The 288,358-nt window shown below is 45.3% G+C and overlaps 3 protein-coding genes, 1 long non-coding RNA gene and 1 pseudogene across 7 annotated transcripts; 2 read left to right on the top strand and 3 right to left on the bottom strand.

Moving 5' to 3' along the window:
• Positions 1–48,915: 48,915 nt before the first annotated feature.
• Positions 48,916–65,872, bottom strand: LOC113604628 (uncharacterized). Of its 2 annotated transcripts, XR_008295825.1 has the most exons (3): positions 64,158–65,872; positions 55,542–55,658; positions 48,916–49,144 (listed from the first exon to the last, which is right to left on the bottom strand). It is a non-coding gene; the product is annotated as an uncharacterized LOC113604628 (long non-coding RNA). The 2 variants fall into 2 exon arrangements; XR_003426596.2 differs by lacking the exon at positions 64,158–65,872 and having other exon boundaries at positions 55,542–57,168.
• Positions 65,873–70,921: 5,049 nt separating this feature from the next.
• On the top strand, positions 70,922–71,584 carry LOC106979318 (putative claudin-24). The gene has a single exon (XM_053216269.1). It carries the CDS (start codon positions 70,922–70,924, stop codon positions 71,582–71,584), a length of 663 nt encoding a protein of 220 aa, XP_053072244.1.
• Positions 71,585–73,033: 1,449 nt separating this feature from the next.
• Positions 73,034–74,181, top strand: LOC106979312 (claudin-22-like). Its single transcript, XM_027077076.2, has one exon. The coding sequence runs from the start codon at positions 73,128–73,130 to the stop codon at positions 73,788–73,790; it is 663 nt and encodes a 220-aa protein (XP_026932877.1). The 5' UTR covers positions 73,034–73,127; the 3' UTR covers positions 73,791–74,181.
• Positions 74,182–74,876: 695 nt separating this feature from the next.
• On the bottom strand, positions 74,877–283,777 carry WWC2 (WW and C2 domain containing 2). Of its 3 annotated transcripts, none has more exons than XM_053216267.1 (24): positions 283,389–283,777; positions 261,410–261,517; positions 183,243–183,352; positions 171,437–171,640; positions 170,551–170,627; positions 150,078–150,157; positions 144,249–144,378; positions 140,959–141,105; positions 139,858–139,931; positions 135,654–135,896; positions 129,904–129,993; positions 128,236–128,855; positions 124,914–125,043; positions 124,032–124,112; positions 123,845–123,931; positions 121,016–121,208; positions 119,219–119,383; positions 106,710–106,840; positions 104,317–104,515; positions 102,923–103,087; positions 101,443–101,535; positions 98,591–98,833; positions 79,995–80,122; positions 74,877–77,679 (listed from the first exon to the last, which is right to left on the bottom strand). In XM_053216267.1, exons 1-24 carry the CDS (start codon positions 283,517–283,519, stop codon positions 77,613–77,615), a joined length of 3,696 nt encoding a protein of 1,231 aa, XP_053072242.1. In that variant the 5' UTR covers positions 283,520–283,777; the 3' UTR covers positions 74,877–77,612. The 3 variants fall into 3 exon arrangements, with proteins under 3 accessions (XP_053072242.1, XP_026932874.1, XP_026932873.1); XM_027077073.2 differs by lacking the exon at positions 261,410–261,517 and adding an exon at positions 273,528–273,814 and having other exon boundaries at positions 283,389–283,507; XM_027077072.2 differs by lacking the exon at positions 261,410–261,517 and having other exon boundaries at positions 283,389–283,775.
• On the bottom strand, positions 161,193–165,061 carry LOC106979306 (mitochondrial import inner membrane translocase subunit TIM14-like; annotated as a pseudogene).
• Positions 283,778–288,358: the final 4,581 nt, after the last annotated feature.

The raw sequence follows: 288,358 nt of genomic DNA, 5'->3' as shown, positions 1-288,358 counted from the left end.
TGATGGGCGTGCAAGAGAGTGCAAAGTTCCCATTACAGCAGGGAGTGAAGACCCCGGTCTGGGAGACGAGGCGACTAGAGTGCCTTAACTAGCCCTCTGAAGCTTAAGTGAGGTAGCTGATGGGGTCTGCAATTTTGACAGGGATCAGGGTGCAGGAGAAGGCTCATCTCTGCTCCATGTGGCACCAGCTGGGGCAACTCCACCGGGACGGGCACGGCTGGAGGATCCACATACCAGACGGCTGGAGACTGGAATTGGCTGTCGGATGGGAGCTCAGGCAGTGCTGAGGGCCAGGGGACTTGGCTTCTGTCCCCGTGGGCCTCTCCATGATCCGCTTGGGCGTCCTCACAGTCCGGTGGCTGGGCTCCCGGGGACACAGGAAGTGGGTATCGCCAGTGTCTCAGGGCTGGGGCTAGGAAATCTAGCCCAGCACGTTTTTGTGTCCACTGCATCCACCTGGGTAAATGGTTGCAGGGCCCAAGTTCAAGAGAAGAGAACAGAGACCCCAACCCCTGGACAGGAGTATCACAGAATCTGGGGCCATGTTTTCAAACTGCCACACCTAGGGGACTGCCTCCGCCTGTACTCTCGCGGCCTCGTTGGTACTCTTCGCCTCCATCCGTCTCGGTGCGGGCTAAGTGGGGGCAGTCATAGAGTTGAGCCCAGAGGCCTCTGACTTTCTTTCTTTGCCCCAACATCGGGTCTAGTGCCCTTCGTCCACGGCCATGCTTGCAGATGAAAGAGGGTAGTTTGATCCCTGCCTCTCCCAGGAGGGCGGAGAGGAGGGTAGGAAATGATGGAGTTTCGTTTGGGAGCAAGAGGAGTTCTCTGAGTGAAGGGAAGAGTGGCCGTCAGAATAGCGGGAGACCACGAGTCCCTGCTTCCGAGATGCCTCAACCCCGTGGCCCGCCCTACAGGCACAGAACAGAACTCCCGCTATTATTACTGTTGTTGCAGGTAGATCATTATTATTTCCTTAAATTGATTTTATTTTTATTTATTTTAGTTTATTTTGAGAGAGAGAGGGAGAGAGAGAATCCCAAGCGGGCTCCATGCCAGCAACGCAGAGCCCGATGTGGGGCTCGATCCCACGAAGCCCTGAGATCATGACCTGAGCCAAAATCAGGAGTCAGATGCTTAGCCAACTGAGCCACCCAGGTGCCCCGCAGGCAGATTATTATTATTGGAATGGGTTTAAGCTTCTTTTTCTTGTCTTCCAGCGTGCTTCCAAAGTAATAGAAGGTAAAAGTCACGAGGCCCAGCCAGCCCAGGCATTTGGCTTCGAGGTTGGGGACAAGGAAGCGAGAGACCGTGCCAACTGGGGTGGACATCTGTGCAGCGGGTATTCAACTGGAGCCACTCATTTACCTCCTGGACGCAACCACGCAGCTGTAAGAGTGGTGACCGGCTGACCGTGGACACAGACCAATTCTGAGCCCACGGGCTTGAGAGAAACATGCTTCCCCTGGCTGTTCTGTGAACCGGAGAACGGGAACAAGTCGATGGCTCCTTGCGATGACGAAGGTGACAAAGAACATAAATCCGCTACGTGCCGAGGCCGGCGGCATGAGAGTAGCTCAGTGCCAACAACCGTGGTGGCCTTTTTACACGACGAGGAGCATTTTCCTGATACAGCCCCTTCCTTTCGCAAGCACGGAATTAATTTCCCTTTCACACCCACATGTACCCCGCTTCTGTCTCCGTCAGACCGGGAGCCCAGAATGGCCGTCAGCCAGGAGGACTTTATCCAGTGCAGTGGATAAGGGGGACATTTATCAGAAAAGCGTTTCCACCCAAGGGGACAAGAGAGTCATTAGAAGTCAGCGTGGGATCCAGGAATTATTTCTTGGGGAGCCCCTTCCATCTTCATCAAACACTTCCTAGGTGACCTTGGAAGTCCGTCAGACGTTGGCTTCCTCGGGCACGTCGCAGCCTGGGTGGCCTGTGGGACCCCGTGGGATTTTCAGCTGAACCCTGATGGATGGATAGGACTTAAATAATCGAAGAGGAAGCCTAGGGGAGTCGCTGAGGAAAGACGGGCAGGAGACAGGTAAGAAAGGAGACAGTGGGATGAGACAGAAGGGTACACACTTTAGGGTCCCACGGACTGGGGTTCAGCGTTCAGTCCCTCTTTTTAGGACCTTTTCGCGAGACCCTCTTGAAGTCTTGGTCTCTAAACGTCTAAGTTCCAAGTATTTCCATCTCTAAAAAGTGGGGATTAAAAATAATGACCCTCATAAAGTTGTGGTAAGTCAGTGGGGTCACGGACGCATGGCAGCTGTTTGCGGCCTGGGAGCGAGGTCGAGGCCTGCCATCCACAGTAGTGACCTCACGTGGGCGCCTTGAGGCAGGGACTGGTCTGCTCGGACCACAGCGCTTGTGCTGGGGAGGAGGGGTCGGTGTGAAAGACAGTGGGGTGTGAATAGGAAGTCACACAGAATATAGGGGCTAGAAGGTTGGATGTATCGCTTACGAGATGAGTAACATGGGACCCAGAGAAGTCAGGTAACTCATCACACGAACGCTGTGTTCATAATACCATCTGAATATCTGGCCTTCTCAAAGATGGAGGCCTGGCTGGTGGCTCAGCAGTTAGAGCATGGGACTCTTGATCTCGGGGTCATGAGTTCGAGCCCCACACTGGGTGTAGCGTTTCCTAAATAAATAAATAAAAACTAAACAAAAACAAAAAACCCACAAATAAACAAGATCTTTGAGGGCCCAGGCTGTAACTTACCCGTCTTTGAAAACCCCTGCAAAATCTAGCACATATTGGTGCATATTCCTACTTTTTCAACGGGTTGAGGAGCATGAGCTCAGTAATGAAACATATTAGAGGCACTTGGGTGGCTCAGTCGGTTGACTGCCGTTGGCCGAGGTCATGATCTCAGTTCGTGAGTTCAACCCCCATGTTGGGCTCACTGCTGTCAGTCTGTCAGCACGGATCCCACTTCAAATCCTCTGTCCCCCTTTCTCTGCCCCTCCCTCACTTGTGCTGTCTCAAAGACTAAAAAAAAAAAAAAAAAAAAAAAAGAAAGAAAGAAACAAAACGTATTAACTATAATGAAGGTTTAATACTACTATGTGGTTCACCAACTAAATGGATCAAAACCCATCTGTTTTAGAGTGTTTAGGACAGACCCAGCGGACTCAGGGGGCTACATTAGATGGCTCCATAAACAGCTCTAGGACTGTATCTCTCTCTTTGGCACACCAGCTATGGGAGGGAACCAAAAGGAAAAGAAACTGGAAAAATGGGTAATACCCGATGCCAACAAAGATACAGTTAAACAGGCACTCAAATGTGATTCTTATGATGTTATGAACTGGCACAACCCTTCAGGAAAGCAATTTTATTCAAAGACTGTGGCCTTTGAGCCCATTATTTCACCAATTTGATTTATTTTTAAACAACGTCTGAATTAAAAGTGGGGCCGAGAAGGGTGGGTATCTGCATAAGGGGTATGACCGGTTGGGAATGCGGAGCCCAAGCTGGGAGAGGTAGGTGTCTGTGTGTGTGTGTGTTGAGGGGGGGGAGGATAGAGCAGGGTGTTAGCATCCATTCAGGGTAAAGGGACATTCCTGCGGGAGGCGTGGGAGGCAGGGGCTGGCCCAGGGTATCAGAGACTAAGCAGTGGGGGCAGTGGGCAATGGGGGATTGATATCGGAAAAGGGATTTATTAAATAAGTAAATATAATGAGGGCGCTGGGAGCCAGGTTTTGCACGCTGGAGGGAGCAGTTAGGACTGTGGAAAGCAAGAACACTAGACAGGAACCTGGTTGTACCGTTGAAAGCAGAGATAGTCATGTGAACTCATGGTTGCAAACTTCACAGGTGAAAAGTTTACTTTTTTTATTTTTTATTTATTTTATTTTATTTTTTAACGTTTATTTATTTTTGGGACAGAGAGAGACAGAGCATGAACGGGGGAGGGGCAGAGAGAGAGGGAGACACAGAATCGGAAGCAGGTTCCAGGCTCTGAGCCATCAGCCCAGAGCCTGACGTGGGGCTCGAACTCGCGGACCACGAGATTGTGACCTGAGCTGAAGTCGGACGCTTAACTGACTGAGCCACCCAGGCGCCCCGAAAAGTTTACCTTTAAACAAAGACAAATGAAGTTGAACATCTTTTTCGTTTGCTTAGCACACATTTTTTAGTTCTTTCCCTGTCAAATGCCTATTTACATTTTTTACCGTGAAGAATTTTTGGAATGTTAGTAAACGTAGCCATTTGTCCCTAACAAGTAGTGTGAATATTTGCCCAGTTCCTCAGTCTTGTTGTTTTATAGCCAAATAGAATTTAAAATTTCTTACGTATTTAGGCCTGTCGATTTTCCCCCAGATGTGTCTGGGGTTTTGTGTCACGCTTAGAAACAGCTTTCTCTTCTCGATTTCTCTAAAACGATGCACCATGTTTTTGTCATGCCCGTTTCTGATTCCACCTTTCCCATTTAAAGTCCGATCCATCGGGGAGCCCTGGTGAAAGACAGGCCCGGGGACCCCACACACCCCGAGGCAGCTCCGCTTTCTCCTACAGGGGGCAGGAAGGAGTGGAGAGAGAGGGGCATGGCTAGGAGTGTGGCCTCCCAGTGTCCAACAGCAGCTGTGTGAGCTCGGGCTAGTTCCCTCACCTCTCTGTGCATTCACGTCCTCATCTGTTAAACGGCGATAACAACAGAGCCTCCCTCAAAAGTGTGAGATAAGGAGTAATTGAGGGGATACAGTGTCTAGCACAGAGTATATGCCTAGGAAACCTTAAATATCATGTTATCCACCATGTGCCTCTCTTTTAAGGACCTACAAGATGACGGGCATAAAGCTGGGCCCCTGTGTCCATCATCCCAGTGCCAGGACAGCCCGGCAGGGCTGCCCCAGGGGCTGAGAAACAGCCTCACGCTCTGCCTGGTGCGAGGGAACCCAGGACGACCGGGCCTGCAGGAAGGCAGGGCCGGGCAGGGGGGCAGTGAGGCGGGATGCCTGAGCCCGGAGCCCAGGCTGGAGGTGCAGGGGAGCCCGCACTCGCTCTCATCGCTAGGAGTCTCTGTTGCCACTAGAATCTTCTGATCGCCGACTTCTGCGCCGGCTTGCTGGCTAATTCTCAGGATGAAATCTCTCGGGTGTCCTTCCAGCCTCTTCCAGCATTGCCGTCCCAGTAGGCACGGTGTGCTTTTTTAATAAAGGAAATTAAACACATACACACACACACACACACACACACGCTGTTTAAATAATTAACAAATCGAGGATTAAGGAGAGCGATTTCCTGGCTTTGGCTGGGTCGAAGCCAGCCACTTAACAAAGGGCAGGCTGATGAATGGCCGCTGGAGGGCACCGACAGGCAGGTCTGTGCCAGCCTGAGAGGGGCCAGGGCGTGTGTGTGTGTGTGTGTGTGTGTGTGTGTGTGTGTGTGCGCGTGTGCGCGTGCGTGTGCGTGTGGAGTTCAAGCTCTGTCTGGGATGCCCTGGCTTCATCCCTGCTGAGGAGAGCCGGGTGAGGGGCGAGGCTGCAGCAGAGAGCCCCTGCCTGCCCCCGGCGGGCTGGCGGCTGGCATTCTCCTCTAGGATGGTGTGCGCTGGGTCAGTGCTGTGGCCAGCAGCTCTGTGGCGTCCTCAGCCTGTCCTCCTTCCTGACTCTGACAGCTCCTGCCCACTGGGGCCGGTTTTTGTGCCGTGTTTTCTGCTGCTCATCACAGCCACTGCCCATCTTCATTACTTCACAGTGGGCGACTGGTCCTGCCTCTTTCTTTCTTCTCCACCTGGTCTGGATGGTCAAGTGCACCCTCCTGGAGGCAGGCGGCCCTGGCTGGAAGGCCCTGCCCTTGAGGGGGCACCCTAATTACCCCCATTCCTCATCCCCCCACCCCTGCCCCGGCTCACACTGCGGCCAGCCAACCAGAGCGGTGCCAGCCCCCTCATAGAACCCACCTTTGGCTTCCTCCGGAGCCTTTGCACCTGCCGACATGCCCCCCTCTCTCCTCTTTGCCAACCTGCCTCCCGCCGCTGCTAACACTCTTCATCTTCAGGAGCTGTCCTAGTCTGGCTGCTTGGCTCAGAGCACCTTTATCATCCCAGCGGCCGTTCAGGGGACAGGCCAACATGTCAGGGCTGGAAATAGTCCCCGTGGTTTCATTAGGTCAGGGAAACTGTACCTGTCTTCCCCCTCCCTCAGCTAGCCTTTCTGGGCAACTCTTCTCTCAAAACCCTGTTCCAGTAGCTCAACTTTCCTTAAAGCCTGCCCTTCAGGCCTCGAGTTTCACTTTCTTTAGCAAATTAGTAATTATAGACTTACTTGTCTGCTCCATTTTCTAGACAGAGACCCTTCAAGGAAGAGCCCACCTCTGACTTATGTTACTGTGTTAAAAAGGTACGTTAGCAGTAGCTTACATATCTGCATTTCCAGGGCCAAACATAGTAGCTGACCTTGGGAATTCCTTTTTCTGGATGCATCTACAATTATTTAATCACTAACTCCCAGACCGTGTTTCTAAACCTCCAGATTATTTCTTTTACCTCGTATATCTTAAATCTCCCTTACCTCACCCACCGTATTCCTAGATCTCTGCCCGTGAGAAAACCAAGTTTCTTAAGGATTCACGTTGGAAGTGGGTTCTCCAGCTATTTTGTTTGTCAGTTTCAAGGGCAGGACTCCTTACGTGTAAGAGTGATCTTGTTTAGTTCTTCAACATGGCAAGAGGAACGAGTTTAAGGAGAGTAGTTGGGGACGAAGGCCAGAAGCCCATTCCCAGCTCAGCCCCCAACCCATGTAGCCTGTGATCAATCCCAAACGGTCCCTACGCCCTTGAGGGCAACGGCCGTCATCAGCTTCCAATGGACAAGAACAGAGACGGGATGGGGGTGCGGCGTTCTGTGACAGAAGGAAGGCAGTGCTGGGTTTGAAAACGGGGGGCATTGTTTCCTTAAGACTAATTTTAATCTCCACCTAAAGGATAATGTTGTGAATAAAGTAAGAAAATGGAATCATGCGTTTCAGAACCAAACTGTTCTGTAACCAAACTATAAACTATTAGTTGAGGAAGAAGAGTAGGCAATTGAGAAGAATGGCCTGAGCCATGGATATGATGAGCCTAGACCGGGAGGAGAGAGCTGGCTCATCCGGAAGAAGAAAGTTAGGACACAGAAAGTGGAAACAGAAACAGTAAGGGAGGAAGTGTTAGCTCCTTCCATCTGACACACGTCACCCAGAACAAATGTAACCCGTGGCTCAGGTAACCCTGGGTGCTGAAATAGACTTAAGTATTTATGTACAGGCTACCTGTCGCTTGTCCTCTGAAGACCCACCCTCTCATGGGTCTGGCATATGGCATCATGGAAAACTCTCGTTCCAGAACTGTGCTAGCCTGCCGCTTGCAACAAGCCTGATTCATAAAATGCCAAACATTGTACACGCTCCCAGCATATTACGTTTCTAATGATGGCTCTCGTCTGGGTAAAATCTGCTTTGAGCTCTCGTGTTATTGACTTGAATACACTCATAGCTCCAAATTCGGTGCTTTATGAGGAGTCTCCATGGGCTACGAAATGCAGTTAGCATTTAAATAACTGAAACCAAAAGGAAACAAAATCGAATACCTGACTAATTGCAGAGTTCGCTAACTGGAGCCCGCAAAACAGTTACCGCCTACAGATGTGTGTTTGTTTGCTTGGCTATACAGTGTTCTGTTCTGATTTTCGCATAGTGTTCAAAATGAGAAAATTTGCAGATTCCTCCTAAAAATCAGGATTTCTGACTCGTGCTGAAATATTGGAAGATCTCTGACCCTGGTCCCCTTCATCCTGAATGGGAATACTTCGCAGGCCAAGTTTAGGTAGGGGCACCTATCTCCAGTTTCTAGGTTCCACTGGTCCTTCTCATTTACGTAACTGGCCTGTCGGTTATCACAAAGGTATTTAGCCAATGGTTCTCTAGCGAGTTTTCACTAGGCAAAAATGTCCTTATGTAAATGCTTCTTTTAAGTGTGGACTCTAACAGAGGACGTGGGGTAAGGAAAAATAAAGGTGAAACCAGGCTCCGCTACAATTAAAACGAGATCTGAAACAGAAAGCCCTTCTCAAAGCTACAAGTCTATTAGTTTTATGTACGCAGGCCATGTGCATAGTATCTCTCCTATGTTTTATAACGGTGTTAATATCCTCGAACATGACTCTTTCTTGAATTAGAATATTCTTGCTTGCAATTCTGGAGGGTTGGAGTTAGGAGAAAGAATTTCCAAATTTGGAAGCAAACATTGGGGCATATTGCGTGCTTTTGAAAAATCTGTATTTATAGCCAAGAGCTGTATTTTTATTGTCGTACTGAAACGCGTCTTGCTTTTGTGAACCGGGATAGCACTGGAGCTCTAGGAGAGTCAAAATTCTCCCCGTAATACTTTCTCCTTCCTAAGGTGCTTTAAATAGGAGTAGGTATAACAAAGACGTTTCGACGGTCTTAGTTATTCACGGCCTTGCTCTCAAGCCAAGGATCTAAGAGACCCTCAAATTTCACACCAGCCATTTGGAACGCGAACCTTAAAGCCCCCTCTTCCCTTGGAGAATGGTGGGTTTGCTATCTTCTGGCACTTCCAAGACGGGACTGAGGTACACTGAAATACTACCTGGGGACTGTGGTGTTTACAACGGGAGATGCTTGAAGAGGCCAAGGCAGCAAAATAAACGTGTGTATGTTAAGGGTAGTTTTCAACAAGATATCGGGAGGACCGCTCACAAGATTTCTTTTTGTCTTTCCTTCTTTAGGGCCTTTGTCAGATCTTTTTCATGGCTTCCCATGGGCTCACGAGACAGGCAAAATAGGGCTTTATTAGAACTTGGTGAGCCATCAAGAATTCACTCGCGAAAACTCCTCAGGAAGGTGTGCAGTGCCGTGCTTCCGCACACGAAAAACTGGCACCCAACGTGTCACTGAAAGTGACGGAAAAGCAAGAGTTTCTGGGCCCTGAGTTTTTGTGGTATTAAGTCCGCGGAGCTGCGTCTTGGCCACCATCTTGCCATTCGTGTGAGGACAGCTTTCACAACCCCTGAAGCCTGGGAGGTGGTGAACGCGGGTGCTGCTCCCACTTGCTTGTGGGGAATGGATTTCTCCCCCTGTCCCATCACTAGAGCCTCTGCTGGGTGTCCCCAGAGCGGGGGTCCATGCATCTTGTGCTTTCTCTGCACCAGGCGCTGTTCTAAGCACCTCCCACGAGTCAGCTCATTTGATCTTGACCCTAACACTGAGGTAGGCACTTCTCTAATCTGAGCTCTATAAATGAGGGAAACCGAGGCACGGAGAGGCTAAGTAACTTGCCCAAGGCCGTGTGAAGCGGAGGGGCCAAGATCCCCAACCAAACTCCAGAGCCTGGAGCCCCGAACACCCGGGTGGCAGGAACGGCCAAGCATGGCTGAAGGCCCGCGGACGTGGACGGACAGGTCAGCTGTTGGCAGACGGTCTGACCCGGGGCCGTAGGAGCGAGGCTGGTCTCACGGAGCGGTGCCAGGTGGTTGACACGGATCCTACTTGTAGAATTTAGGACAGACTTGGGTAGGAACAGCACAAACAGAGATTTCTTAGGTGTTCCGTTTTCCTCTTAGGTGAACTATCGGCTTGTATCCTTTAGTCCCTTTTTCTGTCTGGGGTTCATTGCTTATCTTAACAATCTGTCTATTGTCCTCTCACTCTGCCACGGGGGCGGTGGTTCTGTCTGCATTACCTCCTGCTGGACACCCAGCGCCCAGCAAACACTTACTGCCTAGTAAGTCTCAATAAATATTTGCTGAACGGCTGAATGAAGGAACATTAACTCTTTGTCTGCCATTTTCTAGTTGATTGCAGTGGGTCTTAAATGAATTCTCACGTGCCTAAGGGTCCCATTTTTATGTAATCAAACGCGTTGATTTTTTTCCTTCGGAGTTTTTCCATTAAAAATGTTTATAAAGTCCTTTCTCAGCCATATGTCATATAAATATTTGGTTATTTTTTTTCTAGTATTTTTATTGTGATTTTTTTTTTTTTTTTTTTTTTTTTTTTTACATTACTGCTTTAATTCACTTGTAGCTTGTTTTCTGCTATCGTGGGTCAGTGGCCACAAATACTTTCTTTCCAAATGAGTCTTCAGTGTTTTTTTAGCACTAGGTATTGGATAATCTGTCATTCTTTCCACTGGTTTGTTCACTCCTGTGCGAGTATCACACCTTTAAATGATCGTTCATGTACCTATGTGAGTGTGATATGTTCAATATATAAATATACGTTTAAACAACTTTTAACACATGTCTGCCCTCATTATTCTGTTTTAAAATTGGATCTAGTGATATTATGTGTTCGGACTATAGGATTCAACCTAAAAATGACATTGGGGATAACTGACATTTTATAATATTCATTTGGAAACATGACTAGTAAGAGCCAGCTGTTTTTAATCCATTTTCTTGGGTTTTCCCGAGAAAACTGAAAACAATGACAAACGTGTTGCCTGCTTTTTGACGGTTGGAGAGCCCAAGCTGAGAGCCACCAAAGCCTGTGTTCTTTACCATCACACGAAATTGCCCCTGGGTTGGGCTCTGGACCTAGAAGCGACTTAACTGTGTGGTCTTGGGGAAGTGACTTCCCCAAGAAAATCAAGCATTTCATTAGTTTCTCTGAAATTAATGATTAAAAAACTGACTTGAGTGCTCAGGGTGGCCCAAGTGATTCTGGGACTACCCCCAAGAACTCAGCAACTTTCCAAAAGTGGGATGCATCAGTGCAATTTGGGATGGAGCAGAACTCAAAGGCATTGGCAACAGTGGTACCCACACCCATACGTCTATACCACATTTAGTCACCAACTCGAGAGCCGCCTGAGAACCCGTTCATACCACAGGGGTGTCTAGGGTTGAAAGCTAAACACCCGAATCCTGTATTCTCTGCTTTAAGTCCTGCGGTCCTATTACATACGATCTCTTGTTGTTGTATTCTTTAGTACTTTAATGTTTGAAGCTTTCTTTCTTTCTTTCTTTTCAATCACAGCCGCTTATAGATATCCTCAGACACGAGCGTGTGCCCATACTCTCTACATCTTGTTGGTTGTTCTCCGCTTTACAAACGGAGGGACACAAAGACCAGACACAAACAGACAAAGACACAGACCAGGAGTCCTGTGCTAGCCACAGAAGGCAAGAGTCCTGCCTCGGAATCCAGTGCCATCCGCGGGGCACTGCTCTACACAGCTGCCATCACGCCCTAGTCTGGGAAGCGAATGACATGACAGAACTCCAGTGTGGACGTGTGAAAACATGCATGTGCATTCAAGCACCTTCACATCACGGCCGATTTTGAAGAGAAAAGAAAGCACAGACTTGGTGACTGTTCAGTGTATGATCATGAGAAGAAACACCAAATCGATCAGGGAGGGGGAAGATTGAGTCAAGTCCAAGAGGCGAGATGAATCCCACTCTGATAGAAACCAGATCTACGGGCATTGCTGTTCTCCCGTATGATCAAAGCAAAATGGTTTTTGACAACAAGGCTGACAGAGGCAAATACTCATTAATGGTTCCGTCTCAAAGGGGGAGGGCGTAAACTATAGCGTCTTGGTGATCCATTTTGGCCAAGAGTTTTACTCTGATTTATTTATTAATGAGAGGGAGAAAAACAATACGGTGCCACTGAACCGCAAAAGACAGAGGAAGGGAGGAAAGAAGGAAGGTGAAGGGAGGGAGGGAGGGAGAGAGGAAGGCAGAAGTAAAAAACAATGAAATTGTGGTATGGCAAGCTCAGTGAGGAATCGGGGTAAATGAGAAGAGATTGAATTTAGATAAGTGTAAGGTAATACACCTGGGGAGAAATAACCTTCAGCAAAATATATCAAAAAGGAAGGCTGCTGTTGAGGAAACGGCACTGTAGAAAAAAACCAGGCAGTAATACTAATTTCTTGCCAAAGATCCGAGTCCCTAATATCACTGCCACAACCAAGACGGATGCTGTCTTGGTCTGTGTGTCTAGAAGGATTCCCTCAGAAAACAGAAGTGGTAATAAAGTTGCTTCCTCCGGCCTGTGTCTGGCAGTAAATTTCACTATGAAATGTGACTGCGGACTTGCCGAAAGGAACGCGATAAAAAGGCCATAAAAACACTGTTGAACCCTGAAGGCAGAATCCTGCACGTGAGGTGGGAGCTTCCGTGGTTCAATCAGATCCCATTTTTATTTAAAGACGTCAGATCCAATGGGGCCCACATTTCTCTAGATGGGGATTTAAAGCAGGCATTGGGTTTCATATTGTTTACTCTGTTCGATTTGTCTCCCTGTGGGAAGAGGCACGTCCTGCAAATGTGCTTGGTGGTATTTTCACTGGATTCCTGGCATTATTTAGATCTCCAACAGAGGCCCGGGGGGTGGGGGGGGGGGGGGTTCCTCTGAACTCAGAAAGCTGGTGTTCCGTCAACAAAATGGAAGTGCTTAGCCAGAATAAAAAATAAACTCAGAGTCAAATACGCAGGGAACTTGCTTCCGGTTTGGATGTTCTCTTGACCTATGGGGATTTTCATATAGTTCAACGCAATTTGTAGAGAAGAATGAAGCTGGAATAGTAAGCAAATTAAGACATCGGAGCAAATTAAGACAGCATCTTAGAGGCAGGGCGTCATTTCTGCTACTTTACCAACCCTCATACCTCAGTTTCCCGTCAGTAAAGAGAGCAGTTCTGTGTGGCGCCCAACCAAAGGATAATCCATCAAAAGGATGAAATGCAAAAGCCGTGTGAGGCTTCTCTATATAAATGAGTGAGGCAATAGCATCCCGGGGGTGGACCAAAGTTTGTTGTTTGATTTTCTTGCTGTCCATATAGAGGCTGATTCCGCATTGTTTCTCCTGGGCTCTTCACACCGATGTGGTCCAGGATTTACACTTCACTTGTTCTCAAACTTCTCTGTTCACTAGAATCTTCTGAGAGTTTATTTTAAAGCTTTTTTTTAAATGTTAATTTACTTTTGGGCGCCTGGGTGGCTCAGTGGGTTAAGGGTCCGACTTTGGCTCAGGTCATGGTCTCGTGGTTCACGAGTTCCAGCCCCGTGTCGGGCTCTGTGCTGACAGCTCGGAGCCTGGAGCCTACTTCGGATTCTGTGTCTCCCTCTCTCTCTGCCCCTCCCCTACTTATGCTCTCTCTCTCTCTCTCAAAAATAAATTTAAAATTAAAAAAAAATTAACTGTTAATTTATTTTTGAGAGAGAGAGAGCACAAGTAGGGAAGAGGCAGAGAAAGGGGGGGGGCAGAGAATTTGAAGTGGGCTCTGTGCTGACCCTAGAGCACCTGACGTGGGGCTCAAATTCACGAACCGTGAGATCACGACCTGAGCTGGAGTCGGATGCTTAACTGACTGAGCCACCCAGGTGCCCCTGAAAGCTTACTGCTGATTTGGGGGACGTCTGGCTGGCTCAGTCAGTGGAGCGCACAACTCTTGATCTCTGGGTTGTGAGTTCAAGCCCCATGTTGGATGTAGAGATTACTTAAAAAATATAATCTTTAAAAAATAGAATGCTGATTTGGGGCCCCAGCTCCAGAGTTGTGATGAAGTATGTCTGGGGTGGGACCAAGAACCTAAGTTCTTAGCAAGCATCCCAGCATATTCAGATTGCGGTTGGCCACGGGCCATTCTTTGAGAAATTCCGAGCCAAGCTCACCATTCTGGCTCATCTGGATGGAAAATCCATGGCCCGGTCAGCCCTGTACTCTGATGACCTGGAGAAACCCGGCTGTGGTCCAGCAGTAAGTAAAGAATTTGGGAGTGGATGTGTTTTTCAGCCCCAAATCCATTCATCCTGCATTTCCTTTTGAAAAACAGTCCTTCCTCCCTGCTCATTTCATGCACTTTCGGTGGGTTCATCCTCCAGACCAGGGTGCAACATGTGACCCAGGCCTGGCCACTCAGGGCACTGGATCCTCTCAGCCACAGTGGTTGGTTTGGGGATGAAAAGGTGACTCTAGTCCAAGCAGCTTAGGTGTCGAGGCTTATGCAGAAACCATTAGGATTTGAATCCAGGGTCTGGAGACGCTGCAGCCATATTGTCACCATGAGGGAAGTTTCTATTTAATAGATCAAAAGATGGAAAGAGAGAAACCAAGTCTTGGCAATATTATTTGAGCCACAGATCTGGCCAGACCTGAAGCCGGGTGGATCCACCCCTGCATTTTTCAGTTTAAATGGGAAAAAAATTCTACTTTTCATCTTCAGACAGTTTGAATGCAGTTTGCTGTCTTTTGCCACTGTGAGTTCTAACTGATACTGTTGTTATGGCAAAGCATCTTACAGTGATGTTTTCGATGATCAGATAAAATATTCTATAATCATTGCCTTGAAAAAAAAATATGTCAGGGGCGCCTGGGTGGCTCGTTCGGTTGAGCGTCCGATTTCGGCTCAGCTCATGATCTCGCGGTTTGTGAGTTCGAGCCCCGCCTCAGGCTCTGTGCTGACAGCTCGGAGCCTGGAACCTGCTTTGGATTTTGGGTCTCCCTCTCTCTCTGCCCCTCCCCTGCTCATGCTCTGTCTCTCTCTGTCTCTCAAAAATAAATAAATGCTAAAAAAATTAAAAAAAAAGAAAAATATATGTCAAAAACACATATGTGGTAGGAACACTTTGGAATTAAATCTTAGTTTAGGTAGGAAGAAGTTGTTATGGGATATTCTTAGAAAAACGTCAAATAATAATAATAATACCTAGTGTCCAGTGACTGCCTATGAGGTGCTGGGCATTGGGCTCTTACTACATTATTCCTAATTTTCACAACAGACCCAGACTGGGTAATATCATCACTTAAGGATGAGGAAAGGGAGGCTCTGAGGTGTTTAGGGTCACAGAGTAGGACATGGTAGAACTTGGACTTGAAAGCCTTCTGCCAAGGGACACCCGGGTGGCTCAGTCGGTTAAGCATCCAACTTTGGCTCGGCTTGGGTTCTCATGGTTCGTGGGTTCGAGCCCTGCGTCGGGCTCTGTGCGGGCAGCGAGGAGCCTGCTTGGGCTTCTCTCGCCTTCTTTCTCTCACAAAATAAATAAGTAAACAAACAAACAACAAAGCCTTCTGCCAACATCAGCAGCCTGCCTGGGAGGCTCCAAGGTCATGCAAGATTTTTCCAAGCCTTTGTATCTTTTCCTGACAGACCACAGCGTACCTAGAACTCAACATTACTAGTTTCCCCTGCCTTTGCACTGTGAGTTGGGAACATGTAAATTCCCAATCTATTCTTCACCGACATTTATGTTCTCGTTTTGAAATTGTGCCTCAGTCATCCGAGAATCCCTTTTTGGGAGTGAGGACGTCTCATCCACCCTGAAGGTGCCCTCAGCGTTCCCCAGAGCCTGATGTCACTCGCCAAGGTCACGTTTCTGGTCCTGAAGGGCAGTGCTCTAAATGGATTTGAACTTTGACATCTCTCCCCGCACACCCCACTGTGTCTGGCAGATTCAGGCCAACGCATGCACATTCTGCTTCCGCCGTGTTTCATTCTCTTTTTCTTCCTTTTTTTTTTTTTTTAAGTTTATTTATTTATTTTGAAGAGAGAAAGAGAGAGAGTGGGCACAAGCGGAGGAGGGGCAGAGAGGGGAGACCGAATCCCGAGCAGGTTCTGCTCCCCCAGCACAGAACCTGATGTGGGGTTCGAACTCACAAACCGTGAGATCACATGACCTGAGCCAGGCTCAAGGGTCGGCCACTTAACTGACTGAGCCACACAGGCGCCCCATTCTCCTTTCCTTCCATGCCGGTCCCTGGGTTACTTGCCCCTTGGTCGGCCTCCTCTGATCCTACTTCTTTCTCTGTTCTCAGGCTGCTCAAGTCTGCAGACAGCTTGGCGAGAACTCAGGTGAACTTGGTGGTACCCAGGGCTTGGGCGGTGACAGGGGTCTGTCTGATGCACCCTTCACTACAGGTCACGTGACTGTCCCTTTGATGCTTCATGTTCCTCTTTCTTAAATTGGCCGCAGTTATTAAGAAAAATCATTGTGGGGGCGCCTGGGTGGCTCAGTCGGTTAAGCGGCCGACTTCGGCTCAGGTCATGATCTCGCGGTCCGTGAGTTCTAGCCCCGCGTCGGGCTCTGTGCTGACCGCTCAGAGCCTGGAACCTGTTTCAGATTCTGTGTCTCCCTCTCTCTCTGACCCTCCCCTGTTCATGCTTTGTCTCTCTCTGTCTCAAAAATAAATAAACGTTAAAAAAATATATTATAAAAAAAAAGAAAAATCATTGTGAAAGACAACTATGATACAGCTGCTAAGTTCAAAACAGGGGCTGAATACTTGTCGGCATGAGCACTGGGTGTTGTAGGTGAGCCGATTTGACAATAAATTATATTAAAAACAAATAAATAAAATTACTGTAGAATACACATAAAAAATTAAAAAATAAGAAAACAAAACAGGGGCCAAATAATACCAACATTTAGAATCTTGCTTTACTTCTCCCCAATAAGGTGACGTAACCACAAAGGTGATCCTTCGGACTTGTTAGCAGAACAGAGGCTTAATCTCAAGTGCCCGAGGTTCTCAGGTTTCTGGAGCATTTGGGTAACCTAGCCGTTGCCCCCACCCCACGCCATCCCCCTGACGAGGGTTTCCCAAGGTCTCCGGGAAGGAAACAGAGTGAGCGCTTCTCGACGTTTGCTGTATTTCCATAGCTTTTGCGCCACCAGCTTGCAAGAGGGGGTCTCTTGGCGTTTGGGGCCGGGACGTTCTTGGTCGGGAAGGGCTGTGGGGCACACTGCAGGACCCTGCACCTTAAATGCTGATTTGTAACAACCAAAAGCAAGTAAGAAATGCTCCTATACGTTTTGAAACACCCCCTTGGGCGGTGGGCGGGGCGGGGGGGTGGTGCACTGCCCCTGGTTAGTAACCCTGGAGAGTTGGCGGCCCAGGATAGCAAACCTTGCCCGGAGCCGGAGGTGAGGAAGCAAACCGCCCAACGTCCTCCGAATCCTCCAAAAGCCGGACTCGGGGCTTCTGGGAGACAGCCTCCAGCCAGTCCAGGGTCTCTCCCAGGACTATTGAGCGGTGGTGCCCAGGCTTCTAGCAAAACCCCCAGCCTACATAGGCCCTCCATAAATAGTTGCTAATTAAGTGCCATGGCCTTGCTCATTATTATATGCACACCGAGACCAGAGAGTTCCCATCCTGTCTGTTGTGAAAAGCCCTGGGCGGACTTCATAGAATGCCATGCTACCGATAAGCACTCAGGAAATATTAATTACTATTGATGAAAGTGGTGACTACTTTAATTTAGATGCAAACAACCAAAAAGAGCTAAATACCCTTGGCTCTTTGCCTCTGTTGCGTTTGGAGAGGCTGATTAATACAGTCTTACACTTAATTACTTGTCCTTCCACTCTGGCACCTAGCGCTCGGGTGGATTCAGGTCACTGAGCCGTTGCGTGGGTGGGTAGAGGCCTTCTTGGGCTTTAGCCAGAGAGTCAGGCTATTGGCAGCAGAATTAGACTTTTAAGATACGGAAAACTTCATAAATATGCCAAAGTAGGAGTCAGGCACGGGGGCCAGGTCAAGCCAGGCCAAAAGATGGGGTACCCGAAGAGGCTGGGAGGCCCATGAGGGGAGGTCGTGCAGGAGACGCCGGGAGGTGGGAGTCACTTTGAGTGAGCAGGTTGGGGGCAGGGGGCTGGGGCAGGGTTGGAGCCAGCGCGCTGTGTCCCTTCCCGGGCCCCTACACCCCAGAGCCCCAGTTTCACCTGAAAATGTGATCGCTATCTTGCTGAGTGCAGGCAAGATCAAATCTGTGAGCTGGGATCCAAATTTCCATCGTTCTTCATAAGTCAGACCAGAGGTTATTCCTCCTGGCCAAGGGGTACGTTGTACGAGTTTTATTTCCCAGGATGCTCGCTCCACTGCGTTGGGCATAACAGCATGCTCGGCGATCCCTATCCAGAAGCATGAGAAAAAAGTCCAAGGCAGGACTAAAGCTTTATAGAGAATTAAACTCACCACTGCGAGTTTTAAAACAAAAAATAAACTCTGATAGTCATGAGTAGTCACGGGTTTACCTACGCGAAGCTGCCTCTCTGCTGAATGTCTAGGTGACCCGGGTTCATTTGCAGATTTGCAGATTATACTCTCATTTTGTTCAACTTGTATACAAAGAGACAGTAACATTTGCAAACGGCTTAGATCTGCCTGGTCTGATTTTCCTCAAATATCCGGCAAGATTAAATCCATTTTGTTCTTAAAGAAAAAGGAGAGGGAGTGTAGGATTGTGTTTTAAGTACAAGGTGTACCTAAAACACAATCTCTTCCCCTTCAGTTTATATCCCCCCGCCCAGTCCAACTGGCAATTCCTTTTTAATTAGCCAGGAGTGTTAAATAACAAAAGAAAGCTATATTTTCTTCTTCCTTCCCAGGTGATCAGGATTTGGATCACTAAGTTTTGGTTGTTCTTTCCTGGATCTGGAGTGACGACAAGGACCCAGGACAGGATATCTGCATTGATTTTAATGACTTTGCGAGAGGTCACTTTGGGCGGAAAGTTTCAAAGACAACCCCCACAGCGGCGAAAGACGACACTAGCATTCCGTGCGATGCCCTAGGCACGTGAACGTGTGAATGCGTGTAACATGTAAATTCTTAGGCAATGTCACGCCAAGGCAAGCTTGTCACCACCGAGTAGCATGAGGGTACCCACCCTCGATGACCGTCCCTCTTCTCTGACTCCTTAACTCAGGGGCTCCTCGGGGGTTCCTCCTTGGGAGTATTCTCTAAAGTGTGGGAAACAATAGGATTGCTCGCATATTTGTAGAAAAAGGAAAAGCTCATCATGCTTTTAGTTCAGTTTGTGTTTTTTACCTGGATCACAGGCTACTGTAGTCTTAGGTTTTTATAATCATTTCCTTCGAATTGGTTTTGAGTTTTGGCTCGGTGACTCAGCAGAGACCGTGGGAGCTTTTCATAAACTCTCCGTTCTGTTTTCTCATTTATAAAATGGGAGTGTTAGGGGCTCCGGGTGGCTCAGTCAGTCAAGTGTCTGACTTTGGCTTGGGTCATGATCTCACAGTTGGTGGGTTCGAGAGCCCCGGGTCGGGCTCTTGTGCTGACGGCTCAGAGGCTGGAGCCTGCTTGGGATTCTGTGTCTCCCTCTCTTGCTCTCTGCCCCTCCTCTGCTGGTACTCTCTCTGTCTCTCAAAAATAAATACACTTTTTAAAAAGTCTTAAAAGAAAATAAAATGGGAGTGTTAATACCTACCTCCTCGTGTTGGGTGAGCATAAAGGATGATGTACAGAAAGCACCCAGCAAAGGTCCCCATGCATAGCGCAGGCTCACAAATGGCAGCGAGATGATCCTTTCTGTCCCAGCCACAGCTGCTGGCAGACGTGGGGCTGCTGTCACCCGGTCAAGTGTGAGGACACGTGGGAAGGAGACGCCGCTAGAACCCTGTGCTGACCACAGAAGTCCTTCTCAGAAGCTAATACTGAAGCTCTGGCATGTGGATGGGGACACTGCAGACAGAACACGGTTTCTACTGCATCACAGACCACGGGAAGCTGCATAATGCCAAAGGAACAGGAGAAAAGTGGGGCCAGACGGAGCCCAGAGGAACAGCCCCATCAGGGACCGGTGTGGAAGAGCAAATGAAGACGAAAGAGTGTTGACGATGACCTCCAGGAACCCACATAGTACAGTGCCCCGCGGGACTAGGACTTATGACTTGCCCTTCACCCCCTGGGTCGAATGCAGGGACTGTGTTTCCTCACAGCTGACTTCCTCGTGCTCCTCACCACGTCTGCACCTAATTGTAGGTGCTTCATAGCGATTGATGACCGATTAACTGAACGAACGACACTTTTAGCCTCCTGAGAACCCACATTTGCCTTTTCCTAGCTTCTGAGAAAACGTGGGCATTTTGCAGGGCACCAGGTTCAAAGAATCTATTTTCCTGAGGACCTGCCTCAGAAATCCTTTTAGAATTCACTTTGTAGCAGCAGAGTGGGTGTGGAGGGCCCAAAGAGAAGGTCGGATGCAACAGAATGGCGTCGGCATGCCTTTCGTGGTAAAATTCCAGAATGGTTTTCCGTGGGATGCAATATCATCAGTAAACTTCCAGAATATCCAAAAAAAAAAAAAAAAAAAAAAAAGTCAGCAAAAAGCCAGCTTCTCTGCCCTCTTCGGCATTTGTCGCATATTTTATCAGTGGACGTCCTCATTCAAGCCTTTCCTTTAGACTTTCTCTTTTAGTCCAGTTGCTGGAGGTACTGAGTCATTTTGAGCCGTGGTCTCGAGATCATGGCTCAGTGGTTCCATCTTTGCCAGCAAAGAGCCTTGATTCTTTCTTTCTTAGACTCATCAGAAATATGAACGAAACCACGGCATTATCTGCACGGCGAATCTGCTAGAATATAGGACTATTGCAACTGGTTATCTTTTAAGCGATTGCCCGAAGTTTAAACCCTTCTTTACGACAGTACGTTTACACCTTAAGGAATAACTGGACAGGCCGTTGCCAATTTTTTGGAAAATAGAAGTTCACAAGCATTTTGAGAGAGAGAGAGAGAGTACGCGTGTGCACAAACAGGGGAGGGGCAGAGAGAGAATCCCAAGCAGGCTCTTCACTATCATTCCAGAGCCCCACGCGGGGCTCGATCCCACGAACCATGAGATCATGACCCGAGCTGAAATCAAGAGTTGGACGCTCAACTGACTGAGCCACGCAAGGGCCCCAAAGCAATAGTTTTCTGCTGTCCTCCATAGACAGGCAGAACAGACCCAACAGAAGTGTATTTTTGGCAGCTAAGGAGCTTCCCAGGAAGGGATTCCGCCTGGGTCATTGCTGGAAAACTGGTGTGGTGACCCAACAGGGCTCCTTCTGCAAAAACCGGGGAGCTTATCCAAGGGGAGGAAATTGAGCACGAAGCTGTTCTGAATGCTGTGGGAGCAGCAGGGAACTCGTCCTCCCCTGCTCTTGGCCCAGTTTACTTCACACACACATGTCTGGAGAAAGAGAAAACTACAAGTAGAGAAATGGAAAGATCTGCTTTAATGTACACTGTCAGATACTAAGGCTGAAGCAATAGAGCTTTGAGACGCCCTTCGGCACGGCTCACCATTCCATGGTTCGGGAACCACGAGAACTCAGGACGCCGGGGGGGCATCACCTACGGGGACCCCTGGGGACCAGCAAGATGGGGTCCGGCATCTGGTGGCACGGTGACAGCCGGCTGGCCAATTTCTTCCAGTATAAACTTTAATTGGCTAAACACTCTACGTTTGTTATTGGAAAAAGAGTAGAGCTCTTTCTGTCTTTAAACCCACAAAATATATTTAAACATATCAAAGTCCTCTGCAAACAGACAACTGGCCTGTGGTGCCTTCCCACAATCACCCCTGCTGTCCACCCTAATCCAGGTGCTTACTGAGGGCTCAGAACTCACAACTTACTTAAGTCTGTGTCCATTACTTTATCCCTGAAATATACTTTTAAAACCCCGGACGGGGGTGAGTAGGACAAGAAGAAGTCTCAGCATCAAAGGAGGAAGGGCACAGGGATAGGCAGGCAGAGATTAATTAGCATCTCTTAGGTGCGTCCTGTCTTTCTTGTCTTTCTTCCTTTCTTTCTTTCCCTCCCTCCATTATTCCCTCCCTCCCTCCCTCCCTTATTCCCTCCCTCCCTCCCTCCCTTATTCCCTCCCTCCCTCCCGCCCTCCTTCTTTTCTTCCTTCTTTCTTTCTGGTTTCTTTTCCAACCAAATGTTCATAGAAGCGTTATTATTTAGTTTTTTTAGAAGACAGTGTTGACTTATTTCTTAAAATACTTTATTGAGGTATGATTGGCACAAAAAGCTCTCCACATTTAATGTACACAACTTGGTGAGTTTGGAGGTAAGTACACATCTGTGCAACCATCACCCCAATCCAGGACATAAACATTGAGGCTCAGAGTTTAGCAAGTGGCAAAAGTCATACAGGTAGTAAGTATCAGCTCCAAAGCCCATGAAACTGAAGTTGTACAGGGTCACTGGCCAAGGTGCAGTCAGGAGGAAGAGGAAGGGTGGGAACAGGGTGGGGAGAGGAGGGGAGGGGGGGCAGTGGGGGGGGCAGGGGAGTGCTAAGTGGTGAGAAGTCACAGGTCACCACGGAAATGGGAAAAGTCTGTGACTCCAAAGGCAGGTGCTATGCTAGTGAGGAGGGAGAGAGGCAGAAAGAGAATTCCCATAGAGCCAAACGGTTTTGAGAGCAAGGAAGCTCAGAGAACATTTTCACCGGGCTGGTGTGAAAAGTGGGAATCAAGAGACTGGGTGGAGGGGTGGGGCGAGGCCAGAGTACCAGACGTGGGGAGTATGGGAGCTCTGGCTTTGGTTGTGTTGGAGAGACCAGCGGGGATAAGAAAGGCTGAGTCCCCAGCCACACTGGAAGGACAGGTGTGAATCATCTGTCCCCATACGAGCCTTGCCTCGAAGAATCATCTTGATCAAATGTTCCACTTTTATTCCTTCAAAAATTACCTCCTGAATGTTTAAAAGCCTGGAGTCTGCAGGCCAATAGCCATTTCTGTATTTGTCCTTAAAAGATGAGTTTGTAGAGTGTTTTAGTTTTTCTTTTCTATGGAGAAGATGCCTCTTTTTTTCCCCCCTTTACAAACTATCCAACACTGGAAACCAGCAAGTTGAGGACTATGCATTCCAGAAATTCCCTACAGGGTCCTAAGAACCTGGGGTGAGTGTTAAAAAGATCATTAAGCGCAAAGCATGTCTTCATTCCCCGGAGTTCCTGGTAATTTCTGTTTAAAGACCTAGACTCTTGCAGAGTTAATATTTACAGTGAGGTAATATATTATTTACACGGACCCCAGACACCGAAACATCTATAAATTCACACATAGTTAACCTCCTTCTGCTCCTTCCTTTCTTTACTTATTAAGTCAATTCAAGACCTAGCCTATTATCAGATATAAGGTTCTTTCAATAATTTCACCCACAAGCCCTTTAAAATGAAACTTAAAGAAGAAACGAAGGACTGGTCAAATTCTCATTTAACGCGAGGAACCTTGACGGATTTCAGAAGGAGTGGTTCTCGGTAAGGTAAATGATAAAAACGTGAGCGACAAATAAATTATTACCATTTTGTCCTTTGGCGTTACATACAAATTGCAGAGGAGGAAATGGACTCCAAGGGATGACTCTTCCTCCAGAATATAACAGCTTTTCCTGAGGATTTTCAGGGATAAAGGAGCGTGTATAAGAACAAAGCTAATCTCAAAGGAAAATTATAGTGCTGACTAACATGGGCATTCATTAACTTGCATGGACAAATCACGTATCGCGCAAGAATTCGTTTTCTATTCACAGCTTTTGAATTTCTTTTTTAATTTATGCACAAAGAATTCTTAAGCAAGGGCTTTCCACCAAGTCATAAAATTCTGCACCTGCTGTTTCTTCCTCTGCACCTCCTGCAGCGGCTTAGTGAGTTCAAGTCAGGCTGCCTGAGTGTCCAGGTGTTCAGGTGTCTCAAGATTTCCCCATTGGCTTAACCCAGCTAAGGCTACGTGACCCGCGTACCTCTCAGGGACAGGAACAGAGGGAATCTCCTGACTTAATTACACAGCAATGAGCAACTAAAAGTAGATGGCAATTGGGAAGGCCTGTTGGGAGCAGGGTGGTACACCGATTTAAAAGCTAGAGGAATCCACACAAGAAGTTGTACGCAAACATTTATAGCATCGCTACTCAGAAGAGCCAAAAATGCTAACTCAAATGTCCATCCACTGATGAATGGATAAATGAAATGTGGTATGTCCATACAAGGAAATATCGTTCAGCAATAAAAATAGATGAAGAACTGATACATGTTACAACATAGATCAATACAAATCACCAATATCAAGAACGAAAGGGGTCATCAGTACAGATCCCACTAACGTTAAAGGAACAATAGGGAATATTATGAACAACTTCATGCCAACACGTTACTAACAATTTAAATGAAGTTGGACAAACTCTCTGGATAACTTATAAAAACTGATACAGGATTGGGTGCCTGGATGGCTCAGTTGGTTGAGCATCCAACTCTTGGTTTCAGCTCAGGTCATGATCCCAGGGTCATGGGGTCGAGCCCCATGTCAGGCTCCATGTGTGGAGCCTACTTGAGATTTTCTCCCTCTCTCTCTGCCCCTCTCCCCAACTTGTGCTCTCTTTCTCTAAAATTAAAAAAAAAAAACTGATACAGGATGAAACAGGAAATTTAAATAGCCCTATATCTAATAAAGAAATTTAAATTGTCATCCAAAACCTCAGGAAGAAAATTCTTGGCACATATTGTTTCACTAGTGAATTCATCAAATAGTTAAGGAAAAAATATTTCTTGAAAATAGAGTAGAGGGAAACACTTCTAACTCATTTTCTGAGACCAGCATAGCCCTAATACCAAAGCTTGGCCAAACATTACAAAAAGAGAAAAGACAGAAAAGAAAATTAGAGGCCAATATCCTTCTTGATTATAGACACAAGAATCCTCAACAAAATATTAGCTAATCAAATGGGGCAATATATAAAAATGATAAATATCATGGCCAAATACATTTTACCCTAGTAGTGCAAAGTTGGTCTAACATTCAAAAATCAATCTGTGTAATGTTTCATCTTTATGGAATAGAAGAGAGACACCACATAATTATTTCAATAGATGCAGAAAACTTCCTTGGAAAAAAAATCAATACTCGTTTGTGGTAAAACAAAGACATGAAAAAACTATCAGCCAAGTAGGAAAGAAGGGAATTCTCTCAACCTGATAAAGAGCATCAACACAAACCCCGGAGCAAACATCATACTTAATGGTGAAGTATTCAGTGTTTTGGAGCGAACATCGTACTTAACGGTGAAGTATTCAGTGTTTTCCTGCCAAGATCAGGAAGAAAAGATGTCCGGTCTCTCCATGTCTATTCTACTCAAGGTCTTAGCTCTTGCAACAAGGCAAGAAAAAGAAATAAAAGGCATAAAGATCAGAAAGAACTGAAATCCCATTCTGTCCCCTTTCTCTCTGCCCCTCCTCTGCTTGTGCTGTCTTTCTCTCGAATATACAAATTTAAAAAAATTTTTTAAAAATGGACTTTGAGTAAGGCAGATTGCTCTCCATAATGTGGGTGGATCGTATCCAATCAACTGAAGGCCTGAAGAGAACAAAAGGCTGACCTCCCCTGAGCAAGAGGGAATTCTGTAGCAGATGGCTGTTCAGACTTCATCTGCAATATGGTATCTTCTTAGATCTATGGCAGACTGACTTTGGACTTTTTCCTGTAACATCAGTTCATCCCTGGGTCTCCAGCCTGCTTGTTCACCCTGCAGATTTTGGACTTGCTAACTTCCATAATCTCATTAGCCAATTCCTCACAATAAATCTCTCTCGGTACATGTGTAGGTGTATGTGTGTGTATAAGTCTATGTGTCTGTGTATGTATACATCCTATTGGGTCTGCTTCTCTGGAGATTCTGAGAACTATAGTTTCTGTTTCTCTTCTGAAACTTTCCATCTTTTCATTCATTGTGAACATATTCTCCTTTGCTATGTTTGCCTCAAAGTCTGTCTACTATCTCTTCAGGGCAGAAAAACTGCAGATTTTCTGTTGGAATTTTAGTAGGGTAATCAACCATCCTGGTTTGCCCAGAACTGAAGGTTTTCCTGGAACACAGGACTTCCAGGGCTGAGGCTGGGACATGTCTGTAAAAACTGGGTTGGTTGGTCACCCTAAGTTTTAGACACTCTGTAGGTTGCAGACTGTGGTTGAAGACATGGAAACAAAGAACTCACCTAGTGCCCTTTTTTTCTTCCAGAAGCTATTTTTGGTCACTTTCCAGTGCCTTCAAGTATTGGGGTTTTCGTGGTTGTTGTTTCTTTGTATTTTGTCCAGAATTTATAGCTTTCAGCTATCATCTGTGGGAGAGGTGGTCCACTAGAAGGTTCTTCAGTCATTACCAGAAGCAAATGTCCCCTCAGTCTCTCTTACCTGACGTGTTGCCAACCTTATTTCATCTCTTTTTGTCTGCCAGGCTGGGCCCCCCCATTCTCCACAGGCATTCCGTCCTCTTGCTCTCCTGAGCTACCTTCCAAGTCTCCAATCTTATGAATGTGCCTTTCCCGGATGCTCCCTGAAATCCCCACCCCAAGAGGCAGGCTCGGGGTGGATTATTGATCGACTCCGGTCAACATCAGGAAGCAATTAGTGCCCACAATGCTTGGGCTCTGTTGCATTCATGATCTCACCCGACCCTTATCGCAACTCTGCAAACAAGGCATTTTCCTCTCCCTTCTATAGATAAGACACCAAAGAGTCAATGAAGGTATTATCCAAGATCACAAATCTGGCAAGTAGAAAAAACATAAAACGAACCTCCTTGTCTAACTCAGTGCTCTGGCCCCTTCTTATCACTCATGGGTGTTAGGGCAGTATAAATAGATTCTTCTGAATTGGCATCCTGAATCTTATCTCCGTGGACACTAACTGGCTTCTCTAATTGGCACCAGTATTTCTGGCACCAATTCCTCATTTCACACATGGGGTCTCTCTTGTCTCAGACCAAAGGCTGTGGCTGTTCAGTGCCCTGGTCCTGCTGGGTGGTGGGTCAGTGACCATCCCCGGTAGGGATGGAGATCTAGGAAACAAATACTTCAACAAAAATTCCCAGAGCCCACCATGCATGAAATTGTGCTGGGCAAAAGCCTTCTCTAAACTAATAATAATAATAGCAACAACAACCACCACCACCACCTTATGTACATGAAGGGAAGGGAAGGTTTTTCTGGGAAAAAGTTTACCGGCAAGAGTGTAAAATAGATGTTCCTGTGAACGTCTCTCTTGTGAAATGTCGTGCTGGTTAATTCTACTGTTACTTTCTTCTCTGTGGCAGGTTGAGTTCCTTCCTCTGAGTTCCTTCAGAGGAACCTTGAGATTTTGCCCCCAGGAAATGAATAAATGTGGAACAGGTCCATTGGGAAGAGTACTACTGCTGAGACAGAGCTCCATGGGAGGCACCAGGTGCTAACTCTGATCTCCACATTCCGGTTAAGATCATGTTCACCTGGTCAAGATCCCCGCCCCCCCCTCCAACATTTTATTATAAACATTTTCAAACAGAAAAGTGGAAAGGATTTCATAATAAACACACATATCCCCACCGCCCTGGCTCTATCGTTAACATTGTACTATATTTTTTTGATGACCTATCTCTCCATCTATACATTCTTCTTTATTTTGCAACTCATCTTGATTTTTACGTAATTAAAAGTAAATTAAAGACATCAGTGGCCTGTAAGTTTTTAAGCATGAGTTTTATTTCTCCTTGGGTCACAGAGCCTGTAATTTTTTTTTTTTTTTTTTGAGAGTGAGGTTTTTTTTTTTTTTTTAATATTTATTTTTGAAAGAGAGAGAGAGAGCATAATCGGGGAGGGACAGAGAGAGAGGGAGATGGAGAATCCTAAGAAGGCTCCACAATGTCAGCACTGAGCCAGATGCAGGGCTCAGACTCACGAACCGAACCGTGAGATCATGACCTGAGCCGATATCAAGAGTTGGACGCTAAGCCACCTGAGCTACCCAGGTACCCCGAACCTATAAAATCTTTATGTTTGTTTAACCTCTGCCTCTCTGTCCCAAAGGGCTTGTTTCATTCATAGAGGGACCCCTCTGGGGTCTTCCCTTTTTGGTCCTCATCAGTGTTTCTGCACTGTGCACCTGTGTGGATGCCCATCACTCCCTGAGCATGCCCAGGGCTGGGGGTGGGGGAAACCTGGCTGGTCAGGAGGACCTCGTCCCTCCCAGGAGGCCACCTGCTTTACTGGCAAGAGGAGGCAGCCGGGGATTAGGTTACAATACCAAGCAATGCCCGTTGCCCATGTATACACCGGATACTGTGATTTAAAATAAGAAACATAGATTTGGTCTTTGTTCCTGCTTTTGGCACAGAACCCTTGAAACCTTTGGAATTTCCTACCTGATGAGAGGGACAGAAGTGTCTTTTGCTAGGTTAATGAGGCCACTTTTGGAGCCCATCTAAAGATTGGGGCGGGTGGCCAAGAGAACCAACAATGTGACTGGATGGTTAGAACTGTTAGTCCCAGCCCCTTGACCTCACAGGAGGTCAGGCAGCTGGAGGTTGAATCAGTCACCAATGGCCAATGATTTGATCAGTCATGCCTATGTGATAAAGCCTCCATAAACCCCTAAAAGGACAGGGTCCGGAGAGCTTCTAGGTTGGTGAGCACGTGGAGATTTGGGGAGAATGGTATGCTCAGAGAGAAAAATGGAATTGAGTCCCTGAGATACAACCTTTTATAATGTAGAAGGCTTTTCCTGAATGATACCCTTTGATAATAAACCGGACATCTAGGAAGTAAAATGTGTCTCTGAATTCTGTGAGCTGCTTTAGCAAATTCATTGACCCTAAGGAGGGAGTCACTGGACCCTCCAATCTGTAGACCGTTGGTCAGACGCACAGGTTGAGAGAAGACTTCAGTTGCTTCCGTCTTGATATCTCCGACTTCCTAAGTGATTAAGTTCCTTTGCAGTTGATCTCTTATCGTAGGCAAAAGGCACTGCGGGCAAAGCATCCCCTGATGGGAACTGATTCCCCTCCCTCGAGCAGTAGGGACTGCCCTGAGCCCGCAAGACCCCGCGGTCAACCTGACCCCAAGACAGTGATCAACCTGACTTCACTGCCCACCTACAGTACCCACTGACCTTTGCCCCCCATTTTCCTTATATAAACCTGGAAGTCTTTTCAGCACTTGGGAGACAGTCTTTAAGGTATTAGTTTGCAGTCTTCCCCGTGTTGGCCTCGCTGAAATAAATTCCTTTCTTGTTCCACCACCACTTGGTTCTCTGCCTTTGGGTTTTGTCAGTGATGAGTGGCCGATCTCGGTCTGTTGGAACACCCACCCACGCCCGCTGCTCTTCTGTGCCCCGGCTATGAGGTGACAAACTGGACTTGTGCTTGGCATCTAAAGGTGGGCGAGGCAGTCTTGTAAGACTGAGCCCTTCCCTTGTGGGCTCTGAAGCTACCTCTGGGTAAATAGTGTTAGAATTGAGTTGAATTCAAAGACACCCAGCTGCTGTCCGAGAATTGAGTTGCTAATGTGGAAACACCACCCCACGTCTGATACACATTGGAATAATCGGCGGTCAGGATCTTAGCTGGTGTCAGGACCCTCAACACACCATGCACATCCCCCCCCCACCCCCACTCCCACAAACACACTCACACACATGCACACGTGATTACAGCCAGCAGCCCCACCAGCACCTACATAAGTCGGGGAGCCATCAGTTGGCCACAGCGATGCAATTTTCAGATTTCAAATTTCAGCCCCAGCGTGTTTTCTGATATTGGTGGTGGTTTCCCTCCCGTCACTGGGGGTAGGAGGGACACCAGCAGAAATATTTTATTCTTGAAGACGCTCTTCTGTGTCTTGTACCAAAAACATTCATCAAGACCAAAATCAGAACGAAAAATGGAAATGCACCATGAAATAGCTGTCTTCTGGGCGTGGCTAGCTGATTTTTATTTTGTATGAATTCTGTTTAATCTTCCTCATCGTCTTGGAATCCACTGCTAACAGAAGAGCAGTGGAAAGCCTCCATATTCCCATTGCACCGTTTCCCTCGTTTGCTCTGACTATATTTTCCCTTCCAATTCTTCTCCGTAGGCTTCTTAGCTCTCTCCTCAGGGGCCACAGTTCCGTCATTTTTATCCATCTTATTTCTGAAATGTTCACCACTCGAGCGTCTCACATTTCTTAAAATCCCCAAAGCATTCGTAACCGACAGGCTTTCCCTTCTCCTGCTCAGCCTTCCCAAGGAGCCAGGAGTCTCTCCCCGCACATCCTGCTTAGAGTTGAGGGTGGTAGGCCCTCAGTAGGTAGTTGTCTTCCTACTGAACCAACCCATTTACCCAGACAATCTTACCTGTCAGTTCTCACAAATCTAAGCATAAGGTAAGTATCCCTTAAATCTTCAATAGCATCTAACCAACAGGTCATTTCATTCTGTTCCTGACACATTGTGATGGCGTCGTGGGTTAACGGATCTTCTCATTGAATTATTGAGCATAAGCCTTAAATAAAAACATCAAAGAATCCTTTATCTTATCCTTTCCCAGCCACAGGACAGGCCAACCTCGCAGCTCACCTCCTTATCAGAGCACTAACGCCCTGTGATTTATTCCCAGTGCACGCCCATCAAGAGCTGCTCTCTGCCAGCCGGGCTCGGCGCTCTCCCGCCCCCCGCACTGACACGGCCACCGTGTGGAATAAGGAGTCCTTTCTCTAGTCCTGAACAGAAGGCTACTGGTTTTTCGACAACTGACTTACTTCCGTTCTTTCACAGTATCCTGATTCTGCTGACAGAATACTACGTTGGGCAAATGCTTCGTTCTACACGCTAACAAAAAAGAGAAATATTTTCTTTTTCTTTTCTTTTTTAACTTTATTAATTTGCTTAGAAAGAGAGAGAGAGAGAGCGGGGGAGAGGCAGAGGAGAGAGAGGGGAGAGGATCCCAAGCAGGCTCCCGGCTGCCAGTGAGGAGCCCGACTCGGGGCTTGAACTCACGAGCCGTAAGATCATAACCTGAGCCCGAGTCTAGAGTCCGATGTGTAACCAAGCCACCCAGTCACACCTCCTTTTTTTTTTTGAGTTTTTAATTCATTTATTATTTTTTCCTTTTCTTAAGTTTATTTGGAGAGAGCGCTAGAGTGGGGGAGGGGCATGGGGAGGGAGAGAGAAAGGATCCCAAACAGGCTCAGCACTGTCAGCACAGAGCCGGATGTGGGGCTCTATCTCACAGTGAGATCGCGACCTGAGCCGAAATCAAGAGTCAGATGCTTAACCGACTGAGCCACTCAGGGGCCCCTTTATTCATTTTTTGAAAGTACTCTCTACACCCAACGTGGGGCTTGAACTCACGACCCCGAGATCTAGAGTGGCACACTCTTCTGAGCCAGCCAGGCACCCCCCAAAAGGTAAGTATTTTCTAACTCCACAATTATCTTCCATAATATCTAAAAGCATAGAACTTTATTCCACTCCCAACATCTTGAGACGGTTTTGTGGGTTAACAGACCTTCTTACCGAACTACTGAGTCATTGAACTTGAGACGGCAGAGGCGGCCTCTGTTTGCAGGTGGAAGAGAGACGGGAAGTTCGGCATCTGTCTGGTGAGGTGTGTGGCTGGGCACAGCACCCATGTGGAGAATGCCGCATTCAGTCCTATTTCTCCCTGGTTACATTCTGGGCTGGTTAAGAGGGGCGGAGCAGCCTGGGGACCCGAGTGACCTGGGCTTCTATAGTGGGACTGACTTTTGAAATCAACGCATGCTTAAGGATCTCTGATTTCTGGGTCTGGTCCTGAAAGGTTGTGTGCGCATTCGATTTTGGTCGTTGTGTAATTTTCTCGCTTACCGACACCATAAAGTTTTGGATGCTTTACCTTGGCACCTAATTATCTTTAACAGGTAGTTATTTCCAACGTTTCGTTCTGTTTTTCTGCTCATAGGCCTCTGATAAGCAGCTATTACCCTCTTAGTGAATGCTCACAAGTGCCTCGGAAGCTGCACTTGCGAGAAGACAGGGCTGTTCTAAGGCCTGAGTTTATTCCTTTTACACAAAATTTCTCATGTGGGAGATTTTCCAGGCACAGCACACCTGTGCTGGGCCGGCTCGGCATATCTGCCAGCACTAAAGGCACCAAGAAGGTTCTGGTTATCTGTTCTGCCGCAACCAACCGCCCCCCAAAACGTAGCGGCTTGAGACAAGGATGTATTTTTCCGTCTCGTGGTTCGGCGACTTAGCTGGGTCCGGCTACGTGATTTGACCTCTCATGCACTTGCCATCAGGTGTGGGCTGGCCTGGCACTTCCCGAGCCTCCGAGAAGGCTTCTTTAGCTACCCGGGCTAGGGTGCGCCCAGGCTAGGGTGGCTGCAACAGCCGGAGGCCGCCTGGGGCCTCCTCGCAGCACAGCCATCTCGGATCAGGACAACTTTCTGGCAGCGGCTTCCCCGAGAGATGCCACGCGACACGAGGCCGGCAGACAATGCAAGTCTACTTCCGACGCAGCCCCGGAACCCCCTGAGCAGGGTGGAACCGGACTCAAGGGGACGGGGCTACGCAAAGGCTCACGGACACGGGGGGGTGGAGTTCCGGGGAGATCCACCTGCGGGGTTCAGCTACTACCACTGACTATGTGCCTATTGCTATGTGTTTGATGTATCCTCGTGTTTGTAAAACGGCTGCCATTCGCGGAGCCATCGCGCTCTGTCTCCTGCGGGCGACGGAATTGCGCAAAAGCACGTAACACATTTCCTGCTCTCGGGGAGCTTGCGTTCTAGGCGGGGAGTAATGCAATGCAATAGAAGAGAATATGCATCATCTGCGAGATAGCGATAAAAGCTGCGGAGAGAAAAAATGAAGCAAGGGAAGAGGATTAGGACACGTGAGCCTGGAAGCGGTTGTAAACGGGCTGGTCAGAGAAGGCTTCCCTGATGAAGGGACGTTGGAGGGGAGATCTGAAGAACCGGAGGGAGTGAGACGTGGCCTTGGGGGGAAGAGCCTTACGGTAAGGGGCCCATGTGGCTGGGGCTCAGTCACCGGGATGGGACAGGTGTGGGGACACGGTGCCCCAGTGGTGGGAGACTTGGGGGCTGGGCGGGTCTCCTAAGGCCTTGCACTTGGCTTTTACCAAGCGTCAACGGGAAGCCCTTGGAACGTCAAACGGGAGCCATTTGAGAGAGGAGCGGCTCTCTCCGCAGAAAGGGAACCAGGCAGCAGCCACTGCAGTCCTCCAGGCTGGGGTGGATGGTGGCTTAGGACCTGGGTGGTGGCCGCAGAAGTGATAGACACTGAGATGACATATTGCAGATCTATTTTGAAGGCAGGAACCAACAGGATTTGATTACAGATTGGATTCGGAGACCCGTTCCAGAGAAAACCACTCTGAGAAGTGTGGCCATAAATGAGAGGGAGTGGGGAATTGATGTGAGGTTCTGAGAGACATGTTCGCTGTCTCATTTTTTTTTTTTTTTTTGATGTGAATAATATTTGGGACCGGCTCAGTCCGTGGAGCGTGCGACTCTTGATCTCGGGGGTGTGAGTTCGAGCTCCACACTGGGTGTACAGATTACTTAAAAAAGAATATTTTAAAGATGTGAATAATGTTTGTATGCTGCCGGGAACGGTCCATTAGAAAGGGAAGAGCTGGTGATGCAGGAGAGAGAGGGGCTAATCGCGGGCAGCGTGTCCTTGAGTGAGACGTGCTGATGTAGGGTGCAGATGAGGGGTCCCTGAGGTGGGTGCCCGGACGGCTCACGCAGAATGACCAAGCTTATGGTAGGTCGGGGGATGTAGGGCGGGCGGGACTTCTCTCCTGATTGTCTCCCCCAGCTCCACAGAAGGGGTTTTGGGGGGTCTGGAAGAGTGACTATTTGCAAAACGGCCATCAAGCTGCAGGAGGAGTGAACCCAGGCGCAGGAGGCAGGGCCTCTGGGAAACCCTTGGGCTCTAAAAAGTGGGAGCAGCAGCACGGCCGTGTTTCTCCAGGGTTTTCAGCTTCATGGACGCGGGAGTGCTGTGGGAAGGCTGGACATGAGCAGGTGGGAGGTTGGCGGGTGAGTTCGAGGAAGGGAAGGGAAGCGAAAGGGTGGGGGGAACATGCAGGGCAGAACCCCTGCCAGGGACCTGGGCTCTCGGCCGGCTGAGGAGGAAAGGGGGGTTGACCTGAATGAGTAGGGGCTACAGAGGTGAGGGATGCTGGAGCCGTGAAATAAAGCCTCGGGGCTACCGAGGAGGTTCCCTACCCGGGTTCGCGGGTATACATATGAGGTTATATACCCAGGTTCCTGCAAGCTTTTCTAAATTGTCTAAAAATACCTTCTGGGCCGCATAGGAAAACCAAATCACATATGCCAAATAACAGACCCTCAAAACCAATGAACAGAACTACAAAACTTTTAGGGTTTCCCTGTGTCAGCTCACCACTAACTGCCCAGCCCACAGAGTCAGCAAGGAAGGCCTTTGAAAACTGCTGGCTTTGACCCAGGCCCCGGGGGGCCACCTCGTGAGAGCCACACCCCTCCCCCTCCCCCAGACTGCCCCCCCTTCCCAGGACCCCCCCCTCCCATAGCTGCGTTTCCCCTCCCCCACTCCCCTCCGGCCAGACCCCTTCTCCCTGGGCCGCACCCCCCACCCCCTCTCCTGCTCAAAGTAAAAGTAAGACCTAGGACCCTAGGCCGGGCAGCAGACAAGGGCTCCTGGGGCGATGCCAAGCACCCCCCTGGCCCCACCCCGGGCCTGGATGTTGGGAGAAGCTGAGATGAGGCCAGGAGGGCTGCTCCACCCAACACCCACCGGGATTGCAGAATCGGATTCGGATTCGGATTCGGATTCAGGGCCCTGGGCCTCCCACAGTCTCCGCGTGTGGAGTGTGGAGTGCTTTCCCTGCCAACGCCCGGCCACCCTCCCCAGCCCCCATTCGGGCTTCAGGTTTCAGCCTAGAAGACTTGCTCAAACCTGCGACCAGGTTGGGGGCCACGGCACCGGTCACGGTCACGGGGGATTCCTCTCGCTTGAGCACAGCTGCTCACTGTCAGTGGTCTGATGTTCACCGGTCACTTCTCGGAAGCGACAACAGGGCCGAGACAGGTGAGCCTGTGTCTCTGTTCACAGCTCTATCCCCAGTGCCCAAACCCTTTGCAGCATAGGGGGACCCGATACAAATGGGCTGCATGAATGATGAATCTTCTCCTCCCCCTTTCCTCCTTTTTCCCAGACGGGGAATTGCGTCTCTGTGAGCAACTCTCTCGCTCAAGGTTGCAAGGCCGGAAGTCCCAGCCTTGACCCGGAGCCTCTTGCTTCCTGTTTCTCCCCTTTTCTGCTCTCTGGTCCCCCGGGGTGAGGATTCCAGCTCCGAACCCTCAAACATCAGTGAGTGAACTTGTAAGGGGGGTGGTTTATTGTCCTTTTTGCCCTGCTATAAACCAAGTTTCAGTTCCAAACGGCACCTGTCTCGCTGGCCTCCGCATCTGAGATGTACTCTGACCTTCAGTGACAGAGAGCAGAGAACGTGGACGTTTACTCTGGACGTGATCCGGGGCAAAGCGACGGCGAAGACAGGTGTTACACGTCGTCGGGGGCTGGCTCTCTGGCCGGCTGTTGTCAGCTTGCTGGTGGTGTAACACGATTAGTACCGTCCACGTGCCCAGAGGGGTTAACAGCGGGGCGCGTGTTTTTAAAGCCTGAAAATAAAAGTCAGTAACCAACTAATGAGGGTTGTCAAGCTATAGTAACTTGCACGGGGTTGGATCTCCTTCGGAATCCCCACGATGTGTTCCCAACACTGGCACACGGGGGAGCCGTGGGTTGATGCCTCCCCTCCCCCCCCCCCCCCCCCCCCAGCTCCCAGGGCGGCCTGAATGGGCCTGGATGGCAATGTGCAGGCTGCCCGTTATAAACTACTTGCCCAAGGGGCAGCTTTATATTTGCATCCATTTGCTTCAGGCTGGGGCGTTCTGTGTGGTTCCTGGGCAGACAAAGACAGGGATCTTACCTGTCCGAGTGACAGCACAAATACCCCAGTCATCCGTGAAAAATCCATGTGCAAACACACAAGGAAAATACAGTAATACAGGAACTATGTTGCAATTGACTTAAAAAACCCGAGACAACGCCTTCCGACGTCGCTCAGGGTTCCAGGTAGCAGGTCTGCTGGGAACGGCCTCTGTGTTTTCTCTCGGGGCCCTATGGCTAAGGGGTTCTTGCCTTGTGAGAACGGCGCTGTGCCATAGTTAAGTCAAAGGATGGTGTTCTGCTCCCGCTGAAGTGTAAACGTTGAAGAGCTAAGGTAAAAACAAGATTCGGAGGTTCGCTCTGCCGGAGGAGGATTCCCTTGCGGGGCAGCCCCTGGAGTCAGGGTCAGGCTTTCCTTTCGGCGTGGTTTCTTGAAGGCACCTCGAGAGCTCCAGCCACTTCTTCTTTTTTTTTTTTTTCTTGAGAGAGAGAAAGGGCACAAATGAGCGAGGGGCAGAGAGAGAATCCCACAAGAGGCAGAGAGAGAGAGAGAGTGGTGGAACTCACGCGGAGTTTGAGCTCACCCGATGTGGGGCTTGAACTCACCTGAGGCGAAGTCAGATGCTTAATGACTGAGTCGCCCGGGCACCCAGGGTCTGGCCCCTTCTCAACTTACCACTGAGCTAGCGGTTAGGGAGGAAGAAAAGAAGAAAAAGTGGAACAATAACCTTGTATGGAGAAAGATGAAACCCGCCCCCCCACCCCGTAGTCACGTGGCTTTGATTCCTCTGCTAATCCAGGGGGCGAGCCTCGCCATCTCCCAAAAGAAAAACGCAGCCTGAGTACACAGGAGTTTCCTTTCTTGGTGTCTCTTAATACGAAGGAGACAAGCTGGCATTTTTGAAAGGTCACTGACAAAGGAAAACAAAAAGGGAACAGCTACAGACAATATCAGCAGTATAGAAAATCGGATTCCCGATGCCCAGGAGCTCCCGGGGGGCTCAGTCAGTTGAGCATCCGACTCTTGGTTTTGGCTCAGGTCATGATCTCACGGTTTTGGGTGTTCCAGCCCCGCGTTGGGCCCTTCCCTGACAGTGCGGAGCCTGCTTGGGATTCTCTGTCTCCCTCCTTCTTTCTACCCCTCCCCCGCTCATGCTGTCTCTCTAAAGACAAATAAACTTTAAAAAATTTTTAAAAAATCATATTTCCTCAAGACTGTTTCTGATCCTACCGTGATGGTGCAACTCGACAGGCACGAGGGCCCTCTTGTCATCACTGCCGTCTTAGTGTTCGTCAGCCAAGAATAACTGAAATGTATCATCGCTTATGATCGTCACATAATGACATACACGCATTTTCCCCCTCCGGCCTGGAGGCCTCGCACAAATGAGGAGCTTAATAGCTATTAGTTGAGTGAATAAATGAACGACATTTTATTTCTCGGATTGATTTACAGAACAGAAATGATTGACATGCTTGGGGCCCAGAAAATGGTTCAATAAGCCTGTTGTGGGATTTACCGATGTCCGTGGGCTCTTCTAGGCTGGATCGTTACTTCAATCCTTTGCCTTGCTCGTTCCCTCCTTCCATCCACCCAAAGCCTTCTGCAGGGATGCGTTTTGTGCAGCAAGTGTAGGGGACGAGTACGCATCAGTGAGAAACCTTCCTCTGAGCTCTCCTAAGCAGTGATGGGTATTATTCAGGGAAAGTAGGGGCTGAGGGCAGCCCCCGAGGGGATGGAAAGAAACACAAGTTTGGCACACCAGGGAGCATCGTGAGCTCAGGGAAGTTCGGGCGAAGGACAATACAAGGGACCGACTTCAATTGTGAACAATTTGCCGGAGGTACGAAATGTAAGCATCCCTTTGGGAAATGAGGCAATTAGTGTTTCGAAACCGTACGCACACGAAGGTAGAATTGCTAAGTGTCTTCTTACAAATGGATCAGACAAAAGAGAAGTAACCCGGAAACCTGGCAGTTCAGAATGAATTGCTGTGAACACAACAATGAGAAGCACTTTGGGTTGGCAAAGATTAAAAAGGATGTGGGCTCACAAGGTCGCCAATGCAAGTAAGGGCACAGGTGCTTGCAAACTATTTATTTTTTATTTATTTATTTTTTTGAGAGAGGGTGCAAGTGAGTGAGGGGCACAGAGAGAGAGAGAGAGAGAGAGAGAGAGAGATTGAGAATGAGAGAGGGAGAGAGAGAGAGAAACGGGGCTCAGCTGAGATGGGGCCCAAGCTCACACACCATGAGATCATGACCCTGAGCCAAAGCCAGAAGCTCAACCAACTGAGCCACCCAGGTGTCCATTTGCAAGCTTTTTAAAGCGCATGCCCTTTGAACCAGAATATTCTGTACTTTCCTCGTGAAGACCCTCATCACACTTTATTTGCATTCCTTAGTTAATACCTCAATTCTCTACCAGACTAACAGCCCTGTAGGAGGGACTGTGTCTATCTCGATTATTGCTCTATCCTAGTGTCAAGAGAGATTGTTAGGAGACACTCGCTACGCGTTTTAATGAATTAGTGAATACCTCCCGTTTCTAAGACGTAGCCCCAAAATGTTGGTAAATGGTGACTTATCTCTCCGTGGCTTCTAATGCATCTACAGAGGAGAGATTGGCTAAATAAATTAAAGGCATCTATTCAATAGAATACTATGCAACCATTTAAAATGATGGTCCAATACATAAATAAGAATATTAAAAAAAAATAGAGATAGAGGGGAGAAACAGCGTTCCATACTTACGGACACGGGAAGGTGCTCACAATACAGAGCCATGGACACACAAAGCCAAGTACACAACTGCACACCATCTATTGTGGAGTTTCTGTAAAGTAGAAAGCTGTGGGGGCAGGAAACCAGGTATTTTTATTTTCCTCTTCACGTTTCTGTATCGGCAGACTTAAAAAAGTTTTCTTTAAAAAATTCCTTTCATGGTGTGGAAAGCCAATAAAACCACTTCCGTTTTGAAAACAATGTAATTGTTGGTTCCCGTTTGGCCTTTCTCCATACCCCAGGCAATTATAGGCTGGTCTCAAGAAAGGAGGAAAAATGGCCTCAATTAGAGAATACCAGAAACTAGCACCTCATTAATTGAGGGAATTAAAAAGAAGGAATTGTGTCTGCTACAGGCTCTCCCCTTTGCAGCAAACAAAAGGACCCTGAAAAGCAATTTAAAAAAGCCAAAGAAATAAAAATGCATCACGGGCCGCAAGTTGACTCGGCGCCCGATTAAGACTCAGAACAGCAAATCGGGAAATGATGAATCACAGGGGTTTTTTTTTCCCCCCTTTGGATCCATACACGTAATAATGCATAATTGCAACCAGTGTCATCTGCCTGGAGGCCCTGAAGTCCCCCAGCCCCTCTGCAGCCACTTTTTTTTTTTTTAAACATCCGAACACTCACTCGCGAGCCCATGCCATACTGGGGCTAGAGGACGTTGTTGGCCTCAACAGGGTGAATGATGACTCCCCCTGATTTGGGGGTAGGGATACAAGTTTATTGTCTCGCTGTCATCTCTCGCTACAAATCCCTGCTTTTACTGAATCTGGGTGACCTGTCCATATTCTCACTTCCCGGGGCTGCTCCCTTCTCTCTGCACTGCTTTGTCCTCGCAAACAGACCCCCACCCCCCCCCGCCGTTTCCCACTTCCCAAAGCACCAAGATCTGAGGACCACGTGGGGCTCAGAGAGACCCCCACTGCCCTGCTCAGAATAGGTACTGACTTGCAATTAATGAGCCCACATCACCCAGCCCTTCATCCCTCTGCACTTCGGCCGCGGGGTCCTTCTCCCTGGCTGTCCCTCATCTCCTTGTGTCCGTGCCTTGTCTTGCGTCCTCAGGCTGCCTCTTCTCTTCTAGACCCTTCTCTTCCATATCTGTTCTTCTTTCCATCTTCCAAGCCCACAAAGCACTCTAGAACAGCCAGAGGACCCTGCCTACATCCCCCATACTTTAATGTTCTTTTTTTTTTTTTAATTTTTTTTAACGTTTATTTATTTTTGACACAGAGAGAGACAGAGCATGAATGGAGGAGGGGCAGGGAGAGGGGGAGACACAGAATCGGAAGCAGGCTCCAGGTTCTGAGCCATCAGCCCTGAGCCCGACGCGGGGCTTGAACTCACGGACCGCGAGATCGTGACCTGAGCTAAAGTCGGACGCTCAACCGACTGAGCCACCCAGGCGCCCCTCTTTAATGTTCTTTTAATATTTATTTATTTTTGGGAAAGTGCAAGTGGGAGAGGGGCAGAGGATCCGACGCGGGCTCTGGGCTGACAAGCTGACAGCAGTGAGCCCCATGTGGGGCTTGAACTCATGAACCATGAGATCCTGACTTGAGCAGAAGTCAGAAGCTCAACCAACTGAGCCACCCAGGTGCCCCACATCCCCCTTACTTTATTAAGGAGAACAATTTAATTCCCTGTTACTCTCTGCCCTCCCCTGCCAATCTCAACCCAAATAAACTCCACTGAGGGCTTTATGTCTTCTGACCAAAAAGCCCCCATATGTGTTCTTTTTTTTTTTTTAAGTTTTATTTTTATTTTTGACAGAGAGAGAGAGAGAGAGCACATGTGAGCAGGGGAGGAGCAGACAGAGGGGGAGACAGAATCCGAGGCAGGCTCCAGGCTCTGAGCGGTCAGCACAGAGCCCGATGCGGGGCTCGAACCCACGAACCGTGAGATTCATGACCTGGGCCCAAGGAGGACGCTTAACCGGCTGAGCCACCCAGGCACCCCAACCCCACATGTGTTCTTAAGCACGTGTGCCGTCTACGTTGAGTAGTGCTTTTCCCCCCTACCATGTGAAAGATCTATGTTAATTAACAATTTTAAATAGTAATTTCCTCTTCTCATTGAAATATCGATAGGGATCAGATGTCAGAGGTGCTTAGCTACGTAGATATTTGCTACATTTCTGTATACACAGGTTTATCCCTGTCCACACATAATGAGTTTTTTTTTAAGTAAATAAAAACTGGAGTTTTCTTTAAGAATCTGTTCCCGTTTCTGTTGTACGAGCTTTAGAGGTGGGGAAGCAAAACAGGAACATATGGAAAAGGTATTTGGGGGTTTGGTACGGACATTTTGTAAGAAATCTCGAAGCAGCCGTGTCTCTGAGAGTCTTTGCAAAGTGGTCTAGAATCAAGGAAAACAAGAGTTTCCATTTTGATGGAGGTCTTGGCAGCTGTCCATGGCCTTCAGAGAGGTTTCAGCCTCTTGTTCCTTGAAGATGGTCCCTTGGACGTTCCCCCCTCAGCTGGGCTTCCTCTCTCTGAACTTCAGGCAGAGGGCACCCCCAGTTCGAGCAGAAAGATAGTGTTCTTTGAAGTGGCCCCGGATGGATAGTTATAATTCCTCCTCAGCGTAATCCAAGCTATGAATAATTTAGAGTTGCGTTGCAACCCTTACTGGCCATTGACTGTTCCACAAGTCTCTGCCTTTTCCCCTCTTTCTGTCTTGGATGGCCCTGAAAACATTTACTAGAGCATCCGGCATTGAGTGTGTGCCTAAGCGTTCAAGAAACACGACTGAAATTACCCAAGAACATGCATGTGCATTGACTGCGGGCAGCATAAATATTGTCTCGAAGTCATGTCTGGGAAGCATGATGAAGTTATTGTGGGTATCCGCGTTCTGGAGGGACATTTATAGCAACAGCGAAAAGGCCAGATAATGGCCCCATTTAGAACAGCCATTTAGTACCATAAATACATTTCCTCAAATAAATCTGCTGATTACGCTCACACTGCCCTAACAGCTCAGCCAAGTGGTTTGCCCTAAACGCTGCAAAAGGCCCGCCGTGTGTTCATCCACATCAGGGACTTCAGATGAAGAAATACAACTGGCAGGTCCCTTTCGGAAATGATTGCACAAAATGAGGAGAGAAATGGGGGGAAAAAATCTCGCAGAGGCCAGCGTCTATATAGCCGGTTGCCTATACGAAATCGTAATTACTGCTTCAGGAAAACTCGGCCACAATTCAAGACCCAGAAAAGCGTTTCTACAAAGGTCTTTGAGATGACAAAAGAAAAAAAAAACAAAAACAAGCTTTCTTTCAGATACACTATAAAGATGAGGTGGACAGTGATATGCTGGCTTGTTAACCCTTCGGAGGGACGGCGGGTTTAAAGTCCTTTAGAGCTTCCCCTTGGCTTTTAGGATGGAGTTTAAATTCCCTAAGATGACAGAAAAGACCGTTCATGGTGTAGCTGCGTCCTCTCTGCCACAAGGAGTCTTTCATGAATCTGCTTCTAACCATACAGAGCCCCCAACAAATGTCTCTTGCCCTCCGGAGGGTTCTCCCCTCTTCTGTCCACACCCGTTTCACTCAGTAGAATCTTATTTGCCATTAGGAATCCAGGGCACAGATCATCCCCCCGGGGAGCCTTCCCTGAGTCTCTTCCTCCACCCCTGACTGATTTGGTCCTCTCCCCCCCCCCCCAGCTCTGATGGCTGCCTGGTCATCTTGTGTGGTTTTCTTGTCTTTCTTCCGGGAGGCTGAGGGAAAGGGCTTGTGTCCCTGGTTCTGGAACATAGTTGGCGCTTGATGAACATTTCTTAACTAGTAAGAGACAACAGGCACCGAGTACCAGGTGCTATTCTTAAGTCCTTTACATGCCTTATACTCTCTCAGTAGCCCCCCAAAGCCTTATGGGGTAGGGGCTCATAGTAACCTCATGTTATAGGGAGAAAACTAAAGCACAGAAAGTCTGAGTAACACTCCAAGGTCAGTCATATAGTTAGTAAGTGTTGGAATCGGGATTTGAACTCAGGCAGTTAGACTCCTGAGCTCCTATTTTTAAATGCCGCGTTGGGTTGAGAGAATAAATGGATGAATAAATACAATGGTGAGGAGACATCTTGATGTTCTTTCTTTCTTTCTTTCTTTCTTTCTTTCTTTCTTTCTTTTAATGTTTATTTATTTTTGAGAGAGAGTGCGAGCAGGGGAGGGGCAGGGAGAAATGGGGACAGAGGATCTGAAACGGGCTCCACCCTGACAGCACAGAGCCTGATGCGGGGTTCGAAGTCACAAACTGAGATCATGACCTGAGCCGAAGTCGGACACTTAACCGACTGAGCCACCCAGGTGTCCCTTGAGGTTATTTCTTGAGAGAGGAAGAGGTTAGAAGAAGCTAGAGTTCTACTGTCACACACACCAGAGCCTGGCCCCTTGTTCTCGGGAGCCTGAGGCCTATATATGGCGCCTGTGGGGAGACAGGGGAAGGGGTGGGATGGGGGTGGAAAAAAACCACTCTTTCTCTTTGACATCTTCTTGCTCCTTTGACTTCTTGCCAATTTCTTCCTTTGGGGGTAAATAATTGTAGGTTGCAGGGGTGGGCATGGATTATTTCATTTTCTTAAGCAATAAACAATAAGCCCCACTTGCCCTTATTACTGTGATTCAGACATTAATGCCCTCTCTCTCCGGCTAGACACTGTCCAGACTGAAATTGCCACAGATTTCTTCCACGTGTGCTGGTGTCCCAGCCACAAAGCTTCAGTGGCTCTTTCATCGCCCCCCTTCTGGGCTCTGATGGTCCATCTCTCAGGTCCAGGTGGGGATGAAGTGAGAGGTGACGAAGATAAGTGTCAGGAACCGACCCAGGGGCTGCTGAGGGGTCACCGGGGCTCCAGCAGGGCTTTCCTGGGATTTCCCCAGAGAGAGTGGCTGTTGGGCACATCTGGAGAAGGGCAGAGGGGCAGAGTTGTAGACCGTGTCCTTTGGATGGTTCTAGTGCCTCAGCCCCAGAACAGTGCTTGGGGCTTAGTAGGACCTTGGTGAACGTTTGTTTGCCTGTGGAAGGAAAGAGGGAAGGGAGGAGAGTGGGAAGGAAGGAAGGAAGGCAGGAAGGAAAGAAGGAAGGAGAGAAAGAAAGAAGGAAGGAGGGAGGCATGGAGAGAGAGAAGGACAGGAAGCCGGTCCAGAAAGATACACAGACTTGGGTATTGAAGACGGGAAGGTTAGACATGACACAAGAAAAGCCAAGGGTCATGTTAACCTATGGTAGACTCACATCTGACGGTGGGGGGTGGTCTTTAGGGTGGCGGGTTTTATTTTCCACGTCTTTTCCCCAAGGCTTGATTTCCTGTAGGTCTCAGGTATGTGTTAATTTTGGACTTTGTGGATGAACAAGTTACTGCATTGGAATTTTAAACCACCTCCCAAGTCCCACGGTGGCTCTTTTCTGAACTCGCCCAGCCTCTCAGGGTTCAGATCTGCTCATGAGGCTAGCTGGAGCACAAAGTGAGCTTTTACAACAGGTATATTTTGATTTTGGGCAGCATTTGTCTTCACATAGCAGAGAACGGCTCTGAGATTTCAGGATGGGTTATGGGCTTAGTTCACTGTGGTTCTGTTCCCACAGTCTCACCACAAAGGCCTCCTAATGAGATGATATCCGAGCGTTACCCAGTTGCTTGTTTATTATTTTTCCTGGCTACGCCCCGAAGGATGGCAATGACGAAACCGAACCCTGATTATTTTATCTCAATGAGGTCAGCTCAATGTGAGATCTCCTGGCTGAGACCCAGAAAATATCATAACTCACTCAAGATAAGGTCAGTGTCATGGAGTAAATCACAAACTCTATAGTGAGAACAACCCTCCGTATATGCTAACATCCATTTGCAGACGTGTTCTTAATCAGTTCTTCTAACAATGCATCCTCTATTTGAAGGGTTTGCTGCTTTAATCTCAGACAATAATGGTCATTCACTTTCTCAAGCCGGCAGCTGCCTTCCCCCCTCTTATAAAATTCCTTAATTGGAATCACCCTCTCATTGACCTAAACCATTCATTACAAACTATTCCAGACAAGCTCCTGATAACCCTGTAGTCGAGGAGGCTCTGTTTTTCTCTTATTTAAGATGCTTGTCCACTCGAGGAAGCTCTAGTCACTGCTCTGAAAGCTCATTTCTTTTGTCCTCACGTTCATAATGCACAGCTTTGCATTTAGTAGCAGACCTGGGACCACTCGATCTTGGGGTTTCATTATTTATCCAACAAGGTTGATTAGAGCTGGTGCTAGAAATAGGTATTATCCTATGCTCTCGATGGGAGGGGCAGTTGCTACAACATTTCTGGAGAGCAATTTTGTGCCATGTGTCAAAACCTTTAGAATTAAATCGTTAATGAAGAATTAATATTAAATGTTAATTAAGTATAACGGACATTCGATAGGAATATTAAATAAATTGTTAATAATTTAAAACGGTTTGTTCAAACAAATGCCTAGAAATTTATCTGAAATAATCATGCCCGTGTCAAATGATTTGACGATGAAGATGCTCACCGAGACGTTTTTTTATAAAAGCAAAAAACTAGAACCTCCGAAATGCCTAATAATAAAGGATTCATTAAATTAATTCATGAATTATAAATATGTTTTTATGGCAAAACCACCCAACAAGCTAGACGGGAGCCACGGGGACAGTGAGGGGACTCGGGGCAAGCAGAGCTGTTATCAACCTTGGCCACCCCCCAGAGGGACGTGGAGGGAAGGGAGGGACGACCAGAACATGTCAGCAGAGACTTCTGTGGAGCGCCCTACGGAGAGCAATGGCTGCTGGTCAAGACCAAGGCCAGCCCAAGGGACCTTGTGCAGCGGAGGCCAAGAGAATAAAGACTCTCCTTTCTCTCTCATCTCCAACTTAGGCTCCTGTTGACTGAGCTAAAGACCACAACAAAGGTAAGGGGTCCTGTGAATGGCATTCCTACAGGGCAGACGCAGACGGGGAGGGGTGGGGAAGAGTGGACGGGGCCGGTGTTTTCGTTTCTGTGGCCGCCATAACAAATCGCCACAGACTTGGTGGCTTGAAACACAGACACTTATTCTCTCATGGTTCTGGAGGCCAAAAGTCTAAGATCAAGGTGTCCACAGGGTTGGCTCCTTCCGGAAGCTCAGAGAGAGAATCCACTCCACGCTTCTCTCCTGGCATCTGATGGCTGTTAGCCGTCCTTGGTGCTCCTTGGCTTATAGGCACATCACTCAGATTTATGCGTCCGCCTTCACATGGCCTTCTCCTCTGTTTCTCCTTCGCGTCTCTCCTCTTCTGAGAACATTGGTCACTGGATTTAGGGCCCACCCAACTAATCTGGGACAAGCCCCTGTTGAAACCATTAATTTAATCACATATGCAAAGACCCTTTTTCCAAACAAGCTCACATTCACAGCTTCTGCGCAGCCGTATCTTTTTGGGAAGGGGACCATCCAACCCATCACGGGCAGGCAGATGGTATATGGTACAACCATGGAAAGATTCTCATGCAGACACATAGGTAGAGGGCCAGTGGAACGGGAGAAAAATGTCTTCTTATCCTTTGTTTGGCAAGGAAACCACGTGTGTGTGTATCTAAGCATAAAAGAGTAATCGTGAGAGAAAACCCAGGAGTGTTTAGAATGGATCTTGCTCTGTGGCAAGATTACAGATGATTTTTCTTTGTTTTCTTTCATTCTTTCATTCATTCATTCATTCATTCATTCATTGTTCGTACATTAAAAGAAGATGATGCTATGTTACTTTGTATTATGAAAAAAGCAAATAACAGAGAGGGAGAGAGAGAGAGAGAGAGAGAGAGACAAAGAAGAAAAGGCTGAGTGATAGCAGTGTTATGATCTGCATGAAACAATGACAGGAGTGTGCCCAAAATGTAAATGAGAGAAAGCCCCCACGTGTGGTCACGGGTGACCCATGCTTCTCTCCTAATAACATGAATGGAAAAAGGCAGAGTGCCTGCTTGGGTGGCTCTGTCGTTAATCATCTGACTTTGGCTCAGGTCATGATCTCACGGTCCGTGAGTTTGAGCTCCACAAAGAGCTGTCTGCTGTAAGCACAGAGCCTGCCTCAGATTCTCTGTCCCCCTCTTTCTCTGCCTGTCTCCCCCTTGCACTCTCTCTCTGTTGGTCTCAAATTAAACTTAAAAAAAAAAAAAGAAAGAAAGAAAGGAAAAGAGCATTCATGCTTTGTTTTTCAAGCCCCAAAGCACTTTTACTGTATTCTATGGGATTTTCAACCACTGGCTTCTGTCCCATCACAACAAAGAAAAAAGGCCATATTCTGGCCTTCGGAGAATGGATTTAATTGCATTTGTTTACATGGCCAAAGCAGGGCTGGGCATTACCACGACCACAGGTGCCTCAAGGCTCTGACATACACCTGACCTTAGACCATGGCCGTGTAAGAACTTTTCTTCACACTGAGTCTGCATCCTGGCCAGAAGGTTCCGATGCTGAGAATACCTTGGGGGTCCCTAAGTCATCCTGGCATAGCCCTGCCCCTTCACTCAGTGTCTCAGAAGACATTCTGCTCTTTAGACAACTTGTCATTAAGACCTAATCTCCTACTTCTTTTCATGTTTCTTCAAAACTTATCAGAATATCTTTAGGCAATCCTAGGAAGCGGGAGTTGCAAGTGCAAAGGTCCTGAGGCAGCCACAAGGAGAAGGTGGGAAAGTCATAGACGTCAAGATGTGAGAGGAAGTGAGTCGAACCATAGGGTTTTCCCATAAGGAAAGGGAAACAGATAAAGGGTCTTGACTTGAAATGACTTAAAGCCTTTTTTAGCAGACTTTATTTTTTTTAAGGACAGTTTTAGATCTACAGAAAAATTGAGAACATAGAATATGGGGCACCTGGGTGGCTCAGTCGGTTAAGCGTCCGACTTCAGCTCAGGTCATGATCTCTCGCTCCGTGAGTTCGAGCCCCGCTTCGGGCTCTGTGCTAACAGCTCGGAGCCTGGAGCCTGTTTCAGATTCTGTGTCTCCCTCTCTCTCTGCCCCTCCCCCACTCACACTCCGTGTTTCTCTCTCTCAAAAAAATAAACATTAAAAAAAAATTTTAAGCTGAGAACTTAGTATAGAAAGTTCCCATATGTCCCAGTTTCCCCTACTACTAACATCTTACATTAGCATGATACATTTGTTGCAAGTAATAAATGAAAATTGATGCCTTCGTATTAACGCAGGGTGTATTTAGACTTCCACAGTTTTTATCTTATCTAGGACACCACATTGCATTTAGTTGCCTTGTCTCTTCAGCGTCCTCTGGCTGTGGCAGTTTCTCAGATGTTCTTTGCTTTTGATGACAGGGACAGTTTTGAAAACTGACTACTGGTCATATATTTTGGAGGAACCTTGACTATTAGAATTATCTTACGTTTTGTTTTGTTTTGTTTTGTTTTGTTGTAGAAGTCTGCCTGCTGGCAAAGAATAGATTGCAACAGCGGGGAGGAGTGGAAGGTGTGTGCTTTATTCAGGAAGGACATGAAAGAGAGGCAACATGGTGACCGGAAGTGGATGGGTTCCAGATGCATCTGGAGTTAGAGCTGCTGGGCTTTGAGGACAGATTGGATATAGGCTAGGAGAGAGGGAGAGAAGTCTCTCAATAATGAATAAACATTAAAAAAAAATTGTTTTAAAGAATATAGGTACTGAAGAGTAGATGTGATCACCAAATGTAGAGAAGGAAGAAAGTCCAAGAATCGAGTTCTGGAACATTCCAGCGTTGGGAGAAATGAAACGTGGAAGGGAGGCGGCATTAGTTTCTAAGGCTGCTGGGTCAGCTGAGGAGAGGAAACGATCCGTTGCAGGTGACACCTGGGGACCAGAGCCTGCTGGGCATGGTTCCAGGGGGAAAGGGAAGAGACAATGTCTATGCAAACGTAGACGAGTCTTTTTAGGAGCTTGCTGTAAAGGGAAGGAGAGACAGCGGTTGGTCGCTGGGAGGGTTTTGCCCTTGTTTTGTGGGGGCAACTACAGGATGATGATGATCTAGATCCAGTGAAGGGGGGAAACTGAGGACGCCAGAGAGAGGCGGAGAGAATTGCTCGCGGTCAAGGACAGTGACAGCCCCCACCTCCTCGCAGGAGGGAAGGCAGAGGGCAGAGGCGAATACTGACAGGTGGCGGGTGGGATGCACGGGGTGGCTACGTATGACGGCCAGAGTGTGTGGACGTCTCTTCTGACGGCCTCTGTCACGCTGTCACTCATTAGGGCGCGAGGTCCTGTGATTCTCCAGCAGCCCCCACGGCTCAGTGTGGCAGCGGGGAGGGACCGGGAGGTCTAAAGGTTTCCTTCCAGTCACTCAGTTAGGGGACGAACCCGGGTAGAGTTCAGGTCTCCTGACTCTCAGGGCAAGGCCTCTCCCAGGGCGCCACCCCTGCCTTGGGCCACTAAACGAAGACATTCAGCCCGAAGCTCTCCCCCCACTGCCCACCGGCCAGGGGAGCTGACACTCCCCAGCCCCTCGGGAGTCCGCAGATGGGCCAGCCCGGGCCTCCGGCCCTCAGAATGCAGGCCGTTGTCCTGCACTTGGCTCCCGCCCGCTCAGTTGTGTGCTTGCCTCGAATTAGACCTGCTTAGGGCCATTTTTCTTTGGTTTTGGTATAGCTAGATCTCACCTACACCGATTCAATACGAGTGGCAATAAAGTTTATTTCTCTGCAGACGCGCTGGGGCAAACGATAAAGGTGAGGATTTCAAGATGGGAGCAGGTATGGGTGAAACAGTCGTTAACAGGCTGGGGGAGAGCCGTAAGAATCGTCACGTCTTCTGCACCAGAAATGTTCACGTGCTTTAAGTTTTCACTCCACTTTAAGGAACCCAGGAGCAGCCTTGGCAGATAGCGCGTTCAGGGGTAGTTTCTGCACGAGAGCGTACAAAGAGGCTCGGGTCAGCGGACACGCCGTCGTGGACAGCCTGGCCTGACATCACAAGGTGAGTGGGTGAGTGTATACCTATGTCTTTGAAAGTGAAATGACCCGACTAAGGTGAACGCGTATCCTTTTTCACCATTCCCCGCTTCGAGACTGTTTCCATGAGACGACTAACTACCAACGCCGATCGTGTCGATATGAGGGCTTCTGCTCTACTCAGCGAGTTGCTCACCCCTTGTCTCCCCTTCGACCAGGAATCGGCACAAATCAGCACTGGCTGTAGGTCACGCACATCCCCTTTAACCGTCCTCGGTTGGCACGTGCCTCTGAGTCAAGCCCACACAATCGTTGGCAGGGAGGTGACAAACTCCGATGCTCACAGGGGACAGGCAGGTAGCATGTGGGAGCAAAATGGGCCAGGTGTCAGAAAAACAGACACAGATACGCTTCGCTTTCCTTTTAAATGTGTAGGAACGCTCTTTACACCTACAGATAAATATGGCTAACCAGGGGTCTTCGGGGTTTGTGACTCTGTGTCTTAGGGCTCATCCTTTCTCTTGCCTTGCTTCCCAAGAGGCACCAGGAATTGGCCCTGAACCCCAATGGGCACCACCTACAGAAGGGGTACGAGCAGAACACGAACTTAGGCTCTCCGAGGAGCAAAATATCACAAGAGAAGGACCAAAAAGTGGGACAACATATAACATCCAAAGCAGAAGTATTGGAACAGATGAGCAAGGCTTTGAAACACTAATTATCTGGGTTCCTGCGTGGCTCAGTCCGTTGAGCATCAGACTTCAGGGCAGGTCATCAACTCGAGGTTCGTGGGGTCGAGCCCTGCATCGGGCTCTGTGCTGACAGCTCAGAGCCTGCTTCGGATTCTGTGTCTCCTCTTTCTGCCCCTCCCCTGCTCACACTCGCGCGCTCTCTCTCTCTCAAAAATAAATAAAAACGTTGAAAAAATTTAAAACACTCCTTATATTTATTTTATAGAACATGAAGCTATTGGCAATACGAAAGAGGAATAAGAAGGCATTCATTTACAAGACCTGAGAAAAATGATTAGGTATGAAGGTTTTTCTGGATGAAATAAAGAACACAGCAGATGTGGCGAAAAGAAGCTGTCCGCACATAGCAAAAGCACAGCTGGTGGGAGCCCCGGGGCAGGGCGGGTGGCCCAGTGCTTTCGTGAAGCCTTCTGGACCCCAAGCAGAAGCCAGAAAAAATTTTTTAATGTTTATTTATTTTTGAAAGAGAGAGACAGAGTGTGAGTGGGGGAGGAGCAGAGAGAGAGGGAGACACAGAATCTGAAGCAGGCTCCAGGCTCTGAGCTGTCAGCAAAGAGCCCGACGTGGGACTTGAACCCACGAACCGTGAGATCATGACCTGAGCTGAAGTCGGACGCTTAACCGACTGAGCCACCCAGGGGCCCCGGATCCTCTGCATTTTAAAATATTATCTCAATTGTACAGAAATACTGAGAAAGCCAGACAAAGCACACAGTCTGTCTGTGGATTCCTGGTTTGTGAATTCTAAGGCTCATAGCCCTGACTAACCTCGTGGATTCGTAATGTGTGAGCTACTGATCATTCTTTTTCACACCGAGGATCAGTTGCTGCCTGAATTGAGCTGACGGTGGGATGAGCCACACATCGGACACGCAGTAGACTACCATCATTTAAAGCCTAGTTTGTGACAGGTGCTTTACGTGCATTATTCCATCGAATCCCCCACAACAGCCCTGCGCGAGAGAGTTATTATCTCCGTGTTTCTATAAGCTGAGGCTTATGAGGGGCTAAGTAGAGCTGTGGCATACTCTGGGTCCCGCGCCTGGGTCAGACGCGCCAAGGTACGTTCCCACCGGTCTGAGGGGTGACAGGTGGGACATGAACGCAGAAGGCTCTTTGCGCCCGGGGAAGAAACCAGCCTCCAGGAGCCATGAACTATCTTAGGGGGTAATAGCGCAAGGCAGTGAGGGAGGGCTTGCAGAGGAGGCCTAGGCGTGCTCCCGGCTCCTCTTTTGGTACTGATGGAGATTTGGCAAGTTACTTAGAGAAGCAGTGATGGAGGTCGGCTTAGGGGCTTCCTGAGGACAGGATGTTCTCTTTATCGCTCAGCAAGTCCTGTTCTAAAACTCAGAGCGTGGCAAGTTGAAATTCCAGTGAATCGCGCTGGAGTCTAGTCACAGACTTGATAACTTTCTGAATGCAGAACTGGGGTTTGTAATGAGTCCAGAAATTTTAAATTAAATTTCTTCAGAAAGTTCAGGACCGAATGAATGTCTCTGTACAACCAAAGTCTGCAAGAGTCTTTGGCACACGAGCAACTAAGGAATAGATGAGGTGGATTTCATCGAATTTAAAATTTTGTGCTTTGAAGAACACCATCAAGAAAGTGAAAAGACAACCCACCGAATGGGAGAAAATATTTGCAAATCATATACCTGATAGAGGACTTGGAGCTAGAATATATAGAGAACTCTTCGAACTCAATAATAACAAGACAACCGGACTTAAAAATGGGCAAAAGAGGGGCCGGGGTGGCTCAGTTGGTTAGGCGTCCGACTTCGGCTCAGGTCATGATCTCGCAGTTTATGGGTTCGAGCCCCGCGTCGGGGTCTGTGTTGACAGCTCAGAGCCTGGAGCCCGATTCAGAGTCTGTGTCTCCCGCTGTCTCTGCCCCTTCCCTGCTCATGCTCATGCTGTCTCTCTCTCTCAGAAATAAATATTTAAAAAAAATTTTTAATGGGCAAAAGATCTAAACAGACATTTCTCCAGAGAAGATTTGTGAATAGCTAATAAGAGCATGAAAAGATACTCAACAGCACTCATCATTGGGGAAATCAAATCAAAATCACAAGGAGGGGCGCCTGGGTGGTTCAGTCAGTTGAGCATCGACTCCTGATTATCGGCTCAGGTCATGATCCCAGAATCGTAGGATCGAGCCCTTTGTCAGGCTCCATGCTGAGCACGGAGTCTGCTTAGGATTCTATCTCCCTCTGCCCCTGTCCCCAGCTTTTGCAGTCTCTCTCTCTCTCAAAAAGAAAATCACAATGAGTTACCGGTTCGCACTCACTAGAATGACTAGAATACAAAAGAGAACAATAAGTCTTGGCGAAGATGTGGAGAAGCTAGAACCCTCATACACTGCCGAAGGAACGTAAAACGGTGCAGCCACTTTGGAAAACAGTCTAATGACTCCTCAGAAGGTTAAACGTAGAGTTACCATATGACCCAAAAATTCCGCTGTTGGGTCCATAGTCAAGAGAAACGAATGTGTCCATATGTGTCCATATAAAAGCTTGTACCTGAATATTCATAGCAGCATTATTAATAATAGCCAAAAAGCAGACACACCAAATGCTCATCGACTGATGAATGGATCGATAAAAGATAATATGTTCATACAATAAAATATTATTTTGCCATAAAAAGGAAGTAAAGTACTGTTCCATGTGACAACATGAACATGAACCTTGAAAACCTCATGCTAAGGGAAAGAAGCCAGATACAAAAGACCACATATCGTAGGAGTCCATATAGGAAATATGGGCAATTTCCATATAGGATGGGCAATTGATAGAGATTGAAGGTATCTAATTGCCTAGTTGTAGGGGTGATTAGGGAGTGATGGCCAAAGAGTATGAGGTTTCTTTTTGAGGTGATAAAGTTGTTTTAAAATTGATCGTGGTGATAATTTCACAACTCCACGTATATTAGAAACCATTGAATCCCATATTTTAAATGAAGGAATGGTATGGTGTGTGAATTACATCTTAATAAAGCTGTTACCACAGGGGCACCTTGGTTGGCTCAGTCAGTGAAGCGTCCGACTTCGGCTCAGGTCATGATCTAGCGGTTTGTGAGTTCGAGCCCCGGGTCGGGCTCTGTGCTGACCGCTCGGAGCCTGGAGCCTGCTTCAGATTCTGTGTCTTTCTCTCTCTCTCTCTGCCCCTTCCCCAATCACACTCTGTCTCTCTCTGTCCCTCAAAAATAAATAAACATTAAAAAAAAAATTAAAAAGGACCGGAGCCCGTACATCTTAGTTACTCGACCCGTTTAAATATCCTAAATACCGGCCTGTTGCTCATTTACTTCCTTGTGAGTGACTTCTTTACATCCTGGCGCAGCAAATGCCAGCCCAGCCAGACGGATTGTCTTGGAGGTCAGGAGGACATCTCGGCATATTCTAAATCAAGCTGGAAATTTCCTGCCTTGTTAGTTCCTGCCAGCACGATGCGGCACAGAAAGGAGACACGTGGCTTCCCCGGCGGTGGGCCGCCCCACGGTGCGCGGAGAAAAGAGCTGTGTGTAATCTGCTGGAGGCGGGTGTGCAAGCCTGGGGTGCAAGTCCGAAACCAAGCGGCACCCACCGCCCACTGCAGCCCTCCGTCCTCAGGGGGCGTCCCGGGCCATGGCGTAGGGCCCCCTCGCTCCCAGGTCCGGGTTGTTTTCCTTCTGAAGAGATGGTCATACAATTGCCTCTTAAAACCGTGCTTTGTAAACCATGAACTTGAATGTCTATGCAAAGAAATGAGCCAGTGAACATGTAAATGACACTTACTTCCTTTTAAGCTATCGTGTAGTGTTTGCGGAATCCTTCCATGCTTTAAAGAGTATAGTTTCACTCCGCACACGCAGGGTGCTTTTACCCTCCGCCGTGGCTTAGTCAGACCCGAGTGCACGGACGTGGTCCGCGTCCTTGTCGTTACCGGCCGCGGGGTATTTGAGATCACTGTACAATTTGCTCAGCCGTTTCCCCTTTTCTGCGTGTCTGGCCCGATTCCAGCTTTATACCATGTTAAATTGCAGCTGCTGTGTATATATTTGTACATATTAGGTTGTTGTTTTTTTCTCTTTCTTCTTAAGCATTATTTTCCTGTAGCATATTCCCCAAAGCGGAGTTACCGGGTCAAACAGTTCTGTAGCTCTTGTTACCTATTGTCCAATTTTTCTCAAGAAGAGGAGAAACATTGTGAAGAGCCACCAGCCATGTAAGCATGTGCTCATTTCCCTAAAGTCCTGCCAGCATTGTCCTTTATTCTATTTAAAAAAAAAAAAAAAAAAAAAAAAAAAAAAAGATTGTGGTAAATAGGTGGGAGATTGTTTTTTTTTTTATGTTTATTTATTTCTGAGAGAGACCCAGAGCATGAGTGGGGGAGGGGCAGAGAGAAACAGAGACACGGAATCCGAAGCAGGCTCCAGGCTCCGAGAGGTCAGCACAGAGTCCGACGCGGGGCTCGAACCCACGAACCGTGAGATCATGACCTGAGCCGAAGTAGGACGCTCAAGAGACTGAGCCACCTAGGCGCCCCGGGAGATTGTTTTAAGTGACATTTCTATCATTGCCGGGAGTTTGAAATCCACCAGTTTGGCGTGGGGCCAGATGTCCAAAGGTCCATGTGGGGACCCCAGCGGGAAAGCGGGGCAGTGAGCCCCACCCAGGGAAGGAGGAGGGGCTCACTGAGAAAGCGCCACCAGCATCCAGGTGCATTTCCCCTCTGACCTAAGTCCCCAGCCTGCAGACCTGCTGGTTCCTCAGCCAGGACGCCTCCCCCTGCTCACAGCTCTTGCTAATACCTATAAATGTGGATCATCTTTTCCAAGTTCATTCCCGACCTGCCCTTCTGGGTTAGGGGCTGCTGTCTGTGTTCCCACAGCATCCTGCCCTCTGGCCCTCCTTACACGCATCCCACTGGACTGTGGCAGTTGGTGCCATGTTTCCCTGGGACCAGGGCGTGGTTCGATTTGGTGAAAGAATGGGTGAATCGATGAGAGGATGAACTAATCAGCCCTGGTACTTACAGTGGCCGCCGGGGCTCACAGTGTCCAGCAATCCGGGGCGGAACCAGAAATCTGTGAGACGTTCTAGACAAGGGAGCCCACGGGTGCTCCTCACTTCAGAGCCCAGAGACGAGCCTGACTCCTGGGGCAGGAGCAGGGGAAGGAGTGGTCACCATGGATGCGGTAACAAGCTCCAAACAAGCCCTAATGAACTAGTTTTCAACCAGTTTGATCTAGTTTTGATGCAAGGCTAACTCCCCACAAGACCTCGGGATCGTTACTTCTGATTGTAATGACCATGAACACACCTATCAGTGTGGGGACAGATGTGACTGTGCCCATTTAAGGGAAGAAAAGAGGTGGCACTCTGATTCTGAGAAGCTCTCTCTCCTTCCCCCCAAAACCTCCCAGGTCAGCTTGCATCTGGGCCCCTTAATGACCCCAAACTCATTACCCCCTGACCATGAGACCTTTTGGGGAGAAGGTGCCTTTAGAGCCTGAGCCCCCCTTCTCCATTCTCTGGCCATTGAATAAGTTACCTACTTGCTGACAAATACTGTTCAGTCACTTGGCAAGAGGCATTCGGTAGGGAAAGAACCTACCTCTTCAGTGACAGGGTTGAGGGCTGGCAGACTTGTTCCATGGTTATCTTTCCGCTTCAGTGAAATTAGGATCGCTTCCTCCAACCATTTTTCAGGCTCTCGTCTTTGTTCTAATGGCTTTTATGAAACGAGACCAGAAAATACAAAATACACAAAAATCCATGAATCACAACCTTGTTCCAAGGAAACAGCTTTCCTTTTCTTCCAGGTTGATCTACAAAGACCCTACCAACCGTCACACATGTACCCCATCCATTGGCGGTCCAAGTCTGCTTGTTACCACCGCATTGGGTTTAGTCCACAAGCGTTAATGAGCAAATGCAAAGTTCCAGAATCCCTGTGGGCCACGGTGGGCGTCCTCACATTGGGTGGCTGGGTACAGAAATTCTAATCTGAGGCAACTTCCAGGAATACGAAACAAACCAAACAAATAACAGTAGATTTGAGCTGAGAGTGGTGCTCAGTCGAGGTCTAAGAACAAGAAGGATGATGCCAAGGGAGTGCCAAACCAAAGCTCTCAAGAACGTAGCCAGGAAAGAGGAGAGCTGAGGGCACGGACCAGAGGTGTCGGTCAAGGGGAGGCTGTTAGGTCAAAGCCTTGCATTAAGTCGTCACTGCAAAATGCAGTCTCAAGAGCCAAATGCACCAGGAGTAGAAAACGCTTCCAGAAAGGAATAGAATATGGCCATCGCCTTCCAGGGCTTCCTCAATTATCCAGTCAGCAGGGAAGGCAGACAGAGAAACAGGCCACTAGTCACACCCACAGAACGTACTGGGAAAAACAAAAATTAATTCCCATCCATGATCATTTAACTTTTTTACACTGACGGCAAATATGTGAACAACAACTTTTTTATTTGTCAGCTTAGACAGGCTGCACATTAGTCTTCGCTTAAGCAAAGAGTTTACCTTTTATGTCTTTTATGTTAAAAATGGTAGCATACACCAATGGAATAGAATAGAGAACCCAGAATTGGACCCACCGATATATGGCCAACTAATCTTCGACAAAGCAAGAAAGAATATCCAATGGAAAAAAAGACAGTCTCTTTAACAAATGGTGCTGGGAGAGCTGGACGGCAACATGCAGAAGGATGAAACTAGACGGCTTTCTTACACCGCAGACAAAAATAAATGCAAAATGGATGAAAGACTTAAATGTGAGACGGGAAACCATCAAAATCCTAGAAGAGAAAACAGGCAATAATAACCTCTTTGACTTTGGCTGCAGCAACTTCTTACTTGACATGTCTCCAAAGGCAAGGGAAATAAAAGCAAAAATGAACTGTTGGGACTTCATGAAGATAAATGCTTCTGCACAGCAAAGGAAGCAATCAATAAAATGAAAAGGCAACCCGTGGAATGGGAGAAGATATTTGCAAATGACATGTTGGATGAATGGTTAGTATCCAAAATCTGTAAAGAACTTATCAAACTCAATACCCCAAAAACAAATAATCCGGTGAATAAATGGGCATAAGACATGAATAGGCACTTTTTCAAAGAAGACATCCGGATGGCCAGCAGACACATGAAAAGATGCTCAACATCACTCATCATCAGGGAAATACAAATGAAAGCCACACTGAGATACCACCTCATACGATCAGAGTGGATAAAATTAACAACTCAGGAAAAAACAGATATTGGTAAGGATGTGGAGAAAGGGGAACCCTCTTGCACTGTTGGTGGGAATGCAAATGGGTGCAGCCGCTCTGGAAAACAGTGTGGAGGTTCCTCAAAATATTAAAAATAGAACTATCCTACAACCCAGCAATAGCATTACTAGGAATTTGTCCAAAGGATTCAGGAGTGCTGATTCACAGGGGCACATGTATCCCAATGTTTATAGCAGTGCTATCAACAATAGCCAAATTATGGAAAGAATCCAAATGTCCATCAACCGATGAATGGATAAAGAAGATGTGGTGTATATATATATATATATATATATATATATGTATGTATATATATGCACAATGGAATACTACTTGGCAATCAAAAAAAGGGAAATCTTGCCATTTGCAACAACATGGATGGAACTAGCGGGTATTATGCTAAGCGAGATCAGTCCATCAGAGAAAGACAAATATCATATGTTTTCACTCGTGTGGAATTTGAGAAACTTCACAGAAGACCATGGGGGAAGGGAAGGAAAAAAGGTAGTTACTGAGAGGGAGGCAAACCATAAGAGACTCTTAAATACAGAGAACAAACTAAGGGTTGATGGTGGGGGGCAATGGGTGATGGGCATTGAGGAGGGCACTTATTGGGATGAGCACTGGGTGTTGTATAGAAGCGATGAATCACGGGAATCTACTCCCAAAGCCAAAACACTGTATACACTGATGTTAGCTGACTTGAAAATAAATTACATAAAAATAAACAAATAAATAAAGATTAAAAATTTTTGTTGATAGCATAAACCAATCTTTTAACGTAATCTTCAAAATTTTGAAGTCGCGTGTACTCTGTGCAAAAGAGATAAATCAATAAAACCAGAAGTTTTTGCCACAGCGTTGTTTTGCAGAGGTTTTAATTGTCTTAGCCAACTTCAGATTCTTTAAAGAAGTAGTAGGTGAGGTGGGATATAGAGTATAAACTACAGAGTAAAACTAGGCTCCCTTGGTCCTACTATTCTGTCCCTACCATAGGTTGTAACCATGTATAATTAAAGTTTACATTTTTTTTTCAGTATATCATGTACTTAAAGACAACAGCTACTACTATTTCTCAGGCAATTAGAGATATAATTTGCCTTAATTATAGTTTTCTAAAATCGTTTCTCAAACTGGGAATCATAAATGGTTACACACCCACCTAATTTTAATTTCGCAGTTTCGTTTTAGCGATACTATTTATTTATTTATTTATCTATTTTTAAAAATTTTTTATGTTTATTCGTTGTTGAGAGACAGAGAGTGAGCAGGGGAGGGGCAGAGAGAGAGGGAGACACAGAATCCAAAGCAGGCTCCAGGCTCTGAGCTGTCAGCACAGAGCCCGACGCGGGGCTTGAACTCCTGAACTGTGAGATCAAGACCTGAGCCAAAGTCAGATGCTCAACCAACGGAGCCACCCAAGTATCGCCCCAGCGATACTTTTTAAAAATGAGTACTTTTTAAAGACAAAACTCACTAAGAGAATTTACATTTGATATTTTTAGAAGAAGATTTTACGTTTCTCAAGTCTATGTTTTCACAAATTGGGTTTCATGAACAAATTCTGAGAGAACTAAAACAAAATTATTTCCCTACACATTCCTCAAGTTTCAAGACCACTGCTAGAGTACATATCCGTACACTTCCAAGTCCATTCTTTTCCGGTTTTGAGGGTCAAATGAATGACGTATTACCACAGTGTCTCACATTTTGCAATATCTTTTTGGCATTAAACAAAGTCCCCGGTTGTAGAAGATCTACTTCTATTTTTAATTTCCTGATGCACTTTTGTTTTTCCAGAACAGGTCTTAACATTTGCCAAGAGAGGTTTTTTTTTTTTCCCCACCTAGGACCATGATTTTCTTCATCGTTGTTAAAAATGCGAGCAGGAGCTGAATGAATTCCACACGTGAAATAAAATACATTTATCTTTTGCTTATTGTAAGGGTCGTGGAACTCTTTGAAAGCTTCACGTTGTCACCCTTACAAAAGTAAAATTCAAATTATGTAAGAGGTCACGGTCGCATTCATCAAATGCTGAAGGCACAGTGGATAAAATTTAGATAAGGAAGATTTATTCACAATACCTGGGAGGGTGAGCTGGACCTTTAATAAGGAAATATCAAGGAGTAAGATAAAGAATTCCAGTCTGGAATTACTCTCTCCTGGCAAGGATTAAACCATATGAAATCAATATTATTCAAATCCTGCCCAACTTCCTGAGCTGAGCTCAAAGACCACTTTTCTTAGTGACGCCTTCCCAAATCAACCCGTCGCTTCTCTTCCATCGTTGGCCCTTGATCCCCTTGGAGGCATTTCCTGTAATCTGTACCTGGCCTAGGGGACTCCCCACCTTTACCTTCTATGGTGGTTGCCAGGTGAATGTCTTGTCTTCCATGTAAGATTATATGCTGCTTTTTTTTTTTTTTTTTTTTTTTTTAGTTTATTTATTTATTTTGAGAGAGAGAGAGAGAATCCCACAACCCTGGGATCTGAATCAAGAGTCGGATGCTCAACTGACTGAGCTGTCCGGGAGCCTCAGGATTTAGCTCGTTTTGACAGAGATTGCTGCCAGCCTCCTCTGTCTTGTCCTTGGGGTGGTACCCAGTTGCTGAAACAAAAAGCTTAGAGGGGAGGTGGGGAGGTTTGTGGAAGAGAGGGAAAAGTTTACTTTAAACCCGAGCTCCACTGAAGCATTCGGGCAGCCATTTTGATTTTTGTTCAACTCAATGCTTTGAAGCGGTTTCAATAACAAGGAGCTTCTGAAGGAAAAGGCCATGACAAAAATAATGTCACTGGGATACAAGTGATTTCCTTTGTCGGGGGAATTAAGAGAGAAACCTCCTTCAGACTCCCTTAGCACAGCGTCTTTGGGAAACCAGGATGGAACAGCCTTTTGGCAGAACAAAGAGCCTTGTGTTGGGAGAGACGTGTACCCAGTGGCCACAGGCGTGTCCTCTGGGGAGGCCCAGGTGCGCACTGCTGTCCCACAGACCCTTTCCACAGCCCACACTCAGCCACCAGAGGGCTGGGTGGCGCCCACTTGGCTCTGAGCTGGAGACACCCCTCCTCCGGGGCTCAAGTCTTCAGGACACAGCCGCTAAGATGGGTCCCCAGAAAGGCTCACTGCTCTGGAAAGGCCTGTGAGGAAGTGACCTGAGCTCCTCTACTCTGCCCCATACTCTTTGAGATTTGGGGTTCGGGCATGATTGAAACAGAGCTTTCCCCAGCCCAGCTCCCTAAGGCCCACCTGCCCTGAGAAGGGCCTTCCCTGTCCCCTGGGACCCCCACCTCGTGGTGGCTGTCTCTCCCCTCTTCTGGTGAGCGTCTGAGTGTACTGACCCTGCCGGGCTGGGGATCAGAGTTCCCAGAAGCTTAAAACCAGACATGGATGGCTTATAGGTACCTAACTCATTTGATTGCTTTTCCATAGATGGCTTCATTTAGGCATTGAGTTTGTATTTTCAGCCAAAATGCATTAGACTCCTTCTAGGAGGATGGGCACCATGACTGCCTGTGATCACCACCATCCCCTCCCCACCGGGGCCCAGCCCTGTGGCTGGCCGTAGGTGCTCAGTAAACTCTGGATCATGTGACTGAGACTCTTAACGTTTTCTGCAGCCTGTTTTGTTGTTGTTGCTGTTGGTGGTGTTGGTGGTGGTGGTGTTTAAAGAAAGGGAACAGAACTGGCACCTCACCGGGCTGCCCAGTCCCAGGGACAAGTATTTCCACAGCATTCTATATAAATGGCTCCCCCTACATAGTGACCTCGGGGAAACTTGACCCGGGCAGCGATGCGAATTCAGATTTTACCTTTTGTTCCCAGAAATTCCTCATTTCGTGACTCCTGGCTAAGACTGGTACAGGTCCTTAGGCTGATGTTTCCTTTAAAGTCATTCTGGGGGCGGGGCGCCTGGGTGGTCAGTCCGTTAAGCATCCTATTTCGGCTCAGGTCATGATCTTGTGGTTCGTGAGTTAGAGCCCCACATCGGGCTCCATGCTGACAGCTCAGGGCCCGTAGCCTGCTTCGGATTCTGTGTCTCCCCGTCTCTCTGCCCCTCCCCTGCTCATGCTCTGTCTCTTCTGTCTCAAAAATAAATAAACATTAAAATTTTTTTTTAATTTTAAATTTTAATTTTAATTTCTGGGGGAGTCTGGTTGGCTCAGTCAGTAGAGGATCTGATTTTTTATTTCAGCTCAGATCATGATCCCAGGATCGTGGGATCGAGCCCCATGTCGGGCTCTACACTGAGCATGGAAACTGCTTGAGATTCACTCTCTCTCTCGCTCTCTCTTTCTGCTCCTCCCTTCACCCAACTCTCTAAAATAAACATAAAATTAAATAAATAAAATAAAATAAAGTCAAGTCATTCTGGAATACAGGACCAGAGCCCCCTCTGTTCACAGAGTCCAGAGCTCCCTAAGGTTGGGGAATGCTGATCGAGTGGGGCCCCCACCCTTCACGAGCGAGTCCAGGAACTTGTCAGCGGGAGTCTACACCCAAGTTTTGTGAAAGTGAGCCCCAGAACCAGAAAGGCTGTAAACAGATCTTGCGGCCACTCCCCAGGGCATGACAGTCCCAAGGATCCTACTCATCTACCGAAGGCTTGAAGAGTCCCGTGTATTGTGTCCACCGTGGGGAACCTTGCACTTAGAGAGCCTGTGCTGTTCTTAAAGCTTTTTTTTTAAAAATAATTATTTATTTTTGAGAGAGAGAGAGTGAGCAGGGAGGGGCAGAAAGAGGGAGACAGAGGATCCGAAGCGGGCTTTGCACTGACCGCACAGAGCCCGACGCGGGGTTCGAACTCACCAACCGTGAGATCACGACCTGAGCTGAAGTTGGAGGCTTAACCGACTGAGCCACCGAGGCGCCCTTTTTTTTTTTTAAAAGTTTTTTTTCTGCTGTTCTTGCTTTTCATCCTTTTTCTGAGTAAGCTCATCCCAGCCCAGGGCTTCAACTCTTATCCGCTGGTCTCTCTAGAAACTCCACCAGCAGCCACAGCTTCTCCCCTGAGCACAAGACCCCTAAAGCCACAGGGAGGTGCCACAGGCACATGGGCTCAGTTCTGCCTGTCCCCACCTTCCCACCTGTGGCCCCGCTAGCTCCCGTCTGGGTTAAAGATGTCACAGTCCGTATATCAACATCGAAATCCCTTCCTCTCCGCGTTATAGGTCACAGGCGCCTAGTGATTCTACCTTGACTCTCTCTTCTTGCCTGTTCGATTTCACCGCTCTGGCCCTAGATTCGGCCCTCATGGTGTTGCCTTTACTACTTAAGAACCTTCAAAGGGGTCTCTTTCCCTCCAGCTCGTTGTCAGCCATTCTGAACTCCTCCTTCCTCGTAGGACAAAGTTCAGGCGACTTCACATGAAATGCAAGGTGAGGCCTTTGCCTCGCAAAAAAGTCTTCTCTGCCCCTTTCTCCACTGCCCGGTGGCATTAGACAAGTTGGTTAGACCAGCCGAGGTTGGAATGTTCTCCTGTCCCAGGTCCTGCACCCCCACATCCAATTTTCCACTGGTGCCTCTCTCCCTGTCACCTCCGCCCACTCACCCTCCTCTACCCTCTCCCAGGGCTGGTGTTCCTCACAGCTTCATTGTGAGCCCTCTTCTCTTCCCTCCGAATCCCCCATAAATCTTGGCCATGCTCCCAAATCCCACCCGAAGGCCAAAGACTCCCCATTTAGGCCTCCGGCTCAGATCTCCGAGCGCACGACGCGTCTATCCAGCCCCCCCCCCCCCCCCCCCCCGGCATCCCTGTGTGGATGGCAAGCAGGATCGCAAATCTAAGACAGGCCCCAAGAACTCCTGCCTCTTCTCTCTCTTGTCCTTTCCTCAAGTCTCTCCCAGTTCAGTACATGGTGCCACGAGCCACCTGGGGGCTAAAGCCAAGATCCTGGGTCCCCGTCCACTCCTCAGCCTCCACTGCCAGGCGTCAACACGTCCTCCCCACTCAACCTCTGGAGAGCTCAGCCGAAATTCTTCCGTTTCTCACCATCCTCCCAGGACGGCACCATCATCTCGGCTGCGCAAAGCGCTGCCTTGGCCATTCTTTCCAGTTGCCAAAGTCATCTCTTCAAAACACACGTTGGATCACGTCCGTGCTCCGGGCTGCGGCGCAGGGAAGCAGTCACGGTGAAACCCAAGCCCCTCTCCACAACCCCCGGTGGGCGTGTGGTGGCCTCACCTGGCCCCCCAGCACCTCACTTTGCTCCCTGCTCTCCCCTCACAGCGCCCCCAGCTGGGTTCCGGAAACACGGCAAGCACGTTCCCCTTCAACTTCCCACTCTTGCTCCCTGTGCCTGGCCCGGTCCCCCCGGGTCTTTGTCTGGTTGACTTATCAGTTAGTTCCTGGCTCACATGTCACTTTCTCAGACACCTGGACCAGCCTCCATGACTCTCACCAGATTTGTGCTCATTTTGTTTTCCCCTGTCCCTCTCCCCAACGGAAGGACAAAACTGTGCATTTCTTTCTTTCTTTTTTTTTTTTTTATGTTTATTTATTTACTTAGAGAGAGAGAGAGAGAGCGCAAGCAGGTCAGGCGTGGAGAGATCCGAAGCGGGCTCTGGGCCGTCAGCACGGAGCCGGACACGGGGCTCGAACGCACGAACCGCGAGGTCATGACCTGAGCCGAAGTCGGACGCTCAACCGACTGAGCCCCCCCCGGGCGCCCCTGCTGTCGCAGCTGCTAACTTCCCAGCCCTAAAGCCTGGGTGGGCTTCGTGGCACCAAGCCGAGGTGCGCTCAGCGCCTGACCCTGGTTCGAGGAGGGAGCAGGGTGCCCCGCGGGTGCAAAGCGTCTGGACAAAACGGAGAGGCAAGTGCGACAATGGCTGACGGCTGCTTCCACGGTGCTGAAGGGGTTAAGGCCTGGGCTTTGGTGCTGGATGGGTTTGGGCTTCAATCCTTGCTCTATGTATGGGAGGCTAATTGGCTTATTTAAGCCTCAGACCCCTTACCTGTTAGATGGAGTAATAACAGAGTCTACATCATAGAGCTCTCGTGAGGAGGACGAAGGTACCACAGATACAATCCTCATCCCAATGCCCGGCCAGCAGGAAGCGCTCATCAAATCCTGGCTGTTGGCATTAGCCTTCATTCTGGGTTGTTCTGTTCTGTTCTGTTCTGTTTTTCCCTAGCAGATGCCGCATGGACGGGAGGCTCCCTTCACTACCCGGAGTCGAGGCCTCACATTAGTTTTTCAGCCTCAGTTTTCTTAAGGCTTGGAACCAAATCTCAGCTGGGACTTCGGGAACATCAGGCGACGGGGCCTTCAGAGACACTGCAGCCCCACACACCCAGCTATGAAAAAGGGCTTTCAGACCCGCCGCTGGAACCCCACACGTCCCCTCACGCCGGGGCACGCCAGGGGGGATCGGTTAATGGGGGCCAGGCTTCCTCTGCTTCCTGCCTTAAATGCCATCGCCTGAAACCGACCCTGGAGCTGCTCACAAACCAGAACCAGTGCGTGTGGACGATGCATCCCGGGGAAAGGGTCCACACCTCCTCCCCGATCCGTGCCCCGGATATCCACCCCGGCCACCTGCTTCACTGCGTTCACCCCCAGAACCGTCCTGGGCACAACACGGCAGGCCAGGGGGAATGACTTCCTGGCGCTGACCCCCCCAGAGATCTGAGCAAGCTACTGGCTTCAAGTTTAAAAGCCCAGGCACACGTGTTCCCGCTTGCAGAGCAGTAATAGTTTGTTTTTGTTTATAGACATATAGAGATATTTTTCTTTACGGTATTCGATGTCCTCTTCTCTCTCTCTCTCTCTGATTCCAGTTGGCAAGGACTGGATCGTTTTCCTTTGCTCTCTTCTCAAAGTTGTTTGGTGAGTTTCAGGGACTCTCAACGAATAGACTGCCTGGCAATGATAAATCAAACCAGTCAATTCAAGTGATGGATAAGGGCTATAAACTTTAACACAGTTTTTTGTTTGTTTTTAAACCATCGGTGTCTTGGGGCGCCTGGGTGGCTCAGTCGGTTGAGCGTCCGACTTTGGCTCAGGTCATGATCTCGCGGTTTGTGGGTTTGAGCCCCGCGTCGCGATCTGGGCTGACAGCTCGGAGCCTAGAGCCTGGAGCCTGCTTCGGATTCTTGTGTCTCCCTCTCTCTCTCTCTCTCTGCCCCTCCCCGACTTGCCCTCTCTCTCTCTCCCTCTCTCAAAAATAAACATTAAAATTAAATAAAAAAAAAAAGAGTACTTACACCGCGGAAACTGGCAAAGGCTAAAAACGGGGGCTCCCACAGCCCAGGAGCTGCTGCTGAAATGTTTACTGGCACACCACTGGGGGGCAGAACCCCAAAGTCCAGCTGGAACGAAGTCCCTCAGGAGGTTCTGAAGTCCAGAGCCTTAGAGCAACTCCGCTGAAGGCAGACTTGGGGACCGCGCCCCAGCCCACGTCTGTGCTCTGGGAAAAGAATGTAGGCGCCTGCATCCAGAGCTCTGTAAAGGACCCTGTGACTGTGGGTAAGTTACCCGCCTGTGTGTGCTTTGTCATCTACAAAATGGGTCTGCGGCTAGTGCCTCCGCGTTCGGTGATCGTGAGGACAAAGCGAGCTAACGTGTGTTCCAGGCCCCCGGGACAGTGCCTGGGGAGCAGAAAGCATGTGGCAATAGGTAACAACCTATTATTATGATCTGACAAAAGAAAAAAAGCTTAGTCCGACAGTTCCCTGCCCCCCCCCTTTATAACCCTTATTTCCCCTTTTGAGAATCCTGCATGGTTTGTAGAACATTTAGAAAACACAACTAACGAAAATGTGGGAAAGGAAAAGCCCCCACCTTTAGCACCCAGGGAACGTATCGGTGCACCCCCGGCCTTTCTGGCATTTTCCCAAACCTAGAATAGGTCAATCTTGACACCCTTCCGGAACAGGACACTCTTGTTTGCTAACTCATGATGTTTGGGTAACATTTCCTACCACCGGTCATGCTCAGATAAACCAGGACGGCCAGGCTGTGTCATCATCGTCACGAAAGGGAATCGGCGGTGATGGGCATTTATTGCAGCGTTGGGACCGTATGTCTCCATTCACTATCATTTAGAGGGACCCACCACTTTTACTTAATAGACAACTATTTGTTGAACCCAAGGCATCGTGCCCTGGGGGCTGTGAGGGCGACAGGGTGTCTTAGCCTCATGGGCGCCCTCCCAGGATTCAGAGTGCGAATCTCTGTTTAGCAGGACAAGGGATGTTTTTCAGAAACGTCATCCACCACAGGTTTTCTTTTGCTTAAAACAATTGTGTTTGGCAGGAGGACCCCTTTGTCTCTACTCTTATGTCAAAGTGGCAGGGAGGCCTGAGCACCTGTTACGACAGAGGCGGATTCTCCCCCTTCATCGAGCGCCGGAGCCCCCGCTGGGAGACGGGACGCGGAGGGGAGGGACGTTTGTAGTTTCTGTGGTTGGTTGTTCCCCCCGCGTGTGCCTACAATGCGGATTTCCCTTCAAGATCCCAAACCAAGCCAACTGCTTCATCCTGTGCTCCCCTCGTTGCTGGCCCGTGGCGGGAGGAAGGACCGCTCGCTGGGCCCTGGGAAGGTGTGCGCTGATCTCCCAGGGCCGATGGGGCTTCTTGAGAAATTCTGAGATCACGGGGCTTGTGTGTCTCCACTGCCTTCAGACTCTAACGCTCTCAAAAGACATCTCGCGCCCCGGCCCCTTCTCTCTTCAATCCCTCTCCCGGCTCATCTTCCCCTGCATTTAGGGTTGCCATTGCCCAGGGGGCCACCTGCTTCAGGCAGCAGCCAAGCTTTCAGGTGGTCTTGCTCTTAGGGCTTCAGTGTCTTTTTTTCTTTTTTTATGTTTATTTTTGAGACAAAGAGGAAGAGAGAGAGCAGGGGAGGGGCCGAGAGGGAGACAAAGAATCGGAAGCAGCTCCGGGCTTCCAGCTGTCGGCACAGAGCCCAACGCGGGGCTCGAACGCACAAACTGTGAGATCATGACCTGAGCGGGAGTCGGACGCCTACCTGACCGAGCCACCGAGGCGCTCCATTTTTTTTTAAACGTTTTTTTTTTCTTTTTAAAATTATTTATTTATTTTGAGAGAAAGAGTGGGCGAGGGGCAGAGAGAAGAGAGAGAGAATCCCAAGCAGGCTCTGCACTGTCAGTGTGGAGCCCGACATGGGGCTCGAACTCAGGAACCGTGAGATGCCGACCTGAGCTGAAACCAAGAGTCTGACGCTTAACCGACTGAGCCACCTGGGTGCCCCCGGGGCGTCTGTGACTTAATGGTACAAAGGAGCTCGTCCCTGGGGCCACCGGTTAGGTTGTGCATAAATGACCCTTGCTTACAATCCTGCAAAGGCTTTTGATGATCTGTATTCTAAACTCCAAATGATTTAGCTTGCGTGACGGTGCCCCGTGACCCGGCCTCATCTTCGACGGGCGCCCTCGATCTCCGGCCAGGCACCAGCTGTTCCGGCCCACTGTCTTTCGGGAACGATCCCCAGACACCTTTGCCGGCGTCCCTCCCCTGAAACAGCCATCCTGCCCCAGCGCTGTCCCTATCAGGGTGTTCAGCATCCCATCTTCTTCTCTGGGTTGGTCTTGCTTGACGACCGCTCTCTCCAGCCCTGGTTCTCACATGCTGCCTGGCACAGAGCGGGGGCCCAAACGCGTGAGGCTGAATCCGTGAACCCTCAAAGGGACTCCCTTCCCCGACGGCAGATCCCAGGACAGCAGGCAGGGGAGGGCAAGCAACCCATTTTGCCTACGACCGCAGACTTCACCTTGAACGTGAAAACCTAAAACCCGGGAGGGAAAGGAAGGTCGTGTTCCCCACGCGATGCCTGCCACGTGTCTCCTATGATCTAGACTGGCTCAGAGCTGCATTGACAGATCCATTTTTCCGAAAATGGCCACGAAAGTACCTCCACTCCCATAGTTCTTCCAGAGACTTGCTGCTTCCCCACCGAGAGACGGTGCCTCTCCGTCCCACTCCTAGAATGGGGCAGGCCCCTGTGACAGCCTTGTCTGTGAGGGTGATGTTCAGCCTCACCTGACATCACTGGGAGCAGAGACCATTGTCCCTAACTGCAGATTCACGAGTAAATACATCTACGTGATGGCTGTTTTCAAGCAACTAAATTTACGGATGGTTCACTTGGGGACATTCGTGAACACTTGCTCTGGACTGAGAGGTGTCCCCAGGTGTGTGACTTTTGGTAAACAGGGCTTTTTGTTTTAATTTTACTTATTCATTCATTCATTCAATTTTTGAGAGAGAGACGGACGGCGCACACGAGTTGGGGGGGAAGGGCCGAGGGCGAGGGAGAGAGATTCCTAAGCAGGCCCCGCACCCAGCATAGAGCCCGACACAGGGCTTGATCCCACGATCCTGAGATCACGACCTGAGCTGAAATCAAGAGTCAGACGCTCAACTGACTGAGCCACCCAGGCGCCCTTGGGGTTTTTGTGTTCAGATTAATGTTTGGGAGACAGAGATCGTGTGGTCCTCCACTCACTGAACGTCGTGCTGGTAATTTTGTTTTCCCAATTCCGCCCCCACACCCACTCCGGGACCAGCGCGGCCTCAGCAGGAGCCCACACACTGGCCCAGGCGCATGCGGCTGTGGGTCGGGGCTTCGCACCTTCCAGTACCAGGGATGCTGCACTGGGGTTTCCCCGCCCTGAGCACTCACTTCCCCTGCTCCTTGTATTTCTCTGAATTCTCTTACTCACGCGTTTCCGCGATGGCTTCTTCCCACTGGGATGCGAGCCCCTGGGGCGGGGCCTGCATCCACCGTGGTCTTGATTGTGTCTTTCACACTTAAACAGTCTGGCCAGGAGGAGGTGCTCGAAAATATTCTTCTAAATGCTGAAAGAATAAAGGAGTTGAGGGGTCACACATCCGCGCCCTTCCCCCCACCCCTTGCACGGCACACACCTCCCCCACGGTGGGGTGGCCCGGACAGATGAGAATTAGCCTTTTTAAAACACCCTTGGGAAGGAAGGGTCACTGCCTCCCAGGGCGGCCTATTCCATTCCATCTCCCTCTCCCCCCCCCCCCTCTCTCTCACACACACACACACACACACACACACACGTCTCATTGTGATATTCGGAATCATCTCCTCGTGACTCTTAATGGTTGTTCTGAGAGCTCTCTGCATCCTGGCCACCTGCCCTAGCTTACCATTATCCCAGCTCCTGGTGATAAGGGCTCAGGACAAATCGCTAGCCCTTTGTGGACTCTTACGTCTTTGTGCAAACTGGAACCACCTTTTTAGTTCATTGAGGACAGCAATATACTTAAGGGATTCGGAAAATTTGTAAACGTTAAGAACTCATCTTTTTTTTTTTTTTTTTTTAACATAAAATGATGGCAAATACTCAAGAGAGCACCATTCACCTAATGACTCTGAGGCTTACTTTGGCTACATCAGGCTCTGGGTTCTGTTTCTCTCCCATCTCCCATCTCCCATCATAAAAGCTCTTCTCTGACCCTGGACTAGACTCAACCACTGGGTCGTGACGGGCAGTGGTTCTGTTTCAGCCGGTTAGAATCCTCCAGGGCAACGGCTCCGTTTGAGGAACCTTCCTGTCCTGTCCCCCACAAGCCTGTCAGATCCGACCTTCCCGCTGTGGGTGCAGGAGTCCCAGGGCCCCTTGCAGAGAGGGGTTGGAGCAGCCCTGGGAATCTGGAGCACGTGACCTCTTGTCCCACCTGGGAGGCCCTGTGTTCTCTCAGGGGTCACCCTCTGCAGAAGTATGCTCTCAAGGTGGGGCCTAAATCGAAAAAACAAACAAGATGAAGCCTCAAAGGTCAGCCCCCTTGTGGCTGTTGTTTTCTCACAGAATCTTTGTGTTGGACCCGTCGGGAGTCTTCCTGCCTGGTGGTGCTTTGTCTGTGTGGCTTAAATGACAGCAAACACAGCTCAGCTTTGGACGGGGACACACACACACACACACACACACACACACACGCCTCTCAGATACCGAGAAACACTGTCCCTAATGTGGGACTTGGAAAACCAAGTCCCCAATGTGGATGGAGAAAATCTTAAGAGTGAGACCCAGAGCTTCCCAGGATTTTCCCCTCCTCACTTAGCACCTCTTGGGCATCAGTCGTCGGTCTTTTTCATTTTAATGAACCCAGTGAACCCGCCTCTACCTTTCAAAGGAATCTGGGGCAACTTTCCTGCCAAGTCCCCACTGAGGGCCTGTGACACTCAAGAAGGAGGGCCAGGCCCTTGTGTAGGTTAAGGAAGTCCGAGGAGAATAAAGATTATAGGGAAACAGTCTACCTTTCTTTACAAGGTCTTGTTTTGCATCCCTGAAACCTCAGATTCAGCTATCACAATGAAGTCCTGTTGCAGAAAGAGCCAGCCTTTTATCACCACTTAAAATCTAATTAATCCATATTGAAGCACAAAGATTTCTGTTGTATTTTAGGGTGAGGGGTCACAGAGCCCTCTTTGTTCATCCTTAGACTTATACTCATCAAGCATTGGGGATATAATTTTACCAAGCAAATTGGAAGGTAACAGATCAAATCCTTATCAGAAAGCCTAACTCATAGTTTTAACAGGGTCCTTCGTCCTTTACATGAAACATTATATTCGAGAAGAACAAAAACGCATTTCAGAGTTTCCAAAGAGTTAATGGCCCAAGCTTATATTCCGGGCAGCCTAGGACCAAAACGGTCACACTACTGTGAAGCACGAAAGACAGTGACTCCCACAGGGGTGGCCAAAGTTGTAAGACTTGTTGCAATGGCTCTAGTCTTTAGAGTGGCGACGCAGCTCGTTGGACTTTCGTTATCTTTGCTGGGATGGGTTTTGTCCATTATTACAACTTACCTGCCACATTGGAAAAACCTCAATTTGGACTTAAACGAGATGGAGAACTGGACCATGGGACTCTGGCAGGCCTGTGTCGTCCAAGAGGAGGTGGGGAGACAATGCAAGGACTTTGAATCCTTCCTGGCTTTGCCTGCCGAACTCAGGATCTCCAGGATCTTGATGTTCCTGTCCAACGGGCTGGGGCTCCTGGGCCTGCTGGCCTCCGGGTTCGGCCTGGACTGCTTGAGGGTCGGAGAGACGCGGCCAGGCCTCAAGAAGGGACTGCTGATCCTGGGAGGGACTGTGTTCTGGGCAGCAGGCGTTGCGACCCTGGTTCCGGTCTCCTGGGTCGCCCACGTGACCGTCCAGGAGTTCTGGGATGAGACCATGCCAGAGATTGTGCCCCGGTGGGAGTTTGGGGAAGCCCTCTTTCTGGGTTGGTCTGCTGGGTTTTCCCTCCTCCTGGGAGGCTGCCTGCTGAACTGTGTGGCCTGCGTTACCCAGGCCGCTCCGGCTCCGGGCCCCTACGCGGTGGCAGAAATGCAAATTCAGTGTCTGTACCTGGAAAATGGAACTGCGGACCCGAGAGTGTAAGACTTTGGCAAGAGCAGAAAGACATCTTTCCACATCAACCGCGAAGTGGGGTCTATGCTAGCAAGGGGTCTTTGTTATGTAATTAAATCTGTGCTGCTCTCGGTTTCTCATTAAGTAACTACTTTTCGATCCTAGGTCCCCTCTTCCTCCCCAAATCTGGAGAAGTAAGAAAGAGGCAAGTCTTATATCTAAAAGGAAACTATCATGGGAAGCATTACCCAGGGATGAGCAAAGATAATTTCATCGACCCGGTTATTTAAATCAAAACGTGGCGGTGGCCGTCCATTCTAATCAGAATTAAGCTTTGATGTGTTAAATTTTATATCAGGAACTTTGCTTTTGTTGATAGCTGGGAATAATAATAATTAGTTTCTATTTCCTAAGGAAAAAAACCAATCTGCGATCTCTTAAACATTCTGCATTAGCAATATCCCCTGTTAAGCCTGTCCCAAAGTATTATTTCCACCACAGGGACTTTGGTCTTCTTTGAACACAGGTGGTTTGCATCTAGGAGATGACTAGGTACCCTGTGTGACAGAGTTTTAGGGGGCTTACGGTTTTCAGTATATCACGATTCTCTCGAGAGTCAACATACTGGCCAGTCTCTCCTATCTCTCCCTTCCAAAGTTTCCAATTAAAAAAAAATAATAAAATAAACAACTCCAAAAATATTTTGCTTGCTATCCAGATAGTGACAGTTCGTTTGCTCAGTAACAACTTTCCTTGGTTCAGTGAAAAATGACAGACATGGGGATACATACATTAGTAAGTGAACCAGGGGAGATGTCCATGCTGACCTACAAAGTCCTACAGCTTAACTTTTCCACGATGCAGAAAGCCCACGTAGGGGAAAAAAAAAATAAATAAATAACAAGTGCGTACGCACACGTGCACGGATCTGACAAAAAGGCGTGTAGGTAAGTAGACTGGGTATTTGGGGTTGGGAGTTCAGTACTGCTTCCTATGTTATGTGGTGGATGTAGCTTACGGGTCTTCTGAACAGACCCGATGCAAGGTCTAGAGAGATTTCTGATAAGAAATACTTTTCTGGAACTCGTAACATCCGGTATGACCACGACGTACGTATTGGAACAGGAGAGCGGCAACAGATGGCAATCTGGACAGGTGTAATTGCTAAGAAAGCGAGCGGTGGGAGCTGAGCCCAAGCTGTCGGGTACACATTTTGCGTTGAGACTTCTTCACTCTTTGACTCGCCGGAAAGCTAGCAATGTTAACGAGGAAAGGAGGATCGGTCCTACCTGATGTTATTGCAGAGACAAACTGCTACTACGGAGTCCGCTCCTAGGACACGGGCACGGTGCTGGCCACACCTGGGCATTACTGGTTGGCAGACTTACTTCCTTGTATCCTTTGCTGAAACCTAGTCAACACCTTTTCAAACAATAGCAGCTCTGGCAAGAATCCTCTACACACAATGAAGAAATATTTCCGAGCTCTGAAGTGACAGCGTAAGGTGTCACACGTCCCCACGCAGAGATCGAAAGGCAGGAGTTAGTTTGGCTCAAGCTCCTGGGGATCTGCAATGGCTTTAGTAGTTCGAAGCGTGGCGCAACTAGCTGGAATTTCACTCTCTCTGCTGGGATGGGTTTTGTCCTGTCTTACAAACTACCTGCCACAATGGAAAAACCTCAATTTGGACTTAAACGAGATGGAGAACTGGACCATGGGACTCTGGCAGGTCTGTGTCGTCCAAGAGGAAGGGGGGACACAGTGCAAGGACTTTGAATCCTTCCTGGCTTTGCCTGCCGAACTCAGGATCTCCAGGATCTTAATGTTCCTGTCCAACGGGCTGGGGCTCCTGGGCCTGCTGGCCTCCGGGTTCGGCCTGGACTGCTTGAGGGTCGGAGAGACGCGGCCAGGCCTCAAGAAGGGACTGCTGATCCTGGGAGGGACTGTGTTCTGGGCAGCAGGCGTTGCGACCCTGGTTCCGGTCTCCTGGGTCGCCCACGTGACCGTCCAGGAGTTCTGGGATGAGACCATGCCAGAGATTGTGCCCCGGTGGGAGTTTGGGGAAGCCCTCTTTCTGGGCTGGTCTGCTGGGTTTTCCCTCCTCCTGGGAGGCTGCCTGCTGAACTGTGTGGCCTGCGTTACCCAGGCCGCTCCGGCTCCGGGCCCCTACGCGGTGGTAGAAACACAGTGTCACCGTCAGCACCTGGAGATGAAAAAAGCCCGTCTGAAAGTCTAAGCCAGGAAGGATCAGTGGCGTCTACTCTTCAAGTGAAGCTCACTCCTGTCTGGGTTTGGTAGGATCTCCTGTTGCACAGCTGCCCGTTCACTGAGCTGTTTAATTTTCTAAAATGCACTTGTTTTTTGTTTTTTTTTTCTTCACTGTGGCTACTGGCTTCTTACATTGCAATTTCCTTCTAGGAGAGTAAACCACTGTCTTCTTCTATTCTGAGACCAAAACCACTCAAGACTCGATAGTAATCACACTCATTACTGTGGATGAGTTTTCTCAATTTTAAAATAGATTCAGTGATTGCACAGAACCGGTAAATAAAGCCTTATATCAGTGCCTCCGTATCTTTGAAGGTGTCATTCGTAGAGACGGGTCACTTTGGCAGCTGGAAAGGTTACTGCTGATCGCCTACTGCTTTTAAGTGTGTAAGATCACCTATTATACTGAAACTAAAGTCTTGTTGCAGATCGATTGCAAATGTCATTAGAGTATCCTAAAAACTTGCTGGTTCTTTGAAAGCTTGGGAGGTAAGCGATGTGGGACGCGCCATCTCCTTTTTATTCGGAGACCTCAGCGCCTCTACGGAGCCTTTTCCAAGAGCCAGCCGGGTTCATTCATGCTTCCTCACCGGGGCAGAAGCAGAGGGGGGAGGTCTGGTGCATGGGAAGAGTCACGGAAAACCTACCCCACAGGTGTGCTTTGGCTTCTGTGTCCTGTGCTCTGCAGACAACTGACACCCCAGTCAACCCCTGGCTCGGTGAGTGGCCACGGGGGGCACTCAGGGTCAGGGCGGGGTGCACTGACCGAGAAGCTCCCAGGACCACGGCCCGGCCAGCTGACCAGAGCACAGGCTGGGATGGGCGGGGACCCCAGAGCTCACCTTGGAAGCCCCTTCTTTTACTCCCACTATGAAAATATGCCATTTTTATTCCTCTCAGCAGTACATATCTTCCAACCAAGAACTATCCATAGCAAACTGCGGGGTTGGGAATTTCCTCGTGAGAGATTTCATACTTGTTCGGTACGTGGCTCAAGAAAACTCTTGTTTGCAGCAATTAGGGAAATTAAGCAATAAACGACACTGAAATAAAGTATGAGGCAATATGCATCTTTGTTTAAAAAAAAAAACAAAAAAACCCACCGAACTTTTGTCCACCCACAAACACAGGGAAAGTGCAGAAACCAAAGTTAATCTATGTGATGTATTTGCATACTTTTACAAACGAGACAAATTAAAACAGAAACATATTCAGAATTTAACCTGATTAAATATTTAGTTCAGTCCTGAGCTTTTGATATTTAATACAATATAGATAAAGTAATAGTGAAAAAAAAAGATTTTAAATTTGATTTGCATGCCACAGAGATTCAGCTAAACTTTGTTCATTTGGCTACCAATATTTTTTTTTTTGTACCTGCAACTTAGATTCTGATATACAAAATTATAATAACATACTGATAATTCAAACTTGAGACCTAAATATTACATTCTTTTTACCCTGTGCAGAATAAATTCTACCTTTAAAAAATAGTATTTATAATATTAAAATTCATATTGTTCATACGGTTTTGTGATCAAGTTATTAAAATGTTTTGTCACTGTGAATCATTTGGGTTAGTACAAATATGACAGAATTGTGAAAAGCTGCCTATAAATACATAACACTATTGCTGATTTTTAAAGTGTGGAAAAGGATTATACTAAAATAAGTTCGTTTCTCATGTTAGAAAGGAGCACATTTTGTGAAATAAAACCTAAAGCATCTTGGTCACAACTGTTAACTATCAGCCTGAGACAGATTTAATTCTTGTATACTGGTCTGAAGCTTTTTGTATGACAAAGAGTGATTTGCTAATCTGAGGAAGATTTATAAAGGTGTAAATAGTCCAATATAGCCTCTTCTGGGTCAAACATTTAAAATGGCCAGAACCAAACTATATATTAAACAGAACATAAATAAGACCGTAAATAAATAAATGAAGAAAATAAAATCGTACGGTACAACTACACATAATTCTATAAACATTTTCACGGCCACACTACGAAGCTGAAAACGGCTGACCTTCATTTAGCTCTATATTAAATAAACTTCTGTCTTTCACATTTGACCTTGACAAGGAGGAATGGCATTCCTGCTCTGGTTTTCCTTAGTCATCTGAAAGAATGGGCCGCGCGGCCTCGAAGGACCGTGCGCAGTCGCGAGGCTGGTTTTTGTCCAGAGTGGTGTCACATCCAGTTATGGCTTCGGAGACATTTTAGATGAAAGTGGTGGGATAACTTAGGAAGAGATTAATTAAAGTTCTCGGCTCAGAAATTGCTTACTTCGAATTTTGATTCTGATAAAACGAACTTTCCAGAATATGTAGAATTACTTTCAAGAAACTTAAGAATTCTTGCTGAGGATGCTATCTTAGAAATAGAACTTATTATTTTTTTAAGGGATCCATTCCGTTAAGAGGATTTTTGTACTTCTCAAAAAACAAAACAAAACAAAGCAAAACCACCAAGATTGAGTTTGCTATGTAAGATGGCTGACCAAAAAGTGCCTCTTCCAGTAGAACTAACTGAATGATAAGTATGAGTTAAATTGCACAAATACTCTTTACTTCAAAAGCCTTTATGCTGGCAGAGCAGATACGTTTCTCGCAAGCAGGGCCTGGGGCGGGTGGGCTAACATTCTACACGGACGACCTAGAGCCTTTTTCCCCTCTCGACACGAGATCATCTAGAATTGTTTTCTTAACCAACCGCCTTGGCTGATATTTCAAGTTAATAATGTCCCCAGGCACACTCTTCTCTTGGCCTCCTCACCACAAATTACAGATAGGATCCCCTAAACACGAGAGCTGCCAAATAGTTTCTAGTAAATGTTAGAAATCTGCTTAATAAAGTTTAAAAACAATTTTTTTTTTTTGGCAACTTTGATCCAATCGGGACTCCCAGGTTCACCAGATGCGTGCTGACGCGCTTCCCTCCGCATCGCCCGCGCGCTCTGGGCTTAGAGCGCCGGCCACCACGGCGCCGTGCGAGGCACCAGCCTCACGCCCAGGACGCGGCGTCAAGGGCGCAGGCTGGGCACGGCCTTCGGAGCACGTACGCGGGCCCGGGCTGCGTCCGAGGCGGCAGGTGCTCGCCGAGGAGGTGACTTGTGTGTGTAGGGTCCCCGGCTCTCCCCCTTCGTCTCCCCGCTCAGGAGGTGACCCATCAAAAGGCCTTCCCCGCGGCCAGGAGCACTGCTCCGGCGGTTTGTTTTCTTTAGACTCAAAGAAAAGGACAAAAAGGAAGTTGTTTTAAGGAGACGAGGGGCTCTGACACAGGTGGCGGACGGGAGCGCAGACACCTGTTTCAGGTGGAGCCGGAACCGTACTCACGTTTGAGTTCAAACTCAAAGAGCTGCCCCTTGGTACAAAAATACCGCCCGGCCGGCTGCCATCCTCAGTCTGCTCGTGGGACAACCAAGGAAAAGCAAAAATCACCTTCTGCTAAACCGAGCCATTTCTCAACAGCTGGGCCACTGGGATATGCACGGGGCACGGCCTCCGTTCCACTTTTATGAACTGCAGCCCGTTGGCAATACGCAGGTACTGGACGTTCGTGTACCAGATCAGCCCGTTTTGGTTATCGGATTTCTTTTCTTTTTTAAACATATAAGAATTACATTCAAGATACTTTACAAATCAACATGTTGAAAATCTGCTGTGAAATAAAAGCTCTTTAAGAGTTGATAGTTACGTTACAAAAAGAACCCCCCGAAGCAAAACAAACGTTCAGTCTTGTACCCTCCCTAAGAATGAACAGGAGACAACGTAATGTCTTCAGGGATGTGATCACACATCATCGGCTGGCAGGGACGGGATGCTTATCTTCGCTCTGGTGAAGTAGGCAATCTTCTCCCTAGAGTCAGGGGTGAGAAATAAATGGACTTCAGTAGGAAGCTGAAAATACTCTGTGGCCATGGAAAATAGTCCTAAGAGCTCTGCCAGCCTGGAGAGGGGATCTGTTCCTTAGGCAGAACCCCGAAAGGTCAAGATCGTCTTTGCCTGTTACGACAGGATGTAATGTGGGAGAAGGGCAGTTCTGGCTTACGGTAAATCACCTACAGACAAAGGCAGTACGTTCCCTCCTGGATTTCCAGTGTGAGACAGTTTTTAAACCATCAGCGGGTCAGTTAGGAGTGCTTCTGAACTAGGCAGTCAAGGATGCAGGAAGTCCAAAGTCCCAGGGGACTTCTCAGGGCCTCCTAGAGAAGTACGCGATATCGGGAAAGTCCTTTAAAATCAGTACCCTGCTAAGGAAAGGGTGGAGCGATGTCGCGACTCCAAATGAAGGGGAAAGAAAGAGCGTGACTGTGGTAAAGGCAGGTCTGTCCTGCGCCCTGAAACAGCGCTGAGGAGAAACAGCCCGAAAGGGAGAAGCTGAGAAAACAGGGCAGGATGGTTTTCAGAGGTTAGGGGAATACTAAAACAAAAACAAAAACAAAAACAATAAATAAGGTTTTGGGATTGTATAGTTACGAAAGATAGGAGCAATCTATCCACTTTGGTACGTAATGTTCATGTCGTACAGAGTACCCCATCAACGCATATTTACTGAGGATGTGTTACATTATGTGGGGCACGATGGCAGCCGTGAAGGAAAACAAAGCAAAAAAAGAAGGAAAAAAAAAAAAGGAAAAAAAGAATACAGCACCAGCCTTCCTTTGGGAAACTACGGGTCTGTCTAGATGGTGGAGGAAGTGTGGGGTCAAAGAAGTAGGCACTGAGGTGGAAAAGCTCAAAAGACTAAGGAAAAGGAAGAGAAGAAAGGGGGAATGACAGAATTGTGGAAACTGGAATGAGTTATTTTTGTGGTATTGCATCCTTTAGACTTGTTCGATTCCAGAAGAGATAAAAGCAAAACTTAAAAAAATGGCAACTGAGGGGCCTCTGGCTGACTCAGTTGGTAGAGTGAGTGACTCTTAATCTTGGGGTTGTGTGTTCGAGCCTCACGCTGGGTGTAGAGATTACTTAAAAAAAAAAACAAAAAACCCTTGGAGCGCCTGGGTGGCTCTGTCGGCTAAGAATTCATTGGCTTTTTTTTTTTTTTTAATTTTTAAATGTTTACTTATTTTTGAGAAAGAGACACAGAACACGAGCAGGGGAGGGGCAGAGAGAGAGGGAGACACAGAATCCGAAGCAGCTTCCAGACTCTGAGCTGTCAGCACAGAGCCTGATGCGGGGCTTGATCATCTTGATCATCTTGATCATCCCACGGACCGCCAGATCATGACCTGAGCTGAAGTTGGCCGCTCAAGCGACTGAGCCACCCAGGCGCCTCCCCACGCATCTGGCTCTTGTGGTTTCTCCTCTTGATCCCGGCTCTGTTTGGGATTCTCTCTCTCCTTCTCTCTCTCTCTGCCCTCCCACACTTGCTCTTTATCTCAAACATAAAAAAAAAACAAAACAAAAAAACAAAAAAAAAAACTCTTAAAAAATAAAAATACAAAGTAAAAATTAAAAAAAGGCAAGTAAGCCTGATCATGACGTCACTGAAAGCCTTAAGGTGGAACCACAAACTGAACACTCCCTGCTAATGGATTTCTTTGGCTCAGGCGGGGTTTACATACCAGAGTCAGTTGCCAATGTTAACATTTGAGATATTTCACGTAGGACTCCTATTTCCAACTTCCCTTGACAAATCAGACAGCTGGGGAACACGGGGCCCCTGACTGCAGGTGAAACCAGGACTGTCCCCCCCCCCACTCCTCCTCCCCCCCCCCCATGCTTGGGGCAGAGTATCCGGCTCTCCCACCCAGGCCTGTGCCCCAGGCTCTCGGCGTGTATCCCCCCAACCCCCCCCCCCCGCAAGCCCAGCACAGCCTGGGGGGCCGGGGTGAGGGGCATCCACGTCCACGGGTTGGTGGGGGGGGGCGTCTGTTGAGTGAGTGAACAACACAAGACCCAAAGATATATACCTCTTCGTATTTTGCGTCAAGATTTCTCAGCGGGATGTGCCAACTGCTTCTAAGCGCCGGGGACACCCTGGGTTCTTGGAGAGCCAGGCTTTAATCGGGTCAGGACCGCTGTCGTGGGGGCGGGGGGTGTAACCTCACGAAGGAGCAAATGGAAGCACATACGATCCCCCCGCTGTCACTGCTGACGTGAGCTCCCGCCGAACCAAGACCACGCGGAGGACAGTCCGGGAGCACCGGCGGGCCCGGGGCCGCTTACCTGAAGGACTGCACCTGGCGCGGCACCTTCCGGCTCTGCTCGCGCAGCCGGCACACGTCCTTGGACACTTGCCGCATCAGTTTCTCCGCGTTCAAGTCCTGCTTCTGCTCTTCTTTGGACTGTTCGGCCTGGCGAAGGAAATAAAAACAAACCCCCACAGGACGCTAATTAGAAAGTCCAGGAGACAGGGTGTAAGGCTTGAGGGCTTGGGCGCTGAGCCGGGAGGGCAGACTCCGCAGCGACAGTCCCGCGCGGCTCCCCCTGCAGGTGTGGCGCGGCCGCCGCTGGGGACGAGTTTACTGCAGCGCATTTAAAAGATCTTACTACATGGGTAATACGTGATCGTTTTATTGCATCTGGAAAGCCTAAGAACCCTCAGAAAAGAAATGAAGACGGGGTGCCTGGGTGGCTCGAGCCTGGGACTTCCACTCGGCGTCATGATCTCACGGTTTATGAGTTCGAGCCCCGGTTCTGGCTCTGTGCTGACAGCTCAGAGCCTGGAGCCTGCGGCGGATCCTCTGTCTCCCTCTCCCCCTCCCCCTCCCCTGGTGGCGCTCACTCTTCCAAAAATAAACAAACATTAAATGTTACATGTAAATAAATGTTAAATAATGTTAAAAAAAAAAAAAAGATTAAAGAAAAGTAGACAAAAGCCCTGAACGGACACCTCACCAAAAAAGATCCACAGATGGTAAATAAGCATATGAAAAGATGCCCCACGTCGCATGTCATTAGGGAAATGCAAATTGAAACAACAACCAGTTAAGGCCACACGCCTATTAGAATGGCCCAAATCCAAAACACTGACAGTTCACTGGCCACACCAAATCCTGGCAAATATGTGGTACAACAGGAGCTCGTGTTCACTGCTGGTGGGAACACAAAATAGTACAGCCTCTTTGGAGACACTTTGGCATTGTTTTCAATCCCCCCCCCCCCAACTTTATCGAGATACCATTGACATATACTATGGTTTAAGTTTAAGGTGCAGGTTGACATTTTCTTACAAAGCTAAATAAACATGCTCTTGCCGTATGATCTAGGAGTCATACTTGTTGGTATTTACCCAAAGGAGTTGAAAAGTTGTGGACTCAGATGTTTATGGCATCTTCCTTTATAATCGCCAAAACTTGCGGGGGGAGGATGCCAGCTGGCTCAGTCTGTAGAGCGTGCATACTTGATGTCAGGGTTGTAAGTTTAAGCCCCGTGTTAAGATTACTTAGAAATGAAATCTCTCTCAAAGAATGTTTATTTACTTTTGAGAGAGTGCAGGTGCAGGAGGGGTAGAGAGGGAGACACAGAATCCGAAGCAGGCTCCAGGCTCTGAGCTGTCAGCACAGAGACTGACACAGGGCTCGAACTCACAAACCATGAGATCATGACCTGCACTGAAGTCGGACGCTCAGTCACCCAGGCGCCCCTTAAAAATGAAATTAAAAAAAAAATGTTGCCAAAACTTGGGTGCAGCAAAATGTCCTCTAGTGAGTGACAGGCAGGTAAACTGTGGTGCTTGTAAACAATGGAATATTATCCACTACTGAAAAGAAATGAGCTACAAGCCATGGAAACACATGGAAACACATGATATACTTACATGTATATCACTAGTAAAAGAAGCTAATCTCGTATGTAAATTCTACTCCAATAAACTGTTTTTAAAATGGCTAATATTGGGGCGCCTGGGTGGCGCAGTCGGTTAAGCGTCCGACTTCAGCCAGGTCACGATCTCACGGTCTGTGAGTTTGAGCCCCGCGTCAGGCTCTGGGCTGATGGCTCAGAGCCTGGAGCCTGTTTCCGATTCTGTGTCTCCCTCTCTCTCTGCCCCTCCCCCGTTCATGCTCTGTCTCTCTCTGTCCCAAAAATAAATAAACGTTGAAAAAAAAATTAAAAAAAAAATAAAATGGCTAATATAAGAAAAAAGGTTTGGAAAGATGAATGAGATTGAAAGTGTATTTGCCAAATGTTAACAGGAGAGATTTCTTGGTTGCACTGCTCTAAGTTTTTTTTTCAAAGTTTATTTATTTTTGAGAGAGAGGGAGAGCACAAGTGGGGGAGCGGCAGAGAGAAACACACACACACACACACACACACACACACACACACACACACAGAATCCAAAGCAGGCTCCAGGCTCTGTGGGGCTTGAACTCACAGACCATGAGATCATGACCTGAGCTGAAGTTGGATGCTCAACAGACTGAGCCACCGAGGTGCCCCTGTCTGCTTTTTAATTGGGCTGTTCATTTTCTCACTGTTGAGTTTTAAGAGTTCTTTGTATATTTTGGATAACAGGGCTTTATCAGATGTGTCTTCTGCAGATATTTTCTCCCGCTCTGTGACTTGTCTTTTCTTTCTCTTGACACTTACATAGGGCAGAAATGTTTAATTTTAATGAAGTTCAACTTACCAATTCTTTCTTTCATGGGCCATGCTCTTGGTGTTGTATCTTAGGAGTCATTGCCATATCAGAGGTCATCTAGGTTTTCTCTTAAGTTGTTACACTGCAGGACTTTTATCGTTTTGTGTTTTATATTTAGGCCTACAATTCATTTTTAGTTAACTTTTGCTAAGGGTGTAAGGTCTGTGTCTAGATTTTTTTTTTTTTTTTTTGCATGTGGATGTCCAGTTGTTTGACTTGTTGAAAAGACTCTCTTGTCCCGTTGTGTTGCTTTTGCTCCTCTGTCAAAGGTCAGTTGCCTGTATCCACATTTATGTGGACCTATTTCTGGGCTATTATGCTCCAGTTATCTGTTCTTTCATCAATATCACAGTGTCTTGATTACTTTAGCTTTACAGGAAGTCCTGAAGTTGGGTAATGTCAGTCCCACAACCCTGCCTCCTTCAATATTGTGTTAGCTATCATGCGTCTTTTCTTTCCCCATGTAAACTTCAGAATCATTTTGTCTACATCCACAAAATAATTTGCTGGGATTTTGATTGGGATTGCATTAAATCTATAGGTCAATTTGGGAAGACCATTTTGACAATATTAAGTCTTCCTAGTCATGAACATGAACTATCTCTCCATTTATTAGTTCTTTGATTTCATTCATCAGGTTTTGTATTTTTCCTCACTTAGGTCTTATACATATTTTGTTAGATACATAACTAAGTATTTCATTTTAGAGGGTGCTAATTGTATTGTTTTTAATTTCAAATTCCACTTGTTCATCACTAGCGTACAGAAAAGCAATTGACTCCATTAACCTTGTATCCTGCAAACTTGCTATTGATTTCTTGTTTTCAATTTAATTGAGAACTACCTAATTTTTATTATTTTTCTGCTGATTGCTTTGGATTTAATCTACTCTTCTTTTTCTAGTTTCCTAAGGCAGAAGCTTAGATTATGGATTTTAAATCTTTCTTCTTTTCTAGTATATACATTGACTACTATAAATTTTCCTCTTTGCCGCATTGTACAAATTTTGATAAGTTGGCCTTTCATTTTCATTTAGTTGAAAATATGTTTTCTCTTGAGATTTCTTTTTCTGACCCATGTGTTATTTAAAAACGTGTCGTAGGTCTCTAAGTACTTTGGGATTTTCCAGCTATTTTTCTGTTATTGATTTCTAGTTTTACTCCATTGTGGTCTGAGAGTAGACACTGTATGATTTGTATTCTTTTACATTTTTAAGTTATATTTTATGGCACAAAACGTGGTTTATCTTGATGAATGTTCCAATGTGAGCTTGAGGAGAATGTGAATTCTGCTGTTGTTGGATGAAGTAGTCTATGGATGTCAGTTGTGTCTATCTAATTAATGGTTGAGTTCAACTACATCCTCGATGGCTTTCTGCTGCTGGGATCTGTCCACTTCTGAAAAGGGGGCATTGAAGTCTCCAACAGTAAAAGTACTGGCTGTTTTGTCATTATACAATGACCTTGTTTATACCGGACACTTTTTATTCTCAGATGTCTGTCTCAGATTAATTTGGTTTTGATTAGTGTTAGCATGGCCTATTTTTCTCTATGCCTTTACTTTTAGCCTCTACGTGTTTTATGTATAAAATTGGTTTCTGGTAGACAACATGTAGTCGGGTCTTGTCCTTTGTTCAACGTTGACAATTTCTTTGAATTGGCAAATTCAGATCATCAATGTTTAAAGGGATTACTGATAGGGCTGGATTGATACCCGCCATATTTATTATTGTTTTCTAGTCACTGCCCTTGTTCTTTGTTTTTGCCTTCTACTCTTTTTCTGCCTTTTGTGGTTTTAATTGGGCAACTTGTATTATTCCATTTTCTCTCCTTTCTTAGCATGTCAGTTGTACTTCTTTTTTAAACTTTTAAGTGGTTGTCTAATATTTTGTAATATGCAAAACACCACAGTACTTTATGGATAGTGCAAGTACCATATAATAATAAAATATTCCTAACATCTCCCTCTTGTCCCTCATATCATTGGTGTCAGTCATTTCACTTATACGTAAGCATATATATGTAAATACATTGTTGCTATTGTTATTCTGAACAAACTGTTATCTGTTAGGTCATTTAAGAATAAGAAAAATAAAAGTTTTAACTCTACAGTCACTAATTCCTTCCTCAGTGCTCTTCCTTTCTTTATACAGATCCAAGTTGCTGACCTACACTATTTTCCTAATCCCTGAAGGGCTTCTTTTAACATTTATTGCTAGGCAGGTCTCCTGACAACACATTTTCTCAATTTTCATTTGTCTGAGAAAGTATTTCTCCTTTAGTCCTGAAGGATAGTTTTGTTGGGTATAGAATTCTCAGTTGGTGGTGTCCCCACCCCCCACCTCAACACCTTAAATATTTCACCCCACTCTATTCTTGCTTGCATGGCTTCTGAGAAGTCGTATGTATAATTATTACCTTTGCTCTTATATAAGTTAAGTGTTCTTTCACTTTGGCCTCTTTCAAGATTTTTTCCTGTATCTGTGATTTTCTGAGGTTTGAATGTTACATGCCTAGGTGCAGAGTTTCTTGCATCTAGCTGGCCTGGTGTTCTCTGAGCTTCCTGGGTCTGTAGTTTGGTGTCTGATATGAATTTAGAGAAATTCTCAACCATTCTTGCTTTAAATATTTCTTCTGTTTTTCTCTGTCTTCTGGTATTTCCGCTGTGTGTGAGTTTTACCTTTTGTAATTGTCCCACAGGTCTCAGATACCCTCTTCCTTTTTTTCCCCATCAGTCTTTTTTCTCTTTGATTTTCAGTTTTGAAAGTTTCTACTGACATCTCCTCAAGCTCAGAGTCTTTCCTCAGCCCATATCTAGTCGGGTAACAAGCCCATCACAGGTATTCTCCATTTCTTTGATAGTGTTTTTGATCTCCAGCATTTCATTTAGATTCTTTCTTAGAATTGCCTTTTTCTTTCAGCTTTTATTGACCATCTGTTCTCATATGTTGCCTACTTTTCCCATTAGAGCCCTTAGAGCTTTGATCACAGTTGTTTTAAGTTCCTGGTCTGATAATTCCAACATCCCTGCCATGTCTGAATCCGGTCAGTCTCTTGGTGGGCCTGTGTCCCCAAATGAGAACTTCACAACTGCTTGTCAGTCCCCCAACCCCCACTTAGGTGAGACAGGGTGGCTGGAGTGGGTATTTTCCTACCCCCACGTTGGTTAGGCTCTCTTAAAAACCCTTGTAAGTTAGACTCTGGCTGCCCCTGGGGGTGGGTCTTGTTAGCAGAATGCTCCAGCCTACTTCAGAATGGTCGCTTTCCCCTCACGCTGCTGGAGGCACAGGTTTTCTTTTCTGATCCTGAGGACCTAGTAGAGATCCTAGACGGAAAATTCACAGAAGTGCGGGGTGGGGGGCTCCCCATGGCTGCCCCCTGGAGGTTTTAGGTCTTAGGCTTGTTGACCGGGAACCTCCCGCAGTTCACCAATTCCAGTTCAGGCTCTCGGACCCCAGTACTGGCCCCCTTGGAGTTTCTGCTCTCGTGAATGGTCATTGTCTGTGCTGCCTGTCTCTCTACTTTGCGGGGGGCAACATTTTGACCTGTGACCTCATCTTCCTGACAGATCTAAGAAGAGCTGTTGATTTTTCAGTTTGTTCAGCTTCTTTCCTTGTTGTTAGGGCAGAGTAGTGACTTCTAAGCTCCTAACAGGCCAGACCAGGAAATGGAAGTCCGTAACTTTTTAATAGTTTCATAGCATTGTATTTAATAGCTGGGGCGTAATTATTGAACTAACCTTCTAGAATCTCACGTTTCAATTATTTCCAGGCTGCAATGTTCATTCACCTGGGATTTAGCATTTAAACATCTAGATCAATGAACATGTGGTTAAATCAGATGTAGAGGGGACACAGGCATGTCCTGTGTATTCTGAAAACTATCCACAATAAGTACATCTGCATATGTGTGTGTGTGTGTGTGTGTGTGTGTGTGTGTGTGTGTGTATGTTTATACTACCCGACTATCTCGGGGAAAAATTAATCACAATTCTGTTTCAGTTATACTTAGAACTTAAAAGTACATCAACTAAAAGGACAATTCCTTAGCTATATAAATCAACTGTGAAGTAGGAAATGAGGCTTAGGTATAAACGTGCTACTTACTACTCTTCCTATCTTCTTATTTGGAAATTATGGGGCTTATTCATCATGTGGACGCCGGCCTCCACCAAGGCCCGGACTCCCACTTGCAGGTGAAGCCAAGAGGCTGCCTGGTTGTTAATTTTGGTTTTGGCTCATGGTTTGCCTTGGGGTCCGAGCTGTTTACATGGGCCTGTAAGCTTCCGAAGGGTAGGGACTGCATCCGTTTAACATGATTTATAGAGGTTCAAGTGCTCAATAAAGATTTTGAAGCCAGTGGTTTGTTTTCGAAAACTGCCTATACTTGCAGAAGCTGCTCGGGATGTTGCGTTATACAATGAACTGTATTACGTCAAGTGGCTGGAGACTTCACGCGCCCTACGTACTCAGATGAGGGGAAATGTCATCTAGAAGCAGTCTTGTCAACGCGTACTTAACGCAAAACAGTAGTTGTCCGCACCTGACAGAAACAAAAATCTAATTCAAATTACTTTGCGTTCTGAGGGAGAGTGAGATCTAATAAATATGTGTGTTAACTTTTGGCATTTGTTTGGAAAGCTGCTTTAAGAAAAAGGAAGTCTAAACAAAGTTTGGGGTGGTGATACAGGGTAACTTTCCTCTTCGCTTTCCCTCCTACTTCTCGCCAGGGTGTTGGGGAAAGCAAGCCGGCCAAGCACGCTCTGGGAAGCTGCCTCGTGCTGGAGGGAACCCCCGCCTTGCAGCTCTTATTTCAACAGAAACTGTCACTTTTCTCCTGGACAAGATGGGCTGTGACTTGGTTTATCCCAATCCGTGTCTTAAGCGCTTTTTGGCACATCTTACTAGGCATCGGCCATTTTCTCAGTGATACCCATGGGCAGCACAGGGACTAGAGATTCTTTTCGAGGTACCCTGCCCCTGCCTTACTTTCTCAAGTGGCTTCAGGGTGGGGACTTGCCTGGCCCCCTCAGTGCCGGAATCCCCAGTGGGAGATTCCACTGCACACAGTGGGGGCACAGCTAACGCAGTCTGAATGAATGCGTGTCAGTCTTTGGGGAAAACGGGTTTTTAGGTGACCATCTTTTAAAGGTTAATAGGCCTCAGTAAGTCTCAAAAGGTTTAGAACCACCTTGGGTTTTTTCCAGTGGTTACCGCCAACACGGCTCTCCAGAAAGTCAGAAAATGGAAACTGATGCATTTAGACTCAAACAAACATCTGGACTTCTGTCATCTGAAAGGTGTCCAAAAGGCCTTCCAAGGCGAAAAACACAACAGGAAAAAGGACACTGGGCAGGAGCAGGCACCACACGGAGTAAACACTAACGGCAAATCAACGCGGGTCACCAAAGTGCTACCATTCTCACCTACCACACTGTGAACAGTTACGGGACTGGAATCATGGGGACAGCAAGGCGGATGTCCCAATGCCTGAGCCTCCACGGGTGAGAGGACTGTGCTGCTACTGAGCCAGGAAGAAGCATCTGGAGTCACAACCGCTGTCCCGCCCCGCCCCGCCCCACCAAGGGGGTTTTGGGGTGGGGGAGGGGAGCTAGGGGCTGGGGAGACTCAGCTCATTTGGGAGCCCCCCCCCCCCCGCCCCAGCATTGGTCAGCCTCTCTCGCCATGACCTCCCAAGTGCTGCGCTCCAGTGACAGAACATAAAACGTGGCCCTGCTTAGTGGAGGCCACTGGTCACGGTGGTAGCAGCCGGAACTGTAAAGGAAACGTCTGTGTTTGTTTGTAGCTTGGAGCAAAGTCTTACTAGAGGGAGAGCAACTCAGGCCAGAAGTCAGCACTGGCACAAAGAAAGGGAAGGAAAAACCACTTTGCTAAGGGCGCTAGCCTGCAGCCTGCAGTCTAAATTGACTGGACAATCCCACCACGGAGAACCTTCTGCACTCGAAAAAGCCAAGTCCTCCTGTTACTAACTTGGGCAGTTATAACGTTTAGAAGGAGATAAACTGGTGTTCGCAAAAAGGGGATTGTAAGGGTCTTGGCTTCCCACACGCGCCCGCTGTTTCAGACACTGTCAAGGCCGGGAAGCGGAAGGACGAGGTCTTCAGACGTGGCAGAGACAAGACCTTTGACCGTGGTTCACAGCCAAGCTCTCAGGACTGGCAACTCTTCTACTAGGTATTTAAGCTTCGGAAACGCTACTGAATCCAGAAAGATACAGGAATGCTCATTTGCACACTGTCCATAACCGAAAATCTGGGAAACTGTCATTAGAATAACTAAATAATTATGACATAGCCACCAAGCGAATGCCTTAAAACTAATGAATTACAGCAGCATTTACTAGTATGGAAAGCTGTTCTTTTTTTTTTTTTTTCTTTTAATGTTTATTTTTTTGAGAGAGAGCAGCACACAAGCAGGGGAGGGGCAGAGAGAGAGGGAGCCCGAGGATTCGAAGCAGGCTCCACGCTGACAGCAGACAGCCAGATGCGGGGCTCAAACTCACGAACTGAGAGATCATGGCCTGAGCTGAAGCCCGATGCTTAACTAACTGAGCCACCCAGGTGCCCCGGGAAAGCTATTCTTTTTTAAATCTTATTTTAGAGAGAGGGCAAGTGCAAGCAGGGAAGAGGGGCAGAGAGAGGGAGAAAGAGAGTCTTAAGCAGGCTCCATGCTCAGCACGGAGCCCCATGCAGGGCTCGATCCCACGATCCTGGGACCAAGACACGAGCTGAAATCAAGAGTCTGACGTGCTCAACCGACTTGAGCCACCCAGGCGCCCCAGGAAAGCTGTTGTTTGTATAAGAATATAGAATTAAGTGGGGGGGGGGGGGAGGAGAGAAAAACAAGTTTTGCAACAATTTGTCTTTATGACCCTATTTTTGTGTAACCCTTTCAACTAACCCTAGAGGCTAACAAAGAGCCAGAGGCACAAATACCTGCGGGAATGAGGCTTCAAGGAGGGTTAACAGTTCTGTTACCATTTGACTTGTTATAATAAGCGTATGTTATTTTTTTTGAGAATCTTTTAAAATCTCAAACTGTTCTCAAAGTGTAAGCGTACTAACTCATTTAAAATTTGAAAGTAAAAATGCTGAGGCACTCTTTGGGAAGATGAGATTTTTGAAAATTTATTTATTCAGCAAGTGCCTATGAAGAATCAATCACACTCACACGGCTCTGTGAGAAGCTACATGTCCAGCACAAGGGCATTCCTCGTCCCCTGCAGTGAGCGGCTGGCATCTGTCACCGCAAAGGATCCCTTTGCCGGATCTTTTTCACTGTCCCCCTTCCCCATTCCCTGATTTGGAGGATTCTGTTTAGGAAAGCGGCCTTTATTTGCCAAGCGGTAATTCTCTCTTGATTATCTTGCCATTGACGAGGCCAGGTAGCTGTCACTCGGTGCTTCGTGAGGTCCCAGAGAAGGAGCAGCTGACTCGGTAAAGAGAAGCCCCTGGCTTCTGCCGTGCTGCGGTCTCCATCACAGTGGTGAACTGCCGAGCAGACTGGAGAGTCTGCCCAGTTTTCCTAGTTCGTGGCAACTTACAACGTGAATAAACCAATCTTGAAATAGCCAACGGCTTATTGACTTAAGTAATGGGCAGATCGCGAGAGGCCAGACGAGGAAGGTATGTGCTGGCTACACTTAAGTAAGAAAACCTGGGCCAGGTTCCCCAGGATGTGTTTTATCAGCTCAGAATGAACAACGGGCTCCCCGGATCCTGTTGTGCCCCTGGCTGCCTTCCGCAGGAATGGAAGCGCGGGGGCCTGTTCTGCTCTCTACGGAAGGGCCCTGGTGAGACGGTCTCTCTACGGAGCCTGACGTCTGCTGTCAACTACAAGCGTGTTTGCGGTCGCTGCGAAATCACTGAGAAACTCGGCTTTGTTCTGTGCGAAGTTAAGACCGACCGTGGCACACGTTCCTTTCCCCGCTGTGCAAGAACACACTTCACTGAGAACTACATTGATCTCTGTGAATCTTTCTCTAAAAATCTGGGCGACACAATGCGTCGTAAAGTTTTTGCCAGCTGTTAATCATCCAGGGTAGCCAACCTTCAGGCGGTTACCTCTCCATGCCGGATACTTCCCTGTGACCATTAAGATTTATTCTGTCCCACGACGTGTATTAGTATCTTTGACACGTCATTTTCTTAGCAGATTCTAACTCAAAAAAAAAAAAAAATGTTAACATCTGTATCATTTTAAGCTGTAAAAAAAGGCATTTTGACAGGGAAATCACCCTGAGGAAGAACAAGAACTTTCTGCTGCGGAAGCAACACGAGGCTCTTTTGGAAAAACGCCAAGCCTTCCTCGGCACCCCTCTCGCCTCTGCCCCAACGGATCGTGACCGAGCTGCCCGGGGGCCCGGCACAGGAGGCCACTTCCGACGTCCCAGATTCCAGAAGAGCCTGGCCACGGGAGCCTGGCCTGCGGAAACGTCCGGTGACTTGGCCACAGCCGCTTAAAGAAGCCCACCGGCCTAAGGAGCGCAGTCCCGTCTTGATCTGCAGCCCTGCGTTTCTTGCTCCGCTGCCCAAGGGCGTCGTGCGACACGCGAAGCCACGGGCTCTGCGTCGGGTTTTATTCCGAGCTGCAAAACGGACCTCCGGCCACGAAGGAGGGGGGCTATGGGGCGCGACCCTGGGCCCCGGCGGGTTTCCGGGCGACGGAGGTGGATCGCGGCCCTGCCGCTGCCTTCAACGAACCGCTCTTCCGGGCGCTGTAGTTTTCGCGGCGGTTGGCAGGCTCTGCGCTCACCGTCACGCCTTTGATGGCCCTGCCGCCGCGCACCTGACAAATCCCCACCCCGAGGGGGCAGCCGGGCCAGAGGGCGGCGGGCGTGCGTGCCGGCGTGTCCGCGTGTGCACAGGCACGTGGGTGCGGAAACGGGCCGGCGGGACGGGGAAGTCCGCCGCGATTGCCCACTTTGGCGGCCGCGGTGAAAAGGGGACGCCGCCGGAATCGTCCGCGTGTTCACGGGCGAGGCTGCCGCGAACTTGGGTGGTGGGAAACCGAGGTCCGCGACTCAAGCGGCCCACACGAGCAGGGCTGATAGCGGTGAGGAAGAACTCCCGTCCCCGGGACCCCCATCACTGTACCCGGGGCCAGGGCACACCGGGCTCCGGGGGCGCGGTCTTCCCGCTGCGGCGGCGGCGGGAACGGCCCGAGGTAGGCGTGGGTCAAGGTGCGGGGACGGCGGGGCCGCAAGCGCTGCCCCGGTGACCAGTGGGAGGGCCGACTGGGGGGCGCCTTCGGGTGGAGAAGCGGGGAGCCCAGCTCGGCGCAGACTTCCGAGTTACCCAGGTCCGGCACGTGCCCTCAAGGGCTGGCTTTTGGGCCACGTGGCCTTCCAGGCGCACCAGCTGGTCAGCACCTTCGCTCATCCCGGGAACGTGCTGGATTCGATCGCAAACAAACAGATCACAGAGTTTGCCGCTACCAGGGGTCTTGGGAGTCATCTAGTCCCATCCTCCTATTTTGTAGGCGAGGATGTGAAACTCCACCTGAGCACGGAGAACACAGAAGCCGAAGACAGGCACCTTTTTATGGCATTTTCTCAGGCGGATCTGTGTTCATATTTTTGTTAGAAACACGGGAGGGAGCTGCGGCAGGAAGGAAGGGGCCCGCTGAGAAAACAGAGCCGGTGCAGGGGAGGGAGGGCCCGGCCAGCATCGCTGTCACAGCCACTCTCTTCCTTCACACTGGGACGCTCACCGAGGCCCCCAACGTCTACCGGAGCGTTTTTCACTATCAGGAGGCTGCGCAGAGAGCTAGCCCTGCATTGTGCACACAAGCATAGCATGCTGTTCACGTGAGCTTCAACTCCCCAGCAAAGGAGTGCGTCCTGCGCTATTAATAGAATCCGCATCTGACGTCCACAGTAACAATCTAGGAAATAACAGCGACGGCAGGGACATTTGAAGAAAAAAGTGATAAAGACGAACAACTACCTCAGCTCTTATTGGCCCTTAGTTGTTTGGCTACACCCCTGCTTCGTCCCGCTGGATTTTCCCGACGAGAACTGGAAAACCATAGTCTCTCTGTGAATGGACACTCCTAACACATCAGCCCAGGCCCTCTCATCCTTTCCCGCTGCCCTCGGGGGACATCAGCTCCCTGTGGGGCCCCGGGGACTTCACGAAGGCACAGCCTCCCCTCGTGTCCCTTCTCCGAGCCTCCAGTCCCGGCCATGGGTTTTCCCTGTTGAAGCCCTAACCTGCCATGGGATTGCCTGGCACCCACAAAGGCATCACCTCCTTCCTCCCTCCCTGCTCCCCGGGCGGCAGCCCGTGGGTGGCGCAGAGCCATGGGGGGGGGGGGGTGTTTATCTCCTGCTCTGCACAGTTGCCAGCGAATCCTCCTTGGGCTCCTCTCTCCCGCCGGGATCTCGCTGCGCGCGCTGATTACGAACCCAACTCGGCACTGCTTCATCAGATACACAGATGAGAAGACCTCTATTAAGATATAATTAAATTTCTAAGCAAAACCATCAATGCAACTTCTGTAAGGATGATTATAATCATCAGTAGCGTATTATGAGGCCAGAATCATGCATAAGTGGGTACAGTGTAATGACTAAACAACTGCAGATTAATATAAAAACCAACCACCATTTCACAAGAGAGAATTCTCAAGTGTCACTCCTCTAAGACACTTCCCAAAGCCGGAATGAGACGTGCTTCTATCCTGCGCTGGACAAGCGTCCAGGGACGGGGAATCTTTGCTTCCCCGCAGCAGACAGACGAGGCCCAGGACTCTGAAGGGTCCCCGGGCAGCGGTAAGGCCGGGCGCCCAGCTCCCGCCTTCTCTCAGTGAGCATCGCCCGGTGGTAGGAGAAGACCCACTCTGTGGGCAGAATGTGTCCAACGTGGCGTGCAAGTGAACTCGGCTGGCCAGGCCAGCGACACGCGGCTCTGGACAGAAGTGTGCTGGGTTGTGTTGGGGTCTGAGGCCCGCAAAAACCTCACACACCCCCAGCAGCACCTTCGTGGAAACGGTGGCCCTGGGGTAGACGCAGAGATGAGAGCGGCCGCCAGCGGTTCAGCAGCGCCCACTTCCTAGACGGTGGCTTACCACGGGGACAACCGAAACGCTGATAATTAGGACACGGGAGGTGAAACTACCACCCACGTCACACAGACGGCTGCCCGAATGACCGAGCTCTAACGGTTTTCAGAGAGGCCACTTCCAAGGGAATTTAATTCAACCTTGTATTACGTCTGGGAAATCTGCCTGATGTTCCTAGGATTACTTCTGCCAGTGAGGACAGGAAGAGGGCCCGATCGACAGGTCTGAAAACAGAGGGCAGTCAAGGATCTCAGCAGCCTGGAAAGCGTGAGCAGGCCACTTTTCTCTGTATCACGGCCATTATTTTCCTAGATCGTGACTATGAACATTACGTGGGATGCTGGGATCAGAACAGCATAAATCCCTGTTTCAGAACCGTCTCTCAGAACTCTTGAGGCTCACGCACAAAGCGGTGGCCTACCTAAGCCCCTGGGTTTGACCTGATAACAGCCCTGGACCCTGGTACTCCTGGAGCTTGGAGGCACAGCCCAGACCAAGATGCCCACACCACGGCCGGGCCTAACCCTGAGGGTGGGGACTAGGCCTCAGGTGGCCGAGCTACCCTGGGGTCACCGACCGTCCTCATCCTGTCTATGCTCTATTTACCCATCCACCAGCAAGTCAGGGGCAATTGTGTGCTCCAGTGGCGGGTAAGAGACAAGCAAAACTCCAAACGGGATAAAATCTTGGCTGGTAAGCAAAGTCAGCAGGCTTTCATGAGGCAGAGGAGACCTCTGCCAAGGTCAGATGGAACATACCCTGTGGTGGCATCGTGATACAGGGGGTGGCCCCGCCGCTGCCCTGGGGGGTTTACGCGGGAGCTCACCCGCGAGGCCAGAGGCACCCAGGAGAGAAAAGACTCTCACTCAAGAGCTGTTTCTCTTTTGCAGGCAACAGTTCTGCTCAAGTTCCCCAGGAAACCCTTCCCGGAATTTTCTGCAGCTGAGAACAGACACACTCAGGTTTTTAGAGGCTCAGCAACGCGCCTCGGGTGGCCCTGAAGATCTCCGTGGTTGCTGTTCTACAGCCCTCCCCGTTTCCATCCGCTTGTGCTAAGGATTTCTTTAACGAGGAAGGAAAACAAGAGTCACCCGAAAAACCTGCAAACCTTGAATCCTCTAGTAACACCAGTAAAAGTCTTAGAATTCTATATGATGAAAGATTTAAAAAGCCCACTTAGAAACAGTGCATCTATGATACTTTTATCTTTGAAAGGATGCTTCGATCCCGTTTCTTCCAATCAGGATTAGACAGCTTAGATGTCGCCCAAGCTCCTTTCGTTGTATTTTGCGGAAAATGGACGGGGTGGGGGTGGGGGGGTTCCCACACTAGCCCTAGGGATGTCACACACACATCCCTGCCACAGGCTTCCCAAAGAAACCTCCTCTCAAGAAGCGTTTGGTGGCCCCCCATCACAGCATTCAAGGCTATTCTTTGACCTTTTTCTTCCATTAATTTCATCCATTTCCATGTAGACGCATGTAGGCATTCTGCTTGGAGTGACATGGAATCTGTATACATTTTAGCGAGAATCGACTACCGCCACAATAATAACTCTTCCTCCGGATCGGGGGATGGCTGACTCTGGCCTGCACCTGTGTTTGTCAAGTTTTCTTGGAACACGGGCCATTCAGGTACACCTGGTCCGTGGCGACTCTTGCGGTTGCATGGCAGAGTTGAGAGGTAGTGATATATTTCTTCTCCGGCCCTTTACAGGAAAAGTTTGCTGACCTCTGTTCTACATGAATGTGGCATATACGTCTCCATGAATTCAGAGGTTTTTTCCCCTCTGCTCTTCTCACAAGGTTATTAAGTTTTCCCTGTAATGCAAATTTTTGTTACATTTATTCCTTGATACTTGATATTCTTTGACACTGTGGTAAAAAACATCTTCGTATCGTAAGTAAAATGTCTAGTTGTTTCCGGTTGGCATACAGCAATGCAACAGACTTTTGTAGATGATTCTTCTACTTATGCTTCTTGTTAGACTCTCTTCTTCCTCGTAGTCACTTGCAGATCTTTAACGTACACAATCCAGGTGTGCCTGCCAGTGGTGACAGCTTTATCTCCTCCTTTTCAATCCTTCTGCTTCCACTTTTCTCTTGCCTTACTTTGGTTAGAATTTCCAATCCAGTGTTGAGCAGAAGAGCGTTGAACGCCTGCATCTGATTTTAAAGGTGATGATTCCAGTGTTTGTCTCTTTAGGACCGTATTTCCTTTTGGTTACTCTCTATCAAGTTAAAGAAGTCCTCTCTTCCTAACTTATCAAGAGTTTTATTTTAAACACGAATGGACACTGACAATTGTCAATATATTTCTTTCATCGACTGAGTTGATCCAGTGGTTTTTCTCCTTAATCTGCTGAGGGGATTCATTGCACTAACAGATTTTTCTAATGTGAAAAAAGCCTTGCACAATTCAGCATGGTCAAAATGTTGTATCTTTTTTTAAAAAAATTTTTAAAAACGTTTTTATTTATTTTGAGAGACAGAGCACAAACTGGGGAGGGGCAGAGACAGAGGGAAACGCAGAATCTGAAGCAGGCTCCAGGCTCTGAGCTGTCAGCACACAGCCCGATGTGGGGCTTGAACCCATGAACTGTGAGATCATGACCTGAGTCGAAGACTGAACCACCCAGGTGCCCCAAAATGTCGTATCTTTTAAATATATTGTTGGATTAGATTTACTAATATTTTATTTAGGATTTTTACTTCTATACTTATGGATGAAACTGGCCTATGATTTTCCTTTTTGATAATATCTTTGTCTAGTTTTGGTATTAGGGTTGTTGGTCACATAGAATGAGTTGTGGAGTATTCTCTCTTTTTCTAGCATCTGGAAGAGTTTACATAAAATTGAGATAATCTATTCTTTGAAAGTTTGGTGGAACTTGCCTACAGAACATCTAAACCTATGTCTTCATTGTGGATAGATTTTTAATCACTGCTTTCATTTCTTAAAGAGGTATAGGGTTTTTAATCTTTTTTCCCCCTTTCCATCAGTTTTAATATGTTATATTTTCCTAGATATTTGTCCAAATTGTGGGCCTTTATCTTTGATATTATTCATTATCTTTTATATCTCAAATTTACCTGTAATTCTATCCCTCTTTCCTTTTACAGTTGTCTTTATGTGTATCTTCTCTTCGTGGATCTTGCCAGAGCTTTGTCTATTTTTGTTTCTTTCTTTTAGTTTTTTTCAAATAACCAACGTTAGCTGTACTGAACTTTTCTCTACACACTGGAGATTAGAAAGCAGTTGAAACAAACCAGAATAATTGTCCAAGCGATTCATGGATGAATTTAGCAATATGACATGAAGTGCACAAAGTCCCATAGTTTTTATAATTATTGCTGCCCAAGGATCTAGAACTTCAGACTGTGGCAAATCAAAAACAAACAACAAAAACCTCTAAAGATGCAAGGCTCTGTTTAAATCTCTAGTTGTAAAACTCTAATCCAGCTTTGAAAGCCTTTGACCTTTAGGGGTCAAAGGTCTGTGATGCTTCTCCATGGTATTAAAGTTGGTCAGTGTTAACCAAGACTTTGAAATGATTGCTAATGGTGAATCGAAAGACTCAAGAGAATAAAAGCAATGGTTATTATTATCAAGGTGACAAATGTAAGAGTTGGTGACTTCGGCTTTTAACGCAATTTTCCATTAGGCAAAGGGACAGCCAGGCTCTGGGCTCTCCCTTCACCGTCATGAGCTACCCCGGACATTGACTACTGCGGGTTCCCGTGCCTGCTGGCCTCCCCACCGCTGTGGATGGAGTCCCACTACTCACCTTCAAGACCACTTTGCCACTTCCTCCATGAAACCTCTCCCGACCTCGCTAGAAAGTGATTTCTCTTGAGGACCTGGTCTATCTGGCTCATTGCCTTTACCAAACCGCAAGCCCTAGGAGGGCATGACAGCGTCCAATCACCCTGGTAGTCTCTAAAGTACCAAACGTAGGGTGTATAATTCAACTCCCCACTGAACAGACACTTAACGACGTTCTACTGTATGCCCAGGTTTCTGTCTGTCGGTTGGGACATAATACAGATGTGTGATATGTTTTGTTGCTTGGACTTTCCTTAAAAAAATATTGGGATCAGTTTGATCCCTAAAACTCATTAACTTTCTGAGTTCCATCCAGGATTAGTAGTGCTAGTCAATTAAATGACTCAGTTTCTCCATAGTATCACACATTAGTGACCAAATAACAACGAGGGGCCAAAAAAGGGGAAGTTTATACTATGGACAAGAATTTCTATTAGTTTAAGAAAGTTTCTAATCTATTTCGGGTTTCCATCAAATGTGATTGAAAGAGACTAATGTTTTGGCTCTTGTAATATTGTGGCTACGTGGGAAGTTCTGTTTGTACGTTACACACGGCTGCGGACACACTCTCTTATGCCCAAATACGAATTCTAAACTTCAGAGAATAAACCAACAAAGCAGGCTCCAAAAAAATTTGGTTGCAGGTAGGTGGCAGGACAATAGAAATACTCCCTTAACAATACCCTAGTTTTTAATCGGTGATCGGATCTTATTTTGTACGGTTACCTGTGGGGTGAGAGGCAAAAATGCCAATATGGGACGTGCGATCTTTTTTGAAGGGAAGAAAGACTGTGAAAATTCTGAAGCCTTCAAATTGACAAGGCGTTAACAGTTGAGGTGGTTAATGAGTCCTAAAGGGCTACTCAGAAGATTCAGATGAAATCTGTCACCGATGTGAAAAGTTCCACTGAGTTTCTTTGCCCAGTCTCGTGTTGAGACCGTGAGAACCGCGGAGCAGGAACGGGATGGCCACTTCCCCCTCGCGGCCATGCTCCCGGCCAGCAGGTGGCCGGAGGGGTGGGGGCGGAGTGGTCGGGGGACCTGCTGTCTACCCGGGGGGGTGGCAGTGCTGCTCTCTTAGCAATATCCTAGGTCAAAAAAAAAAAAAAAAATAGGCCTACGCCAAGGGGAAAAAAGAGTTCCGGGTTCCAGGAAAAGCACCTGCAGACTTTGTCAAAGCGAGGGTAAGCTGGGGACCTTCCACGGGACAGGCTTTAGCACCCATCTCTGCACACCCCTCGGGGCCAGCGGGGACTCGGAGACCGGTACCTGCTTCTCAGCTTGTTTCAGGAGCTTCTGGAAGCGCTCGTCCTCCAGCACGCCCGGTGGAAGGTCAGTCTCCCCCTGAGCTTTCAGCGCCTCCAGCTTCTGCCTCAGGCCCCTCAGGGCCTGCAGCTCGTCGTTGAGGCGGCTCTGCCGGGTGAGAGACGCCTGAAGGTCCAGTTCTAGGTCGAGGGATGTGCGCACGGGCCGTTCCTGCGCCGTTCTTCTCAGGACGGGCTGGCACACCGTCTGCAGGGTCAGAAGACAGAAAAGCACAACACCCTCATTATGGTGGCTGGTGGTGGCCGTCCGGCTCCTCGTCCCTTCTGGCACGTCTCCGTGCTCCGGGAAGGGAGGCGCCAGCGGCCGAGGAGAGGTGAGTGGCGGTGCCAGGCACCGCCAGGCGGCAGCCTTTCGAGGCCGGTGTGACGTGTGGACATTTCCGTCCCCGGCTAGAGGGACGGCAAAGATTCGGGGGCGGAGGCCTCGTCGGCTCGGGTCCCGAGGGAAGACAAAATGAGCAGAGCATTTAGCCAGCCGGCAATGAACAAGCAGCTGAGTAAGAAACGAACCTGTGTTGGTTCAGACCGCAGAGGCTTTGTGCAGTTGTTGCCGTAGCACAAGCCTCACTTAGCCTGACCGTTTTACCACCCGGCGCCTGCCCTCTGTGCAAAACAAACACAAGAAACTTACGCTCCCTCCAGCTCAGGACACACGGCGGCACCCCACTGCTCACTCCTCGGGCCCTCGTTTCTGGAAGCGCCAGCCAGAATGCAGCTGCTCGGCGCGGCTGAGAGTCTGAGCGCCTCCCCCATCGATATGCTCAAACCCCAACCCCTTCCTCGAGTTCCCACTGTCTAACAGGCACTTTCACCAGCGAGTCACTGGTGCTCTTCCTGGGGCCAATCTTACCCATTTGCCAAGAAATAATGATTGAATACGTGTGAATAAATGTCTGCTGGGTAGGGGTGGGGGGTTGGCTGTGGGCCACACACCAGGGAGAGAAAACCCAGTCCTTGACCTTGAAGACGTCCAGCCGTGAGCAGTGAGGTAGCGCCTTCTGCGCCACAGGAAGGGAGAGACCACTCACAGCTGGTCACGCCTACTTGACAAAAGGAAGTCAGAAGAGGCTGGGAAGGTTGCATAAGCAGAGGGGAACGAGGAGGGTATTTTTTGTCCAGACCACTGGCAGTGGGAATGGAAAATAAGAGTAAAAACTGGTACTCTTTGATGCGAGAGAGGAGGGACTCAAATTTGAGAAGTACTCGGGCTTGAAGATCTGGACGACAGGGGTGCTCATGACAGATGGCAGAGGGAGGCCTGCTGTCCCTCTTCTTGTTTCAGGGCTGCATAGCTTGTACCCCCTCCTCCTCGTCCCACACGTATTGCTGTAACGTTCTCGAACATTCTATAATCTTCTTATTAGGTCCCCTGTATTTGGTCTCTGCTCTAACAAACTTATTACACAGCAGAATCACCTAGACACACACGTGCTTTGGCCGTATTACTTTTTTTCAGAATAAGAAATCCTTCCTAGTGGTTATGTGTACGCGTGCGGTGTTGCGCTGGCTGATGTTTAACAAGCAGCTCTGGGTGGGGGCACGGGTGCAGAAAAAAGCACCAGTCGGGGGCGCCTGGGTAGCTCAATCAGGTGAGCATCCAACTGTGGATTTCGGCTCAGGTCATGATCCTAGGGTCGTGGGATCGAGCCCCACATCAGGCTCCAGGCTGGCAGCACGCAGCCTGCTTGGGATCCTCTGTCTCCTTCTCTCTCTGCCCTTCTCATGCTTGTGCAGGTGCACCGTCTCTCTCTCTCTCTCTCTCTCTCTCAGAAAAAAAAAAGCAGCAGCAGCCTGGGTGTGTAAGAATTTGCTGATTTCCATGGTGTAACTACTCCTGTCATCCCAGTTTTCATGCTGCAAACGCGACGTTACTGCACTGGGAAGACCACACAGGTATCCCTCCTCCCCACCTCCCACAGAGCTACTATCTTCTTTTAAAATTTCAGACAGGGGTCAAGGCCACAGACCTCCCCCATCAAGCCTTTTAGATTCCCACAACCAGATGAGCTCAGTCCTTTCTCTCTCACCCAGGCACCTTTCCCAGCCCTGTGTGCTCCCTGGATGCCTTCTGTAGACTGGAAACTCCTGCGGCCATGTCTGCCTCGCTCAGCACACACGATGCTTCGTCCTCACTTAAACGACACATCTAAGCTGCAATACGATGGCTTAATAAATTACTAAACAAATTATTAGCAGGAAAATAACTCTCCATCAGTATTTCAGCTCTAAGTAAGCGGGAACTGTTGAAGTACCCCGAACAGTCCAACCTTTTAACGTATCTAAACATTCTCTCACACTCATCCTTTAAGGCCAGTCCAGAGCCCGACGTCCCCAGGTCAGCTGGAGCTTTCCCACCCACGTTAACCTTAACCTTCCCGAAATATCTGTTTTCAAGCAAGTTGCTAAAACCGTGCACTCCTGTACCAGAACATCGGTCCTTCCAAAAAGGTACTGGGTGTTACACTACTCCCACAACTGCTCCAGAGCCAGATGTGGGGTGGGGACCTAGCAGCCATCAACCATTCGGCAAGCCCCTTCTCCATGGATACCGCAGAGTGAATTTCCTGGCTTAATGAGCACAGGATCCAAATCAGCACTGAGTGGCCGCTCTCCGGGGCACCCTCCCTCCATCTCCGTAACTAACACGACATCTGTGTCTCTCTGGAAGTACGGTGGCCTCATTCAGTAGCCCAAGAGCGTGCAGCAATGACGCTCAGGAGTTCTGGTACTTTTGCTTCACGATCTGTGGTTCTGGGTTGGTCGGAGACAGTGAGATGTTGCGAAAGGAATACATACCCTTTTGACCCTCAGACTGCGCCGTTCGGTGGAGTTTCTCACAAACAGTGATTTTTTAGCCAGGGTTGAGCTGTCACTGTCACTTCGATTCAACTGGCAACAAAGGATATAAAAAAAAAGAGAGAAAAGAAAAGAAAGAAAATCACTGCAAAACAGCGTGCTAGCGGTTTAGAACTGAGAAGCTTACCAGATAAAGCAGGTTAGTGATTACAGGAGTTTGTTTCTTTAAGAAAATCCTCGCTAAACAAGTTCTTCTCCCTTCTGTGCTTTCCTTAAACCTTAAACAACTAAGTTCTCTTACGTATAATTTCAACAGCTGCCATTTGGGGGCAGTCATCAGAACTCATGCATTAAGATAATCATACAGACTTTGAAATAAAAGTATCTCTTGTATTTTTAGCTAATTTGCAATATTCAGCTTTCAAAAGTAGGGTCTGTATAAGATACAGAGTTCCAGGCCAGATTTCAGTCACAGTTTAGAACAACCTAGAATGTTCTTGACCCAGACAGCCTGTACTCACTCTTTCACCTGCTTCGGACCCTACTTTTAAACTTGAGACCCTCGTTTTCACCATTGCCAAACCCCCTTCACTTGCTCTACTGTTTTCCAGAGAATCGGTCCCCACCTAAGACACTTCACAACTTGTTCACGGTAACTGTGCCTCAACACACAGGGGTGTAAGCTGTGCGAGGGCAGGGCTCTGGGCCTCTTCTGTGCACAGAGGAAGTCCAGTCAAGTGTCTAGAAACATGCTTACCAGCAGACGGTTAATAAAAATATTTGCTGCACTGAATAAGTTTAGAATTTTGAGGGTATTTTCTAACCCATGTAATAATATAATATTATTTATAATATTTAATAATAAATATTATATTTAATAATATAATATTAATACATTTAATACTATAATAATTTAATAATAAACAACATGATTTAATACTATATAATTTAATAATATTTAATAATATAATATTAATCTATTACTATCACTCATGACTTCTTCTGGAAGTAGAACTTGGCAAACCGATGCAAGGCCCGCCATATTGTCTACAGAGGCAGGGAGGGATGGGACTCAGTGTCTAGAGGCATTATTAAAAGATGATTTTTGTTCTAAAACCTAATTTTGGTTCTGCAGGATTAACATGGTTTGAGGCATGTATGATATGCGGCAGAAATATTTAAGTCTCAGGTCATTTGAAGCTTCTAAATACACACTGAAGTACAAATATGTTCAGCAGCCAGGTCCTTAATTCACTGATTTGCCAAATAAATGGCTTAGAGTTAATGAGACATGAAATTTAAGAAAAGGTAAAAAAACAACCCAAACTGAAAGACCCATGAGGGTGTGGTATTTCATGTATATTTCGGGGCATTTCTACCCATCCGTGTTGGTAGGCGGAATCGGAAGACCTCCGGTGACTTTCCCTGGTGGTCGGTGGGCCACCCACTGGCGGGGGCGGGGGGGCAGTGTCCCCCTTACCCTGCAGATATACTGGTTCCGCTCCCCCGGGGAGAAGGTCTGGGAGCGCACGATCACGCTGCTGCGGACAAAGGGGCGCTGCCGAGTGCTCAGGCCGCTGCGGTCTTTGGGGCGAACTGCCACACTGGTGTCGCCGGCCTCATCCGTGTTTGTCTCTTTATCAACCTAGAACGGAAGTCAGACCTCTGTCAGGCGCGGATGGATGAGGACACATTTCTGCTCCTTTCGCCCAGCTACAAAGGCAACAGCTGATCTCCCAACAGAGCCTCATCCGGCACTAGGGCCGCTTCTGAGAGACAGGCTTGGCGTTCCTCCCGACGGGACCCCAGGAGATGGTTTTCTGCCGAGTGGGAAGTGACCGACCTGCAGTGAGCAGGACGGTGTCACCCATAAATGGAGGTGCCCCCCAACACATCTGACCTACACAAGGAAGCCTTCAATTTCCACAGGGTAAATGTGGCTCTGTAGAGAATCTTGCTTAGGAGTACTTCAACACGAAATACCGTACAACATGCTGATCTCTGGTTTTTGTGGTGGTTGTTTTTTCAGAACAACGATACAAGTAATCACATGTAAGAAAATGAAAATATCCTACAAAGTCATAGGTTTACACAGAATACGCAGTTATGCATACACGGAAATAGCAACTGCTGTGAAGCTGTGTTTGGATTTTCGCTGTACCTCTGGAAATGTAATAAAAAATAAAATTTAAGTAAAAACAGAAGTTTCTCAGGGCACTAACTCTACAGGCACAGGCAGACGTTTATTGTTGATCTCACGTGCATAAAAGGATTCAAAAGCTGCCTCGTGCTGGTTTGCTGCTTTATCGGAGGAAGTCTTGGGTCAGGGCAAAATACTATTTCCTCAGGAACAAAGGGCTGGAGTTTTGTAGACTCCATCATCGACATCCCAAGCATCCTCCAAGCCTGAAAATGATTTCCTGCCTCTGGGGATGCGCTCTCTACCAACACGTCCCTCCCGTAACCAGCACCCATCCCTACACTGAGCGACCTGCCACGTTCCAGAGCAGATTCCGGTCAGAGCACCACGTCACCGAGACGGACTTGAACGTGTCCACTCACAACATTTACGAAACGTGACGCAATTCAGTGGTCGTCCTGGTGTCAGCCGGGAAATTCCGGAAACGCTTTTAATAAATCCTCCCAGACCACTTACACAGCTCTAAACAGCACTGTTCATCTTCTTACATAAAACTGAAGTCACGAATGAATACTGGGGCCCATATGAACATCTTAAAGCCTCCTTTCACAAACGCCTGCCGTGAGCAGCTATGGCACAGATTTTGGTATGGATTTACACCCGAGGAGACAGACTTAGCCTGCGCGCTGCTGCCAGAGGTCAGGCCGGTGGGGAGTGTGGCTGAAAGTGCTCACCAGGGTGGATGGCCCGCCGGGCGGCCGGCTGCCGCGCTCTTCAGCACCGCCGTCCTCTCTCCTGCCCACGTCCTCCTCCGCCTCGGGCACGCGGGGGCGCGAGCACAGGTCTCCTGCACGGCGACCGCCCTCGGGCAACTTCACGTCGGCCTCTTCTTCAGACGCGATTTCATCAGAGGCCTCCCGCAGCATTGTCAACCTATGGTGAGACGGAGCAGAACCACACACAACTTGGGTCCGGCAGGTGCACGCGTGAGCAGGGCCACCTGGGGCGGACACTGCTCTCCCACAAGGAATGAGACTCACGTTAATGATTCAAGCCATCTCCCCGGCTCGAACTGCTACACGCAAAATGAAATCAGCAACCGACCCTCCAGCAATATGCAGCAAAATCACCATAATTGGGTACTACAAAGTTACATTAATGGAATCGGACCGAATTCTTAGGCGTTAAATTAGAAATATTCTGAAAATCACGTACAACATTGAGCCCCGCCATTTAAAAGCACTGACATTCACTTTAATGTAACTTGATTTCAGTTGTTTACTTGTTATAAAATTAATCCTCCAGCAGAATGGAGTGACTTCGCTAAAAGCGAATAAAGACATAAGCACTGAAAATATCCATCGTCGGGGTACCTGGCGGGCTCGGCGCATTGTGCAACTCTGTATCTCCGGGTTACAAGTTTGAGCCCCACCCTGGTTGTAGACATTTCTTAAAAATAAAATCTTTATAAAAAAAAACTTTATAAAAAACAACTGTGCTTACAGTCTAGCAGGGGTAAAAACCCTGCGTCAAGGTTAGTTTTACACCTGAAATAACAGGAATCTTAAGGCCATGTGATCTTGTCTCTAACCAAAGCCATAGCATGGGCTTGGGTGGTATTACAAGCGGGGCCCCAGAATGTACATACGGGTTTACGTTCTGAATAAACTGCATCGACAGGAAAGCCTGGGTACCAGCGTGGCTTAGAATATCTCATGGTCTGTTGAGTTTCATGTCCTTAGGACAGTAACATTTTCTCCACTGATAACTGAAGGGTGGGCTGTAATTGTGATTGGTGAGACTCTTGGCAGATGGGCACACGCCTGTTATTAACTGCCTAGTCATGAGATGAGCACAGGGAAGCTAACAAAGGATTCCATGAGCTATAAATTCCTTTCTGCTACAAATCGAGTGTATTTTTGGAAATGTATGTGAAACAAACTGTGTTTTACACACACAAAGGTTTAGTGTTTAAAAATATATCATGATGGGCCTTATAATCACTCTCGTATTTATTTATTTTTTGCAGTACTCTGACTGGTAATCACTGTAAAAGGCTCCTGACAAGAACAATGTATATCTGTACCTTTTTGCCTAACCGTAGTGAGCTGTTCCTTCCAAATGTCCAAGATTTTGTTATTTACGACATATCTTGTCAGTCTTCGTTTGTAACAAGTTTTATACACACATGCACACACACACAATCGCATGCTATCTATGTATGTGCATATGTGTTAACAGGAGTTCAATCAAACACAACAGTGTAAGCAACTATATATACATTAAAATTAATCCAAATAATTTTACATCTATACTTTAAAAACGGATGCATTCATTAAAATTTGTTTTTAGAGAAAACAATGCAAACCAGGAAAGGCAGTTCTTTATACATATGTGATTCTGGACAAAATCTATAAATAACTTTTTTTCTTTTTTCAAAGGACGGGGTATGGATAATTAGGTGGAAACAGAAAAAGAAGGCAGAGGTGAACAAGTAGAAAATGAGTACTCAGATATGTGCTTTGCTTTACCTGAACCTAAATGGTACAGAGGTACTTCTGGTAATTTCAAGAAAAAGAAAGTAAGTTTTTAAATTTATTTACGAATTGACAATAGACTACCACACCTTTCGAAACAGGTAGATGATGATGATGATGATTTTAGAGCGAGAGAGAGCAGGAGAGTGGGGCAGAGGGAGAGAGAGGGAATCCCAAGCAGGCTCCACGCTTAGTGCTGAGCCTGACACGGGGCTCAATCCAAGGACCTTGGGATCATGACCTGAGCCAAGATCAAGAGTCAGACGCTCAACTGACTAAGCCACCCGGGCGCCCCTCAAAACAGGTAGCTAAGACCAAGAATTTTTAAAAGCCCAGGAAAGAGTGTCAGAACGTACGGAGGCAGGAACAAAGAAAGTCCTTCCTGTGTTAACACTGACGCGGCCCAAAATTTTGCTGTTACCTTCTTCAACTCTCTAATGACCAAAGAGGGTCCTTCCTTCAGTGGTAGCAGCCTAACACGGCACCACTTTCCATAATTCCAGGGTAATATCTGAACCCATAAAGGTTTCCCTGTGATACACACACCCTCTTTGCATTCCCGAATAGCAAAAGGAAGCCAGGGTTTTTACCAGTCTCCATCTGGACCCCTTTCCTCTTCTTCCTGCCCTGGTTCTTCTTCTTCCTCCTCCTCCTGTGCTAATTCTTGTTCCACAGCCAACAGCTCAGCTGATGTTCTTGCAAGGAGGGCTGACACGGCATCCTGGAGAACAGAAGGTGTACGGACGGCAGTTAACATCACATGTTGTGAGAAATGATTCAAAAACTCACCAGATGGGGACTGAAGCTTCCGGTTGTGGAAAAGAAGGTGGCACCAGACCCAATTCTCCTGCCGAGAACAAATACGAAAGCTGATGGAAATAAAACAAAAGGCAACAAACCAACCTCCGGCGTTTTTAAAGCAACCGAGAGCGACACAGGCAATCGGGACTGGAGGCCGAGACCCCGGGGAGAGGAGAAATGCAGGCAGGTGAAACGACGTCACTGCCACCCTTTCCCCTCAGGGACGTGTATCAGTTCTAGCGGTTGAGGCACACAGGCTAAAATTGTGGCTGTGCAGAACAGCGGCACTGTCGGTAGAACGTGAAGATGAAAACTGAGAAGGCCCCCGAGGCAGCCAGCACACTGGGGCCCAGGGAAACGAACGGAAAGGGGAGTCCAGTATTCCGCACGATGTTCTTGCTGCGGTGTTTCCCACTCCTCAGCTGCAGATCCGACAGCAAGAAGTGGGAAACTAAGCAAAGCCCAGCTGCAGGGAGGCTAAAACAGTAGGCAGGTACTTCCGTTTCTTCACGGTCCTAGGGAGAGAAAAATTGGACTTCAGGTCCTCCAAGTGACTCAGGTGATCTGCCCATGTTGTAATCTGCCTTCCGGAAGAATACTAAATCCTCTCTGGAGGAAAATATCAGCCAGAGCCTCCACAATTCTTCATACATAATATCCAGCATCCACTGGAAACCAAGAACAACAACGGATAAGATGAAAGAGGCAACCTACAGGTGGTCCATACACTGCCATTATTTAGAGAAGGAATTTAAGTTTTTACAGTTAATGTGTTCAAGAAAACTGACGAAATGGTGGAGAATCTCACTAGTGTAAACACAAATCCACATTAGCACATCAGAGTGGAACTGCTGAAAAGCAAAGGAAGAGAGAAAATCTTATGAGCAGTGAAAAAAAAAAAGATGTATTCCTTTTTAAGGATTGATTGTTCTCCAGCAGCTCAACAGAATCAGTGGAAGCCAGATGACAACAAAATGGTATCTGTAATGCGTTCAGAGAATTAACTGCCCACCTAGAATTCTGAATATGCAGGGGAAAAAAAAATTCCTTTTCAAGTGGAAATAAAGACACTGACAGATGTGCACTAAAAGAAATCCTAAAGGGAGTTTTTCAAGCAGAAGGAAAATGACCCAAATGGGAGTGCCCTAATGCAGAAAGAAATGAAATACACCAGGAAGGGTAAAGATGTGGGGAAATCTAAATGAATATTGACTGGCAATAGAACTATAGTATCTTGTGGGATATACGTTAAAATATACAGAACTGGGGCGCCTGGGTGGCGCAGTCGGTTAAGCGGCCGACTTCAGCCAGGTCACGATCTCGCGGTCCGGGAGTTCGAGCCCCGCGTCAGGCTCTGGGCTGATGGCTCAGAGCCTGGAGCCTGTTTCCGATTCTGTGTCTCCCTCTCTCTCTGCCCCTCCCCCGTTCATGCTCTGTCTCTCTCTGTCCCCAAAATAAATAAATGTTGGAAAAAAATTTTTTTTTAAAATAAAATAAAATAAAATATACAGAACTAAAACGCATGACCAATAATTTCGCAGAAGGAGGAAAGGGCATAAATGGAGTTCAAGTCTTTTAAAATTCTTGTACTGTGTGGGAAAAAGTAAAAGCATTAATTTAAGGTAGCTTCTCTTAAGAAGGCAAGGATGCATGCTGTAATCACTAGGGATACAGCAAAAAATAAAAGACTGTATTACTAATGATCTCATAGAAGGGGAAATGAAATTTTCCTTTCCTTAAAAAAAAAAAGAGTAAGATAATATGTTCAAACCCAAATATATCACTAATAGCATTAAATGTAAATGAACGAAATATTTCAATTAAAAGGTAAGGATTATAAGACTGGATAATAAACCAAAAGCAACTATATACTGCTTGCAAGTGAAACACTTTAAATCTAAGAATTCAGAAAGATTGAAAGTAAAAAGATGGAAAAAGATAAACCGTGAAAACACTAATCGAAAAAGGGTGGACACAGCTTTATCAATACCAGACGAAACAGATTTTAAAACAAGGGGTATTAGTACAGATAAAGAGGGCTATTTTATAACAATGAAAGGGCCAGCTGAACAGAAAGATACAACACGACGCTAAATTTATATTCATCTGTGAACATAAACACAGAAGTCAGAAAGCAAAGACTAACAAACTAAAAGGAGAAACAGACATCTACGATCATAAGTTGGAGGATTTTAATATCTCTCTCAATAACTGGTAAAATAAGCAAAGTGAAAAATTTGAAGAAGATGTGAAAGGCAAAAATTGACAAGCTTGGGCTGTAGAATATGTTCTCTTAAGAACACACAGAACTTTTACCCAAACTGACCATATACTAAGGCATAAAGGAAATTTCAATATTCTGTATGATTGAATAGTATGCTCTCTGTTCTCTGAAAACAGTGAAATACAGCTAGAAGAAATCAATAACAAAAAGATAACTAGAAAACCCCAGTTTAGGAATTAAGTAAATATACTTCTAAAAAAAACCCCTCACAGATCAAAACAGAAATTACAATGAAAATTAAGAACTATTTTAAATTCAATGATATTTTGATAATATCATATTATCAAACTCGTGAAAAGCAGACAAAGCTGTGCTCAAAAAGAATTTTTAAGCCCTAAATGCAGAAATTGGAAAAGAAGATGGGTGAACAATTACCTATCTCAAGAAGTTAAAAAAAGAAAAAGTGCAGCAAATTAAGCCTAATGAAGGCAGAAGCAAAGACATAATAAAGAAAAGAGCAGGACTAATAAAATAGAAAACACATGTATAAATAGAGAAAAAGAATCAACAAGGCCAAAAGATGTTTCTTTGAATAAAATAAAACATTTGACAAGTCCCTAGCAAGAGGGAGAAAAAAAGCAGAAATGGTACAAATTTGCCAATGTGAGAAATAAAACAGAAACATAGCAAAGTCCTTGTATACGTGAAAAGTAAGAGGGACCCTTGGATAACTTTGCTAAAATTTTGATAATTTAGGTAAAATAGACAAATCCTGTAGAAACTAACACTTACTGAAATGAATACAAGTATAGAAAGCTGCAATAGTCCTGTATCTTTTTTTTTTAAGTTTATTTATTTACTTTGAGAAAGAAAGCAAGCGTGAGTCAGGGAGGGGCAGAGAGAGAGGGAGAGAGAGAGAGAATCCCAAACAGACTCCAAATTGTCAGCACAGAGCCCGACGCGGGGCTCAAATTCATGAACCATGAGATCATGACCTGAGCTGAAGTTGGACGCTTAACCGACTGAGCCACCCAGGCGCCCCTTGAATAGTTCTGTATCTAATAAAGAAATGGAATCTATAATAAAAAATGGTCCACCGGCCCTTTTCAACTGGGATTCCATTAGAGTTAAGCCCTTGTGCCCTCTAGCATCCATTATGTTAAAGCAAAACAAAACGTGACATCTAGAATGGTGTGAGTTATGTGCCATCCTCGGGAGAAATAAGCAAATAGTCATCGAAAATATTTTTTTTGGTAAATGTTTACTTCTTGCATAGCCTTGGTTGTGAAAGGCTGCTTCTCACAAAGAAAATTATAGGCTGGGCTGGTGAATTCTCTTGGGAATTCTCCCAATGACTTATGGAAGGTATGATACCCACCTTACAAAACCTTCCGCAGGAAGTGAAAAAGGAATACTTTCTAATTTACATTAGGAAGGCTGGTAAACCTCGAAGTAAAAAAAAACCCGACATTACAAAAAAAAGGAAATTAAAGACTAACCTCTCTCATGAACATAAATGAAAATTAACCCAAACACAAAATCAAGAAATCAAAACCAGCAACATATATAAAAACACATATAAAATACATCGCGATGAAGTCTGTTTTATTCCAGCAATCCAAGCGTGGTTTAACATTCAGAAGTTAATCAATGTACAATCTAGCACACTAAGAGAATAAAAGAGAACAACTCTGTAATCAATTTAAGAGTTAAGTAGACAGTAAAAATGTTTGAGAAAACTCAATATCCATGCATAATAAAAAGTCTTAGCAAACTAGAAAGAGCAAGAAACTTCTTTAATCCGATAGTGATTATCTACACAGAGCCTCAGAAAAATCATTCTACACGACAAATTACTGAAAGCTTTCGCTTTGAAAAAAGTAGAGTATTTTCTACAAAGGTAGACAACTAAGCCAATGGAATACAACAGAATATCTAAGAACAGACTCCCACATGTTCAGGTCAGTGGATTATGACAAAGATGAAAATGCAATGCGGCTGGGAAAGAAAGTCTTTTCAACAAATGGTGCTGGGCCAATGGGCTACCACGTGGATAAAAAGAAATCTCAATCCCTACCTCATACCTTACAAAAAAATTAATTTCAGATGAACTGCAGATCTAAATGTGAAAGGTAAACCAATAAAGCTTTTATAAGACAAGACAGGAAACCATCTTCATGACCCTGGGGTGGGCAAATAGTTCTTAAATAGCAAAGGAAAGCGCTAAGCAGACAGGGAACAACTGATAAAAAAGACTGCGTTAAACCTGAGTACTTCTATTCACCAAAAGGCAACATTAAGAAAATGAAAAGGCAAGCCACAGAATGGGCAAAGATATTTGCAATAGACATATTTGACAAAACACTCAAATCTAAAATGAAGAACGGCTACCAACCTACTGAAAAAAAAGAGAGAGAATCCCACAGAAAAATGGGCGAAATCTTGGACAGATGTTTCACAAAAAAGGACATCCATTTGGCCATTAAATATTATAATCAGGGAAATGGAAAAACATGAGAGTACTATACACTTACCACAATGGCTAAAATGAAAGATAAAGACATGTACAAGATGGTAAGAGCAGCACGAATCCTAGTAGCCTCCAAATCAGAAACTCAAATGTCCATCGATAGCAGAATGGATAAATAAACTGTGATAAAATTACACAATGAAATATTGCACAACAGTGAGCACGAATGAGCTACAATCACACAAAATAACATAGATGACTCTCACAGACATAATGGTGAGCACGAGATGCCAGACATAACATAACATATACCGAAAGATTCCATTATGTAAAGTTCAGAGACAGACGTCAGAGTAGAGATTACCTTTAGGGGAGCGTGGTAATGACTAGGACGGGGGCACCAGGGAGGGCGCTGGGGTGCTGATAATGCACTATACCTTGATGCGGGTGGGAGCCACACAGGTGTGCTTGCTTTGTGAAAAGTCACTGGAAAATTCATATCAGATCTGTACGCTCTGCTATAAATCTCTCCATCACTCCCCTCCACAAAAGAAACAAGTTAAAGTGAGATTAGGATACGATAAAAAGTGTAATAAGAAGGCATATGTATGCATATAATAACACTGTGAACAAACGAGACCTAACAAACACCTATAGAAAACTCACCCAGCAAGAGCGGAATACACATTCTTCTCAAGTGCACATGGCACATTCTCCAGGAATGGCAGAACATGCTAGGCCATGAAACAAACTTCAACAGACTTAAAAGGACTGAAGTGCTACAAAATATATTCTGTGACCACACTGTAAGGAAATTAAAAATCAATAACAGAAGGAAACAATAAGAAATAACAAAGATGTGAAAATCAACACACTCCTAAATAACCAATGAGTCAAAGGAGTCACAAGGAAAATGAGAAAATATTTAAGAGCTGAATGAAAATTAAAACATACTGAAGTTTGTAAGATGCTGCTTACAGCAGTGCTCAGCAAGAAATTTACAGCGTTAAGTGCCTGTGTTAAAACAGAAGAAAGATCTCAAATCTATAACCTAACCTTCCACCTGAAGAAAATGGAAAAAAGAGTAAAGAGTACACCTAAGGCAATCAGAAGGAAGGAAATAATAAACACCAGAGTAGAAATTCACAAAACGGTGAATAGAGAAATATTAGAGAAGATCAAGGAAACCAAAAGTCGATTCTTTGAAAAGATTCAAAAAAGTAAAAACCTTTAGCTAGACTGACCAAGAAAAATGGAAAGAAAGTTCAAATTACTGAAATCAGGAGCAAAAGAGGGAACATCACTATCAACTTTAGAGATATAAAATGAATGATAAAGGTTACTAGAAACAACCGTCTGCCAACAAGTTGGATAAACTAGATAAAGTGAGCACATTCCAGAAAGACGCCAACTACTCAAAGTGGTATTGTAACAAAATTCTGAGTAGACTTAGAACAAGAGATTGAATTAGTAAACAAAAAACTTCCCACCAAGTCCAAACTCAGAGGGCTTCACTGCCAAATTCTACCAAACATATAAAGAATTCATGCCAATTCTTCTCAAATGGTAGATGAGGAGGGAACGCTTCTTAACTCATTCCCTGAGGCCAGAATTACCCTAATGTTGAAACTAGACAAGGTGATCAGAAGAAAACGACGAATACAGATGTAAAAATGGGTCTCAACAAAATACTAGAAAACTGAATCTAATATCATAGAAAAAGGATTATACACCATGACCAAGTGGGATTTATCTCAGGAATGAGAAGCTGGTCTGACATCTGAAATCAGTAAACCGTATGAAGAGAATAAAGGACAAAAAACACATGTCATCTCAATAGATGCAGAAGAAAAGCACTGGTTAAATCCAACAGTCTCTATGATAAAACACTCAACAAACTAGGAAAAGGATTTTCCTCAACTTAACAGAAGGCAACTACAACAACTACAGCAAAAATCATATGTAATAGTGAAAGACTGGAAGCTTCCCTACAAGATCACATACACGACAAAGAACAGAATTTTGTCTGTTCTCACCATTTCTTTCAATATTGTATTGCAGGTTCAGGCCAGGATGAAGAGGCAAGAAAAAGAAGTTAAAAGGAACTGGAAAGGAAGAAGTAAAACCGACTCTATTTGCAGAAGATATGATCTTATGTACAGGACATTCTAAGGAATCCACGAAAACACTATTAGACCCAATAAACCAGTTCAGTAAGGTTGTAGGATTGCAAGATAAATCTGAAAATGAAATTAAGAAAATATTTCTATTTACAATAGCATCAAAAAGAATAAAATTAATCAAAGAAGTGCAAATTTGGGCTGTGAAAACTAGAAAACATTTTTTAAAGAGGTTAATGAAGACCTAAATAAATGGGAAGATATCCCAAATCCATGGATAAGAAGAGTTAAAACTGTGAAGATGACAATACCCACCCCACCCCTCAACCGACCTACAGACTAGCTGCCTTTTTTTTTTTTTTTTGCAGAAATACGGAAATGCAAGGGACCACGAATAAGACAAACCATCCTACAAAAGAAAAACAAAGTTGGATGATGCACATGTTCTGATTCCAAAATAACTACAAAGCTACAGTCATCACAGTAGTGTGGTGCTGGCATAAATACAGACATACAGATTAATGGAACAGAATTTGGAGTCCAGAAATATAAACAATCACACTTACGGCAAACTGATTTTTAGAAACGGTGCCAAGATAATTCACTGGGGAAAGACCGTGTTTTCAATAAGTGGTACTGGGGACAATCACACACCCACAATACAAGAAAATGAAGTTGGACACACTCCTGACATCACACATAAAGAACAATCCAAGTGGACTGGAGACCTAAAAATAAGACTAAACTGTAAAACACTCAGAAGAAAACACAGGCATAAATCTTTGTGATGTTTGGCTAGGCAAAGCCTTCTTAGGTATGACATCAACAGCAGAAGCAATAAAAGAAAGAAACAGACAATCTGGACTTTTATCAAAATTAAAAATTTTGTACTTCAAACAAAACCATCAAGAAAGTGAAGGGGCACCCGAGTGGCTCAGTCCGTTAAGCATCTGACTTTGACTCAGGTCATGATCTCATGGTTTATGAGTTTGAGCCCCATGTCAGGTCAGCTTGAGCCCCACATTGGGCTCCATGATGTCAGCATAGGGTTCCCTCTCTCTCTCCCATTCTCCCTCTCTCTCTGCCCCTCACTCACTTGCGCCTGCCCTCTATCAAAAATTAATTAACTAATTAGTTTTTAAAAAGTGAAAAGAAACCCATAGAATGAGAGAGGATATTTGTAAGTCATTTGTTGGATAAAGGATTTGTGTCAAGACTACACAAGGAACTCTTATCACTCAATAATAAAATGATAATTAATAAAGAGATAATAAAATAAAATGATAAAGAATTTAAAACAAAGAGAAAGGATCTGAATAGACAGTTCTCAAAAAAAATTTTTTAAATATACTAATGGCCCAGCATTACCTTGATTCCAAAACCAGACAAAGACCCCATTAAAAAGGAGAACCACAGACCAATTTCCCTGATGAACATGGATGCGAAAATTCTCAATAAAATACTAGCAAACCAGAAACAACAATACAGGAAAAGAATTATTCACCATGATCAAATGGGATTTATCAAAATCCACAAATCAATTAATGAGGTACATCACACTGATAAAAGGATAAGAACCACATGATCCTCTCAATAGATGCGGAAAAAGCATCTGACAAAATACAGCATCATTTCTTGATAAAAACCTGCAAGAAAGTAAGGATAGAAGGACCATACTTCAAGATCATAAAGTCCATATACGAAAGACCCACAGCTAATATCATCCTCAATGGGGAAAAACTGAAAGCTTTCCCTCTAAGGTCAGGAACATAACAGGGATGTCCACTCGCACCACTGATACTCAACATAGTGTTAGAAGTCCTGGCCTTAGCAATCAGACAACAAAAAGAAATAAAAGGCATCCAAACTGGCAAGGAGGAAGTCAAACTTCCACTCTTCGCAGATGAAACGATACTCTACATGGAAAACCCAAAGGACTCCACCAAAAAACTGCCTGAACTGATCCATGAATTCAGCAAAGTCACAGGATATAAAATCAACGTACAGAAATTGGTTGCATTTCTATACACCCATAATGAAGCAGCAGAAAGAGAAATAAATCAAGGAACAGATCCCATTTACAACTGCACTATGACCATAAAATACCAAGGAATAAACCAAATTACCAAAGAGGTAAAAGATCTATACCCTGAAAACTACAGAAAGTTTATGAAAGAAATGGAAGACACAAAGAACTGGAAAAACATTCCATGCTCATGGAAGAAGAAATATCGTTAAAATGTAGATACTATCCAAAGCAATCTACATAGTCACTGTAATCCCTATCAAAATAACACCAGCATTCTTCACAGAGCTAGAACAAACAATTCTAAAATTTGTATGGAACCAAAAAAGATCCTGAATGGCCAAAGTAATGTTGAAAAGGAAAACCAAAACTGGAGGCATCACAATTCTGGACTTCAAGCTAGATTACGAAGCTGTAATCATCAAGACAGTATGGTATTAGCACAAAAACAGACACCTAGATCAATGGAACAGAAGAGAGAACCCAGGAATGGACCCACAAACGTATGGCCAACTAATCTCCAACGAAGCAGGAAAGAATATCTGATGGAAAAAAGACAAGGTCTTCAACAAATGGTGTCGGGAAAACGGGGCAGTGACACGTAGAAGAATCAACCTGGACCACTTTCTTATATCATACACACAAATAAACTCAAAGTGGATAAAAGAACTAAATTTGTAAGACAGGAAGCCATCAAAATCCTAGAGGAGAAAACAGGCAATAACCTCTTTGACCTCGGCTGCAGCAACTTCTTACTTGACATGTCTTTGGAGGCAAGGAGATAAAAGCAAAAATGAACTATTGGGACCTCATCAAGGTAAAAAGCTTCCTGCACAGCAAACAATCAGCAAAACTAAAAGGCAACCGACAGAATGGGAGAAGATATTTGCAAACGACATATCAGATAAAGGGTTAGTATCCAAAATCTACAAAGAACTTATCAAACTCAACACCCAAAAAACAAATAATCCAGTGAAGAAATGGGCAAAAGACATGAATAGACACTTTTCCAAAGAAGACATCCAGATGACTAACAGACACATGAAAAGATGTTCAACATCATTCATCATCAGGGAAATACGAATCAAAATCACAGTGAGACACCACCTCACACCTGTCAGAATGGCTAGCGTTAACAACTCAGGAAACAACAGATGTTGGCGAGGACGCGGTGGGAATGCACTGTTGGCGGGAATGCAAACTGGTGTAGCCACCCTGGAAAACAATGTGGAGGTTCCTCAAAAAACTAAAAATAGAGCTATCCTACGACCCAGCAATTGCGCTACTCAGTATTTATCCAAAGGATACAAAAATGCTGATTCGAAGGGGCACATGCACCCCAATGTTTATAGCAGCGCTCTTGACAATAGACAAATTATGGAAAGAGCCCAAATGTCCATCGACTAATGAGTGGGTAAAGAAGATGTGGTGTATATATACATAGAATACTACTTGGTGATCAAAAAGAATGAAATCGTGCCACTTGCAACAGTGTGGATGGAACTAGAGTGTATTATGCTAAGCGAAACAAGTCAGAGAGAGACAAATATCATATGATTTCACTCATATGTGGAATTTAAGACACAAAACAGATGCACATAGGGGAAGGGAAGCAAAAATAAGATAAAAACAGAGAGGGAGGCAAACCATAAGAGTCTTAGATACAGAGAACAAATTGAGGGTTGCTGGTGGGGCGTTGGGTGGGGGGCTGGGCTAAATGGGTGATGGGCATTAAGGAGCAAACTTGTTGGGATGAGCACTGGGTATTATATGTAAGTGATGAATCACTAAATTCTATTCTTGAAATCATTATTACACTGTATGTTAACTAACTTGGATTTAAAGAAAAAAAAAAGAAAAAAACATACTAATGGCCAGTAAGTCCATGAAAATATGCTCAGTATCATTAGTCATTAGGGGTATAAATCAAAACCATAACGAGATCGTACTTCACACAACACTAACATGGCTAAAATCAGAAGGCCAGATTTGTGGTAAGAGTGTAGGGAAATGGGGTGCCTGGGTGGTTCAATGGGTTAAGTGTCCAGCTTCGGCTCAGGTCACGATCTCACGGTTCGTGGGTTTGAGCCCCGTGTCGGGCTCTGTGCTGACAGCTCAGAGCCTGGAGCCTGCTTCGGATTCTGTGTTTCCCTCTCTCTCTGCCCTTCCCCTGCTTGTGCTCTCTCTCTGTTTCTCAAAAAATAAATAAACATTAAAAAAAAGTTTTTTAAAGCAGAAACAGCCCAAATGCCCATCAGCTGATGAACAGACAGAAAAAAGGTGGTATATCCATATGATGCGGTATTATTTGGCAATAAAAAGGAATGAGGTACTAACACATGCTGGAATATGGATGTACCCTGAGAACAGTACGCTGAGTGAAAGAGGTAGTCACAAAAGTACAAATACCGTCTTATCCCATTTATCTGACATGTCCGTAACAAGCAAATGTACAGAGACAGAAAGACGAGTGGTTGCCTTGGGGGCAGGGGTTAGGGAGAACGGGGAGGGACTGTTAACGGGCACAGGGCTTCTTTCAGGGATGACGACAATGTTCTAATACCAGATTGTGGTGCTGGAGGCCCGACCCCGTGAACATACTAAAAGCCACTGAACTGCGTGCTTCAGATGGGCGAAGTACGTGTTAAGTGGAGGAACCGTGTGGTATGTGAGTTACACTGCATCGAGCTGTGAGCAGCCATTTCCCCACAGTGTGACCATTACAGAAGCACTCTCAAAGGCGACGTCGCATTCCATCATCCTGGGGGCCTGACGCCCGGCCGGCCGCGGGCATGGAGTGCAAGCTCTCCCGGCATCTGCACCCCCTTCACCACCCACCGCGACGTCCACTCTGGCACCCTGCCCACGGTCGATGATCAGTGATTATCTGACTTCTGCTTAGTAAGCTCTTTCCCCACAGATAATCGAAAATAAACTTGAACTCGGTAACAAGGTTCACAAATGCCAAGTCAGCGATGAACGGCCTCCCCAAATGCCCCTCTGTATGTTTTCTGAAACGTTGGAAGTATGGCTGTTGGTTACAAAAAAAACTTTTTCCTGGAAAACTACTTATGGACATTGATGCCACGGATAGAAACGAAGGCCCTCTTTGGCCTTGACGATTTAACATTTGCAAATTACCAGACTTCCGAATGGATAACCTGGCAGAGGAATCAAAGACACGCACACAACCGCACGGAAGTATAAATTTAAATCAAAAGGTCTTCCACGGTCACCTAAACCAATGAAGGCTCTGCATCAGTTTATTGTGACGGAACGAGGTGTGAGCAGAAATGAGCGTCTGGTGTCGTCGTTGTTGGGAAGCCGGGAGGAAGGGTGAGCGGTCAGAGGAGGAGAGGACAGTTATGTGACAGCGCGCGGGAGCAACAGGGCACCGCGGCCATTCTGCACGGTTTCATCCGGTCGTACTATGAGCCCTTTCTCCAAACGTGACTCACCAAGTCTATAGGCTCGATTAACGGCTGGTCTGGTTGAAATACGGAATCCTCATTTTCTTCGCCATTCTTTTTGCGAGACATTTGTTTAGAAGGCAGCAAGTTATACCACAGAGTGAAAATCTCATTGGAAAACGGTAAGTCGGCCAAACTGATCTGAGTTCCAGCCTATGTGAAATGAAGGGGGCGGGGGGAGCAAAGAAGAGAGAAAATAACATGTTTAAATTCATATTTGCTTCCTCTCATACAATTAAGATTATTGGGAAAGCTTGTGTTTAGGATTTAAAACATGCAATACTCATGTTCTAAAGCATCGGTGGATTTTTTTTTTTTAAACCTGAAGATGTCTTGTATTTTTAGGTGCGACTAAATAAGAAATAATCCCAATCTAGAAGCCAACCCTAGGATTATTTTGTGAGATACTATTTTGCCAAAACCTAATGACAGAGCATGCAACTTTCTGTACGTGTGGAATTATTTTTAAGTGAAAAGACAAAAAATGAAAATTGAAAGAGTAAATGACAAAGCAGAAACCATAATACCTCTTACAATATGCTGCAACATTTAATTATTACTCACAAAAACCCATTGTCCACTGTAAAGTTCAAAAACAAATAAAAACTCTATAGTGGTTCTTAAATGAGAGACCAGACAGCAAAATTTTAATTTGGGTAAGTTAGTAGTACGTCAAAAAAAGCTTTTACATTCCAGCGAATCACACATATGAGCCAGAATCTAACTGAACTGTATCATTTTTTTTAAAGGAGATTAATTAACATACCTACTAATTTTATAGCGCTCCCGACATCCGTATCTATTGTGCTACACGCCTTTCTGACAGCCTAATGAGTCTGTCTGTTAGCTTTGCTTCTTTTTTTTTTTATTCTCAGGTAGTATTATCAAATATTGTTTTCATATAGAGAAAAGGAAATACTTACAAGAAGTCTCTCTACCTTTTAAACTTTGCTCGTCATGAAGCGTGTTTTCATGCTTCCCATTGTACCGCCAAGGAGAATCAACCAGAGACCCGTGCTGTTGTTGAACGCACGGGCACACCTCTAGAGGCTCACATCTGACCCCCCTGTGTCACCTGCCCGCTGTGCAACGGTTCTCTGGTTATTATGTACAGTGGTGAGCAAAACTCACTTTTAGTGACATATATAAGTCTTTTGCTTTAGCGTTTAAATATCATATTCCTTTCAACAGCAACACTGAAGTCTTCCTAGAAGCTGCAACGTCAGGACTGGGGAGAATAATGGGACTACACAGTCAGACTCCCGCCTGATTTCAATCTGTGACGGTGCATTATGCGTGGGGTGCGTTTTGATACCTGGTTCCATCCCTCACCAGCTGTGTGACCCCGGACACGCTACCTCGTATAGCAGTTCTTTATCTGAAAGGAGGGTCATCATACCTTTTCCCTAGGACAGTCGCGAGGATTAAATGACAGAACACATACGGAGCACCGAGCACAACACTCGTGCTGGGAATAATAAACACGCTCGGAGTGACAGTCGTGACAGAGCTCAGAGTTCGGCTTTAGCCAAGGGTAGACTGGGTAGGTTTCCAGAAAATCACAGTTAAGAAGCAGATTTGAAAGTTCTCGAATAAGAGGATGAAAGCCAGAAATCACTACTCCAGATTAAAAAAAAAAAAAAAAGGAACCCGTCACTGGGTGTGTCCACGGCACTGGGCGGATCTAGAGCGGTATCGGGGCTGGCAAACGGCAGCTAGACGGCTATTGTCAGGATATGCAACCAGAGGTGTTACTTGATAATGGTTAATTGCAACACGACCTACCAGGCATTGTTCACTTTGGTGTTTACTGACAGAGCAGAGATCCACTCTCAGCGTCTTCTGCTGTAAGGCTGTTTGGGAGATGGCCACTCGGAACATATCGTTGAACAGAATGGATTCTGTGGCTAGATGGACTTTCGTTCGAAACAGACAGCTGACGTCAGTTGAGGAGGGAAGCAGAGCAACCCTGAAATATCTGCGAAAGAACAAGAGTAAAACGGATTTCACGCGCACTTCAGTGATCCCAGACTCACAGTTATCGTCTGAAATGATCCGCAAAAGAGAGAAACGCGGGAACACGGAGTTCATGGTCAACCATGACTGGTGCCATAACGGGTCCGTCCGCGCTCGGCGGCAGAGGGGCCGTGTTTGTGACCCACCCGGGCGGGCTATGCCCCAGACTGCCACTCGCCACAGGGCTGCGGCACAGGCGCACGATGGGAAAGTGAAGAGGAAGAAAATCTGCGGGGCGGACGAATTTAACGTCCCACCTGCCCACGTACAGCCAATTCCAAAATAAAGCTTCCTGAGCCTGCGAAGACAGAACCATGCTGTCTTTGTCCCAAAAAATATTCACCCTCAGTGTTACACAAGAGGTGTTTATGATCATTTCCCAGGAATGGAATACATTATCCTACTAGTGAAAAAGAAAGGCTAAGTAGCATATAAGAAAACTTAAAAATTTTAATTGTCTAGCATCACGGAAGTTTCAGATGCGACAAACTGTTTTAAGAGGCTTACGCTTTGTAAAATTCGGAGGAGAGTTCGCGGAAAACGCTAACTTCTAACACTACCTTAAAATGATTTTTCTAAGCACCCGTTAGGTGAGGGTTCACAATTCTTAGAAACAGCGCGAGGTATTTTCTTTTCAATCCCAGAAAGAGAACACCCCTTGAGTCCCTCCCCCACCCCCAATTCCAGCCTTGTCTAATTCATACTCTAAAAGATGCCTTTCTCCAATTATGAAAGCTGTAAATTCACGTGCAGGGCCGAGGCACGTCACGTTATTTCCGTATTTGACATCGACACTGATTACGGAGGTTCAGCATTAGTAGACTAGTGGGCCTTGGCCGAAGATATTTCACACAAGCTGTCACTTTTTGCAGTGTCGTTATTTGGGCCAAGGCTTTCAGGTACGGGTTTAGGAACGTGGCGCTATGGGAAGTTCAGACCAGTTAGAGGAGTGACTGCCTGTGAGCTGGCGGGGACAGGGGGTGGGGGTTGCAGAAGAGCCTGCTGAACTCACTGCCTGAGTGCTGACACGGGTCCTGAGCTGTGCTGGTTGTCACCGTACCTCAGGGGCGCTTTGTGACTCCCTGGGGGGAACGTGAGAGTGACCGGAGTGGCAGCGGCAGGACATTTGGGGAGCCCTGCCCCGACAGGACGAGGTTGAGAAAATGCCTGATCTTGGGCCCTTCTGTGGTTGTCTCCTGGGCTTGTGGGCTGGCTCTCCCTGTTCACAGGTTCGATCCCTGGGGGAACCGTCATCTCCCAGACCCGCCACCCTGAAATGAAAAGGCTGCCAACGCCCCAGTATGTCCGCGTATTTACTGGCAGGGAGAAGTCACAAATAACAATACGAAGCCAGTCTTCCCTGGCTGGACTTCCTAATCTCAGTCCTGGGAAGCAGGCTCTCTGGGGTGATCCAGATACTCCCCAGTAAGCATTCCTTCTTTACTGGTCTTGCTATTAATGCAGATCCCACCCACACCTTGACTCAGGAGGTCCTGTGAGCCCACTCCCCCGCCGAAATCTTACGCCCCTCCGGCTTTGACGATCATTAACACACAGACACCCACTAGCTCTAATCTACTGCCTACTGAATGATCTCCATCTAGCTACATTTTTATTTAGATCTAGTTTTTCTCTGACGATTCTTAGAATATTCAGGTGTGGTTAAAAGTAAACCCATAGGGAAAGCATCCAGAACTCTTACATTTACTCTGTTCAATGTCTTTCTCATTGAGGAATATACTTTATCAACGAGAAAAACATCCACCTGGCTGGGTACAGAGTCTGGGGAGGGGGGAGTCACCCCTCAATAGGACTTTCTTCTTTCCAAGCCCTTGTACTGGCAAACTGAACATATTATTGAGTGCAAGGCTGTAGGACATATGGATTCTGGATTTGAAGTCAGAGGTGCTCAGTTGAAATCTGGCTTCTTTCTGGTGCTCTATAGCCATGGACTGTTAAGAGAGTCCCTGAAACGCTGACTCCAGAAAGTGTCAATGGTGGTAAAGGTTGCTAGAGATACCTGTCAGGAAACACAGTCCCTAAGCAACAGACTACGGAGCAGTAATGACATCACTTCATTTGACAACGTGAAGTAACTTTAAGAAATTAATGGTCACGGGGAAATGAATACTTGATGTTAAGGACGCGTTACACGTAACACGATAAGGTGTTTGGCAAAGTTGTACTGATAAATTTAATCACCGCATTTTCTTGTAACAGATCAGAAAATCCCTGCAGACCAACAGCGGTCATAATTAGGCAACCACAAACATTTTAATTAAATTAAACAACAACAACAACAACAACAACAACAACCAGGCCCCAACATAGCACAATATAGAATTTCTGGCTGTAAAGGGAGATTCAAAAATCTTGGTTCCCAGGCTAATTAACGAATTGGCTGCATAAGGATCAACATCTAACGTGGCTTTTGCACATTCTCCGATTCTTTGTTTTATCCACTGTGGATTAAGACGGGGTCGGCCCGGCCATGTCCTTCTCATCTTTATCTGGATGAACTGCTCGGTTACAACGGACAATTTATCAGACGGGAACAATTTTCAGCTCCCCTGCTTGTTCTTCGCTAATTTTACTTACACTTTTGAAGTGTGAGGTATCAGGAAGGCATGGAGATTTCGGAGCTGTGCTAAAATCACCATGAAACTTGACCTTCTGGCATCATATCTGTCAAGAGAGGAGCTGATGAGACCAGGAGAGAGCACAGGCCACTCGACGCTGCACCGAGTTCCAGAACACCGTCCGTCCCCGGGGAGCCTTCCCTTACCTGAGTCCGATCTGCACCTGGGCAGTCTCCACGATGGTGACATCCCCTTCACTGTACGGAACATCTTCAACTTCACTAGGCCTAGGGACAGGGCGACAGCGGGTGTAGGGGACCCATTTAGGAGCAGGGATATTGACCACGATGGTTACCGTTTGCCACTTAATGATTCCGAATGAAAACCTGAATTCACAGCCCTCTGACACCACGCAGTGGACCTGACCCCAGTGAAAGCTCACTCTTTTAAATCTTTCTTCACCTTTTCGAGAGCAGTCTGCTTCCGAACCTTGAGGGGAAAGACTTCCTGATGCCTGAGACTTTCCTGAGCCTCCTTGGGGCCCACCACACCCCGAGACATACTCCAGGCTTTCAGAAAGACACAAGGAACTTCATGTGCCATTTGGGTACTGGCCAACGCCTCCAATATTCTCATTAAAATCAAGTTTTAGGGGCGCCTGGGTGGCTCAGTCAGTTAAGCGTCTGACTTCGGCCCGGGTCACGATCTCACAGTTTGTGGGTTCGAGCCCCACGTCGGGTTCCGTGCTGACGGCTCAGAGCCTGGAGCCTGCTTTGGGTTCTGTGTCTCCCTCTCTCCCTGTTCCTCCTCCGCTTACACTCTCTCTCTCTCTTAAAAATAAATAAACATTAACAAAAAAAATTTTTTAATCAAATTTTAAGTCTCCAAGCGGGTCAGGTGGGATGTTTTTGGTGTACAGAAATTTTTAGGCACCTCACCTCTTTAAGGGCCGACGACCCTTACCACTGCACGAGCGGACTAAGGGCGCTGGTGCACTCACAGTCCAGAGCCCTCCCCCCCACCCCACCTCCGTGCGCAGCTATGAGGACATACAGGGTCACCGAAAAGCACTCCCGCTAAGTCCTTACTGTTTCACGAAAGCTTCGTAGACCCCGCTGTCTCCAGCCACAGACTCATCGGACACAGCAGCTGACACGCAAGCACTTTTCTCCCCAAGCAAGTGGATCACTCTTCTTTTTGGTAATGATTTTTCCACATCTAGGGAGGGGCGAGCGATAGTTCCTCTTAGGATTTATCATTCAGAAAAGTTAAGTATAAAACCACACCCGCGGTTTGGTCATGAGAAATCCAAAACACTTCCTTCCGCCTGAGACTCAAGGACGTTGCCTTGTGAATCAACAGATGTAGCTGATTCGAGGCACCGGGACTTCTCCGGACGCAGGTTAGTTTGGTCGTCGTTGGAGAGACTACGGTTTTCCTCTGTCCTGGCGGACGTGAGGGGAAGGGGCAGACGACAGACACCCTCACTGGGCCCTCGCCTCTCTCTGTCACTGCAGTTACCACGCACTCGGCAAGGAGGCCGCGTCCCTCCAATATTAAAGGTGTTTCTGCAACAGAGGGTATCTAGTACTCAATGGCAGACAGGCTCCTGCCTCTTTTGCCCTCCCCTTCTCTCCACAGGCCATATTCTGCGTCTCTCACAGAAGTAAAAGCAAAAAAAAAAAAAAAAAAAAAAAAAAAAAAATGTCTTTGACTTCTAGAATTCCTCACCGGCTACCACCGTTGAAAAAAACTTTGTGCCACTGAATCCTTAGCACCAACTACCACTTAACTTTTATCTCTAACTCATATTCATACTCTGCATCCTGCAGTGAGCCAAGAAGCGTTCCTTTAAAGCTGCGATCCTATGTAATAAGCAGCAAGCCTGTGGAGCGCTTTCATCCTCCAGCGAGGGAGCAGGGATCAGGACTGGTAGGCATTTCGCCCCCCTTCTGAGTCGTGACTTTACATCTTGTTAAGACGTTTAAGTTTTACGGCTTCAGATTACGGGATTGATTGCTGCATTTCCCCTTTTATTTCCGGCGACGGGAATGCTCTTTCCTTGGTGACCAAGTGCCGCTCTCCGCCCACCCCCCCCCCCCCCCCCCCGCTTTGTGAGGGATGAAGGTGACGGCATGATTTATTGATTACCCCCAGGAATATCCACAGCAGCTGAAATTGACTTTGACCATGACAGAGACCCACTGGAAGGACTTCGTTGTCATTCCGACGGGGTCTCTGGCCTCCAGCCAGACGCGCATAAGGGAAGTCCGACTTTACCTGCGGAAGACTCCAGAGTGGTGAGGGGCACCGAGCCGTGTCACCCCCATGGGCCGCCCGCCCCCGCACGGAGGGCGGACGCTCCCTGAGAGGACCCAGTGCTGGCGATCTGGCCTGAAGGGGATTACTAGCCTTTACGGTTAAAAACGTGCTTTTTAGTTGTCTTCGACACTGGATACTCTTCACAAATAAAACTCTCGGACGTAATTCTTTTAGGGGGACTTTTTAGTAGCAGCTTTCCGATCGAATATGCGTTTCAAAGCTAAAAGCCGTGTCCCGGAAGCTTCCGCGACACTGGGCTTCGGGCACAGACTTCTCGGACACAGCCGCAGACCCAGTGGCAGGAGCGAGGCTACGGCCGGGCAGAGGCCGAAGGACCCAGGTGGGCTCGGACCCCGGGCGACTGTCGGGCCGGCTTCCCTGCCCCGCCCCTGAGAACTGAGTGAGAACGACTCTAGAAGAGTCGCTAGAGAATTTCAGACGCACAAAGAGGGCAAAGAGCCGAAACGCTCAAGATCCTTCAGGTCCAAAGCACAGACGAATGGCACAGAATTCTGGTGACACGGTGGTATTAATCACGTGAACTGAGAGCCGAGCGCCTGCGCAGGGAGATGCTTTACAGGTGCTATGACACCCGTCCTCCCAGGACCCCACGACGTGGAGACACCTTTCCTCCCGGGACCCCATGAGGTGTTAGGCACCCGTCCTCCCAGGACCCCACGAGGTGGACACGGTGTCACTCCCACTGTCCAGGGGAGGAGCAACAAGGCGGACGGCCTGGGTGAGGCGCTCACGCTCACTGCACCAAAGTAAGAGCGCAGGCCCGAACGGGCTCCGGGGCCAGAACGCACGGCCCACACACCGCACTCCTTTCTGGGGGACAGGAGGGCGGCCCCACAGCTGGCTTCTGCTCCCTCCTGGCCACTAGGGAAACGCCACTCCTGTGCTTCTGGTCTCTGATGCTGATGATCTGAATGAACACGGGACTTGTAACTTTGGCTCCTTCCAGGCAGCGCCGCACAAACCACACCCGTGTCCCGCGTGTCCTGCCTTTGCCCCTGCTCCGGGCCACCAACAGGTGGCGCTTCGGCCTTCAGTACTAGAAACCACACAAACGCGATGGATCTGCCTCTCTCTTTAAACGTCTGAGTTGGCCAATCAATTCATGCTTAGAATTCTTAGGACCGGAAATACAAAACAGTCTTCTCGAAAGGGCAGGAAAATGCTTGTAAAGAGGCCTGTCCCCTCGCGTGGGCGTACGAGGTAGCCGAGTGCAGATCGGAGCGGGGCTCCTGGGGACCAGCACTGGGGCTTTTCTTTCACATTCTGTTCCGGGCGAGCTCCGAAACCCACCGTCTTCCTCAGGCCACAGCTATGGTCATTTGCCAGCAAGCAAGGCATCTTGTTTGCTTTACAGCCACACCGAATATATGGAAAGCTTCCGCCTTGCAAAGGGATACAAACATGAAAAGAAAAAGAATTCGATTCTCCCTCTGTTTCTGTGGCGGACTACAAAGGCAGCAGTGAGAAGTCAATGGGCAGCTCCTTCCCCGGGCTACAAAAAGTAACGTGGCCACAAGATGGCAGGGTAACACCGGCACCTCGGAACCGGCTTTCCCCAAATTAACTTGAGGCAGAAAGGGAGAGTCTGGCACGAAACAAAAATTGTATTTATATAGAATTCCCTGAGCAGTCCAAACACTGAACCCCGGTACTAATTAGCTGGTATGCTAATTGCCTTGGTTTTAATCTGTTTTAGAGCAACTTTTAAAAGAAAGCCCTCTTCTTTGCCTTGCTATTTCAGAACGAGAATCTATGTGGAAGTATGACGTGTGTTCACAAAACATGTTCCCAGCCAGCTGCCACCGTACAGAGGGTTTCTGGACAACATGACAGATACTTAACGATTAAGTCTATTAAATAGGGAAAGTGACTTTTAGCTGTTAAAGAAAAAAAAATGTCTAGTCCGGGTATATCAGTAAAAACTCCTCCTCGAGTGAAGCCAAAATGAATTCGCAGCAGACAGAGAAGGGGGCCAGCACAATTTGTTTATGTGGAAAACGTAACCTTCCTGTCACTCTTCTGAAAATAATTAAGAGGGAAAGCGTGGAAGCAAAGGTCTCGGCTCACCTGCAGTTCCTTCATACAACGGCTCCCGGGCGCATTCGCTGAGGTCTTTATCCTCTGCGAGAGACTGGGACGCTCCTCCTGAGTTCGAGTCCAGCAAGATCTGATTGTCACCGAGGCCAATGTCTGCAAAATGACTACTCAATTCACAGTCTTCAAAGTCAGCAGTGAACCGATGGAGAGGGACATCGTGGGAAGACATGGGGAACGTGCCTTCCAGAACCAGGGGGGAGCCGGGAGGGGACAAGGAGGAGAGGGAGGACCGTGAGGACAGGGACGTCACAGACTTGGGGGCCTCAGTCCGTGGGGGAGTGTGGCCTGTGGCTGTGGCTGCCGCCCCACAGGGGCCGCTCTGGCCAGGCTGGCTGGGGGACTTGACCACCTCGTTTTCATGGATGGTGGTGATGGGTCCAGAAGGAATGTAGCCGCCTTTCTCCTGCAGAAGGAGGTCCAGTTTACATTGATAATCCGCGTCTACCTGGTCGCTCTGGCCGGTGTAATAGAGCTCTCCGGAACTGAGGGAGCTGAGCGACCCTCTGCTGGAGGTGTTCAGAGACCCCCGGCTGGAGGCCAGGGAGCCCAGGCTGCTCCCGGACGACACGGACAGGGTGCTGGCAGAGAGGCTGAGGGGGGGAAGCACTCACTGTGACACCTGGTATGACACGCAACACCCAAGCACCGCGCCCTCCGGCCCCTCTGGCCCCCCGAGGCGCCAAATAACGTCGTGACGGGGGCAGGGTGGGGGGGGGGGGGTGGTGGCTGCCACTATACCACCTATAGCCTTGGTGACTCCTGAGCACTTTCAGGCTGGCTCCCTGAGTCCTCTCAAAATAGCAGTTCTGTTCTGACTAATTTCCCTGTTGCAAAATTAAAAAAGAAAAAAAAAGTGATAACTACTTATTGATAAATCTACCTGCACAGATATCGAGAAGCAACTACGCAGTTTAATAATGTGGAAGGGGGAGGGGCACCTGGGTGGCTCCGTTGGTTAAGCGTCCAACTTCGGCTCAGGTCACCATCTCACGGTTTGTGAGTTCTAGTCCCTATGTCAGGCTCTGTGCTCAGAGCCTGGGGCCTGCTTCAGATTCTGTGTCTCCCTCTCTCTCTGCACCTCCCCTGCTCATGCTCTCTCTCTCTTTCTCAATAAACACTTAAAAAAATTTAAAATAATAATATTGAAGGAGGAGAAAAAGCATAGACGGTAGTTAATGCAGTTATTCTGCTTAAAGAATGAAGCTTTTAGTCTCTAGAGAGGGAAAAGGCAAGCTTATAAGAATAAGGGGGTTGCACACAAGCCCGTCTCCCTGTCCGTTCCTCTCCTCTGTGGGCACACTGAAGGAGCGAATGGGCAGTTAATTATTTGAAGGCAAGTCATCCCCGCCCTCCCTTTTTCAAGGAAAAGGTGAGGTGGAGAAACGTGTCCTTTTCCTAAGTATGCACTCATAGCTAAAATAGATCGTCTTCCCACAACATATTTCACACATATTCCACATTGTGACCTTGGGGTTCGTGGGGAAAAAAAAATCTATGCAACTTTAAATTTGATCATCCAAGTTTCAGCTGTACAGGCATCACTATTTTATTTACTTTCAAAGAGTTGACCCAAGTCATCAAGGATGGACCAAGACATGCCTGAATGTTCTTGTTCCCTCAAGGGCCGAACAGGCTTACCTTTTCAGTTGTGAGTGCAAATAAGTAGTTAATTTAGTAGTCTCCTCAAGTTTCTGTAGCAGCTCTTTCCTTCGCTCTTCCAACTGCAATCTGGAAAAAAAGAAACAAATGCATTTACTTCCATGTAATTACGGTAAGGCGTGGAAACCAAAGGAAAAGATTCTGATTCCATAGACATTATGTGCCACGAGGGGGAAATCCCAATGGGTCGACCAGAGAGAAATCAGAAGGGCAGCGAGGAGTGAGGTGGGCATCAGAGTCCACAGCCACGCCAGAGGAAGAGGGACACCTAGCCCGAGTCTCCAACTTTACTGGGAAGTTTAAAACTTTTGATAACCTGCTATTTTCTTAAATGGCTTAAAAAAAAAAAAAAAGAAAAGAAAAAAGCCCCTGTGCCCTTATGAGGTAGAGAAAGACAGCGAGGAGGAAAACCACAAACCACTAACACAGATTACAGAATCCTTCCACAGGCCTGGGACCTGGGCTTAAATTACTACGACACTTGACAGGAGCGACAGCCAATCTGTGAAGGACCACCGTGAGGGCTGGAATTGACAAGGACCGTTCCGGACTAATATTTAGTGACAACAATTCCAATCTTACTTGGATGAGAATTTCAGCGATTAAGAAACAAATTAGTCCATATTGCCAGCGTGAGCTCATTTGGGCTTAACAGTTTAAACAAGGAAAAGGCACAAAAGTGATTTCGGTTCCTACCGTAACGCATCTCATCGCCTGTGCCCATTATCGTGAAATTTCATCCACGTTCAACCGAACAAGTTAAAAAAAAAAAAAATGTTTTTTGAGGGTTAGAGAACCGTGTTTTTGACTAAGTTATTTTAAGACGTTAACGGGCCTGTGGTCAGTGTCAGCTGAAGGACTTCAGACGTCCCTGGCCTGAGCCTGTCCGGTGCGGCCAACCACGGCAGAGTGGGACCCAGAAAACCACCAGGGTTTCCAGTGGATTTGCTGCTGTGAGCCGTGTGTCCTTAAACGAGTCACTTTAGTCAAGGGGTCCCAGTTTTCTCCTCTGCAAATCGGCGATTAAAATCCTACTGTGTCTGCCCGCGAGGGCTGTTAAAGGGATCAAATGCAGTGATGTACGAGAAAGTACTCCACAGACATCAAAACACATGCTTTTTGTTCAGAGCCTCAGCACGCCTTGCAAGGTGGGGATATAAAAATTAGCGATTTTTTTTTTTTTTGGAGAAAGAGAAAATCTCCCTAATTTCTCACCTCTTTGAAATGTATGTTTTAGGCAGTAAGGAAACATGCCCATATTTTATTTATAGCTATCTGTCCTTTGATGTGTCACCCACACAATTTCATTATATGTTAAAATAAAAAAAAAGCAATTCTTGTCATTTTGTTTAGCACTTCAAAGCATGATAAATTCTTAATTCCCAGCTTTCAAAGGTGTATTTCGAAAAGGAATACAGTCCCTATTTTTTTTAAATCTCTTAAATATAAACAAAAACTCAGCGGGGGAGAAAATGAATATGAATTAGATTAACTGAATCAGAAGGTATAAAGGTCTGGAGAAAGCCCAAGAACCTACCCAAATCCATGTCTTCCGAAACAGGAGAAACATCGTTAGATAAGTTTTAAAACTAAATCCTGCACGAACAAATGAAGGCTTTTCCAGTGGGTTAAGGAGGCCTCGGTATGACATTACCGTGTTTCCTGCGAAATCTAGCATCCAAAGCTTTCCGCCTCTCAGGCACAAGCGACGGCCCCATTGCGGCCTCCCCCAGCTGACTGCGAAGGCCCTCTTATGGTCACTTGAACCACTGAGACCCGGCCTCTTGTTCTTGTTTGCATGCTCCCCAGTCAGACCCGAAGCTCCTGGAAGGCGAGCCCCAGGTCTGCCCGGGGTTCCTGAAGACACTCCCTTGCGCTTGTGTCTTTGCTGGGAGAAGCACAACGAAGCACCCGGGAGAGTCGCAGAAGCCCTTCCCGTGGAGTGGCCGTCCTCGGTCAAGCACCTGGCCCTCGTCTCCGAGGGAGTCACTGAAGCCCGCAGCCTCCCTCAGATCCCAGGGGTCCTTTGTAGGAAGCGTTCTCCCCAACTTCCTCTGGACCAGGGATAAGAAGAAACTGCTCAGGTATCAGCCCCTTCCCGAGGGTGCATCCCAGGCTCCGCAAGCCCTTCTCCAAGCTGAGAAAGGGTCATTTCAACTCGGCCCCTCCCGCTGGTCCTACCATCCACACTCTCCATTCCTCTGCTCTACACAAGACCCGGGCAGGGCCTTCACCCCGCCCTCTCTCTGCCCTCACTCCCTGAGAGACAGAAGCACCTGCCCGAGGTGTTTTAAAGACTGATGAAGACTGATGATGACTACCCAGAACTTTCCACCTAGGGAAAATGTCACGCCATCTATACGAGTGAGCCGTTCCTTTTCCGTTAAAAAATAAATGACACTCATACCCCCACCTACTTGCTTTAACATTTGTTCAGAAGCAGAGACAAAAACATTCATATAATTAAGGAACAACGAAGACATCTCGGCAAGATTTAAGACGAGATTTGTGAGAAAAGAAGGAGCAGTGTTAAGATCTTATCAGCTGCGGAAAAGCACAGAGGGTTTAGAATTTCAGTAGCTGTATGGAGAGAATACGGAAGCTGTGTGAGAAATCCTAGACGCCGTGACGTTTTTCATTTGAGAACCATTTCTCTCTGCTGCTGATCCCTCACAGGGAGGTCTTCCTCTTCCCAAACTGCTTTGCTGCCCTAGGTGGGAGCATCCTCGCCTCATCTGAGTGCTCTGCCCACAGAGTGGTGGTGCTGGGGGCACAAAGCTGGGGGTCTCTGGGGTCACGAAATTCGGGAGAGTTTAGCTCCTTCAGAGATGTAGATTCGGTCATGGCTCAGAATCTTGCCTGAGGCCACCCCCCCCAAATGATGAGAAACCCACAACATAAATGGAAAACGGGGAGAGTTGGGGGGACCCAGGAGTGGCTTCTTTGACGGCCGTGCAGATGCCAAGGGGAGACTGAGGGGTTTCGTACTGGTGAAGCAGTTTGTTCTATGATGAAACCAAGGCTTGTGCGGTGACCCGTATTTCCCGGAAGTGTCTCCGGCCACCACCTGCTGTAGCACCGAGGAAGCCCGCTGTTCAGAGCCGCCCTCTTGCCTTCTAAGACACCTGTTTCAGTTCAACAGTAACAATAAGCAGAGCGGAAATACTCTATGCACAGACAGTAGAAGGAAATAACGCAGAAGTAGAAAAGGTGACAGAGCGCAGGGGAGTAAAAGAGAACCACTGACGACAACAGACTCCAAAGCCAACCCATCTGGGTCTACTTGGGCAGCAAAAGGCTCGGTGCTCCCAGAGTGCTCCCTTCGGCAGGTGGCTCTGCTCTTTTGGACATGGGAGACACTGGGCCGTTTTGCATCCAAGGACAGCAGTGAGGAAAGTTTAAGTTGCTCAAGCAAGAGGGTGTTTGTCCCCTCAACCTCAAACTGCGACACAATGATGGAGATTTGCTTCTGGCCAACGACATACTACGAATATAAAACATACACACTTCCCTTCCTGCTAACGTTAACATCCGATTGTGGGAGACAGGGTCACGCAGGTATCCTGAGTCAGGAGGAGAGTCAAACTGCCTACTCCCCGTCCGGTACAAAACCCAGGGCTGGGTCTCGCTAAACGGGTACTTTTTTTATGTATCTCATAGTTCCTCTTCCTGAGGGGTTCACACCTACTGTTTCTGCTGGGATCTGGGCAGTTATTTCCCGTTATTTCTTGGATTATGCGCAAGCCAAAGTACGAAAGCCAAAGCCTCGGTGCTTGGGAACAAACTATTTCTAATGCTGCTTCGTTAGTCATTTTTGAAGTTCTAGCTCTAATAAAAAAGACAAACAAGACGCTACTCTGATTAAAACAAACACACACCTATTTTCTCTCTCCCAGAACAAACGTAAAGGCCGTGTAGAGGCCCTTCCCAGACACACACCACAGACAATGGCCGGGACACACTTGGCCCCGTGAGGCCTGTGTCATTAGATAACACTCAGTAAGCGTGACACAGGACGCAAATACGCTTGCTGCTTTGTGTGTGGGCCACACAAAAACTACTCATTCCGTCCTATTCACTGGTGATTATCAAACTTTTACCCTAGAAATTTAAGACCTGTAAACACGGACAGGACATCAAGGTAGTTCAGGAATACAACGGGACTCTGCCTTCTCTCCGGAACTTTTTGTTCCTTCTGCTCTTTGTTGGGTGTATCTTTCCCTGGCCGGCCTTGCTGACATCTACCTTTGGGGAGAGCCTTCAGCCGGCACTGCTAGACAGAGATGTCTGAGCAGGAGGGGAGGAAAGAAGCGGCAGGTGGGCAAGGACAATTCTTTCAGGAATGTGAGGTGCAGAGGCTTTCCCTTCTGACGCGTGTGCCTGCTCCGTAAAGCTGTGGCCAGGCATCCTCTCGACCGGCATTTAACTCACAGAAGTCAACTCTCCCCAGGTGATTAAACTCGGGGCAGGCAAGTCCACAGGCCAACACCTACCCGGGAACATCAGTGGTTCTCCTTCCTACGGTTTCCCGAGCCACACTTCAAATATTTTGATATTATGTAGACACACAACCTTAAGGGGACAAGGAATTAGAAGGCAAGAAGCCAAGAAATTAAAAAAAAAAAAAAAAAAAAAAAAGGCGGTTGGATTATGGCTGGGTGTCTTAAAGTTACTTCCAGGTCACTTGAAATTATATGAACGTGACCTTCCTTCCTGTCATTCCGGGACAGGCACTGCTCCTCACCTGCTGGCCTAAAGCGCTTGCTGGCGCAGTGATTTTTTTTTTTTTAACTTTTTTTTTTTAACGTTTTTATTTATTTTTGAGAGCGCGAGACAGAGAGTGAGTGGGGGAGCAGAGAGAGAGGGAGACACAGGATCGGAAGCAGGCTCCAGGCCCTCAGCTGTCGGCACAGAGCCCGACGCGGGGCTCGAACCTACAAACCACGAGATCAAGACCTGAGCCGAAGTCGGACGCTCAACCGACTGAGCCGCCCGGACGCCCCTGGTGCAGTGGTTCTGAAAAGCTGCACGGTCCACGGCTGGAACAGGCGTCCGTCCGACCACGTCCGTCAGCGAGGCCTGGACACGGGGCTCCTGGGCACAGCGCCTGCCTGATATTCCCGCTCACACAACTGGCTGTTTTACGTGGAGTGGTCAACTCACACCCTCCCACAGAAAGATCGGGAAACTGCTTCAAGTATTTCCCTTTACATCTTCACCTGCTTCACAGGAGGGTTTCGACTGACAAACCAAATCCAAGCGAACATTTTGTGACCTGTTAAGACACCCAAAGGGAGCAAGTTGTCTTTGCCTTGTGAAATGAAAGGCAATAAACTTTTGCATTCCTGTGAGTCGTAAAACCCAGAGTAGGAAGCTTCAGTGGCTCTAACAGTCCAGATAATCTTTCTTATCAGGGTGCAAGAGTTTATAGCCATTGTTATCACACTCAGTCAGCGACGCACTGCATTCCTGGTTTTATGTCCACATTCCTTACTTATTCAACGTCTGTCGCGGCAGTTCACGTTCCCAGCAGGGGAGCTGACACCACGGGGCCTCAGGAGGGCAACGCTCCACCGCCGTACAGAAAGAAAGGCCCTGGGTGCCGGGGCTCGGGCCACTAAGGACGGCCGCAATGCAGATTTGCAGAGACCGGGGGCACGGGCACCCGGGCATGGGAAGACGCGCCCCCGGGGGCTGCCGGGCCCGGGGCCCTAGGGAGGAAAACGAACCTTTCGGCCAGCGCCCGGCTCGGCGGACCCCTCACGGACAACAGCTCCTCCTCCAGCCGCTGCCTGGCGGCCTCCAGGTGCTCCAGTTCATCTTGGGTGCGTTTTTGTGGGGTGACAAACTGCAGCTCCTTCAAAAGCTCTTCTTTCTCGTTAATCAGCATCAGCTTCTCCTTCTCGATGTCCAGCGCCCCGGGCCAGGTCTCACTGTCCAGTTTTGACAGTTCAATTTTCAAGTTGGCCATACTAAAATAAAGCGATAAGAAAAGGGGCGCACAGACTTAGAACTCCCAGGAAAGGGAAGACACAACCCAGCCAAGGCTGGGGGTCTAGATGCCCTCCCGACTCTACGGGGTGACCCTCCCCGGGGACGGGGGGGGGGCGCGGTGATCGCCTGCTGGGAGGCAGGTAAGAGCCGCAGCCCGCCCTCCAGCCCCGGGACGCCCCACACCTGGCTTTGGTCTGCTGCATGTTCCTCACCTTTAAGACACAAGTAAGCAAACCCGCCTAGCTAAAAAGAAGAGGGAAGGTCAAAGTACACCGAAGCTTAAAAAGCAGAGAGCGCCGGGAGCCCCGGGCAGGCCCGCCGGGACGTGCGACTGCCTGGGTAGGGTGGCAAGAGGGATACCCAGATGGCTTCCGTTTAAAAAAACAACAACTCAGGTAAATGATGGCTACCATGACATCACTATAGGTTTTGTTCCTCTGGGTGAAGACGCTGTCCCCTAGTAAGATGGGGGTCCCCGGGGTCGGCGGGGGGGGGGGCAGCCGGGTTATCAGCCCGTCGGGGAGGATGAGGGGAGAAGACGGAGCAGTGGCTTGGCTGACCAGTAATACAACAAAGTCGATCCAGCAGGCTCCGCGTCGCCAAGGGAAAGGGAGCAGCCCTGCCTCGCCCCAGGCCTCCTGCTGCCCGGAAGCTGTGCACTGTGACATCGGTGCCCACGCCGCTTGCGGAACACTCATGGAGCCAGCGCCGCAGACATCCCTGCACTTGACCCGGTTTCCCTGAGTATGCAGGAGCTGTCCAGGAGCACGCAGCTCCCAGTGGACCTTTGCCGGCACGGGCAGCTGAAGCGGCTCCACCACGGTGACAGCAGGTGGTGGGGTGAGGGGGACAGGGATGGGGAGAAGGGGGAGGAGGAGGAAACACCAGCAGAGGGGAACTTCACTGGTTTCATAATTTTGCCTGACCTCCGATTCTACTATGTCTACTGCTTAACGCTAATTGGTAAAGTTAACTTCTGACTGAACCAGAATGTTCTGGGGGCGTGTGGGTGGCTCAGTCGGTTAAGCGTCTGACTCTTGGCTTCCGTTCAGGTCATGATCTCACGGATCGTGAGTTCGAGCCCCGTGTCAGGCTCTGTGCTGCCAGTGTGGAGCCTGCTTGGGATTCTCTCTCTTCCTCTCTCTCTCTGCCCCTTCCCCACTCTCTCTCTCTCTCTCTCTCAATCACAAAGTACATAAATAAACTTAAAAAAACGTTCTGACCGTCTGAATCAAAGAACTTGCTCTGCGGCACCATGAGGACCATCAGGACTGTTCACGAGGTAAATGGCACGTGGCTGTTTTGACCACGAGCACAACATCAAGGTAAGTTATGAATGCAACTGATGTTAGCACAAGGAATCTATATTCTTATTAAAAAACAAAGCTGGGGGCGCCTGGGTGGCTCAGTCGGTTAAGCGTCCGACTTCGGCTCAGGTCATGATCTCACAGTCAGTGAGTTCAAGCCCCGCGTCGGGCTCTGTGCTGACAGCTCAGAGCCTGGAGCCTGCTTCCGATTCTGTGTCTCCCTCTCTCTCTGACCCTCCCCCGTTCATGCTCTGCCTCTCTCTGTCTCAAAAATAAATAAACATTAAAAAAAAAATTAAAAAAAAAAAACAACAAAGCTGGATGGTTACTTTGGATGCTGTTACAGCACATACTAGAATATGAGAAGTAGATAGAAAGGGGGTATTTTTTTTTTTTTTTTTTTTTACTTTTAGACAGAAGAAGTTGTAGAAGGGAAGGAAAAAGATGAACAAAATAATGTTTTCTGGACAAAGATGGAAGTAGTTCCACAGTTTCTGGTTTTAGTTTAAAAAAAAAAACCCACAAAAAACTCCCATCTTAAGCTGGCCCTGCATATACAACGTACTTGTGATTTTCCCCCACCGTCTGCACTTCCCATAGATGTAACATCAGCTTTAACCACAAAACCATACACAACTGTCTCAATGTACTAGAAAATTAATCATCAAAATGCTAAATAAGCATGATATTATTAGCTTCATTAAGCACATAAAACAAAGGCTAGAGGAGAAAACAGGTTGCAGGGAAATACAACCCGCCTCTTTACGTACTCGGAATTGAGGAAGAAAAGCATTTTCAACATATGCACAAACCCTCGAGATCTACCCTCTCATCAGCATCGCTAGTAACTTTAAAATAAAACCCCAAATGGTAATAGGCCGGCAAGGCAACCAAGTGGGAAAGAACCAATGTCTTAAGTTCTGATGTGACTGACTTAACAACAGAACTGGGAGCGACGACTTAATGAAGGAAAGAAACGCACCTATTACTTGCGTGATCGGGCATTAGGTGGGTCTTGAATTTTATTTGGAAAGAGCACACCAAATCTGGGGAACGAGACATGATGAAGATTTCTGGGGACACCCAGGGGAGAGAAGAGCTGTGTATAAACTCCAGATGGAATAAACTGTTAGCAGCAAAAGTAAAACAAAAGTTCAAGCTGATCCAAGGGAAGTCAAGTGGAGCCCCAGAGAACCCAGGGCATGAGGCGTGGTTCTCCAAAATTAATTCTGAGTTACGGCCACTCTCCTTCAGAACACCAGATACAGTACGCTCTTTGTTTACAACAGAGCCCAGGAGTTGTGGCTGCTAAGGGGTTGGTGTGCTCACAGCTGGAGGGCCGCAAACACGATCCACCAGAGGCTTTCACATCACCGGGCCACAAAACCACAAAGCAATCCTCAATCCTTATGGTGGAGGGCAAGGCATGGCCTGGGCACTGAGAAGCAGCCAGAAAGTACACCGGATTTTTCAGAACCTCAGGAAATGTAAAATCTGACAAGGAAAACTTACAAGCATTAAAATCAGCTGAGTGAAATGTTCAGAGAGACTAAGTGACTTGTTCAAACTCACACAGTTAATAATTTGTGGAACAGAGCTTAGTTAGGGTTTTTTGGTTTTTTCGGTAAATCAAAGAACCCAGTAATAGCAGTAACAGAGGCTATAAAGAGGCAAATTCTGTGTTTAGGCAAATCAAACAATTGCTTTGTTAAAGCCAGATAACCTCTAAGAATTTTTGCTAATTACTTTTAAATAATCCTCATCACCAATAATAATGGGTATACTTCAATATCTATCTGATGGTCTTATAGGAAACTGACATTCTAGCAGGTTCTCAGCTGAGCTTTTCATGTTCTTGAGGAGGAACATAAGCTTCTCTGTCACCTACAGGGTGACAATGAAGTTTCTCTCCTGCCAATGTCTTCCCAAATCACAAATCAGTAGCATTTTTAAACTCTTAAGAGGAAAATAATGAAATCAAACATAGCTGTATGACCCTCCCCCACAAAATGAGCAAGGTGTCCGTATTATGAAAACAAGGTGAGCCTGTGCACTGGATGAGGAGGGAGAAGTCTCCTGAACCTTCCACAGAATCACGAAGCACGAAAAGAAAGCACAGGGTTGTAAGGGAATGGAGGGAAATAGAATCTCTCCTTTGCCCTGAAGACAGTCACAGGGACAGACACTGCAGCATCTTCAAGCACCTTAGCAGGAAGTCTTCCCCTCAAATCAAAGGAATTAAAGCTATTTACCTGAGAGCTCAACTACTATTAAGTCCTGTACCTGAGCCGATATCACAACTCCACCTAAGCAGCCAATCTTCCCGCTTGTACTTGTGAGTAAGGATTGGACAAGTTCAAAGCTTCTTTCTTCCAAAAGACAAGGGGGCAATTTCATGCCCACACTTCTCATTAATTCTCCTTTTTCCTTCAGCTTTGGGGTGAGGGGGAGACAGCGAGCAGAGGGGGAACTCTGCAACCCTTACATCTAAAAACCCTGAAGAGCAGACCTGGTAAGAAGGCGTGGGGAGCACCCAGCAGATGTCACTATACGAGTAAAGATTAATTCTGGAAAAGAAAATACTGTTTGCGCCCGCTGACCACCGAACGCTGAATAGCTCCCCTGTTGTTACCTTCTTTTGGCTTCTTCATACTGTAGGCTCAGCCTGACCTTTTCAGCTAAATTTGATCTACTTCTCACTCCGATCTGGTAAAAAACAAAAGGGAAAAAAGTCAATTAACTCTGCTAATGAATGAAGGTAAACTGCTTTTGTTTCTAGGAAGCACAAGTAATTGGAAAACTAACGAAGATGGTCTTGAAATCAGGAACGCCAGTTAAAAAGGCACTTACTTTCCAGTCTCAGTGGGGGCAAAACATTTCTTTTTAATTCAAGCTTGCCTGTTTTTCAAAGACTTCAACATCATTTTCTCCACACATCAGATTCAAGATAAAAAGTATCATGTCAATGTTTCCGGTATCTTAGAGTTTACCAAGGGAATACAGGTCAATAAAATTTACGAACTGAAACTAATTTCGTCTCCATGAGCCAAAATTTCCATCATTTAGCTTCCAAATGCATGATATTAACTAAACAACTTCAAAAAATGATTTTTCAAACAGGTAAGTCCTACTGTTGATCTCTGCCTGTTTTATTTTCATAGCACAGAATTCAAGGACGCAGAACAGAATACGCAAACTGGGAACGTACTGAAAAGTAAATGTCTGCCAAACAGCATCCCAAAGAGAAGGCAAAACAGTTAATAGTTTTCAAAGCCATAGTAAATATTTTCAAATGCTGGGCATAAACCATACATGCATTTTAATATAAACAACCTTGGATATTAAAAAAAAAAATCTGTTAGCTTTTAAAGGCATATTTTTTTGTTTCTCATCAGCCTCAATGTTTAATTGAAAAGATCGAAATTTCTAAGACTCTAAATTTAATAGGGAAAACTTAAATTTTTATGTGTCTGTAACCTTTCAATAATGTCTCTGAATAAATACGAGAAAGTCTGAGCAAAACCATTCATACGGACAAATCCTGATACGTGTGACATCCAGATAGAAAAGATAAGGCTCTTATTTTTAAAACCAATCTCTGAATATGAAATATTGAACCCACACAGTTGGAATTCAAACCACCTAGTGAGCACCCGTCCCACTTGCCATCCATGTTGTAATTCAGGCCCATCATGGCCAGCGCTGGGGCCAACCGTTCACGTGGGTAACTTACATCTCCGGAAATGCTGGTTTGTGACCCAGCATCAAGGGTCTGTCTGGAGAGAGATAAATGGGAGTTCACAGGACTGGACCTCAAATCTGGCTCGGATGTGCCCGTGCTCTGGTCCAAATGGAACCGCTCCCGCAGCTTAGCGAGACTCTGTTCAGGAAACACAAAGTCTTACGTGAAACTTAACATTTAGGATGGCAAGACTCACCCAGCAGGTAAAATTAAATGGAAAGAAGTGATCTCGATAGGAAAAAAAAAAAAAAAAACAGCTACTTTAACAGGTATGTATCACTTTAAATTATTGAAAAAATAAGATTAGAACCTAATTTCCCACATACACCTGTGTGACTCTGGAAGTGTGTGAGGTCATAATAAACAGATTATCTTACCTTTCCCAAGCTGGAATTATTCACGCTGTGCTTAATGGCACCTTTACATTGAGTACATACATTTCTTATTTTTAACAATCGAAAAGATTTCTATTTTTAAAATTTATTTATTTTGTCAGGTTTATTTATTTATTTTGAGAGAGAAAAAGAGTCCAAGCGGGAGAGGGCCAGAAAGAGAGGATGAGAGGGAGAATCCCAAGCGGGCTCCACGCTGTTAGTGCAGAACCCCATGTGGGGCTCAAACTCGCCAACCGTGAGATCATGATCTGAGCCAAGACCAAGAGTCGGATGCTTAACGACTGAGCCACCCAGGAGCCCCCAAAAGATCTCTATTTTAAAATGACTCATCTTAACTACTCACTTCATACAGCAGAAATTATGTAAATGTGGAATACCTACAGTGCAATCTCATTTTAGATATAGAAGAAAACTTCCTACTTAGCAGACTTCCGTAATTATGCCATTTTACGTCTGGATGGGACCCAAGAGATTATCTGCTCCTGGTAACGTCAGAGATGAAGAAACTGAGGCCCAGAAGCTGAAGTGCTGGCAGCTGGTCCCAGCCCATCTTTACACTGACTGCATGGCAATGCCAGAGTGATAATGTCTGGTTTTGTAAAGTGAATAATCAACAATGAATGTGCCTGTCATTGCCACCCATGTTTAATATACTGAGCTTACTTTCAAGAGAGAATGTGAGCAAGTGAAAGTATTAAGAAAGAGAAAAATCTTAACTAAATTGTTCCCAACCCTCCCCTGGCCCTGACACTAATAAAAATGGTAAGAAGCTCATTATTGCCAACTTTAAGAAAAGCCAGGATTTAATCCTGATATTTACAATTTTTACAAAAAAAAATGAGAAGTGTCCCCCCAAAACTAGAAATATCAGAGATCTGGCATGTGCCTTTTACCTAGCCTTTTTAATTTTTTTTTCAAGGGTTCATTTATGCAAAATGTAAATACAAGAGGGATGAGACTTCAACGATCATATCAAATATATCACAGAAAAGAACATAGAAGCCTTTTAGTGACTTTGGGCAAGTCTTTTCTATTTTTTCACCTGTAGAGTGGAAAGAGTAGTATTTTTTCAAGCCTGTCTGGGATGACAGTATATCTTATCAATTTAGTAGGTCATGACTGGCATGTTTTGTGCTGAAAAAGAAGAGACTAGAAAGTCAATTCAGACCGCATTACTAGTATTAAGAGCAGGCAAACATCTGTGATATATGGTGTGTGTGTGTGTGTGTGTGTCCAAACATAAAGACATTTGTGTGTGACTGGGTTTTCATGTCGAATGTATCCTTTACTGTGGAGGTCTGAAAGTCATGGAAGCTACCCACCTAATGTGCTTCTTAGCTCTACTCTCGATTTCTGTATCTACTAGTTTATTTTATATACTTTAGTAACTGAAAAGGACTCTAATCTTTTAACTTAATCTGGTCTGTTTATAAATCCAAATTTCTTCTTTACTGGAAGAATCAAAGATAACCTAAGATTGCTGAATTATAAAATTCCAACATAAATTTGCTCAAGCTAACTACGAATTTTTTTCCAAAGGACCTCTGATGTGCATTTTAGGAATTACTGTTTTAATCATCAGGATCGCTTTAGAACAAAATAGAAATATATCCAAATAAAGTTTTCTATGTTTCCCATATATGTTTAAAACCACATATTCTGGAGCAAGACTGCCTAGGTTTGAACCAAAGTCCCGCCACTCCTAAGCTGTGTGACTTTAAGGAGGCTACTTAACTTTTGTGTCCTGCAATTTCCTTGTCTGTAAGTGAGAACAATACATGCCCAAGGGCTGTTGTCAGAATTAACTGAACTCCTTTCATGCAAGGCAGGGAGAAGACTGCCCAGCACACAGTCAATACTTACAAGGATTCGCCATTATCACTACTGTCTTTTCTATTTGATCTCTTCCTGCAGGTTATTTCAAAATTTCCCAAATGCAAAATTACAGGTGTTTAAGAACATGTACCTACATTCCGTTGGCATTTTGAAAACTGACATGAGGTACTTGAATATAGTATTTAAATGCAGAGGTTCTACTAAGAATGCAAACATTGCCACTGGCTCTAACATTTTCCCAAAGACACAGACTGAATCCTTACTCAGAACCCCAAATATCTGAAATACGAAGAATTCTTGGACCTTGTGATCATTATGGGATGGAGGGAAGGTAAGAGAAGGAACAGATATGCTCTTAAAAAAAACCCCAAATCTGACTGCACCTGCTGACTATACGTGTTTAAAATGCAGGACACTGATCACTGAATGGTTGTTTCTTGTACCCACAAGACTGGCTCACCTTTGGGCTGAGAACTATACAGGTTTAACACGGGGATTTTCTGCCACCAGCAGCTTTCCTAGGATGACTAGATGGGCACCCCCCAGCTGGGTCGGCATTCGCCACCCCCAGCTGGCACCTCAGAATCACCTAGGGTGGGGCGAAGCTTTTTGAAGCTCCTCACATGCCTTTCCCATACTCCTCAGGGCATATCCTTGACCTGCTGTTGACAGGTGACGTACCTTTGTGTGTCCCCAGCTGAGGATCACAGTTTAGGTAACCCTGCTTATCTGGTTTCCACATGAAGTTTCAGTGAGTTGCAGGTGCCCCCAAATGCTAATCTCACGTGGACTCCAGGATCCAGCATGTCCTGTCTCAAAGGCCATCCAAAGCCTGCCTTCAAACAAGCACATCAGAACCTCGGAACCAATGCGTTCACGGCAGCCTGTTGCCTTAGTGCCCACAAACATCTCCTATGGGAGCAAGTTCTGGGTGAATGAGGCAGGGTGATAAAGGGCCATCCAGATTCCGATGGAGAGCTTCCGCCCCGATAAGAGTTTCTGGGGCCCCAGAAGGTAGCTGTCCGACTTCACAAAATGTTTGTAACATACCTGCATCAGATCTTGTTTTTCTTTTTCTCCTGAGCTGATAGCCTTTCTGATAGATTTCAGTTCAGTTAGAATGGCTTTGGCTTCACTGAGTTCATAGCCACTCTGGCCTCCAGACATTTTCTTATCAATTCTGTGAAAAGAAAAAAGAAAGAAAGAAAGAAAAGAAAGAGGGAAAGAAAGAAAGAAAGAAAGAAAGAAAGAAAGAAAGAAGAAAGAAAGGAAGAAAGAAAGAAAGAGGGAAGAAAGAAAGAAAGAAAGAAAGAGGAAAGAAAGAGGGAGGAAAGAAAGAAAGAAGAAAGAAAGGAGAAAGAAAGAAGAAAGAAAGAGGGAGGAAAGAAAGAAAAGAAGAAAGAAAGAAATAAAGAAAGAAAGAAGAAAGGAAGAAAGAGGGAAGAAAGAAAGAAAGAAAGAAGAAAGAGGGAGGAAAGAAAGGAAGAAAGAATGAAAGAAGAAAGAAAGAAAGAAAGAAAAAAGAAAGGAAGAAAGAAAGAAGAAAGAAAGAAAGAAGAAAGAAAGAAAGAAAGAGGGAGGAAAGAAAGAAAGAAAGAAGGAAAGAAAGAAGAAAGGAAGAAAGAAAGAAAGAAGAAAGAAAGAGGGAGGAAAGAAAGAAAGAAAGAAAGAAAGAAAGAAGAAAGGAAGAAAGAAAGAAAGAGGGAAGAAAGAAAGAAAGAAGAGGAAGAAAGAAAGAAAGGAAGGAAGGAAGGAAGGAAGGAAGGAAGGAAGGAAGGAAGAAAGAAAGAAAGAAAGAAAGAAAGAAAGAAAGAAGAAAGAAAGAAAGAAGAAAAAAATGTTAAAGGCTGTTGACAGAATACAAGTTACACAAACAGCAGGAGCTGGTTTTTGGACGATCGTAGTTGGCTGGTGACTTTGCAACTTTCTTCCCACATACTGACATCGTGCTTTCAAGCTGACTGTTCTCCCATTTTCTCTTCCAACCACTCCTAGCTCACACTCCCCCATCGCCCACCTCACGCCCAGTCCGTTTCTCAACATTTTCAAGCTCAGTCATTTTGTCTTGAGTCAGTTTGGGCGATCCTTCCACTGGCTGAATTCAAACCTCCTCACGCTAATCCGACCTCCACCCTGAGACAGGTTAAGGCCACCAGGAAAGGATTTAGCAGGACAGAGGTGCCAATAAACTGAACAACTACAGGAAGTGCAGATCCCTCACTGTCGCCTCATCTTACATGCCCTGATGTCTGTGCAAAACCAAGTACGGTGCCTAGGAGCTGGTGGGCGATGTGTAAACGGGAGTGATTATTATTTATACCAGTGAGAATCCTACATATTTGGATCGTGTGGTTAGTTTTCAAATACGTGAAAAGTGCTCCTTCTGTTTTATGGCCGTTATGAGTCGAGGTAAAACTGCTTGCCTTGCGGACGAGTTCAAATCTAGGAACCAGGCAGAAGAGCAGAGGTGCTAACGTTGAATAAAGAGTTCTTCCACCAGCTCATCCGTCACCCCTGCAGATCTGCTCACCAAATGTCCTTACAGTTTGCATGGTCACCCTACGTCAGGGGGTTTCAAGTAACCTAATTCTTTGTGCATGAAGGGCCCAACCAAATTACCTAATTCTTAAAAAAAAAAAAAAAAAGTGGCAGGGGCGCCTGGGTGGCTCAGTCGGTTAAGCGTCCGACTTCGGCTCAGGTCATGACCTCGCGGTCCGTGAGTTCGAGCCCCGCGTCGGGCGCTGTGCTGCTGGCTCAGAGCCTGGAGTCTGTTTCAGATTCTGTGTCTCCCTCTCTCTCTGCCCCTCCCCTGTTCATGCTCTGTCTCTCTCTCTGTCTCAAAAATAAGTAAACGTTAAAAAAAAATGGTTTAACAGGACCCTCACTATCACTCTCCAGCCACTGATGCTGCCCGGCATTCATTTTGAATACAATTCAGGGTTCACTTGAAGAACATACGGCTATGATTCTGCCCCACTGGCCAAGAGCTCTCACTCTTGGACATAATTCTTAGTCTTGTCCACAGAGAAATGGCATCCATGAAGCCACAGAAAACTGGCTCTGCACTCGTTCAGTTTAAAACATGTAATGATGGACATTTATGTCAGTGTGAAGGGACTAATCTGAAAAAGCAAAACAAAAACCAAACAACCACCCACCAATGATGCCATCTTACTCTTCCAAAGTTGACTCGAGCAAGTGCAGTTTGTAGATAACCTACTTCCCCAAGTAGTGTTTTGGTAAGTATTTGATTGCCGAACAGTCTTAACCTAAGATCAAATAAATTTCATCATCAGGTTGTTCGATAATACAGTACAACCAACGGCATCACTGAATTAAACAGCCGCGTGCGCACGCACACAGTGTTTAGGGTGGGAAGGGACCCTAGAGATCTATTAGTCACACTTCCTCCAAGTAGGAAAAGTAAGACCAGGAAGTTTACCCGACGTTAGCCTTGAGATTGCATAAACACTTAGCTAGTCGGGGCATAATCCTCAAAAGGACAGACTCGGGCTTAGGGCTCTCCTATTGCACTTGGACTATTCGATAAAAATCACTGGGGGTACTTTGAATATTGGCGAATTCCATTTCTCTGGGAAAGGATTCATCAGGGAAATTGTTGGCTCCCTTAAGTACTGTATCTACCAACTGAGTAGTTGAGGCAAAAAAACTTATTTTAATTAAAAAAAAAAAACCCCACAAAGCCCTGAGATTTCATGAAGTAGCTACTAACACAGGACTCTTAAACTGTGTCAAAGGGAATTTCTAAAGCCCAAGTGATTTCTTTCTATTTGTGAAAAACCTTCAGAATCTAACCGCAACACAGGTCTTGAAGTCACAAATCAACTTTAACATCTGAAAACAAAAAAAGTAGGTGAGCCGTTCTCAGAAATTAACTTTAACACTTAAAAATAAAGGCAGGACTACTTCAAGCCTGCTCATTTACATTTCAGAGAGCTTCAGAACTAGACAAAAATCTCCTGGCTGCCCACTGCTCGCTCAGTTGGGTGCTAAACACGACGAGGACAGGCCATCTCAACTCAGCGCCCACCGCGGAGCTCCTTCTGGGCTTTCTCTCCCTTCTTCCTCCTCCTTTGAACACCTCCATTCTCCTCTAACTGTTCCTCTTCCTCTTTTTCTCCTCAACTCTGCGTCTCCCACCTCTCCTCTCTTTTTCGACCCTAACCGACCATAAAGTAAAACCAAACAAAAATCAAACAAAATATGGGCGTTATTTGCTGATCTTTAAGACAAACTACGGTGTTTTTTGTTCTTGATTTGAGAAATGCCATTTTATATTCTTCCCTAAAAAAAATAAAAACCAAACGTTTTCCTTTTGTTTTTTTTCTGTGCACCGTTATTAATTTCCCCTATGTCTTCGTCTCTCCCGAAAGATAAGAGAGTCCCATTTGCACACCTTCCCTGGCAAATATGTACCCCCTGAGCCAAATTTTCACAGAATAGGTATATACTTTTGGCTTGCTCAGTGCTTCATCCTTCCCTTCTCATTTCCCACATTTGAGTGGATGCTGCAGGTGGCAAAGTAGAAATGTCCATCTACACATAAGCTCTGCTATTGCCGAGGCCAAAGTCAACTTTGGGACCACAGACTGAAATGAATAATGTAGAGAATAAAGCTACATTCATTCATCCAGCATAAACTACTGTACCCAGTAAAATGAAAGCCTGAGTTTAAATTATATTATAGCCCCAGATTTGGCAAAAATATTCCACTCTATCATGAATAAATGAGAGGTGGTAAAGCATGCAGTAGGATTCTATTTACATCTTTTCCTGAAATATATTTTCTGTCAAAACCCCAAGTAAAAGTTCCTTTATAGTATCAGGAATGTGGTTTCTTGGAAAGTATGGTCTCTGGGTTCAATCAATTTTTATCCAATGTTCTAGTAGTATGGTAGTTAACATCTGAAAGAAAACAGCTTTATTTTGTCTATAGTTAGGATCAACAAGAGAGGTCTCTGATGTTAGATATCGTATCTTTCTGCCTTTGGTTCAAGGGCTTAGAATCATTGCAAGAGAATGCCTGGATTTCTACAACAGATGTCTATTGTTTTCTTGTGGAATGTTATTGACAGATTCTTAAACATGCCTTAGATTCCTATAAAAATTGCTTGCAAGCAAACTGCTTTAAAACAATACAGCATTGTTATATCAATATAACAAAAACAGCAAAGTTTGGCTAACCTTTAATCCCGGGTGGTGACATGAGTTAGAATTTCATGTGCCTTAAGAATGTTTACCGTATAGCTAAACGTTTTGTGGCACTCTTCAAAGTTTGTGTTCTCTCTCCACTGGCACCACAAAGCCCTCCTTTATGTTGATATGCAATTTACTAAATATCACATCTGTGGCATTCTAGATCTGCTCAGTTTTGAAGGGGGGGGGGGCTCTGCAGTCTGCTGAGGTTCTTAGAACACAGCTATACTTGAGAACCACCTGGGGATCTCATAAAATATACCTAGATGGAGACCAAAAATAGGTTGTTTTTTTTTTTTTAAACAGATTATTCTGATACGCAGTCAGGTTTGAAGACCACTAGGACAGGAGCATCTGGAAGAATAAAATGGTTATGATGACATGAGTGAGTGACCAAAAAGAAGACTGAGCCATAAAACCAGTCTCTGCAGCCAAAGTCACGGGACTGGTGGTCAAGAGTCATGACTGGCGTCCTGACGTATAACTCATCGTGCAAACACACAGAACACCCAGCTTGTGGTTTGTCTGGCCAACAAATATACAGGATCTTTCAAAGGGGTGATGCCATCTGCCTTGGGTGGCTACAGAGGGGAGGGCGGGGGAGGAACAAGCAGGCAATCAGGGACTCTGTAAACCCTGCTCCGCGGTTGGCAGAGGGCCCTGTACACAGAGGAGGGAAGTAAAAAACAGTTAAATGCCTTTTGAGGGATCATGCCTTTAATCCTCTCTGCAGTCATGTGGCTGTGAAAACCATCAGCTTCTTGCCTCGCATCAGAGACCCTGTGGTAGGATCGGGAGGGCTGGAAAGTTCGGTGTGCCTGCCAGGCTTTAGCTGGGCCGCACCTCGTCAGCAGGGAGAACAGTGGCTTCTGGGGGCCGGGAATGGGGCGGGAGATCCCAGGTTCTGCTGCCCTCTGTCAGCCATATTTTCCTTAACTTGGCCCAGCCTTTCAGACTTGACTACAGAACTGGAAAGGACAGAAGGGATACAGGAAACGAGGAACTCACTCAAGCTCCTCGCGGACAACCTGACTTGCTCCCTGAGATCAACCCCGGGCTCAGGGCAGCAGAGGCTCATCTCGTTCAGCCGCAGGAGCCCAATGTGGAGGCACTTCCTGTGCCTCGTCCCTTGGTTCCATACCTCAAATTCAGAGCAGGCTGGCAGGTGCCCGGGGCACAAAGTTAACATTCCCACTGGTTTCTTTGGATCTCCGATGACGGATAAAACTTCAGACCTCTTCAACGTGTACAGATTTCCCCCACGTTTTTTGGTTGGTTGATTGGTTTTCTTTGGTTTCTGGTGCAGAGCTCTGAGCTTTTTACTTCATGTTTCTTGGAGAAATCTCTTATGTAATCTGTACTTCTATTTTCTTTTTTTTTTAATGTTTATTTATTTTTGAGATAGAGAGAGACTGAGTGCAAGCGAGGGAGGGGCAGAGAGCGAGGGAGACACAGAATCCGAAGCAGGCTCCAGGCTCTGAGCTGTCAGCACAGAGCCCGACGTGGGGCTCGAACTCACAAACTGCGAGATCATGACCTGAGCCGCAGTCGGACGCCCAACCGACCGAGCCACCCAGGCGCCCCAATGTACTTCTATTTTCTTTGTATTAGTTAGGGGGCTTTCAATTATTCTAAAGTGAATTTCAGTATTTTTATACTCACTGTTGCAATGTCTCAAAGCCTTGTTCTTTATAGAGCAATTCTTGCTTCATCTGTGAGAGTTCTCTCTTCAGCTTTTTAACCTTTTGGAGACATCAATGTAAATATGAATGTTTGTAAATAAGTAGCAACGCCGTTTTAAAAGACTGTCTATTAGCAAGCTATTAAACACACAAACACAGCCATTAGTTTAACATTCAGGCTACCGGTTTTCCCTGGACAGAAGTTCTGTGGAAGGTAGGTTAATGATGTTTAAATTATCAATGATGTGCATTATTACTAACATTTACCCTCACCGTCTTATTTAGCAACATTGCCTACGAGCTGGCGTCATGATTGCCTCCATTTTGTTGTGATCGATAACCAGGAAGGGGAGAGTCAGAACTTGAAACCCCGGCTTCTCTACCCCCAAAAGCGTGTACTCCTCCTTCTCTGCTCTTCTCTCCGCTCCGGGACCACTGGCCATCGCTCCATTTCTCAAACACAACAGGCAGTACCTGCCTCAGCAATCAATAGCTCTTTCCACATGTACTTCTGCCACATGCCGTTCCCTCCGGCTGGAAGGCTTGACTCTTGTCACTCAGGCCTCAGCTCCCAGGTCGTCTTTTCACTCAAATAGGACTTCTCTAACCATCCCACCCATGCCATCACTCTGTTTTGTTTAGTTCCTAGTATTTCTCAAGCACTGACATTTTCTGTGTTCTTGCTTACTGTCTGTCCCCCAGGGGACATATATTGCACCAGCTAGATCCCAAACTTCTAGAAAAGTACCAGGCACCATGAGAAATAAAACGACAATGACAAAAAATGTGTGATCGATACACATTTGCCATCAAACTGATACAAGATATATATTTTTTTCCTGTGGTCCCATATATTCTTGGTAATGACAATGCTAAGATGTGATAGGTCAAAAAAAAGAGCAGAAGCCTGGTTTCATCACAAACTAAAGGTCTTCATGGGGCTGTCAGAAATTTATTTCCGTATTATAGCCTTAAGTTTTAAGCACATTCTGTTACACAGTATTTCCACGCGCTTTTGAACTATTATTTCCTCTTCGGTCTATCCGTTCCACAAATATTTACTGACTTTCCACCATGTCAGGTACTGGGTCTGAAGTGTGACTAAGAGACCTTTGCCTTCATGGGTCCTACAGAACAACAGGGGAGCCAGATGTTGGGCAAATAGTCATCTAATGACCTAAGTCTTACCAATTACCACGGGGACATAAAGGAAGGGTTCAGGATACTTCAGGATAAAAAAGAATGACGGGACCTGATTTAGTGAGGAGCTGGTTGGAGCCTGTGTGTGAAAGGCCAGTTAAGCAGAGCGGGTCGGTGGGGCTTCGTTTCGTAAAGGGGGTCCTCAAAAGGTAGGGCTCACGGACAAACCCTAAATGTGGGAGGAGGGTACTTGGCAAATTTGGGATTTAAAGGATGTTACCATTTGCTGAATTACAGAAGTGTTGCGTAGCATGAGATGGGACTGGGAATGAAAGCCTTATTGTAGAGTCGTGAAGCTATGGGGAAGATTTCTAAACCTGAAGAACAATGAGAGCTGAGGAGGAATTTTAAAGCATGATCTGCTTTATGATTTTTAAGAAACCGCCGTGATGACTCAAGTGATTGGACCAGCGGGGCCAAAAGGGGCCGTTCTACCTGCACCGCCGGCTGGCCTTTGAGCAGTGTATAGAGAGTAGAGCCCAGAGGAAGAATATATTGGGAGGCAGACTCAACAGGACTTGGTGATGGACTCATGTGCAGGGTGGAAGAGAAGATGTGCCCAAGATCACTGCCAGGAGTTTTACTGGCCAGGTGGGTGCACGAAGGTGCCTTCCTGGAGGGTGGGACCAGATCCTGGGGTAGGACCGAGGGTGTTTTTTAAGACGTTTAATTTTCTGATACCCATGAAACTTCAAAGGCGATTAGAATATGGAGGCTTGATGTTCAGAAGTGTCTGGACCAGAGATATAAAATTGAAAGTCACTGACATAAAGATGATACTTTAAATGCATGAGAATTAATGAGATCCCCTAGAGAGAGTGCGTATTGAAAACACAAGAGTTCAGGAACACGCCTCAGGCACCTCCATCACTCAGAAGTCTACTCGAGGAAGGAACAAAACACACTGTGAAGTCGTGGCAAGAGAAGTTGGAGGGAAAAGAGGGCATCTCGGAAAAGGAGAGAAAAAAAGTCAAGGAGGAGACGAGGCACTATGCAGAATAAAATGACAAGGACAAGAGTTGTGTAAGTCTCCTGTTTGTATACCTAAGGCACAGGGCTTTGGGCATTATGGATATTCAATAATTCATCTGTTGATAAATTACCTGTGGAGCTTATCTGAATGGCTAACAGTCTGTGTCCTAAGGCACTTCTATTTTATTAGGGAAAAGAAAAAAACAAATAATGATGTTGCAAGGCCCAATTTAGAACTACAAAGAGAGGTGCAAACAATGCTACCAGAATCCAAAGAACAGGAGTACTTGTGGCTGTCCTCAGAAGCAGGGGACTTTGGAGCTGGATTTTTGAAAGTGCTTGAATATGCATCACCAGCAAGGAGCTCATTCACAGCAGATCCTCAAGACTTTCCAGTTGATTCGATTATTATCATGTCAAAAAAGCCATCAGCAATCAATAGCTCTTTCCACATGAACTTCTGCTTCTGACAGCACTCTAAAGAGCTGTTTACCAAAGACTGTAACATTTTTATTTTAAAACAACAACAACCACAGTTAATCCGAAAATCAAGAGCAACTCAAATAGCTTGGCTGAGGCCTGACTTTACCTTTGAAGACACCGTTGATAAAAACAATGGTGATGTGGAACCCACTTAAAACAACCAAATTAAAACAATGAGCATATCTCATGGACATAAAATAGCATTCCACTTAAAATCATTTGGACTGCGATGACCCACTTGACCCACTCGTTTTAATTTCTTTCAAAACTTTTCATTCAAAATCTAAAGTTACCTTTTGACCTTTCAGACTCTTCTGTTTAAGTGATGTGAGATTTTATCGTATGTCGTCGAGTGACCAGGATAGAGGAAGTTAAGCTGTGCTTTCTTTCATTCTACATTATTTATTTTCCCTAAAGTTGGCTCTAAGCCACTGTTTTCATCTTGGGGCGCGGAGGGGGGTGTCCTCTTAGTGAATTACCTGAAGGATTCTTACCTGAGTCTCAGTGTTGCATTTTATATTGTAACCTATGAAAAAGCCTGATCCTGTCATAATGACAAGTGAAAACAGGGATTATTTCCAATCAAACATCATTTCCCATTATGTTTGGTTTTAAGAATATGGTCTGAACTAGTTCAACAGCCCTTCTTCTCCGAGAACCTTTGGACATCCTTAGCTACTAGAGGATCACAGTGTCTACTCTTTCATTCTCCAGCTCACCCTCTAGGTAGGACATGGAATGTAAACGCCAATGTCCTCAATCACAGCTAAAGGACGAAGCTAACGCTGACTTGGAAACTTAGCACAATGTAGGGAAGCAATGACGAGAGCTGCAATTCAGGGGGACTTTATGTATTCCAGGCATTGTGCTAAATATAAATGCCGATTTTAAATCCTCGTAACTACTCTATAGATAGTTTTAATTCTTATTTTATAGGTGAGGACTCTCAAACCAAAAAAAGAATAAGTAAGTAATGTGCGGAAGGTTACACTGCTACCAAAGAGTGGAGAACGATCCGGAACCCAGGAGATGGATTTTAAAACGAACTGTAATTATACAAGCGTTAGCTATTAATGGCACGGTAATACATTTTGCTAATACAAAAAACATTTTGGAAAATGACCCAAATAAAACCTATGGCCCTTATTTTACCTTAGAAACTTCATTATTCTTATATCCCACCCCAACTGAACACATGAACAGTCCACAAGCCTTAGGGCCTATGTTTTTTTCTCTTACATACTCAACTTTCTGCCATAGCCGACCATCTAATTTCGTAGACTTACTTCTAAGGAATCAAATCTCACAACACAGAGTATCAAATTGGAGGCAAAAGACCCATGGCTTTTACACATTTCCTGCTTTCGACACTGACTACACTAAAGCAACTGACATTTTAAATGGATTTCAAAGTTATTTCTGAAAACCAGGAAGATACTGTGATTAAACGTGATGGGTGTGACTGGAAATCACAGTTTCTTATCGTTTCTTACAATCCTGGTATAATAAGTTTTATTTTAAAAGAAGGAGAAAGAAGATGACACTGAAAGAAAAGTAAATTCCGGAAATCTGTGAACCCTGGAAGGATCACAAGACAGGCAGGTTTCATACATCTGCCCTAAAAGTGAACCTTGCACCATTAAAACTATAATGAGCAAAATGGCATTTTACTAATGACTACCTTCCCTTTTCACCACTTTCTCTACTGTCTTGCCGAGAGCTCCTTTAGCAAACCAACAAAGGGCAACTGTCAACTTGCTCCTTCTAGAAATCTTTCTCTTCACAATTGCTTGCACCTCACTAAGTATCCTTCACCACCCTGCCTCATCTCAAGTCACCTTTAAAGAAAATGAGAAATCAGCTCCAGATAGATCAAGGATCAATAATAAACAATTTTTTGACTTTACTGAAGGACAGAGGAAAACAGGGGTGCCTGGGTGGCTCTGTCAGTTGAGTGTCCAACTTGATTTTGGCTTAGGTCATGATCCCAGGGTTGTGGGATTAAGCCCTGAGTCAGGCTCTGTGCTGAGCATGGAGCCTGTTTAAGATTCTCTCTCTCGGGGCGCCTGGGTGGCACAGTCGGTTAAGCGTCCGACTTCAGCCAGGTCACGATCTCGCGGTCCGTGAGTTCGAGCCCCGCGTCAGGCTCTGGGCTGATGGCTCAGAGCCTGGAGCTTGTTTCCGATTCTGTGTCTCCCTCTCTCTCTGCCCCTCCCCCGTTCATGCTCTGTCTCTCTCTGTCCCAAAAATAAATAAACGTTGAAAAAAAAATTAAAAAAAAAAAAAGATTCTCTCTCTCTCTCTCCATATGTGTGTGTATACATATATATATATATATATATGTGTGTATATATATATATATATATATATGATATATATATGTTAAAAAAAAAAAGAATAGAGAAAACAATCCCAGATGCTGTTGGAGCCATTTGTGATAACTAATACAAGGATTCTATCATCAGAAACAAGATGACTGAATACAATATATGTGTATGTATATGTGTGTGTGTGTGTGTGTGTGTGTGTGTGTGTATACACGTATAAGTCAAACTTTAACAACAATAAAAAGAAAATGAAACAAAAGCCACTGGAAAAAACTGTACAATATATTTATGAAACATATTACCTCGAGATACGCATATTAGATAAAAATACAAAAGGTCAATGCTAGATCCCTATAAGTCATTAAAATAAGCCAGTAAATTGCCATATGGCCCAGCAATTCCACTCACAGGTATTTACCCAAGGAAAATGAAAACATATGTTCACGCAAACACTTGTGTAGTAGTGTTCATACTATTCATAATAGCCAGAAAGTGGAAACAACCCAAATAAACACCAATTAATGAATGGATGAAACTGGTATATCTGTACAATGGAACATTATTCAGCAATAAAAAGGAATTAAGTACTAATATATGCTACAACATGGATGAATGTTGAAAACATTATGCTAGGTGTAAGAACCCAGTCACAAAGACCATATAGTATATGATTCCATTTATGTGAAATGTTCAGAACAGATAAATCTGGAGACAGAAAATAAATTAGTTGTTGCTTGGGCTTGTGGGTGGAGAAGAAAGGTCTGGGGAATGGGTAGGAACTGCTAATAAGCACAGGGTTCCTTTTGGGGGAAAACAAAATGTTCTAAAATTAGATTGTGGCTAAAGGTATACAATTATGAGTATATTGAAACCCAGTTGAAGCTCTGTTATGTGTATACATCTTTAGGGTTATGTGCACACATATTTATGTCCTTTGATGAACGGATTTATTAGTATAAAATCCTTGGTAATACTATTCTGTTCTAAAGTTAACTTTGATGTTAATATGGCAACTGCAACTTTCTTTGTATTTCCATTTTCATGGTAGATATTTTTCATTCCTTTCATTTTTAACTTATCTGGGCCCTCATATTTAAAATAGCTCGTTTGCAGCCATCATAAAGTTGGGTCTTATTTTAACCATTCTGATCATTTCTGCCTTTTAATTGGAGAGTGTACACCATTTACATTTAGTGTGATTATTGACACAGTTGGGTTTAAATCTACTATATTTGTTTTCTACTTGTCACATACATTCTTTTATCCTTTCTACCTCTATTCCTTCCTTGTTTTGGAGTAACTAACTTTTTTATGATTCCATTTTATTTCCACTATTAGTAATAACTCTAAAATCTCTATATTTTCTCAGTGGTTATTCTAGGGCAGAGATCAGCAAATGACAGCTTGTGGGTCAAACACACCCTGTGGCCTAATTTTTTATGGCTCATGACTTAACCATGGTTTTCATGTTTTTAATAATTTCCCCCAAAACTGAAAAGAAAACCTAGGGCAGAGACTGTATGTGGCCTTCTCTATCAGTTTTCTGTTGCTGCAGAACAAATTACCACAAAATTGGCTGCTTAAAATTACACTCATTTAATAGCTCAAGCAAGGTCTAGCTTGTGAGTTCTCTGTTCAAAGTATCAGAAAACTGAAATTGAAGTGTCAACCAGGCTGAGTTCTCACATACGGAAGCTCTGGGGGAAAATTCAGTCCTAATTACATTCTTGCTATTGGCTGAATTTAATTCCCATGGCTCCATAAAGGACTGAGAGTAAGTTTCCTCACTGGCTATCAGCAAACGTCACTTTCAGGTCCTTTCCCTGTGGGTTCCTCCATCCTGAATACAGAAATGGTGCATTAAATAAATGCCTGTTGTATTTTGAACATCTGACTTCCTTCTCTATAACCAGCTACAGAAATGCTCTGTTTTTTAAATTTTATCATTTTACTTTATTTCATCATGATATGTGTACTCTTTAATCCCTATCCCCTATTTCCTCCATCCGTCTGCCCCGCCCCCCCCCCCATCTCCTCTCTGGTAACCGCATTTGTTCTCTACAGTTAAGAGTCTGTTTCTCTCTCTCTCTGTCTCTGTCTCCCTTTAGAAATGCTCTGTTTTTAAAGGGCTCATGTCATTCTTTCCAGCCCACCAGGATGATCTTCCCATTTTTTTTTTTAATTTTTTTTTTCAACGTTTTTTATTTATTTTTGGGACAGAGAGAGACAGAGCATGAACAGGGGAGGGGCAGAGAGAGAGACAGACACAGAATCGGAAACAGGCTCCAGGCTCCGAGCCATCAGCCCAGAGCCTGACGCGGGGCTCGAACTCACGGACCGCAAGATCGTGACCTGGCTGAAGTCGGACGCCTAACCGACTGCGCCACCCAGGTGCCCCGATCTTCCCATTTTTAAGTTAAATATGCCATATAACATAACTTAATCACGAAAGTAAGATCCACCATATTCAGCTTGGAGATTACGTAGAGTATATACTATCACCAGGGAAGGTGGGAAAACAGGAAATCAAAGAGGATACCTTATAATTTTGCTTAACATTTCTCAAAATCTGATTTTTAACTATTTGGATATTTATAAAAAAAAGTTTTGGCCACTCCTGCCTTAGTGTATAAAATATACAGACTACCTGCAAATAGTATTATATTTCTTACGTGCCTTGTGACAATATCAGTTTCTTTTCCCCCAACCTTTGCGATATCCTGTATTTTGCTTCTAAATATTTCATAAACCCCATCACATATTTTTATTATGTTTGTTTAAATAAGCAAATATATTTAAAAAGACTTGAAATTACTAAAAAGTCTTCTAGTCACACACTTACTTACTATTGCCTACATTTTTCATTACTTTATAGAGATCCAAATTTCCATATGGTATTGTTCTCTCCCTACTTGAAGAAATTCCCTTTAGCATTTAGTATATTACAGTTCTAAAGGCAATCAATTCTCACAGAATTTGTGTCTGAAGAGATTCTTTACCTTACCTTCTCGTAAAAAAATTTTGTGGTAAAATATCCATATGATAAAATTCACCTTTTAACCATTTGTATTTGTATTTATTTTTATTTTTTAATGTTTTTAATATTGAGAGAGAGAGAGAGAGAGAGAGAGCACTAGCAGGGGAGGGGCAGAGAGAGAGGGAGACACAGAATCTGAAGCAGGATCCAGGCTCTGAGCTGTCAGCACAGAGCCCAAAACAGGACTCGAACCCATGTACTGCAAGATCATGACCTGAGCCGAAGTCCAACACTTACCTGACTGAGCCACCCACGCGCCCCAACCTTTTAACCATGTTTAAGTGTACAATGTAGTGGTATTAAGGGCAACCATCATCACCAGTCATCTCCAGAATATCTTCATCATCCCAAACTGAAACTCTGTACCCATTAAACACTAACTTCCCATTCTTCTCTCCCCCAGTCCCTAACAACTATTCTTTCTTTAAATTTGCCTATTCTAGGCACCTCACATAAGGGGAATGATTACAGTATTGTTTTGTGTCTGGTTTATTTCACTAGGCATCATATTTTCAAAATTAATTCATGTTATAATATGTATCAGAATTTCATTCCTTTTTAAGGCTGAATAACACACACACACAAACATACACACCGTATTTTGTTTAGCCATTCATCTGCTGATGGATATACAAGTTGTGTAGTGGCTAATTTTATGTGTCAACATGGGAATGTTTTTGAGTGACATTAACATTTAAATTAATGAACTGAGTATGCAGCTTTACCTCTATAATGTGGGTGGGCCTCATCCAATCAGCTGAAGACTTGATTAGAACAAAAAGATGAGCTTCCCCAAGTAAGAGGGAATTCTCCAAGAGACTGCCTTCAGACTTCATGTGTACCACTGGGTCTCTTGGGTCTCCACCTGTAAGCTTTGCATAGGAACCACCTCTTTGGCCAGTCTACACTGCAGATTTGGATTTGCCAGTCTCCACAATCATGTGAACCAATTCTTATAATAAATCTCTTTCACACACACACACACACACACACACACACACACACACACTTAGTTTTGTTTCTCTGGAAAACTCTGACTAATACAGGTTGTTTCTACCTTTCAGCTATTGTGAATAATGTCATTATGGCCACTGGTGTACAAGAATCTGCTTGGGTACTCCTAGAAGCAGAACTGCTATTTCACATGGTAACTCTGTTTCTGAGCAACTGGTATACTGTTTTCCACAGTGGTTGGATCATTTTCCATCCCCACCAGCAATGCACAAGCATTCCAATTTCTCCGCATCCTCAGCAATATTGGTTTATTTTCCACTTTAGAAACAAAAACCAAAACCTAGATATCACCTGTGAGGTGATATCTCCATGTGGCTTTGATCTGCATTTCCCTAATGAACAGCAGTGTTGATCATCTCTTCATATGCTTATGGAACATTTGCATCTCTTCTTGAGACAGGAGTCTCTTAAGTCCCCTCTTAATTCCCGGGCCCATTTTTGAAGTGGGTTGTTTGTTTTTGCCTTCAGTTTTGAAAGATATTTTCATTAAGCGTAGCAATCGAGGTTGCCATTTTTTCTTTTAGTATTAAGATATCACTCTACTGTCTTGTAGCTTGCATAGTTTCTGATGAGCAGTCTGTTCTGATTATCTTTGTTCCACTGTACGTAATGTGTTTAATGTTCCACTGTATGTAACGTGTTTAATTTCTATGGTTGCTTTTACGATTTTTTTTTCCTTATCACTGATTTTCAGCAATTTAATTATAATATACCTTGGTGTGATCTCTGTTTTTATTCTGCTTTGGAGTACCTACGGATTTATAGTTTTAATTTCTTTAAGTATTTTTTATGATTTCTTCGTCCTGGCTCTTTAGTGGGGGCTCTAACGTATACATTAGGCCATGTAAGATTGTATCAGAGGAAACTAATGCACTGTTAAAGTTTTCTCAGGCTTTTTTCATCTGTGTAATTCATTTTGGATAGTTAACTAGTCAAGTGTCTTCAAATTCACTGATCTTACTTAGCATATAGGTTCTTCTCAACTAGTGTCATTTTTCACTTCTGAGATTGTATTTTTAATCTACAAAACTTCTATTTTGATCTTTTTTTCTATTTTTATTTCTCTCCTATTTTCCTCTACATTATTGAACAATTTGTATAATATATTTTAACATGTTTGCTTGCTAATTAAATAACAGCTGTCACTTCTTGTTTTTCTTACAAGTCATATTTTCTTGCTTCTTTGGTTGGCAATTTTTAACAGCTTCATTGGTGTATAACCGGCATATAATAATGTGAGTGTGTTTAAACAATACACTTTGATAAGTGCTGACATGTATATACCCACAAAACCACCAACATAATCAAGATAAAGAATATATCCATCATTCGCCTGAAAGCTTCCTCATGCCCCTTGGGGGGCCCTTCCTTCTGCCTCTCCTCACTACTCTCATTTCCCAACGTGCATGGAAATTTTCGACTAGATGTTGGCCACTGTGAATTTTACACCATTGGTGCTGAATTCTGATGTATTCTTTTAAAGAGTGCTGGGCTTTAGTCTAGCACAGAGTTAAACTGTTTTAAATAAACGTGATCTGTTCAAGGCTCGCTTGTGGTTTCTGTTAGGGCAGCTCGAGAGCAGCCTTTAGTCTTAGACTAATGTGGTCCCACTACTGAGCTCTCTTTCTACTGCCCCATAGCGTATGAGGTCTCTCCATTCTGGCTCATAGAACACAAACTATTCCGAGCCCTACGAGCTCTGAGAATTGTTTGTCCTGCTGCTTTCCTTCCCCATTCTTGTCATATTTTATACCATGCTTAGTACTCAGAGATTTGAGGAGATCACATTGGAAGGCTCCAGAGCTTTTTCTTGTTCCTTCTCTCTCTGTAGCTCCTTCCTCTCTAGGATTCCCCACAAATTCCAGACGCTTCCCCTTCACTGAACTTTATTCTTCTGTTTCTTCAGCTCAAGCACACAAGTAGACTATGTTTTAGACCTTCTCCCTCCACTGGAGATGGTGTGATCTCAGGGCTCACCTATTCGGTTTCACTTCGGTAAGAGATTACAGTGTTCAACTGCCTGTTATCCAGTGTCTGAGAGCAGCTGTTTTATAGATGTTGCCCAGTTCTTTAATTGTCAGCTGTTAGAAGCCAATTCCTATAGCAGCTAATCCTTCCTGGGCTGTAACGAGCCATTTCGAGCTTTTTTTTTTTTTCTTTTGCATTTTATTTATTTTTTTCAATATATGAAGTTTATTGTCAAATTGGTTTCCATACAACACCCAGTGCTCATCCCAACAGGTGCCCTCCTCAATACCCATCACCCACCCTCCCCTCCCTCCCACCCCCCATCAACCCTGAGTTTGTTCTCAGTTTTTAAGAGTCTCTTATGCTTTGGCTCCCTTCCACTCTAACCTCTTTTTTTTTTTCCTTCCCCTCCCCCATGGGTTCCTGTTAAGTTTCTCAGGATCCACATAAGAGTGAAACCATATGGTATCTGTCTTTCTCTGTATGGCTTATTTCACTTAGCATCACACTCTCCAGTTCCATCCATGTTGCTACAAAGGGCCATATTTCATTCTTTCTCATTGCCACGTAGTACTCCATTGTGTATATAAACCACAATTTCTTTATCCATTGATCAGTTGATGGACATTTAGGCTCTTTCCATAATTTGAGCCATTTCGAGCTTTTAAAGGAGATTTGTGGGAGGGGTGCCTTGGTGGCTCAGTCGCTTGAGCGCCCGACTTTGGCTCAGGTCATGATCTCACGGTTTGTGGGTTCGAGCCCCGCGTCGGGCTTTGTGATGACAGCTTCAGATTCTCTGTCTCCTTCTCTCTCTGCTCTTCCCCCGCTAGTGCACTCGCTCTCTCTCTCTCTCCAAAATAAAAACAAACATTAAAAATGTATATGTATTAAAAGATAAAAGAGATTTGTATGATTCCAACAGCCTACAAAATATCTCCCTTTTGGACCTATCTCCTCAATCTTCCTTTCTCTCTCTAAAGGCACATGATCTAAATCTGGTGTCCAATTGGCTAATCTCAAATCACGAAATTCTATTTTCCTATACCTTGAAGGAGCTCTCTGATTCCGGTTCTCTGATAAAGTAGAAACGGTTAGTACCATGTCTCCCACTCTCAACTCTAGAAATAAACATGCACATGAAAATGCTGAAGATTACAAAATGCATATAGTATAAATATGCTATTTATTTATGTGAACACATTAGGTCAATGTATTTATCGTGCAAGTATCAAGAAAAAGTATCAGACTATAAGTACTAGTTTGAATATATTCATTGTAGTATCTTTATCACATACAGTTTCACAAACCTGAACTCCCACGGCCTTTCAAAACTGAGAGAATGAGTTTCCGGGCTTTACAGAATCATTTAAAATTGATCACTTACGAATTATCATTTTCCTGTCTGCCTGTGACTACATATTTTCTCATAAAAGAAGTTAATTGCATTTCATTTTATAAATTGCCGTCAGCATTACGGATGTAAGAATGTTTTTGAGTTAAGAGGGAGGAGATTGAAGGTCAGGGCCAGAGAGGCTGAGATGGTAGTTCATCTGGGTGAGAAGAAACGAAGCCTCTCCCCAACAGCACAGTGTCAATAAAGGATTTCTTTTCAAGTATGTATTACTTCGCTTGCTGGATGGCCCCTGTCAAAGCTAGAAAAGGAGACCAAAATCCTTAGAGAGAAAGAGAGAAAGAAAATATGATGAAATCAATGGATGTGACTAAGTGTTCCAGAGTCACTTTCCTCAAGGTCTGAATACGGTTTTCGAAAAAAGCACTCCTAGGTTATGAATTTTAATTACTTCAAGTTCCTAGCACGTCATCATAGAGACAACTATAATGTGGCTCTTGCATTCAGTAGAGTCCTCCTGCCTCCTTTTCTCTTTCAGTCTGCTCTCTCTCTTTCTGAAGGAATGTGAGTCAAGTCACATCATTCCTCTCGCTCACGATTGAGACCGGTGTACTATTTTCTAGCCCAGCACCAACTGCAATGCAAATTCATTTCTGAACGTCCTGAAGGAACGAGAGCCTTGCCTAACGTACGGGCTGGTGCCAGAGGCCTCAGTACTGCTCCAGCTCCTTCAATATCCGGTAAATCACAGCTGGAAGAACTTGGGACGTCCGCTAAGTCTTAAATGTAGCGTGAGTATAAAGACACCTCCTGTGTCGGGTGGAAAGACAAGCCTTATCGGCAGCAATGTACATTCGCAGAAGGCACGTTTTTTTCTTCATCGGAAGCACACCGCTAGGATTTTTGTGTTAGTTACATCGTTAGTTAAAGTGTAATAATTCGATGTTCACATGAGTTAACTCTATCCACGGGAAGGGACAAATTGAACTTTAACTGCCATTCTTATAAATCTATGCACAAGATTACAAACAGGTAAGATTAGAGACGACTTTTCCGAGTCCATCACCGCTGCTAAAAATAATTCAAAGTGAATTCACGTTAACAATGTGGGAGCAAATATATTTGAGAACAAAATATAGTACACAGTTTTTAACAGAAGTGGCTCACTAACCAGCCATGTGTTTGGAGTGGAGTGTATATAATTTAACTAAAGGGGCCTTATTTATTTATTTATTTATTTATTTATTTTTGCAAAAGTAAAAGTTGGATCACATAATATGTTATAGTGCTCAATAAGTTTCTCAAATGCATTTGTATTTCTAGGGATTTTCTTTTACACTTCTAACATTTTACTTCACTTTAATAAACAACAGAAATAATTTAAAATTCACCTCCTATTTTCTCCACCAAGTTTTCATCAACTCTCACCTATATGTAACTGGGAATATAAGTTTTGTGTGTGTGTTTATATGTTTAAATTTTATTATTATTAATTCCAGTGCAGTTAACATACAGTGTTATGTTCGTTTCAGGTGTACAATATAGTAATTCAACAGTTGCATGCATTACTCAGTGCTCATCAAGACAAGTGGACTCTTAATCCCCATCACCTATTTCACCCCTCCCCTCTGGTAACCATCTATTTGTTCTCTCTAGTTAAAAGTCTGGGGTTTTTTGGTCTCTTTTTCTTCTTTGATCGTTTGTTTCTTAAATTCCACATATGAGTGAAATACTATGATATTTGTCTTTGTCTGACTTTGCTTAGCATTATTCTCTCTAGATGCATCCATGTTGCTTCAAATGGCAAGATTTCATTCATTTTTTTATGGGTGAAAAAATATTCCACATGCACCGTATCTTCTTTATTCATTCATCTATCGATGGCCACTTGGGCTGCATCCATATATTTGCTATTATAAATAATGCCGCAATAAATATGGGGATGCATATCTCTCTCCAAGTTAATGTTTTGTATTCTTTGGGTAAACACCCAGTGGTGCAATTCCTGGATTTCTTTTTCTATTTTTCTTTTTTCTTTCTTTCTTTTTTTTTTTTTTTTTTTTTAGCTTTGAGGCATCTTATAAAAAGCTGGCACTCATATATGTAAACTAACAAGAACTTAAAATTCATCACACATTGACTTCATTTACTAGCTTGACTTTCTAGTCAATCTTTAGCCTCATTGACTTTGGCTGCTATATAAGGAGATCCTCCCTTGTCTGGATGATTCAAAAGCATAATTTGTCAATAAGCAGCTCTTATTTTTCCTTTATTAACAGTAGGGCTTACATCTACTATTAACGCTGCTTCTCATTTTGTCACTTCAAACCCACCTCTCTAATATTCTCCATTGACGCAGATTTTGGTAGACTTCGGAAAGCTGGTCTTACTCGAGGCTCCACACGTTTCGTGGCTTGCACAACATAATGGCCTGTGAATCCTGCTGCGGCTACGGTCAGTCCAACTGCAACCGCTGTACTGGCAATGGCTGTGGCTCGGCGCCCCGGGCTCCACGCGGAGTGCAGTTCATCCCGGTCCAAAGCCACAGCCACCAATTCCACGCCTCTACCAGACAGTGAGGTGGCCACCACCAGTAGGCACAGAACCTGTTTTTAATTTTTTTAGAACCTCCATTACTGTCTTCCACAGTGGCTGCACCAGTTTGCATTCCCCCCAACACTGCATGAGGGTTCCTTTCTTTCCATATTCTCGCCAACACCTGTTTCTTGTGTTTTTTATTTTAGCCACTCTGACAGGTATGCATTGACATATCCCTGTGGTTCTCATTTGATTTCCCTGATGATAGTGATGTTAAGCATCTTTTCAAGTGTCTGTTGGCCATCTGGATGTCTTCTTTGGAGAAATGTCTGTTCATGTCTTCTGGCCATTTTTGAATTGGATTGTTTGCTTTTTTGAGTTGTACAACTTCTTTATATATTTTGGACACGAACCCTTTATTGGATATGTCATTTGCAAATGTCTTCTCTCATTCACTAGGTTGTCCTTTAGTTTTGTTGTTTCCTTTGCTGTGCAGAAGCTTTTTATCTTGATGTAGTCCGATAGTTTATTTTTGCTTATGTTTCCCTTGCCTCAGGAGACATATCTGAAAAGATGCTGCTATGATTTTTCTAGGAATTTTATGGTTTCAGTTCTCATATTTAGGTCTTGAATTCATTTTGAGTTTATTCTTTGTGTATGGTGTAAGAAAATGTCCAGTTTTGTTCTTTTGCATAGAGCTGACCAGTTTTCCCAGCACAATTTGTTGAAGAGACTATCTTTTCCCCATTGCATATTCTTGCCTCCTCTGTTGAAAATTAATTGATCATATAATTGTGGGTTTATTTCTGGGCTTTCTATTCTGTTCCATTGACCTATGTGTCTATTTTTATGTCAGTACCATACTGTTTTGATCACTACAGCTTTGTAATATAACTTGAAGTTTGGAATTATGACACTTCCAGCTTTGTTTTTGTTTTTTTCTTTTGTCATGATTGCTTTGGCTGTTCAGGGTCTTTTGTGGCTCCATACAAATTTTAGGACTGTTTGCTCTAGCTCTCTGAAAAATGTTGGTATTTTCATAGAGACTGCATTAAATGTGTAAATTGCTTGGGTAGTTTAGACATCTTAACCATATTGTTCCTCTAATCCATGAGCGTGGAATGTCTTTCCATTTCTTTTTGTTGTCTTCAATTTCTTTGATTAATGTTTTATAGTTTTCAGCGCACAGACCTTTTACTTCATCGATGACATTCATTCCTAGGTATTTTGTTTTTTTCGGTACAATTGTACATGGGATTGATTCCTTAATTTCTCTTTTTGCTGCTTCATTATGAGTGTACAGAAATGCGACAGGTTTCTGTATACTGATTTTGTATCCTGCAACCTTACTGAATTCATTTATCAGTTCTGGTAGTTTCTTGGTGGACTCTTTGGCATTTCCTATATGTAGTATTATGTCATCTGCAAATGGTGAAGGTTCTACTTCTTCCTTACCAGTTTGGATGGCTTCTATTTCTCTTTGTGGTCTGACTGCTGTGGCTAGGACTTCCAGTACTGTGTTGAATAAAAGTGTGTTTAACAAAGGACATCCTTGTTTTGTTCCTGACTTTAGGGGGAAAGCTCTCAGTTTTTCACCACTGAGTCCAATGTTAGCTGTGGGTTTTTCCTATCTGGCCTTTATTGTGTTGAGGTATGTTTCCTCTAACCTACTTCGTTGAGAGTTTTTACCATGAATGTATGTTATGGAGTATAAGTTCTTTAAAATATCAGCTGAATTTAAAGTTTTAGCTTGTATGAGATATTCCATTCTCTATCCCAAGAAGACTATGGTCTAAGTATCTATTATGAATAAAGTAAATAGTATTTTTTTCCCAGTTTCCTGAGAAATAGCTGACTTCCCTGTAGAAATAATAAATTCTGCAGTAAAAAGTTTTTACGTTCCTCTTCCCAAGAAAGATTTTCTCGTACCATTAAATGACACCTCTAAAACTAATGAGTGTATTAATAAAAAGCATGAACTTACTTATTTCTCCATTTCAATAATGAGGAATAAGATGTCAAGAAGTACTATTATCCCTTGACCAAGGGGGAAAAGAAAACCCAATCATCACCAATACCTACGACCTAAAACAGATGTTTTAGATAGATGTTCCTAAGCACCTAGCTCCCCAATACTTGACCAACTAGCTCTAATTCAGTAAAACAAGTGCACGACATCTACTTACACCATTACATCAAGATAATGAAGCATGACGCTAGTGTTTGGCTATGCCTGAACAACTGTTGGTGATCAAAAATGCAGGCAGGTACTTGAGACCCCAAAGCAAGGAAGAGTTAGTTCATTCATGAGTTATTATTTCCGTGGCATCAGCTTGGGACAGGGACTAACAGACACAGGGATTTCTAAAGGGGAGGCAAGCCAAGAAGGGCCAAGTTACCAACATCTATGAGACTCTGCCAAGTCACCCATCCACTTCCGGATGGCGGGGGCATTCCAAAAGGGCTACCTGGCCAAAATGTGCACAAACAGCAGAGCGAGGGCACCATCTGATTCACAGTGTTCAGACCACGACAGTAGCAGCATAGACCACAAGGGCCAATTTGCTGTGGGAGTGCTTATAAAAAGGCATTTACACTGACAGGAAGTGTTAAACTATTCACGAACGACAAAGACGAAGACAGTCATTTCTGATCTCCCACATTCCAGCTGGTTATTAATGTCTTACACCCTCTTCTGGAGGGAAGTGCTTTCTTGAGGCGGGCACTCTCTTATAGCTCATTTTTGTGGCCTCACAGTGATTAAATACATATATGAAATACAGACTGCTGATAGTAAGAGTACATCAAACCTGGGGCAAGATAAGCTTTATCTAAGAGGGCCAGCCGCATTAGGAGACAGGTCTGGGGAATGTGACCACTTGGGGTCTCCTGGGATCCCCCAATTCCAATGGGGCTTCATTTCCTTCTAAATGGTTTATGTGGATGAGATATCCTACATGCGTTTGCTTTTAAATCTTCTCTTTGGTTTACATCTTTCCTAAAAGGAAAAAATGGAACGCTATTCCTCGCGTAATATTCCATTTACAACGTGTTTTACAAAGATAAGAACTGTGAAAAACTGTTAAAATTTCAAAGGGCAATCATAAGTGATCATTTCCTGAGAAGTGCATAGCTCAAGTGAGTACTGAAGTTTACGAAGAGTAAATTGGAAAAAATATCCTCATTTCCATTTTTTAGGTAAGGTATCTAGCCAAGCAGGTCACAGAAATGTGTAGACACAGGACTGAGGTACAACAACAAGGCATCTGACCAGCCATCGCATGATATTCTCAAGAAACGTACAGACGAATATGGTGGGCTGACGGAGTAAAGGGTCAGTGATACACTGGACGGATGTTTATGGCAGAATGACACAGAACACTTCTATTAATGATTTCATAAATTAAACCAAGAAATCCAAACTGACGGGAGATACAGCTTCTAAGAATACAAACTGTTTTCACACTCTTCCTCGGAGAACAAATAGAAAAGTTGTGAGAAAAAACAAAACCAAACAAAACATCTACATGAAGACATGGGAGAACTACCAAGGCAGCAGGAATTTGTGCTAAAGACTCAAAAGGTAAGGAAAGCTCATAGTCAGGATCCAGACTAGGCGATGTTTTTCCTTTTGAAGCATTTGTGTGCACAACAGAGAGGCTGAAAAGGTGGGAGAAGACAGTGACTGGAGCCACAAGCTATTATCGATCCCATAGAGGTGACAGGTTCAGGGGAGAGATTTGGAGTTTGACCTGAGTCGAGCAGAAGGGGCCCTCATAAACGTTCTCAAATTTCAGTTGGGATTTTGAAGAGCTCTGCCCTAAGAGAAAGGGTAGACGGGAAATAGACGCGCCTCTTAGAAGAAGAATGAAGCCCAGATTTCAGATAGCTTGACCCGAGACGGATTTATAATTATCGGCCCCTGGCCGAACTGCCCATGAGAAGCAAAACTGAATCCTCACTGAAGGATGACAAGATCATCCCAAAGTTCAAATTATCCTTATACTTCTTCATTCATAATATATGGCTCTTAATAAAAAGTAAGCAGCGATACGAAGCTTGCCCAAATAGTGAGCAAAAGTCATGAGAAACAAACAGACCACATTGAAGAATCCAACGTATAGGAAATCTAGACATTGTATTAATAAAGATGCGGAGCTTAAAAGCAACGGATTATTTTGTTCAAAAACCTACATATCAGTGTGCAGAATGTGGGCAAGTAACTAGAAATAAAAAATACTCCAATAGAAATTTTAGAACTGAAAAAGACACAGTGGAGAATTAGGCTGAAATCAGTAAAAAAAAAAAAAAAAAAAAAAAAAGGTAAGAAAATCCTCAACTGTTTAAAAATTAATACCCTTATATGAGAAATCATAAAGAGTTAGAAAATATTTTGAACTGATAATAAAAATACAAAGTTCAAAACCTGGGGGATGAATGCAGAAGCTATGTGTAAAAAGTAGTTTAAACCTTAAGGGCAGGTATCAGGAAATTAGAAGGCCCGAAGCCCTTTGTCAGCAAGTGCTAAGTTGAAGCATGTGTGTTTTCCGACATGGCAAGTCCTCTCCGAGTTTCACAACAAATGAAAACGTGTACTTATGTGCACCAAAAGACATGCATCACAGAAAGGTATTTTTTTTAATTACCGGAAATCGGAATAAATGCTAACGTACATCGGTAGTTGGCCGAGATACAGAAATCAGGGTGTGCAGACAAAAGTGGGATGCCTTAACGCAGTAAAGGCTAACGTGGATGAATCTCGAAATGTTCCTTCAAGGGAAGCCATTCATGATACGTACGGTAACATTCCCGTTTTACAAAATTCAAAGCGAGCAAGCAAAAAATTCCCCTACCACGTTGAGGCGGCCAGTGTTACCTTTTGGGAGAAGGACAGCATCGATGCAGGGACGCAGCGGGGGCTTCTGGAGTCATGATAATAATCTACTTCGTGACCTACGTCCTGGTTGCATGAAAGCAGTTACTTGACGAACGGTCTTTCAGACTCCAAACATCAAGGATACACAAGGTCTGGCCTTAGCAGCAGTTGGGTCAAAAAGATTTAAGGTAAAGATCAGGAAACAAAGCCATGAGGCGGTGTGAGGAACGAGTGAAGTCTGACCGAGAGAAGGGATGATGTGGGAACACGATCTGTGGGCACCTGTAAGTACCGGCTTGTCCAACAGGAGGGCAGTTACCCTCAGCTCTGGAAGACGCTTTCCAGCAGGGTCAGGGAAGGTTACAGAGACTCAAATTTTGATTTAATATACTAAATATTCTAAGTCTATTGTAACGTCACATTAGTGTACATTAAGTAAGTACATTTAACATACTGGGTGCGTATAATACATGTAACACGATGCAGGTAATAACAATCGCCGAGTAACGGAACACACGGTCTCTCCAACAAGGACGGTCTCGGGCACTGAACGTGGTAACAAAGGCAGAATGGCCAGCTTCCAGGAAAAAGTGGAGGACGTTCCTGCCAGATCACTAAAGCCCTCTCCGTCACCCTCAGATTCGATGCCTATGTTAAACATAGAACCATGATAAAGAAAAACCTTACCCTTAATCGCGTAGTGGAGATCTCCGCTTTTAAAATATCGGGATCGTACTTAGTGCTGGATGAAGATCCTGAGAATACTTTTCAAAGAGAAAAAAGAAAAAACAAAAGAACTTTTACCAGTTGTAGAATTAGCTCTCAGCTTGGAATTTACAAACTCTAAAAACGAGATTTACATGCTTTTGTGGATACTTACTTTATAACTCCTTTATTGTCATTCATCAGACACCTAAATATAAAAAGTAGTCTTCAAACCTTTATACTTTTTTTTTAAAAAAACTCAAGAAAGAGGAATGCCTTAAAGACCATGGAGCCTACTGGTTTCTGGATTTCACACCTATGTACGAACTCTCAGAGGACCTTCCTGTGCACACGGTTTGTCAGAGCTGTGCGTTACCCAGAAACCGGTAATTTAAGCAGAACTTCTGAGCCGCTCACATCAAAACTGCTTCTTTAAACAAACCAGCTCCAGGCGATCCATTTCTGAGATGTAAGCAGGTGATCGACAGAAAACTTCATTCCAGCCAACAGTTCTAGCTCCTCCCGCTAAAATATTGTACAAGAGCAGCAAAGGGGGCCGAATTATTTGCCTTGACCCGCAGAGGTAAACATTAACTCATAAATAAATAAAAGGCAATCAGGCAGAGGAGTGAAAACCACCAGGGATTGATGATCCACAAATGAGGGAGGGACTGCTGCCTAGACGGAGGGGAGGGGACTTGCTGAGAAGTCTGTGGGGTACCCTCGCCCTCTCTCCTGGCTTCCGGGGACTTTTTCTGCCTAGGAAGGGACAGGCCTCAACAGGCAACTCCAGCGAAACGCAGGTGGCCTTCTCTTAGCTACACTTTGGTCCCCATTCTCACAGTCTGAACAGCCACACTGCACTTACAGCTTGTGTGAGAACTTGACTTCTCCTTATAGGCGTCATTTAATCGTACATATTCATCGAGGGCCAGGGCCAGTCTTTGCTCCTTCACGTGGTACAGCTCCTTCTGTGTCCTGAGAGCATCCTGGGCCACCGAGAGATAGTCCTTGAGCATCTTCTCCTGTTCCCCCCTCCACTGTTTCCGTGGATCTTCAATCTGTGTGGTTTCTGAAAATACACCAGGTGGGTTATTGTTTAGAATCTGATGATTTTTTTTTGGATTATTTAAGCTTTAAAAAAAAAAAAAAAAAAACTTACCAGCTTTAAGTCTTATATACTCTAGGCAGTTTGTTGGTTATTTGTGAAGTGACTTCTCCAGAAATCTGATACAAGTTTTATTTATCCCCATGGCTCCCCACAGTCCACACCCTTTCAGATCATTAACAGTTTGTCCTCACTGGGAAGACATCCTACACCAAGTTGCCAAAGTCGGCTTCCTTAGCTGGGGTCCCGCCATTCCTCTCAAGAATTCTCTGGCTCCCCAACACCTACAGAATAAAAGCCAAGCTATTTATGCCAGCATTCAAGGCCCTGTGTGATCTGAACCCAATCTGCTTCCCACGGTGCATGTTTCCATTTACTTAATCCGGGACGCCATGTTGCCCTCTACATCAGCGCTACTCAGAGTCTCTGCGGGCAGACTACATGGGTCCCCGAACTCTCTCACACGTCCACTGCAAAAAGTAGAGAAGTCACGAGGAAACATTTTGAAATCTTCATAGCAATTTTATATAGTTATTGTATAGTGATGACTCTAATAATATTGGGGCTTGCATTTTCTACTTTCTTTTCCCTTTTTCAAGGAATTCATTTTTACTGTACTTTACAAAAATATCTGTCATTCCACAGTGGGTTTGACATTTGAAAACAAGCCCAACACAGAAGCCAAAAAGCCAAACCAAAGCCTGGTCCTGGTTGAAGAACACTCTACGGCCCGGCTCTTGGTTCTGCAGTCTTGGGTACTAGAATCGCCCAGAGAGCTCTTACAAAAAGAAAATCTCAGCCCATTAGAGTTTCTGTGGGTAGAACCCAAGCAATGGCGGGTTTCAAAGTTCCACAAGAGATTCCAACGAACCCCTCTGCAATGGCCCACACGCTGCCTTCTCCACGAAATTATCCAAACGATCCAATCTCGAGCTTGCCCAAACTTGCCCACCCTGCCTCGCCCATTCCTCCCCACGGAAACCGCAAAGAAGGCTCTGGCCAGCGCTCTCTCCTTTGCTCCTCCTGCCTCCTGACCGAACCAGGGGCTTCCCCCTGTGGCCCTGCAAGCATGGACAGGGGGACTGTGGTACAACTTCCTTCCATGGCACCGACCTCCCTGTGCTGACAGGCAGTCACCTCTCTGAATTCAATCAGTTACCGCCAAAACAGGTGTGTCAAAACGGGTCTGCCGCTGTATGAATACGAGAACCTGTTCCCGACCAATTAGGACAGGAAAAGTAATTTGTTAATTTGCTGGAATGTTCCATGACACATGCTGTTTAAGATGTTTTGCGTGTGAAGCTCAATCTTCTGGCACCCCAACTCAGTATTACTGGTTGGCCCCGGAGGCTGCAGTAAGTCAAAACCCAGACAGTGATATGAGGGGATCTGACGTGGACCACGAGAACCTCTAGGGGCCAGGCTGGTTCTGGAAACGTCTAACTAATGTGGTGTCTGGGGAGAAGGGATAACGCTAAACTGGAGTGGTTCAGCTATGAACCCTGGGTCCCCTTAGGGCTTAGAGAGGCTTTGGATGATTTACAAAATGGCCTGAGTTAGCCAGACACATTGCAGCCACTGACTCGGGCCTAGAATCTTTGCTTCACGATCACTGGTACAAAAAGCTGAGCGTCCTCTAAAGTAGTATTTTGAACTCTCATTTTGCTTTAAAGTTTCGTTTGGTTTATTTATTTTGAGAAAGAGAAAGAGGAGTGCAAGCAGGGGTGGGGCCGAGAGAGAAGGAGAGACAGAGAATCTCAAGCAGGCTCTGCACTGCCAACATGGAGCCTCGACGTGGGGCTCCATACTGGAACCGTGAGATCGTGACCTGGGCTGAATCCAAGAGTTGGATGCTTAACCGATTGAGCCACCCAGGTGTCCCCTGAGCTCTAATTTTTAAAGACGTAAATATTCCAACATGCAAAAGAGGCATATTTCATGTAATTATGAGAAAAAAACCATGCTGGAGTCAATGTCTAAAGAGATGTAGGAGGGGACAGTCCCGGTTGGACAGCCCCTCCAGCCCAGAATCCTCAAGGACATCATCACGGTGGGGCAGCCCAGCCACCTTGGAGAATAAGGAGAACGGGCAGTTGTCAGCTAATTAAGAGCCTAAACTTCTCTTTTTTCTTTTTCTTTTTTTACCTTTATTTATTTTTGAGAGACAGAGAGAGACAGAGCACAAGTGGGGGAAGGGCAGAGAGAGGAGGAGGTACAGAATCCGAAGCAAGCTCCAGGCTCTGAGCTGTCAGCACAGAGCCCGACGCGAGGCTCGAACTCACAAACCGTGAGATCATGACCTGAGCTGAAGTCGGAGGCTTAACCTACTGAGCCACCCAGGCGCCCCAAGAGCCTAAACTTCTCAATTGACGATATTCATTACAACTCAGGTCTCCGGCTATCCAAGCATTTCCAACATGTAAACGCCATCTGACTCAAAGTCCAGAACTCATCCTCTAACGAATGGGAATTTATGGTCTTAGAAAAGTTTTCCCCATTGTGGATGACCTGTAATAATCCTCACCTCCTCATATTCCTGACCCTTGAATACGGGCTAGACCTAGTAATCTGCTTCTAATGAGTACGACAGGGATGTCACTTGGGACTAGATTACAAAAGGCCGTGCGGGCCACCTTGTGCGTGCCCTCCCTCCCTGGCTCCTGGCTTTCCTTCCGTGGTGAAGCAGACTGCCATGTCGTAAGCTGTGCTATGGAGAGGCCCACGTGACAAGAAATGAGGGGGGCCGCTGGCCCACAGCCAACAAGGAACTGAATCCTGACAACCACCACGTGAGTGAGTGTGGAGGTGGATCCTCCCCCAGCAAACCTGGCTGACACCCTGAGGACAGACAGCCTGTGACGCGGCGAGCCAGAGGATCCCGCTAAGCCTTGCCTGGACTCATCACCCACAGGAACCATGAGGTAATAAATGTATTGTGAGCCACTGGGTTTGGGGGTGATGTGTCCCAGTGAGATATATAACTAATAAACTACACAACTAAAGGGATGATACAAAAACAAAGTGCAGGTGAACAACTTGAGATATTTGTAAGTTGCAATAGTTACAGGAAGATATGTACCCCGAGTTCTCCCGCAGTATCTTCAGAGGTTTCGTCTACTCGTATTTTCTCTATGTATTGGGGAACTGGTGTAGTTTCAATAAAATACCTGTCGATGCCTAAATTGCCACAAAACACTGAAAGTAATGTTGACATTTAAATGAATAAAGTGCAATAATGATAATTGTAATAATAATAATAATAACAATAATAATAAACGAGCATTTATTTGGACAGATCAGCAGAAACACTCCAGTAGGCTGGTTTAAATACTATATGCTACAAGAGCTGCAGCGGGAACATTTACATTTCTGAAATGCCGTACAAATCAAATATGAGCTACAAAGAGGGTTCCCGAAGGCACCTCCGAAGGCTTCATAAAGCAGGATCGTGCTTCATCTCCATTGGTTGTATTTGCTGAATGGACTGTGAAGAATTTTTATTAAATGTAAATACTAAAAAAGTGCATTATAAAAATGTGGTATGTTAGTGTTAAGACCTGGTGACCCTGGGAAGTCACTGTGTCAGAATGCTGTATAATTTGCATGATGTCTGCGAAAATGTCACGTACCTCGAGGGAACGGACATGGCGTCAGTTTTAGATGTGGGACTTTACAGACAGAGAACACGGTTGTGAGTTCTAAGAGCTTTACCATGGAAGATCACATTAGATTCTTGAAAGGAACGTGATTTCTGTCTATCACGCCTATTTCTGTCCTTTCTGTCGTGCTCGGGAAGAATGGATGAAACAAACATGAGTAGCTTTCCTTGTCTTCCTTTCTAGAAAATATCCGCTATGCTTATTATCTGTTGTTACTTCTGCAGACAAGTACCGACCATCTGCTACACACAACAGGGAAACAAGATGTTCAGGCATGAGTCCCTCCTTCCAAGAACTTACAAAATACAGAAAAACTTCTGACACATGAATTAAACACACACACACACACACACACACACACACACACACGTCTGTGCAGTAAAAAGTGATAAAAGCCTTGAGAGGAGAATGCGGTGCCACGGCCGTTTAGAGACCCAGGGTTTTCTCTGGTTGAAAAGGAACGTTCCATGCAACAGGCAGTGACGGAACCGGGTTTTGGAAGGTTCCAGACAATGGCCCCTCAGGACTTGGTCCCTGTTGACTTCTCCAGTCACCTCCCTAGACCCCCACAAAGACACACACCAGCCTTCAGCTGCTCTGCATTTCTTTCTTTCATCAAGCCCTGCTTTCTGTGGCCTCTCTAGACTTCGGCTTTAACTTGTGGTCTCTCTTCTTCCGGGAAGGTATCCTTCTCCCAACCCCCAAACCCTACCCCAGCCCCTCTTCCCCCAGGCCCGGTTCACTCAGTCATTCTTTGGGTATCAGCTCAAAGCACTGTCTCTAGCAGCCTCAGCGACACCCTTCGGGACATCCGAAACAGGGCACTTTTACGTGTTCTCCTTTGAATTTTTTTTTTTCAACGTTTATTTATTTTTTTTGGGACAGAGAGAGACAGAGCATGAACGGGGGAGGGGCAGAGAGAGAGGGAGACACAGAATCGGAAACTGGCTCCAGGCTCCGAGCCATCAGCCCAGAGCCCGACGCGGGGCTCGAACTCACGGACCGCGAGATCGTGACCTGGCTGAAGTCGGACGCTCAACCGACTGCGCCACCCAGGCGCCCCACGTGTTCTCCTTTGTTCTGCTGGCCCGATGGGTGGTTCTTTCCACAGGCTACTGTATTTTCTCATTTCTTCCCCCATACTCCAAGAGCCTGTGGTTTCTTGAATACCAGGTTAATAAACATGAAACTCCATTTGTAAGCGATGGCGTACCACAAAGGTTCTAAGCAAGGCCGGGAAAGGATCTCGGCTGTATGTGAGGAAGAACGTCTGACAGAAATGTGAGGTCCTACCATCTCTGCGCAACTCAGCACTAACTCTACAGAAGAGTCTGTATAATTGTGCAGCAAGTTTTTTTGATAAAAGATTATATGGTAAGTGAAAAGAGCTTATAAAACCGTATGCATACTACTCCCACTTGTGATATAAAATTATATTTAAAATTCTGTGTGTCTGTTTGTAGTAATGTGAAGTCTGGAAGGATACACACGAAGAGACTTAGAATACTTTGTTCTCTTTGGGTGGTGTGAATATGGACAATACTTTTCTTCCTTTGATTTGCCTGTATTTTCTATTTTTCTCCTATGCACGTGCATCACTTTTATGCAATTTGTTTTTTTAAAAAAAGAGACAGAAAGCAAAGGCAAAGGTAACGAGGGTCTGAATTAGGAAAATGACAGTGGAAAAGAGGTTAGAGGAGCAAATGTGGTATTACATTACAGATAAAAATTCTGTAAGAACCGACAAAACGATTCTACATTTTTCAAGTTAATAATCATGAAGACTGTAATGTATCAAAAAATAATAAAGTCAAAGGGAAAACAGAAGAATCCCATTTTGTACTTGTTTGTTTGCAAGTTTTGATGACAACAGACGCGGCAGTGTCCTATAAATGAAATGTCTGACAAAATATTAGGACGCTCAAAGCCACAAATAAAGACAGAAGAGTCGTTCACACGGGAAGGGCAAAGAACAATAGTCCGGCAGATAAATGACAGCACGCTGGGGAATGAGGGTGAGGTCACATCTTCGGGGAGTGACAAGATACAGGGACTCTCAATACGTGGCAAATGAGGGGCGAGGGGGGAACAGTCTGCAGGAAGGAAGGCTACAGGTTCAGGAGGAAAGGCACAGTCACCTACGCCAACCCTACATCTGGGTGGAAGGAAAAGACCACTGAGACTGAGAATAGATCCCGGAAGTGAAATATGTGGATTATTACAGATCAGTGATACTGACAACTGTTAGTTACTCTCACTAAAAACGAGTATCATTACCACTGAAATTTGTTTCACTCGCATGTCTTAAGTGCCTAGAATGTTTCTTTATAAAATAGCCTAACGGTTTCCCCTCCTAGGGAAACATAAAGGATAAAATAAGACACAGATGAAACAGGAGGGTCCCAAATTTATTTCCCTTCTCCTAAAGGAAACAGCTCCACATAAAATATCGCCAACACTTGAGAAATTTTCATCAAATTTAAACACAACAGGTGTTGCTTCGCAACTAATCCAGAGCAGTTTGGCTCAGCTTATACGGGGTAAGCGCACTCCGTCCAGTCTCTCCGACTGACTACAACTAAAAACCGAGGACAGCAGAACAAAACAACAAGAACAACAGCGACAATGTCCAGAAAACAATCAAAACAAGACTCGGCACAGTAAGTAAGAACAAGGAGGATCGTGGAAGGAAACTGGAACTTGCAGAAGCATCACATGGCAGTGAGTCCTATCTTGTTGTTTTACACATCCCTCACCTCTGGTGCTTCCCATACCCCCAGGTACTGCAAATGGGTGCAGCCCGACCCTGCTCTGTCTTGTCGGAGGACCGGCAGGGAGAGGGGGTGCCGAGGGGCACGTCTCCCACGACCATCCGGGGAAGCCCGGGAAAACGGGCTGAACCCGGTGGCGGCCAACGGTGGTGGCGTGGTCCCCCCTGCGCCAGCTCGTCTCCTGTCCGCTCTGTCCTGAGGAGCGGCTGGCAGCGTGTGGCGAGGCTAAAGCCAGAGAGTACCTGCTAGAATGCCCAGACGAGAGGCTCCACAGAGCCAGAGGGCATGGAGCAAGATGGCAGAGAGGAGAGTTGGGAGAGTGTCTAGGTTGGCCCTTTTTAAATTCGGTTATTTGCTTCTTAGTGTGGATTTCCAGGAGTTCTGTGTCTGGCCTGGATATGGCTTCTCTGTCAGATGAAGGCACGAATATTCATCCACGATACCGTATGCTATCAGTATCCGATTCCTTAGAAATATGCTGAGTGAAAGATTCCATTCATGGAATCAAATGTACTCAGTGTACGTGAGGTTCTGGAACACGCAAAACTAACCCATCCTGATAGAAGTCAGGACGATCCGTAGCAGTGGGGAGGGGGGTGATTGGAAGGAACAGGAAAGAACTTAGGGGGGTGATCCGCATCTTGACCGGATTTTGTGACAAAAGATTTATACATTTGCCACAATTCACCCAGGTGCACTTAAGAGCTGTGTATTTCCTTTTATATCAATGAGACCTCCACTATCAAAAGAAAGACAAAAACATTAAGGCACAACTCTAAAGCTACTAAAAAGTGATTTATTTCTGCTTCTAGTGATAATATCAAAACCTTATAAACTGTATTTCATAATTACCTTTCCGTTAGTTACCAATGTCCCCCACCAATATCCACAACCCCCACTCCACACAAACCCACGAAAAGGTGGATTCTATCATAAAACACTTAAGGCCTAAAATACTTTTATTGTCAAGGTCAAATCTTTTACTTCTAGATACTTAACAGTGTTACACAGAAATAGTATTAAACAGCCAGTCTTCGTTTCATTTTTTTTTTTTTTGTAAATAAAGAGAAAATAATGCTGAAACTATACAATGTCAAGACACAACATATGTGTGGACCAGCTGTTATGAGAAGATAATACCATTTGTTCCCTAAACTACTTCACAAGACTGTCTTTAAGATTAATGAGATAATGGACCAGATCCTTTTTAGTGGGAAAACTACTTGCTGTGGATAATTTGGGCACTTTAGGGCACAGTGAGTCCATCACGCTACTGGGATACGATTATCGCACTAAAGCAAAATGGTAAATTTAAAAATCTACATTGTAATAATTGAGTTTTTAAATATCCACAGTGGTGCTTTCTGAAGCACAACATACACTTGAAATGAACTTGAGTTTCTTCAAAAACAAACAGAAAACTTTTAGCGTGTGAGTTAAACAACGAGCTCTTCCGTCCTTCTAACATTTAAGAGTTTATCCTTCTACTAGGCACCCAAGGTTAAAGAAATGAAGATACAGGCACTGGCCACAAGAAGCTCACAACTTGGTGAGGAGAACACACAAATCAATAAGTTAAAGGCCGTTTGCCACGTGCTTTCCAAAAATCCCTAGGTACCTGGCACTGTAGAAATACCCGGACCGAGCACCCCATCGGAGGGGGGGGCGGCGGGCACCTGCAAGGAGGGCTGGTGCCGGAGAAGGTCTGTGGGAAGCAGGGAGGTCTGGGCAGAGGGGTCGAGAAGGATGTGGCCGAAAGGGAGAGCCGAGGGGCTGGGCCGAGAGCGCCCCGGGCTCGAGCCAATAGTTGCCAGGAAGCTCCCAGCGCAGGTGCTATGTCTCCGGTGTGGGGGCGGGGCAGAGGCAAGGAGGTAAGTGGAGGCCTATGGGGGCAGACAGGAAAGGGCCCCGTAGCAAGGAATCAAGTACGTGCATCTGGAACTCTGGACAAGGCTGAAGGGACAAACCTGGCAGCCGTCAGTCTCAGGAAGTAACTGAGGTCCTCACCCAAGGGGACCCGCAGGCTGCACACAGAAGCCCAGGGGCAGGTGACGAGGGACAGGCAAAGGAAACCGGGCAAGAGCAGCCAGGTATGTTAAAATAAATAAATCAATAAATCCCAGCAGAAGGTACTGTGAAATCCAAAGGAGTAAAGAGCAAGAGGAAATAACCCACAGTGACAAGGGACTCTGCCGGATGAAGAAAGACGAGACCCCGGTGTGGCCTGGATCGGGCCATTTGTGGGGTCTCAGGCGAGCTCAGCAAGGGCAGTTTCTGTGACACGATGGAGAACGAAGGCCTCACGCAGGCCGTGGCTTTCGGGAAGCTTCGCCGAGAGGGGGAGAAAGAGTGGGCCACGGCCGGCGAGGGACTTGGGCTGAAAGACGGTTTTGGGTATGAATGAGTGGGGTCGGGGGGAGCCGGCTGTTATTGGTTTCTTCTGGTAGTTTTGGTTTGGTTCCATTTTGAGAGTTTCCAGAGTTTAAATACGAAGACAACAGAACCACTAGGTAAAGAGGTGGAGGGAGGAATTTTTAAAACCAGAGAATGACGGGTAAGGAAATGAAAGAGGGGAGGAAGATGGGATATAAAAGTTATCAAGAGGGCTCCTGGGGATGGGGGTGCAGAAGAACCTACCGAGACGGGGAGGAAGCCCTACAGGTGACCGTGGGTAGCGAGAGGGAAGCCGAGGGCGTTCATCTCCTCGTTTGGTACCACGAGAGTTCAGTTTCGGCGAGTCAGGACAGGTAGGCTCGTTTCTGCTTCCGCAAATGTTCTTTAAAGAAGACAAGCTAAACTTGCGTCCGTATGAAGTAAGGATGCAAGTGAGATTTAAATAGTGACGCATTCCAGATATTCCGCTGACCGTTTATTTGTCAGAATTTTACCAAAAGTAGTCCCTTCCATCGTAACATTAAAATATTTGGGGGGGGACTGGCTGGCTCCTTTGCTGGAGCACGCGACTCTTGATCTCGCGGTTGTGAGTTGGAGCCCCACGCTGGGTGTGGAGAGGACTTAAAAAAATAAAATCTTTAAAAAAAAATAGCATTCAAATAGTTAGATGTCAGTCACTGATAAGCAATAGAACCCACTTACAATAATACAATCAAGGAAGGTTCGGGGCGCCTGGGTGGCTCAGTCAGTTAAGCGTCCGACTCTCAACGTCAGCTCAGGTCATGATCTCACAGTTCATGAGTTTGAGCCCCACATTGGGCACGATAACAGCACGGAGCCTGCCTGGGATTCCTCCTCTCTCCCTCTCTCTCTGCCCCTTCCCCACTCGCTCTCTCTCAAAATAAATGAACATTTTTAAAGAAGAAAGAAGCGTTTACTGAAAGATACAAAAATGAAAGCTAACCTTAAAACCCACAATTATGAATTCTTCATGGACTCCGGGGCAACTTTCAGGGAAACATCTCTCTACCCAAAAGTCGCACTTCTTCTAATGACACAGAAAAGAGACAGCGGCAAAACCTGCAGAAACTGTCACCTGCACTGACACTGAACTAATGTGTGCATGAAAGCTGGTTCCCAAACTATACGCCCCAGATCACCGGCTGTCGGTGTTCACTGAAAAACTGGCTTCACTCTCCCGTGTCCTCGCTCCTTTGAATCCCTCCATCCCATCGACCTGTGTGAGGCTCAGACAAGTTTCCAGGCCTATCCCGCGACAGGACTCCCTATGCCGCCTGCGGGCCCGACACAGTGGAACCCACGCTCGCCTCGCCATACTTCCTAACTGCCCTCTCCTCTGGCTGCTTGGCGGCCACTGGGTTGTGGGGGAGCCTTTTCCCCGCCGCTCTCGGTGGTCTCCCGGCAGAGCCCCTCCCCATGGTGTGGATTGCTGGAACGCGGACCTGCATCCCGACCGCCCTTGCACTGGAGCCTCCCACCAGATCTCCTGGGGGCACCGGGCCTTCTCCCCCAGCTCGGCACACGCCCCCACCTGCAGCCTCTGCAGGCGTCGGGCAGGAGTGGAGCAGTTGTATCAGTTCTGGAAAACTTCCCCGTTGTCCTGGGAAGTATTTGCACAGGTAAAGAAAGATCCTGACAGGAAATCAGTGCCAGGATATTTTCTCCAATCCGATAGAAGTGCTGAAACCCTATTCTATATGTTTAACATACGGAGGTTTCTAAGACAGAACTGTTATTAATACGGGCTTTTTGTGTCTCTTCAAGACTTCATCATACACCGACACGAGGGAGGCTTCAAGCCACCACTAATAACCGGGCATCACATAAGATACTTCTGTTCTTTCAACTTTTTATTTGTAAGTTTGAGAGGGAGCGGGGGAGGGGGCACAGAGACGGGGAGAGAATCCCAAGCAGACTCCGCACTGTCAGCGCGGAGCCCGATGGGGGGCTCGCACTCACGAACCGCGAGATCATGACCTGAGCCAAAATCTAGCATCAGACGCTTAACTGACTGAGCCACCCAGGCGCCCCAGATACTCTTCTATAACATTATTCCTAAAGATATTAAAAAAGAGTACTATATTATATAAATCTTTAGTGCAACAGACCTATGAGAAATAAGTTAACCGAGTATAAACCATGAGGTATTACTCAAAACCCAGAAAAATAAAAGGGTTAGTTTTTAAGTGAAATAAGCAAAGCGAGTATCAGTATTACACGTGTCCACCTGAAAAAATTTTTTAAAGGGGTGGATAGAGAGCCAAACATAAACACACACACAGACATATAAAAAATACCCCGAGTATGTGTTTCAAAAAGTTGTTCATGTTGGGCTGTACGCACGCCCAACTCTGTCCGTGGCAAGGAGAAAAAGAGGAAACCCAGTCCGAGGGGTGGTGGTGACGGGACGAGGCAAATGGCTCATGGTCTCCACAGGCCTCTAGACCTGTGCTCGAGAAACTCCCCTCCCACCAGGTAGACACGTACACGGACAGACAGATTCGTTTCTCTGTCTCTGTCCCCATAAGCCCAATTCTATATGTGCCCCAGATTGCAAAACAGGCGTATGTGTTAATGTCAGTCACTGACAAAGTGGGGTTTACAATAAAGAAGTTCACTTTGTAGAGGGTTGATGCTTTTGCATGATTCTAGATGGGGGGGGGGGGCGGGGGGGGGATCACTGTTCTGCTATGTTTACTGTTACCAAAATGGAAAACTTACTGTTGACGTGATCGATGTAGTAGACACCAATCTGTGGGTCAAACCCTGCTTCCCATCCCCACGGAAGTTCATCCCCAACACAATCGGCAAACGACAAGGGCTTCGTTAACCTACAACAAACCAGAATACACGTACAGGTGATTCTTTCTGTCAAACCACGTGTGTCAACATTCAGTTACCCTCCCCACAAGGGAAGACATGTCTAGGCCGCATTTCCCTGCTGTTCTTGATTGTATCTAGAGTTGGCACCGCTGTGTCTGGAATCTCAAAGGGGAAAAACAAGGATAAAATACAGAGACGAACATCCAGAAAAGGAGCAGTAAGTCATAACATCCTTTTCAAAGTTCACAGCTTCAGACTGGGCGGTAAATCCATACAAAAAATAAATACGGACTATTTTATTTTATTTTATTTTATTTTATTTTGAGAAAAAGAGAGCGAGTGCACACATGCACCTGCAAGCGAGCAGGGGAGGACAGAGGGAGAAGGAGAGAGAGACTCCGAAGCAGGCTCCAGGCCCAGGGCGACCGTGAGATCATGACCTGGGCCGACGTGAAGAGCCGGATGCTTAATTGACGGAGCCACCCAAGTGCCCTGAATAAGACCATTCCAAGCTGACAGTAAGGACGCCTGGGCCCTAGGCTCTAGCTCTACGGCTAAATGCCTATCTCAGTACGAAGACGATTTTGTCTCAGGATTCAAACGCTGGCATCGTGGAAATCACCATACCAGTAACCCCAAGACAAGGTATGCATCAGCCTATGCTAACTTCAGATTTAGAGGCTCCTGCATAAATTAATGGAACACTTCCTTGGTTGTGAGGTCTGCTATGAGTTCTCCTTGATGGGAGGGACAAGTTTATTTCATTTTTGTAAGTATCTTCTACATAACAGTCACTCAACACGAATTTTAATGCAAGCAAATGCACAAGTTATTTACGTATCGATGTGATGTCACCTTTTGAAACGGCCTTACACTTTCTCTTTAAGCTTCAAAATGAATGGGGAAACTTACAATTTCTTAAGCAGGTTTCAAACCTGATCGCGGGTTGATCTTTCTCTCTCACTTCCTTCATTTTTGATTCTGAGATTCTCCTTGGCTGTCGGCGCACCCATGGGCAGGCTAACCCTACAGACTAGTGAATGCCCTGTTCCTGGGTGGCCAACATGAGTTGATACACCTTCTGATTTAATGTGCTAGCAACACCAGCAAAATGCCTACACACAAAACCACCCGGAGTCCCTTTTATCCGCGCTCGCGAATATCAACCATGTCAGAGCTCAGCTGAAATGGAGCTCGTTTCCAGAACCTCATCAGTCATCAGAGTAACAAACTGTGTCGTCTGCACCCTTCAGAACGCCGCAGGAACAATATGAGAAGGAGGGAGACCCTTTCTTCCCAGGCCTGGCCTACAGGAGCCTCCTCCAAGGACATAAAATACCAACGGATGAAACGGAGGGAGTGCCTCCTTTCCTCTCAATGCTCCCATAGCATGAAATCTGCATCCGGACAGAGCTCCAGGGACACTGTTCTTTGAAACCAGGTCAGCTGGCCAAAGTCATAATGAGAACAACCAGCTGTGTCACTGATTCACTACGAGGCCACCTTACTGGGAGCCTCTATCTACTTCAGTTTCCTTCTCTTCCAAGTGGTGATCACACTCCCTTATCCTCTCCCTGCAATTTAACCGCCTCCTAAGATTGAGGTGAGATAAAAAGGGAATGAAATTAGGACACTGTCGAGGACATATGGTAAACGGTCAACAAAGGTTAGAGATTATCAATACCAGCACAACACGTGCGTTCTCTCATTCGTTCTTCAGAGGGACGGAGTCAGACTCTGGTTCTCAAAGTATAGCCCTCACGACTAGCAGCATCAACGTGCAGGCACCGGTCAGAAAGGACAAATTCCTGGGCCCTAGCAGAGGCCTAGAGAATCAGAAACTCTAGGGCCCAGCAATGCCTGTTTCATCGAACTCTCCAGGCAGTGATGGAAAATCTGGGAACCACTAGCTCAGGAGGTAAGAGCTTGAAATCTGGCACCAGAGACATGGGTCAAATTCCTTGTCTGCCACTTACTTGCTATACAACCTAGGGCAGGTTGTTAACCTTAAAAAACCCGTTTCTCAATCTTCTTTTCAAAGGTGGGTGGATTACGAAGTTTAAATGAGACCTGACTAACATAATGCTTGACAAACGGTGAGCTTCAATATACATTAGACATTATACGTTAGTGAAGTGAGCCTCGGGCAACGTGCCCGAATATGGCAACTCGCCATATTTCCTCTGCAAACCTGGAGTCAATCTGAACCCCATCGGAGTCAAAAAAAAAAAACCTGTGCTCTTGGAGCTGTGCTTAAATTCCATCTCAGATCATAAACCGCCCAGGAAAAGTGACCAAGGGATTAGATACTGTATCAAAAAATCTCCGTACCATAGGAAGTGGCCTTGTCTTCACCCATTGTAAGACTGATCTCTGTCTACCTTGATAAAGTGGATTATTAGATAAAGCCCCTTGGCCAAGTTACCTTGCATATTATTCTGTTCTCTTTCCCTAACCCCTTTTATCGATGCTGTCTAAAACGCACACACATCCTAAAGAAATGAGTAAGACACAGAAATGACAAAAGAGTGATATTACACAAATTTTATCCTGGTACCAAGTCAACATGTTTAAGCACGAGGGGGACAGGAATATATTTATCACTCGAAGAATGAAAAGTCACAAAAGCTTCAGAACATGGGTTATGATTACAAGTTATGGTAATTTGACTACACTTGGAAATAATCCAGTTTCTCCTATTAATTGTTCAGTAGATAATAAGCATTTTATTAACTGTCACTGTTCCAAGACTAGAATTACATCTATAGGTACCCATGTAATTAAGAGCTCAGTTAAAAATTCAGACGTTTCCATCCTCGGGAATTTTAACATAAAAGTTATTTGCAGTGTGACTTCAAAAATCAATCAGATGCTTTATATTCTGTACCTGGATAGATAGCTAGCTTTTCTCCGCACTCTATCAATAAGTAAAACCATTAAATACATATTTGTAAATTTCAAAATTTTAGAATGTAATTCTTACCCGAATTACAAGATATAAATAGAATGACATTCTCAGGTACCAAACAGAATTAAGCACTCAATTATGCTGTTATCCTGATAATGGGAACATATTACTATGACATAGTAAGAAGTTAACACAAAACAAAAAGAAGTAACAGGTGCATTCCAAAATCAGAAGCAATATGACTTAGAACAAACACAGTAAGCAGAAATGTTGATTAGTTTCTAAACTTCTTCGTCTTGTTTTGGACAAGGAATCTCTGAAACATTCAATCTTCCTCTGATGTTGAGGAAGTAAACATCGATGGAGTTTTGTGGTTGTTGTTGGTTCCTCACAAAGGAGCAACATCATGCAAAAAGCCTGAAACTAACAAGAGCCTTTATGCTAAATTCCAGAGACTACTCTTTGCTTTAAAAACAGCCTTCTTTTGCACCGTGACTAATGTGAAGAAAATGGTAATTTACTGCGGCACGGTGCCAACGTTGACATACGAAATTTGAACTTCGCGTGGTATTTCCCCTCTTTGCGGGCATTATGTCATCCCCGTACATGAGCCGTCCGTTAGTATTTACCGTCAATCATGGATACCTGTCCTATGACATGAGACGCCACACAGACTAAATATTGACAATTACGTGACGCTGAACACTGTGTGTGAGCAAGCACAAAACCAGAACGGAGTTTGTACTCACTGCCCTAAAAGATAAGGCACTGGACAGAGAAAACCATGCTCAGGTTAACAGAACTCTTGCCACGATTCAAGTCCCCCAAATGTAGAGTTTGGCTTGAATGTTAATAAAGGTCTTAACAGTTATTTTTACTTCACAGCATCTGCTGTGGCCATTGTTAGCTCAAAGCAGAGTTCGTATTGTGAGCGGTCTATGATCACTGCAGAATCTGTCCACACTAACACTGCTGAACTGCTCTGAAACAACAGGGAAGAAGTAAGGATGTGGTTCACGATGTGGATTTCGAAAGAAGGGCAACATGTTTTGTAATTTTAATTTATAATGATGTTGATTAGGCCCCTCTGCTTCTATCACTGTGCTAGTCCGGGGAAGCAGCAAAGGGACAGAGAGAGGGGAATGACAGACAGGAAGGCGTGAAGAGGGGCAGCAAGAAGCAAACAACTTTTTTTTTTTTTAAATCTTTATTCATTTTGAGAGAGAGAAGCAGGGGAGGGGCAGAGAGTGAGAGAGGGAGAGGGACAATCCCAAGCAGGCTCCACGCTGCAGCACGGAGCCCAACACGGGGCTTGAATCCATGAACCGTTGAGATCATAACCTGAGCCGCAGTCGAGAACTGGAGGCTTAACTGACTGAGCCACCCAGGCGTCCCGAGCAAATGACTCTTAAGAGAAACTGGACAAACCAAGTCAGAAGAGGGTAAGAAGGTTGACTCTGTGTCTCTGTGGAAATTCACTAAGATTCTTCAAAAGGAGTCACGTTAGATAGGAGAACCACAGACAGGGACAGTGCTGAGCCCGGTACACCGGGTCAAGGAAGAGACCGGGGCTCCGTGGTATCAATGGCTCGTGCAACGTCTCAAAGCTGGGAAGGTGTGTAACTGGGCAGCCCAACCAGCCCATTTCTTCAGACTGAGTTCAAGTACTCGTTGCACCTGCCCGGGCTCCCAGACAGTCCTTCCCTGTGTCGGCCCAGGGTCTGGTCTTCCTGTAACTTTCACCCGCTGGTGCACGCTTTATCCCTTTGGTATCCCTTTGATCCCTTTGGTATGCCTTGGTACCGAAGAGTAGTAGTGTAATCCCTCTTCCATGTGATGGGCTTTCAACTATTTGAACACAACAGTCTTGTTTCCCAAACCTGCTCTCCTAGAACCCAAATGCCCGGTTCTCTTCACCGCGTTCATAATTCCTTCTCTTCTCAAAAGCCTGCCAGTCGTCAGTCCATAATCCACCCCATTCTCCCTGCTCTGCAATCACGTCCCAGCAATGATTATCAAGTATGGATCTTCCCTCTTAGAGTTCATTTTTTCCTCCCGGCAGCCTACAAACATATCCAATCCCTCCACCCTGAAAAAGCCTTGCCTCAAATCTTCTGGTTCCTCTTTGACATTCACTTCCTAATCATTTATTCATTCCAACCCAGAGATCTGAAATCCGTGGAGGACTTTAGGAGGCCCTATCACCTCCCTTAGACCTAACCCCTTCTATGGCTGCTTCATGAATACACTACCGAAAGGCAGCATTTGTGGGTAATTCACCTTGGAAAAAGCACGCTGCTTATGCTGTTGGTTTGGGGACTCAGCTACATCATCTGCAAAAAGGTCGAAGCTTACAATATGCTACGTAGAAAGAAGCTGACTTTTACGTACAGTGATTACACTGAAAATATAAAACGCTCCCTGTTTACCACATACCACACACATGCGTCAATACACATGAATGTGCACGTTAAATCCTCATAAAACTCTGCAAAGTAGATACAAGTATTGTTGCATTTGAATAGCCTGTGTAGGAGGCACCTGGGTGGCTCAATTTGGTTAAGCGTCTGACTTCAGCTCAGGTCGTGATCTCGCAGTTCGTGAGTTCGAGCCCCGCGTCAATCAGGCTCTGAGCTGTCAGCCCAGGAGCCTGCTTCTGATTGTGTCTCCCTCTCTCTCTCTCTCTCTCTGGCCCTGCCCCACTCATGCTCTGTCTCTCTCTCTCTCTCTCTCTCTCTCAAAAATAAACATTAAAAAAAAAAAACTGGAAACAAAAAATGAATAGCCCGTATAGGAAAAAATTTTACTTATGATCCAGTAAGCACACGACTGGGTAACATACACCTCTTCTAGTCAACATCTGCCGTTTCCAGCCATCTGCTGTATCATGCAGTATGTGGCCGTAACTGTTGTTTTCTAAAGCATGCATTCCTCTGTTCATATGCTATCTGCATGTGACTCTCCTCCAGCTTCTGGAAGAAGTGGCAAGGGAGGGACCCCTTTAAAAAGCTCTGGAGGGAGAGGAGAAGGGCCTGGACGCTGAAGCAGCATCGAGGGGGCACAGGAGCACCCTGCGGCCCTAGTCACCGCCCGAGGGGCTCCTGTAAGGAGGTAATGGTCGCGAGCTCCCCTACACGGGCCTTCACGCCAGCCACCTTCACCAGAGGCTCTGAAGGGAGCAGAAGGTAAAGTCCAATCACAGAGAGCAGGAAAGAGGCAGATCAAGGACACACAACTCTCACATTCTTTGAAGACTTGCCCAAAGATCGAAAGTAGCTTTTAAAAGATACTTATCTTTTTTACATGATGTGTAGACTCCACTGAAGTTTCCTTTTTTTTTCAGAGAGAGAGAGAGAAAGAGAGAGAGAGAGAGAGAGAGAGAGAGAGAGAGAGAGAGAGAATCCCAAGAAGGCTCCATACTTTGTACTGAGCTGGATGTGGAGCCTCAGTCCCACAACCGTGAGATCGTGACCTGAGCTGAAATCGAGAGTCGGACACGTAACCAACTGACCCACTCTGGCGCCCCTGAATTGCAATTTCTACATACAACTATATGATTTACACACGCCATTCTGAAACAGGAGGTTATAAAATGGTTCGCCTGAATTGGTTATACTCTCTGCCTATTTTAACTGAAAAAAGCTGGTGCCTATAAGGTCAAAATCGTGGATTACATTTCCAACAGGAGCTCTTTAATGGAAGCTCAGACTGAAAGTGTGGATTTACAGCAGTGACTCTCAAACCTACGTGTACATCCAACTCATCTGAAAGGCTTATTAAAACAGATTGCTGGGCCCACCCTCAGAGTTTCTGCCTCAGTAGTTGGGGAGCTGGGATCTGGAAATCTGCGATTCTTACAAGTCCCCATGTGATGTGACGCTGTGGTCCCTGGACCATACTTTGAGAACCACCAGTTAAACCACAAAATCACACCCCTAATCCACCCAGGTGATGGAGAAATGAAGACAAACTCCATTTAAAAATGAAGCTGGAGGGGAGCCTGGGTGGCTCAGTTGGTTAAGCCTCTGACTCTTGGTCTCAGCTCAGGTCATGATCTTATGGCTCCTGAGTTCAAGCCCCACACCAGGCTGTGCGCTGACAGCGTGGAGCCTGCTTGAGATTCTCTCTCTCTCTCTCTCTCTCTCTCTCTCTCTCTCTCTCTCTCTCGCCCCTCCTCCTCCTCTCTGTCCCTCCCCCACTTGTTCTCTCTCTCTCTCAAAATAAATAAATAAAATTTTATTTATTTTTTTTTAAATTTTTTTTTTTTAACATTTATTTATTTTTGCGACAGAGAGAGACAGAGCATGAACGGGGGAGGGCCAGAGAGAGGGAGACACAGAATCTGAAACAGGCTCCAGGCTCTGAGCTGTCAGCACAGAGCCCGACGCAGGGCTCAAACCGTGAGATCATGACCGTGAGATCATGACCTGAGCCGAAGTCGGCCGCTTAACCGACTGAGCCACCCAGGCGCCCCAATAAATAAAATTTTAAAAAATGTTTTATAAAGAAACTGAAACTGGAGGCAAAAGCCTGTGCTTCATAAATACCCGTATTACGAAAACTATGGAATTAATGGCTTAATAATTCTCAGATTAGGGCCACTTCATTTAATTTTAAGTAAGCATTTTTTTCCCTCAAGGAACATTGAAACAATTTTAAAATAAGTTCTTTGAAAGCAGGCTTTCCTTTTTCTTTCATTTTCTCACCTGCATACAAAATAGTAACAAGTACTCAACATCGGTAGTCATCAGGAAAATGAAAATAAATAACATGATGAGGTACCAGTTCATCCCACCAGGATGGCTATGAGTAAGACAACAGCAGCAACACCCCCAACATAGAAAGTGCTGGCACGGAGGTGGAGAAAGGGGAACCCCGCACATCGTGGGCGGGCAGGTAAAATGGTGTAGCCTCTGCAGAAAAGTCTGGCACTTTCTCAAAGAGTTCAACACGGAATTACTCTATGACCCCGCATTTCTGCCCCTGAGTGCACGCCCAAAAGAACTTACAACAGGTACCCAAGCAATTACGTGTACATGCATGTTCACAGAAGCACTATTTACAGGAGACAAAAAGTGGCCACACCTCAAACGTGCATCAGTGGATGAATGGATATACGACGTGCGGTCTGTACATGCAACGCAGTGTTGTTATCCCACTGTAAAAAGGAAGGAAGTGCCTATACACGCTACCGTGCGGATGGCCTCCAAAATACGATGCTAAGTAAGGCCAGACCCAAAAGGCCACATATGATATGATTCTAGGCATATGAAGTACCCACCACAGCCAAATCCATACAGATAGAAAGTACGGGAGGAGTTGTCGGGAGCTAGGGGGAGGAGTGAGTGGACAGAGACTCTGGAAGGGCAGAAATGTTCTGGAATCAGACAGAGATAGTGCTTGCACAACCCTGGGAATTGTCGTAAATGCCACTGAGCTGTTCGCTTTAAAGCGGTTAATTATGTGGTGTGTGAACCGAACCTCAATAAACTATTTTTTTGTAAATAGGAACGAGTCATAACAATGCAAAGACTCCAAGTGAGTAAGGTATTTTCACAAGAGGAAGTTAAATGATAAAAATGCGTGAAAATGCGTAACTTCACTAATAATAAAAAGAAGCGCCAAAGAAAACGAGGCTTGATTTAATTTGCAGCCTATTAGGGTATCAAGTTTTTGTTTTTGTTTTGCTTTGTCTTAATGAAACGCAGTTCTGGCGAGGATGTGAGGAATCAGTTACTTTCATTTGTTGCTGGTAATTTCGCAACTTGATACATTCCTTTTAAGAGACAGTTTGGCAGTATTAAAAAAACCATTGAAATGCTGACTCCATTTACCCTAGGAAGGCCATTCTTACCCAGTCCCCCTGACTCCTGTCCCAGAGGACCACTCCAACACAGGCTCGGCTGCCATCTAAAGCGGCTGACGGCCTGCTCCCCCCCCACCACCAGCCTGTTCTCTGAGCTTCTCAGAGGCACGGCCCCCGCTCTCTTCTCTGCATTCCCGGCATCATGTCCACTTCATACGTAGCCAGCTCGTAATCCGTGCTGACTGAATGGACGCAGGTTAGAAGGAAAGAACTGGAAAGGAATGAAAACGATTACGGAAGGGCTGTTGTTGGTTTGTTTGTTTGTTTGTTTTTAATTTTCAATGTATATAAATGTAACAGTAAATGCATTTACTGTGAGCAAGACGAAGGTCAGTATTTAGGTGATAGTTGATGACTATGAGGATGAACAGTCGATAATAAGGTGAGAGTTAACTATGGGACAGGCTAGGAGAAAAATCTTTCAATACGGCCCCCAAAATCTCTGGCCCTATAACTTATTTCAGCCTATTATAATTACATTATGCACCACAAATGAACAGCTAAACAGAAAATACATTCTTCGTTGCAGAGAGGTAAGAGAATTTATTGCAGGTGTTTCAATAATTCGGCAATTTTTTACCAAGTATTTGACCCTACGGAAGAAAACAGGGTGGTCAACACACTTTAACCTGAACCTCTTCTGTGTCCTAAGTGTCAAGAAATGTTTGCCCACTGGATTACTTGGTTTTGGAAAACAGCTTGAGATTTTAAGTGGCTATGTCGGTAAAGAAGGCAGGAATGCGGGCGAGAGGAAGAGGGCTTAACAGATTATTATCCCAGCAAACAAACCCACCACCAAGACTGCCCCGTCCTCCTGCCTCCCGCTCAGACAGGACAACCACCACGGACTCCATCCCAGACAAGAATGCAAGACGCTGGAGGACTTACTCTGGAGGATGTGCTGTCCCCAGAACAACAAAGAAGGGACCCACAGCACACCCCTCTGGATGGCTAGAACCTTGCTGGATTCGTCCTCTCCCTTCAAGAGTCTTCCCGAATGGTTGCAATCATCCTGCACTCATTTGATCAAAAGCTAAGGAGCTAGAGGGCTCCTGGGCGGCTTAGTTGGTTGAGCGCCCAACTCTTGATTTCGGCTCAGGCATGATCTCACGGTTCGTGGGTTCAAGTCCTGCCTCAGGCTCTTCGCTGACAGTGTGGAGCCTTCGTGGGATTCTCATTCTCTTTCTCTCTCTCTGCCCCTCCCTGACACTCTCTCTCTCAAAATAAATAAATAAACTTAAAAAAACACAACAACAACTAAGTAATTAGGAAGATGTTTTTTAATCCCTAACACTTTATTACACAGGGATAACCCCAGGTAACAAACGGTTTCATTCCAGGCTGTTTTTCTTAAATAAACGTATGCACCCATATACGGAAGCACATACAATATTATGCACGTATTTACAAGATTGGTGTTAAACTAAATAAACTATACAGACACTACAGTTTTGAGCCTTGCCCTAAAAAACGCAACTAATATATTCTCATTATGAAAAATATATAAAATAGAATAAACTATTATTAAAGTCCTGCCTTCATTTCCCTATAGAATGATCTATATTCCAATACGTTGGTTCTTTTCAGTCCATCTATAAATCCACATGCGATTATCAAACATACAAACAGGCTCATACTGTGTGCATTTTCTAGGACTTTATTTAGTTTGCAATACAAGTTAGAAACCTTTCAATGATCGTCGCTACAGGTTGACCTCAATCTTCTAATATCTACATACACAGAATGGATTACAGCCCATTATCTGACTAATCACTAATTAACAGACATCGGTTTCAACTTCCTTCAAGAGGAATTAATGCTTCAATGAACATACTTGTAAATATTTTAGCTCTCAGAGTATTTTTTAGAATAAATTTCTGACAATGAGTCAAAGAACATACCTACTTGTAAAATTCAAAAGTGTCAGCGTGCATTAGAGAGACGTTAAAGACATATTACCATTGGAATTTTTTTTGAATGTTCACTTATTTATTTTGGGAGAGAGTAAAAGCGTGTACGCAGGAATGGTAGAGAGAGAGGGAGACAGGGAATGCCAAGCCGATTCCATACTGTCAGTGCAGAGCCCAACACAGGGTTCGATCCCATGACCCTGGGATCATGACCTGAGCCAAAATCAAGAGTCGGATGCTAAACCAACTGAGCCACCTAGGTGCCCCATCACTTAAATTTTTTAATTCTGATACCTACTCTCCTCCACGTGGGCATTACCAATTTGCACTCTCATCCACAATGGAAGTGAGCGCCATTACCCCTGATATGGTCGAAAGGGGAGGAGGAATCTAATAATTATTAGTAAGGTTTGTAACTTTTATTTTTTCCTCTCTCTCTTTTTTTTTACATTAAAAAAACTGTTTATTTTTATGGGTGGGGGGGAGGACGGGCAGCGAGAGAGAGGGCAACAGACTCTGAAGCGAGCTCTGTGCTTTCAGCAGTGAGCCAGATGTGGGGCTTGAACTCACAAGCCCTGAGATAATGACCTGAGCTGAAGTTGTACGCTTAACCAACTGAGCCACCCAGGTGCCCCTGTCACTTTTCTGTATGTTTATTTGCTTCCTTTGTAAATTGCTCTTTTCTTTTTAATTTGCGAGAGAGAGAGAGAGAGAGAGAGACCAAGGGCAGGGGAGAGGAGCAGAGGAAGAGAGAGAGAGAGAGAATTTAAACCTGACGCAGGGCTCAATCCCACGACTGGGATCAAAACCTGAGCCAAAATCAAGACTTGGACGCTCAACTGACTGAGCCACCCAGGAGTCCCTAAATTGACCTTTTTGAAACTGTGCGGTCTGCCCTTCTTATTGATTTGTAGCAACCTGTGATATACGCTGGCATTAATCCTTTGTCAAGTGGCAAATATTTTTTTCCCACGGATATTACTTGTCCATGAACTTTGTTTACGATGAGTATAATAAGACTGATTATTTAAAAGTGTTGGGAGGGCACCTGGGTGGCTTAGTCAGTTAAGCGTGCGACTTCAGCTCAGGTCACGATCTCACAGTTCATGGGTTCGAGCCCCACGTTGGGCTCTGTGCTGACAGCTCAGAGCCTGGAGCTTGCTTTGAGTTCTGTGTCTCCCTCTCTCTCTGTCCCTTCTCCGCTCACACTCTCTCTCAAAAATAAGTAAACATTAAAAATAAAATAAGATAAAAGTGTTGGGAAAATTGGATGGGCAGTTAGGGGAAAAAAGCTAGGTCCCAGATCATCCTTCCAAAAAAAGTTAATTCCAGATAAATCAAAAGAATCGTATGGGATAAATGAAACTGAAGTATGAAACCAACTAGAACAAAAGATACACAAAAATTCTTTAAGACTTCCGGGTTCCATTTCCACATCCAGTGTTTCAAATTGTGGTCCTTTAACACTTGCCATTGAAAATAAATACAATGAGAACACAATCATACGAGAAATTGTAAAGAGCTGCTGACAAGAGACGTTAAGCTTACAGGTTGCTCTCTTTGTTGGAAAGGCAATTAATGAGAATCAGAAAGGTGTTGAAGTCATCCTAGCGCCAGACAGACTTTCTCCTTTACCTGACTGGAAGAGCTGAAAGAAAAGTAAAATAGAAAAATAATATGACTAATGTGATGTCCCTGTTCTACTACCCCCACCTTGGGAAACCTGGTCCCAGACCAATGGAAGACCCCCAGCAAGGAGTTGGCATAACAGGGACAGATTTTAATTTAGGAAAGTGAACCTAACGGCAGAGCACTTAACGGAATGAAGCAGTGGTCCCCGAACCAACAGCGTTAGCATCATCTGGTGACTTACTAGAAATGCAAGTGATCGACCCCCTCCCCTCAAACCACGAAGTCAGGAACTCTGAGGGTGGGGCCGCACCCTGCACCTGCCTCCGATGCCTGCTACAGGATGAGAGGCCCTGGACTGGAGAGACGCTGAAACATCTCAAGGTTCCATTTTACCATCACGTCGTAAGCAACGGCAACTGACAAGGAGAAAGGAAACCAACATGGTGGCAGACAGGAGGGCTGTCTAGGGAAGGTGATAGCAGCATCTGAGGCTGCCGGGGAGGAGAAAAGCCTCCTAGTAAATGCAGAGTTCCCGGCCATGGATATTTGGAAGTGGAAGCTGGATAAAGAAGTGCTGGAGTGTTGCGGAAACAATGAGCTCCCTGCACATGAAAGAGGTTGACTGAGCAAGTCTCCGATTCTATGCTTTGAGTAGAGCGAGATCAGGATGGGTAAGCAAAGTCATCGGGAATTAATTTAAGATATGCCATGTGTGAGGTGGCAGAGGGACACACAGGTAAAATATGGACCCAAATTTCCACAGGGGGATGGGAAGCTGGAAGAGATCAATGAGCCAGACGAGGCCTTGCTTGGGATGTGCCCACAGTCAACCGGACAAAAGCAGATGGCAAAAAGAAGGCTTAGAAAACGGACTTCCACCGGAAGAGGGAAAAAGCCCCAGTTCACTCTCTGATCGTTTCATTCCTGCCAATAGGAAGTAATGAGAAACTCCCCACAGAGGAACATTTCATTCACGCGTGCATCGGGTCACCAAATATTGACCGAACGTCTCCTCCAGGCTCCGGACTTACAGGATGTGTGAGGCATGGGTCTCGTCCGTCCCCCAGTGGTTTCTCCACAGATGACCGGTGACCGGCTGCCCTCTAGATGTAGGCCTGGCCTAAAATTCTCGCCCCGTGATCGCTAAGTGTTTGCTTTGAAAACCCATCCCTGAGTGTGTGCCTGTTTGTCGTACGACCAGAAAATCACTGAATTAACACGAGGGAGGCCGTTCAGCCGAACACAAGGTAATCCTCTTAACACCGTATCAGACTCTCCACGGACTGAAGCACCCAGCTCTCCGGCTTATGTCCCACCGACCCCATGTTTGTTAAAAGGGAAGGAATCTCGGCAGCCGGGAAACCCGGCGGGCAGAGGCGACACGGGGACGGCCTCTCCTCCACACGCTGACCAGGCCTTCACTACCGTGCTCTCTCCTGCCACCTGACCACGGGGAGCAGCCACTGCTCGTGTCGAGACCTCGTAACCCCACGCCCAGCTGTTGTCGGTACTGTTTAACAGCGTTACTGGAGGGGCACCTGGGTGGCTCAGTCGGTTAAGCACCCGACTTCGGCTCAGGTCCTGATCTCACAGTCCGTGAGTTCGAGCCCCATGTCGGGCTGTGTGCTCACAGCTCGGAGCCTGGAGCCTGCTTCAGATTCTATGTCTCCCTCTCTCCTGACCCTCCCCCGTTCATGCTCTGTCTCTCTCGGTCTCAAAAATAAATAAACATTAAAAAAAAATTTAAAGAAAAAAAACAGCATTACTGGAATGTAACTTCTGCACCATAAAGTCTGCCCGTCGCTTAAGCGTACAAATCAGAGACTTTGAGTAAATCTATGGAGTTAGAAACACCACGCAAGCTAAGTTTAGCACGTTCCCACCAATCCCTGAAGATCCCTTGTGCCTAGGTGCAGTCACCCCCTGATCCCTACCCCCTGCCCCCAGCAACCACCAATTTACCTTCTGTCTCTACAGATTTGCTTTTCTGGAATTTCACCTAAACGGAGTCCTACGGCGTGTGGCTTCCTGTGCCTGTCTTTTTATTCAGCACGTCGTTTGGGTTTTTTTGAGGTTCATCCATATTGCTGCGTGCGTGTCAAGAATCTGTTCCCTTTCTTGCAAAATAGTATTCTATTGTATGGATGTACCACGTTTTGTATCCGCTCACGGCTTTACAGACTTTGGGACTGTTTCTGCCAGTGTGAATAAGGCTGCTATAAACATGTGCAAACAAACTTAGCATTTGCAAGAGGAAAAAAAAAAAAAATGATCAGACTTCAAGCTCGGTGTGAAGGGCCAAGTCTCACGACGTGGTTGGCACAAGTTACTGGCACTGTGGGCCACAAACGCAAAACATGAGAGAAGAAGGAAAAACCAGTTCGGACCAACAAGGGAGTCGCTTATTAACCTCATTAACACCAGAAAATCACGATGGTTGCCGGCTGGCAGAGGGTGGCGGTCCTACACGACCTTGCTTGCCTGGAAGCAGGACATCTGCACTTCGGACGCCTGCTCCACAGACTGCTGAAAGCCTCAGTGAGTCCACAAGAAGCAAAAAACCGTGAGCCTGACATACAGGCAGCAGAAACGTGCTTTCATACGCTATGTGCAGCTCCCTCGGCCTGGACACCCTCCCTCCCTCCCCTTTTCCAGTGCTCTCTCCTTCCCCAGTTTCTCCTTACGCTTGTCCTTTAAAATCCAACTTCCTTAAGAGGTCATTCAGAAAGCATCTTCTTCCCAGGCAAGCCTTCCTGCCCCCGAGGCTGGGCCGTTTAATTGCACTGGGTGAGCTCCGGTTTGGGAACTGGTTTTCCCATTCAGATTGGTCATTTTCCGCACTGTTTATATTTTTCTGGTTCACTTGTCTATTCTGTTCACTAAGTCCCTCCCGGTTTTTTTTCTGAGCGCGTAGCACAGCACTGGCTCAACAGATGTTAGAGAACACGAGTGAGTGAGTGATTTCTAGCCACATCTCTCCGTGGAGATACTGCGTATCAGAGCCAACATCTACCTGATAATTCCATGGTGGGGGGGGGGGGGTTCATAGCCACACGGAATGTTTAACTCCCATGAAACATAACCCCTGACCCCCAACCGCACTCCTTCCCTGAGACTCCCCATCTTGGAAAATGCCATGATCTTCAACCCAGATGCTGGAGTCACAGCTCCTGATGCCCCCCCCCCCCCCCCGCAGTCAATCCATCAGAAATCCTGCAGGCTCAGCCTCCAGACGCAGCCTCCACCCGCACGGCTCACTTTCTCCACCTCCCTCGACGGCCGGCTCTCGCCGCGACCCCCACACCCCTCTCCTCAGAAGCGCCCACTCTTACCGGTGCGGTGCGTATCCTTCCAGATCCGTCTCTGCACATAGCTAGAAAACCATTTGCAGCGTTAACATAAATAATACACTGCAGGTGTCATTTTGCAGTTCACTTTACTCATTCAACAATGTAACTTGGGACCTTTCCTTTGCCACCTCATTTTTGACAGGTTTAGATCACGGTTTATTTAGCCTTTTCAGCACAGTCCAGTACTGATGGACACTCGAACCGTATCTAAAAGCAACACCGGACTGAATATTCCAGAAGGCACTGCCCGCTGCACAGCTACCCACAGGCTCGCAGGAGGGCAGCTCCTCGGGGGAAGGTGACTTCAGGCCGAGGTGCCTGGCGGGGGGGCGGTTTCTGGCTCTGCAGCCCCGAGCCCGGTGGCTGTGGGATGGAGGGCACAGCTACGGCGGGCCGGGTTCTGGCCGCCACTACGAGCAGGCCGCTGGTTTCAAGGCTGGAGAATTCTGAGAATTAAAAGCCCTGGTGACTTGTGGGGATGTATCTGGTGCTTCACTCCTACCCTCTGGTTTTGACTATTTATAGTTTACGTCTACGGACGTTGTTCCATGTAGGGACAAAGCCAACGCATGGCATACTGTTCGTCACGGGAAGCTTGTGTTGTTTCAGCAGATCCCCACTTTGTCAAGCCTGCCCGGACGAACGCCCCAAGAAAGTGTGTGGGTTTGGCCCCGTGAGCACTGCATTCCTGATAGGTTTGACTGGAAAAGTTTCCTCGATGCTCTGGTGATCCTATTAGCAGAGCCCGGTCGGTCTTGCGTTAAGGGGTCTCTTGAGGACCGACCCAAACGGAGGATCTAGCATTTCACCGTCAGGGACCTTGCAGGGGCCCAGAGTGGAGAAGGGAGTCTCAGGTAAACACAGGTCTTCGAGAACGTGAAGACCACGGAGACGTCTGACCAGATTCCCACAAATTAAACCGCGTCCGACTGCTTCCAAAGAGAGCTCTGAGGTGCAGGAGGCCTCGGCCTCTGTGTACCTGAGGCTTCTCATACCAGAGGAAACGCACCTGCTGGAAGGCGTGCTTGTTTCAAAGCTGACTGTTTATAAACAGGCAAGAAATGTATGCCTGGACCCATAAATGTTACTTGGAAATTCTGGGGATAACATCGGCGACGGGCTTTTGAAGATAATTTATTTATTTACCTATTTATTTGAGAGACCGAGAGTGAGCACGAGTGGGGGAGGAGGGCAGAGAGAGAGAGACTCGTAAGCAAGCTTCACACTCAGTGCGGAGCCGCACGGCTCGATCCTACGACCCTGGGATCATGACCTAAGCTGAAATGAAATGTCAGACCCTCAACCAACTGAGCCACCAGGCGCCCCCTACTTTTTAAACTTAGTTAAGTTGTGGTCAGTAGTTTCTATAGAGTATCTATTCACATATTTTATATATGATGTCACCGTTAAGAGGAGGAAACATCCATTCAAGTATTTTAGGTATAATGTCTTCATTATGAACAGAAAACATCTTTCTATCATTTAGCCATTCTTAAACTTTTCTTGGTGTACATCAAAGGAGTATAACAAACATTTAAAGCTTCTGACCAAAGATCCTACAGTTTACTTCCATTTCTTTGTAATAGACTGTTTTCTATCAAATTTAAAGGTTATAATTTTAAGGTATTAACACTGGGACCTAATTCGCCTCTTCTGTGACATGCGTATACTGGACTGAGCCAGATTTGAATTTTTTATTATTCATTTATTTATTTATTTTTAAAGCCTTTGTTTATTTTTGAACGAGAGAGAGAGAGAGAGAGAGAGAGAAAACACAAGCAGGGGAGGGGCAGAGAGAGAGGGAACACAGAATCCAAAGCAGGCTTCAGGCTCTGAGTTGTCACCACAGAGCCCGATGTGGGGCTCGAACCCATGAACTGCAAGATCATGACCTGGGCTGAAGTCGGATGCTTAACCAACTGAGCCACCCAGGTGCCCCTAAATTTGAAGTTTCGTTTAAAGCACATGTTTTCAGTGACCAGTTTAATAGATCACGTGTAATCCCCATCCCTTCAATTTATAGTTTAGGTGACTATATCTTCCTTCTTATTTTGTTTTTTAATTGACTTGATATAATATGAACGAGAGGCAGACGTTTGTGTAGAAGTCACTGAGATTTGCAGGCTGCTTGTTAACTCAGCAGGGCTGAGTAATACACAAGTCTATCTAAAATAATCACTATACATCATATCACTCAGTTGATTTCCTCAAAGTTACTATCAGGTCTGATTCGTCTTGCTTACTGATGTGGTCTTTCTTGGTACCTCCTCACCACCGTCCTGTCCACCACCGCAGTCCTCGGCGTCCAGAACAAAGGCCGGTGTTCATTCAACACGCGATCAATAAATGTGCTTTCCGCCAATCACTGCATCTGTACCGATGCCCCCATCGACCACACATTACATCACCTTCGGGATACTAGACTTCTGCATTGGAAAGCACCTCATCTTGGCCCCGAGGACAGCTAACACACAAACCAAAAGAATCACAGAATCTTTTAAACCTCCAGGGTTGGGATTTCAAGAATCAAATCTGAGAGAACTAAGAAATGTTCCCAAGCAGGCTAAGCGATGGCACGAACACGCTACAAATCAATTCCATACCTAGCATTCGCTTGGCTAGTTAAACACATGACTGAATTTTTGTAACTTATACGAAGACTGTCTCTGGTGGTATTCCCTTGTGCTCTCACTCTCTACTTTCCTCTGGCATAGCACCAGGCCCTCAAAGCACTAAGAATTAGACATATGGAATGCCAGGAATGTCTGATAACCATACTACCTTCAGAGATCAGCCCTTCGTCGTAAACAAAAATGCATGCCCTCTGAGCTTCGACTCAGATTCACTGTGAAGCAAACACAAGTCATGAGGCTGAATGCTGGCAAAGGGTACAAGGTGAAGTGGGGTGGGCCGGGAAAAGCACTAAATATAGTTCTTCACCACTGCAAAGATAAATATTGCTTCTTTATCTACAATGCTAATGAACTGAATGTGCAATGCATATTGCTTGGTTAGTTTTTAGATGAGTAACCCCTGACTTAGAAAAACAAGCCACTAAAATTACTTTCTAAAATAAAACCCAGCCCGTTCACACATATGGTCATTCCCCTCTCCTTACCAGGACCTCATCTTTAGTTATTTATCCAGTTCTATAGGTGCTGGGACTGGTCAAGATGAATTAAAAGAAAAAATGCAAAACCCAAAAAGTTTGAAGAATTTGCTTTTAGTCCAAAAGAGAAATAACAACCAATTACAGCATGTTTATCTCAATTAGATTCCGATTTTTAAGGGGAAAAAAAGGTTATAAGAGAATTCTCGGAACAACTAAGGTAATTTAAATATACTAGATGTTAGGTAATATCATAGAACCTTTTTTGACTTTCCATAGCTGTGATAATTGGTATTATGATGTGTAAGAGAATATTTTTGTCCTTGGAAGATGTATACAAAACTACGTAGTAGGGAAGGGTCATAGTATCTTAACTCACCTTCCAATGTTCCAGCAAAAAAGCTAAACATAGGTATAAATATAACATACACATGTATGTAAAAACAGACGAAGGGAGGATAAAGCAAATACCGCCATAAGTTATTTGTCAGATCTAAGTAGAAGGTGTATGTGCATTCATTCTACTTTTTTTGTCTGTTTGAAATTTTTTATAATAAAAAGGTCGGGGAACATCCTTCATTAAGGAAATTCCAATAAACACAACAGACTCATTACATGTTTTCCTCTGGAACACACGCCTCTGGAACACAGCAAATGGGGTGAAAAAAGGCATAAACACAAAACGACAAAGGGCAGAGCAACGGACAAGTGCAACAAAATCTGAGGTAGTGAAAAGCAAATGGCTGGCTGAGTAGTAACCGACTTAGCAGACACGTGAAATAGGAAACCTAATCGGCAAGAAAGCAAGCTCGAAAGCTGAGTGATCCACACTCCAAGCCCCTAACACGGTTCTGTAATTCCAGCATCGAGGACTTCAGACGTTAGGCTGGGCTGGGAGGACAAGCTGGAAGTCCGTCTGGAAGTAGTCAGCCTGCTGGTGCCCATCCTGGTCAGCAACTGCAGGTTTCTTCTCTAGACAGACTCAATCAGAGAGGGGTTGTGGGCTTCCAGGCAGCTGGTATGGCAGAAAGGAGGATTAAGGGACAGTCTACATACTGCCCGGCCAGCCTCCCAAGCCCCCCCAACCCTACTCAGCTTGTAGAATCTTGGTAGCTAGGCTTACGTTTACAGTAGCTAGGTGACGGTGGAGCTTTTCCTGGGAAAACTAAAAAGAACGGGAGAAGAGAGCTGTTGACACGAACGTCTGGGAGTACCACAGCAGAGAGCCTGAGCTCGATGGCTACCCAGTGAAGCCCGACCCACAAACACAGAGCTTCTAAAGAGCTTTAAATGCCTCATTCTTAAATAGGACTGATAGCTGTACTAGTCAGGACAAGCCAGGTGACGCTGCAGTAAGAAACAATGCCAGTCTCAGTGGCTGAACAGAACAATCACCCATTTCCCACCCGAGCCAAGTTCAAAGTGAGTCTGGATGACTCCTCTAGGCAACTGGCCTCCATAGCATGGCTCAGCCATTCCAGAACACATTCCGGGTGACTGTGGCACCTCCATCCCAAGGTTACATGCATCTTGTGGGCAGGGAAGACATGCACATCACTTCTATTCATATTACACTGGCCAAAACAAGTCACATAAAAGCAGGGAAGTTAATCCTCTCATGTGCCTTGAAGGAGTTAAGAACCAGAATGACTGATATTAATTATGTCTAACATAGAAGTTAAGAACCTGTAAAATAAAAGCAGAGTCTAAAACAAACACACTGGGGCACTTGGATGGCTCAGTTGGTTCAGTGTTCAATTCTTGATTTCGGCTAAGGTCGTGATCTCATGGTTTGTGAGATCAAGCCCTACATCAGGCTCTGTGCTAACAGTTCAAAGCCTGCTTGGGATTCTGTCTCTCCTCCTCTCTCTCTGCCCCTCCCCCGCTCGTGTACACACACACACACACACACACACACACACACACGCACACACGCACACACGCACACACGCACACACGCACACACTCTCTCTCTCTCTCAAAATAAATAAATAAACATTTAAAACAAACATACTGAGGGGCACCTGGGTGGCTCAGTTGGTTGAGCATCTGACTTTGGCTCAGGTCATGATCTCATGGCTCGTGGGTTCGAGCCCCGCATCAGACTCTGTGCTGAAGCTCAGAGCCTGCAGCCTACTTCCGATTCCACGTCTCCCTCTCTCCCTCTGACCCCCTCCACCCCCAATTTGTACTCTGTCTCTCTTTCTCCCTAAAATAAACAAACGCTAAAAAAATTAAAAATAAAAAAATAAAACAAACATCCTGAAACAATGAAACAGGCAATGTAATGCGTAGGAGAAATTTTCAATTTAGCAGACATTTCAATCAGCACCTGCACATAGTTACAACAGATCAAAAGAAAAATATCCAGAATATTAAAGCTCTTGGAAATAAACAATATGATAGTAGAAATGAACTCAATCATTAAGTGTTAGATCAAGTTAAGAAAATTTCCCAGACAGTAAGATCAATAGAAGAAGGAAAAAGACAGGAAAATTGGAGGACTGATATCTGACAGCCTGGAGTTTCAGAGACAGAAAGTAAGGTATACATGAAGGAGAAGATATTATCAAAGATATAGTGCAAGAAAATTTCTCTGAACGGAATGACATAGGTTTCTAAATTGTATATGGCCCACTCAGAACCATGGTTAAGAAAAGACCTGAATCAGAGCGCAACATTGTTAAATTTTAGAACATGAAGGCAAAGAGAAAAGTCTCAAAGCTTCCGAGAGGAAAGAGGTCACCAAAAACAAACAAATTAAGAACCAGAGAGGCTATCCACTAACAATAAATTTTCTGAAAAAGAAATTTAAAAAATGGATCCCATTCATAGTGGCATCAATCAATAAAATACTTAGGAATAAATTTAACCAAGGAGGTGAAAGACCCCTGCTGTGAGATTTATAAGACATTAATGAAAGAAACTGAAGAAGGCACAAGTAAACAGAAAGGTATCTCATGCTGAGAGAACTAGAAGAATCCTAACAGTGTCAATACTATCAAAAGCCTTATATAGATTTGATGCTATCCCTATCAATATTCCAATGCGATTTTTTACACATGTAGGAAAAAACGCCCTGAAAATCTATATGGAAGCACAAAAGACCCTGAAGAGCCAAAGAAATCCTGAGAAAGAAGAACAAAGCAGGAGGCATCACATTGCCTGATTTCAAGCTATAGCATCAAAATACTATGATACTGGCAGAAAAACAAATAGACCAGGGGAACAGAATTGAGAACCCAGAAGTAAACCCAAGCATATAAGGCTAACTAATATTTGACAAAGAAGGCAAAATACTCAGTGGAGAAAAGCCAGTCTCTTCAATAGATGGTGCCGAAATAACTTGATATTCACATGTACACAACGCAACTGACCCCTGTCTTAAATCGCTCACAACAGTTAACTTAAAATGTATTAAAGACTTAAACGTAAGACCTGAAACCATGAAGCTCCTAGAAGAAAACATAGGAATAAAGCTCCCTGACATGGGTCTTGGTAATGAATTTTTGAATATGATACCTAAAGCACAAGCAACAAAATAAAAAATAAACAGGTGGCATTTCATCAAACGAGGAAACGTCTGCACATCAAAAGAAATCATCGCCAAAGTGAAAAGACAACCTACAAAATGAGAAAAAAAAATTTGCAAACAATATACCTGATAAGGAGTTAATATCCAAAATATTGGGGAACTCATAGAACAGCAAAAACAAACAAACCACAAATAGCCCATTTAAAAAAATGGGCAGAGAACCTAGATAGACATTTTTCCAAAGAAGATCTACAAAAGGCCAACAGGTACATGAAAAAATACTCAACATCATTGGGGAAATGCAAATTAAAACCGCAATGAAGTATCACCTCACACCTATTAGAATGGTCATCATCAAAAAAGATAAGAGATAGCAAATGTAGGTATGGATGTGGAGAAAAGGGAATCCTTGTGCACTGTCGGTGGGAATATAAACTGGTATAGCCACTATGGAGGAACCTCAAACAACTAAAAATAGAACTACCATAGGATCCAGCAATTCCACTTGTGGGAATATATACAAAAGAAATGAAAACACTAATTCCAAGAGGTGTCTGCACCCCTATGTTCATTGCAGCATTCTCTACAACAGCCAAGACATGGAAACAACCTAAGTGTCCATCGATATATGAATGGATAAAGAAGCTATGGTATATACATACAACAGAATATTATTCAGCCTTAAAAATTGAGGAAATTCAACCATTTGCAACAACATGGATGGACCTTGAAGATATTATGCAAGTGAACTAAGTCAAACAGAGAAGGACAGACACTGGACAATTTCACTTATATGTGGAATCTTATAAAACAAACAAATTCATAGAAAAAGATCATACTCGTGGTTGCTAGAGGCCAAAGGTGTAGGAAGGGGGAATTGGAGGAGGGTGGTCAAAAGGCACAAACTCCCAGTTATAAGATAGATAAGTTCCAGGGATGGAATGTACAATATGGTGACTATAACTAGCACTGCTATATGATATACAGAAAAGTTGCAAAAAAAATAAACATGAAGAATTCTCATCACAAGGAGAAATTTTCTTTTTTCTATTTTTTTGTCATATGCATATCAGATGATGGATATTGGTTGAACCTTCCATAATTATTTCACAATAAATATCATGTTGTATACCTTCAACTTACAATTATTTCTCAATAAAACTGGAAAAGCAAGAATCAGAGTCATCAGACTTCTCAAACACAAGACTGAAAGCTACAAGTCAGTAGAGCAATATCATCAGATTTTTGAATGCAAATTATTTCCAACCTGGAATTATATCCCCAGCTAAAATATCAATCAGATGAGAGTACAATAATGTGGCATTTTCTGAGATGAGAAGCCCCAACAAATTCATCTCTTATGGCCCCTTTCTAACAGAACTCTACCAAAATGACAGAAGAAACCAGGAAGACTGGGATCCAAAAATTAAAATATCTAGCACAGGTAAACGACAAATGAAATCTACGATATGATAGTAAATGGAGATCCCATAAACATATGACATGTGTAGCAGTTATAGTGATAACCAGTCTGAAGTGGAGACCAAGAACAGAAGGAGGCAGGAAGTTTGAAACCAAAAGAACATCTGTTGTGTTTAAATGCACTGAGAGGAGCTTTATAATTTTGGCAGCTCCTTGGTGAAAGGGACATAGAAAATAGAACCAATGGGGAAAAAAAAGAGATAATTATTAACCACAGGAAAAAAAAAACACAAAGGAAATTCAATTCTATTACACTAGATTGGTCATCCAGAAATAATATTTACATAGTCAAAAATGTAAACACTGAATACTGATTTCTTTACAAGGCTACAGAATACTCTGAGATGATGAAGGGAAAGGAAGTGTGTGTGTGCAGGAAGGGCACCGGTAAGAGAGCTGAATCCTCATCCAGAGCAGGAAGTTGATTCTCAAAACCTACAACTAAAAAATTAAGACATATAAATATGCTATTTAAAAACAGAGGTAGGGGCTCCTGGGTGGCTCAGTCAGTTAAGCATCAGCCTCTTGATTTTGGCTCAGGTCATGATCTCACAGTTGATGGGTTCAAGCCTGCTTGGGATTCTCCACACTCTACTGACAGTGTGGAGCCTGCTTGGGATTCTCTCTCTCCCCCTCTCTCTGCCCCTCCCCTGCTCTCTCACGCTCTCTCTCTTTCTCAAAATAAATAGATAAACTTTAAAAATTAAATAAATAAAAAATAAAAACACAGAGGTAAATACCAAAAGAAACTATTAAATATCTACATGTGTAGTTGATTCTGGGGAGAGAGAATCAGGTGTGGGTGCGAGGAAGTCAATCAGGAGACCACAAACTTATTTTGTGTTTATTAATCACTTACAGATATAACTTGGATTGAAATAAAGTTGTAAAATCTCCCATAAGTTTCCAACTTTAATTTCAAAAGTCTGAAATCTTTCCCTATTGTCTCTATTTACTGATTTCAGGTGTATCTCTAAGTAAATTTCATATAAATTGATAACATTACATTTGCTCGGAACTTACGTACAGTAGACTTTTTGGAACTCGAAAGCACATAACCTAAACATCTGAAAATCGTGCCAATGTGGTCTTTTAGTATAAACCAAGTTTTAGTGAATCTCAAATAAAATAGAAAATACACATCATATATCTTTTTCTTCTAGTTTTTATTTAGAAGCCTGTTACGTGCAATACACCATTAAGAGATACCAAATAGGGGCGCCTGGGTGGCTCGGTCGGTTAAGCGTCCGACTTCGGCTCAGGTCATGATCTCGCGTTCCGTGAGTTCGAGCCCCGCGTCGGGCTCTGTGCTGACCGCTCAGAGCCTGGAGCCTGTTTCAGATTCTGTGTCTCCCTCTCTCTGACCCTCCCCTGTTCATGCTCTGTCTCTCCCTGTCTCAAAAATAAATAAAATGTTAAAAAAAAAAAAAAGAGATACCAAATAATATATATGGAAAGTATTCCATAAACTGTTAAAGCACAACACTAATGCTTTTATTTTCATTTTTGAACCCTTGACTCTGTTCTCAAAGAGGCTACAGTCTAACTGGGAAGATAAAGCACACACAGAAATAATATCACATAAGGCGGTCTGTGCTGAGGACTGCGTGAATGGTATGAAGAAATGAAGGCAGTTTAAAGAAAGATTCCATCTGGATGCATCTGAAATGGTGGTTGTCATGCTAAGCTCTCATCAGCTACCTTCTCTCTCCATTTAAGCAGAAATACACATTAATTTGAAGGAATCCCTCTTCTTAAATGTCCTAATAGGTGACCATTTCTCTGCTCTATTATGTCTACCACGCTCTCAAAAAATCAAATAAAAAATCAGTATAAGTGAAAAACTATGCCCCAAAAGCGCCTTTCAACATCCGAGGCTCCAGCGTTCCCCCAGGAGGACTTGCTCTGAGTTCCCCTGGTCCCCGCCTCTTTGCAGTACTCTACCAGGCCCCAAACCTGGCCAACGTGCTTTCCTCCCTGCCTCAACTCCCCCCCCCCACCCACCCACGCATTCTTCCAAATGACAAAAACTCCAGGACCTCAGAGCTGAAAAGTTTGCCCATGGAAGTCCTGCAGCTGTTGTCAGATATCTGGAGATCACACTCATGGAAGGTTTTAGAATGTTTTATTTCTATACCTTTCGAGCCTCAGGCTGACCTGGCTAGCTCATCCCCCGTTGTGACTTCAAGCGTCTGCCTCCTGAATCTGACGTTTTGAGACAGACGACAGATCAAAGAAGACCCACTATTTTCTACAGTGGAAATCATTCTCTGGCCAAGGCCATAGCAACTGCTCATATGTCTTTGCCCTTCTGAGTTTCTAATAAACATTTGGAATATGCATCTGGAATAAACCTCTCACCATTATTTCTGCTGCAGCTGTGTGCTTGTTTTGTCCAACAAAGCTACTATTCCTTCTCTCTTTTTTTAAAGTTTATTTATTTTGAGAGAGAGAGGGAGAGAGAGAGAGAGAGAGAGAGAGAGAGAGAGAGAGAATCCCAAGCAGGCTCTGCATTGTCAGTACAGAGCCCAAAGCGGGGCTTGAACTCACAAACAATGAGATCATGACCTGAACCCAAATCAAGAGTCGGGTGCTTACCCTCCTGAGCCACCCAGGCACTCCCAAAGCTATTATTCTCTAAGTAACTTGAGAAACCTAGTTCCCAAAGAAAATAAAACCATCCTTTCGAAGTGTGCTTTCTTTTTGAAGCTCTAAGTGATGTCTGTGAGAAACTACTGATTTTATAGCGACTTCTACCTGATTGGTTACACTATATTAAATAAGCCAGAATCAGGTTCCAAAAGTGTTCCTGGGATGAAAACCTAATTTTACATGATACATTTATTTGATGATTCAACTAATGGCTTACAAGAGAAAGTTATAGCCCTTCATATAACACTTCCGTTCTTTATATCAAGTCTTGAATCTCCAAAATTACTTCCTTTACCATAAATATTACGTGATATACACAATTAGGCTTTTACGCATGAAAATATTCACCCCACTGCTTGGGTATGCACCATGGTCATTCCAAAGGTATTTTCTCCGGATTTCTCTGATGGACATCCAGAAATATAATGATACAAAAACATTAACTTTCCATAAAGTATAAAAAAATACACAAAACATGCTTTCGGTCCTTCCTCAGACCTTTACAGCTTTATAGTAACACATCTAACCTCAATGAGTATCAATCATGATTGTGTCTAATTAGAGCAAAATAAAGTGCTCGCATGCCAATGATTTGTAAGCCTGTCCTTATTTGATCAATTTTGCTAATTTTAATATTTCCAAGTGTTTTTAAAAATACAAAGATCTAGACTTTATGACGCTTTCTGCTGTTGCTGTAAAAGATAACATTTCATAATGAAGGATATTTTTTAAAAATTCTTGCATTTCTACCCAAGCCGTAACTTAAAATCCTGTTTCAATGTGTGAAAATGGTACTTACTGTCCTTGCTCTTAATTTGTGTCCTTAATGATTTCTACCATAGGTGGCATGCGCTCTGACACCCGGGGACAGACGAGAAGCAAATGGCTTCACAATCTCCCTTCTTAATGTCTGCTTTCTTCAAGGAATTTCTAGGCACTCGGCATTTTAAAAAGTAGGCTTCAACATCCTTGAAGTAGAGTAGACATCTTTACTTTATCACAACTAAGCCGAGACACGATGACATTGGTATCACCGGGCTAGACGTTATCACAGAGGTCCCAGAATACAGCTCTACAGTGAAGTACTCACTATGCAAGAAATCAGGGTCTCGAGGATCTATCTCTGCCCATAGCTCACTCGAAGAGCTTAAACACTTAACAATCTCTTTGACTGTTAAGTTTTCTTCATCTGTAAAACAACAGGCTTTGATTCAAAGTCAATTCATGCTCTGAAGTGTAATGACTTTTTGGATTCTGCAATATTCACTGTAGATTGCAGTAATTCAGATCTCATTTTCCCACGGACTTAGATAGAAATATATACGATCCTTAATTGGCAGGGCCCCTAACAATTTTGTTTTAAACCCCCGTGCCCCCAAAAGAGCCCTTTACTCTGTCTGGAAGGAAATACGAGGATCTTTATAAATCTTAAGAGAAAAATTGTTCACTCATTCCCGTGGCCAGCTACATAAAATGCAGGGTATATATGTGGTCTGGCATTCAGGTATACCCAGAACCTCAACGGGCCTTCCCGACTTTTATCTCTAATAATTCCCTTTCCTGTTCCCAAAGCTCCAAACTGAACACCAAAGCCTTCCCATTGCCCATGTTTTTTTTTATTCACGGTACTATCCTTACCTAGAGACTGTTCTCTGTCTCCACAAAGTCAAGTTTTACCTAATCCTCAAGCCAGAGGGACCATATAACTTATCATCTCAACTGGGACGATTTGACACTGAAAGGGGATGTTAATTGGGTGGGACGCCAGGAATCTATGTATCTTTTTTCAATGGTCGTATCTTGTATATTTGAGCTACATGTATAACAGGTTTTATCTCTCTTACCAGTCTGAGTCATGAAATAATTCAGCATTATACTCCCCTCAAGGTCTAGCATAAATACTAGGTGCTCAGTAAATATCTGATGAATGGCTGAGCTCCTAGGTATGTCTAAATCTGGTATAGTACATTAGGTTCTTTCAAGTCGGTTGCATATGTTCTAAAATCAGCGCCATAGTTCACACAGAGAAGAACCACACTCCTTGGCCACGCCAGAGAGCCATCTCCCTCGGAAATGGCCACGTTCACACACTATGGTGGTTCGTCCTGGTATGAAACTTCCCTTCTGCCAAATTCACATACGGTGTCATATGTTGGGACAGATTCCCTATCACCCACCACTTGGTGCTTTGGTAACAGCTACACGTCTAAGCCTGAATCGAGATCTACAGAATTCTGTTTCCAATCTGGGAGGAGATGTTTCATGAAGAGCCTTGTTCTCCCTTGGCAGTCTTACACCTCAGGATTAAGAGCTGAGAGATTACTTCCTATCCAATAGCCTTCTGACCGCCCTGAATCCCGAAGTATTTCATCCATTCCTTTCTTAGGATATTGACTAATTTCCAGTCATACATTCTAGACACTGTGGGGTCCAGATCTGTACTCGCTGATCTTTGTATCTTCCGAGCGCCCAGAATAACATACATAGTACTCACTCAATGAATATGGGCTGAATTAATTTAAAATCGATAAGTAAGTAACTTGAAATTGTGCGGCAGCCTTACTTACGTGGAAAGGAAGAATTTCCGTGGCCCTGCTGAAACGTGCTTCAGATATACAGTGAGTCACGCCTGCTTTGTCCATGTATTCCAACTCCTTAATGTACAAAAATCCCATGAGATAGATATGATGAGTCCTCATGGTACAAAACACTCTATCGTTCAGAGAAATGCAGAGCACTGTCCAGAAAGAGCTGCTAAGTGATGCGGCAGCTCTTAAATCCACACATTCTGACCATAGGACTATCTCGGTTCACACAGCCACACGGCAATGAACTTGACAGATTTGGCATGCGTGTAACAGGAGGTGTTACCAGTCGATAGCTACTCTCATCCCCGAGTGCCACAGGCTACAACAGAAAACGGCCCCCAGGGTCTTAGGCGTTTCTATTAATTTTCTGAAAACAAAGGGAGAAAAGCTTTCGTGATCTGCTTTCAGATACAGACAGCCCTAGCTATGTCAGAGTCGGGTAAAAAGAGAAAAATTAAAACACAACTGAGAGAAATAAGGAATTTAGAAGCACAAAGTGTTAAGTGCCAGAGTATCAGCACGGATCACGAGCACACGTTACAATGTCGCTACATAAACGCATCGAGCTATTTTGGGGACATAATAAAAGAGGCTCTTCATCGTGCCGAATGTCCACCTGGCGATGGACTCTGGGACTGACACAGAGCGTCTTACGGATTAAACACAAGCACTTTTAAAACCTCAAACACGCTTATTTTTTTGTCCAAGTATATTTCATGATACCATCTTTAAATGCCACCCACAGGATTCGGATGAAAAATTAAAACTTGCACTTTATGCCAGTATTTAAGGTCCCTTCATTACCTACACAGTTTCTACATTCTTTCTTCGTAACAGTAATTAAATGTAAGCCTCAACGGGCTCCATTCCCATTTGCTACGGGTCTGAAGGCATGAGAAGTATGTAGCATTTATATAACAGGAAGTATCTAAAAGCATTCTGCTGAGATTTCCTTCCCCCACACCCCCTTCCACACCCAGTCCTTAAACTGCCTTCAAAGGCCTGCTGTGTTCTTTAAAAATCAAACACGAGTTACTAATAGAAATAGTGCACCTATCCCGTAGTGTGTTTAGATACCGCATCTCCACTACAGTTGCATTTAGCCCGGCTTCAACAGCTCCTCCAGCCTAACCCCTGACCCTTAATGCTCAAATATTTTAATGCCGTGCAGGTCAAATATGCTTTTCTGTCGTTATCAGGGTGGAATTTCGGAGGAAAAGAAGAAAGCTTACCAACTCGGCTTTCCATTCTCCACATACCAAACCCTGATCAAGAGGCCTTTCCACCGTTGGACGTGAACATGGCTCTGACTCTCCAAGTCAGGAGAGGCCCTCCCCCGCCCCCTCCCCCCCCCCCCCCGACTCCACCTCTCTAACCCTTGCTCCCTCACCCACCTCGTATCAACTCTGCCCAACGTTGGTTTGAGTTCCCACGGGCGTTTACCCAGGACAAGTAAGAAATGGAATGTGAGGTGCACGGGTTTGGGAATGTTGGTGGGATGGGATATTAGAGGTCGGGATCGTTAGCACACCGTTCCAATGAGTCTAACATTCATCAGCTATCCGTACCCTCTGGGACAGCACCTAGTAACAGCTGGCAGCACTTCTGGTTTATTAAATGTCCAAAGTGTGCCTTTTCTACAGGATACCACTGGTCAAGAAAAAAATCATTATGGTAACGACAGTGTGGATGTCACCACACTGGAGGCTGTCATACAGAACTGGCACACTGCCAGCTATAATTTGCCTGGCTTTTGAACAATCTACCTATGTCCCCAGAAGCCAGTGAATGTCAAAGAATACCCAGAGGTCTGGCTCCACTGTGGGACATCCTAACGGGTGGGTCAAGCTGGCCTACCCCTGATCTTCTCTAGGACCCGTACCCACAAGAAAGGACAAACTTCTCCGCCAGCTCTGAAGTCACATAAAACTTGCCTCCAACGGTATAGACTGGCTTCAGAGTTTCCCCAAATACTCCTGATTTTTACACAGGCAAGAATCTCTAACTTAGCTGTAACTTTCTCTGTCTTTTAAAGACTGATTCCCAATCTCTTCTTTCCGTTCCCACCTCTTTCTGACCCATTAAAAAAGGGTCAAGTCACATAACGCAGAGGACGCTGACCTGCATTAAGTCCTAACGCTTTGCAGGCAAAAGAAAAGGCAGTTTAAGGTTATGAAACCTTACTAAATGAAATTTAGAGCAGGAAGTGAATTTCTTATATGGACCTTCTTAATTGCTGCTTACAGAAATTATTTTGTCCAAACTGCGAAAGAGAATTTTAATTTCTGTTCCATTTTCTCATTACCCTCAAAACCTCTAAAAGTACCATTTTGTTAAATTGAGTCAGTCCCAACTGAATACAGCAATCCGGTAACTGGGCTCAACAGTCCGAAGGAACACTAATTTCATTTTATCTGAAATTAATGCAACCTGCAACATTGACCAGACCGCTCCCTCTAATCCCGCCACTGTATTTTATGATTCAATTCTAAGTATAATTACGTCGTAAAATTACAAGGCACCCAATAGCTAGGTCACTCGTCGCTTTTGCCTGATGACCTCAAAAACACCCCACGTCTCTTCCCGGAGCTGAACACATCTAAAAGCCACCCTTGCTTACCCGGAGTTAGGCTCCAAGAGCTCGTCGGCGAGCCAGCCGGTCAGCGCACAGGGTGCTGACCTGGTGAGGCCCCCAGACCAGATGGCGGAAGTCTCGCCCTCACGGTTTACGGACATAAAGGTCTCTGGTCTTCCCCACCATATGGCAAGCTTTCCGCCGTCATTCCGTTCTCATTACCCTCTCAGCGGTGGACTCGGGGCCTTTCTTCCGGAGGCGAGGGAACACATTTCCCAGCGGCATGCCCGGGCCCAGCGGGAGTGCGGGTGTGGACCAGACAGAGAACGAGGGCTCCTCCCGCTGGCACGTTTTCCAAGACGCTCGGGTTCTGATCTCTCTGCGGCCAGGCGGAGGGGTCTTCATCTGCTGCCACTTTTCTTCCCATCCGGAGCCCCGTCCTTCCAGCTCACCGAGGAAGCAGTCCTACGGTGTGGCCCCGGCCCCTCCTGTGCCTCATGCAAGTTGCTGGCTGTCGGAGGGCTTTGCGGTGCCAGGCACTCAGGCGAGACGGCTGCTCCTCCCTGAAGCCATCTCACCTCCCCAGGGCGCTCTAGAGAAGGACAGGGATCCAACACCGGAAACAACGAGGCCTGGTGGAGCCCAGACGAAAGACGAAGACGTTCGAAAAGGCAAAGGCCTTGATGAGACCTTGAGACTGTGGAGGAGACTCCAAGCACCTGCCGCAGGAAGCAAAGGGCCACCGAAGGCACAGCTGCACGAGGGGAAGACAGCACTGCTACGGGGCGGGGAGACGGGCAGGGAGAGGAAGACTTGATCCGGGAGTAGAGTACTTCCTCCCGAGTCAGACGACCTACACGTCCCCTGGAAAACAGCTCTGCCAACTCAACAGACCACGACAAGGACAGGGAAGGCGAGACAATGTGAGACAGGCGGCGGTAGCGGGTAGCACGTCAGCAGCTCAGCGCAGATGCTAAAACAGCCGACGGTGGTTGCCGAAGGGATGAAGGCAAGGGACTTGTATCTCGAGTCCCCACGTTGCCCGCCAGTGCTGTGCAGTCAAAGCGAAGGTGCCGGCCGAAATCGTGCCGAGTCATCTTCGTAATCAATGGGAGAGGCTACAACTGTTCTATGACCTTGGAAACCCGCTATTCAAAATATTAAAGGCTCTCTATTAATGGAGAGAGGGACGAACAAAACAGTAAAACGAATGTTGACTTAGCATGCTGTGATTTAAACCATTAGAAACTGGGAATGAAAGTGTTTATTTCTTCGTAAGAAGCTCAAAAGTGCTTGGAACAGGGCTTGCCTTCTTTAGGCTGTATCACTTAGATACGAAGACAGAACCTTTTCCATACCTTGACAAACTGTCACACTCTTTTTTGTTTTTAAATTTTAACGTTTATTTATTTTTAAGGGAGAGAGAGAGAGAGACGGAGTGCAAGTGGGGGAGGGGCAGAGAGAGAGGGAGACACAGAATCGGAAGCAGGCTCCAGGCTCCAAGCTGTCGGCCCGGAGCCCGACGCGGGGCTCGAACCCACGAACTGTGAGATCATGACCTGAGCCGAAGTCAGAGGCTTAACTGACTGAGCCATCCAGGTGCCCCGTGCCACACTCTTGCTAAGTCTGGATTGGCTGCCAACATTTTACTCTTTGTCATTTCATGATTATCTCCAAGAGCTCCTTTAATGCGAAGATATTTGGTGGCATCACTTCCTCTGGGACATTTTGATCCTTGCCTCCTTTATGCCAAAAAACTTGCCTTCACCAGATTCCTATAGCTCCGTATCTCCAGTATCTCCAATGGCGGCCAGGTGAAGAACATTTGCCTGGTCAGCTATTCCTTCTGCAACTCTGTTTCTGTTCAGCTCCAATCCCTCAAGGGGTTTATTTGCACACTTTATTTGCAGAGTGTGGTAAAAGTTGCTGCCATTCTGCACATATTAGTCACTGTTACTTCTGGCTGTGATGCCTGGACGTTTTCTAATGCATGCTGTATGTCGTATCTGTTCCAAAATTCAGCTACAGAAAATGCATGATCTCCAGCTGTAGCATCAATAACCTGTCTGAAAGTCCATTTAAGGTCCTAGGTTTTATAAGAAGGAAAAAAGGAAAGAAGGAAGGAAGGAAGGAAGGAAGGAAGGAAGGAAGGAAGGAAGGAAGGAAACTAGCCTCTACTGGCTGAAATAACTCCTTGGTTCACTGGCTCCATTAATGAAGTTGTGTTTGCTAGCAAAACTCAAGTTTTCCCATCCATTCAAGTCCCCAAGAGAAGCAGGGTGACTTGGAGCATTATCTAACAGTAGCAATCATGCTTCAAAAATTAAATTATTGTGCCTACCTCCGGACAAGAACACAATGGAAGCAAGTTTTCAAACAATGAGATTATAACCCAGGATCTTTTATTCGCCTGCCAAGTGACCGGTCGAGATGCTTCTTTGTGTTTTTTTTAACGCTCTGCGATTCTCAGACTGGTGGATAAGCACCAGTTTTAATTTAAAGGAGTCCTTGTGTTGCCTCCTAATGCAAAAGTTACCCTGTGCCTGACTCCGTTACAGCCACTTCAAGATCTTACGTCTTTTGTGGCACAAGTTCCTGATGGGGTTGCCTTCCAACGTGTCTCATCAACTTGAAACAGTCGACGATGGAGATCTTCAGTGGCCTTCCCTAATCCTTGCAATCTGCTATAGCTTCACCTGATGGTCCAACGTTAATCAATCCATCCCTTCTTGGTCCTGCTGTCAATGTTCTCAAATCTTCTGATACATCCAATTTCACTTCTAACATCATCGCCTTTCATTTCTTGGCTGCACTTTCATTTTCGTTGGCCAATTCCCCCTTTCAATTATTCATCCTTATAAAATGACATGCGGGTTGGGGCACCTGGGTGGCTCAGTCGGTTAAGTGTCCAACGTCGGCTCAGGTCATGATCTCACGGTTCATGGGTTGGAGCCCCACATCGGGCTCTGTGCTGACACCTCGGAGCCTGGAGCCTGCTTCGGATTCTGTGTCTCCCTCTCTCTCTCCCCCTCCCCCGCTCATGCTCGCTTGCTCTCTCTCTCAAAAATAAATACACGTTAAAAAAATGTTTAAATGACCTGCGGGTTTACCACTACAACTACACATTTTGTTGTCTGTATGTGAACAGAATTAACAGACACAAAGTGACTGGTCGCTGAGAGCTGAAAAAAGGTGCTGTGCTTTGTCACTGGTCACGGTGCACATCTGTTATTTAGGCAATGATCTGCGGACTGAGCAAAGTCCACACTACACACAGGCACAGCTGATCGACTGGGGTAGCTGAAGGGCGAACCATGTTGCCACAGAACTGCTATCATTTAAGTAAACCATGGTAACATATGTATGTGCGCATTACAATCATTCAAAGTGAAGACTGCCTAATTTCATTCCAAACTCTGCTTAGAAATTATTCAGGCGAGGGGTGTCTGGGAGGCTCAGTCAGTTAAGCATCTAACTCTTGATCTCGGCTCAGGTCATGATCTCACGGTTCACGAGTTCAAGCCCCACGTCAGACCCCAGTCAACAGTGCAGAGCCTGCTTGGGATTCTCGCTCTCCCTCCCTCTCTCTCTGCCCCTCCCCACCTAAGGTGTGCGTGTGTGTGCACACGTTCTCTCTCTCCCTCTCTCTCTCAAAAAAAAAAAAAAATCTTTAAAAATTATTCAGGCCCACGAGGCTACAAAATTTAAAAATCTTATTGAAACAATGAAACTTCAGGTCAGGAAAAATTAAAAAAGAACCCTAAAGTCTGACCAAATAGGTCATAGAAGGCATGTGGAAAGAGAAGAGAGGAAAAGAAGGTGTTACAATAAAATTTCACTATACAGTACATTAACTGACAAAATTAACTTACTGGGATTGAAGTCTTTCACAAAGAGGAATTACACCACATCTCCCAACAATCCTCCAAAATGCAAAAAGACAACTTTAAGAAGCAAGAACAAATAAAACCGTATGTCCCAGGCCTTTGGGATAACCAGAAGGCTAGAATGATTTCTGATTATCTATATATCTATTAAAAATAAATAAATAAACACCATAGCCCAGTGGGTTGCCGTCAGTTTAGCTGTAACACTTTTTTGAAAATGCAAACCCTGGGGTTCAAATATGATCGATACGTTAGGGAACAAGTAGAACGTAATGAGAGTTCTCCATGTGCTTGCGAGCCTCCTCACCTGTAAGGAACAGTAGTGGGTAAATGCAGAAAGCGGCATTTAGCGCGGCAGAACCGAGCTGGGAGGACTAGGAGACGCGCCCGCACCCCTCAAAAACCTACCAGCTGCCCGGGTTCACCACAGTTCTGAGCCACCGCCGTCCAGGTCGGCTGTCACAGCTTTCCACCTGGTAACATAACCCACGAGCTACAGTCCTTCCCGGAGCCACTCCCACAAGCAAACACCAGGTCTTTCTCTAAAGCACCATATTTCTTGGAGTATTTATGTGTATTTCTAATGACTCAACATGGGCAAAATGGCGCTACGGTTTTTATTAGGTTCCTATCTTTCCTTTAAACGTGCCATTGACATTTTTTGAGTGCTGTACCCCGTTAGGGGCTGAAGTGTGTGTCCCCTCTGCCCCAAATGTGTATGTTTAAAACCCCCCAGTACTTCTGAATTGGAAATAGGGCCTTTAAAAAGGTAACTAAGGTAAAAGGAAGTCATCCAGGGGGGGCCTAACCCAACACGACCGGTGTCCTTATCAGAAGAGGACATTAGGACAGAGACTCACAGAGGGAAGACCCTGTGGGGACACAGGGAGAAGGAGGCCGTCTACCAGCCAAGAGACAGATGTCAGAAGACACCAACCGTTGCGACGACACCTTGACCTCTGGCTTCTGGCCCCCAGAAGAGAATAAATCTCTGCTGTTGAAGTCATCCAGCCTGTGGTATTTCGTTACGGCGGCCCTGGCAACCCATCGCATGCCCCCAAACCCATCTTCCCCACGGGTGCTGTGGCTTTTATGGTGCAATCTGGCACAGCATGATGACTTCTTAGGAAGGCATATGCTGCAGTAGAGCAGGAACAACGGGACTCTGGGAAAAACGGAGCGGAAGAAAGAAGGGGGCGGTAGCTGTGGTCCTGAAGCTCGGTCAAAGTCAGCGCTCAGCGGGAAAGCCCACTGAAACGGAGGGGTTAAAGAGAGAACTACAGCAAAGAGGCAACCTTAAAAGTGCATCCTGGACACCAGGAGGCAGTCTTGGAAAGACAACTGTGTGGGGGGAAATGAGGTTAAAAAAGCGAGTCGCTCCTGGGAAAGCGCACGGTAAAGTTTTACAAAAGCGAGAGGGAAATTGAGAAACCTGCAAGGAAAATAAAAAACAAAAAACTTCTCAACCACTGAGGGGCACGGAAATCCTTCCCGTCTTCCCCAAGTCATCCAGTAAAGCAAGGACACGGTCAGAACCTTGCCAGCCACCCCCTAACACGAGAGACCAAAGTTGACCTCACCAGCAATGCGACAGACAGACATCGTGTGCCCCCTGACACGACGCACTGCGAAGGACACAAGATCACTTCTGGAGCATTTCTAGCAAAAATGCATAATCTGAACCTAACCATGATCATATATCGGACAAACACAAATTGAGGGACGTTCATTATACCAAACAAATGACCTATACTCCTCCAAAATGTTTAGTGCAGGAAAGACAGGTACTGAGAAACTACCCCAGGAGAACAGAGAATAAAGAGACATTACAACTAAATAAAACAGGTGAGTATGAATTGTAGAGTGGACTGGGGGGTGGGGGGGAAATGTCCTATAAAGAACCGTAAGTAGGGCTAAAAATTTAGCACAAGTCGAATGAAGTACATGAAACAGATCATCGGACCGTGACTGTCTAAGAGAATGTCCTTGTTTTTAGGAAATGCAAACTGAAGTGTTTGGGGCTGAAGGGCATCATGTCTGCAACTTACTGTCAAACGTTAAGAGCATGAATGTCAGAGCAAAAATTAGTGTGTCTAAGGCAGTGGGTGTGGCAGGGAGGAAAAGGGGAGGAGAGAGAGAATAATAAAGCAAACACGGTAAAATGTTAACATTTGAGGAATGTGGATGAAGGGTAAACCAGGATTCTTTGTACTCTTTTTGCAACTATTTAGTAAGTATGAAATGATTTCAAAATAGCAAGTTAGAGAAAAAAAGAGAGAAATTGTGCCCAGGCTTCCAGTGTGTACTTTCTGGACAAGGCCTTGCTTCATTCACCGGCGAAAAAAGGCCATGGCAGAGTAGACAGGAGATTAATTAAAGAACAAAAAAAAAGAGAGATGAAATTTCACAAATAACATCAGCATATCATCTAAAACTCTGAATTGAGAAATTAAAAAAAAGTAACCTTGTAAACTAAGCAGGCTCCATAATACAGGTTGGAAAATTCTGATTTAAAACACCAGCCTTGCCAGGTAGCACAGGGAGAAACTATTGCCTCTCGCTGGGTGTCCCACGGACAATGACTATAAATAGACTCTGTATTAGCAGCAGGCTAATAACCTCTGTATGAGGTTCCTCCTCATACAGAGAGGAACCAAGCAAAAAGCTTATATGACATTTTTTTTTAAGTACATGGTTTTTCAATGTGTATTTATTTTCAGAGAAAGAGAGAGAGAGAATCCCAAGCAGGCTCCTTACTGTCAGCTTAGAGCCCAACACAGGGCTCGAACTCACAAACCGAGAGATCACGACCTGAGCAGAAATCAAGAGGCAGACACTTAACTGACTGAGCCACCCAGCCGCCCTGTAAAGTACATGCTATTTGCTTTCAAATGCACATGGTCTAACCAACTGCCCACAGAGGAAAGAATGACGGAGCAACTCTTACATAACTCCATTCCGGTACCTGCACGGGACCCAGGCGCCCACATCATCCCTAGCTCATTATAATATTACCTAAGCTAGTCTCCCTCCTGCCCATCACTCTCCTTTTCAATCTCTCCGACCACACTCTTCCAGAGTCCGAATTCTAACATACGCCCTCCGTGCCACCACACCTTTATCAAAACCCTGTGAAAGACATTTAAAAACAATCAGGTTCAAAAATCTTACCCTAAATATGCAGCGTCTCCTATCTAGTCTTCGGTTTCTTCTCCAAACTTGTTCTCCAATTCCCCTTGAGCCAAGGCTGGCCACCATGTCTACGCTGACCCCTAACACTCGCCCGGACGGTCCTCAAAGCCCACCTGGGGGCTCACGAACTCCATGAAGCCTGTCTTCACTACCTCAACCCTCTCCCTCTCCTTGGAAGATATAGTAATTAGAACTTGCTGCACATAGCCGGGTGGGGGGGGGGGGGGGGAGAAGGAGGAAGAATAGAGAAGCCCTAGAGTTCTCTTTTTTTTTTTTAATTTTTTAAATTTATTTTTGAGACAGAGAGAGACAGAGCATGAATGGGGGAGGGCCAGAGAGAGAGAGGGAGACACCGAATCTGAAACAGGCTCCAGGCTCCGAGCTGTCAGCACAGAGCCTGACGCAGGACTTGAACCCACGAACCGCGAGATCATGACCTGAGCTGAAGTTGGACGCTTTGACCAACTGAGCCACCCAGGCGCCCCTCTCATTTTTTTAGATATCGACGATCTGAGTCCTGCCCGTCATTCCTACCCCCACTTTCATTCTTGTATTGCTCGAGCTTTGCAAGTACTTTGGCACGTGCTTATTCTACAATCCAACAGGATGGCGCAGCTATCGAAGCCATTACGGTTCTCGAGGAGGCGTAAAGCCAAAGGTGGCGCAGGCAGAAGCGGTGCTTGAGGTCTGAGAGCAGGAGCCAGAGTGTGGGCAAGGCAGCACTGGCAGGCACGGTGCTCCCAGCACACAGCCATTGGCAGCATAATCTATCCCTCCTGGGGAGGGAGGAGGGCCTGAGGGGTAGTCAGCAAATGCTGCCCACGGACAGAAGGGTGGACTCCGTCTAGTCCAGTTCAAATGATAAAGAACTGTTGGTTAGATAAATCTAAGTTAATGAAATGTTGCCACATTTTCAAGGACAGCAGTAACGAAGGGCACATCTCTATTGAAGACGTACCTATTCGGTTGCAGGAATGGAGATCCTGCTGGGGAACACAGAAATCCAGCACTGGGGAAAATGCAAGGGTTGTACCTGACCTCTCTCTCCTCTTCATTCAGGACAAGGGCTTCAAGATCATTTCAAGATATTCTCTGGGGGTGACTATGTGTGGGGATGGATGTTAACTAGACTTCTTATGGTGATCGTTTCACAATATGGACAAATACTGAATCATTATGTTGTATGCCTGAAACTAACATAATGGTGATGATACAGGTCAATTACATCTAAATTTTAAAAGTTAATTTTTAAAAAAAAAAGGAAAGAAATTCTTAGGACTGCAGTCCAGTTCCACAAAACCAAGAGCCCAGCTCAAATGAGAAAAAATTTTCAATGTGTTTCTTCTTTTATTTTCCTCTAAAATAGAGAGAAAAAGTAGTTGAAAAGAGGACACCTACAACCCTCCAAACGTTTCCGAAGAGAGAATTCATCCTAAATCGAGAGGACTACGTGAGTAGCCAAATTCATTTAGGACACCCTGGTTTGGGAAAGAGAGAGCTTCTTCTGGAGATTCCAACTTGAATAAGAAAGTCCTTGTTGCAACAAGTTCAAACCAGGGGACAGAAGTGGCACGGGCACATGGATAATCCCTCTCCGAGCTGAGAGCAAGAGCCAGCATATATGCAAAGGAACAAAGACGTGCCGTCACCCCCTGAAATCCGGAGCCTACTTATTTCGGTTAACAGTGCCATCTTTGGAGAGGAAGAAGCCACACTTAATCTAGCAGAGAAACGGAGAAGGCAGCAAGGAACGTAAACGCGGAGTTTAGTAAACATTACACTAGCTTACCAAGAAACAGAGCCGTTTCTCTATGTTCGTTACCTAAGGTTAAAATGGGGAGGGGAATACTGAAGCAGCATGATAACCTTAAACGTACTCGCTTAATTAAAAATCTAAGTTCCACATCTACAGGTTTCCTATTTTCCAAGTGTACTGGATTACAATATTCCTTAGCAGCATTATCAACATGGGATCTGTCATTACCAAATTAATTTGTTTGTTTTTAACAATATTCTTCTTATATTAAAAAAACCCCACACTTTGGCCCACTCCAGTATTTTTACCTGGCGGGGGAAATATGCACACCTGAAGCCCTGTGGGACAGCCACGATCTTACACACCACATGTATCTTTTGTACTCGGCGAGGTAAACCAGAGTTTAAGGGCGGGCGGTTTTAGTAAGATCAACTAACTGCAGGACTATAATTTCACAGAGTTCTAAAATTTCTTATAACCTACTTTTACTTTTTTTGACTATTCAAAACAAAAGGATTATTCAGGACAATCATTCTAAGTATTCATTTTATAAAGGCTGTTCCCATTCATACTGAACAATGAGACAGAGTGAAATTTATTAGCATGCGCAAATATATACTTGGCTGTTGAAAAAGTGTTTCACCGTATTGTTCTTGTATTTGCCTTGATATGCTTTCATGTTTGTCTTTATGAAGTTTCAGAAAACAGACTTTTATAAAAGAAATAAATTATTTGCAGAAACCTTTGTCTTAACCTCACCCCAAATCTCTCAGCATAAGATTTAACGGAAATGCCAAATAAAATATGCCAGAAATTTCTGTACCATCTTCAAGTTGACTCTAAAGTCCCGAAATTTCATTCTTTTTTAATAATGGCGTCCTCTTACAAGGTTTTTAAGCGAAAAGTTGAAGAGGTTTTACCAGTGACAAATTTCTGAAATTCATTTGGTGCCACACACTTTGGGTCTCGGTGAATGGAGGATCTGTACCAACACCAGAGTAACCCGAGTGTTCCTGACGACAGATGCGAAGGCTCCCTCCGCTGCCCTCAACTCTACCCTGTTCCTTGTGAGGAAAATAACAGGAGTTACAATAGGAGTTGGCATTAACTCGGAAAACCGGTCAAAACACAGACGAGCTCTGTGGCTGCGGACAAATTACTTGGTCTCTCTGAGTCTCCACAGCCTCACAGAAAATACAGATTATACAAATTTATGTTTGTGAAAATCAACTGATGCTATACATACATATAAGCGTCTGGGATAGAACTCAAAAGTTCCTATTTCTTTCTCTTCTGTGCATAAACACTGAGATTGGAGGGGTAAGAAAAGCTTGCCTGTGATACCCAGTAGATCTGAAATAGTGGTTCTTCCAGTGTGGTCCCAGGACCAGCAGCACTGACATGAGCAGTGAGCCTCTTAGAAATGCAAGTTCAAGGTGTGGGCCCCAGCTCAACCTCCCGAATCAGAATCTCTGGGACAAGCCCAGGAAGCTACGTTTTATTGGCTTTCCAGGTGTTGCTTGAGAACATTAACGTTTGAGAACTACAGATCCAGAAGTACGGAGCATTTCCATGCCGCATCCTCTCGTGATTCCTTATCCAACGTTCTAACCCATGCTTCCTCCTCCTTCCTGCTGGTCACCCCAGCTCCTTCAACTGCCCAGCCGTGTAGCTTCAACTTTTGACTCCAGTGGCTCACCTCCCAGACCACAGCTGGTTGCTGCCCATCCTGGCACCCCTGCCCCGCTGACAATGTGGTAACTGTCCCATCACCACCCCCGGCACCACCCCGATACACAGACAGGCACCTAGAAGGGCCTGGTATTCACCCAAGCTGTACAATGCCCCCATGAGCAGGCCGGCCTATGCACACTCAGACCCGAAGCGAGCCTTCCCCGTTCTGTCTCAAATTACGATTCTACCAAATCCACGGCACCTGGGGCATGGAAGAATCCCCAAGAGCTCTGAATGTCCTATACCCCACTTTTAAGGCTTTTCTTGGAATTGTGTTCCAAGTCAAGGTTTGACAAAACTCGCAGTTCTGTTTACCATAACTGAGTCCACACCCGCCCCCACTTTCTCTGCCCCAACTGTAGGAAGTGCTCATCCAAAAACCCCTCAGTGGACAGACTGCCAGTGTTCTGGAGGCAGCCCATCACATTTGAGACCTTTTCAATCATTCTGCCCCAAATCAAGACAAAGGGAGTCTCAATCCTGCAAATAAATACGGTGGACACTTGCCTGAGGTGTTCAAACTAGTAGCTGCTGGCCTGGACTGAGAGCATTGGCCAGTTGAGGAAGACACTCCATCATCTGTGATTTCCAAGTCCTGGTAACCTATATCCTACTTCTCCTGATTCTCTGGAATGCTGTCCTGTCAAAGTCTAGTTCTACCAATACCCAAGGCTGATAATTAGAATGAAACTGTGGCCCAATTTGCTTGGGTACAAGAGACAAGCTCTCTGCCAGCAGATACTCACCAGTTCCCATCAGCACCCACTCAGTATGAGAGCCAGACTCAGGGGGAACAGAAGACAGAGACCATCACCCAGGCAGTGAATTGTTCCAGGGGTCTCTAAAAGATAAGCCACTTCAATTTCTGCCTTGGTGGAGTCTGGAGTAGACACAAACCAAAACTGGCACCAAGATCTTCCAGCTATCGATGAAATACCCAACCGAGGAGTTTATCCCTACAAGTATCATTGTAAGTACTTAAAGACCTCAAACCAAAACCTCAAAACCTGGGGAACCATGTGTATCTCTGACAGGTGAAGTCAGAGATATGCACTCAACAGATATGACAATCTGAGGTTATATTTTTAATTAAGTTCACATCAGAAAATTACTCTGTTTCACCCCATTTGTTCCAGAAATTATCTGTCAACTTACAGTCTGACTACTGCTACGTGCTTCTATTTCCCTGCATTATGTCCAGCACTGAGTATAATGATATTTTTACAGCACTGAGTGTAATGATGTTTTTAAGGCTCTGTCAATTTCAAAAGCGGGAGAATTGGTTTTATTCCTCATGTATCTTTTTTTTTTTTTTTAGTTTATTTATTTTGAGAGAGCACACATGTGAGCAAGGGAGGGGCAGAAAAGAGAGAGAGGCAGAGAGAGAGAGGGAGGAGAGAGAATCCCAAGCAGGCTCCACATTGCCAGTGCAAAGCCTGATGCGGGGTTCAAACTCATGAACTGTGAGATCATGACCTGAGCTGAAATAAAGAGTTGGACGCTTAACCGACTGAACCATCCAGGTGCCCCTCTTGTATCTTTGACTGCTAAAAAAGTTGTACATTTTTTTCACCTTTTTAGAAAATGGACACACGCCTTTCTTCTTTTTAGAGATCATTTCTTTAAACAAACTGCTGCAGGGCAATTTTGATAAACATGTACTTTTTACTTACTCTGTTCAGACACTATTAAGAACAGGGCACGGGCGCCTGGGTGGCTCAGTCGGTTAAGCATCCGACTTCGGCTCAGGTCATGATCTCACAGTTCATGAGTTCAAGCCCCATGCTGACAGCTCAGAGCCTGGAGCCTGCTTCAGATTCTGTGTCTCCCTCTCTCTCTGCCCCTCCCCTGCTCATTCTCTCTCTTTCTCTCTCTCTCAAAAATAAATAAACATTAAAAAATGTTTAAAGACAAAAAAAGAAGAGGGCGGAAGGCAACAAAACTTGAAACAAAACATCTTGAAAAACGATCCTAAAGAAGCAGTATGGCAAAACAAAAATATCAAAAAGCAGTCTGTACCTTAAACAGGGTAAATGTAGGGGTGGAGAAAAGAACATCAACCGATCTGATGCTTTATTTTACAGACCTAGAAAGCTTGTCCAAGGTTATTCAGCTCAGACGGCATTTCCCTTGGCCCTTCAGTCTAACACTCTTCCTACCGCATCACGATCTCAGGTCGAATCCCCGAAGGAAATGGAGTCTTTGCAGTACTAGGCTGTCATTGCCACAGTGATTGTACCCGTTTAATGAACATACACTTCTGGACAAGAAATACTGCTCACACAGTAGGAGAAAGCCCACTGCTCATCATAGTGGACTTCTCTTCCTTCAGCAGCTTATATTAGCATTCCTTCTCCCTCTTTGAGGGAAGACCCTACTCCTTAGCAAGCATGTGACCAGGATGGACCAATCATATTCGGTTGCCTTCAGTGACTGCTACATACATCATAATTTCGGTATCATAAAATATGCATACAAATAAATTATAATTAAAAGATAATATGCAAACAAACATTACTTTTAAAAACTGGTTATATGGATAATTATTTTAAATTCCTCTTTAATACTGATGACCTATCAGGGAGCCTGGGTGGCTCAGTTGGTTAAGCATCTGACTTTGGCTCAGGTCATGGTCTCACTGTTCATGAGTTCAAGCCCTGTGTCGGGCGGGCTCTGTGCGGACAGCTCAGAGCCTGGAGCCTGCTTCGGATTCGGAAAATAAAAAATAAACATTAAAAAAAATTTTTTTTCAAATACTGCTGATCTCTTCTCTTTTCAGTAATAAAAGAAAAAGTGTTTGCCAGATATATGTTCAAAAAAGCTTAAAAATAAATACTGCCTGGAATTTTTAAATGTATTCAAAAGTCATTTACAATCAGGGACGATGAGGCAATGGTGATCCTAAATGTTTTATTAACGCACATTTAACCCCTGAAAAAAGCCTAGGAGGGAACAGGCAGAGAAACTCACCGCGGGGCTACTTAGTAGCTCCCAGTGCCAGGATATGAACCATACTCTCAACGACCAGGCTGTTGGCTTCTCAACTGTGGGGCTAAGTTCATTAAACCCTCTCTCTACCAACGGAGTCCAAACTCTAAAGAAAAAATCCTACGAGCACACCACTATCTTGCCGATGGCCATGCTTCCTTGGGTTGGGATTTTTTGATTCAGATTTCATCAGCTAAATAAACCAAATCTAACCAGTACTTAGATATACAAGAAAAGCAGAGTGGCTTTACGAATGCCCGAGATGTTACTGAGGTGACACTGTTTCCAATTCAAAAACGATAATGTTTGTTTGTAATTCTCTTCTAATTACAATGCAATCTGTACATGCAACGAATAGCATTCCACGTACAATCCACGTCATTAAACAAGTCTTGTCCTGTTATAAACAGTATGGAAACAACTGAAGCCAGAATAATCTCTCATTAGTAAGACATATCATGAATGAGTAATGACATCTGGGCTCATACATTTTCTCTCTACAAAAATTTCAATTAGTCCTGGCAGCCAAGGCCTTAATTATTACTTTCAAATATTAATTTTAACCTTCAAAGAATGATTTAGCAATGCTCCAAAATTCTGAAATCAATGGCAAGCAGTTTTCTTCAAGGTCATTTCAGTACTAATCTATTAATAAAATCCTCTCTAAATCTGTAAATTTTTTTTAGTTTGCAACTGAAATACTACAACTGGATACTAAATTAAACACAGAAGTTTCACAGGAAACAGTTATGCCTTATTCAAGTCAAAACGGTCACATTTCATCAGACTCTTGCCTTACATTCTTATCTCTGCAAACACTTCAACACATACATTCACATCAGAGGAAGAGGTCCCTGATTCGGACTATGGAAACACCTAAAAACTAAAGTAATGAATGAGCTAACCAGCTATTTAAAAGAAGCTTGCCTTTGTTGCTTTCGAATATTACGTAACTCAAAGTAGGGAAACAACTCATTCAGAATTTCTGAGGATGTGCCGATGGCATATCCGCAAGTTCCCATTCACACAGGATGCTGAAACAGGTGCCTGGAGAAGATACTGGAGAACAGTTTATTCTAATTTCCTTCTCTATGTCTCTGGATCCATTGCCCCGATTTCATATTCCCTAGCAGTTTGGCCTTCCCGTTAAGGAAGAGTTGACGCCAAGAACGTCAACCCCATGCAAAATCAGGGCTTCGCTCAAAATGCGCACCGTTTTTAATTTTATGAAGAACTTCCAGTGTATCTCATTTGGTATCCTGGAAATGGAAGTGAACATAATTCTTGCCTGGACAAAGGCTTTTCTATTATTAAAAATATATACAACTGAAAGAATGATCATCAGGGTCCGCTATTTTATAGTGGACTCCCAATCATCTAATCAAGTTCATATGTGTACTTAACAGAGTTAGCAAATGAGTTCATCTCTAGGATGACTCTAATGAATTAGTTAACGACTTCCTGGAGCACGGTGTTGATGATTCTAGGCAGCAGAGAGCCAAGGCCAGGATGCGAGTGAAGGGTGTGGTGGTGCCTACAATGGGCCTGTCACCTACACCCACTATTAATAAATATTCGATGACGGCCAAGTTAATTTTAACATTAACTCAATGAAACATAATTCAAGAAGAAAATTAGCCTGTAGAAGTGAGCATCACATTATCAATTCCAAAACCGGATGAAAGTGATTGGGGGAAAAGACTTGTTGCTCCCCCTTCTACCTGGTGATTCAATTCTGGTGGTGACGGGATGAGTTTCACGGCTCATTCTTGGCCGCAAATTGGATTTTCTGATGCTTCGCTTTATACTGCTCATTCTGGGGGTGAAAACCCTGCATTTTCCTTGTTTTTACTTTATATAGAATTTATGGAAGGAAGCTGAACATTCTCGTGTGTTGCTTTACAGGATACCAAAGAGTAAAACCACCCAGCCCGCACCAAACACCCCAGGGTAACATTAGCCTGCTGCTGAACCTAAGCCAGAACATACACCGCATGGCTCTGTTCCAAGGCTTTTCATTCTGCTGCAGGCCAGGTGATGTACCTGGGGCAAGGGTCTTCAAATCCACAAAACAGACAGGGCATTTACAACTTTATTTAAATATTAAAATAAGCACAAATAATATTATTTACAAGAATAGAAGACCGGCACGAATCTTTAGAAGAAAATAAGAGATTACCAAAAAAGTTCCCTTTATGGAACGATTCCATACACACACACACACACACACACACACACACACACACACACACACGCTTATGCACACATACCCTTTGGGTTCAATCTTCTTCACATTAAGAATAGTTTGGTGGAAAACTTAGAGAAACACAATATTACTCTATTAGCATACATAAACTGAGGAGTGACGCGGAAAAAATAAGTTCTCTTGATTCAGAGGACAGACGAGAGGCAAACTGATCCCTGTTAACAGTGTAGCTTCCAATAAGGGTACATTTGGGCAAAAAAAGTTGTGTTTATCGCAGTTCCGTCTGGACCATAACGACAAAGAGTCACAGCGATACTGAACATTTATTGGGCCCTCCCAAGGCACCAAGGCCCCAGGGCCAGCGGGTATCATCATCCTCGCACGACTTGCCCAGCATAGCCCCACTAGCGTATTTTGTCCTCTCTGCCCAAAACGTTGGTCTCTGAGATAATTCCCCAGCTCGCTCTCTTACTTTCCTATCACTTTTCTAAAGTTTTCTCCAGACTGCTAACCTCAGTCACCTTACCTTTCTGTATTTTTCCTTCATGGCACTGATGCATCCATGTATTTCTTTATCTGTTAAACGTGTGTCCCTCTTCTAGAGTATACAGTCTGTGGAGGCAGGGCCCTCTGAGAATACACTTTTCACTATACTATCAGAGCCAGTACTGGGCACACAGCAGGATAGTTACGTGTTTGTTAAATGAATGACTACTAGACTGCATCTGTTTATTCAAAAATGTATGAGACATGAAGATAGCAGATTTGTACCTCGGCATAATTATACACGCCTCCCAGTACACAGAAAGACATACTCTGGGGGTCTCTACAGCGGTGCCACGGTCTGCCTTATTTTAGGAAAACAATACCATTTTGCTACCTACAGAAATGCCAAATATTTTGGGGGCACCTGGGTGGCTCAGTCAGTTAAGCATCCGGCTCTCGATTTGGGCTCAGGTCATGATCTCATGGTTCATGAGTTCGAGCCCCATGTCAGGCTCTGAGCTGACAGCATGGAGCCTGCTTGGGATTCTCTCTCTCCCTCTCCCTCTGCCTCTCTCCTTCTCTCTCTCTCTCTCTCTCAAAATAAATAAACTTAAAAAAAAAAAAAAAAGAAATGCCAAATACTTTGAAATAAGCTTGTTGGTGATAGAAATGTGAATCTAACCACTCTGGTGATAAATAAAAAAACAAAACAAAAACCTGACATTCACTAGAAGGTAGCAGAGAACCTAGTTAGTCTTGGAGGATGTTCTGTGTTCCTTGGGTGGTGGCAGAATGCTACCGACTCAACTGTGTCCCCCCAAAATTCATATGTGAAAGCCATTACCCTCACTGTGATCATACAGGGAAGTGGATCTTTAGGAGTCAAGTAAGGTTCAATGACGTCATAAGGATGCAGCCCTGATCTGGCAGTGCTGGTGGCCTAAAGAGAGAGGAATCTTCCTCTGTCCATGTGCACTCAGACAGAAAGGCTGTGTGAGGACACAGTGAGAAGGTGGCCTCTGCGACCCAGGAGGAGAGCCCTCACTAGGAATCCAATTGGTGGCGCCTTGATCTTGGACTTCCAGCCTCCGGAACTGTGAGAAAACAAACGTCTGGGGCTTAAGCCACCTAGTTTATGGTATTTTATTACGGCAGCCCGAGCCGACTAAGATGTAGGGGATGGAAATCAAATGATCTTTAACAGCCTTGAAATCCTTCAGAAACCCATTCCTCTTCCTCTGTCAAATGCTCCCCAGCTGGTTCCCCTCAAACCTCTCTCATCCACACAGAGGAGCTCTTCGGGTCAGGATTTCCCCGCTTTAGTAACACAAGTCAGCAGTTCTGGAAAGGTTTCATTGCTCTCTCTGTGCCTTTCTCTAAGCCTCCGTAAATCTAAACGTCAGCCTCGTAGGGTTGTGGTGAGGCTCTCATTAACTTATGGTAAACGTTCAGAACAGCGTGTAGCAGAGTAAATGCTACATAATATTGGCAAATATTCTTAGGAGCACAATTATCAAATTTTGCTCCCAAAATAACATTGTGCAGTGGGTACAACCAGCATCCTCATTTCAGGAAAACTGAGGCACAGAGAGGTCACAGTTATTAAGCAGAGAAGTCAACATCTGAAATAAGGCAGCCTGACTCTGGGCTCTAGGCTCTTAACTCATGACTGGTCCAGAATGAAACCTGTAAAGGTGGTTGCTTTTATTATGAAGGTCATACTATAATATTAGTTTTAAAAACAGCGAAAGTGGGCACAGATCGAGAGAGTAATTCATTTTTTTCTTTCCAGTGCTATTCCTATAAGAGCTCATAAATCATTTTATCTGATAGTAAAACCATAATTCTATCTGCTTATTAAAAAAGAATGTTTCTATATATACACTAAAAAATAGCTGTTATCTCAATATATTCTTGACAGCACTGAAAAGTTCCAAGTTAATAGTTCATATCTATGACCCCATGTGGATCAATATCTTCCCACGAATAACAATGAAGCAAATCTGCCCTTGTCTTTCTCTGTTTATTGCCAGCACTGACCACTGTCCCTTGGAAGCAATGGTCTCAAATCTGTATACAAAAAAATCATTGCAATAACTATACATACTGTTTTCAAGCTCACATGTAATGTTCACTAAAATGATAATGTAACAGGCCATAAACCAAGTTCCAACAAAGTCAAAAGACTGGCACTACACATATTATATATTCTCTGACACCAGTTCAATTATATCAGAAATCAAAATCAATAACAAACCTTAGTTGTTTGGAAAATGAGTTACGGGTAAAAGAAAAAAATAGCTATAAATTACAAAATTCATAAAACATCAATAAAGAAAACCCTGCATGTAAAAATATATGATTCAAGTAAAACACCGTGTACTTAGTTTATTATCTAGCGAGTGCAATTTTTGTTTTTCTATTTTTTAAAAAATGTTTATTTATTTATTTTGAGAGAGAGAGTGCACAGGCAAGGGGCAGAGAGAGAGGCAGGGAGAGAATTCCAAGCAGACTCCATGCTACCAGTGTAGAGCCCAATGCAGGCCTCACAAACTGTGAGGTCATGACCCTAGATGAAATCAAGAGTCGGATGTTTAACCGACTGAGCCACCCAGGCGCCCCTAGCAAGTGCAATTTTAAAGAGAAAAGACCAACGGGCGCCTGGGTGGCTCACTTGGTTAAGCATCTGACTCTTGGTTTGGCTCAGGTCATGATCTCACAGTTCATGGGACCAAGCCCTGCACCATCAGTGCAGAGCCTGCTTAGGATTCTCTCCCCCTCTCTCTGCCCCCTCCTCACTCTCTCCCTCTCTGTCTCTCAAAATAAATAAACATTAAAAAGAGAGAGAGAGAAAAGACCAAAATGTAATATGTTAAATATCCCTTGTAAGAAGTTTTAAAAAGTCAGCAAAATCAACCCAAAGTAGAAGTATGTTAATAACTGGTATAGAGAGCAAGTGATAAAGAAAATGAAAAATGTCAAGGTCAAAACTCATCTCTTTAAAAAGAACAGTGAAATTGACTAACTTCTAACAAAGACAGGTGAAGAAAAAAGAATAAAACACAAATAGACAATAGCACAAATGAAGAGTAGACAACTATAGATGCTACATAGATTAAACAACCATATGCTATGAACCTATTATGAATTACTTTGGGCTAACAAATTTGGATATATGGATGAAACGAACAAATTCCTCAAAAGAACTGAATCAAAAATAAATAGAGGGGCAGCTGGCTGGCTCAGTCAGAAGAGCATGTGACTCTTGATCTCGGGGGTCATGAGTTTGAGTCCCATGTTGGGTGTAGAGATTATTTAAATAAATAAACTTTAAAATAAAGAAAAAAAGAAAACCTGAGTAGTTTCATAAGGATTAAAGAAACTATATCAGTAGTTAAAATGTTACACCTATATGATTTTATAGGCTTGTTCAACCAAGAAGTCAAGAATAAAATAAAGACAATATTACATCAACTATTCAAGAATATCGAAAAAGTAAACACATTATTCAACTCATTTTATTATAGTGCACAGCCTTAATACCTAAGTTTGACAAGAAAAGAATGAGGAAGGACAATTTTAGGTCAAATTCACTTAAGAACACAAACACAAAACATACAATATTAGAACATTCAATTGGCATCAAGACACAACATTTCAAATATTTTAACTTCTCTAAAAACCACAATATGTTTTAAAATCTAATCATCATTAGCCATTTAAAAAGAAAGGAAGGAAGGAAGGAAGGAAGGAAGGAAGGAAGGAAGGAAGGAAGAAAATTTAACATCCCTGAAATAGGAATGCATCTTACATAAACAGCATTTTAAATTTGAAAAAAATAAAAAAGTACTGGCAAATGAAACTCTGAAAAATAATTCATAACCGACTTAAGCTTATCCCAGGAATGCAAGGTTGGCTTAACATTAAAATATCAACTAATGCATTTAATGAAATTTGTGCCATTCATAGGAAAAAAAAAAAGCACCTGATTATCTCATAAAGAACAGAAAACCTTTTGATAAAATTCAACATCATTTAAAAAAAAAACAACTCTTAGCTTGCTAGGAATAGATGGGAACTTCCTTAACCTGATAAAGGTATCCACAAAACACCTATTTACCTTGAAAGCATTTCCTGTAGGATTTAGAGCAAAACAAAGCTGCCCATTATTACTACTTGAATTCAACACTGTATTGCAAATCTAAGCTAGTACTGTATGGCAAGAAAAAAGGGGGAAAAGGATTAAGGATATAGCAAAGGAGAACAAAAATGTCATTATTTGCAAATGTAGTCACTGTCTTCACACAAATAGCCTAAGAGACCTTCACTACCAAATACTGAAATTTGTTCTAGAACTGAACAGCAATGCAAAACCAGAGCCACACAAAGACTGACACTGGATGTATAGAAACTGACCTGGAAAAGGTATCACGGCTGCTTGGGTGGGAAAAGTTGGACGTCTGGATACAGAGTGCTGTGGTGACAAATTAGACCCACCGGGGAAAAAGTGAAACTGGCCCCACCCTATACCCCATACTCAAAACCAAAGTCCTGGGGATTTGAAGACCCAAATGTGAAAGGCAAATCGCTAATGCTTTGCAAAGATAATATAGCAGGATGCTTTATGACTTCAGGATACAAGAGGCAGGTTTCCTGAATAGGAAACAGGCACAATCACGAAGGAAAAGATAGACGGGTCTGACTATATTAACTTAAGAACTACCATTCACAAGAAACTCCATAAAGAGAGTGCAAAATGGGCCACAAACCAGAAGATACTGGCAACACATATAACTCACAAGGATGCGTTTCTAAAATATATAAGGAACTCCCGGGGCTCCTGGGTGGCTCAGTCGGTGAAGCGTCCGGCTTCAGCTCAGGTCATGATCCCACGGTTTGTGGGTTTGAGCCCCGTGTCGGGCTCTGTGCTGACAGCTCAGAGCCCGGAGCCTGCTTCAGATTCTGTGGCTCCTTTTCTCTCTGCCCCTACCCTGCTGGCACTCTGTCTCTCCCTCTCTCAAAAATAAATAAATGTTAAAAAAATTTTTTTTTAATATATAAGGAACTCTTAAGACTCAATAAACAACAAACCAATAAAAAGGTGAGCAACCAAAAAAAAGAAAAAGAAAAAAAGCCCATCGAGAAACGTCTAGGAAAAGGAAAATAAATGGCCTCTAAACATAAGATGTTCAACCACAACGAGATCCCAGTTGAAACCCACGCAATGAAAAAAAGTTTAGAAGTGAGACAAATTCAAGTGTTGCCAAGAATGTATACAAATGGGAAATCTCATTTGCTGCTGGAGTGGCAACTGCTTTACAAAAAAAAAAAAAAATTTCTTTTGAAAAAGTTGGCTTTACCTAGTGAAGCTGCACATGTACAACCCAACAGACCCAGCCCTCGATACGACTCTGGGGAATCTCCCCTTGCGTGTGTGCCCGAAGAGCCGTGTAAAATATGCCTTGAGTAGGACTGTCCTCACAGGGTAAAACCGGACACGGACCCCCCCCACCCCCACCCCAGGCTGTACCTCTATAACGTAAGATGACAGAGCAATGTTTGTAAATGAGTGACAGTCACCCACATGGATAAATATAAAGTTTTCATTGTGTTGACCTTAATGTGTCTGTCCTTTTTATTATGAGCTATTTTTTAATTGACATACAATTAAACTGGCATTTCAGAGAGTGTTCAGCCTGTGAATTTTAGCAAATGTATTGATTAGAGCTGCCACCTCCGTGAACAGAACGCAGAACAATTCCATCACACCGAAAAACCCCCTCATTTGACCTCTTTGTAGTTACGGGGTCCTCTGCCCACCCACCCCCAAACCCTGGCAAACACTGCTTTGTTCTCTATCGCTATAAATTTATTTTTTTTAAGTGTATTCACTTATTATTTCTGAGAGAGAGAGAAAGAACACAAGTGGGGGAGGGGCAGAGAGAGAGAACGAGAGGGAGACACAGAACCCAAAGCAGGCTCCAGGCTCTGAGCTGTCCGCACAGATCCGGACGCGGGGCTCAAACTCAAGACCCTGAGATCATGACCTAAGCCAAAGTCGGACACTTAACTGACTGAGCCACCCAACCACCCATAAATTTATCTTTTTGAGGATATCATATGCATGGAATCAGACAGTCTGTAACCTCTTGAGACAGAAGTCTTTCGCTCAGTATGATGTCTGAGATCCAGCCAATCTATTGCCTTCAGTTTTAAGGCTGAGCAGTGTTCCTGCACCCACTGAGGGACGTCTGGGTGTTTCTAGGTAGGGGGCATTCAGACCAGAGCTGCTAGAAACATTCATGTACAGGTTCTGGAATGAATATAAGTTTTTACTCCTCTAAAAAACCAGATGGAGAACTGGGATCGTTGGGTCATATGTTAAGTTTGCGTGTAACCCCATTAACAAGCTAGGCAACTTTTTTTCCAGAATGGCTGTGCCATTTCACATTCCATCAGTGCTTGTTGTGTCACCTTTTCTTTTTTTTTTCATTTTAGCCTTTTTAATAGGAAGGCAGCGGTAATAGAGCTGTGGTTTTAATTTGCCTTTCCCTAAAAGCTAATGATGCTGCTTATCTTTTCATTCTCTTATTTACCATGTGTATATCCTCTCTGGTGGCATGTCTATTCAAACCTTTTAAGCATTGTTTTAAGTTTTTATTTAAATTCCAGTTAGTTAGCATACAGCGTAATATTAGTTTCTGGTGTGCAAGATAGTGATTCAACACTTCCGTAAGTCACTGGGTTGCTCATCGTGACAAGTGCACTCCTTGATCCCCATCACCTGTTTCCCCCATCCCCACCACCCACCTCCCCTCCCCTAACCATCAGTGGGTCTCTACAGTTAAGAGTCTGTTTCTTGGTTTGCCTCTCTCTTTTAAAATTTTCCCCTTTGCCAGTTCATCCCTTAAATTCTACATATGAGTGAAATCACGCGCTATTTGTCTTTCTCTGACTGACTTCTATTGCTTTGCATAACACTCTCTAGCTCCGTCCATGTTGTTGCAAATGACAAGATTTCCTTCTTTTTTATGCCTGAGTAGTTAATGTTTCAGCATATACGTACGTCTTTATCCGTTCATCAGTTGACGGCCACTTGGGCTCTTTCTGTAATTTGGCTATTGTAGATAATGCTGCTATAAACATCAGAGGGCGTGTATACCTTTGAATTAGTATTTTTGTATTCTTTGGGTAAACACCTAGTAGTGCAATTGCTAGATCGTAGGGTAGTTCTAGTTTTAACTTTTTGAGGAACCTCTGTACCGTCTTCCACAGTGGCTGCACCAGTTTGCCTTCCCACCAACAGTGCAAGAGGGTTCCCCTTTCCCCACATCCTCACCAGCACCTGTTGTTTCTGGTTGTTGATTTTAGCCATTCTGACAGATGGGAGGTGATATCTCACAGTGGTTTTGATTTGCATTTCCCTGATGATCAGTGATGTTGAGGATGTTTTCATGTGTCTGTTAGCCATCCATATATCTTCTTTGGAAAAATGCCTGTTCATGTCTTCTGCCCATTTTTTAATTGGATTATTTGGTTTTTGAATACTAACCCTTTATCCAACATACCATTTGTAAATATCTTCTCCCATTCCATAGTTGTCTTTTAGTTTTGTTGATCGTTTCCTTTGCTGTTTGGAAGCTTTTTATTTTAATGAAGCCCCAATACCTTATTTTTGCTCTGATTTCCTTGCCTCAGGAGACAGATCTAGAAAGAAGTTGTTATGGTCAATGACAAAGAACTTACTGCTTGTATTCTCTTCTAGTATTTTCATGGTTTCAGGTCTCACACTTAAGGTCTTTAATCTAGTTCAAATTTCGTTTTTGTGTATTCTATACGAAAGTGGTCCAGTTCTTTTCCATGTAGCTGTCCAGTTTCTCCAACACTGTTTGTTGAAGGGACTTGTTTCCCATTGGATATTCTTTCCTGCTTTGTCAAAGATTAACTGCCATACTGTTACGGGTTCATTTCTGGGTTTTCTATTCTGTTCCACTGATCTGTGTGTCTATTTTTGTGCCAGTGTCATACTGTTTTTGATGACTACAGCCTTGTAATACAACTTGAAGTCCAGAATTATGATACCTTCAGTTTTGCTTTTCTTTTTCAAGACTACTTTTTGCTACTCAGGGTCTTTTACGGTTCCATACGAATTTTAGGATTGTTTGCTCCAGTTCTGTGAAAAATGCTGTTGGTATTTTGCTAGGGATTGCATTGAATGTGTACATTGCTTTGGGTAGTGTAGACATTTTAATAGTATTTGTTCTTCCAATCTGGGAGTGTGGATGCCTTCACTTCCTTGGTTAGGTTTATTCCTAGCTATCTCAATGTTTTTGGTGCAATTGTAAATGGCATTGATTTCTTAATTTCTGCGGCTTCATTACTGATGTATAAAAATGCAACAGATTTCTACACATTGATTTTGTATCCTGCGACGTTACTGAATTTGGTATCAGTTCTAGCAGTTTTTTGGTGGAATCTTACAAGTTTTCCGTATAGAGCATCATGTCGTCTGCAAATAGGAAGGGATTTACTTCTTCCTTGCCAATCTGGATGCCTTTCATTTATTGTTTGTTGTCTGATAGCTGTCTAAAACTTCCAGTACTATGTTGATTAACAGTGGTGAGAGTGGACATCTCTGTCTTATTCCTGACTGTAGAGGAAAAGCTCTCCACTTTTCCACATTGAGGAAGTGGGTTTTTCATATAGGCTTTCTTTTGGGCATCTTTTTATTGGTATTTATGCTTCCAATTGTTGAGTTTTAAGAATAATTTACATAAAATATAGTCAGATATGTGATTGACAAATATTTGCTCCCAATCTGTACGCTGACTTTTCTTTTTTCTTTTCTTTTAAGGACTTTAGTTTTAAGTAATCTCTACACCCGATGTGGGGCTTGAATTTACAACCCCGAGATCAAGAATCACATGCTCCACCAACCAAGCCAGCCAGGCGCCCCTCTAACTTGGTTTTTCATTGTCTTAACATCTTTCACTTAACTGTTTAATTTTGATGAAGTCTAAGCTACTGTTCTTTTCTGTGAATCATGTATTTGGTATCATGTCAAAGAATTCCTTGCCTAACAGAAGGTCATGAAAATTTTCTCTGATGCTTTCTCTAAAATTTTCATTTTATATTTTACATTTACATGTATGATCCATTTTGAATTCATTCCTGTACAGAATGTTAAGTTTACATGGAGGTTTGTTTTTTTGCATAGATATTCAATTGTTTTAATACTATTTGTTGAACACAAAGTATCTTTTCATTATTAAACTGCATTTGAGCCTTTTCCAAAAATCAACTGCCCATATTTGTGTGTTTATCTCTGGATTCTCTATTATGTCCCATTGATCTCCATGTCTGCCCTTCACGGTACCACACTGTCTTAGTTACTGGTGGTTAATTTTATATGTCAACTTGGCTGAGCCACAGTACCCAGATATTTGGTCAAACCTGAGCCTAGGCATGACTGTGAAGGTACTTTCTAGAAGAAATTCACATTAGATGTTAAGGCCTCAAGAGAAAAGAAAAAAAAAGATGGATCCCAGAAGAAGAGGAAATTCTGCCTACAGACCCCCTGAGACTCAAGCTTCATCGGCTCTTTCCTGGGTCTTCAGCTGCTGGCCTATCCTGCAGATTGTGGACTTAGCAGCTTCCTTGACTGTGTGGGCCAATTCCTTGAACATACCTCTTAGCAACGTTTCTCTGGTGAACCCTAATACAGTTACTATAGCTGCACAGTAGGTCTTATCAGGGGATAGTGCGATTCCTCCAAACTTACGCTTCTTTTGCCAAATTCTTTTCTCTTTTCTAGCTCCTTGACCTCTTCGTATACATTTCAGACTCAGCGTGCATATATCCAGAAAGAAAATCCTGTTGAGATTTTTACGGGAATTGAATTTACTCAGTTTGAGAAGAGTGGGCATCCGTACTATTTCGTCTTCCCATCGATGACTATGTCTCCCCATTCATTTAGGTATCCCTTGATTTCTTCCACTGGCATTTTAGGCACTTTAAAGATGGTAGTTTTGTGTACCTTAGGTTTGGTAATGCTACTATTTTCATTTTGGTTTCAAACGTTCTATTGCCAGCTTATAAAATCACTGTCGTCATGTATGTACATACTGTGCCTTCAAGGAGGCAGAGCATAAGCCCCACTCCCTAAGTGAGGGCTACACGTAGTGTAGCAGGTGAAGAGGGAAGGAAGAGGTAACTCTGTAGCAAAAAGAACCCTGAAAGACACTACCTCAGCCAAATTAAAGGCCGCATCAACAGTGATAAATCTTACAGAAGCACTTGTGGTACGGCGGTAGGTGACAGGTTAGGGGCCAGTGGTCCACGAGGCTAGTTGAAAGTGTGACTGAACTTGAAGACTGCATATCTTCAGTTTCATTTGTATTCCCTGTGTTCCTAGAAAAAGCGCTCTCTAACCCCAGAAGGCATGTCAATATCAACCAACAGGTATTGACAAGATGCCTGTCTCCCTGTGATCAACGAAGTCAGTAATATCTTCTTCACGGCTTTCAGATATACTAAGATGCAGTCCATAAGGTGCTCTCCTTAATATCTGCACTAGTCAACAACCTTTACTACAACCCCTATGCCTACTACCGCAAGAGAAAGATTACAAGAAGCAGAATTTTCCTTACAGCACTATCCGTGAAACTTCCCAAAATATGTGATAATTCAGTAAGGGCTTTCAAAAGAAAAGGAAAAAAAAAAAAAAGCTCATTTGTCACCAGAGCATTTAAAACTATAACATTTTGGCTCAGAATGCATACAGAGATGCATGCATTTGGCTCAGAGATGCATACAATGATTACACATAAGAGCTTTAATGGGAGAGGAATCTCCATTGCTTGGCAACACCTGCAAATTCAAATACTTTTGTTAAAGATATTGCAAAAGCAAAACCTGTATTTCCACCAGCCCTGCTTCGCCAGGCTCCTCTTGATAGAAGATGATAACATGTACTTCAGTTGGAGACTGCAGTAAGAGAAAAAAAGTCTCAGATTTAACTGAAGAAAAAGCAAATGTAGAGGCGCTTGGCTAGGCTCAGTCAGTAGAGCAAGTGACTCTTGATCTCAGGGTCATGAGTTCAAGCCCCACACTAAATGCAGAGCTTCCTTTAAAAAAAAAAAAAGTGTATTAACAAAAAGTAAATGCAGCATAAAAACTTCTCCCCGATTGGATGCCACAGGAACTGGGGAACTTTTACCTGAAGTCAGACTGACAGACAAAAAGCCAGCTCAGCTCCCACGAAGAAACAGAAGGCAGCTTTTCTTCTGTTCTCTTTTTGCAAATCAAACCTCCACTTGGTTTTAGCAGGTCTCTAGGGAAAACTAGGACTTTTGACCTTGATTTATCAAGCCTCTGTCCTCAGGAGGCTGGGCCATCAAACCCTCATTGACTCCCTAGACAATCTCTATTTACACCATCGTTTACTGTCCCTTGGGCTTCCCACTGGGTGAGTGTGTGTACATGTGCGCATGCCTGTGTGCACACGTGCGTGCACACACACACACGCACTCATCTATGTGTTTCCAGCAAGTTTTGTGGGTTTACTTATGATTTCATACGTTAATCTCTCAGCGTACAGACCACACTCTGTGATGCAGGATTCCCAAGTGATCAGCCTTTGACGCTTCTGATCTTCTTACTCCCCACGAACCATTCCAGGATTCTCCCGGACGCTACGTTTGGGAAAGGGAGGCTTATTGAAGTGTAAATCCCGTAACATTCAGTCTTTTGGGGTACGATTCTAGTAAGTCTGACAAATGCATACTGCAGCACAACCACCACAATCAATCAAGAAACAGAACCTTCCCATCACCTCCCAAAGTTGCCTCATGACTGTCTATGACCCCTCCTTCTACCCTGGTAAGCACGGGCCTTTCCTGTGACCTGACAATTCTTCCTTTTTGAGAATGGCATATAAATTCATGAATTCGGCTTCCTTCAGTTAGCCCATGCATTCTCAATGGGGAAGTGAGAGTGATACTGTCCCCAAGGAGGTAAAAACTGGTTCCGGGCAGGTGCAAAAACCTGAGACATTCCACTGGTCTGGGTCCTCCAAAGGGCCTCAGCACATAAGGCCCGAGGTATTAAACTTTCATGAGGGAGGGGCACCTGGATAGCTCAGTTGGTTGAGCGTCCAATCTCACAGTTCGTGGGTTCGAGCCCCACGCTGGGCTCTGTGCTGACAGCTGAGAGCCTGGGGACTGCTTCGGATTCTGTGTCTCCTCTCTCTCTACCCCTCCTCGCTCACACTCTAGCTCTCTCTCGCTCTCTCAAAAATAAATAAACCTAAATAAATAAATAAATAAAATTTCACAAGGGAAATGGGCAGTTCGGGGGGAAAATCTAAAAAGGTTAGAGGAGGTATAGCAATTTTTCAAGGCTGATAAATACCGACGTAGCATCGGACATGCATCCGTACCGTCTCATGTACCAACAGCTTGTCACTTTTTACGATCGAGCAGAATCTCGATACAGAAGCACCAGTTTGTTTACGAGAAATCAGTGGGCGCATGTCTTCATTTCTCCTGAATAATAACCGAGGAGTGGGATTGCTGGATGGAACTGTGTAGGCGGATGAAATTGCTCACCGGCGTGTCCGTCCCATACTGCGCACCGGCAGTGTGCGAGCGGTCCAGCGGCCACGTCGTCACCAGCAGTCGGCGTCGGCAACCGCTTGCTGCCTTGCTTGCTTTAGCTATTCCAGTAGGTGTGCGGTGGGACCTCTGGAGGACTTAATTTGCAGTTTAATGGCAAATGATACTGAGCATCTTTTACGTACTGTTTTCCCGTCACTGTATCTTCTTCGGTCAAGAGTCTGCCCAAATCTTTTGCCACCTTCTATTACGTTGTCGGTTTTCTAATTACTGAGTTGTGAGAAACAGCTCAGTTTTAATGTGGTTAAAACAGTTTTTTAGACAGCCAGGACTCCCAAAAGAGGGACTGTATCTATCAAATACAGTATTAAACTTTGCATCTATCACCCTACTTCCCTTACAAAACTATTATACGTTAACTACCAGAATGTTCATAGTTCCCAAACAGTTACACAATGTTTTTGCTTTTTGTAAGGGTTTCCATTTCTAAAAATTTGTTGGTTTTGTGTTGTTTCTCTCTAGGGTAAGGACGAAGCATGTATAATTTTTTTTTTTTTTTTTTAGTTACTGCTTACCTCAGAGTTGACAGCCATTACACCAGGCCAATGGCTCGGAAATTTCTTTGGCCAAGGTAGCCACCTTGAAGGAGCGAAATTCCTCACAGGCCACTTCCTCCACCCACCATTTCTCCTCTTTCTGGGAAAAAGAACTCAGGACTAACAAAAAGCTGGTAGCTATCTAAGAAAAGTCTGGGATGACTATTATAAATACCTCCCAATTCAGGAATAAGCACGTACATGGGACAGTTCGTATTTTAACCCTAATTAGTGTGTTTGAAGTTTTGTCAGGAGGAAATAGGGGTAAAAGATACCCTTGGTGTAAACATGCATGACTACATTCAGTTAAAATAACTCCGACAACTCAGTTGAAGACAATGACACCCCAGTAACTGAAATCAAGAATTACAAAGTGAAAGAAGCAACTGGAAACAATGGCTATCTCCAGACAACACTAAATATGAACACCCTTCCAGAATGAGGTGGGAACTCAACACATGTTACATGAATAAATGAATGATTCCAACTATCTGTAATGCATTTGTAATAAATAAGCTGTTGTCAAGTTGTGTGATAGCCAACTTCACAAGGAACTCTATTCAAAAGCTAATTGTTATCAAACAACAAACTGTAATCGTCTCCACACTCACTCACTGGACTTTAATAACACCCTATAACATTGGGTATAGTTGACCCATGGACAACACGGGGATTAGGGGCACCGAACCCCATGCACCCAAAAATCTAGGTATAACTGGACTCCCTGAAACTTAACCAATAGCCCGCTACGGACGGAAAGCCTTACCAATAACATAAACAGTCTACTAACACATACTGTGTATGTTTCATATATATACATGTGTGTATATATATATATATACATATATACATATATATATATATATTATATGCTGTATTCTTACAATACAGTGAACTAGAGAAAAAATGTTAAGAAAATCCTAAGACAGAGAAAAACAATGACAGTCCTGTACTATAAAAAATCTACACGTAGGTGGACCCATGCAGTTCAAACCCATGTTGTTCCAGGGTCAGCTATATGTCATTATCTCAAAGACTACAAGGACATGCTGTTTTAAGCACTTTCCACCACAACAACATTTTCATCAGGTCACCGACCAGGGTGACCTCACCCGTTCCCCAAATGTGAATTACCATTGTTGTAACTGTGTATCACTCTACAATACCATCTCCCAAATTATATCCTAGGACTAATCCTCTCTCCTGAGCTCTGGGCTCCAACAGTCAAGTGACTACTTCACATCTGCTTGTCTCACCCAATCCTTAAATTCAACAGGTGTACAGCTGAACTCAACCTTAACCTTCCTTTAGTGTTAACCAACCTATAAAATGACATCATCCTCCACCCAACTGCTCAAGCTTGAAAGGTTGGAACACAGCCCTGTGTTTCACCCCTAATATGCCATCAATCAACAGAACCTCCCGTTGTTTAACACTAAATCTCTCTTGTATAAAGCCACTTAAGCTCTCTTTCCATCACCACTATTTTTCTGTGAAAAAATAAGTAAATAAATAAAATTTTAAATAAGTCATTGACATATAGCTGACCTACAACATTCTATTAGTTTCAGGTGTACAATACAGTGACTCAACAATTCTATACATTACTCAGTGCTCATCACAGTAAGTGTAGTTGCCATCTGTGACCATACGATGTTCTTACAATTTTATGGACCATATTCCCTATGCTGTACCTCCCATTTCCACGACTTACTTATTTTATAACTGGAACTCCATACCTCTTTAGCCCCTTCACCTATTTCGCCCTTACTCCTACCCACCTCCCCTCTGGCGACCACCAATTTGTTCTCTGTATTTGTCTGTTTTTTTCAGTTTTTTATTTGTTCATCTGGTTTTCTAGATTCCACATATAAGTGAAATTATATGGAATCTGTCCCTCTGACTTATTTCACTTAATACCCTCTAAGTCCACCTATGTTGTCACAAATGGCAAGACTGCATTCTCTTTTATGACTGAATAAGATTCCATTTATATACCCCACATCTCTTTATCTATTCATCTACAAATGGATACTTAGGTTGCTTCCACATCTTGGCTATTATAAATAATGCTGCAATAAGCATAGCACTGCAAGTATCTTTTCAAATTAGTGTTTTCATTATCCTCGGGTCAATACCCAGGAGTGAAATTACTGGATCTCATGGTATTTCTATTTTTAATTTTTTGAGGAACCTCCACACCATTCTCCACAGTGACTGCACCAACGTTCCACCAACAGCTCACAAGTCCTTTTTCTCCATATCCTTGCCAACACTTGTTATTTCTGGTCTTTTCTAGGCTAGTCATTCTGACAGGTATCAGGTGATCTCTCACTGTAGGTCTGATTTGCATTTCCCTGTTGATGAATGACAGTGAGCACCTTTTCATGCGTCATTTGGCCATCTGTGTATCTTCTTTGGAAAAATGTCCTTCCCCACGTTTTAATTGGATTGTTTGGGATTTTTGGTGTTGAGTGTAAGTTCTTTATATATTTTGGATATAACCCCTTATCAGACATATTACTTACAAATATCTTCTCCCGTGGGAATGCAAGCTGGTGCAGACACTCTGGAAAACAGTATGGAGGTTCCTCAAAAAACTAAAATTAGAACTACCCTACGACCCAGCAGTTGCACTACTAGGCATTTATCCACGGGATACAGGTGTGCTGTTTCGAAGGGACACATGCACCCCAATGTTTATAGCGGCACTATCAACAACAGCCAAAGTATGAAAAGAGCCCAAATGTCCATCGATGGATGAATGGATAAAGATGTGGTATATATATACATGGAGTATTACTCGGCAATCAAAAAGAATGAAATTTTGCCATTTGCAACTACGTGGATGGAACTGGAGGGTATTATACGAAGTGAAATTAGTAAGTCAGAGAAAGACAAAAACCATATGACTTCACTCATATGAAGACTTTAAGAGACAGAACAGATGAACATAAGGGAAGGGAAACAAAAATAATATAAAAACAGGGAGGGGGACAAAACATAAGAGATCATAAATATGGAGAACAAACTGAGGGTTACTGGAGGGGTTGTGGGAGGGGGGATGGGCTAAATGGGTAAGGGGCACTAAGGAATCTACTCCTGAAATCATTGTCGCACTATATGCTACCTAATCTGGATGTAAATTTTAAAAAATAAAATTAAAAACAAAACAAAACAAAAAAAACAAGTATCTTCTCCCGTTCAGTAGGTTGCCTTTTTGTTCTGTTGAGAGTTTCTTTTGCTATGCAAAAGCTTTTTATTTTGGTGCAGTCCCATTAGTTTATTTTTGCTTTTGTTTCTCTTGTCTACAAGGACATATCCATAAATATGTCTTACTAACGCTGATGTTCAAGTGATCCCTGCCTATGTCTTCTTTTAGAAGTTTTATGGTTGCAGGTCTCACATTTATGGTTTTGTCCCCACTATATATTCTTGCCTCTTTTGTTGTAGATCGATTGATCACATATAAGCTCCACCTCCACTATTTGAATCCAAGGCCCCATCATCTCCCGCCTGAAATACTAACGGTTTACTAGTTATCTTCTACCTCTGCAATACTGCACTCGTCAGGTATATTGGTGTTAGATATACACTTGCAACAGAATACCATGCAGCCAGAAGAAAGAACGAAATCGGTTGAGAGAGGTCATCGGACAGACATAGCTGCCGAGTGACCCATGACTGGACCTGGGCAATCAGAGGCTCCTCACTGCCTCCCTTGTTCTTAGGAAGTAGGCTCGGCTTGCCTGTCCCGCTCCCAGAGGCTGCTCCAGGGACGGAGCCTTGCGACAGCGATGTGATGTTGAGAACACGTGCACAGTATGCTGACTGAACCCGGGCTGGGCCCCCGTACAGACTTCCACGGTTTGGCGGGCGGTGCAGGGATCCACTTGTCTTGCTGCCACCCAGGGAAGCCTTGTGAGGCAGTTTCCTTTGCTCATGAAAACTGCCACCTACACCTGGAGCGCCTGCCTTCTTCTCCGGTCTCTCCTTGCCTTCCACTAATGGAGGCCGGTTTCAGATGACACCTGGGAAGCCACCGAGAGGGCTGCGGGCCAACAAAATAGCTCTTCCTTTACTGCCATGGAACGGCAACTAAAACATGTTAAATGAAAAAAGTAACGTATGCCAAACAGTCTGTATAGTATTTTGCTATTTGCGTAAAAAGGGGGGAGGAAAAATACATCGTCGTCTATCTACCCGTCTGTGCACAAGCTTCTGTGGAAGGTCACTCAGGAAGTGAGGCTACAGGGGTCTCCAGGGAAGGGAACTGGAGGGAGGAAGACACGAGGCGGGAAGGAGACAACACTACCGAGCCCTTTGCGGTCCTTTGAAAATCCCATTACGTGATCGCTTCACGTATGCAAAAGACACATAAAATTAAAAGGAAAGAAAAACTACCTGGTGGTCCAGATAATCTACCAAGACCTTGATCTAGCCCCTGCGTAACTCCCCAGTCTTGTATCAAGCATCTCCCTCTCTCTTTCTCTCTCCTCATACAGGTGCGCATGCACACACACACACACACACACACACACACACACACACACGGATTCCTTCTGAACCTCTAGGACATCAAGTTTCTCCCCCAGAGATTCTACACGTGCACTGTCCTCTGTCCCCCAAAGCAGTCTCATCCCACTCCTCTCTAGCTAACTCCTACTATCCTTCAGGTTTCTGTCTCAATGGCACTTCCTCAGCTCCCCTGGAAAGCTTCCTTGACTCCCAGAGTAGGTCAAGGGCCACACAGCACACTGCCATTACATTCTGTACTTGTCTTCTTAAATATCGTGATATGTAAAACAAAACTCATATTCTCGATCTGTTTACTCAACTAGACCCCCAACAACATGGGGACAGTGGCTGGGTCTGTCTTACTGACCCCAGCAGGAAGAAATCTGGCACTCTGAAGGTACAGAAAAGTGCCCCATGTGACTCGAGCGTGCGCTTGTGGGAAGAAGCGGGGGGGAGACTTGCTACGAATCTGGGAGAGACGAAGTCTGGCACAATGCACTCTGATACTGGTCAAATAAATACATACGTGGATGGGGCACCTGAATGGCTCAGTCGGCTCAGCATCCAACTCTTGATTTCAGCTCAGGTCATGATCCCAGGGTCGTGGGATCGAGCCTCACATTGGGCTCTGCGCTGAGCGTGCAGCCGCTTGGGATTCTCTCTCCCTTTGCCCCTCCCCCCCCAAATAAAATTTAAATAAATACATACATACATAAGGGGACAAAGGAAGAGACCTGGGCTTAGATCCATCTGGTATACCTACGGGCTGGGTCACCTCCAGCGGAGATGAACTCTTCTCAACCCTTACACAGAAAATGGAAACAGTCCCATGTGCCACTCAGAGCAGTTGTGAAGGGCTAAACAAGGTACTAGAGGACCAAGCACCCCATCAGCGCCCGGTGGAAGCCAAGGGATGACCACAGCACCCACAGAAAGAATGAGCACATCCAAAGTCTGTACCCCTTAAAGCTGAAGAGATGGCCCTGCCACGAGGAAGAAAAGGTACCTCTTTTGTTTAGCATAAAACCAAGACTCACAGAAATAAAACATTTAACAGAAAGGTATTTAGGAGGAGAGGTGTTACAGTGAACAAGACAACAGTACTAGAGCTGAAAGTGGGGGGGAAAGGCCAGAGACAAAGGGCTTGCCGGCCGGTACTGTGGAGAATGGGCGGGAGGGGCCACGCCCTAATCCAGAATGCACGGGTTCTGATCCCACGACCGCAGGGCGAGGTCTCCATAAAAGCCATCAAAGGCATGGGTTCTAACATCCTCTAGTGAAAGGTACAGGACCCTGAGCACACAAATGGTTATGCTACAGGTAATGAGCAAATGGACATCTGCATAGTACCTGCAAAAAATACATACACAAATACTTGATGGGTTGGTATAAACTGATTCATCTAAGCTCTAAGCTGTGTACTATCGTGACTTAGAAAGGGCAGCTATACAAATTCTCGGCACCAGCAATGATGAGAAACATACCACCTTGTAAGCAGCCCATCCCATTCCCCAAGAAAGAAGCAGAACGAGATTGTGGCTCCTTAGCAAAGGAGAAAGGTACACGTCTTCCTGTCGTTGTGTGCACTGGCCCAATCTCTCCCACAGGGGAGGTGTAATCTTTCTTTCACATAACAGACCTTCAAATGTTTGAAGATTATTTTAAGTAGACGACCATATGTTTCCACTTGCCTTGAAGAGTCCCAGTTTACGCCCATCATCCCGGCATAATTATTAACACGGACCTCTTTCACTCTCAAAGAGTCCTGTATTAGACAATAAAATTATATGATCATCCAGTTGTGAGCCACTTCCCTGCCCCCTGAAATATTCTCTTCTTCAGGCTAAGCATCTGCCTTTTCACCAACCATCCTCCTGTGACGCAATTCCTATGACACACCATCCCCTAAGCCCTCGGCTCTGAAGGCGCTCCACGGGACTGACGTTCCTAAACCAGACAGAATATTCTAAATATAATTCCTCACAGGAAAAAGCAGAATTTATTCCTCTGGTCACATAAGGACACCTTAACATCTTCAGAAACAAGATCACCCTCTTCAATTATGTTAAACCCAAGTTATCAAGGAAAACTTTTAAGTCATTTCCCCTTACGTTTTCATCAGGAAATATCGTACTTATACAATAGGTTTTTAGATCCTTCTACGAGGCCGTACATTGTTGCATTAGGTTTCGCTGAGCTCATTACTTTACTCAAATCCACAACGCATCGTGATGTGCCGTGTACTTGATCTTTCCCCCACTTTATCCAATCTGCTAATGTGATAGACGTTCCTCTAAGACACTAATAAAAAAGACTGAACTGAGAGCTACTGTCAAAATCCTGGAACAGCCAGTCAACTCAAGAAGTGCAGCTTCTCTATGTGCCAAGCATTGTGGCTGGCAGTGGTGATGCAACGGTCACAGGTACATGGCCCCTACGGACACAGAATTTTAAAAAGACTGATTTTTAAAGACCCGATAAAAAAAAAAAAAAACAAGTAGCGGGGGGGGGGGAGGGAGGGGTCAAAGATCAAGGTGAAGAACAAGGAGAGTGTCTTAGCAAGAGCCAAAGAAAGAAGCGTTGGAGAAGAGTCGAAGAAGACCCTGTTCCTGGGTGGTGGAAATGACAATGGTACAAACATCGCCAGAAGGCGCATCTGCTGTGCAGCAGAAAGGGGAGCCTGGCCCCGAACATGTGAAATAATAACGGGAAAATGTATTCCTGATGAGTTGAAGATGAAATGTATAAAATAATTTCTTTTTAAAAAAAGACAAGGGGCGCCTGGGTGGCTCAGTCGGTTAAGAGTCCGACCTCAGCTGAGGTCATGATCTCACGGTTTGTGGGTTCGAGCCCCGTGTCAGGCTCTGTGCTGACAGCTCAGGGCCTGCAGCCTTCTTTGGATTCTGTGTCTCCCTCTCTCTCTGCTCCTGTCCCGCTCGCGTTCTGTCTCTCTCAGATATAAAAAATAAAACATAAAAAAAAATGTTTTTAAGGACTAGACAAAAATAGAAGAATATTTTCATAATCTTCAGACAGAGAAGGCCTGTATAGGCATTTGACAAAACCCAAAAGCACAAGGGAAAAGACTGGGAAAACTCATTAAATAAAGATTCAAAACATTAAACACCATAAAACTCTATAACATCTATATGGAAAAAAATACAGTACATTAACAAATGACTAACTGCTATAAGCATTTAAATACGAGCTTTTGCAGATTATAAGAAGAAAAAAACAACAACCAAATTTAAACATGAGAAAAACATTTTCCAAGGAAGCTACTAAAAGAATCCAGTCTAACGATTAAAGAAGGTTTCCCTCCCCACCCCCCAACTCCACCCCGTCAGATCAGGAAAGACAGGCAGACCCCAGAATCACAGCAAAGTTGTGAGGGAAACAAGCATTCTCAAACACTGCTGGTGGGAATGAACACACTTTGTGAGGGCAACACTGAAAATAGCTATGAAAAGCGTACATGCACAGAGAAGGCCATTTCACACGTAGAAATGTATCCTCCAAAAAGATCCTGCACGTTGAAGGGGTCAGAATTTAAGTACCTGCAGGACAGTAATAGCGTATCAACCACAATGATAATGAAACAGACACACAAAAATAGGTGACAGCAGAAGGCTCGTCCTTATACTATGATGAGGAGTACAAGTGGGGGGAACGGGAAGGACAGAAAATCAACATTCTGAAATCTATCAAGATGGGAGGCAGGCAAAGCGTGGGCATCAATGGATGCTGAATCTAAGGGGAATTCTGAAGAGGAACAGGACTTTTTTACGTTCTCAAAGTGTCTTCCCCACACCCCTTGTTCGCTTACAAGGTAGAAAACAGTAAATAATTTCTCAGCACCCCTCTGTCTGGATGGTTCCCGGTGAGCTGGCAACGAGAGGAGCACGCGGGAGACTGAGAAGAAGCAAGGGAAGAGACGAGACAACACCTCAACTATGTGATCAACACAGCACGACCACGACCGAGGGGGACCAGGACCCCGCGCGCCCCTGCTGTGACGCATGAAAAGGACACAAGACAGCACAAGGTGACAGTATACTCTGCCCAGGACGCACAGCCGAGAATCTAATCGCGGACAGACCCAAACCGAGGACCATGTGCTAAAACGACCGACCTGCAGTCTGCAGCAATGTCAGGGCCATAAAGGGTTGATGATCCGGGTTCCACATTAAAGGAAACTAAAGAAACGTGACAACTAAATGCGATGCTCAGCTCTGACCCCTACGCGGGCAGCGGGGAAGGACATCACGGGAGCAACTGATGAAATGCTGTGCTGACAGCAGATGAGAGCGCGGCATCGATTTCCCGAATCTTGAAACCGTACTGAGGCTGGATAAGAAAACAACTTTGTTCTTGAACGTGCACATTCTGGAGTAACACGGGGGGAAAGGGGCAAAATGTATATGCAAAGTCTCACGCGGTTCAGAAAACAAAAGTTCTACATAAATTTTCAAAAGAGAAAAATCATAAAGCACATGCGGCAAAAATGTTCACAATACCTGGTGAGCCTGGAGAAAAGGTCAGGCAGGGTCCTCTGTGCTGCTTTTACAATTTTTCTGTAAGATTAAAATAATTTCAAAATAAAGGATTTAAATTTGGTTGCATGTTTATTTTTTACTTTTGAGAGCGAGCGAGCGAGCGCGAGGGCGAAGGGCAGAGAGGGCAGAGGATCCGAAGTGTATCCAATGTAGGGTTCAGACCCACGAACCTCGAGATCATGACCTGAGCTTCAGTCGGACTCTTAAGGGACTGAGCTACCCAGGTGCCCGTAAAAGATGTACATTTTCAAAAGCGCACACCGTTGTACATGTAAGGACAGTCACTGGGGCATCATTTACAAGAGCAAAAAACTGGAAACGATCCCAATGCCTATGAGTAGACACGTCAATACTACAAGTAAATACTGTAAGAAACTTCTATACGATGCTGTTGATTAAAAGCTTGCATTCAAGCTACCTGAACGAATAGGGAAAGCTAACTAAGATATTAAGTGAAAAGCTCTAGCTATAAACTGTATCTAATATTATCCCATTTGGCTTACAGAAAGTAAATATGTCAGTACAGGCAGTTTTTTGGTTTAGAAAAGGTGACAAGTACATAACACACTGCTAACGATATAGCCTCTTTCGAGGTGGGACTGTGGGAGACTCCGCTGTGTAATAATACAGCCAGCAAAGGAGGGAGTTACGACTATGGGAACTACTGGAACGACGCAAAGACGAGGCACTTGCCTGGTCTCCGTGACGTACGTAGCACAGGGAGGCTCGCCAACAGAAAGCAATGATCGCCCGTGTGACGACGACAGTGGCCCCCAAAGGAGAGAGCATGGTGAAGAACGAAGACACCAGGACAAAGCTCTTAAGACGTGTGACACAAAACTTTGTGGGTGGGAAGGGAGGAGGGAACGGGAAGAGGGCCACACACACGGAGGGAGGGGAGACAAAAGGTGGGGGGGGACCCTCATGCAAGGCCGGGCAGATAAGCCCCAAGCAGGTGAACGGGGCCACCGTGTCCTACATAAAGGAAGCCTGAGAAGCAGGCTGCTCTCGGGCGGGACTGCTGGCCACCCACCACCCGGGGTGGCCACAAATCCCGGCCCCGCGCCCCTCCGCCTGGAGGGTTCGCGGCGGCTTTGCAAGGAGAGGAGCTCCCGTGAGATCAGCAGGCACGAATGAAGGTAGAAGGTGGAACCCCAACAGAGGCTGGCCGCAGCCTGCCGACCCCCCAGATCGGGAGAACTGCACCCCTGCACCGGAGGAGCTAAGCCGGCCAGAGCTGCAGTCACCGCCAGGAGCCGTGCGCTCCTGAGAAGCGACCGCTGCGGGCTCAGGCCTGCACCTTCTACACCAGCTTCTCCTCGCTCCGCGGTGCGCAGCTGACTGCGTCCTAGGCTCGCTGTGCCTTAGAAAAGGGAATAGCTTCTGTCTTCCTGAATCAGCCCTGATTGGTTCGCCGCTGGATTCAAGAAGACCACTGTTTTACTTTTTTTTTAATTTTATTCTTTTTAATTTGCATCCAACTTAGGTAGCAGATAGCTTAACACTGATTTCAGGAGGAGACTCCTTAATGCCCCTTCCCCATTTAGCCCACCCCCCTCCCGCAAGCCCTCCCACAACCCTCAGTTTGTTCTCTGTATTTGTGAGCCTCGTATGTTTTGTCCCCCTCCCTGTTTTTATATTCTTTTTGTTTCCCTTCCCTTATATTCATCTGTTCTGTCTCTTAAAGTCCTCCTATGAGTGAAGTCATATGATATCTGTCTTTCTGACTCATTTCGCTTAGCATAATACCCTCCAGTTCCACCCACGTAGTTGCAAAGGGCAAGATTTCCTTCTTTTTGATTGCCGAGTAATACTCCCTTGTATATATAGACCACATCTTCTTTATCCATTCATCCATCGATGGACATTTGGGCTCCTTCCATACTTTGGCTCTTGTCGATAGTGCTGCTATAAACATGGGGGTGCATGTTCGACCCTTCGAAACAGCACACCTGTATCCCATGGATAAATGCCCGGTAGTGCCATTGCTGGGTCGTAGGGTAGTTCTATTCTTCGTTTTTTGAGGAACCTCCATACTGTTTTCCAGAGTGGCTGCACCAGCCTGCATTCCCATGCCTCTGTTTACTTTTGAAAAGTCAGAGTATAATAAAGCAAAGGAACAGGAAAACGAGACCAGGGGTTTCAGGTGGTGGTTGTTGTTGTCGTTAAGCAGTCCAGCATCAGTCACATCATTTTCTGAGCAGATGCCCACTAAATATTTGTTGACTGTTGAATGTGGAAGAATTTATTTCAAGGAGATGAGCAATTGAAAGAAAGAAAAGAAGTATCAAGGTATTTCAAAGGTCGTTTTGAGCCGCCTTTTAGCTTGGGTCGTTTTTGGCCGCGGTCTCTAGGACCCAAAGGATCCACGATCTTCTTGAATACCACTTCGACGTGGAAATAAAAGACAAGTGTATATTCCAACCCTACTCATTATTGGCAAATCAGATTTAATTCTCACAAAACAATGCATATCCATTCTTCATAAAATCCTTAAAAGAGAAAGAGGAAACCAGGCCCCAAAAGCATTTCTTAATTTACTGAAGCATACGGACAAAATGACAACTCTTTTCTGTGTTGATGGGTAATACCAATACAGCAAAGTTATCTATGTAGGCAGGAAAAAAAAAAAAGATTATCACAACAGTAAAACAGTGGATTAAAACAGAGAAATTGAGCTTACTGGGCTGTTCCAACCACATTTAACGTAAACTATCCCTCCAAGGTCTCACTGTACCTGTGCCATGACCTTCTCGCGTAGAGGGCAGACAGAATGGGATGTCCATTGTTCTCATGTGCCGTCATAGGGAAGAATACAGATTTATAGCTCCTGAGAGAAAGTATGATGTAGTGCCTAACAATAAGCTAGAAATCAGAAATTCAGAGTAAAATTCAGATTCAGTTGTCTTTCAGAAGGCCAAAAAAAAAAAAGTTCTTCAACTCATGAGACGGAGGCGCTATATCTCTGTTCACGTCTCAGTGAGCATCTGACAAACAAAGGAAATATTTCCAAAGAATGTTTTAGTTCCTCTGATACAAAGCGTAAGGCAAACAGGAATTTCAGAAGTGGTCCATAAAATAAATTCTCTTCAATCTATTAACCCGGCCCAAAAAACTGGTAACAACTAGGATACTTCACAAAACTTTCAATTCCCATGACAATGTTATAGTCAGCGCAAGGGGCCAAGTGTTCCAAACAGACAAGTTCTTGAAACACACTTCTTAATACAGCAAGTATTTAATTTTTAATAGCCTTCAAATGCCTACCACTGAACCAGGCAGGAGAACTGAAAAGGGTAAGATTTGCTCCCTCCTGCCAAGGAACATGCAAATCAATGGCACTGGGGAGGCCAGAAATCTTAGTGAAGTGGTCAAATGGCACGCACGACGAGGTGCCACATGCCTGAGCACCGTAAGTCACAGAATCCGAGAACTTAGCCATTGAATCATTCATGAGTCAGCAAATACTTACGCAGAGCCTGAAACGTGCCAGATACCGTACGAAGCGGTGAGCACACGACAGGGAAAAATAACAGCAACACGAATGATAATAGTAGCTGTTTATTGATGTCTGTTCAGCAGACCATATACTTAAAACTCTAAATTACCTATTTAATCCCCCCAACAACCCTATGAGGTCAGCATTATAGAATATCTCCACTTTTCACATTAAATGATGAGGCCCTGAGAAGCGGAGTCACATAGACCTGATTTTATTTTGGGCCCTAGCTCAGTCCCAACAAGCTCAGTTAACTCGGAACCTCAGTTTCCTCACTATACAAAAGGATCACATTGGAAGGATTAAGTGATACACTTACATAGGCACCAAAACAAAGTTAAGAGTCCATCAGATTCCAAATCCTGCTTTCTAGAACCGCAATACTATGTGACGGGCCATGGGTGAGGTTACAAGTTTTCTGCTGCCAGTAAAAGCTTTGGGCCTGAAGCTGGTTCAGACAGTAAGAAAATCTTTTATTCCACCGATCACAGCGACAGTGGGCACCCCAGAGCCGACGGCTGCGGCGCCTCAACGGTAAGGACCGTGCCGCTGTCCGTGGCTTCATCGTCTGCGGGCAGCACGACGGACGCCACAGTTCCAGGCGAAACACCATGGACGAGAACAAGACCGTCTTCTCGTCCAGCCTCCCCACCCCCCACCGCCCCCGGCCTCCAGCGGACTGCCCCTGACCTCTCACTGCCCAGAACAGGTCACGTGCCCATTCTTGACCGAGTCTTCAACAAAAGGGGTAGATTTCCACAACGGGCATACACTAAGTATCAGCGACGGAATGAAGAGTTAACAGATGTATTGAAAGAGAACGAAAACGGCAAGTGTCTCCTACTGAATCCACAGGACACGGATGACAAGAGGAAGAGGAGAATTCTAAGCGGGGATGGTGGGGAGCCCAAAACACAAATGTGTCTGTTCACTGGACAGTGAAGACCCCACTCGCATTAGAGAAACGTGGATCATACTCTGAAGGAAGTCTGATGTGCAAGTGAGCCTGGGAGTCATGAAACTACTCGTAAGCACCCCCGAGCCACTAAATTTAGAGGTAGCGTGTTACGCAGCAATAAATAACTGATGTACCAAATATCTACCCACACTCATCCCTGCACCTAATTCAAAATGCAACTAATCTCAGAGCGTAGTAAATAATAGAGAGTTCTGGTACAGCATTCTGCTTCCTTTTCCAAATCATCTCCCCATTCTCACTCGTAAGTGAAAATAAACTAGTGTGAGCATACACAGGCCTTAGAGACTTTCCAAATTATTCTTCCTATTCACTCAACCAGGTTTGATGTAAAAGCTAATCTATCCGGGGGCGCCTGGGTGGCTCAGTCGGTTGAGCGTCCGACTCCGGCTCAGGTCATGATCTCACGGTTCCTGGGTTCAAGCCCTGGGTCGGGCTCTGTGCTGACAGCTCGGAGCCTGGAACCTGCTTCAGATTGTGTATCCCTCTCTCTCTCTCTCTCTCTCTCTCTCTGCTCCTCCCCTGCTGGTGCTCACTCACTTGCTCTCTCAAAAATAAATAAACTTCATGAAAAAAAAAAAAACGCTCATCTATCCTCTGACCTGAAAATCCTGGAAAGTTCCAAGGAAATCACTTCCATTTCATCTACAATAGCTCCTTTGCTACTCCTAAGAAACTTCTAGTTTTAGTAGCCTTGAAAATGACCAGAGCAGAGAGGAGGACATCACACGTCTACCACCAAGTCCTATTTTGAGGAGCACCGGGATGCCTCCCGGGCCGAGAGGGACAAGGGCCAGTCACTGCACCTGCCATAATAGGGTCCTGGAGGACTCAACTGAGAAACAAGCTACCAGGGGCAGATCTTCACTCCACAGTGTGCACTCCCGGGAGAGCAGCACTGGCATCATCTCTCAAACCAACCCAGAACAAGAACTGGTTCTCACCCGGTTCTGGTCGGCAGCGAACAAAAGTTACCTGGGTACCTCAGTGGACCAGATGGTGGCGTCTCAGTTACTCGGAGGACAAACAGGCCCCCAGAGACGGTCTCTGCGGAAGTAGGAAAGATGGACACGGGCGGAGGAAGCGGACAGGGCCGGGGCTACGGGGAGGCAAGCCGGGGCCCCAGGACACGAAACTCGAGGAGGCCCTCCCTCTCGGCATCACGCCATGTGACGGCTGACCCCAAACCTGCACCGGCACAGGGGGGAGTGGTTCCTCGGGTCCCGCGTCCTAGGCCTCACCCCCGTCCGGTCCTGGACGTGACCGATGCCAACACTTGCCATCTGCCCAACGTGGGCGTTCACTACACAGTCTTAAAGGCCTTTCCGTTCGGCGCGGCTGAGAAGGTGGGAGGTTACTCTTCCTCTAATTTAGAGGGAAGGACGTGAGAAGGAGCATGAATTCTGCAGAAGACACCTACAGACAGGAGGCAGTTTGAGCAAGGAGTATACAGAATCTTCTGCTTTGATATTAAAAATCAAATTCCTAGAAAAGCACACTAAAAAAAAAAAAAAAAAAAAAGCACACTAAGTTGAGAAGGAAAAGTTTTCCATAGGCCTTACATTATGTGGGCGCGGGAGGGAGCAAGGAAGTAGACGATATCATGAAATTTTAGACCTAATATTGTATGATACAATGCCAACGTGAGTATCTTTAATTTTGATTTTCTTTCACAACTGAACATAGACACAGCTACCTTAAATCAAATAAGCATTTGATTGAAGCGAGGGAGTCGTCGTAGTTTTCACTCGTAGGAGTATCTTCCATTTTTTAGCATTCATTTTTATAAAATAACAACCAACTTATCTAAAATTTTATACTTACGAAAACAGTGCTTTATAGGCAATCACGGCTACGACACCAAAACAGAACAGTTGTCAGGGAGCACCCGTATGCAGCTAAAACTGTGTGTCAGATAACCTGAATTCGGCATATGCAGGCAGATCCCGCGGCGCCCTTGAATGGGAGTCATTTGGAAACAGAACTGGCAAAATCGAGCACGCCCCTGCACCTTGTTCCGAGAAAAATACCTTGTTCTATGTAAGAGCCTCCAGCCCTGAGCTATCAGGGGAATGAAGGCAACTGAAAGAAAAGACTGCAATTCTACACCAGCCTTCCCCGCCCCAGTGCCCCACGCACATTACAAGCAGCCTCGTAGCCCGTGTCACCTCCAAACCCCTGGCAGGGATGCAGCACCGGGGACGTTTCCCACACTTGGGACGTTTCCCACACTTGGGATCATCTCTTTGGCTACACAACACATCTGAATAATTTAGCAGGTTAGTCATTTCTATGCTTCTCTGGAGAAAGTCCGACTTACCAGAGATTCTAAATTCTGACTTAAAGAGGAATTCAATACTGAGTAGTGATGAATGAGTAAACAATAACGATGAAGTCATAACATATCAGAAGCTCTGATACAACTAAAGCAGGGAAAACTTATCCTTGACTCTCTTAAGGTCCCTGGCTGGGTCCAAAAATTAAATTGACAAAGACAGGGGTGCCTGAGTGGCTCAGTCGGTTAAGCATCTGACTTTCGCTCAGGTCATGATCTCGTAGTTCGTGGGTTCGAGGCCCACATCGGGCTCTCTGCTGACAGCTCAGAGCCTGGAGCCTGCTTCAGATTCTGTGTCTCCTCTCTCTCTGCCCCTCCCCCTGCTTGCACTTTGTCTCTCTCTCTCTCTTTCTGTGTCTGTCAAAAATAAATAAACTTTAAAAAAATAAATTGACAAAGACAAATTAACAGAAGAGAAACATAGAAATGTATGTAAGAAGTTTTATACGACACGGAAGCCTTCCTAAGGAAATGACGAGCCAAAGAGGTGGTTACACTTGTGTATGTTTACGCTAGGTCTGATGAAGAGTGGACAACGGTTGAGGAATACGACAGACTAAGGAGTGTGCCATATTTGGGGGTAGTATGTCCTGAACCCCATCAGATCCAAAGAACATTCATAGCTTTAACTGCTAATACCGATAAATAACAATGAGAATAAATTATGCAATCTCAAGAAATTACCCAAAAAATGAGAAACAAAGCAGAAGGAAGGAATAAAGATAAAAGCAAAAACTACTGAATTAGAAAAAGACGACTTAATAAGAATAAATTCAACAGCTGGTTGCTTTAAGAAGAAATACCCAAATAGCTGAGCAATTAGCTAACCTAAACTAGGATAAAAAAATGCAAAAGCACAAATACACGAAGTAATAAATGAGAACAGGAAAACCACCACAGATGTAGTAGAAAGGAAAAGAACATTAAGGGATTATCTTGTCCAATAAATTTGAAACACTGATGATTTTCCAGGAAAATATAAATACTGAACTGATCCCTGAAGACAGGGACAAAAACCTGATCAGCCATACCGCTATGAAAACGGTTATGCGAGAACTAACCCTTCAGGAAAAGCAGATCGAATACATATGGGAAGTCACAATTGTGAACCTTACCACACTGCAAGGAACACCCAATTCCAGCGATAATTGAACTGCACCATGGAAAGGAACGAAAGTTTCCATATTGATTTTAGGAAGTCAGTGTACCACTGAGACCGAAATCTAATAAAGGGAGCATCAAAAGAGAGGAAGAAAAACATGAGATGACTCTCATGAATATTACTGTACAAGTCCTAAATAAAGTATTAGAAAACAATCCAGCAATACATTTTTAAATGACTGAGTGGGCTTTATATCAAAATTCAAAATTAATAAAATTCATTAAATTATCAATAAATTTCACTATGTTATTAGCTTAAAACACAAAGTCTCTCTACACAGTGAAAAGGCGTGTGGTAAGATTCAAAATGTATATTTAAAGTGTATCAAAGAATACAGAGACAAATGAACATCTACGTGTACAATACCAAGATTTAAGGAACGAAGATCTAAACACACAAAGAATATGAATATCTCTTTTTTAATATATATTTTGACATTTATTTATTTTTGAGAGACAGAGAGAGACAGAGCACAAGTGTGGGAGGCGCAGAGAGAGAGGGAGACACAGAATCCGGAGCAGGCACCAGGCTCTGAGTCAGCTGTCGGCAAAGGGGCTCGAACTCACGAACGGCGAGATCATGACCTGAGCCGAAGTCAGATGCTCAACCGACTGAGCCACCCACGCACCCCAAGAATATGAATCTCTTTGAGGACAGACCCTCACATACCCTTCCCTTCCCAGGCAATTACTTTCCTTATGTCCAGGTGGATCATTTGTTTTTACATCTTGACCGCACACATATGTATCCACAAATGCTATAGACTCTAGTTTTGTGGGTTTTTTAAAAAATTTACATGAATATACACTTCTGAAACTTGCTTTTTTCTCTAAACACTGTCATCAAGATTTATCTATGTTGATATATGTAAGAAGAGTCTAGCTCGTTTATTTTAACTGCTGTATAGCATTCTATTACATAACTAAACCATAAAAGTTGTTCCTTACAATCCCCTATTGATGGACATTTGGATTGTTGCCAACTTTCTGCTTTTTCAAATCATGCTACAATGAACTCACTTGTACATATGCCCTCCTCTAGGGCATGCAAAGAACCCTGGACTTAGAGGAGTACAAATGTTTAAGCAGACATACGTTGCCAACTGTTCTCCTTAGTGATATTATCGGCTCACATTTCTTTTTGTTTTTTTTTAATGTTTGTTTATTTGAGAGAGAGAGACAAAGACAGAGCAGGAGCGGGAGAGGAGCAGAGAGAGAGGGAGACACAGAATCCGAAGCAGGCTCCAGGCTCTAAGCTGTCAGTGCAGAGCCTGACACAGGGCTCGAACTCATGAACCATGAGATCATGACCTGAGCTGAAGTCCGACGCTCAACCAACTGAGCCACCCAGGCGCCCCAGCTCACATTTCTATCAGCAGTGATAAAAGCTCCTAGGTCCCACATCCTCTCCATATCTGATGTTATCCTGCCTTATTAACTTTAGTAAATCTGATGAAAATGAGATGGTAGTTCGTTGGGAGTCTTACTCTGTGTTTCGCTTATTACTAGTGAGATCAAGATTTCTCCATACATTTGGGGCGTCTGGGTGGTTCAGTCAGTGAGCATCTGACTTCGCCTCAGGTCATGATCTCACAGTTTGTGGGTTCAAACCCCGTGTCAGGCACTGTGCTGACAGCTCAGAGCCTGGAGCCTGCCCTGCTTCGGATTCTGTGTCTCCCTCTCTCTCTCTCTCTCTGCCCCTCCCCTGCTTGTGCTCTGTCTCTCTCTCTCTCTCTCAAAAATAAATGTTAAAAAAAATTTTTTTTTAAAATACTAACTTTCTATGGTTATATGCAACGCTGTCCCTCCTCCCCTTTTGTCTTTTAAATTTGTAACTTTTGCCATGTCAAGTTTTTTCTGTAGTCAGATGTATGAACCTTTTCTTAAACAGTCTGGACTTCTTAACCCCTGCTACTGAGTCACACAGACACCCATCGATCTAATTTTCTAGTAGCTTAAAATCTGTTTTTCCACGTTGATAAATCCACAAATTTTTGTGTATGGAAAGCACAGGAATCTGAATTGGATTTTTTGATATGGGTGGCCTACTGGGCCAGCACCATTTCTTGAATAATCTATTTTTGCCCACTGATTTCACAATTTCTTAATATAAAATAAAGTCTACAAATCAGTAATAGCAAAAAAAAAAAAAATAAAGAATATGAAGACTTGGGGTGCCTGGCTAGCCCAGTCGGTGGAGTGTGCAACTCTTGATTTTAGGGTTGTAAGTTCAAGTCCCAATTGGGTATAGAGATTACTTAAAAATAAAATCCTTTAAAAAAAAAAAAGAATATAAAGACTTGGTTCACAAAAGAGGAGAAATAAATGGCTTTTAAGTAAGTGACATAATGTTCTATCTCACTCATAAAGGTGGAAAATGCTATTTCACTGTCATTTTAATTTGCATCTCTCTTATCAGTAAAAAATACCAAATGTTTTGAAACATAATGGTTGGCAAAGGTGTGGGGAAAAGTCACTAATTAGAAAGTTGCCGGGAGCAGAAACGGGTACCTCAACGGACAGCAACCTATCAAAATTGTAAATGCAAATCCGATGACCCAGCCTTTTCACTCCTAGAAATTCACTTGCATTAAAGAAACTTAACACACATTAGTGTCAGTGAAGCGCTGTTGTAATAGAAAAACAAAACCTGGGAGAAACTCAAACATCCGTCAATGAAGCAATGGTTCAAAAAGGTTCAGTACACCCACAAAATAGAGTGTTAAGAGGCAGGTTATATGCAACAGCATGGAACAACCTCCAAGACCTACTAAGAGGAAAACACGGAGCGGCAGTACAATTGTATCAAAAAATAAAAAGCTAAGATATTCGGAGAACCATACATGTGCCCGTATAGGCTTATGCAAAGAATATCTCTGGAAGAATCCACAAGAAACTGGTAATTGAGGTCTCCCTTTGGAGAGAGAAATGGGGCACCGAGAGGGGTGGGAAGGAGGTTGACTTTTCACTATCTTTTTGCTCTGGAATTGTGTAACATGTAATTACCTATTCAAAACATGAGAAAAATTGAAAAATAAAGGGAAAAAATTGCTAACTGATCCTGACTTGCTAAAGTAATGAGGCATCTTCTGCCTCTTACTAGGATGGGGAAAGAGGATTTCACTTACCCCCTAAAGACAGAACCATAACAACAGTGGAACGGCAGAGCCTAGGAGAGAGAGCAAAGACAGGGCAGGTGATGGAATTTTTCATATAAATGAATAAAGAAGCAAACGAAGTCAGAAGGCTAACACCAAAGACTGTGAACCTATCTACCTCACGGTGTTTTGGTAAGAATTAAATGAGATAAGGCATGTGGAAAGCCTAGAAGAGTGCCTAGCTCATAGTAAACACTACAAATGCAAGATCATTATTATGTCATCTAGGTCACATTCATACAAGTGTATACCAACCTCCAGTTACCAGCAGGTGATATATGCTGTGCTGGGAAACATACCAAAAAATCTTCATTCCAACCTTCAGTCAATTTATAATTTAGCAGGAGAGACAGGAAACATGCATATATACTTATATACACATATAATCGTTCCTAAAAGTGAAACACATTACATCTTCAGATATTTCTTGTTTTGGATATGTACTAATGACCTTTTGATTTCTGAAGAGTGACAAACTAGCTTAGTGTACTGTATAAATTCAAAGCCTGTGGTCAAATTCTCGCTCCTTTTCTTCTAGTTAAACCTGTTTTCTTATCTATAGGGGGATATTACCTATCCTGCTAAAAGTGCTGATATAAAAAAGACATATAGACCAAAGGAGCAGAAAACAAAGCCCAGAAATAAATCCTTGTGCGTATGGTCAAAGGATCTTCAATAAGGGTGCCAAGGCCACACAACGGGAAAAGGGTAGTCTCTTCAACAAACGATGATGGGAAAACTGGACACCCACATGCAAAGGAATGAACTTGGATCCTTAGTTTACACCATATACAAAAACTAACTTAAAGTGGATTAAAGACATGACCAGAAACTAAACCTCATATAAGATAGCGAAAAGATTCATGATATTGGATTTGACAATGATTTATTGGTTACAACACTGAAAGCACAGGCAACAGCACAAATAGACATGTATGATTACATCAAACTTCAGAAGCCTGCACAACAAAGGCAACGAGCAATAGAGTAAAAAGGCAATCCATGAACTGGAAGAAAATATTTACAAACCATATACGTGATAAGAGGTTAATATCTGATATATACAAAGAACTTGCTCAACTCAAAAACAACACAAACGACCCAATTTTAAAATGGGCGAAAGACTTGAATAGACATTTCTCCAAAGAAGATATACAAACAGCCTAGAAGCATATGAAAAGATGCTCACCATCAGCAGTCATGCGCACCACGACCACAATGAGGTATCACCTCACACCCATGAGGATAGCGACTAAACAAAAATTAAAACAAACAAGAAACAGCAAATAACAAGTGTTGGTAAGGATGTGAAGAAATTAAAAAAAATTTTAAGTGTATTTATTCGTTTCGAGAGAGACTGAGACAGCAAGCAGGGGAGGGGCGGGGAGGGGGGAGACAGAGAATCCCAAGCAGGCTCTGCACTGTCAGCACAGAGCCCAATGCAGGGCTTGAACTCAGGAAACACGAGACCGTGACCTGAGCCAAAACCAAGAGTCAGACACTTAACCGACTGAGCCACCCAGGAGCCCCAGGATGTGAAGAAATGGGAACCCTTTTGTACTATTGGTGAGAACATACAGTGGTGCAGCCTCTATGGAAAACACGATGGAAGTTCTTTGAAAAAATAAAAATAGAATTACCATATGACCCAGCAGTCCCACTTCGGGTATGTATCCAAAAAAATTAAAAACATGATCGCAAAGAGATATGTGCACAGCTATGCTCATGGCAATATTATTCACAACAGCCAAGAGATGGAATCAACCTGAATGTCCATCACCAAAAAAAAAAAAAAAGAAAGAAAGTAAGGGGCGCCTGGGTGGCTCGGTCGGTTGAGTGTCGGACTTCGGCTCAGGTCATGATCTCGCGGTTCGTGGGTTCAGGGCCCCACGTCGGGCTCTGTGCCGACAGCTCGGAGCCTGGAGCCTGCCTCGGATTCTGTGTCTCCCTCTCTCTCTGTTCCTCCCCTGCTCTCAACTCTGTCCCTCTCTCACTCTCTCAAAAATAAAGATTAAAAAATAATAATAATAAATTTAAATAAATAAATAAATAAATAAATGAATGTCCATCACCAGATGAATGGAAACAGAAGATATGGTATATACAAGTTACGGGATATTATGCGGCCCTAGAAAAGAAAGGAATCCTGTCACGTGCAACAACATGAATGAATGAACCTTGAGGACGTTATGCTAAGTGAAATACACCAGTCACAGAAAGGGAAGTACTCCATGATTCCACTTCCACGAGGAAGCTAAGTCAAACTCTCAGAAACCGCCAGTGGTGGTTGTCGGCAGCGGGGGAGGGGGAAAGAGGAGCTATTCAGGGGATACCATTTCCGTTTTGCAAGATGAAAAGGTGCTAAAGATCTGTGACACAACAGCAATGTGCGTGTTGTTAGCACTACCGCACTATATGCTAAAAAAGGTTAATATCGTAAATTTTATGTGTTTTCTGACAACTTTTTTAAAAAGCTATGATAATTGATGATATATTTAACACACCTACCATACTTCCGGCACATAGAGGCCCTCAAAAAATAACTGGAATGCTATTATGGTTACCAATTCTACGAGTTCAATTGATGGTGGCTTATAAAAACATTAACATAGCAAAATGAAATTTAAGTCAAGTAAGAAAAAGTCAGCAAAGAGAAGCAAAGGAGGTGAGTTGGTTTACACACACACACACACACACACACACACACACAGCCATAGATCCAGTACACATGCTATGTAGTGAGGCCAAATTAGGGTAAACGATTTATCAAGAAGACTCACTGTCATCAATAGTTTTCCACAAAGAAATGCATTCCTACTTTTTTTTTTTAGTATTATCTTATTTGAGGGCTGAGCAAACTTTTTGTTAAAAAGGACCGATAACAGGTAAGTCAGCCTTTGGGAGCAAGGAGTCTCTGTCTCACTATTCAACTCTGCCTTTATAGTCTAAAAGTAGACAACATGTACACATCCGTGTGGCTATGTTCCAATAAAACTGAATTATGGACACAAAAGTTTTAATTTTACATAATTTTCACGTCACAAAATCCTCTTCGTTTGATTTTTTTTCAACCACTTAAAAACGTAAAACCCTTGATTAGGTCACAGGCCATTCAAAAACCAAATGTGGGCAGGATCTGACCTCCAGGCCACGGTTTGTCCACTCCCTTAGAACAGTCCTCACTCAAAGAGAAGAAAGATATTTCATGTGTAGATGATACGCACTGAATAAAATGTAACTTTTTATTTTTATTTTTATTTTTTTTAAATGTAACTTTTTAAATTAATTTTCGAACTAAACCCGGCAACTGCATAATACTTAAACTATTTTACCTGGCAAGACTAAAATATGTAGATATTAGAAATGTTCTCTCCACAGACAACCAACAGATTATGGACATCTTTCTACTTCTATCTTTGGGAAACAATCAGCAAAAATCACACATATCAACAATCTCATTGTTTTCCTCCACAATATTAGTTTTAAGAACAATAAATAACATTCACAAATTAATAAATGTGTTTTATTCCATCCATCTTATCCCAGAGGTGCTTAGAGAATTTCCTGCAAAATTCAGAGGGGTGAAAATTATACAATATTAATTAATGGAAATTTAGGGATATTATGATTTTAACAAACACTCTTTAGTTATAAAATACTTGGGCTTTTTCTTCTCTGTAAAGAGGAGCTTTGTTTCAATAAGTGAGAAGTTATGTACATAATAATAAATGTGGCCCAGAAGTGATCATAGAAAATCCAAGTTTTTATCCCAATCGCAGTCTTCCTCCCCCGAAGTAGCTGCTAATAATGCTTCCTTGCTCAAAACCATTCCAGTTGACAAGTATCAGAATGCAGGAGTGTGGAAGAGTGCGTTCATGCTTTAACTCAGATGGGACCACAGCAGAGATTTCTTATTGTATCTTGGCACCCATACGTCTTTATCAGTTCACAGTATTTCATTTCTATGTGCCATGACTGTTCAACATGAATAAAGGTGTTTTTCAATGAAATGTACACACACACACACACACACACACGCACACACACCCTTTTTCAAACAACTGACCTTGTGACCTTAAAAATTCTAAAATAACTGGTTTTCCAACGAAGTGATTCTTCATTTTACTCTTCAAGGCCACAAAAGAAAAACCAGCTTACCTGTTTTTTTTTCTAATCCTGAAATTATTAGTTAACTTAGAAGGAGTTCATCTTAAAGTAGTAAAAACATCTTTTCCATACTTGCAAAGGTAACTTTCCATCTCCACCGCCAGGACATCACCTCTGATACCTTGATAAAACCAGATGTCTAGATGATTTCCATCCAGAAATGTGACTTTCCGCTCTGACTTTCTTGAAAAACCCATCAATAAACAAATTCAAGTTCTTTGGACAGATTGCTTAGGAACTCTATAATTAACACCGTGGGTGAATATCACAATAAAGGACTTAAAGATGGCCCTTGGAACAAGAATTGACAAAAGTGGAAAGGAAATGAACTTCGTACACAAGAGGCAGGGTTTGGGCGAATGAATACCCATCCCAAATACTACATGCTCATTTTAAATTTCGACTCTTCTCCCAGAATGTATTTTTTTTTATTTTTTTAACTTTTATTTATTTTTGAGATGAGAGACAGAGCATGAGACAGAGCATGAGACAGAGAGAGACAGAGCACGAACAGGGGAGGGTCAGAGAGAGAGGGAGACACAGAATCTGAAACAGGGTCCAGGCTCTGAGCTGTCGGCACAGAGCCCGATGCGGGGCTCGAACTCACGGACCGTGAGATCATGACCTGAGCCGAAGTTGGACGCTTAACCAACCGAGCCACCCAGGCGCCCCCAGAATGTATTTTAGAGTTAGCATGCTAACACTCTGCCTGTGCTTTTAAAACTGGCATCTTAACCAAAAACTAAAAAGCAAAAGCCCAATTTACATTTTCAGAATTAAAAATAAGACTTCCGTTTGAAACAGAAATCGCTGCTTCCCAACATCCAAAGCACGCGGCTACAGAGACGCTGGCTTGCGGAAGAACCCACACCCCTTCCTCCAGGTGGAGAGCTCCGCAGGAGGTGCTGAAATCTGAGAGAAGAAAGTCCTGTTTTCTCCCTGCAAACCGTGTAAAGTATTGGCACTTGGGGGGGGGGGGGGGGGTTCGTTCTCCAGAGCGGGCTGGGCGGAGGCAAGAAAGCAGGAGGCAAAGGGCGTCTCTTCCCGGAGTCCTGTATTCCCCGAGGGAGAATGAATTACATTATCACTGTAAGTCCCTAAGCCGGCCATTCCCAGCCCTCCTGCCTCTGACCGGGGAGCTGGCTTCCCCGTCAGGCCAAATTCCTAGTGCCCCTGGGCGGAGTGAGCTCAGGGAAATGCATCGGGCAACGCTGTCTCGATTTTCATTCAAATGGGCCAACCTGAGTCCTTGGCAGCCACCACTAATTTAGGTAAACACTGCTACTTTAAACAGCACAAAGGAGTGTAATCAAAAATCACACAACAGAATCAAATGGCAAGCCTAAGCAATCACCAGGAGTCAGTAAAGTTTAGACGGAAGGAGGGTGGAAAGCAACGAAACAAATACTGTCAGGACAAAAGAAGTCTTCTAAGAGTAAGATAAAGTGTGGTGTGGGGGGATGAGAGGCAGGGTTTTAAAAAAAAGAAAAAAGGTTGGGGGATTTCAGATAAGTCATGGTTTTTTCTATGCAAACCACTCTACACACAGCTTCTTTTCAGCCACAACAGTAAGCGCAGTCAGACGCACCGACTAAAAGGACTCAACGCTCGGCTACTCGCTGCAGCCCCGTAAGTCTTTCCTCATTTGAATAGTATTTTAGGAATGTTTTGTCAATGTGTCTGATGATTATTCACTTCTACTGCATTCTTCCCTTCGCCGTGATAATTATGGTCACAGGAACGATTTATTTTATAAGCAGAACAGTCACAACACTAAATGATGACCCTTTTTTGAGCGTTACAATTCATGTATTTATTTGTCTACATTTCTTTAGAAAGGGGAAGGTGAACTTTAACAACCGTTGCGCATAGCAACACAGGAACAAAAGATTTTTCACATGCATCATCTAAGCATTTAATTAAAATTCACAAACTTGGATCTCAAACCAAGTCAAAAGTAGAAATGTAAGAATACTAGATTCCCAAGCAGAAGCAGATACACGATATATTGTTTAGCTATCACAAAGACCAAAACAAGTGCGGCGACTTGTGCCGAAGTTAAAGAATATACAAGTTACAAGGTTCCTTAAGAACCATCATTTTAGTAGGGCTTGTATTCTTCCAGGTAAGTTTCACAGCATTAGTAAATCAAACAAAAATATACCACACACTCTCTGTTTCTATCACTTCCCATTGATGATGACTAGAGCTTGACTCCAAATCCAATCAATATAAAGCAAACTGGGGCATAGCAATTTACAGAAAAAGATGATTCCCCCCCCAAGACTTACGCTCAACCACAAGAGTCAAAGTAAAAAGCAGTTTCAGTCAAGGTCTGTAAGGTACACACTCGAGGTAAAACCAAGGTATTCTCAGACAATGAATGGATCACCCACCAGGGTTTACACTGATGAAAGAGAGCTCTAGAAAAGAATCTGGAAGACCTGGGATTCAGCTTTATGCTTTGAAAATTCTCTATCCTTACTAATCGGTTCACCTGGAAGGGTGCAGGTAGCATAAGGCACACTTGCGAAAGGGACGATTCCACAGAAGCCTGGATTGGGAGAAGGTTGTGGTACAAGGTCAAAATGTTTTTAGCACCAGAAGACAAGGATAAAGAGGATATATCGCATATGGGATCTCGGCCTCTGAAGGAATTCAAAGCGTTGGAATAAGGCACAAGTGACAGAATCAACGCAAGGTTACTCACAAGACGTGCTGGCCGTCCTGGGAGGGACCTGACTAAACCACAGTGTACGGGACTTAACCCAACGGTGACAACACGGTGCACAATTTGGTTCGATACAGATGCAAAATCCAAGTGCCGCGAGGATGAAGGCATTAGCGGACAGCATGTGGCTAAGCTGTTAAGGGAGAGCTCCAAGTGCTGAAACTTCCTTATGACTTCCAACCCCAGAGAAGAGGCCAAGGGCTCTTCTTGGCGGTTGTCAGAGGCAGAACATAGCCGAACACACAGCTCTGAAGTCAGAGAGACACGGATGAGTTCGGCCGCCACCACCTTAACAGCTTTGTGCCCGAGACAAGTCGCTCAACCTGCGAAGCTTCAGCCTCCTAACATGGGGGCAATAACGGTACCTATCAAAGGTTTCATTTATTTAATAAACATTTATGAAGCCACAGAACTAGGCGCTGAAATGCAACGGTGAACAAGACAGACACAGTACGTACCCTCATGGGGCCCGAGATGACATACCTGAAGGCTTCGGTGACGGCCATCACGATGACCGTCATCTTTGTCCCCATCATCTTTCACCTGGTGCAACGTATAAGGGATTTTCCAATGACGATAAGTACCATCTATCTTAGTTGGAACAAGGCTTCACAAACGAACAAAAAAGACCTGTACTGAGCCTCAGGCCTGTCCTTAGTCCTGGCCCCTCTTCTTTTCCTTCTCTCCCAGGGACCTTATCCCATCCCACCATTTAAAAATGCTATCCATCTACACCCAAATTTACTATCTCAAGCTCTGAGCTGTCTTCCAAACTCCAGACTCTATATCCGGCTGCTTATTGGGTATCTATGTGTATGTCTTAGCAGGCATCTCAGACCTACGGATCTGAAACAGAACTACTCCAGATGACCGACCCAACTGCATCCCAACTGGCTGTACTCCACCCTTTCCCCATCGGTGTGCCAGCAAATCCCCCGTTCCTCTCCTTTCCTCACGCCTCACAGAGCCAACGCATGAGCAATTCTGTCACTTTTACCTAAAAAACATCCCAATCCATTCACTGCTCCCCCCACCGCCAAAGCCAAGATCTCATGGTTTCCTCCCCTCGATCACCTCCTTGCAGTAACATCCACTACTTCTCCACAGAGCAGTGACCTCTTTTTAAAAATGGCTAAGGTCTTGCAAAGCGACGCGCCCTTAATGGAAAGGCAGGAACACACACACGCGCACCACACCTCCATTCAACCTAAAACTCCTCCACGGCTCCCAAATGCCCTGAAAGCGTTGATGGTCTACAAGGCATACCCGATCGGACCCCTTTCCACCTCTCCGCCTCATTCTCACGAGACCCTCGTTCGCCCCTCTGTGTCTCTACACCTCAGTCATGCAGGCTGCCATTCAGCTCCTTGAACGTACCAACCTCCTTAGCTCTTCAGGACAGTGCAGTCCAGTAGAACTTTCTGCCCTGATGGAAATGCCCTAGACCTGCACATGTGGCCCCTGAGCACTTAACTTGTGGCTAGTGAGACTGAGAAAGCAGGTTTCTAACTTTACTGAATTTTGATTAATTTAAATGGCCACAGACTCCCAGCAGCTATGACACAAGACTGAGATTCCCCGTAGCCTTCTCCTCTGCCTGGGCCACTTTTCTCACAGATCTTCCCAGGGATGGCTCTTTCTCACCCTGATGTCTTCGTTAAACGTCCACTCCTCAGAAAGGCCTTTCCTTAGCACCCCGCCCAAAGCAGCTGCCACTGACACCATTTACCGTGTCACCTTGTTTATTTTCATCAAAACACGTTCACTACTGCCTTTATCCTTTCTCTTCCCTGAACTGGAATGTAAAATCCACGAAAGCAGAGACCTTGCCTCTCCCCTTCCATGCCATGACCCCAAGACACGTGTTAGGCATGTAGTGTTTTTAACAAATCTTTGATGAAGGGTCGGATAAATCAACGAGTGCGTGAGTGACTAGAGGGTCAAGTCAGTCAAGAGTAGGCTGGGGACAGATTATGGAAGCTGCCGGAAGAAGACGAAGGTCCTTCGAATACTTACATTTCGTGTATAGGGGCACGGGGCTCTGCGGTTCTTAAACGTCCCGTGGGGACCGGCAGTGTGAGCAGACAGCACAAAGGAACGGCGTACGTGCAAAGCGGGTCTCCGTCCTCAACTGACTTGAACTCAATTTTATGAGAACATTAGTGATGCAGACACACAGATGCTCCTTACACGCGAGACATTAGGAAATCTCTCAAGAATGCATCTATATACATCGAAAGGCATCCCTCCGGTGGGGGTGCGGACAGAGTATTAGACATCCAAGTCAGCCCCGCAGTCTGGATCTGCAAACAGCAAACCAGGGCATTAATGTCTAGCCAAGTTAAATACCGGTTTACAGTCATCGGTCCTATGAGAAATGTCATGAGCTGGGCCACTTAGCAGAAAGGGGGGAAGGGAGGCAATGAGGGGAGAAAGTAAGCAAGGCGAGAAAGCAAACCCCCAGCAAGTTCAAACACCCGGACGATCGGCAAAAAGGGAAGGAACCCACAGCGTGGACGGAACCGCTGAGCAGCCACCGATGAACCGGCCTACACCCGTCAGCCGACAAAACCGGCAGCCCGGGGACGCCACGCACGACACGTATCCCACACGTTCGTTCGCGCTTAGGATTTCCAAGAAAAAACAAAAAAAGGCCCGCGTGTACGTCTACCTCTGTGAAAAACCATCCCACTAAGGAAGCCGCAGAGCAAAGTTTTACACTGCCTGAAACCGCGTGCTCTCCCGCTCTTCCGCGGTTACGCGTTGTGTCCCAAGCTTTAAACTTTACCGAGGATCAGTGCCACTTAATAAAGTTACCTTCTCACAGAAGGGAGCCGTGTCAGTGACGTGCACAACACATTCCACGGGCTCCCCCGAAGACAGGCTCTTAATCAGGAGTTTAGAGCCAGCACGGAGCCTGCTTGGGATTCTCATTCTCTCCCTCTTTCTCTCTCTCTCTCTCCCCCTCTCTCTCTCTCTCCCCCCCGCCCTTCGCCCGCTCCCTCTCTAAAAGAAAAAAAAAAAAAAGAGATAACCTATACATTTCTTTACATTTTCTACCCCTACTGCCATTGAGACCAAAGTAAGGTAAATGATGTTCACCTCTGTTCAAAGTCTCTGTCGGGACCACCTCAACTCCTCAAGTGGTACAGGAGTCAAAGACCGGGTCCCAGAGCTTAACTCTGTTACCCCACTATCCTGCCCAACTGCCCAGCTGGTTCCATCTTCAGTGCTGCTCCCCACGGGTCTCTCAGACCTAGGATTTCTTTATTGGCATCAGAGCTAACAGCACAGGAAAATTCATTCACAGAGCAATACAATCTTAGCCTTTCACGGCATCTTTGGAACACCCTTGGCTGTGACAGGCACCCGCTTTATCAAGGTCAAACGTGGACTTATTTTCTACTTGATCATCACCACCCACTTGGTGATTTTATAAATACCATCAGTCTATCACGGGGAAATCAGTGTTTCCAACCATCACCACGGATCACTATGTTTATCCTTCCAATTGTAAACGGTACAACTATGGTATCTCCAAAAGTTCATTTTTGCCTGTTTTTTCTCAGGTCCCTGCGTACAATTCCAGCTACTTCAGAGAAGAATGGGTTTGGAAAACTTCACGTGACACGCTGCGTTCCATTAAAAGAAAAGCGATAAGAAAATCAAGGCAACTCCTCACCTTCAGCATCCGTGTGTGATTCATCATTACAGCACACAGTGCATAGAGCCCGGGATACTTGTGGCATAAACGAACGATCAAGGATGACTGATAAACATGCCATTGTATCACAGAAGATCAATGTTTCTTTGAAATGCTTACATAAAGTATTTTAAAAACTTTATCATCTCCCTTTATATCAGAGGTCAGCAAAATCGTTCCGTCAAGGGCCAGAGTAAGTGTTGGAAGCTTTGTGGCCCACGTACTATTTCGGACACACCTTCCTCTTTGTTGCTGTTTGTTTACAACCTTTTAATGATGTAAAAGCCATTCTTGGCTGGGGGGTTTTATGGAAAGAGGGGTGCAGGCTGGGATTTGGCCCTTGGGCCATAGTTTGGCCACCCCTGCTTTTCGAGGATACCATAAAAACCATAATTATATAGCACGGTTACATTTTGACTAAAGAAAAACACTTCCAACTGTTTTGTGTGGGTTTTTTTGTAATCTTTTTAAATTCAACTGTTTTGGGGGAACAGTTTTAGATTTATAGAAAAAACGTAGTTCGCATAACTTCCATATATCCCACACTCGGTTCCCCTTTAAGGATGTTATGATTATTATTACTACAATCCATACTTTTTTTCAGATTTCCTTAGCTTTTATCTAATGTCCTTTTTCTGTTCCAGGACCCTATCCAGGATGCCATATTACATTCCTCATCATGTCTCCCGAGGCTCCTCTCAGCTGTGACAGTGTCTCAGGCTTTCCTTGTCTCTGATGATCGTGATAGTTTTAAGGAGTATGGGGCAGTTATTTTGTAGAATGTCCCTCTTCTGAGATTTGGTGGGTGCTTTTCTCATGATTACATTCGGGTTATGCTAGTTTGGGGGGAGGAAGACCACCTAGAAAAAGTGCCACTGTCATCACATCGTATCAAGGGTACCTCAACAGGAGTCACCATCACTGTTGACATTCACCTTGATCACCTGGCTGAGGCAGTCTTGCCAGGTTTCCTCCAACTGTTTAAAAAAAGAAAAATTAATAGGGTGCCTGGGTGGCTCAGTCAGTTAAGTGTCCGACGTTTGAGTTGGTTTCGGCTCATGTCATGATCTCAACATTCATGAGTTCGAGCCCAGCATCGGGCTCCACCCTGGCAGTGCGGAGCCTGCTTGGGATTCTTTCTCTCCCTCTCTCTCTGCCCCTCCTGCGCTCCCTCTCTCTCTCTCAAAATAAATAAATAAACTTTAAAAAATTACAAAATAAAAAAATGAACATAATGAAAATGAACTTGAATCTTACCATATAGGACTAAACTAAAAGCTTTTAAATGTCAAAATCATTTTTAATAAGTTGGCTATACACATATACACATACATCATCATTCTTTATATGATTCACATCTATGCCTCTTAAACATATCATATTTGAGATGAAGACAAAAGTTAATATGATTTTGTCACTGTCTTCTACTTTCAATTCCTCTCAACTCTTCCTCCTCACTGTTAGGCTAAATTAAAGGGATAGCTAAAGAAAATCTAACGCACACTACCCAAATCTTCTTTGTTTCACTTAAAAAAAAAAAATTAAGATTTTTATTTTTTTTTAGTTTTTTTTTTAATTTTACCTGTTTTAAGACAGAGTGTGTGCACTTGAGCACGGAAGGTCAGAGAGGGGGAGAAAGAGAATCCCAAGCAGACAGTGTGGAACCCCATGCGGGGCTCGATCTCCCAATCCTTGAGATCATGACCTGAGCCGAAATCAAGAGTCCCAACACTTAACCGACTGAGCCACACAGGCGCCCCTACTTTCACTTTTTAAATGGTGCTTATGCAAACTACACAGTGAGTAGCCTGAGCTGGGGAGTCCGGGGCACTTAGCTGGCTGGCACAGTAAAAACTGTTGAATGACTTGTATCTTCAACTTCAGTGTTAAAATGATTCAAAGGGGTCAGAAAGGGGAAACAGGGAAGCACGATGCGAGACTAAAAAGAACTAGTGTCTCTTACCTAACTTTTCTTGGTCAGGTAATTAGCAAGAGGACACAAAAAGGTGGGGAGAGTGGGAAGGACTAAAAGGCTAGAAGAAAGGCGGGAAAGCTTCGGGTCACATGAAGGCTATCAAAACACCCTGAAAAGGGAAACGCAAATCCAAACCACAGTAAGATACTACCTCATGCCCACTAGAAATACTTTACAACACACACACACACACACACACACACACACACACACACACACACAGAAAATAACAAGTGTTGGTGAGGATGTGGAGAAACTCGAATCTTTGGACACTGCTGGTAGGAATGGGAAATGGCACAGCCACCCTGGAAAATGGTTTGGCAGATCCCTCAAAAAGTTAAACATAGAATTACCGTATGACGGAGCAGTTCCACTGGTAGGTATCTACCCAAGCGAACTGAAAACCTATGTCCATACGAAAACGACGCGTGAATGTCCACAGCAACATTATTCAGAAGAGCCAACAAGGGGAAACAACCCAAATGCCCATCAACTGACGAATGGATAAACGCAGTGTGTATGGTGTAGCCATACAACAGAATATTCTTCCAAGTCATAAAAAGGAATGAAGCTCTGACACAATGCTACAACACAGATGAATCCTGAAAACACTGTGCCAGACACAAAGGACACACACTGTTATGACTCCATTTACATGAAATGTCCAGGATAGGTACAACCATGAAGACAGAAAGCAGATTGCTGGTTGCCAGAGGCAGCCAGGGTGGCGAAAGAACGGACGGGTACCGGGTTTCTTTCTGGAGTGAAGAAAATGTTCAGGCATTACATAATGGCTATGGGTGCACGACCCTGGGAATATACTAAAAATCACTTACTGGTACACTTGAGAATGGTTAAAATGGTGAATTTTATGCGATTTTTTTTTCTGTCGATAAAAAATAAAATAAGTAACTGGAAAGAAAAGCCACTGAAGACAGTGAAAGCATTCTGAAATGTTACTTTTAACCCACACCTGATACCTACACTGTCCTGAAAATTCCCTTTTCCTATTCTATATACTTCTGTGATCATTTTTCCAATAACAGGAGCTTCAGAAATGAAGAAATTAGTCCAAAATTCTAATAAGAAATCAGGTCAACCGATTTTAAATCAAGTTCACAGGACCAGCGCACACACAGACCCAGGCCCTAACTCCAGGAATTTACACTGCATTAGGGCTCACACTGCGTGCTACCACTTCAGTAACTCCCCCATCGGCAGAATGAAGGTGGCCACGCCCCTCTTTAATGATGGCATCTTTTTTTCCTACAGACATTTACCGGAAACGAGTTAGAGGGCGCCATTTTTAAGGCACAGGCAGGCAGAGCAGGGCCTTGGCAGGCCACGCCTCACAAGGGCTGACTATGTAACTCACAACTTAGTGATCTGCAGCTACAAAAAAAAAAAAAAAAAAAAATCACTTATTCATAGATAATAGTCTTTCTGGAAAAAGCAAGTATGGCCATGGGTCTTGCAACAAAATGAAACTGCCAAGTATGGACTATTAAAGTCACTGCAGAAATCTCAGTACTAATACTAAGCACCACTATGCCCTCCTGCAAGCGTTACAGCACACTGTGTTGAAAACAAGAAATACTTCTTTGGGAATTTTTGGAAGACAGCACAGTGGAGTTTAAATTAGTGCTTCCCAGAGTGGGTTGTTGTGTTTTTTTTGTTTTTTTTTTTTTTCCAAAAAAAACAAAAAAACAAAAACAACCCTTCTTTTAACAACCTCTCCACACTTCAAAAACCATAATCACTCAACTAATTCACAGTAACCACTTGGCACCCCAACTCGGCCGGCCGGGGAGGAACGACTTCCGGCAAAATCTATGACATCGGCAGCCGTGATTAAGACTGTAAGGACTGATTTTGTTTTCTTTGCTCTTAGAAGTAATTCCCATATTTATACGATTAGTCAAAATGTAGCGGCTTCATTCTCTCATTATTTATAATCTAACTGGAAAATCAATTGTCTCTGGTTGTTGGTGGCTATGGGTTTATTTTCTGAAAGCCGAACAATAAGCAACTGGAAATAAGAGAGTAGCTCAACTAGCATTCTTTCATTAATTTAACAACTTTCTTCATTAATTGACCTAAGCAATATTCATTTAACATGTACCATCGACAAAGGACACAGAAAGCAGTAATAAGCAATTAGGTCTCTTGAGGAATTTACACTCTAGCAGGAGGGTTAGCAAAATTACTTGCTTTGACTTTGAAAGAAAGACAATACAGAGTTCCTCAGAGCCTAATCACGTGCCATAAACTGGGTGTAAAGAGCCAAGAGTTAGCTCAGCCATCAAGGATACCCAGCTGACATCCTCTTCCTCCTCCCGGTCACCCTCCCCACCCCCCAGAACTTCTTCCCTTCAGTTAGAAAGCACACAGGGCACTCAATATCTGATCCTAGCCATAAACCAAAGACTGTATAAATCAGCAAGTTTTTGTGTGCTGGTAAATCTTTCACGTTCAACCAGACAAAGTGATTGGATCTCCGGATAACAGTCAATCCAAGCACAGAAAATGAGAAAAATTCTACTGAGAGTTTGTACCACCATTCACCCAAGTCTCCGAGGCCTGCCCACCTTAGCCCCCTAGTCCCTTCAGAGGCAATGAATCCATCCTACCTTTTTCTCCTATGTTGAAAGTAGCCGTTTTTGTTTTTTTTTAAGCACCACACCATTTGGCCATGATCTATGGGCCACCATAAACACCAACTGGTGTGGTCAAAAGGGTGTCCACGGTGGGCAAAATAAGAGGTGAGGGAGGGAGTAGACCCGCAAAATAACAGCTGACCCGCTGGGGGGTGGGGGAGGGGAGCAAGGAATCATGGACAGGGAGATTTCCCCAGGAACGGTGATGGGGAGGAGGGGGGGCGGGTAAAGGCAAGCCTGTTATCGTAAAATTGCAGTCTATTCAGGAATGAGACAGAGCCCTTAACTCTTCCCCAGACAGAACTTCTCATGTGCCCAAGAGGGCAATGAATTTCCAAGTTCTACCTGGCCCTGCACTGCTGTTCAGTGGGGTCAACCTGGCAGGCCTTCAACCCATTAGGCTCAAAGCATTCATGAACCAGATCCTACATGTATCTAAGAATCATAAAAAGTTAACAGGAACCTTTGAAGACCAATAAAGACAGGTCAATCGGCCTGAGAAATCAACACCGGGCAAAGAGGTTCCACTCCACCCAAACACCTCTAAGCACGTCCAGGTGTTCCAGCGGTCTGGAGGAATGACATAGGACACAGGTTCTAGAGTCCAACTACCTGGCTTCAAATCCTGGCCACCTTGAACAGCCATGGCGTCTCTCCATCTCCTCTGTAACTGCAAGACAATCCTAGCATCGACCTCATAGGACTAATGGGAGAATAGAAGGAGATCGCAGTTAAAGAGCTTAGCACAGTGACTGTCACACAATAAATACTGAATAAATATGTGCTGGTACACCCACTAGTTCCAGGGGTAACCTGAACCACCCCTCAGTTCCTGAACTGGAATGACACCACCGCACCCATGACCATTCGGCTGGGCCCTAATTATGGATCCCTAACCATCGCCATGAGGTAGGTGGTCTTACCTCCATTTTAGAGTTGAGAACAGGGGTTTAGAGGGACTCACAAACTCACCTAAGCTTACTCAGTCAATAAGTGCTGGGGCAATTTTAATATTTCGGTATTCCAAAATCACTACTTACTGAACAAAATTACGTTCTCATAAAAGCCTCCAGCTTCCCCCCCACACACAAATATGCATATTCATCTATACAATCGGAAATACTTCACAAATTCTGATAGACCGTCAGAGTTTTTCTTAACATAAATAGAACTGGGTAAGTCATCATGACCATTTTAATTAAATGACTTTGAAGGTTCCAAAATACTGCCTACCCAGAGTTTATCAACTCACTTTCTTTCAGGATTTGTCATGTGATCCTGTAGAAGAATGGGCACACCCCAAAAGGCCCGTGTCACATCTCTTTTTCCATAAGTTTGGTGCGTGTCTGACAAAATTGACTAGAGTTCAATATATCCTCCAAATATCCTCTCCCACCATCTCTCACACAACTTAGCAAGACCTACAGTCACTTCGTTGCCCTAAAAGAAAGCAATCAAATTTAAACTAAGTATTGTCAATATTGACCCTGATCTCGTAGAATCTTTTAAAACTCAGAGTGAGATCCAGAAATGTGTATAACCCAAATTTATATTGCCAAATACTTAAAGATCTAACCGCTGCACAGAAAACTAGAATCATAACAAGTTATCTTAGTCAAAACTGTTTATCCACATCAAATGAACTGGTTATTGGTTACCCAGTTTCCTGAAAACAGAGTTCATAATAAGTGTTAATCCATTAACAATGTAAAATAAAAGGCATGCTTAACTTGTTTAAGAAGTAGTGATATGGATAAGCCAAGTCATTTCTTACTTCACTTTCTATTTGCTTTACCCGGGCATTACATATTCTTGTAATCTCTGTTGGTAAATACAAATGACACGATATAATAGAAGATGCAAAATGAAGAGACTCTGAAATGCCTAAATATTTCAAGAATTCACTGTGATTTCAATAGCCTGAAACTCCAAGTATCAGAAAGCAGAATGACCACAGGACTGTAAAAGCCAAATATTTACACAGGTGCCTTAAAAGTCACTGCTGGGTGCACACCATCATCACTGACATTTACTATCTGTTAAATAGTTTCAAGTGCAAGGGCAGAAGTCAAATAACTGACCTGGAGCAGGAAGTTTATGACAACAACCAGTACGTCTGGAGAAACTGTGAAGGTGTGATGCTTGTCATAACTTTTTATCAGGCCAGCAACAGGCAGCCAGGCTGGGGCAAGCCAGAACCTCAGCAAGGTGCCTTTTCTCATTTCAGAAGGGAAACCAAAACTGATACCTTCATGGATAATTTAATAAGGACTGTTCCATAAATTAATAATGTCATTTATGACTTTTTTATAATTACTCGTTAATAGGTTTCAAAAACAATATTCGTAAGAGAAAAGTTAATTGAGAACATATAGTATGAAACTCTTCCAGCTTCAAATTGAGAAACGGGGCAATGTTTAGTAGAAGCACCTAAAAAAAAAAAAAAGGTTAGAAACCCCTAATTTACAGTTAGGAACTGTAAAAATTGGCCTCCTTAATGGCCAACTTACAAATTTACAATTAGGAATATCTGTTATTCTTATAATAGATCTCACTGTAAGAAATTTTCCTTTGAAGGGTAACAAGACGGGATAAAGGACCAACATTTGTGAACATTCAGCAAAACTTCAGCTCCGGAACTTCTCAGACGATGATTTGGTTATGCTTCCCCTCTTTACCTCCGAGCAGAGCTAACAAGTGTGGGTTGAAAACTACAAGAAATCGTGATAAGCTCAAGTCTGTTCCAATGTTCACTGCATTTCTTTCTTCAAAACACAATCTGCCTTTTCAAGATGTGGGGACTCAGTTCAAGGTTTCTGGTGAGGGCAGTACGCAGTACCACCACCATCCCCCCCCACCCCCAAAAAAGTGTTTCTAAACTCTGAGGGGCAGAGCTTATCACACCCACAGCCAGGGCTCGGCGAGGAAGGGTGCCTGGAGCCCCCCTCCACGCCCAGGACCTCCGGCCTGACCGGTGGCGCGCCCCGTCAAGAGCTTGCAGTCAAGGCAGGGAGCCAAGGACAGCCAAGAGAAGATGCCACAGGTGGCTTGGTTGGCTGGTTCCCCACCTTGCACTCAGGCCTTCTCCAGGAGGCTCCCGGCCCGTCCCCTCCTCCCAAAGGCCGAAGATACCCTCCAGCGCAAATCTGGCCCACTTCAGGCGGAAGCGAGCTCGCCACGGGGCTCAGGTGGCCCCTCGGGGTCCATTAACTGGACACGGAGTGCCAGCCCGGAGCGCCAATGCCACCCGTGCCTCCCGGCCGGGAGTGTCTAAAGGTCCCAGGGGGCGTCGAGAAGGGAGCAAGGCAAAGAGGCCCTGGAAGGGGCGGCTCCAACTGGCCCCCTACGGGGCTCCTCGCCGGCTGAGGGTCCCGCGCCTCCTTGCCGAGACCCCTCCCGGCACCCCGGGGCCGGCAACGCCCCACGCCCCACGCCCCACGCCCCCCGCGCCGCGGGCGCCGCCGATCGGCCGGATCTCCCGGACAACAGCCGCCGCGCTACTGAGGCGGGTCCCCGCGCCCACCCGCGGCCCGGCCGCCCACCTGTCCCGGGGGTCGATCCAGCTGGTCCTCCTGGTGTTGTGGTCGATGTAGAAGACCTTGCCGTCGTAGTCCCTGGCCTCCTCCCAGCCCCGGGGTAGCGGCAGCTGCCCGCTCCCGGCCCTCCTAGGCATGGTCGGCGGCCTCGCCGGCGAGCGGCGCCTCCATAGGGACCGGGCGCGGGACGCGGCGGGAACGCGAATGCCCGGCCCGACCGCCGCACCCGACGCGGGCGCCGGCGAGGGGCTGCGGGGCGCGGGGCGCGGCGGGGCCACGCGCGGGGGGCGCCTCAGGAAACCCTGCTCTCGGCCCCGCCGGGGATCAGTCCACCATGTCTGCGTCGGAGCAGGCGAGCGAACCCTCCTCCTCCTCCTCCTCCTCCTCCTCCTCCTCCTCGCGGCTGCAACCGCTGCCTCCGCCTCTTCCTCCTCCTCCTCCCCGTCCCCCTGTGGCCGCCGAGGGTCCCGGCGCCCAGGCTGCCCGAGCCGCCGCCGTCTGGGCTCGGATCCGGGAAGCTCCGCGGAGCTGCGGCCCCGGCGGCGACGGGCCTCCTCATTTGCGTGCTATTAGCATGCGCCCCGCCCCGGGCCCGCCCTCACCCGCCCCTCCCCACGCTGGGCTCATCTGCATGCACATTCCTCGCCGCCACATTCCAGGGCTTAACCCTGCAGCTCCCGGGGCCTGCTGCAAGAACTGGGGCGCCGGGCCGAGCCCGGGGCGGGGGCGGTGGAGGGGAGCTGGGGGACCAGGTGGGCGGGAAGAGGGCGAAGGAATGCGCTGTTCGCTCCCTCCCCTTGACCCCAAGTATCTCCCGGCGGCCACACGCCTTGGGGTTTTTAAAGTTTCGGGACAGAAAAGAGCCAGAGAGCGCTCCGCAACCTTCGCAACTTCTTTCCGACTTCTAGGGAAACCACAAGACTTTAGAGAGGAAAGGGGTGGGGGAAGCTCTCTTCGGGAAGAAAAAGTCCCAGCAAGCAGCGAGGGCACAAAGGCTTCCCCACGCCGCTCCTTGGGCTACTTCGGCACCCGAGGGCGGTTCGGGGTGGTGGAAAAGTGTAAAAAGCACCGAAAGCGCTTAGAAGCGTGTCGGTGGCGTGTCCGGGGCGGTGTCGCCCCTGGGGCCTCTGCAGGGCGCCTGGCCCTCCATGACCTCAGCCCAGAGGCCACGGGCCTCGCGGCGGAAAGCGAAGGCGGGTCCAGCGGCCCCGGAGCGCAGTGACACGCCTGCCCCTGTGGCCTGTGGGGGAAACTCCAGCCTGATCCTGGGAAGCGACTGCCTCCCACCCCCAGGCGGGCCAGGGAGCAGAAGGCACCCTAGCCTCCCGCCGGGTCGGACCGCTCAACCCGCGGGGACCAGGCCAGCCATCAGGGCCCCTCTGCCGCTGGTCTCTGCTGCAGGGGTTTAGGACAGTTGGACGTGGACAAATCCTGGAACCGGTCCCTTCCGCCCAGCCCCCGCGGCGGGAAGTCCCCCACCCGAACCCCGCTGTGGCCAAGAAGGTGTGGGCCACCACGCTGGAGGGAGCCCACTGCGGCCCGGAAGCCAGGCTTTCCTAGGCCCTGGATGAATCTTAGATGGAACGTGGATCTTTCTTAGCCCACAAGCAGTTCTTTATTACAGCCCCTCCTGCGTTCCGGTGGGCACTGACCAGGGGCTGGACCTCGGGCTCCGGGTAGGACAGTGCCAGGAGCAGTAGGACTGGCAGAGCCCTGTCGCAGGGCATTCAGTGCCCCCAGCCCCTGGGTCTGGGAGGGGGTCTTCCAGGCCCAAAAGTATTCTCCAGCTGGGTCTACACCATCCCCCATTCATATTCTTCCGGGTTACTAACAGCTTCTTTTAAAGTATGGGGTACCTGGGTGGCTCAGTCAGCTAAGCATCCCACTCCCGCTGAAGTCAGGATCTCATTGTTCGTGGGTTCGAGCCCCGTGTGGGGCTCTGTGCTGACAGCTAAAAGCCTGGAGCCTGCTTCGGATTCTGTGTCTCCCTCTCTCTCTGCCCCTCCCCCGCTCATGCTCTGCCTGTCAAAAATAAATAAACATTTAAAAAAATTTTTTTTAATAAATAAATAATTTTTTAAAAGTAAAACACCCTAAAATAAGGGTCCCGGAGCTCAGTCATTCACCTCCTGGTATGAATTCGCTTAATCCTGCCGGCTAACACAAAATGACTTCCCCACCTTGTGCAGGACACAGCGTCGGACAGGGGACAGGGGCTTTCCGAGCGTTTGGAACAAAGTCCTGTCTCCTGAGTTCACAGATCGGTAAGGGAGTCAAGTGACTCAGGATTGACAATGGTACAGCACACCGAGGTTTGGGGTAGCAGCTGCCCCAGGGATGTCGAGGGTTTTCAGATTCCCAGGGAGTCCGGCCATCTGCAGTCAGTCTTGAAGGTGGAGGAGGGAGGAGTGAGGTCCTGAAGAGTAAGGACTGAGGGCCAGGCTCGGAACAGCTTCACGGCAGCCACTGGACTTGCCTTCTCCCGCCGGAGTCTTAGAGTTGTATTTGCACTTGGCGTGGAAACTTTAAAGCGCCAGAAACTCTGAAAAGCAGAAGGTGAGGAAGGGAGTCATCCAATGAATTCAATCCCTTTGTCCTTCTAGGTCTTCCAAAGAGCAGCCCCCAACTCCCGGTCTCTTGTTTTGCCCCCACTCCACTCGTCAAGACGTGATCACACAAGGCAAGCTTCTCCAGTTCCCAGTGACATGTGACATCCTGGTGGGTAATCTTAAATTTGGACTTCTGAATGGTGTGAAAAAAATGAGGCCTGTCTGAAACTAATCTCTCACACTACTAAGGTGTGAGAAGGTGAAGGGGCTTTGTTTTGGACCACTCTGAACTGGCTCACTTACTTGCATGGCTAAAATTTGCATTCTAGTATACTAATAACATCACTCAGCAACGCAGCCAAACTATTCTTGTTTTAGCCTTCCTTCCAGGCTCCCGCACCTACCCATTAAAAAACATGTATTATACTAAAATGTCTACATCCTGCTATTTAAAAAAAAAAAAAAAAAAAGTAACTTTCCAGTTGCCACAACTTAATTTGTTTCACTAGAATGAATAACTGCAAAATACTTCGTGGTACAATTTCAAATTTGATGAGCTTTCAGATAAATATTTTTTAATCTGTATTTACTTTTGAGAGAGAGCGAGCATAAGCGGGAGAAGGGCAGAGACAGGGAGAGAGAGAGACAGAGAGAGAGGGAGACACAGAATCTGAAACAGGCTCCAGGCTCCAAGCTGTCAGCACAGGGCCCAGTGCGGGGGGCCGAATCCACAAACTGTGAGATCACGACCTGAGCCGAAGTGGGCTGCTTAACCGACTGAGCCACCAAGGCTCCCCTCAGATAAATATTTGTACGCAAACTTCTAAAACCGATGAGCATGCCCAAATAACACACCGTGGTAAAATGGCATTTATTGTTCCATAAATTGCGAGACTTCAAAAAGGTGCGTTAAGTAAATAAACAAAACTCTAAAGCAATTAAGAGACAAGCTCACTCCTTCTTTCCCACTTGTAGGCACAGGAAACATTTGGTCGCACAAAAGCGGTTAAGGTGACAAGAAACTCACTGCCCTCTACCGCTTTTTTTTATCTTGATCAAGTTTGAACTCTGCTGTTCTGAGTTCACACAATTGCACAGTACCAACCTCCTGGAGAATTCCTAATGGTTAAGACAATGAAATCTTTTTTTTTTTTTATTCTTTTTGTTGTTGTTGTTTTTTAACGTTTATTTATTTTTGAGACAGAGAGAGACAGAGCATGAACGGGGGAGGGGCAGAGAGAGAGGGAGACACAGAATCCGAAGCAGGCTCCAGGCTCTGAGCCATCAGCCCAGAGCCCGACGCGGGGCTCGAACTCACGGAACGCGAGATCGTGACCTGAGTCGAAGTCAGATGCTTAACCGACTGAGCCACCCAGGCACCCCAAGACAATGAAATCTTATTTCATCTATATTCATATCTATAAAAATGAAGTAAAGATTATCCCTATTTTATAAATAGATACATTCAGATTTCATTTGGGCTCCGGGTAATAACTGGCAGAGGATAGCAGATTCCCCCAGTCTAAGAAGCTATACACTGGCCACTGAGGAGTCTGTTTTCTGGCCCTCATTTCCCTCCTTCTCTACCTGGCTTAACACCTTCCTGGTAGTAATAGTCTGAGGGGATGAGCTGCCATTAAACAAAACCCCACGGTCAATGTCTAAATCCCGGGGGGCAGGAAGATGAGTGATATCTAAAATGAAAGTAGACCAGATGGTCAACAGACACATGAAAAGATGCTCAACGTCGCCCCTCATCAGGGAAATGCAAATCAAAACCACACTGAGATACCACCTCACGCCCATCAGAGTGGCTAAAATGAACAAATCAAGAGACTATAGATGCTGGTGAGGATGTGGAGAAACGGGAACCCTCTTGCCCTGTTGGTGGGAATGCAAACTGGTGCAGCCACTCTGGAAAACAGTGTGAAGGTTCCTCAAAAAATTAAAAATAGAACTACCCTACGACCCAACAGTAGCACTGCTAGGAATTAACCCAAGGGATCCAGGAGTGCTGATGCATAGGGGCACTTGTACCCCAATGTTTATAGCAGTGCTTTCAACAATAGCTGAATTATGGAAAGAGCCTAAATGCCCATCCACTGATGGATGGAGAAAGAAGGTGTGGTTTATATATCCAATGGAATACTACTTGGCAATGAGAAAGAATGAAATCCTGCCATTTGCAGCAACGTGGATGGAACTGGAGGGTATTAAGTGAAATAAGTGAATTAAGTGAAATAAGTCAGTCAGAGAGAGACGGATATCGTATGTTTTCACTCATATGTGGAACTTGAGAAACTTAACAGAAGACCATGGGGGAGGGAAGGGGGAATTAATAGATACAAACAGAGGGGAGAGGGAGGCAAACCACAAGAGACTCTTAAATACAAAGAACAAACTGAGGATGAATGGGGAGGGGGGAAA

This window comes from Acinonyx jubatus, chromosome B1, assembly GCF_027475565.1.
Source record: "Acinonyx jubatus isolate Ajub_Pintada_27869175 chromosome B1, VMU_Ajub_asm_v1.0, whole genome shotgun sequence".
Lineage (NCBI taxonomy): Eukaryota > Metazoa > Chordata > Mammalia > Carnivora > Felidae > Acinonyx > Acinonyx jubatus.
The sequence above is the reverse complement of the archived record's forward strand: the minus strand, read 5'-3'. Positions and strand labels throughout refer to the sequence as shown.

What these genes read in the sequence shown, in the direction of transcription:
- LOC106979318 (XM_053216269.1), top strand. Translation starts at nt 70,922, where the DNA reads ATGGCTCTAGTCTTTAGAGTGGCGACGCAGCTCGTTGGACTTTCGTTA.
- LOC106979312 (XM_027077076.2), top strand. Translation starts at nt 73,128, where the DNA reads ATGGCTTTAGTAGTTCGAAGCGTGGCGCAACTAGCTGGAATTTCACTC.
- WWC2 (XM_053216267.1), bottom strand. Translation starts at nt 283,519, where the DNA reads ATGCCTAGGAGGGCCGGGAGCGGGCAGCTGCCGCTACCCCGGGGCTGG. An exon ending in TATGAAGAAGCCAAAAGAAG is followed by an intron (nt 135,897 to 139,857) that starts GTAACAACAGGG and finishes GCTTTATTTTAG; the next exon opens with TATGGCCAACTTGAAAATTG. An exon ending in GTTGTATGAAGGAACTGCAG is followed by an intron (nt 125,044 to 128,235) that starts GTGAGCCGAGAC and finishes GCCCCTCCCTAG; the next exon opens with ATGTGGAAAAATCATTACCA.